This window comes from Euleptes europaea, chromosome 10, assembly GCF_029931775.1.
Source record: "Euleptes europaea isolate rEulEur1 chromosome 10, rEulEur1.hap1, whole genome shotgun sequence".
Lineage (NCBI taxonomy): Eukaryota > Metazoa > Chordata > Lepidosauria > Squamata > Sphaerodactylidae > Euleptes > Euleptes europaea.
In genome coordinates, this window is record NC_079321.1 from 50,979,713 (window position 1) to 51,223,505 (window position 243,793).

A 243,793-nucleotide genomic window follows, 5' to 3' on the forward strand; every position below is an offset into this window, starting at 1 on the left:
CCACTTAACTTCCGATATCTGACAAGATTGGGCCAGCCTGGGCCATCCAGCTCAGGGCAGATGGACTTGGGCAACACAAAATTAAGACTTAAAAAAAACACCACAGAGTTTATAACTGTTTGTCTCACTCTTTATTTAAGCAAGTGGCTGCCTGGTGGCATGAGGAGACTAGACCTCCCACTGGGAAGAGTGAGAATGTGCACATATGAACTTCTTGCCAATTGCACTTCACTGTACTGAATGACAAGGGAGAAAAATAACCCGCCGAACAGACTCAAGCTGCTCAGACTCAAGCCAAATGAAAAACTGGCTCCCTGCTCACAACCAGCAAGCAGAATGTGAGCCAAACCAGCAGGTGTTCATGCATCCCTGGTCTCTACATAATACCATTTCTGTGTGACTAACAATAGTTGTTTCCTACAAAGAGGTTTCAGGCAGCAGACATGAAGCTGAATAAAAGAAATTGCTAAAAGCACCTTCCTTATCTTTGAAAGGCCACTGTTTGAATAAGGCCGTACCCATTCTTCTCTTTCTCTTCTGTACTCATTATTCTCTTTGTACAAGACTTTGTATTTGACAACCTTGACTTTGTATTTGACAACCTTGTTCATGACTGAGGATTGTCCGGTGGACACTGTCTTCATAAAGACCCTCAGTGGCACCCTGTGTAGTCACAATAGCACATTCAGCAGGGTATTCCAGCATCTTACAGTGGCATCTTGCATGGGACAAGGATGGAAAATCCATTCTAAATCCATTCTGTTATCCTGCATGGAAACTATATTTCCACTGAGGTGATAAGGATATCAATGCATCCAATGACTGGAGACAACAAGAGAATTACAACTGGCAGGGTGGATCTATCCTTGCTCATGCTGTATAATACATGCTAATTTATTTTCACAGTCTTCTCTAGTCCAAATGGTTTTTGGAAGCATTACAAAAACCTGTATGACCTATGGGGGAAAACCACAATAGTAGGATGAATTTGCACACCAGTTGTGACAGTTATGCTTCTATCATTCATTTTTGACTGTCTGAAAAGTTATCTTATATCATAGAATCATAGAGTTGGAAGGGACCACCAGGGTCATCTAGTCCAACCGCCTGCTCAATGCAGGAAATTCTGAACTACCTCCCCCCATACCCCCAGTGACCCATACTTCATGCCCAGAAGGTGGCCAAGGTGCCCTCCCTCTCATGATCTGCCTAAGGTCATAGAATCAGCATTGCTGACAGATGGCCATCTAGCCTCTGCTTAAAAACCTCCAGGGAAGGAGAGCTCTCCACCTCCCGAGGAAGCCTGTTCCACTGAGGAACTGCTTTAACTGTTAGAAAATTCTTCTTAATGTCTAGACAGAAACTCTTTTGATTTAATTTCAACTTGTTGGTTCTGGTCCGATCTTCTGGAGCAACAGAAAACAACTCAGCACCATCCCCTATATGACACCCCTTCAAGTACTTGAAGATGGTTATCATATCCCCTCTCAGTCTTCTCTTCAGGCTAAACATACCCAGCTCCTTCAACCTTTCCTCACAGGACTTGATCTCCAGACCCCTCACCATCTTTGTTGCCCTCCTCTGTGTGTGTGTTAAGTGCTGTCAAGTCGCTTCCGACTCATGGCGACTCTATAAATGAAAGTCCTCCAAAATGTCCTATCTTTGACAGCCTTGCTCAGGTCTTGCAAACTGAGGGCTGTGGCTTCCTTTATTGAGTCAGGCCATCTCTTGTTGAGTCTTCCTCTTTTCCTGCTGCCCTCAACTTTTCCTAGCAGGACTGTCTTTTCCAGTGACTCTTGTCATCTCATGATGTGACCTCTGGACCCGCCTAAAATATCTCCAGCCTAAAATAACTTAGCAATATATATTTTAGAAATACAGATTTCTACAAAACTCAGCGACTTCACAATGGCTGGAAAGTCCCACCCATGCAGTCCCCTGTCTCTGCTACACATGGTGCCATACAAATGCTTTTCAGGATGCTGTGATCCCACACCTTGTACGGATAGCTGACCCCAGGACAGCAGTGCTGAACCCTGCTTCCACAAAGGCATAGATCAGTTCGTTATGCTAGTGCAGTGTTTCAAGTCTCAGCGGTATATGATGGTGCACTGGCCACTGCAGGTATCAGATAATCATTTGCTAGTGCGAAGGTTCATAGGGTTAGGCAAATTACATAGAGTGAGTCAATTCTCATGGCTATTTATATGCCAATAAAATCCCAACTTCAAGGTCTGCCTGGTTGGCCTTAAAAAGAATGAGAATCTAATGGTCAAAGTCAGAGGAAGATGGTCACCATCTGAGCGTACTCCTACAGCAAATGCATCAACTTGATCATTTAAGGTCGTGGAGAGCAGAAAATAATCTACTACACTACTACCCCTCCTAGAGAACTGAATCAGTGTCAAGGTTCTTACAGCTAGCAATCAGGTATCGTGAATGGTGTGTAGCTTTCCTTAATGGCTGATTTGGGATGGTTTTATCCAGTTTTATTTATTTGTACTCGGTTTTATCCAAATGTATGTTCTTCCTTTTTATATGCCAATAAAGGCTTGTGTTGTGTGTTGTGTTGTGTGTATATGCCAATAAAGGTGCTGTTGTTGTTGTACTCAAGGACATTCAATAAACAATGCAATAGGATTCAGGTTGTAGAACCAAACAGGAATCTAAAAACAGAACTGAAGCAAGGCATAAGTATTAACATGACACATTAAATGATGCAAAATTTCACAGCAGGATCCTAGTTTCAGCAAGCCATACACAGTAGTATAGAACACAGTCTGTAATAATTTTTCCAAGTAACTTGGTGAATCATTTGGTCCAGTGCAACTCTATTTCCTGCACAGAAAAGCCCTCTTGAATAATTCAGCTTTGCATCCAGGGTTGCCAACCTCCAGGTACTAGCTGGAGATCTCCTGCTATTACAACTGATCTCCAGCCGACAGAGATCAGTTCACCTGGAGAAAATGGCTGCTTTGGCCATTTATGTTTTAGAGTCCCCAAGTTTTAGATCCCCTGGCACTTAGGCTGTAAAAGGGGGTGCCTATTAAAACAACTAAATCCAAAATAAAAGGGGGGACCCTACTATCTCAGGGGCCTCAGCAGGAGGAGGGGGCAGGGTCCTTACACAGTCCCATTTTATTGTCCATATATTAGAGAAACAGCATTTGATCATTGACATGAACAACCAAATTCAGATGAAGAAACATCCCTAAACAGGGCAAATTATCTTCTTTTTTCATTCCACGTTGTCCCAGGATCTTAAACACACTTTTTCATCTGGGAACAGCATTGGAATATTTCATTAACAAGCCAGAGATCTTTTGACAGTAGAGTGTTTCTTTTGTTTGGCTCAAATATGACAGTATTAGTCTTTTCTTTTTTTAAAAAAATTGAATTATATTTTCCAGCTCTGCGTGATTTATTACTTCCTTGCCTTGCTTGGAAAACGAACTTGCTAACGTAAGAGTGTAATAATTTTAATACTTTTAAGACTGTCATAGAACTGACAACGATGGTGGTCAAGTCCTTCTTGCAGGGTTCAAACTGGATTTGTTGCAGTATTTCAGATAATAGGGTCTTGTGGTTCAGCACACCCCTAGAAGGGCCCATAGTTGACACAGCTGCAGCTTTTCTTGTGTTTCCATATTTATTGCCTTGTTCATTTTATCACACATGTATCTTGCCCTTTCTTCAAGGATCTCAGAACTAAATTCACGGATTTATCCATTTTATCCTCACAACATTCCTATGAGTGGCATTGGGTGGAAAGGTGGCATAAGAATGCTTTAAATAAATACATAAGTTCTAAAGCACCATGGTAGACATATAGTACACGAGATCATATTCACAGCACTCTAACACTTTTCAGATTATATACAACTACATGTATCAGGAGTGCATGCTACCCATATTGCTCCCGATATGTGTGATACGAACAGTTCCCATATTATCTGAACAAAAGGACATGTGTATTTTGCATGATCATTCAGTACATGTTTAGAACCGGAAGTGCCGCCTCGCAAAGGGCCTTTACCTCTTAGTTTGAGTGGTAAAGCGGCCTATACCACGCAAACTAAGAGGTATAAGTCCCCTCGCAAGGCGGAACTTCTGGTTCTAAACCAGAAGTGATGCGCGCGGTATGCACACGCATGTGCACATTTGCCCGCCGACCCTCAGGTGGTCGGCGGGCAGAGGGGATTATTGCTGGGGGTTTGCCCATCACCAGCAGGCACCTGGCAACCCTAATGTAGCTCCATGTGTCTTTTTAAAAATAAAAAGCAAGTTTTGAACCCTTCATTGTCCTTGTACGGTTCGAACTGGATTTGTTACAGTATTTCAGATATTTGAATCTTGAGATTCAGAACACCCCATGATAGGACTAAATGTGTGCAGCAATTTCAGTGAAGTCAGGAAAACTAAGTAATCTAAGTCACTTGAAAGCTTGTGCAATAAAGACTTTACAGAATTTCTCAGTATCAAGTCCCATGGAATCAGGTGATATTTGCATGGATGCTGATTTTAACCTTTATAATTTTGACTTTGCTTCCAAAAGACCACTCATTGTAAATAGTATGTTAGATCGGTTATTTTGATTAGAACAGACATGAACGTGACAAGAAAAGCTACTGATGAGATATTCTAAAGAAAGTAATAGATAGAAGCCAATAGGCAGGAAGCTATGCCAAGCTCAATGCCTTTCAAACGACACAGTTCACCTGGAAATAGTACTACTGTAAAAAAATTGGGCCTGTGATGTGTAGAGCTTCCTTTCATTTCAATGACACATACTCTTGAGAATTTCCTAATAAACTGTCTCAAAGGACTACAAATCATGATCTTGTGCCTAGATGAAAAAGTCAGCCTCTGCAGGCCTTAAATGTACATAAAAGAGTTCCACAGGGCCTGTAAGACGGAGCTTTTCTACCAGGTCTATAATTGAAGGCAGCCGCAGGTGGTCCATCAGTTCTGGCCTCCCTATCCCACCTTATCTTTCTGTACAATTGGCTTCTATAGGGGAGAGGCCGGCCGGCTGGCCTGGTTGTATCATCTTTTGTTACAGTGGGCACTGCGGTAAGTAGTGTGCCATCTAATTTAATACTTTGGTTAATGATTAGAGTTGCCAGCCTCCAGGTACTAGCTGGAGATCTCCTGCTATTACAACTGATCTCCAGCCGATCGAGATCAGTTCACCTGGAGAAAATGGCCACTTTGGCAATTGGACCCTATGGCTTTGAAGTCCCTCCGCTCCCCAAACCCCGCCCTCCTCAGGCTCCGCCCCAAAAACCTCCCTCTGGTGGCAAAGAGGGACCTGGCAACCCTATTAATTACTGGGGAATCTGTATTTATTATTGGATGTTTTAATTGGTATTTTTAATTAATATTTATATGTGAACTTTGTGATTTTATTGTTGTTCCCTGCCCTGAGCCTGCCTTTGGCCGGGGAGGGCAGGTTAGAAATATAAAAGAAGAAGAAGAAGAAGAAGAAGAAGAAGAAGAAGAAGAAGAAGAAGAAGAAGAAGAAGAAGAAGAAGAAGAAGAAGAAGAAGAAGAAGAAGAAGAAGAAGAAGAAGAAGAAGAAGAAGAGGTTTTTATATGCCGACTTTCTCTGCCACTTAAGGGAGACTCAAACTGGCTTACAGTCACTTTCCCTTCCCCTCCCCACAACAGACACCCTGTGAGGTAGGTGGGGCTGAGAGAGTGTGACTAGACCAAGGTCACCCAGCTGGCTTTGTGTGTAGGAGCAGGTAAACAAATCCAGTTCACTAGATTAGCCTCCGCCGCTTATGTGGAGGAGTGGGGAATCAAACACGGTTCTCCAGATCAGATTCCACCACTCCAAACCGCCGCTCTTAACCACTACACCACGCTGGCTCACATAAACAAACAAACAAACAAACAGGAGCTGGACTGTGGTCAAATCATCATGATGCTTTGCTTAGCGACAGTTCTTTAGTTGTTACCATATGATCTGTAGCAAGCAGAATGAAATGGGCTGGATCCTATGTAACTCTAGCATGAAGCACTGGGGGAAGCAGGTTTTTCTTGCCTCTGCTTTCTACCCAGCTGCTACCTGTGAGGCTTGAAAAGATGATTCCAGAGATCAAGAGATCCCTATGGAGGAAAAGCCATGCACAACACAAGCAGCTTCAGCAAGGACAAAAAAAGGGCAAAATTGCCTGTCCTGCCAATTCCACCAATGGCACTTCCATGATCACTGATGGAAGACACAGAGAAGGGTGGTTTTGCTTGTTCTCAACATTGGCTTTTCAAAGATCATGGGGAGCTGCTAGGAGAAGGGGGTGGTCAGAAAGATTGGCCTTGGGCTGGTAGCATAAGAGCTAACCCATTGTTCAGGGAACCAAAGAAGAAATGTTACTTTGGGTGCTTTCACATATGCCCAATAATGCACTTTCAATTCCTTTTCAATGCACGTTGCAGCTGGATTTTACTGTGTAAAATGGCAAAATCCACTTGCAAACGATTGTTAAAGTGCATTGAAAGTAGACTGAAAGTGCATTATTCAGGATGTGTGAAAGCACCCTTAGACTTACAGCTGTGACACAGATCCTGCAATACACAACAGAAGTACCAAACATCAAACCAAGACAAGGAGCATCTTGTGGCTCCTTCTAGACTCACTTCTGCAGATTACCCAACATTGAAGTATAAGAACTATTTTGCTGGATCTGCCTTTATTGATTTCAGATTGCAACCCATTAGATACTTTCAGAAATTCACAAGGACATCATGGAATGGTGACTAAAACAATTAACCCTTCCTCCAAAGCCCGAAACATCCTCTGAAATGCTGCGCCTGGGTGTAGGGTTTCTGCAGCATCTGTGAACATCCAGATATGGCAGTTATAAGGTATCGCCTATGTTTTACCTTAGCAACAATGCAGGGCCTGGAAGACCAAAGCAATTATGCTGATATGCACTAACAGAAGGATTGCATGAGCAGAAAGCAAACATTACAACATAAGATGAACCCTGCTGGATCAGAATAATGGTCCATCTAATCCAGCATCCTGTTTCCAACAGAGGCAAAGTAGATGGTCCAGAAGGCCCCTACCAAAACCATAGAAGCCAAAGCTTCTTCCTGTGATGCTCAACAACTGTGTGGCACAGGGGAGGGGAGGAAAGCAGCAGTGACTTTAAGAACAAAAGGGAGTAACCTGCTGGGGCAGGCAAACCCATAGATTGAGTCCTGCTGGAAGGCCACCATTTGGGTCGGGGCTGGTTATTGGGAGCTGGAGCTGCTCAGTCTGGAGAAGGCATTCCCCTAAGGTGGAGAAGATGCCAAAGGTGGTGTGGGCCATGCCCCCTCTCATATCACTCAGGTGGAAGACAAGTACTGGGTGTGGATTTAACGACTGCCACATTGAGGAGCTTGGGGAAGATGGTGGACATTCCAGGAGCTCACGGTGGTGACTAAGGCAGTTTCATCAGCACATGGGAAGATGAGAGAACCTAGGCGGCTGGGACCAGGGAGTGATGTAACTACCCTAAGCAGGACCTTCCATTTAACATTGGACTGTAAATAAAGCATTAAATGGTACTTTGAGTAAGTATGCTGGTGGGATGGAGGGGCAACCTGCTCCCCAGTCTGCTGAAGGCCTCAGCTCTGACCAGTCCCATGGCCCAGGCAGAGGCCCCAAGCAAGGCCTGGCAGCTACAAACTGGCATTCAGAAGTCCCATTCACCCATCATGGCTGATGGCTAACAACATACCTATCCTCCATGAATTTGTCCAATCCTCCTTTAAAACCATCCAAGCTAGTGGTCATAACATCCCATGACAGCAAATTCCACAAGTTAATTATGTATTGTGTGAAGTATTACTTTATTGTCGAAGGCTTTCACGGTCAGAGTTCATTGGTTCTTGTAGGTTATCCGGGCTGTGTAACCGTGGTCTTGGAATTTTCTTTCCTGACGTTTCGCCAGCAACTGTGGCAGGCATCTTCAGAGTAGTAACACTGAAGGACAGTGTCTCTGTCCTTCAGTGTTACTACTCTGAAGATGCCTGCCACAGTTGCTGGCGAAACGTCAGGAAAGAAAATTCCAAGACCACGGTTACACAGCCCGGATAACCTACAAGAACCAATATTACTTTATTCTTCACTCTTCTATCCATCGGCTTCATTGGGTGATCCCAAGTTATGGTATCAAGAAAACATTTTCCACTTTCTCCATCCCATGAATAATTTTATAATCCTCTATAATTGAGTGACCCTGGAGCTTCCTGCCATTCGATCAGGATCTATAAATGAGTCAGAAGCAACAACTACCTCAAAATGGTTCCTTGACCCTCTTGCTCATAGTCAGGTTCTAAGAGCCAGACGGCATTCCTCCCTTTGGCTTGGGTTCTCTGGAGCATTTCCATAGACTAAAGGATTTTTGCCCACGAAGCATAAAGTTCTTGCATTCCTCCTCCATCTGCAGCCCAAAACTGCCCCAGAAATGCTGCTCCCAGGGGACAGAGTTTCAGCAGCATCTGTGGAAATCCAGATGTATGACATTTACAGGATCAGTTATTCTTTCCCATAGTGCCTAATGCCTATCCTCCCTTTTCTTTGGGTGGGTTGAATATAGCCGTAGTGGCCAATACTGTTTCCATTGCAACTCCTGTGCCACTGTCCATGCCTTTAAAAACACTTCTTCATTTTGTCTTTTTTAAAAATATATAACATTTATTTAAAAGAATTGTGGGTTTGATGTTCTGGATGGAAAACTCTGTGGAATTACTTATATAATAGAGCGCCTAATATGCACTGCTGAGAGTGCTATCTTTTATAAATTTGATTATAGGAAAAAGATTAGTTTTCCTGAAGCAACAAAGAACATTAAATCCCTTTCTGGCAATGAATCTTAAACAAAGGAGGAAGGGACAGGAAGAATGATTATTAGCCTTATTTCTTTGTGATTAGAAAAATTCCAATATCTCAGCGATTCTAACATTAACTAGAAACACATTAGTAACAGAACAATGCAGCAACTTTTCAGTTATCTGGTAAGAGAAGAAGAAGAAGAAGAAGAAGAAAGCAAAAGAGAGGAGATGAAAGCAACAACTCCTCAACGCAACCGTTCTCAGAAGAAGAAGAGTTGGTTTTTATATGCCGACTTTCTCTACCACCTAATGAAAAATCAAACCGGCTTACAATCACCTTCCCTTCCTCTCCCCACAACAGACAGCCTAAGAGAACTGTAACTAGCCCACTATTTAAATGATCTACTTGCATGTCTTACAGCAGAGCCCACTATTTGAATAAATACATGCACACCATTAACACAATGATGGCACAGCATGTGCATTTGGTCCATTTAAAGCCTAGTCCTTTTGGTACACACTGGAAAAGTCAAACCTGAATCAGCCTTATTCTTTCCTGTTCTGGTGCAGGGTTGCAGGTAGCTTCAGGGAGTTCAGGGGTAGTCAGCGAGGCTACGTTGTACCCTCTTCAACAGCTTTTAATTAGTGAGGTAGAAAAGCTGACATTTAAATGACCCTGGAGTGAGCAAGACTGGCCTCACCTTAGGGTTGCCAACCTCCAGGTACTAGCTGGAGGTCTCCTGCTATGACAACTGATCTCCAGCAATTGGCCATTGGACTCTATGGCATTGAAGTCCCTCCCCTCCCCAAACCCCGCCCTTCTCAGGCTCCACCCAAAAAAACCTCCCGCCGGTGGTGAAGAGGGACCTGGCAACCCTACCTTGCCTCTTGAGCTGCCATTTCTGGGCAGGGAACAGACAAATGGTCAGATGCACAAAAGGAGACAGAGGGAGGAAAGGAGACTTTGGTTTCACATTCAAGCCACTAATTCTGTGTTCTGAGTTTATTATTTCCAACCCAGCAATACGTTTTGAACATCAGCTGGCTTCAAACCTTTTAGAGGAAGCAAAGTTTGTAGTTGCTGGCTTTTGCTTTACTACCTTTTTCCTGGGGGCCCTCCTCCCAGCCCTCTCATTTCATCAGGATCTTATTTATCATCCCACTAAGACTGGCTTTGTTTTAAAATTCACTGGGGAACGACGACTATAGAATACATCTGCCAGCATAAGGCGATCTGAAGGTCAGCACGTGCCAGCCTTCCGGTGGACACCTTTTCCCCTCCTCTGATCTTTACTGCTGTTGTCAGCAGCTCTTGCATCACAAAGAAGACAGCTTTGAAGACTGTACTGCAAGGACTTGCAGGTCAACCATATTGGTACAGAAGCAAAAACTGCATGTGGAAAAGAACTGCCTTTCATTGATTTGAAAGCCCCCCAAATAGGACTCATTCCAGGTGGATGGTGGTGTCAGACCGCAGAAGCAGAACAAAGCAGGAATACGATGGTACCTTAAGAGAATTTGTTCCAGAATACGTTTCCATGAGTCAGACCTCATTTCACCAGATACTTGATGGGTGTGTGCATTAGGCAGATAAATTACACTAAACCTGCATCCCACAGAAAGGGACTGTGGGGACTGTGGGTTAGAGCTTTACATCTCCTTTTACTGGCACATAAGTCTTCCACCGGCGGTAGACGGTCCGCCGAGACAGAAAGGGTTATTTTGTTTCACCACCATCATCTTTTCAGTACTCACAAGTGGAGCTGGAAGAAGAAGAAAGCAGAAAAGATCCAACTGCACCAGTATGTTCCATTAGCACTGCTTATGTTCCAGTCCTGAAATTTCCCAGTTAGTGGCCTTTTATGAATGGGTTGTTTCCATGGCAATCACCCCCCCCCCCCACACACACACACACACACTACTTCAGGGCATCGTTTTCATTATGCAAGTCTTCCTGACCTTCAGAAGTCACTTTACTCTCTCCCCACTTTCCCCTCGCATTTTCTGGATGTTGTTTCTGGCGGCATCCAGAAAATGTGGGGAAAACGTGGTGGGGGGGAGCGAAGTGACTTCTAAAGGTCAGGAAAATCATGCATAATGAAAACGAAGCCCTGAAGTAGTTGCAGGGTGATCGCGATGGAAACAACCCATTCATTTTGTTTCACCACCATCAAACAAACAGGTGAGGTACCAGAAGATTGGAGGCGGGCAAATGTTGTCCCCATCTTCAAGAAGGGGGGAAAGGAGGATCCGGGTAACTACCAACCCATCAGCTTGACTTCTATACCAGGAAAAGTGTTCGATCAAATCATCAAACAGTCAGTCCTTCAGCATTTAGAAAGGATGGATCTGATCACTAAGAGCCAGCACGGGTTTCTCAAGAATAAGTCATGTCAGACTAATCTTATCTCCTTTTTTGAGAAAGTTACTACCTTGCTGGATCAGGGGAATGCTGTAGACATAGTTTATCTAGATTTCAGTAAGGCTTCTGATAAGGTTCCACATAGTATTCTAGTTGACAAATTGGGAAAAGGTGGGTTAGATCCTATTATTGTTAGGTGGATCTGCAACTGGTTGACAGATTGTACCCAAAGAGTGCTAGTTAATGGTTCCTCATCCATTTGGAGAGAAGTGACAAGTGGAGTTCCTCACGGATCTGTGCTGGGCCCTGTGTTGTTCAACCTCTTTATAAATGATTTGGATGAAGGAATAGAGGGGACTCTTAGTAAATTTGCAGATGATACTAAATTGGGAGGGGTAGCAAATACGGTAGAAGACAGAGCCAAGATGCAGGATGATCTTGACAGGCTGGAGAAGTGGGCTAGAACTAATAAAATGCACTTCAACAAACACAAATGTAAAGTTCTGCATTTAGGTAGGAAAAATCAAATGCATAATTATAGAATGGGGGAGACTTGTCTGAGCAGTAGTGTGTGTGAAAAGGATCGTGGGGTCTTAGTAGACCAAACACTGAACATGAGTCAGCAGTGTGATGCGGTAGCTAAAAAGGCAAATACAGTCTTGGGCTGCATCAACAGAAGTATAGTGTCCAGATCACGCGAAGTGATGGTATCGCTTTACTCCGCTCTGGTTAGACCTCAACTAGAATACTGGGTTCAGTTTTGGGTACCACAATTTTAAAAAGATGTAGACAAGTTGGAACGTGTCCAGAGGAGGGCAACAAAGATGGTGAGGAGTCTGGAGACCAAGTCCTATGAGGAAAGGTTGAAGGAGCTGAGTATGTTTAGCCTGAAGAGGAGAAGACTGAGAGGGGATATGATAACAATGTTCAAGTACTTGAGGGGCTGTCATATTGAGGATGGTGCCGAGTTGTTTTCTGTTGCCCAAGAAGGTTGGACCAGAACCAACGGGTTGAAATTAAATCCAAAGAGTTTTCGTCTAGACATTAGGAAGAATTTTCTAACAGTTAGAGCTGTTCCTCAGTGGAACAGGCTTCCTCGGGAGGTGGTAAGCTCTCCTTCCCTGGAGGTTTTTAAGAAGAAGTTAGGTGGCCATCTGTCAGCAATGCTGATTCTGTGACCTTAGGCAGAAGATGAGAGGGAGGGCATCTTGACTATCTTCTGGTCACTAGGTGTAGGGAAAAGGTAGTTGTGAATTTCCTGCATTGTACAGGGGGTTGGTCTTGATGACCCTGGTGGTCCCTTCCAACTCTATGATTCATAAAACGCCAGTAATTCACAGCAATATATTAACTGTATTTTTTTCTTTATATTATGGAGAGCTAGCTCATGATGTAACACATATGAACAGTAATGCCTGATAACCCAGAATAAAGAACTCATACATCTCCCATTTAAGATAGCCCAGGCTTGCCCTATCTTCTCAAATCTTGGTCAGCCCTGGGTAGTACTTGGATGTGGGGCCACCAAGGAAGTCCAAGGTCACTACTCTGAGACAGATAATGGCAAACCACCTCTGGATGTCGCTTGCTTTGAAAACCCTATGGGATCACCATATGTTGGCTGCAACTTTATGGCAAAAAATAAACACAAAGACAAGGAGCAAGAACCAGACATTCATGAGGGCACTTTCACACATGCCTAATAATGCACTTTCAGTACACTATAACGATAGTTTGCAAGTGGATTTTGCCAGTTCACAGTAAAATCCAGCTTCAAAGTACACTTAAAGTGGATTGAAAGTGCATTATTTGGCATGTGTGTCAGACAATAGAACTGCAGAGATAATTGTTATTGTTTTCTAGAGAAAGAACGAAAAGGCCTTGAGTTCCTGGGATTCTGCGACATATTTGCTTTCCAGACGGTCAGGGATAGCCATACCTTTAGGAAGCCCGCCTAAAGAAAGAATTCAGTCATAGCATAGCAGGATCTCACCACAGCAAGTTCTACTTAGGTGGCTAAATTCTACACAGCACCAAGATGTGCTGAGGGTTGGACCCACATGGATGAAAAACGATGCAACACTGGTGGCAGCATTGTGGGGAGGACACTGCTTTTCCCTATTCAACTCATGCTGTGTGGTTTTTCATCTACATGAATCCCCTTATCCTCAGCATTGTGTTTTCGATGGCCATAGACGGGTGCTGTTTGGGAGTGAGAGAAGAAAAGAAAAATCGACTTCTGCTGCCCCTTATGCTAGCCCTGCATGACATTCTACCCTTTATATTGGCAGCTGCAAGAATTATATCTAGGTTGGTTGAAATAAATGGGTCATAACTAATGGTGTTTAAAGATTATGTGTATGGATCTCAATTGAAACAATGCATGAATTGTTTATCTCATTTATATGTAAATATTTATGTACCCATTAGCTAATGTTATTAATGTACAGCAATGTGCTTTCCCATGCACTTTTTCTATGAGATTTTTAAAACAGAAGATCAAACCAAAACATGTCAAAATTTCTACAACAAATGAAACTACAATAGCAAACAATTTGGAAGGGAGGGAGGGAAGAAGGAAAAGAATATGCATGTTCTGAAGTAATAATTAGCCCAAAAGATGAATCCAGAAAGATGAAACATAACTGTTTTTATTCAGAGTAAATTTGAAAGAGATAACAATCAACTTAATAAAAAGATTGTCAGTGATCAGGAAATGCAAAACTAATGATATTCGGATGACTTTGCAACATGTGAACCTAATTCAGTGCTATATTGGTTTCCCCACTTCTACACATGAAGCCAGCTGGGTGACCTTGGGCTAGTCACAGCTTCATTAGAGCTCTCTCTGCCTCACCTACCTCACAGGGTGTCTGTTGTGGGGAGGGGAAGGGAAGGTGATTGTAAGCTGGTTTGATTCTTCCTTAAGTGGAAGAAAAAGACGGCATATAAAAACCAACTCTTCTTCTTCTATTCTGAAAACCACAACAAAACTCACATAAAAGTCATTGTCTTGCACTTATTTGAACTTGCTAAACTTTGAAGTTTACTTTTTCTATAAAAATATATAGTCCAAATTTTAGCTAAGAAGTGGCAAGAACATATATATCAGCTTAACAAAATGAGTCAACAGCATACCATCAAGGGCAGGGTGTAACCAGTATCTACAGACAAGTTTGAAGCAGACACAAGGTTTGCTTCAGTGAACCTATGATTGCTTCTTGCAAAAGTAAGAGGAGATGAAGCCTACTTGTTCTAGTTTTGCAGATAGAGGGTATGCGATCAGCCTCTAGTATCCAGTAAAACTTCAATGTAATTCTCAAATACTTGGCAGGGGTGGTTCCCTTACTATGTATCCACTGGGCTAGCTTTGTGTTCAGTGCATATTGCATGGCTTTTTATCACATGGGTCCTTTAGTCCTAACCCCCATCCTTAAGATATTGCAGAATGGGAGAAAAAATGGCTAGGAAAATGGCCTCCATAGAATCACCCACAGGTGACGTCAGATCCTTCCTAAACTTCCCAGACACCATCTTCAAAATCTCCCAGCATTTGCTGAGGCAGTTCTAGAAACCCTATGGGTCTTCTGTTTCTTAGCACAACACTTTTTGAAACTCTTAAGTGACTGGCAGGGGGCAAGGAGTGGTGAGAATATCTGCCCTGCTTTGCTGTTGTTTCACACACAAAAAAACTTACACCCCATATTAGATTTCCAGAAACAGAAGCACCCAAAATTCTTCCCCTTCACTCTGCTTTATCTGCTTTGGTCTCCTCATCCCAAAACTCAAATCTGATGTCTTCAACACAGGCTTACACACCTGTCCCCTGCCTTCATCTCAGGAGGCCATTTCAAAACAATCAACACTCATTGAAAACCATTAGCATTCTTTTAGCATAGTCCAAGCTCCCACAAGGTGAATTGCTTTAGGTAAAACCCATAGAAATGTATCCATTCAAATTATACGGACAGCAATTTCCTACACCATAAATGTAGGTTTTAAAGAAATAATATGATAAACACCCTGATACTTATTTCAAAAGATCATGCAGTCCTGGCCAGGCACACACAATTTTCAAAGAAACAAGACAATTGTAAACCAAGGAGTGATAAATGGACATTCTTCCCACTGAAAGGATGAAAACCTATCACAGGATGCCACAGAGGTCACCCTAAGGGCCAGTTTCATTCAAATATTCACTGGCAACCTAGATGTTGGAGTAAACACATTACTGAAATTTGCAGATGGCGTTATCTGGAAGGAGATAAAAAGCCGCTGAGGATGAATGGTAATGCAAAGAGCTGTATTGTGATTAGGAAAAAAGTAATAAAATGAGATCCACTTGGAAAAACCCATAGGCTCTGTGAAAGCAGCTACATTTTTGAGGTTCCACAAGCCAGTTGCACAAGAATGGATAACACATGGGTAATGCTAATAATGGCAACAAGGTAAGAGCTTTGCACTGTTTCATTGGATATAAAAGTAAGAAATTTAAAAAAAAAATCACGAGGGTGCCTAGGAAGGCATAAGAAGTAGGGTTGTGCAAAAAAAAAAATTGTTAATAATCTGAATACCCATACCAGTAAAGGTGTATTTTGGCTTTATTTCTAGGTTTACTGAAAAAAAATTGGAATTATAGTCTATGGGGATTTTTTTCGAAGCTCCTGGGGGGTATTATTGGAGGTAGAGTTCCCAAATGTTCAGGGTAGCTTCAAGGGACTCTCCTTGCATGAACCCCAAAGTTTGGTGAAAATTGGGACAGGGGGTCCAATTTTATGGGGTCCCTAAGGGGTCTCCCCCTTCCTCTATAGAGAAGCATGGTAAAGTTTACCATGCTTCTCTATGGAGGGGGTTGACCTTTTCGGGACCCCATAAAATTGGACTGCCTGTCCCAAACTTTACCAAACTTTGGGGTTCATGCAAGGAGAGTCCCTTGCAGCTACGCTGTGAATTTGGTGACTCTACCTTGAAAAATGCCCCCTCCCCCCGATAATTTTAAAAGTACTTACTTTTCATAGTCTGTAATGGCTGCTGCCTGCTTCCTCACCCAAGAATGTGGGAAAATTCAGTTTCCCATGAATGCTTGCAATGGGCCCTGGCCATGGTATAACTAACCCCCTCCCCTCTGGATTGCACTGCCCATCATCAACTTTGTGTGAGGATTTCTAGGCGAAATGAATCTACAGTTTTAAAAAATCAAAGAATCATGCCCTCTTCACAGTGAATGGCACAGCCCTGGAAATCTACAGAAGTTCTTTGACACCTTTATTTCTTCCTTACCATCTTTCAAAACTCTTTCAAAACTCAGGCAGTTCAAGTAACAAGAGCAGGACAACATGCACAAATCACATTCCCTGTCAGCGCTGTAATAATTAAGGATCTATCCTGTGATTTATACGAAGATGGAATTTGTGAGTTTCAGTTAGTAAACACTGGATTTACGACAAGAGCCTTTGAAGCTTTATGGATAGGAAAAAATTACAGCACACTCACCTAATGGCACGGCATCTAAAAAGGGTAATAAACTTTTATAGAACTGCCTATGAGAAAAGATAAGAGCTGAAGGTTTTAATTGGTGAATGAATCTACCAAAGGATTTGTTGATTATTCAGTAAGGCCCAATTTTAATATATGAGGACTGTGCTGATAGTGCACTCATTTATTTATTCATTTATTTTGTAGGCTATTTTGTTTCCAATCTGTGGTGCATGACTGCATAGGGGCAGGTAGATATGGGCTGGAGAGGTCAGAAGCTCTCAGCAGGCTGGGCACTGGGCATTAGGGGTGTGAGTAAAAAAACTGGTAAAATTCAGATTCGGGTATATTGGACCTGAAAATTTTCAGGATTCCCAAAAAATCCCAAATTCCCATACTGGTATGGGTTTTTTCAGGGGGTGAGGTCCAGGAATTAAAAACATTCAGGTCCATTATACTCTACAGGGAATCTTTCTGGGGCTCTGAGGGTGCTGTTTTTCAAGCCTCATGTTCCCCATGATGCCAGAACAAGCCTACACTGGAATGCCACTCAGGCACCAGATATGTTTACGAAGTCACTCGCCATTTTTCACTCCTGAAGTCAAGATCTGTCTATCAGATTTTAATCCCACCCCTTTTCCAAGAAGTTCACATAAAAAATATTTCTTTCTAGGTGCTACGGTAAAAATATCAATCAAAACCGTTCATTTTTTATCATGAAACCACAATATATTATGCTAACTTTGCTCCAGCCATTACAAGGTCCATTTTTTCCATAATAAAAAATGATCAGGACACTGTGCACAGTTTCAGTGTAAGTGCATTAATATTAAAAGTCCTACTGTCAGCAAGACAAATGCCATTTCCAAATATAAGGCTCTTGCCTTTAATCTACAGTCACATGCAGAATAAATTCCATATTTGACAAATTCTGTTGTTGGGTTTGCTATCCAACACTGGCATGTTATCAGAATTAGATTGCATCTATCTCTAGCAAAAAGCTACAGACTGTTTGCTTTCCTAATACAATAGGGATACTTTCTTGACCCCATCCCAAATGTAAGGGCACTTCAAGATGGCTGCTTTCCCAGTGACAGCAGCAATAAAGTAGATGTACCAAACAGGAGAGGTTGGTGAGAGGAGCTACTAGGGCTGTCGACTCGGTTCAACCCGAACAAAAAAACAGCCAAATTTTCCCCGATTCAGCGGTTTCTAGTTTGGATGGAACCGAATTCAAAAAAGGCGGGAAAACAATGAGCCGAATTCGGCGAGTTCAGGGCAATCGCTGAATAAATTTGGCAAATTCAGGGGCTCGGAATCAGCAGCATAACCATCAGTTAGTAAGCAACTAGCAGCATTCGGCTGTTTAAAGCCATTAAAAACACATTTGCGCCTTTCCGCGGCTCTGGGAGGGGGAACTTTTGGAGATAGAGGTCCCAAAATTTCACCAAAGCTTGAGGGGGCCCTTCTTGCAAGAACCCCCAAGTTTTGTAAAGATTGGGTCAGGGGGTCCCGAGATATGGGGCCCGGAAGGAGTCCCCCCCAAAATCACCAATTGGAATAAAGGCATTAAAAACACATTTGCAACTTTCCGTGGCTCCAGGGGGGGCATTTTTGGAGGTAGAGGCCCCAAACTTTCAGCGTAGCTTGAGGTGACCCTTCTTGCAATAACCCCCAAGTTTGGTGACGATTGGGGCAGGGGGTCCCGAGTTATGGGGGCCGGAAGGGATCCCCCCACCCATCTGCCCATTACAGCCTTTAAAAACACATTACCCCGGCCCAGGGGTCTGGTTGCCTCGGCAGTTGGGCCGTACCATTACCCCGGCCTGGGGTTCTGGTTGCCTCAGCAGTTGGGCAGTACCATTACCCTGGCCCGGGGGTCTGACTAAAAGGCAATTAATCCCGAGTTATGGGGTCCCCCCATCCACCCATTGGAATGAATGGGAGCAGGCAATCTTTAATGTGCATCTAGAGAGCTGCAAATCCAAGTCAAAACCTCCCGTTCCAGAGAGTATGTGTGTGTGAGTCTGCTAGAATCGTATTGGATTACTCCTGAGTCCTGACTCCCAGTCCCTGCTCCTGACAGAAGAGAAGAAGACATCCACAGTAAGACCCATTTGGGGGCTTTTCTCTATAATTCTCTATAAAAAATGTCCTGTGTGTTTATATGTGTGGGGGGAGATTCTGTGTGTGTGTGTGTGTGTGTGAGGGGGGAAGCCAAAGGAGAGTGGGTTTACCTGTTCTGCTGGGGGGTGGGCTTGATTGCCTCTGTGTGGGACTGTGCTTTCTACTGTTTTCACCGGTTGCCAACTTCGTGTGGAGTTAACTGTGGGTCAGTGAGTCTCTCTCTGGCTGGTTCCTATTGTTTCCAATGGGCTGTGCAGCCGCTCCTGTTGTTTCAAATGGGCTAGCATGTCATTCGTTTTAATACATCCCCTGTAATGTATTTCAGTGGAGTCAATGCATTCCCCTCTCCCATTATCTTCAATGGGCTGGGCAGCCTCTCCCATTGCTTCCAATGGGCTGACTTGTCATTCCTTTTAGTGCATCCCTTTTAATGGCTTTATTCCAATGGGCAGCTCGGGGGACCCCTTCCGGGCCCCATAACTCGGGGGCCCTGACCCAATCTTCACAAAACTTGGGGGTTCTTGCAAGAAGGGTCACCTCAAGCTACACTGAAATTTTGAGACCTCTACCTCCAAACATGCCTTCCCCAGAGCCACATAAATTTGTGAATGTGTTTTTAATGCCTTTATTCCAATTGGCGATTTTGGGGGGACCCCTTCCGGGCCCCATATCTCGGGACCCCCTGACCCAATCTTTAAAAAACTTGGGGGTTCTTGCAGGAAGGGTCCCCTCAAGCTATGCTGAAAGTTTGGGACCTCTACCTCCCAAAATGCCCCCCCTGGAGCCACGGAAAGGCGCGAATGTGTTTTTAATGGCTTTAAACGGATGAATTTTCCCCCAAAACTTCGAATTGCGTGCCGAATTCCACGGATCCGAATTGGGGGAGTTAGGACTTTGGCATTTCCCGAATCAAAATGGGCCGAATTTTGCCAAATCTGAATTTTACAGAATTTTTTTTCAACAGCCCTAGAAGCTACCGTGATCCACTTTGAACTAACGTTGCTGTGCCATGGGTATTGATTCTGTGCACATATTTCCTGGCTTACAGTACAGTGCTAGGCATGCGCACTTACACTGCAGTCCTATGCCATTACTTCAGACTGTGGTCTTAAACCGCATTGAATCTGCATGTGATTGTCGTGGTAGTCTGGTTTAACAGTCTCCTCAGGGAGCCCTATAATACTGGTACATGCTACTGTAGGGCTGTGATGAGGATAAGAGGTGTCTTATGAGTAACTGTAACTTTTCTCACCAAATTATGATACCTTGCAGGACTCCAAGACAGTTTAATTATTCACACAATTATTTATTGCATTTCAAAGTTTTGTAGCCTATCTTATCACCTATGGGTCCTCCAGACCCCTTACATACCACTATCAGTGCATCTACAGATTTTTCAGAGCAAGCTTTCCTGCTTCCCCTTTCCAATGCAGCCAACTGAGTCCTCTGGAATTTTGTTCCAGGGGATCTGCAGACTCTCATGAACAACATAGGGGGCAAAGTGCAGTGTACAGGGGAGCATTGATGGAAATTGCCACCCTCTCTTCTGAAGGCAAGTCTTTGGAAGAGCATGTCTGGATACATGCCACTAAAACCATAAAACAAATAAAATATTGAAAACAGGTTTAAAAGCAAACACAGCATATCAATAATAAACATTGTACCAGCAAAATAGGCAGAAAATAAACCTGTTAAAGCAGTTCCATATTGCTGTGATAGAGTTGATATATAAAGTAGGGGTCCCCAACTTTGTTGAGCTTATAGACATTTTTTGAATTTTGAGAATGTGTAGTAGGTAGGGTTGCCAATTGCCCGGATATAAAAAGTCTCTCCCCTTCCCAAACCCCGCCCTCCTCAGGATCCACCCCAAAAACCTCCTGCCGGTGGAGAAGAGGGACCTGGAAACTCTATCCATTGCAGATCATATTAGATATGTCACAATAAATAAACTGTACAGTAAAAGAGTTGGCAGTTTGGTGTCCTTTAAGGTTAAACCAAACTGCCAACTCTTTTACTGTACAGTTTATTTATTGTGACATATCTAATATGATCTGCAATGGATAGGGTTTCCAGGTTAAACCGCCCTGACCTGGATGGCCCAGGTTAGCCTGATCTCGTCAGATCTCAGAAGCTAAGCAGGGTCAGCCCTGGATAGTATTTGGATGGAAGACCACCAAGGAAAACCAGGGTTGCTGTGCAGAGGAAGGCACTGGCAAACCACCTCTGTTAGTCTCTTGCCATGAAAACCTCAAAAAGGGGTCGCCATAAGTCAGCTGCGACTTGAAGGCACTTTACACACACACACACACACACACACACAAGGTTAAACCTTCTGCATGCATAGGGTTGCCAACTTCCAGGTACTAGCTGGAGATCTCCTGCTATTACAGCTGATCTCCAGCCGATAGAGATCGGTTCACCTGGAGAAAATGGCCGCTTTGGCAATTGGACTCCATGGAATTGAAGTCCCTCCCCTCCCCAAACCCCACCCTCCTCAGGCTCCACCCCAAAAACCTCCCGCCAGTGGCAAAGAAGGACCTGGCAACCCTATGCATGCGAGGCATGGTGCTCTACCACTGAGCCATGGGACCTTCCATAAACATTGGGAGGGCCCTTATGCACAGTCAGATACTTGTTCTGCCTAGTTTTAGTATTGCCAACTCTGACTGGCAGTGGCTGTCCAGGCAGAGAAAGACCTTTCTCAATACCTGCTGCCTGAGATTCTTTAAGTGAAGATTGAGCCTGGGACCCTCTACATGCAGCACGTGGCCTCTGGCCATGGAGAAATGGGCCCTAATTCCAATCAAACATCCACTGGGAAACCTGGTCAGCATAGGGAGGGAGGAGAACCTTATGGAGAGCCAGCCCACCTGTCCATTGAGCTCAGCATTCTCCGTTGGCTCTCCAGGATCTCTGGTAGAGAAAAGTGTTTGCTAACACCTGAGATGCTGGGAACTGAATTGGGGACTTTTTGCACATGCTCTGTTGCTGACCCACAGTCCTCCATTTTTAAAGCAGATCTGCACCATCTATAGGGTTGCCAGGTTCCTCTTTGCCATCGGCAGGAGGTTTTTGGGGTGGAGCCTGAGGAGGGCGGGGTTTGGGGAGGGGAGGGACTTCAATGCCATAGAGTCCAATTGCCAAAGCAGCCCTTTTCTCGAGGAGAACTGATCTCTATCGGCTGGAGATTAGTTGTAATAGGAAGAGATCTCAGGTTAGTACTTGGAAGATGGCAACCCTAACCATCTACAAGCCAAACTAGATATGGGGTGAGGGCTGGATTTCTTGTCAAAAGCCACTGAATGAGTTACTGACAGAGATGAAGGACAGTGGAAGACCCTGATTCACAGCTTTTGAGCCAACTAGGATTGGCAACCTCCACGTAGGTCTGCAGTTTTCCTGGAATTCCCAACTGAGCTCCCGAGTACACAGATCAGTTCCCCGGGAGCAAATGGCTGCTTTGGAGGGTGTAGCCCACTGAGGCCCCTCCCCTCCTTGACCCCTGCCCTCCCCAGGCTCCACCTCCCAAATCTCCAGGAATTCCCCAATCCAGAGTAGGCAACCCTAGAGCCAAAACCTTGCATCTAGGGAATGTTGCAGTGTGAGAAAAAGGGTTGCCAGGTTCCACTTCACCACTGGCGAGAGGCTTTTGGGATGGAGCCTAAGGAGGGTGGGGTTTGGGGAGGAGAGGGATTCCAATGCCATAGAGACCAATTGCCAAAGTGGCTATTTTCTCCAGGGGAACTGATCTCTATCAGCTGGAGATCAGTTGTAATAGCAGGAGATCTCCAGCTAGTACCTGGAGGTTGGGAACCCTATTGGGAACAGATGACTTTGTAGCTCCTGCTGTTAATCACCTGACAATATGCATTCCTCTATAGCCTGAAGGTCTCATTTTTTTCATACCCTCTTTTCCTTCCAGAGAAAAGTAAACGTTGGTCTCCCCAAAGAGTTGTCAACAACAAGGTGCCTTTTCTATACCTGGAATTCCCCCAGGGTGAACCGCCGGAGAGATTCCCAGCCCAAGTGCAAGAACAAAGACTGGGGTAAGGCAAAGTGCGTCTACCATCCTTCACTGCTGCCCATCCTGGAAGAAGAAACTGGGGGGGGGGGGTCAGGAGATTTGGGATGGTGCCCCTAAAGCAGTGCCAGCCAGGCCTCTACCTGCCACATTCTGCAACAGGAAGTCTCCCCCTCAGAAGCTCCCATATCATCATTCACTGCTGACCATCCTGGAGGAGGAAACTGGGGGCCGTCAGGAGATTCGGGATGGTGCCCCTAAAGGATTGGTATCTCAGGGCAGGCCTCTACCCATCACATTCTGCAACAGGAAGTCTCCCCATAAGAAGAGCCCCAATCATTATTCACTGCTGGCCAACCTGGAGGAGGAAACTGGGACCCTCAAGAGACTCGGGATGGTGCCCCTAAAGTAGTGCCAGGATTGGTGTCATGGCTCTCCCTTTGGCCGAGTCTGAGGCCTCAGTTGCAGAACTGGAGCAGTTGGCTGTCCCATCGGCTGCTGACCCTCCTGGGAATGCAGCTGATGAGCCTTCTGAGCCAGATGCTGAATTAAAGGGGCTGTCAGACGTTTCTACATCTAGCCAGGCTGAGGAATTCCAGTCCCCCTTGGAGGCCCAACTGCCAGAGCTAGCCAGAGACTCAGAAGAGTCCTCCCCCACGGTTCACCGGCGGCAGAGACTGCGGACCCTGCTACAGGAAAAAAGATGATCAGCTCAGCTGCAAAGCTGGAGAGGCATGCCAGCTGTAGAGAATGACAGTGAGTGATGACAGGACCAACCTCACTCTGATAACTGGCCAGATTTAAGGCATGGCTAAAGTCAGCCCAGGTGTGAAAGCAATGTACTGAATTCCCGGTATCAGCTGAGCTCCGTTCCTACACCCCACCCCGTTTGCTGTCTTGCTGGAGAACAACCTTGGACTGTTTGATGATGACTAGGGCTGTTGATTCGGTAAAAACTAAACCAGAAAAATACAGAATAAATGCAAATTCGGTAAAATTCAGGTTCAGGTTTACCAAGTCAGCAAAATCCGGGAGGTTGGCAAAGCCAGATTTGCCATTCCTGAAAAATCCGGCTTTTTTGGGAACGTCTTTCCTTGGGGGGGGGGCATTTTTGCAAGTAGAGGTTTCAAATTTTCAGGTTAACTAGAAGGGACTCTCCTTTCAAGAACCCCCAAGTTTGGTAAAGATTGGGTCAGGGGGTCCGGAGTTATGGGGTTTGGAAGGGATCGCCCCATCCTCAGACTCTTTAATGTGATCTTTGCAATGTATCTCAATGGGGAAGCCGGGCTTTAAATGGTGGGTGGGAAAGTTCACCCAGTGCCTCCATAGAGATACATTGTGATACACTTTGTCTCTATGGAGGTGCAGAGTGAACTTTCCCACCGTTTAAAGCCCGGCTTCCCCATTGAGATACATTGCAAAGATCACATTAAAGAGTCTGAACACAGCCACTTTGCCAATGCATTGCAATGATGCAATGGAGGAGGATGGAGGCGGCCCCTTCCAGACCCCATAACTCTGGACCCCCTGTCCCAATCTTTACCAAACTTAGGGGTTCTTGCAAGGAGAGTCCTGTCTAGCTACCCTGAAAATTTGGGACCTCTGCCTGCAAAAATGCCCCCCAGGAGCCACGACAAGCCACGAATGGGTTTAAATAAGTTTAAATGGCCAAATTATTTGGGAAATCCGAATTTAAACCCGAATTGCTACCTTTACCGGTATAGGAAATTTGGCAATCGGGTTTTCCCAAATAAAAAAATGGCCAATAAACTCAAACCCGAATTTTAACGAATTTTTTTTCCAACAGCCCTAACGACGACGCTTGCTGCCTTGCCTGTGACCCGGACCTTGGACTGCTTGACAACGACCCAAGCTTGCTAGCCTGTGATACATAAGAGACCCTGGCCTGACTTCTTGGACTGCTTCTCAGACTTTGCCTTACCACTGCTGACCCCACTGTTCCTGTGCAGCCTTCCAGGCTGCAGAAGCCTCAGCTTCTGTACCCTCCACTGCTTCCTGCCATGCCCGCTCTCAGCTCCCTCTGCACCATGCTGCAGTAGCAGCCCCAGTCACCCTGCCCGGCCAGTACCATTGGCATCTCAGGGCAAACCTCTATGCACCACATTCTACAAGGGCAAAAATGCATGGCCACTTTAGTCTCCTTTATTCCCTGTTTCAGCCAGGATTTAGCCAGGATCAAACGCACATTCAGTGAAACGCATGTGTTCGATCCTGGCTGAATCCTGGTTGAAACAGGGAATAAAGGAGGCTAAAGCGACCATGCGTTTTCACCCCAAGAGGAAGTCTCCCTATAAGAAGTGCCCGTCCCATCATACACTGCTGCCCATCCTGGAGGAGGAAACGGGGGGCCCTCAGGAGACTCGGCAACATGTGGGGGCTGCGGGGGGACGACAGTGTGGTGTGTAGCAACCCCATCAAGCCAGAGAGGCAAGTTCTGGAAGGTTTGAGAAAGGCGGACTGTTGGATTCGAAACACAGAGATCGCTTGGGGAAGAACATAACATGCCTCCAATCACATCAGAATGTACCGGTCCCATAAACCAGTACTTAATCCACGGCGATGTCGCTCACCAGATCTCTTGGGAAAGCTGAGGGAAGCATAAGCTCTCCTTTGTGGCTGATGCCCAACTCCTCTTAACTCAGAGATTAGAGTTGCCAACCTCCAGGTGGAGGCTGGAGATCTGCTATTACAACTGATCTCCAGCTGATAGAAATCAGTTCACCTGGAGAAAATGGCCTCTTTAGCAATTGGACTCTATGGCACTGAAGTTCCTCCCCAAACCTGTCCTCCTCAGGCTCCGCCCCTAAAACCTCCTGCTGGTGGCAAAGAGGGACCTGGGAACCCTATCAGAGAACAGACTGCTTCCGGATGCAGAAGTTCTATGTAGCTGTCTAGATAGTTCAGTCTTCCACAAATTTGTCTAATTCAGTCGGCCAGTTCTTCTGGTGGGACTGCCTTCTAACAGAAGGTACCCATGTTGATAAATCCCAGAAGGGTGTCACACTGTTTTTTATTCCAAAGGATGTCTGTTTTGTGTGGGATATATGTGATCTGGAGGATGTCAGCTTTCATGGAGGAGATATTCTAATCCTCAAGGTGTAGAGATACCATTGGCAACATGCCTTGAACAACTTAGCTGGTCGAAGTGCATGTACAAGTCCACATCCTTTTAGCACTTGCTTCAGTCCCCAAGTCCCTCCCTCCCCCCACCCTGCTGTGCAGGTGATGGATTGGGTGGCCATTGCCCCTTCCCTCCCACTACCCCATCTGTAGGATTGCCAGGTCCCTCTTTGCCACCACCGGGAGGTTTTTGAGGTCAGGCCTGAGGAGGGGGGGTTGGGGGAGGGGAGGGACTTCAATGCCACAGAGTCCAATTGCCAAAGCGGCCATTTTCTCCAGGTGAACAGTTCTCTATCGGCTGGAGATCAGTTGTAATAGGAGATCTCCAGCTAGTACCTGGAGGTTGACAACCCTACTCATCTGGACTATAAATAGTATTTAATATTACAATCTTTGTTCATTTTTATGGTATTTATATATTAATTCAGGATTGTTAAGCAATTATTAACATAGTGGGATTGAAAGAGTTAAATATAGAAGTAGCAGCAGTAATACAGAGGATTATATATTTAATGAACTGTCCCTGTACAGCTCTGAGGATTAGGCTGAAAGTGGTCTGAAGGCGGCGTGACCCCGCCGCTAGCGTAAGTGGCCTAGATGAACTTACGCTGGGCCAGTTCCTGGATGCCACGGAGCTGCCCGGCGCTCCTCCAATGCCACTGTCTCTCTGGGACCTAAATCCCAGAAGAGGGGATTTGGGGGGGGGCGTGTTCCCAGGGTGGCACTAACTGTAATCAGCTTCCTAAGCCCTCCAGCCCAGGAATGGCCTCTCCAGCAATAGCATTGCTGCGCCAATTTTTTTTGGCTCAGCACCTCTGTTTTCAATGGGGCTTCCTCCCATTTTCTTTTTTTTTTCTTTTTGTATTTTAAATCCCTTTTTTAAGCCTCACAGCAGCCAGGAAACCTCTTTGGAGGCTCCACAGCAGTGCCTCGGGCAGCCACACCGTCCCTAGCAGCTGCAAGGTCAAGTAATGGGCTGTTAGAAAGGTAGAATGTAAAGTTGTAACTTGGATCTATTAAAGACTGCACAGATGGTGGTAGTTAGATATTTTGGGACAAGTAAACTAGATTAACTGTACAGCAGCAAATTTAGCATACTAGAATAATTATATGTATAGCAGCAAACTCGGATGGTTTATTATACTTATTTTTTCTTTCTATTTACTGTATTCTTTGTAATTTTTTGGTATTTTTTCCAGGGGTTTTGTGTGTATTTTAGTCTGTTTTGTATTTTCTATATTTTTATGTATCTATTATTATATAATAAAATAAAGAAATAAAATTAAAACATTTTCTTTCATTCATCCCTTCTTTAGCTTCTACATATGCTACATGCAGTGATATTAGTTTAATAAGTAGAGTAATGGGGAAACTCTGCCATGTCTCAGAATCTACCTAACTGCTGATTTTGTGTGTGTGTGTAAAGTGCTCTCAAGTCGCAGCCAACTTATGGCGACCCCTTTTTGGGGTTTTCATGGCAAGACACTAACAGAGGTGGTTTGCCAGTGCCTTCCTCTGCACAGCAACCCTGGTGTTCCTTGGTGGTCTCCCATCCAAATACTAACCAGGGCCAACCCTGCTCAGCTTCTGAGATCTGACAAGATCAGGCTAGCCTGGGCCATCCATGCTATTGATATTTAGATGAAGATTAAAATAAACACATTTTAAAAAATATAAGTAGTGAACAAAATGTCTCAGAATGTACCTACTGCTGACTTCATGTGATTGATATTTAGATGATTAAAATAAAAACATTTTTAATATATAAGTAGCGAACAACAGAGATTCAAAGGGAAAGGGTTGACGTACAAATTAAACGGGAAATAGTTGAGGAGACTGGACATTTCAGCCTCGGGGGAAAAACTAAATATTGATCTCCAAAAATACCAGTTGAGGACTAAAGAACAGCCCCTTCCCTTGCATGACTGTGCTAGGTCAAGGGCTATGGTTGCCAACCTCCAGGTACTAGCTGGAGATCTCCTGCTATTACAACTGATCTCCAGCTGATAGAGATCAGTTCACCTGGAGAAAATGGCCGCTTTGGCAATTGGACTCTATGGCATCCAAGTCCCTCTGCTCTCCAAAGCCCGACTTTCTCAGGCTCCACCCCAAAATCTCCAGGTATTTCCCAACCCGGAGCTGGCAACCCTATCAAGGGTCCAGTCCAGTTTCCTGGGTTTTGGTATCCCTTTGTCCCAATGAGGCCCCTGCTGAATTACGCCGATCCCTGATGTCTCCCATGATCCCCCTGCCTGCCCCACTATGAATTCCCTCCACGAATTCAGCTCTGATTTTTTGGGCAGCGTTAATATTATCTTGTGTTGTCCCCAGAGGAGGAGCCGTGTTAGTTGGTCACAGTGAAATAAAACAAAAATCTAGTGGTGGGGAGGGGGTGGCTCCATAGGCATAAACTATAGGGGGCAGAGGGGCTCGAGCTTCCCTCAACTTGGCCAGGGTGGGCTGAGCCCCCCCCCTCCCGGGCAACTAGTCTCCACATGAGGGGCTCAGTTGCAATGGCAGCTGAAGCACAGTCCTGTTCTGCCTTCCTGTTGTTTCATATTACAATTTCCATGATTCTTTGGGGCTTTGTTCCTGTTTGCTGGTATGTATTTGTGTGTTTATTAAGAATTTACACACTGCCTTAAAAGACCTGTTCCTATGGCCCAAAGAATCTTGCCACTGAACTCTACAGGTTTGTTCTCCACTATAACTACTTCAGGTTTGCTGAGGAGTTATACCTTCAAATCAGTGGCACAGCCATGGGCACCCGCATGGCTCCACTGTATGCCAACATTTTCATGGCAGATCTAGAACAGCATTTTCTGAACTCCTACCCATTGGCACCTCTCCTTTACTTGTGATTCATTGATGACATTTTCTTTGTCTGGACTCATGGCAAAGAAGCCCTCAAAAGATTTAACCAGGCTTTCAACAACATCCACCCCACCATCAATCTAAGTATGAATTTCTCCGAACAAGAAATAAACTTCCTGGACACCACAGTACGGTTACACAAGGGACGCACAAGAACCACATTATACTGGAAACCGACAGATCAGCAAATATATCTACATGCCTCCAGGTACCACCCCAACCATATCAAACAGTCCATTTTCTATAGCCAAGCCCTATGCTATAGGGCCTGCTAAGTGACCTTGGGCTCCCTGAAGAGACTGTTCTCTCAGAACTCTTTTAGCCCCACCTACCTCACAAGGTGTCTGTTATGGGGAGGGGAAGGGAAGGCTGCTTTGAGACTCCTTAAAGGTAGAGGATATAAAAACCAGCTCTTCCTCGTCTTGTTCTTAGAGAATTATGGTGGCAGAGATTCCTGGTTCTCCTCACTAGGGTTGCCAGGTCCCTCTTTGCCACCAGAGGTTTTTGGGGGCAGAGCCTGGGGAGGGCAGGGTTTGGGGAGGGGAGGTACTTCAATGCCATAGAGTCCAATTGCCATAGTGGCCATTTTCTCCAGGTGAACTGATCTCTATTGGCTGGAGGTCAGTTGTGATAGCAGGAGATATCCAGCTATTATCTGGTGGTTGGCAACCCTACTCCTCACCCACTCACCTACATTGTTGGTTTGGAGGCAATTGTCTGCCCAAGCTGGTAGCAATAGTCAAAGGTTATTTCAACTGCCTAAAAAGCAAGCTGCACTATCAATCAAAACCACTGACTCCACTCCCAGTTCCCCCAGAAGGTAGGCATTGATTTATTCACATGACACTTATTCATGGGGCCTGCTGAGGATTATTTAATAGTTGTAGACTATGATTCTGAAGTATGTACTAATCATAAACTGGAGATTACTTGCCTGAAAGAAACATTTGCATGATATGGGTCTTCTAGTGACAATGCCCGGATTCTCTATCACAGAATTCATACAGTTTGCCTAATCAAATAAATAAGTAAAAAGATTAATCCAGATTATAACATTGGTGATTTCTGTCAACGACTGCTAGTGCACAGGAACATGCCTTTGGAGAATGGTTGGTCCTGTGTTCAACTTTTAATGGGAAAGTGCAGTAGAGCTAATTTTCTCATAATTATTGATGTACTTCAGCCTAATAATGACTATCTCAGGAGAATGAAGGGAATTCAGAGGTTCTTTTTCGCTTGAGTTTGCCTCAAAGTTTTCTGCATCTAGTTTGAATCACACTAGAGTTTTCTAAATTCATTTTATTCCTACCGGGCACATTTTCTTGCAGTGCTTTGCCTCTCACCAAAACCTTAAGGCACACGATCAGTTAAACAGTTTCAAAAGATCTTTTTTCTGTCTTGTACCCACACTAGCACTTACTTCTCAGATTCAGAGAGCAACAGTTAAGATTTATTGAGTACCATCTGGTTAATTAAATGTCTATTTCCTCCAGTGTGTGTAAAGAGATCATAATGCAGAAAGTCAGCATTGAGGAGAGTAATTAAAGTGCACCTAAAGAACAGCACTAACCTTGTAGTTAGCTGTAATTAGAAACAGAACGGGAGGAAATATGTTCAGAGATTTGCCTTCTTTATTAGGTTGCCATCCACAGAAACCTGCCTGTGCATTTGTAACCTCATTTGCCAGCTCTCTAACTTAGCATTACCCATCTGTGCACAGTGTGGGCTGTTCTCTCTGGAGTAAGAAACAATCAGTTCAATCTTCTGGACACATGTCAGTTCAGATGATCTAGAGTTGCCTGAGATTACAAAATATGTTGGCAAAGCACCAAATCAGCCTCAGGACCTACAAATCAGGACAATTGGAAAATTAATGTTTGCCTTGCTTGTTTTGGTTAGATACCCTTCAAAACTTATTGGGGGGTAATTCCTCCAAGATGCAACATCTTTATTGGGTGGAAAATGCAACATCTTTTCAAGGTTGCAACTGGGTTCAGTCCTAACCAGTGTTTTTTGGCTGATAGATCACAGGCTATAGGTTTACAGTTTCTGCTTAGAGAACACGTATGAAGTTGCCTTATAGTGAATCAGACCTCTAGTATATCAAGGTTGGTATTGTCTGCTCTGGCTGCTCTCCAGTAAAGGCCTGGATATCACCTACTGTCATGACTCAGTCTGACCTTTCCTCCTCAGAGGGTGAAGGGCTGGAACAGGGCCTCGCACCCTCAGAGGACTTACCAGAGCAACTGGACTGGGAGTCTGAGTCAACAAAACCAGTATCAGGTGAGGAAGGCTGTTCCTCTTGGATGAATGAACAGGAGCAACAACAAGAGTGCTTATCACCCCCCAGGGTCTCCCAGTCCAGTGCAACAGCACAGATGAAAGGCACAAATTGCGATAAGAGAAAGGATGAGGTCGGCACGCCTAGCAGCACAAAGGCGTACGTGGCCACAGGAATCGGCACCACCAGAGGATATGAAATAGCTGGCAGATGAAGATGGCAATAAAAGCTGGGCTGCCAGCCAGCATCCTTGTAGAAGCAACCCTGTTGTTTCTACCTGCCAGAGATTCCTCTTGTGAATTCCAGCCAAGACCTTGAGGGTAAGGGACTCATGTTGGTGAGTGACCTTGTTCCTTTTCTGTGGTGTGCTTGCTTCACACTTATCCTTGTGCTGCCGGGCACTCCCGGCAAGAGTAAACCAGCGTCAGGCTCTGCTCAACACAGTATCTCCGTTGCTGTGATTGAAGTCAGAGGCCAAGCACTGCTGCCTGGTCCCTGCCTGCATGCATCACCTACACTGGAGATACTAGGATAACTTCCTCCCGCCCAAGCCCCTTTAAATGGGCCACCAAGGCTGAATGGATTCCAAGAGGAAAGCTGGTGAAAGTCCAGGGGAAGGAGCCTTCCTGCCTATACGTCTGCTTTGAATGGAGAGTCTGAAATGAATCCCAGGAGGGATGGTGGCCAACTGGTACTCTTGCTGTAAATGGCTGGGGGTTAAATTGCCAGCTAGAGCTGCAATGAATCCCACATGGAAGGCTGGCAAGAGGGTGCTTCATTCCCGCTTCCTAACCGGTGGTGTCGGTCATAGGTAGCAGCCACCAGAGATCAAAAACCATTGAAGAAACAGCTTCTAACTTTAAATGCCCACTGAGTAACATGTTTGGTTCACAGCTAAATAACAGACGGGAGAAAAGTTCGTCTTGCGGGTTAATGACAAGATCTCAGCGCAGTTCTCCACTGGGAAGAAAAGCCCAGCTATAAAAATACTTTTATTTCCAACAGTGTTCTACTGACACATACCTGACCTATAACACTGAAAATTGTATTCCTTAGCTGTGATATTCTGATAGTGTTGAATTTCCCATTCAGCTACAAACCAAACAGTTAACCTATTGCATTTATTTATTCCTGAAAGTGGAACTTTGCTACAAATATTCATTAATGTTAGCCAATTCTTCCTAATGTTTCACTTAAATCTTCCTAATGTTTTTCTAGCTGAAGTCCATCATTTCTTGCTCTTACCTGGGGTTTATGAGTTTGCCATACCAAGAGAATATACACTCCCACTGATCATATTTAACTAGGGAGAGACCCTATTTTCTGGGTTCTGTCCCTGGTAGGGTTGTGCAAAAAACCAAAAAACAGTAAATTTAAGGTTTGGGGTTACTGGGCCTGATTTTTGGGGGTAAACCTGGAGTAAGCTGAATACCCATACCAATAAATTTGTATTTCAGCTTTATTTCTGGGTTTACTGAAAAATTTGGGTACATTATAGTCTATTGATATTTTTTTTCAAAGCTCCTGTGGGGGCATTTTTGAAGATAGAGCCCACAAATTTTCAGGGTTGTTTCAAGAGATTCTCCTTGCATGAACCCCAATGTTTGGTGAAGATTTGGTCAGGGGGGTCCAATTTTATGGGGTCCGGAAGGGGTTGCCCTCTCCTCCATAGAGAAGCATTGTAAACTTTACCATATTTCCCTATAGAGGAAGGGGGCAACTCCTTCCAGATGCCATAAAATTGGACCCCCTGTCCCAAACTTTGGGGTTTGTGCAAGGAGAGTCCCTTGCAGCTACACTGCAAATTTGGTGATTCTAGTTCAAACAATGCCCCCCAACCCCGGGAGAATTTTAAAAAGACTTACTTTTCACAGTCTGTAATGGCCTCTTCCTCTCCAAAAAGTCATGAATGGGCATGCACAATTGTGCAGGAACATTGCAAGCATTCATGGGAAACTGAGTCCCTTGAAGCTACCCTGAAATTTTGGAAACTCTACCTCCAAAAAATGCCCCCACAGGAGTGTTGGAAAAAATGGACCTGAATTTTTCAGTAAACCCAGAAATAAAGATGAAATGCAAATGTTCCGGTATAGGTATTCGACTTATTCCAGGGTTACAAAAAAAAATCAGGCCCAATAAACCCATACCCAAAATTTACCATTTTTTGTTTTTGTTTTGCACAACCCTAAATATTGTATATGTAGGTTAGGCTTCTACACAAACCATCATTCTTTAAACTTCCCAGAATGGTTCCCTCCCAGGGGATTTTCTTCTGATGAAGCACTTCTCTGGGAAAGGTGAGACATTTTCCATTTACTCAAATAAAACAAAGACAAAAAGAAAGCACAGTATATCAAAAAGAAAGTGTATAGCTGGTGTTTTAGAAAATGAAGGATACAAGACACTATTTTCCATCTGCCAAAACAGACTGCAAAAACCTGGCTGTAGAATGACAATCTTTTGCAAATCTGTTTTAACACATGCATTTAATCACCTTCTGTCTTTCTTTGTAGAGGTGCACACCATGTGTTTTGTGTGGGGTCCTAATTGCAGTTATGCTGCTTCTTGCAAGAGTGAAGTTTTTATAAGTGGCCCCTGGCATCAGTCCTTAAAAAGAAAAACAACAAATACATGGACTAACTTTCCAAGAACTTCTTATCGCTTATACTTAACAATGTTGTATTTTGCATGAACTTGAGCGGCTTTTTAAAAATCTGGGCATGTTATTGTCCCATTAAAAAAAATCATAATAAGAGCATCCTTTTATGGTGAAATCTGTACGTGTGCAAGAGAAATGTGCCTGAGGCACATTTGAGGAAATCTAGATTCCGTTGTTTGGGAACATCTCAAGGATAGTTTAGAATGCATCCAGAAGATATGCAAAATGTTTATCATCAGAACTGTGGTGTCAGTCATGTACTGTCCATTTCAAAGAAGATCTATTCATTTCAAACGTGTCTCTATATTTCAAAGACTCCCTCAGACGCAATTAATTATCTACATTCATTATTGTATTAACATTTTATTATACATTAGCTAACCAAGTATGTCATTTGTGTAAGTCAAAATCAAGTGTTACGTGTCACTGTTGATGTCAGTAAATACTGGGTCTTCTTCTGGCCAATCAGTCAGGATTGAGTACTGGAGGAATTAGCTGCTGCGTGGCTGGGCCGGGGAGAGAGAGAGAGTGAGAGAAATCCTCGTGTGTGTGTGTGGGGGGGGGGTGCTTGTGCACATTCGCTCCTTTCTGTGGCTGCAGGGGGCGCATTTTTGGGGGTACAGACCCCAAACTTTCAGTGGAGCTTCAGACAAGCCTTCTTAAGAGACCCCGAAGTTTTGTAAACATTGGGTCAGGGGGTCCCGAGATATGGGCTCCCCCCCTTTTCTCTTTCTGTGGCTGAAGGGGGCGCATTTTGGGGGGTACAGACCCCAAACTTTCAGCGGAGCTTTAGACAAGCCATTTTAAGAGACCCCCCAAGTTTTGTAGACTTTGGGCCAGGGGGTCCCGATATATGAGCTCCACCCCTTTTCCCTCCCCCTTTTCCATTTCCGTGGCTGCAGGGGGCGCTTTTTTGGGGGTGCAGCCCCCAAACCTTCAGGATATCTTCAGACAAGCCTTCTTAAGAGACCCCCCAAGTTTTGTAAAGATGGGTTCAGTGGGGGCAGAAATATCAACTCCCCCCCTTTTCTCTTTCCGTGGCTGCAGGGGGTGCATTTTTGGGGGTACAGACCCCAAACTTTCAGCGGAGCTTCAGACAAGCCTTCTTAAGAGTCCCCCCAAGTTTTGTAAACATTGGGTCAAGGGACCCCGAGATATGGGCTTTCCCCTTTTCCCTTTTCCCTATTGGGATGAATGGATCACCCGATCCTGTATGCATCTCCAGAGCAAAACGTCCCATGCTTAAATGGAATCGTCTTGGATTACCCAGTCCTCCTCCCAGCCCCTCTTGATGGAACAGAAGACAGCCACAGTAAGACCTCTTTGGGGGCTTTAATCTATACCTTTTCTCCTGTGTGTGTGTGTGTGGGGGGGAAAGCAGAGTCTGTGTGTGTGTGGGGAGGGAACAGTTTCTGTGGGTGGGGGGGAAGCCAAAGGGGGCTTTTGCCCATTCTGCCTGGGGGGGTGTGCCCCCTCGAGTCTCTCCCTGGTTTGAGGGGGGGCTTCAGTTGTATGTCCTCAGGTTTCCCCTCATTCATACGATGGTTAGGTCTATTTTGATGCTTGCTAAAACTGGTTTTCAAATGGTGACTTAAAGAATGCATTTCCCTGGTCCCGAGTCCCATGCAAAAAGGGAAATTCCACCCCCTCCTGGTCATTATGCATAGCTAGCTGCCTCTGTCCCTTTCCATGGTTTGCAAACTTCCAGGTGTCAGGTGTTGCTTTGCATGTTTGCAAAGGTGTTGCTTTGCAATTGTGTTGCTTTGCAGTGTTGCTTTGCAGTTGTGTTGCTTTGCAAACTTCTTAGCACCTGCCCCGCCCTTTGTATGTTTGCAAAGGTGTTGCTTTGCAGTTGTGTTGCTTTGCAGTGTTGCTTTGCAGTTGTGTTGCTTTGCAAGCTTCTTAGCACCTGCCCCGCCCTTTGCATGTTTGCAAAGGTGTTGCTTTGTAGTTGTGTTGCTTTGCAGTGTTGCTTTGCAGTTGTGTTGCTTTGCAAACTTCTTTGCACCTGCCCCACCCTTGCTCTCATCAGCTGTTTGTCGGGGCTGGGAGCTTTGTGCATGGACAGCAAGCTCTGCTCAGAGGTGCACATTAAGGGTGGGGGGACCCCTTTCGGGGCCCATATCTCAGCCCCCCCTGACCCAATCTTTACAAAACTTGGGGGGTCTGGCAAGAAGGGTCCTTTGAAGTTCCACTGAAAGTTTGGGACCTCTACCCCAAAAAATGCCCCCCCAGAGCCGCGGAAAGGCACAGTTGTGTTTTTAATGGCTTTATTAGGCCGAATTTTTTCCCCGAACTTTGAATTCCCGCCGAATTGCATGGACCCGAAGTGGGGGAGTTCGGACTTCGGCATATCCTGAATCTAAACGGGCCGAATTCAGCCAAATCCGAACTATACCAAAAAAATTTAATTCAACAGCCCTAATCCCAACTGTGGGCCAGTCACACACTCTCAGCCTAGTCTACCTCATAGACTTTATGAGGATAAAATGGAGTTGAGGAGAACCATGCAGGCTGCTTTGGGTATAGATTTGGGAGAAAGGGGGGTATACATTAAATAAGTAAATAAATTGCCTGGCAAGAAGGATTTGAGGAGGAGAAGGAGGAGGAGCATGCAGCATGTGTTTGTTTGCAGCAATCCCTTCCCTTCAAGTCGTGTTGATAATGTTGTATACTGGCAAACGATGCAGTTGGACACTATTTTGAAAAAGGTGTTCTCTGACACCAAATGTTGCTGGCAGGTTTTAAAAATCCGTTGCTTTTATGATTGAATATAATGGAGTCTTGCCCTGCTGGTTACCAGAGGTAAATTTCTATGTACTATATCAATCATATACCTATGACCTTTTGTTCATTTGATTAAGATATTTATACACTGCCTTTCTACAAAGGCTCAAGTCGTACATACCTACAATGAATGCATTCAACAAGTTTTTGTATACACATTTATTATGCAGCATGGCCATCAGAAAGGGACTGCCTGAGCCTTCTTTTAATAAATTGGCCAGCTTGGTTTGTTTCTGTGTCATGTGGGAAAATGGACTTCCTCTCACCCGAGAACAAACCCATGAATAGACAGCATCTATGTACGATTTACAAAAGGCACTAAGATGATGACTCTGACTTAGGCCATTTCTGCACAAATGGTTTGCAACATTTAATGCAACGATTTATTTATTCTTGTCCGCACACTTCCCCCACCCTTGGTTGTGGAAACATTTTGCAATTGTTTAATCTTTGTGTTATCTTACAACCACTTATAACGCAATGTTTCCTTTTTCTCCATTTCAAAGATTACTTCCTTTGAGGCGCAAACATGTTTGAATCATTCATCATTTCTCCGCCCCTCTTTTGTCCCACTGTGTTGCCTTACCCCTGCCCTTCCCCCTCCCCTCTCCTCCAGGCATCCATTCCCCAGCAGTATTGTTTTAAAATTTTATTTCACACATTGAGATTAGCAAAGGGAGGAAGGAACGTTGGAATGTTAGACTAATAAACCCTTCCCACCGGGTTATTTGCTTGGGTTTCCAATGCTTCCATTTCCTCTGGTTGCATATTGCATATCACAGGTGATGTAACAAGGTTTTGTTCTTTGTTAGACTTTGGGGGAAGGTTAGGTCAGCACAGCATCCATCACTAATGTGTTTGCTGTTTGGCGATCTGTGCTGTTGTGCCCACTCCACCCATTTCCAGAGCCTGTTTATTTCTTCTTTGCCTTGGAGATGGATGAAAGAAGAATGTTTAGTAATGAACTGTAAAGGTTACCATCCATCCATAGTGCAAATTCAATAGCACAGTGGACAGATGTGTTCCGTTTGCCTTGGGGGGGACTGTGCCAGCTGTTGAATGATGGATCGCAGTTTGGGTTGGGGCATCCATTGACCTTTCCATTGCCCCAACCCAAACTGCAATCCACCATTCAACAGCTGGCACATTCCCCCCCCCAAAGGCAAACAGAGCATAATGGAGGATTAGGAACACGTGGGGGATTAGGAACATGCGTGCTAATGAATTGCCATTTCCCAAATGTTCTCAGTGCGGTGAAATGTGATTCTCCAACATGCACTCAAAATGGTGTTCAGACACAAGAATCTAACAAAAACAGTGGAGGAACCAATTCAAAAAAGGAAGTCAGTGAGATGTTTACCGCAGGGATGCACTGCCATTTTAAAGAGTGAATTCTGATGCAGAACCTCCTTTAAACTGAGCCGGTGGGAGCCATTTCTGTTTAGGACCTCTGCTGTGGGTGGGGAGGGGATCCTACCTCCCCCCCCATGCTGTTTTTCCAACCCTAAATGGTCCCAGGGGCATCCCCCCAGCTTCATTTCAGAAATAGAAAAAAGGCACACGGGGGGTCAGGATTCCCCCCCACATGCCACGGTGGTCCCTACCAGAATCAGGCTCCTTCAGTGCAGTTTAGAGGAGTTCCTGGGTGGGAACTGATTCTTTAAAGTGGCAGCACATCCCCAGGGTGAACCCAGGGAGGGTGTCTCGCCTAGTTTGGCCCTGAGAGTCCAGTTTAAATGAGATTTTGGACACGTGAAGTGTGGTGTGGGTAAGTTTTTCTTGCCTGCCGGTGTCACATTTAAATCAAATCATGTGTGCTGCATAATTCTTCAATGTGTGTGACTGCTACAGACTGCTGCTACAGATGGGCTGTATGCGCTTGACCTTTCTGTGTGCCTTGCTTATCATACAAGTTAAGCAAAGTTCATAGGACCATGATCTTCACTTCTCTCACATCCTTTATGGCAGATTTTTTTAAAAAATCTGTGACTTCAATCGACATTGCATTTGAAATTACTTTCATCTGAACCTCAGGGGAAAATAAAAATTAAAGCCAACTTCCCAGAAGCAAGAGATCCTACATTGCCAATGAAATTGCTGTTCTCTTGTACAGCAATGTTAATATGGATTCTTCTCCCTTCCTCTGTTCAATCAGCAGCCAGCTTCCATATGCTAATAAGAAGACCCTAAACAAAGCAGTTTGCTCAGAATGCTGAACCCAAATTCAGGAGTGCCAGAGAAGGTTGGTTTAATTTTAGCTAGAAGATGACTTAACAAGGACACATAAAGGAACTATGAAAAAAACTGACATAAAAATGGTAATGTTCAGAAAACCACAGGGCAAATTTTTAACCTACCAAGATACAGTGTTGCTAATGAAATCACCATTCTCCATTAAAGGCATTTCAAAGGGAATGTGCTGAAATAGAATTTATCAGTGGGTTCAATTGTATTATAAACAAAGATGACTCCTTTCAGCTTAACATAACTAGGGAGAGTGTATATTCACCAATTATCATTGCGGTGAATTATCATTGTGCTTTATCTTATATGCTGTTGAGTTTTACATAGAAATGTCAGGAACTATACGTCTTTTCATGGCCTTCATCTGATAGTTTACAGTTTTATTCTCTGTGGTCATTTTTTCATGGAGGTTTGCAGCAGTTTCACTTTTGTTTTGCCACGCTGCTAATTTTTGATTTTTCATGATTGCTTCGAATTTGAGGGGAAAAAACCGCTTCATCCCCGCGTGAAGTCAAACCTGTTTTGGTCAGTTCTTTTCTTTTGCTACGCGGTTTTTGGTGCAGATCTCCATGAAAAACTCCCTGGAGTCGGATGTATTCTCCCCACCCATGCAGGCAAATTTCTCCTCCCTCCCAGTGACTCATCATGCACGCGAACAGTGATTGGACAAGGGTAGTTTTGTGCTCCAACAGTATCACAGGCTGCCATTCCACCTCTGCAGAAGTCTTCCGGCTGGAGATGTGTGCGTTTCCTCTTCATAGGAGTGCCGGGTGGCGCATAGCTGCTGCAGATCGCGCTCTTTGTTCTTCGGAGAGCGAGTGCCGCGGCTTTGATTGTGGGGGGGGGGTCTGTTTAGGGGATCGCACCCGGGGGACAGTCTCCCTCCAAGGCAGGACGGATCGGCATGCTGGGAAGGGAGAGTGTTTGGCCATTTATGCATGGGAGGTTTTGCCTTGGGTTTGCCACTCTTTAGATGTACATTTCCCCATTCAAATTCTCAAAACTCTGCTTTGGGGGCTTATTGTTGAGTTTTGAGAATTCAGATGGGGGAAATGTGTATCCTGAGAGTGGCAAATCCAAGGCAAAGTTCCCTCCCATCACCCTTCTGAGGAGGGGCAGCCAGTCTGCTCTGGGTCTCCCTCCTCTCCCCCCCCCCATGCATCCTGTGCATCCCCAACCTGGTAAAAGAACAGAACAAAGGAACTATGGACATCTTAGGAAAGTGTGCGGATTGGCATGCTGCAAAGGGAAGGGTGAGTGTGCATCCAGAGAGCATCCAGAGAGCGGCAAATCCAAGGCAAAACTCCCCATACATTCGAAGACTCCATGAAAGTGGAGTCGAGCGGTTTGGTCTCCTGAGTGCTCGCCACCAAGGCTCGCCCCCAAGGCTGCCAGCCCTCTTGGATGGAAGTTCCTGGCACTGGACGGCCAGAGCTGTACTGGGGGGGGCACAATGATGACCGTCTGTCAAAGTCTGGGAAAGGGGGGGAGCGTCAACAAGTATGGGGGTGGGGGGAAAAGGGGAGCATGGTAAATAGAAAAATTATATAAGGAAACAAGAGGGACCGGTGCTTGTTTTTTTTGCGCTGGGGCCGTGTCTACTGAGGTGAACCGCACAAGATAATCCCCTGGGTGGAGTTGGGGCAGAGTTGTGGGCGGGCATAAACAATGAACTTATCAGAAGGGGAGGGCTCCAGCAAAGGGGCACACCAGACCATTGTAGAATACTGCCTGCTTTGTTCCCATGAAAAACCAAAACTACTTCAGGATTGACGGGGATGAGCCGCTGTCATGAAAAAAAAATGTTAAATCGTGTTTTTTTTCCATGGCAAGAGAGAAGCAAAATCTACCGTGAAACGTTGGCCTGTGTGTATGAATGTATCTGTCAAATGAGAATTCTCTTCAAGTCTGTGCTTCAATAAATCTACTGTTCTTTAAGAAGCTTCAAGAATCCAGCCTCATCCTAATTCCTACATCACTTCTATGTTCCAGTGGGCATAGAGCTACTTTTATTGATTCTACTTTAATCTTTGCTTAATCTGTGCTTTTGGGGATGTAAATACTTCAATTTTTTTTTCAAAGCATTTTTTGATACAGTACTTTTAAATGCAGAGCGCTTAACCATTCTTCTTGCCCTTTGGGGCAGAAGACTATCCATAAAGTATGCCATACATTTAAAATACTGTTTACTGCATTTTACCCCATTATCAGCTGTCAACCCAATTACCCTCTTCTCCTGTAATAAGGTATGGTTCCTGTTCAGCCCATTCTATAGACAGGGAAAATAATTGTGCTGAGAGCTGAAATTTAGGTTGAAACATAATGAAATTGCCCGAGGGGTTGCAATGATCTTCTGACAGAGATGACTGTTGAACCAAGATTCAATCCTTCACAGACCACTTTAGTCTTAATGCAATGGATTTGCTGTGGTGACTTTTACCTCAGCAATTTTCTGAGGAAAATACTTCATTTCAATGTACCCTGCCATGATGATCATCAGTATTTTTTGTCAAAAGAATTCTAGTTATTATCAATTATTTCCCCTGATGTGAACACAGCTTTCACCACATGATAGTATTCATCATGTGAAACAATGTAGTAAAATCACCACACTATATCAAATAGTAATCTGAGAAATTTATCCCTATCTCTGCTCCTTTCTTTGGCATATAATATCCCCTCACCCCTGCTCAAATTCAGAAAGAACATCTGTTGGTCAGTAGGTAGGGGCAGACTGTGAAGACTATGACAATCATGCTGAGCTCAATAACTCTGAACATAAAACTGTAGTGTGCAGTCATTGACAGCCATACTGAAAACTCGTTGGGAGGATTTCATTTTTTACAAATATCTTTATCTGGCTGACATAATGCAAACCCAAAGAATCAAGGTAACAAAAAGGCAATTATAGCACCAAAAGGCATTTTGTCCCCATTATTCAATTCATGGAGAAGCATTTATTCAAATTATCTGAGCAAATAAGACTATTAGAAAGTAAAAATGAGTATATGCATGCAGAGGATGCGGGCGGGGGTGGTGGTGGTGGGGTGGAGTAGAGGCACCCAGACAAGAAAATTCTAAAGAGACATTTGTTATTGTCATAGGTGTTTAATGCAGGGCGTTTTGAGGGACCTGTTTTATCTCAAATTTGAAAATGTGGGCAAAATGCAGGGAAACTCAGGGGGAGAGTGAGGTGACCTCTGAGGGTTGGAAACGGCATGAATAATCCAAACAAAGACCCGAAGTCATTGGAGGGGTGACGGCAAGTGAAACAGCCATGCATAAAAGACCATAGTTGCTTTGAAAACCACACTAAAAGAATGTGATTTATTCTACTTTGTGAAAACTTTTCTTATCCTTTTGAAAACCTACATAATACAACTCTGAGGATATGAAATATTTGTGCAACAAAGAGATGCTGACAACAGATGATGTAAATCATGTTTTAGAATAACCAGTGGTTTAAGGAATATCCTGCACATTAAACAATACAACTGTAGGATATGATGCATTTTATTTGTTTATTTAAATGTTGTAGCTACCTCCATCTCACCATCTTTTTTATATTTTTCAATACATTTACTTCATATTATATTCACCCATTCAAATTGCAAGCCTCTCTTTGACCTATAGATCCCCACCCCGTCACTGGAATTGTTTCTGGTTATGTATGCAGCATTTATTCATTTGGCTTACTCATTTAGTTGCATTTTTATCCTGTCCCTTTACAGTGGATGAAGAAGAAAACTCAATTAAATTGCTCACTTGCTTAATCCAGGCTGATAGCACAAAGAAGAAAATTCTACAGCTCTTCTGGAAAGTTTAAGGCATTGATGGAGCCCTAGAGGAAGGGAGTTGCACAGCTAGGGAGAGGTCCCGGTAGCATTTACGAGCATGGCACAAACCTGATGAAGCCAAGAAAGCCGACCTTGGTCACGATGGTACACTGGGCTTTGACCTTTGCTGTATGTTTATGTTGAACATAATGTTATGCTGAAACCAACACATTGAATGATGCCCAGAAAATAATAGCAAGCCAGTGGATATGTGGGATTATTGATGTAATGCATTTTAGCAAGGAGGTGGGATCATGCATTGTTCAAAGACTAGAAGGTTGGAGATAGACTTCTTGGGAAAGTCAACGCAGAGCACATTACAGTCATCTAATCCTGAAGTTTCAAAAACATGAGTGACTATGATCAAGTACTGATTGAATAGAAAGGGCCACAGTTTCTGAAAGGCACACATGGCGGTCATCGGATGTTAAGTATCTAGACCTGAGGAAAGGGGCACAATTTTCAGCAATTCCTCCCTCCCATTGCAGGTACCCATTTCATCCCTCAAGCAGTTCTTGGAGATGTACTGATCCCGTTGCATATTATGGACCAGTTTTAATTAATTCTGAAAGGATAATACTCTTATTTGCCTCATTCCAGCAAATAATTATGAGCATATATAAGCTCAATGGAGAGGGAAGGCAACATGGTATAGCCCGATCTTGTTAGATCTCAGAAGCTAAGCAAGATCACTGCTTGGAAGGAAGACCACCAAGGAAGACTATGCAGAAGAAGGCAATGGCAAAAATCTCTGCTTCTCTCTTGCCTTGAATGCCACTTGCTAGGGCCTCCATATGTTGGCTGTGACTTGATGGGACTTTACACACACACAAGTTCCATGTAACATTGTGCAGAAGCAGGCGTGAGCATGTGCAATCACCACAACATGAGCAGGAGGCAGTACCTGGGAAAGAAAGATCCTCAGCATCCAAAGCTCCAATTGCACGTGTGGTTCCAATATTCATCAGTAAGTACCACAAGTCGGCTCACTATCATGACCTAGAGTATCTTCCAGCCTTTTTCCCTATGTTACTAGAATGAACTCAGGCAACAGGGACAGGGGATGTGGAATGATATAGTACAGCCAGGTCTCATCAAATCTCAGAAGCGAAGCACTTGTATGGGAAATCACCAAAGAAGACTTTGCTGAGAAAGGCAATAGCAACCCACCTCTGCTTAATCACTTGCCTTGAAAACCTTATGGGGTCATAAATCGGCTGTGACTTGACAGCACTTTATACCCACAGACAAGAGGGACAGAGACTCCATGAGTACTGTGTGTGTAAAGCGCCGTCAAGTCGCAGCCGACTTATGGCGACCCCTTTTGGGGTTTTCATGGTAAGAGACTAACAGAGATGGTTTGCCAGTGCCTTCCTCTGCACAGCAACCCTGGTATTCCTTGGTGGTCTCCCATCCAAATACTAACCAGGACTGACCCTGCTACAGCTCTTGAAAACTTCTAGAACTGTGCCATTAATTTTATCCAAACCCTGCCCTCCTCAGGCTCTGCCCTAAAAATCTCCCACCGGTGGCAAAGCGGGACCTGGCAACCCTATGCCTCCCTGTGGTAGGGGTGAGGGGGGTGAGTAGGCAGGGAACAGCTTTCTGATGCATTGTAATGTGGGGGGGGGCACGGAGGGCAGGATGAGGAGGATGGGCATTGTCTTTCCACTCCCCACAGCGCAAGGAGGGACAAGGAGGGTGAAGGCCCTCTTCCCTCTCCTTGCAGCCTAGGGTGCCCAAAAGCCCTGGCCCAGCTATGCTGCTGACTAAGCATGGTTGGGACCTAAAAAATACAGGTAAATGTTTACAACCTTTCCCATTGTACCAGCTCATTCAAGAAAACCAATTTACCTGAGTCCTTGTGCATGTTGACAAGAACTGAACGAGATGTGTGGCGCTTCCTTCTCCTACTGTGGCTTACTGAGCCCTTGAAATTTTGCTCCTGGGGAGAGTCAGCAGGCTCTCAGGAATAGATGAGGAGGCAAAGCAAGATCTGCAGTGGAAAGAGGGAATTGGCAAAAAAATAAAATAAAAGCCCCATGTTCTGGCAACGGAAGAGCCCTTCAGTCACCAGAAACGAGTGGTAGGACACCCTCTGTTATCCCTTAGCAAAGTCCTTGCAGCATTTAGCATAAGCTGAAGCAGCCGTGTGATTATGTTAGTATACATTTGTAGTTACTAGGTGTTTTCAAAACTGATAAGAAGGGGGTTGAACCAAATGGCTTGAGACATTTCCCATAGCAGACACAAATACCCATATTATGTATGTAAGCTCTATTCTGATTTTTGCCTTTAAAAGTAACAGAAACCCTTTCATGGATAACCAGTTTTGCATCCAGCTTTAGTTTACATCAGCCTAGTAAATGTTCTAGGCTATAAATATATCTGACAAGTATTTCCCCCCCAGCACTGAGGAATTCCACAACGAGGAAAAGGTGTGTTTTGCAGAACTATTGACAGGGTTTGCTTGCTTGCCAGGCCAAAACATGTTTTCAGTTTTGTTTCTACTAGATGGATTTGTACTAGAGCTACCATTCTCACTTATCATCAGATTTAACAGCTGACATGCCCAATATCAATGCAAAACTGGAGTTTCTAGTACATAATTCTCTAGAGGATGTACTGCAGTAGTATATTCAAGTTAGGTACATCTGTCTCTCACACCTAATGGGCTTCCCGATGGGTTGTCATTTCTAAATTCTTTTTGTCTGGGATTGTTACTGTTACTGTTATTATTTAGATTCTTCATTTCCTGATTCTTCATAAAGAAGTGCTGCTTTCACTGAAAGGCTCTGGGGGTTACCGCACTTTGTATTCCCAGCGATGTATTAAGAGTTTGAAAATGTTGTAAAAAACTTCGCTTTAAAAGGGTTTTTGGATATCACTGCTTATAAATGGTTGGAAGACGTTTTCACAGCTAAAGGGGCCAAACAAAGTGCGAACAGTATTTTTTATAACGTTTTCAAACTCTTAATACTTCGCTTGGAATACAAGTGCGGTAACCCGCTCTGTTAAGAGCTTGGGGAAAACAGTTATCCATGAGAGTAAAAAATATTTTTTCCAGCTAAATCTAGTTAGGAAGCTCACGCCCTATTGTAGCTGTCTGCTTTGGCCATGATAATCCAGAGTTTTACGAATCAAACATGTATATTCACACACATATGACTTGTTAAGGCCCTGAGATTCTGAGGATGTCCTGCTGTACCTCTGGTCTTGTGTGTATGAAGTGCCATCAAGTCTCAGCCAACTTATGGTGACCCCATCAAGGGGCTTTCAAGGCAAGTGAGAAGCAGAGGTGGTTTGCCAATTGCCTTCCTCTGCAGAGCCTTCCTTGGTGGTCTCTTTTCCAAGTACTAACCCAGTTTAGCTTCCAAGATCAGGCTATATCATGCCACTTTCCCTCCCACCTCTGGCCTTAGCAAAAACCAAAGGTTCTTGCAGGTGACCTCCTTTAATGGTCTCACTGGGGGCTAGCAAGCTATACAACAGGCTGCAAGGAGCTGGCCAGGGATATTGGATTTAAAATGCCATTGATCCTACTAGGTAAGGCAATATTTTGTAACGTGGCAATTCTTTGGTGGCCTCTATCTGTGATATTCTTTTGATTTTTCAGATGTTGATCTTGCATCCCCCCTACTCAGATACATAATGTTGAAATACGCCCTTTTGACCAATACAGGAATATATCCAGAGTCTTTACAGCAGCACTAGGAAGTTCAGTGCACTGCGTTAATTAGCTTCCTTGCTAAAAAGCAGATGATGCTCAATCATCTCCTAAAATATTAGATAGGTATATCATATTTATTAATGAATGTGCTGAAAAATATAAGGCATCATCTGGGTTTCATGTGCCATTTTTCCATTCCATAGATCTAATTTAGATTTAGAGACCAAAGCTGTTCTATTTTGAAGAAAAATGGAAAAGGTATAAAGAAGAATATGACACTGTCTTATGAATAAACACCACCATAGAAAAAAGCATCACTTTTCATCTCACAATTTTTATTCTGTGACAATGCAATGGAATATTGTGTCCTTGAACTAAATGAATAAATTTTCCAGATTAATTTACAGGTAGAAAAGTTAGAACAAACCTTATGTAAAATAGAGAAGGTTCATACCCTGGGGTTTGTATTTCTGAGACCATTGCGCAACTAGGAGTGTAGTATTCTATGCCTTAAGGCCTCAGAAGAACTAACCTCTGTTTAGTGATATAAGGATAGGGACCTTATGGGGTCCGGTATGGACATTATTGCTTCTCTGTTAATAAAGCACAACTAGAGAATTGTCAGGTGACAATCTTAATTCTGTTTCCTACTCTATTAAAGATACCCCATGCAGTTTGTGTGTGAATGTTAAGTGCCGTCTATTTGCTTCTGACTTATGGCAACCCTATGAATTAATGACCTCCAAAACATCCTATTGTTGATTGCCCTGCTCAGGAAAGGAGTTGTACAACATCCCAAGGGTTCCTCAGAAACAACCAAGCCAGTTGTATGACTATGCTGCAAGAGTTCCCACCCTTATTAATCTTTCAGGGACTTCTAGAAAAAGGTAGTGATTACCTTCACAAAATGGCTGCCATGGTACTGGGACCAATCACAACATGGCTGAAGGCAGTCATGAAAGCAGCAGTAGTGCTTATATCCTTCTGCATTCCCTTTGTTCCTTTGGCACCAAATACTTCACAATTCAATATCTCTTAAAAATAGCTATGCATTATATTAGCAATACGAATGCATCATGGAAGACTGGACTAAAGCACTCAATAGTTAAAAAAATCCAAGCCATGTAACTTCACCTAAAACACACCGTTATGAAATAAGATAATTTCAGAATATGGACTAAAGAATCCCCATATGCTGATTGCAAACCTAAGAGGTGCCACTCACTGACCAAAAGATGGAGCAATTTTTCATAAAGTTTAATAAAGTTAGATGCAAGTAGCACCTCTGAATAATTCACTGTGGCAGTGTAACCCAGAGAATTCAGAGCAATTAATACCCAGTGTTCCCTTAAACAGTATGATATATGAAGACTGTAGTAAAAGACTCAGGGAAAGGAATAGGAAAAATACGAAACTGGAGTATTATTATTATTAAAAACCCACACTGACTGAAATTCATTATTGAAGATTCAGGCACCTTGGTCAGATCACAAAGACAGTTTTGATCTTCTGCAGCTAGTCTAGTTCTGCTTTTCTCATTTTCTTATTCTAAAAGAGCTGGTGTAGCCTCAAAGATATGGACACACACTCATGGGTGTACTGGCCATTAGGTCTGCTGGGACATTTCCTGATGGGCCAATGGCATTTCGCACTAGGGTTGCCAACCTCCAGGTAGTAGTTGGAGATCTCCTGCTATTACAACTGATCTCCAGCCGATAGAGATCAGTCCACCAGGAGAAAAGGGCCACTTTGGCAATTGAACTCTATGGCATTGAAGTCCCTCCCCTCCCCAAATCCTGCCCTCCTCAGACTCCACCACAAAAACATTCCGCCGATGGCAAAGAGGGACCTGGCAACCCTATTTCACACACATACCTGGGCCAAACCAGCCCAGTGGCAGAAAGGCTGCCCCTGTCCCTTATATAGTAAGGGTTTGGCAGCAGCAACCTGGCCCTTGGGCAGATGACACCCTTTCAGCCCTTATGTGGTATTCATACAGCAGCCAGGGCAGGGCAGTGCCCACCCAGCATTGGTGTGGTGAGAGGGAGAAGAGCACCCACCTGGCTTTCTCACAGGAAAGGGGAGGTGGTGTCCAACCAACCCTGGCATGGCTCATGCAGCCCTAGTGGAGCGAGGGGCAAGCAGTGTTTGGCCCTCACTCAACTCACCTGCAGAGGGGGATGCAGTGCCCATCCAGCTGGGCCAGCAGGCTGCCCCTTCCTCCTTTCTTTCGGTGAGTGGGGCCACAATGGACCTGGAGCTGGGCAGGCAGATTGCCTCTTCCTCTCTTCCCTCTTCTGGGGGTATGAGGCCAGGGTGAGCTTGGGGAGCTTTTTCCAAGGCAGTTTTTCCATCCCAATCTGCTGCTGCCCAGACTTCTCCCCTCGCCCCTCTAGTACTCACAACTCCCATTTTGGAGGAAGGGCCAGATGACATATGACTATGACAGCTACCATCCCTCCGCCACACTCACGCACACTGGAGTTCTTTCTAGTAATTTCTTTAGTATGTCAGTTACTGATTAAGTAAAAATCAGTAATTAACAAATGTCTAGGGATGCCAGCCTCCAGGTGGGACCTGGAGATGCCTGGAATTACAGTTTATCTCCAGACTACAGAGATCAGTTCCCCAGGAGAAAATGGATGCTTTGGAGGGTGAACATAATGGCACTGTACCCCACTGAGGTCCCTGTCCTCCCCAGACTCCACACCCAAATCTCTAGGAATTTCCCAACATGGATCTGGCAACCCTATGCCCCATTCCCCACTGGTGGCCAGGGAGAACCGGACAACTTTACAAATGGCCATAATATTAAGTCAGGATGATATGTCAAGTATCTATTTTAAGCTTTGGCAATACGTCGGTTACTTGGTTGTTGTTTTTTTAGAAAGCCTGATAAAGCTGTCTAGTTGGGGGAATGGCAGCTGTGGGGGATGGGGATGGGGCAAGAAAAATGGTGCTGACATGAGCAGGACCTGCAAAAATGTGGACTTTTCCATCCACACAGTATGCAAAGGTTCACAGCATGAACTTTCACACAAAATATTGTACCAAACCAGGTCTGAGAAAGATGGCATCAATGCAGGGAAAACATGGGAAGTGGATGACAGAGGACAACATCATCTGGAAGATCTAAAAATGCCCGTTTCAATTAAGGAATAAAAAACAGAGCAACACCTCTGTGTGGCAGCAGACTTGCTAATGCAATTCGCCTCTACATTATTATTTGTATCCCCCTGGGTGGGGGTAAATTTAGATTGAGAAAGTGGCACTGGGCAAAAGGGTTAAACATGCCCCATTCACCTTGCCCAGTGCCATTTTCCTGATAACCAGCTTTCCTGAATATAAGTGGAACTACTGTGGACTGGTCTGCTGCTGTGATTAGCTAAAAGCTACGCTCCCTGGTTTCCAATTGCAGCTTTTCTTGGATTTCTGACTTAGAAACTACTGCTCTTTGCTATGGATTTCCTTTAACTAAGTAAGCTATAAATGCCTACCTATTGTGTCATCTAGGGCAAGAATGAAGACAGAAATGACATTTTGCTTTTTTATTGCTCTGACTGCACTTTTATGTTCCTTCCATGATAATAAACCTAACTTCTTGGTTCAGTAAGCCTGCGTGTTCTGACCTGAGAGGATGCTCTTTCGCCCATCTCACCCCCTATTTAACATGTTGCTCTTCTCAAGACAACTTGCTAAGAAAGCATATGGTAACGCTTTGAAAGAGCTGGGTGGTTAGAGATTGGTAGATTAACCCAGTTTGATGTCTTAACTAAAGCACCTCCCCTCGATAGTAAGAGTTTTTAGTGCTCATTTGATGGATGGTAGCAACCACGGATATATAGTGCTTTAGAGTGAATTTAAATACAGCAGTAAAGTTGAACTTATAACGCTATCTATTCCAGTCTGTCGATTGCCGAGTAAGAAGAATAAAAGCCCTCCAAAAGGCTCCGGGGATGTCACAGTGGTACTTTGCCCTGCTGGATCCTACCAAGGGTCTGTCTGGTCCAGCGTTACTGTTGAGCATTAGATAGCTAGCTTCGTTACATGTCAGACAGACAAGGGTTAAATTGTTTGAATTGATGCTGACCAGTTCTAGAAGGTGATGTAATCTCCAATGTGTCAATTAGCTATTGGTCAGAGAGGATCATTGACAAACATGTTGTTTGTCACGCAGCCAGAATCTGCATATTACTGCTTTCCTTTGTTTAGAAGTGAAAGCAGTACCAGTTACCTTTTGGATCTCAACCAGAGAAGATGGGGCAACTCTGTAATTTAGAGAAGCCATGTGCGTAAATTTAGTAACTGCCAGAACTTTTTCTGGCACGTATAGGGATTTATTGTTTTAACCTGCAGTTACCCTACCCCATATTATAATGAGTAAAGTTTGTTTTTGCTAACAAAGGACTTTGTCTATTCATTGTGTGTGCGTGCCTTATTTGACTTTCACCAGCCACAATCATACGATCCATATCCTCTGATATAAGAATTATTCCCAATAGTTACACTCTCCAGTGCCAGCCATCCAAATTCCCTGGAAGGCCCCACAACTGGGGACACGGAGGTCAAAGCCTCTAAGCAACTGGCATTCAGATGTATGCTGTCTCTGAACTAGGGTTGCCAACCTCCAGGTACTAGCTGGAGATCTCCTGCTATTACAACTGATCTCCAGCCGACAGAGATCAGTTCACCTGGATAAAATGGCCGTTTTGGCAATCGGACTCTATGACATTAAAGTCCCCTCCCCAAACCCCGCCCTCCTCAGACTCCACCCCAAAAACCTCCCGCCAGTGGCAAAGATGGTATTTTAAATAGCAGTGCTGAAACACCCACCAGTTCAGCTCACATCCTGTTCACCAGTTGTGAACAGGGAGCTGATGTTTCATTTACTCACTCAGTTGTCCGTTGACCCGTTCGTGGCTCTTTGGCAGGTTGCTTCACTGTATTCCTTCCGAACCCCACAGCACAGCCCTCTCGGCTTTCCACGCATGCACATTCTCACACAGCCCACTTGAGTTCTACTTCCGTCACTTCCTTGCTCTGTAACTTCACTCAGCAAGCAATTGTTTAAATGGGCAATTAAATCGATCACAGATCATATAAATCAGTCTCAATTTATTAATGTTTTAGACACAGACCTTAACAATGTTCAGATTAAAACCATACAAAATGTATAACCCACAACACCCAGGGTTACATGAATAAAATTTTTAAAATGTTACAGACAGCCACATATATACATATTGATTGAATGTTATGTGTGTGTGTTAAGTGCCGTCAAGTCGCTTCCGACTCATGGCGACCCTATGAATGAAAATCCTCCAAAATGTCCTATCTTTGACAGCCTTGTTCAGATCCTGCAAATTTAAGGCTGTGGCTTCCTTTATATTTCCTGAATGTTATGTTCCTTTGTATTTCCTGAATGTTATAGTTCTCCTAAATTATTCTTTCTGCGTCAACTTCGGGGTCTGATTTTCAACAAATTTCTTCCTTAGCTTAGAAGCTAACATGATATAAAAGGCCACACTATGCGTGATCTTTGAATTAACGTCTGCCATTAAAAATCTAACTCGGCCCTCAACTGTATCTAAAACATCTGGGATATGCTGGGTTAATTTAAAACGAATGGAGTTGTAAAATGGGCAACTAAACAATACATGGGAGATCCTCTATTGAACCTGAGGAGCAGGGACATAGCCTTAGGTTATGAGGAATTTTTTAATATCTACCATGGGTGATAAATCAGTCATTAATAAATACTGTGTGTGAGCACCCACCTCATCCAGTGCTGTCCCTCTACCTTCTGCCACTGTTCCCCCCACCTGGCCGGATCTCCCTCCCCCCCCTCAGAAAAAAGGAGAGAGGACATGGATTGCAGCACCCCAGGTCCTTCCATTCTCCTGAGGAGAACTCAGCCTTCGCTCCAGGCTCAATACCACCTTCTCTTCTCCTCCGCCAGGTTATGGAGCCCTCTTTTATACTTCTCCCAAGGCATTGGCTCTGTCCCCTTTGGTGCTGCCTGGACCAATCCCCAGCCCCTGAGGTGGAACCTTTTAGTTAATAAGAGGGACTCCGCTAAAGTTGGTGAGAAGCAGCACATGCCGCAGGAGGCAATAGTACAGGCTATTGAATGAATGAAAACCTTTAATGGCATAAGTAATATTACAATTGTTACAGAAGGTACATACAATATGTAGTCATTAAGATAAAAACATTGGCCAGTAAATTCCAAAAATGGAAATTACAAACTTTGTAATTTCAAGTACAGCCCAAAGTTTGTAATTTCTAGTACAGGCTATTCAGAACAGCACTTCAGTCATGTTAGAATTAATTCATCCCCTCATCTGTTGAGACTCAATCAGCTCTTTACCACTTTCAAGCACCAGTTCAGAACATTTCAACAATATGGAAGACTAAAAATTCACCTCAGGGGAGAGAAACCCCCTCCCTATTCATAGGTGACAAAAAAAATTATAAACCCACCTTCCCGAATGGCCAATAGTTTGAAAAACTTTATACATGCTCTTCAAACAGCACATAGTGACAGTGGGAGAGAGACTTCCACTGAGAGAGGTGAGTCAAGGGTGCTTCAAATAGCAAGTGCGAAACCAGACTCAATGAAATGTTTCCAGGGTTCCCCTCTGAGCAGAACTACTCACCCCTCTTGGCTGACAGCAGCCCTCGTCTCTAGGCTCGCTGCAGAGCACAACACAGGATGGAAACTTTCCCTTAGGGTTCTTTTTAACCACCAATTTATTGCTGGCCTGAGTGCAAGCCCTCAGGTTTGTGAACAAGCTTCTATTGTTCTTGTTTCACTTCGTGTTTTCGTTCCTGCTGTCCTCGAGGGTAAAGAATCTGTCAAATCAGTTCAAGAATACAGCAGTTTGTAATTTATCTATCACAGGTATTTATAGATCAGCAGTCACTTTAATGTTTAAGTCATGTATCTTTGAACAAACTGGAGAGGGGGGATTACAGAGCCACCCTAAGGAGAGCGACAGCCTTTTAAGACTATTGACTTCAACAGACTCAGAAGGGTGTAACTCTACTTAGGATGGCACTGTAACTCTTTTAGGTAGTAGCATATGAAATATTTGTTATCTGAAGTTGTGGTGTGTTTAATTGTCAGTATAATGATCAGAGTGAATAGGGTTGCCAACTTCCAGGTACTAGGTGGGGATCTCCTGCTATTACAACTGATCTTCAGCCAATAGTGTTCAGTTCACCTGGAGAAAATGGCCACTTGGGCAATTGGACTCAATGTAGGGTTGCCAACTGCCAGGTAGCAGCAGGAGATCTCCTGTTAATTCAACTGACCTCCAGCTGATAGAGATCAGATCACCAGGAGAAAAAAATGGCCACTTTGGCAATTGAACTCTATGGCATTGAAGTCCCTCCCCTCCCCAAACTCCACCCTCCTCAGGCTCTGCCCCAAAAACCTCCCGCCGGTGGTGAAGAGGGACCTGGCAACCCTAAGAATGAACCACTGAGTGACGGGTGAGATTTTATAAGCTCAATTCAGAACAGGCTTGTCTAACGTTAGCCAATTAGACTCAGCAGTTATTCGGTTTGAATTATTTCATAACAAGCCTAGCCCCTTTCTGATCACCAGGTCTCATCACACTCCCAGCTGGGATGCAACATGTTATGGAGGCCTCCCTTTCCCACCCCCATTCCCTTGCAAGCCCCCTCCCACAACTAGGAAGGATGACGAGGCATGGAGGCCTTCCCAGAAACTGTACTGCCCCTTTCCTTTCCCCAAAAAAACTTACTCATCAGCAGTGGCAACAATGAGGAGGGCTGTTGTTGTAACCTTCTTTGGGCAGCAGCAGCCATATGGGTGTCATGATCTTTAGGGAATGAAATTCTTTAGGGCTTCCAGAAGTCAGTAAGGATTTGGCAGCCCTTGGGAACCACAATATTCAGGAATCCTGGCACTCTCAATGTTTGCTGAGCATGTTTGCATGGTAGTTCACTGACAATAGTACTTCCATCCAGATACTCAGTCTAAATTTGCTTTCTGTAATTTCCAGATATTGTTTCTCGCTTTCCACTCTAGCCATTTCACACTCATTATCTCGACTATATGGCTTCTCAACAGACTTTGTTAATTTTATCATTTTTCCTCCACTGTCTTCTTTTTTGTTACAGCTGGTAGATGTTTGCTTTGCTTTTTGTATAACAGTGTAATAGTTCCAGTGGAGAGAGGGTATTGTTCCATGGTACCGTACACAACAGTTATTTTTAAAGTCCAAGGTCATTTATGCTTGGTTCTTTGCTGCACGATCCAAGCAGAACTGCCCCATGGCTTTTTTTGAGTTATTCATGAATTTTATGCCCTTCGGGGGTCATAGAATCATAGAGTTGGAAGGGACCACCAGGGTCATCTAGTCCAACACCCTGCACAGTGCACGGGGTCACCACAGGGCTGCCCCACACTTCTCCCATGGTTTCAGAAACCTGTTTTATTGTGATTAAAAAAATTGTCCCAGACCCACTGCGAAACAAAATGAGACAAAATCCGTGAACGGTCACAACTTCAGGTTTTCTCTTCCCCCACCCATTGTCGTGTGGTCCGACCTTATCCAAGTCATCCCAGAGAAGCCATTTTTTTTTTTTTTTGGTAGCATAAAGATCTCGGTAATGGAGCCAGCTCCCCCCACCCCAAGTCCTCTCTGGTCAGTTTCAGCACCATGGTAACATGTCCGGGAACGGAGATGATCACATGAAAGAATCTCGCTGCAGTGCTGTGTGGAGAATGTTTATATATATATGTTTATATATGGGCAGGCTGCTGGGCTGATGAAGCGGCCGCCATGAGGTGGGAAGTCTTTGGCGGCAAGCCACAGCGGGTTTTTTTGCTTTGTATTACTGTGCTGATTTAATGATATAATGCTTAAATTATAAATACTTTCGTGATATATCGCGAAAGTATTTGTATATTAAGTGTTATACTGTTACACCAGCACATTAGAACAACAAAAACATTGTGGCTTGCCACAACCTTCTCTGGTAATTTTCGGCAGGAGTGTGAACATCTTGGGGAACGGAGCTCCCCACCACCACCACAGGAGAGAAAACGACTGTGAAAAAGGTGAGAGTGGCAAAAAGCAAACACACACATGGCCATGGCAATGATCACAGGTGGGGGTGGGGTTCGAAGGCTTCACTATACTATTCAGAATGTGAAAGAATCCCACAGGGTGACTGGTAACGTAATCCCCCCCCCCAAAAAAAACCAACCCACATCCAATCACAAAGTTTCAGGATGGGAAAGGACTTAGAAAGTCCAAGGCATCTCCAACTACCTTCTGTTATTTTCACCAAAACAGTATAGTTTATGAAAATCATACATTACTCCCAAGCAGTTTAATATAGATATTAAAAGATACTTGAAATAAAATGCAGTAGTCTGTAAGAAATCCCCATAAAGTCAGCAGCACAGAGCGACAAGTTTGCATAACCTAACAAAATGCAAAAATGTGAGTAGGTATTATGCTCAAACCAAGCTGCTGACTATATGCAGATTAAAGTTATCTACTTTTAGTAGTTCTAAACCAATGTGTATTTTTAAAACACACACACACATATCTTTCACATTCTTCAGTAGACTTAAGTCCCCATTTTTTAATTATTATTATTTTTTGCCGTCAAGTTGCAGCTGACTTATGGCAACCCCATAGGGTTTTCAAGGCAAGAGATGTTCAGAGGTGGGTCGCCATTGCCTGCCTCCGTGTCACAATCCTGGTTTTCCTTGGAGGTCTTCCATCGAAGTACTACCAAGGGTCAGGGCTGAGAGTGTGTGACTGGTCCAAGGTCACCCAGCAAGCTTCCATGGCACAAGTGGGGATTTGAACCTGGGTTTCTCAGATCCTAGTCCAACACTTTAACCACTACACCACACTGGTTCTCCTCCCCATACCATAATAAACAATAAAATGGGGGAAAGGTATAGAAGAGTATTTTAATTTCAAAATTACATGTACATTTTTATCCTAGCCTTTCTCCAAGGAGCTCAGGGCACTGTACATTACTCTTCTTTCTCATTTTGTCCTCATAATAAGCTCAGAGAGCTCGAGAGAGGGTGAATGGCTCAAGAACTCTGTAATAGATGGGCAAAGGTGCTACCCGTTTCCCTCAGTCACAAATCCCCTGTATGGTTGGCTGTTGGCTGCTCTGCACCATACCAATAAGGACCCAAGGAAGGCCAAAGGGCCCAGATGTGGGGTGAAAGAGAATAATCTGTTACACCGTCAGATAGGATCTGATTCTTCAGAGAGACCAGAGGGCCTGGCTTATACTTGTATTTGTAGTTTCAAGCCTCTTTACTGAACAACCGTATTCCATCCAAGAAAGTTAATAAAGGTTATTGTTTTTCCCCCTGTTCATTTCAAGCCTCATCTGAAATAGCTACATTTAGAAGCCAGGGGGGGTTCCATTTGTCAAGTGGAAGTTGGGTAGAGACCACTCTGGTCAAACTTTACATCACACTATCTATACTAAATGTCATTTAAGACCCCGATCATCACCCAGTGAGCTTCATGGATTTGAAATGGGGTGCCCCAAATTCTAGTCCAACATTCAAACCACTACGCTGCCGTGGTTCTCAATGCACTAGCAAGCTGCCTTAGCAAGTAGGACTTTAACAGAAGTGTAGAAAATAATAAATTATAAAGATCTCTACATAGTTTCATCTTTGGTTCCAAAAAAGTAAAATTAAGTAAGCATGACATCCAAATAAAAGTTCACAAATACACATTGAGGAAGCATAAACAATGCTCCTTTATTTGAGAGAATAACAAACAAGGTGAGTAACCTGCCTGTCAAACTCTGGAGGTCTTGGCCGTGGGTTCCTTCCAGAGGGAGCCAGAGGCTAGCCTTCAGGAGATACACTGAAACTAGGACAGCTGCTACAAGAATAAAATGTATTTCCATGTATCCTCATATGTCAGCCCTCCCTCATAGATTTTTAAAACCAACCCAGTCACTTAGCAAAAAGGAAAAAAAATCAGAGAAAATGTTTCTACAATTAAAATTTGTTATTTAGCAATTCAAATCCAACTCTCTTGCTGAGGGAAAAAAACTTCCTTACAGTAAGGGAGAAAATGCATGGTCGCTTTTGCCTCCATTATTCCCTGTTTCAGCCAGGATTCAGCCAGGATCGAACACATGTTTGGCGAAATGCATGCATTCGATCCTGGCTGAATCCTGGCTGAAACAGGGAATAAAGGAGGCTAAAGCGACCATGCTTTTTCGCCCTTAGTAAGTGTAATCTAGCCAATCATTAAACAACTTTGTACCACATTAAGTAAAATAACAGAGTTAGCTTTAAAGGCTTAAATTCACCTTGGCCATGAGTAATGACCCAGCTCTGCAGAATAATAACCAAAGGTCTTAGAATCTACCTCACAACTACCCTGGTAATTCAATCAAGAGCCCAGGAAGAGCCATCAGTCCCTCTTCTGGCCGTTGTCAGCAGATCTGAGTCATGCCTGCCACCCAAGTTAACTCAATCAGCCACTACCAGACATATCTCCCTTCCCCATTCCATCACCTAGGTACTCTTCTCTGGTGCCATTCTACTGCAGAAAATGTGAACGGTGTTAGCTTGGATTTTGACCCTTGCACCGATAGAATTTGGTAGGACAACCCACATTTCAACAATGGGCAGCCAGATCCCAAAGCTTTGGCCAAATGCCATCACAGATCCTAGTTCTGCACCAAATTCAGCAAACAGTTCTCTTCTCCTAATAATGTCAAAATAAATCCAGGTGCCTAAGAAGCTCATGTCAAGCCCACCATTCTTGTCGTTGCTTCTGCTAAGTCTCATTGTCTTGACTGCCACCATTTTGCTTCCTTTCTTTCTAGTTTGTATCTTGAATAAGGTAATAAAGTATTTGTCTTTCCTTTTCCCTAGGAGAATTATTGTGGCAAACTGGCAACTATGTATACTACAGACAAAGGGTCTCTTACCCTGGAACTAGAGATGTCAGATCCGGGTTGGGAAATACCTGGAGATTTTGGGGGTGGAGCCTGAGGAGAGTGGGGTTTGGGGAGGGGAGGGACTTCAATGGGGTATAATGCCATAGAGTCCAACTTCCAAAGCAGCCATTTTCTCCAGGTTGCCTCGAGATCAGTTGTAATAGCGGGAGATCTCCAGTCACCACCTGGAGGCTGGCAACCCTACCTGGAACTCATGTTGTAATTGTACATATGTAGAATAATACTCTTCACTAGTTTTTTACTAGCCTCCTCTGACACAGGGATCAACTTAGCGGTGCTACAGTACCTATTGTATATTGTAACCATATTTCATAGATGATGACATCTGAACCATGCAGATAATTGAGGATCAAAAAATGCTGCATATAGAATTACTGCTGTAGAAACCAACATGGCAGATGCTGAGTTCTAATCTAAATGTGCTTGCTTTAGCCATTGCAGTTCTGGTTTTGATATTTTAAAAATATAGGTTCGTGTGAATCAGAACTGTAAGCATAAATCAAATTTGTCACTACGCACAATATGCTAGTGATCCGAGCTCATGAATTATTTGTGCCGACGGTGGCCCAGTTGCCCTACTGGGTCACTAAATAGATGTTCAATCCATGGGGGGGGGGGAGAAAGATAGCTAAGTTCAGTTCAGTACATTTATTGCGGCATTGCGCCAATAAAGATTAAGAACATAACAGCAATTAGGAGAGCTAAGGATATTGGGGTATTTTTGTGAAACCTAAGCACAAACACACACAGAGAGTACCTCCACATCGCTAGTCTTTCTTCTGCAGCCAGAAACACCATTCTGTCAGAGAAACTGTGTGGCTGCATACATGTCACTGTCACTAGGTAAACAATATGCACAGCACTCAATATACATGAAATAGGATGGAGGAAGGATATGTATAGTAGGTGAAGGAGGAAAAAACAGCCATTCATTCATTGTCATTACACAAGGAAGGAACTTTAATGTTGCTAGTGCTCTTAAGAAATAAAGTAAAGAAGTACATTTTTTCTCTCCCCATATACTCGTGAAGGAGCCCCGTGGCACAGAGTGGTGAGCTGCAGTACTTCAGTCCAAGCTCTGCTCACAACCTGAGTTCAATCCCGACGGAAGTTGGGTTCAGGTAGCCGGCTCAAGGTTGACTCAGCCTTCCATCCTTCCGAGGTCGGTAAAATGAGGACCAAGCTTGCTGGGGGTAAAGGGAAGATGGGGAAGGCACTGGCAAACCACCCCGTAAACAAAGTCTGCCTAGGAAACGTCGGGATGTGACATCACCCCATGGGTCAGGGATGACCCAGTGCTTGCACAGGGGACCTTTACCTTTACCTTTATATACTCTTGTCCTGTGCAATTCCCTGTCAAAATATGCTGCACCAACCACTTATTACCAGATTTTTAAAAAATGTATAAGCCTAGCCTGATCTCGTCAGATCTCAGAACCTAAGCAGGGTCAGCCCTGGTTAGCATTTGGATGGGAGACCACCAAGGAATACCAGGGTTGCTGTGCAGAGGAAGGCACTGGCAAACCACCTCTGTTAGTCTCTTGCCATGAAAACCCCAAAAGGGGTTGCCATAAGTCGGCTGCGACTTGAAGGCACTTTACACACACAGCACAAACAAGTCAGCCTTGAGACTAACCACTATGTTCCAGATGCCCTCAAACAAGATCTGAGTCATTGTACTAATATGGAGATCAGAAAAAGTATCCACAGTTTATATAAGAAAAAGGTGGTGTCTGTTTCATTTAACCATGTCCCAAACAGTCTCTTGCTTTATAAGCTCCAGAAAGGGCAAGACATTTTGCAGGACAAGGACTCTGCAGTGTCCCACAAGCCTATATTCATATCCTCACTAGTGACAAGCAAGTGTAGTCGTGGTCCACAGTAGGTGAGAGAGAGCACTGTTTCTGCATGGATCTTGGCAGGAGGCCGGAGGCATGGAAAATGTCTTGCTTTTCCAGAGGTGTTAAAAGCAGCAGACATAGACCCCAGGTTTTAAATTAGCAAGCCTAATTTCATTCGGTTTCATTCAGCACACAGAACAATGCATTCATCAAACAGAATGCATAATTAAGATTCACTACTGTGGACTTTGTCGACGCTTAATAGTTACAAACCGTGCAGCAATAAGGAATTCACAAAATATGCAACCACCTATGGTTTACGTGCACGTGTAAGCACAAATGCCAATTTTACAGTGTATTTGGGAGCATTTTCGTTAATAAAATGGGGCTGTTTAAAATAGTTCATTTGCATTATCTTTGGTTTTAAATGGATTTCACCTAATTATTGTCACTTTTAAAACTAATTACCATGATTGCCTATAATTGTATAATTCCTTTAAATCTGTTCAGTGTAAGTACTCTACTGTTTAGCATATAATTCCACTTGCAGCCACTAATTAAAATGCTGCATGAAATACACTCCCTAATGATTTCAGTTCTTTTTAAAAAAGAATGTCAATTTGCTATTTCTAATATATCTGCAAGCATCAGAAACTGATTTGCTTATTTGCATGATTGTGCATCATTAAAAACCACAAAGAATGTTCTTGTTATATTTTCACAATTAACTGCTGCCATCTGTTGAAAAGCAACATAATTTCTCAGCCATCTAGTGCATTTTCCTGCATCTTCCCAGATTCATCCAGTCTTCTATTTATTGTCAATAATAGACTTTCAGTGCAATCCCCCCCTCCGAAAGTGCTACAAAGGTGGCGTGACCCCAGCACTGGCATAAATGCCACTTGTGCTGGCATAAGGGGCATTTACAATGGCACTGGGCACTTGTGCCAGGGAGCGGCACGGCAGTGCCACGTATGGGTGCTGGCACAGCCGCAGCAGCCACGCACACCGGTGCACTTCCAGTGCAGGGGCTTGCCCCAGCACCAAAGGGGGTGTGCCCGGGGCTGGGGATGGCATTAGTCAGCTCCCTGAGCCCTTTCCACATGGGAACACCTACATTTTGCCAATGCAAATTTATGCCAGCAAAAATGTAGGCGCAGCCCATGGACACAGCAGTTCAACGGGGGCTAGGGGAGCATCATTGTCAGGTTGCTTGCCGCAGCGTAGCTAGCCGCTTAGGAGGTGGCTCAGCTGCGCCTGGCTGTGCTGTTCCCAGCTGTGGTACAGCTACCCACCCCCCAAGATTGTGCTGTCAGTTTCTAACACCTTTTGTTATTTAAAACAAAAAGAACTGTGGAAAGCATCGATTACATATGAAAGGTGGCATTAAATGATCCTCAGAGCGCTGGTTTCAAATCCAGAAAAACATGAGTAACAATGCCATCCTAAGAACACTTTCTAGGGATTGAGCCATTGAATAGACTTGAGTGGGATTCTGTTTAGGATTACTATCACAATGTTGAATTTTTAAGTTAGCTCAAGTCATGACACTTACGGTACATTCCTGAAGGGGGGGCAATGGCCTTACAAGGCAGCATGACCCCTACGCTGGCATCTGTGCCACTTGCACCCTGCAAACTGGCACAGATGCCGTTGTAGGGGCACTTACGCCAGCCCCCCGGACTGTGGTGGCAGCATGGCCCCCGGACGCTGGCGTGGCCTCCCACTGCCATTCTTCTAGTGCAAGTCCCCACATCAGCATCCCTGCAGGCATTCCTGGGGCATTCTGGGGGGCAGAGCTGCCATTAGGCAGATTCCTAACCCCCTCCTAACCCCTTTTGGCCTGGAAACGCCCCTTAATGCAACGTTGTTGCTGTGCCACCTTTTTGGTGGCACAGCATCGCTTTTTGCTATGGGGCCTTTCCCCCCATTTTCGGGTTTAAAAAAAACAACACTTTTTCATCTGCAACAGCTGCAAAAACTCATTGGAGGTGCTGCAGCAGTTCCGTTGTCATGTTGTCCCCAGCTGCTGCTGCTTTAATGAATGAGATGTAAGAGATAGTACATAACAGATACTACATGACCCAGCCAAAGTAAAGCTTATTTAGATAAGGGTGGTAAGCATATGATAAACTTTCTCCTACTGAAGTCAATGAGGCAGAAAAGTGGTTACATTTGGCTGAATCATGTCCATGATTCACAAAGACACCATTTAACATGAAGTCAACAATAATTAGATGCTACTTTAATGTAACATTAATGCATACTGTTTAATGTATACTAGCTATATTCAGACATCTCAACAATCCTCTGTTTGTTGACCATGGGTCTAAACACAGCTTTTCTGTCATGCTTACATCCTCCTCCCTTCCCCTCATGCACGAAGTGTAATTGAAAGCTTCCTGGTTTTCAAAGCCTGCAAACAAACTCCAATTTGCTGTGACATCAGAATCCCTGGGCAAACTGGAGTTTGTTCCCTGCACACAACCTGAATGTTAAACGAGGATTAACAGTGCATTCCTGAGGTGGGGGGCCGAATGTAAGTGGCCTCTTATTACGGAATAAGAGGCACTTATGCTGGTGGCGGGGGCGGTTTCGTTGGCACCTGGGCGCTGTGGAATGATGCCACTCTGCATGCTGCCCACTCTGCATGCTTTCCCTCTGACGCCGCAGTCTCTCCAGGACCTAAGTCCCAGAAGAGATATGCGGCACCGGTGGGGGGGTGTTCCCGGGGGCGGAACTTAGGTAGTCAGCTTCCAAAGCCCCTTCAGCCCAGGCATGCCCCCTCCAGCAACAGCATTTCTGCACCAGGTTTTACCCAACACCCCTAGTAAACTGCAGGATTCAAAAGGAGACCTCTGCTTCAGACCTTTGAGAGCTGTTGTTTATTTGTACAATACTGGACCACATGGAGCAAAGTTGTATCTCAGTGTAAGGCAGCTTCATATGTATATCTTCGTTAATAAAATAGATCAAGTGTGGAGTCTCTTGCAATATCTATACCACAAGCTGAAGCAAAACATAAAGGAAGAAACCTATTATTCCCTAAGAAACGTACAATCCAGCGAGTTATACTGCAAATAAACTTGGTCTTAAATGTCAAGCTACCAGGCATTGTTATATTGCATTACATTTCTCTAAGCTGAGCGTATTTTTTATAAGAACTCTACATCACTAACAGTGATTCTGTCATGTGGACTTTGCATCCTAATTATACAGTTATCTAAGAAGATGAACAGGTACAAGCGAAGTGTGCCTGGAGGAAGGTCCAATCTGACATATTGTCCTTCCAGATATTCTAATGATAGTTTTGAATTGGGATTGGATGTCAGGTACAAACACACACAAGTAGTACACCTTTGGTGATTTCATAATTAGCCACTGAGCAGATGTTAATAGGAAACTTAGACTGACTGGTTTATATCTTGTGATTATGAATAAGGTGTCAAGCTGATAAATAGTAAGTGACTTACGAATCACCAAGGAAGAAGAAATGATCACTTGAAAAATACCTTTATGCTTCAAACATTTTCAAATGTGTCTTCAATATAGTGCTACACAAGTGTGTGTGTGTGTGTGTGTGTGTAAAGTGCCATCAAGTCGCAGCCTTGGTGGTCTCCCATCCAAATACTAACCAGGGCTGACCCTGCTTAGCTTCGGAGATCTGATGATATCAGGCTAGCCTGGGCCATCCAGGTCAGGGCATGTAAAGGATACATGATATGAAATAGTTCGGTTACCCAGTCCCACAGCTAGATGAGTACAAAGAGTAAGGATGCCACACTCTTTTCTCTGATAGCTAAATGAAAGAGAGGAAATTTTAAAATGTTGTTACAAGGATGTTTATAACGAATATGTTAATACTACTAATGAGTCAAGCTTAATGTGGCATTTTAAATGGTAGTGCTTCATCATCATATGTTGGAGTCTGGAGATTTGGAGCACTGCTTCATTTACTATTGTTGTACAACAAAACGTAAGCTTTTCTTTCATTACCTCTGGGAGACAGGCATAGTATACACAATGTTAAGTATTTGTTTTGAAGACTCTGTGAAAGGATGACAAGCCACGACTGAACATTATCTTAAGAACTGTAACATTTTACATATGTTATAGTATATCTTCAAAACGTGGTGAAGGTTGACAATACCAGATGAATTTCATGAATGTCTGAACAGATATTTCCACACTTTTTGAGCATGCAATCGTGAATGATGACAGTTACAATTAGCTGACTGTCAGTATCCATTGGCATATCTCTGAATTTTGGGGCATTCATTATATTTGCCTGGTTTTGTTAACATTCACATACGAATGTCAACCACCAGTACACTTCAGATATTCACTGTAACAGATATGATAAGATTGTCACGTAGCTTCCCCCATTGTTGGCTGAGTCACTGAGATGTCATTTAACATTTGTGAATATTATAATGGCCGAAGGAGGACGATTATCCATGTTGGCAAATGTGGGGAATATTGACAATGTGACACCTGAGGGTAACAGGTTGGAAGGTAATTTGGGGTGGGACAAAAATCCCAGAGACAGGAGGTATTAACCAGGATTCAGACTTACACAGTAGGTAAGGACTGCCAGTAGGAAGTCACAAACTCCAGGATTTAACTGATATGGGAAAGTAGTTTATTAAAGCATTATGAATGCAAAATGACATTACAAAGCCCAACAATCTAACTGCATGATAAATGAAGAACTGGTAAAAGGCAAGTTGTCACATGAGGTGGGCTTCTCCCAACTCACTTGCAGGGTAGCTGGTCACAGCAAACTCGGAAGAGGTCGAACTTCCATGAGGTAAAATTAGCACTCCACTCGGCCCTGCCTAGTTTGGCCCCAACAGGCTGCAGTTACAGCCTGGGCTATAAAGTGTTGATCCCCTCTTCCTTCACCGGCCATCCCCAGGTGTGTCATCTCACTGCTTTTAAGGCCCAGCCCAACAGTTGACCCCTCCCTGGAGCCTTGTTCTCACTTGCCTGCCAGCCCATCTCGGGCCACACCTTCCCACAGGAAGGTCTGTGGTGGGTGCCCCAAACTCCAGCCACCATGGCTGGCTGCTAGCTGGGTACCCCAGCCTCTGTCCCCATGGTTCTTGCCCTGGCTGGGCCTGGCTGGCTCACATTTCGCACAAAGAATAGGAAAAACCAAAAGATGGAATACATGAACAGCAAACAGATTAGTAAGGAACAAGCAGGGGATCCAGAATGACTTGTTTGGGGGATTTCATTTCCCTTCCCTCACTATTTCCTCTTTCTCTTCCCTGAAAGTCCCCATAGCCTTTCCCCTTTTCCTGTTTCCTTCTTGGCTTCCCAACCACCAGCCAACCTACCATTACCTGTCCCATTGCCTTCAGCCTCAGTCCAGGAGTTGTGCAGTGAGGCCCACCAGGCCCAGTTGTGTGGTTGGGAACCTGAAAGGGGTTTCAGGGGGCATTTCACTTTCCCCGTGCATTGCCTTCCCACACTATTTCTTTTTTTCCTCTTCCTGGCAGCCCCCATATCCTCACCTTTCCCTTCTTCCTTCTCTCATTCTCATGCACTAACCAACCTCTCTTTTATCTGCCCCCACCCCCGATATTTATTTACTTCATTTATACCATGACATTTCCCCCCAATGGGGACCCAAAGCAGCTTACATTGGGTTGCAAACCTCCAGGTAATAGCAGAAGATCTCCCGCTATTACAACTGATCTCCAGCCGATAGAGATCAGTTCACCTGGAGAAAATGGCCACTTTGGCAACTGGACTCTATGGCATTGAATTCCCTCCCCTCCCCAAACCCCGCCCTCCTCAGGCTCCACCCCAAAAACCTCCCGCCGATGGCGAAGAGGGATCTGGCAAACCCTAAGCTTACATCATTCTCCTCTCCTCCATTTTATCCTCACAACAATCCTGTCAGGTAGGTCAGGCTGAGTGTGTGTGAATGCTCCAAGGTCACCTAGTGAGCTTCCATGGCAGAGTGGGTTATTTGAGCCGGGGTCTCCCAGATCCTTGTGTGAAACTAGGGGGGTCACCTGGTCTTCTGTGGACCTGGCAACTCAACAGACAATTCTCTCAATTCCATTGGCACAGTGTCATCACTGCATATCTGATTTTCATTCCATTTTTGTCAACTTCTTATCTCCTCCAGCTAAATCTGAAACCCCTGGAAGAATGAGTTCAAAAAGGCAGCAACCCATCCATGCTTTTCCTCACACCGCAACCTCAGTCAGGGCCAAATACAGCTGGGGTCATCTGGAGGGAGGAAGTTTTTTTGGTTATAAAAATCCAATTGAAAATGGCCCATCTCTGAGCAAGACTTTTCTCTCAGTACTTTTCAAATGTTCACAACTGCTTGTATGGACCATTTATTCATCACTGCAATCACAGCAAAATCCTCAGTTTTTTATGGAATGTGACAAAGAATCAAGAGTTGCTTCCGAATGGGGATTTTCATCTAGATGGAACACAATATGCTCTGGCCTCCTCATGACATCGTGCCCCTTCTGAGCTCAAGTTGTGAGGATCGTAGGGCTTTCTCCTTCAAGCTGGAGCAAAATGAAACCACCTTTGCTCCAATTTAAAAGGGAAATGATGCAGTAGCTGGGTACAGAGCCTACGCATGGAGTCTCTGCCTTCAGCCAATCCATGGTAGAGCTTGGCAACTTCAAAATGGGTTTTAAAAAAAATTGTCGGACCCTAATGTAGCCAGCAAGATTCTCATTGGGTCAGTGAGCTTGTGCAATGAGGTACTAAGGGGAAAGTAGGTTGGGAGGGGTGGTGCCATCAGCATGCGGCCCAGGGATGGGCCATGTGGACACCATCCCTGCATACCTCCACTCTGCTAGTTGCTGCCACCAGGGCAATAATGCTATTTCATGCTCCCATGTGGAACCAGCCAAGGTCTGAAATTCATTTTGTTTAAGATAGCAGGCTAAATAGAGTATAGATTTTTCAACGCAGGACTCCTCAAGATAACAGGATTGCGTTAACAGGAGGGATGACAGAAGGAAGCCAAGATAGATGTGGGAAGATGGAAAACTGCTGAGTGTGAAGAGTCTGTGGAATAGAGTTTCCAACCTCCAGGTGGTGGCTGGAGATCTCCCGCTATTACAACTGATCTCCAGGTGACAGAGATCAGTTCCCTTGGAGAAAATGGCCGCTTTGGCAATTGGACTCTATGGCATTGAAGTCCCTCCCCTCTCCAAACCCAGCCCTCCTCAGACTCCACCCCAAAATCTCCGGGTATTTCCCGACCTGGAGCCAGTAACCCAACTGTGGAGCCAGGATGAAGGCTCAGTGAAGGTAGCAGGACAGTATAGGCAGTGGCCTTAGAAGTGGGAAACTGTGAGAAGGATAGTTAGGGGACTGAAAGAGGCAGCAGTTCATGACTGTTGGGACTGGTGAAAAGGAGTGCTGAAGAAAAGAGCACACAGCACTGAGTGATAGAAGAGACGGGGGTGGAGAAGATATCCAAGTCAGGGCAGCAGGGTAGGTGGGCAGCTTAGTTTCTAATGAATGTTTGGTATAAGAAACAGAACGACTGGAAGCAGGTCACCAGTGGCATCACTCTGAGGTTCCAGAGGAGTAGCAGTGTTGTAGGCAAAATTGTGTAATTGGCTCCTTAATTTATTGGGGCGTGAGCATTCATGAACCAGAGAATTTCATGAGAATTATACTAATGGAGTGAATGGAATAGACTTCAGGTCAACAAATAAGATTGTAATTGTTAGGTATGCAGTTGGAAGCAAGGCTCATGTTGAACTTGAAGTTTCCCCCAGGTTCCTTCGCCTGCGTTTCTCATTGGACAATGAACTATAGCCGGCCAATCTATAGCCGGACTTGGGGTGCATGGTTCTGAGTGGTTGGGATTGGCATATAAATCGGGGTACCGTGCGTTTACAGTTCAGGACAGGTCAGGACAGTTCTGTAGAGTTCCAGTTTGAGTTTAGTTCTAGGTTGTTAATAAAGTGGTTGTTATTGGAACTCCGTCTCCGGCCTCATGTATCACCCACGCATACATAATAGTAATGTGTTGTTGTTTTTTCTTCTCCATGGGGTCATGATCTAAAAATTGTTTTCCCACTATAAGTACCTATACTTGGCAATAAATGTCACTGCCTCCAGCAAAATTTACTTTTAAGAACTGTGCTTGAGACTGCGGTTATAATATGTAGAGTGAAATGTTTGGAAGCCCCGTATTAGAAGGCCATCACTGGGTTTCAAGTTTCACCGTGGCCCTGCTTTCATGGGTGAATTTCGCCCTCATTTAGTTGTTGATAGGAAGAGCCTAGCAAACATCTCATCCTCAGTTAGCTGTGACAGAAGTCAGTTCTTTGAACTGTGCCTCTGAGTCCTTTTTTGGATAAGTTTCTCCTACCCCAGGGAAAACAATAGATCTATAAAGCAAAGCTAAAATTAAACTTTTCTTCCAAACAGGCCAGCAAATCTCCAGAAGACTGTTCATATGGATTTCCTTCCAATCTCCTGAGGAGACTGGATACAGCACTAACCAGGTCACTGCGGTAACCTCCTAGACCTTTCAAATAAATGTGAACATCATCTGAAGATGATGTTGGACATTATGGATTTCTTCTTCTTCATGGTTCTTGCTATTTGTAAGGAAGGTTTCTTTTAAAGTAGTCTGTTGTCAACTTTCATATTTTAAAAGCGAAAAACATGAGCACACACTGGGCAAAGTCCAGAGAAAGCTAAATGTATGTGTGCTTCTCAACTATCTCGGAGGCTGTTTAACATGGAAGCAGTAACAGTGTTGAGGAATCTACTGAAGGGACATCACCCCAGTCACCATCTATGTTTAGCCTAGGATATTGGAAATAATAAAAGAGTAAATGTATATCCTCATGGTTGCCAGTCCTGTGTCTGCAACCCCCAGCAGCCTTTGAGGCAGTCTTCCACTGATCTGTTTGGTAAAGACTGTAAACACTAGAGACATTCCTAGAGCAGTGCAGATGCAATGACATTACTTTAGGGTGATAATCCAGAAGTGACATTACAGTGTTCCCCAAACTTTGTGTTCCCCTCACTTTTGTCCTGCTGATTCAGCATGGGCAATGGGGGGGTGGAAGAAGGAACTGCAGGCAGGCAACTGGCATGGCCAATATGCTGACAAGACTATATTCCCCATTCTGTCAGTGTTTCCTGACATGGAATTTTTCTTACTTATGGCTATTCTAATTCACACAGTTTGGCTTTGCTTCTGAAAAAAAAATGCTGCAGATTAGAAGTTTTGGCTGGATACCTGAAGTGGGTTCCAAAGCTAACTTGATAGTGCTAATTTGACAGGGAAGGATGGCTGGTGCTCGATTTTGTGCTTGGGGAATGTGCCCCTGACATCTTCCCCCACTGATGGCAGGCCTCTTATCTGTGGGATTTGCCTTGACTTTGTTCCTCTATCATAGAGCCCCGTGGCCCAGAGTGGTAAGCTGCAGTACTGCAGTCCAAGCTCTGCTCACAACCTGAGTTCGATCCCGACGGAAGTCAGTTTCAGGTAGCCGGCTCAAGGTCGACTCAGCCTTCCATCCTTCTGAGGTCGGTCAAATGAATACCCAGCTTGCTGGGGGTAGGGAAGATGACTGGGGAAGGCACTGGCAAACCACCCCGTAAAACAAAAGTCTGCCTAGTAAACGTCGGGATGTGACGTCACCCCATGGGTCAGGAATGATCCAGTGCTTGCATAGGGGACCTTTACCTTACCTTGTTCCCCTATTGCAGTTACAGAGCTGAATTTCTTGGCTTAATATTTACATCCAGAGAGATGTGGTGGGGTACCTGATGAAATATAAGTATTATACTGTGGTCCTCTTTTCTGTGAATCCATTGCACTTGGGATATTTGTTTTTGTCAGTAGGCATACCTTTCATTCCAACCATTCTCTATATACTCTTGGGGCTTTCCCACACATTCGACTTAGTCATGGTTTTTTTGGGGCAGTTGATCCACAAGCACTGGAATCAGTTTGGGCAATGTTTTTCTCCACATCTGCCTTCCCTCTGCATTTTAACAGTTGTGTAAGTTATTTTTTTCTGCATGTGCCTTAAATAATCAGGATTTTCAGTGGAGAGTGCCATCAGTGGTGGCATTAAAATAGCACTGTAGCACTAGAACATTGTAACAATAGGCTTAGCAGGTTCTCTGAATTCCCAGTCTCTTCCCTCATGGCAGTATCATAAAAAAGGGATATCTTGGTGAAGGAAAGAGATACACTTACTTTTTAAAAAAACGAAAGCTGAGAATTCAGAGAACTTTCTACGCCTATTTCTAAGCCTCTAGCAATATATTGATATTTTAATGCCTTTTTAAAAAAGAAAATGCAAACACTTGTCTTCAAGTTGTGGGGGGAGGAGAGGGAGTGGTTGGACCATGACAGTCCAATCATCAAAATGTGGACTGGAGGTGGGTGGGAATAGGCGGGACAAAGAAAACCGAAAGAAATATTACGCACGAGGGAAAAGGCAGCTCAAAATCGGCTCCCAGAAAAAAATCCGGGGGAAAGTGGTCTTCAAAGACCGAGGGGGGAAAATCAGGGGAAAATAACAACCACAAAAGTGAAGTGAGAATGAAAGGCACAAAAATGAGTGCAGAAATCAGGGGATAAACCAAAGCAGTATGCAGCCAGAACTGACCCCCCCCCCCCATGCACAAAAGAGCTTGTTGTCACACACAAAATCCACATTATTTTACTAGTGGCTACTGTTACTTTTACTATATTATTTTGCCAAGGGGCAAATTATGGGATTGTTTATTATTTGTAAACAGAAAGAGGTGACTAGGCTTATTTTTTTGTGTGCATGTCTATGTGATGTATGTGAAAGAGGTCTGTGCATATCCACGGACATGGATGGCTGTGGAATCCCTCATGATAACACACTGGAAACATGTCTCTTTTGCATCATGTGAAGCAGCTCATCTAACTCAACGTGACATTTACTTAAGTGTCATCTGTATACCTGGTGATCTCTTGTGGACAAGGAAGTGCCCCATCAGCAAAGCTATCATTTGAAGCCGGAGGAGAGAACTGGCAGGAATCACCCTTCCCTCCTCTGCCAACAGAAGTCTCCTTCTCCTCCCATGAGTGAAAAGCAGCCCTTGAATACAAGCCACTATATATAAGGTTGGGGAATGGAGAGAGGGAAATGTTTGCAGTTCAATCTGCAGGTTTTTCTGTTTCTTGTGTTTTCTCTTGCTCTTGCCTGGCTAGTTTATTCCTTCTGAGCATTTTTCATCAAAGCCAAATGTTGAAGCTTTCTGAAGGACGCAATCAGTTTTCTGTTATCTGCAGAAAGATGGACAGCGATAGAAGAAGTTCCAACAAATCCGAAGAGATGCTGCAGTATCAGAAAGAATGCAGAGAAGCTGGTATTGTCAGTTGCTGGAAATCATTGAGGACAGACAGGCTGTTGGATGTTAGACCACCGCTCTCACGGGCTCCATCTGACTGCTGCTGATTGCTAACTACTGGATTCTATGACATCTCTGGTCATTAATAAAGGCTTCCCATCAAGAAACACACCCCGGCCCAAAAACCTGTGCAACACATCTGAATTATTAATTTCTCAGAATTATACATTTAACAGAATTGTCATGTGCTCACACTGTTTTAAAGAGTTTAAAGCAGTCACTAGTTTTCCTTCAAATTATCGTACATGTTCAGTTTAAATAGTTCCATCAACAGTGTCCGGACATTAGGCAGGCTAAACCCTTTTCTTTTTAGGCTTCCTACAAATAAGAACATCAGCAGTGGAATGAAAATGAAGCTGCTTCCATACCACATCATGTGCACTGGGGGAATGCCTATATTGTAAGAAGTTTGATGGGACTGGCACTTATTTATGCTAACAGTGTGCTTGAAGATAGAAAGCAGAAAAGCTACTCTGTAAATAATGTTAGGGTTCATTTTTACTCTCCTTCTGGGTAAGCTGCTGCTTGCTTGTGCCGTCACTGACATGTAGAAGCAGTTGTGAGAGGACATGCGAGCTCTACACATATTACTTAGTATGTCCCTTTAAACTTACAATGGTATGACTATTTGAAGGATTGTGTAAAGAGCCCCTTAGTGCTTTCTGAGACTGTGTAGGAAGCTGAGAGAGCTTTACTACTATGTCGCATACAGATACAAAAACATTTTAATGTTCTAAGGCCAAACTAAAGACCTTCTAGGTTGTTGAACTACTATTTTACTTATCGATTGCATTTTTATCCCAAATATCTTCAAGGACATTAAGAGCATTGTATATGATTTTCTCTCCCCTTAAGTGCATAACAATCCTCTAAGGAAAATGAGAACAAGACAGCGACTGTTGAGGACGCTCAGTGAGCTTCATGGTTGATCAGGACCCAATTACATGTTACAGTTTTCCCAAGTTCATCCTTATGTCAGGTTGACAGATGTGGTTGGGGAGTTCCATGAATCCCAGGAGCGTACAAACCTAATTTGGATTGAGACCGCAACAAGTAAGGGGAGGCGGCTACAGTCTTCCCCTGTCCTTTTTTTTCATTTAACTTGAAACAGTGCTGGAGGCTACTGTCTGCCCAGCTGAGGTCTCCACATGTACTAGTGCTATACACATAGGCCCAATGGAGGAAAAAGTGCCCTCCTGGAGCTGTATAGGACAGGAAATGGTGGAAGCTTAAGGCTCGTCTTCCTGTATACCACAGTCCAATGTGAACAGAGCCCCCCATGTACCTTGGAATTGAGGTCCCATCAGAAAACTTTCACATCTGATGGAGCAAGATTAGACCTTAATCCAAATCTTTTTGGATCTGCCATTTGCAAACAGAAGGATGTCAATGAGTATTTTTATTTCTGTTCAATGCCCTCAAGATTCACTTGAAACGATTGATGTGTTGTCTATGCCCAGTAACTTGTGCCTTGAGTAAAAAACAAAAAAAGTTTTACATCCTTTTTTTCCAAGTTAATGTCTCACACTGTCCTCAACCTTGTGAGCAGAGTGAGAAGCTCCAGAAAAAATATATAAAAGGTTTGTCTCATTTAACAGGCTTACATGCTTAACATTAAGGATTTCCATGCAACAAATCTCAGCGGAATTGGCTTTGTGTAATCCCTAGTCTTACAAGAGATATCTTGCAATTACTGTGGACCTTTTGTGAGAATCACTGGAAATGTTACAGCTTCAATGAACCATTCGCATCTGTGGCGTCCTATGGCATTCTGAGTTTAAAATCTATTAGTGGTAACTGGGACTCCTTCCAACGGCCTTTCATGCAGAACAAATGTGCTGGAATTTGATATGAAAAAATTAATATCTTCTGGAAAGCATCCATAATGCATTCCTTCTCCTCTCCTCAGCACCATTATCTTTAGTCCTGTACTGCTACCTAATCAATTCACCAAGGCATCAGTTCATAGTCAAATTGGTATGAGTTGCTTTTACACAAATTTCTGAAATCCACATGATCAACTGAATAATTTTACTGTTATGCTTCCTGTTCCCCAATGTCCACACCCCACTAGACGCACCTGAGCTTTAAGCAATAGAAATCAGAGAGGATGCAGCTGGTTTTGTGCAGGAGAGAAATCTGTCATACGTATTAAAGTAATAACTCCTATTCAGAAGTTTGGTATTTTGTTTTTATCAAGATGCCCCAAAACTACTTTATGGCACCACAGAGGAAGTTACAGTAAGTTGGATACTTTGAAGTGCCAGCCTAAGAGGTTTGTGAAGGTGGGTCCTTCCTATCTACCATTTTCCTAAACAGTCCCCTTTGTGATTCCCAAAAAGCTACTATGGGCTAAAATTCGGCTTGATGTGGGAAAGGACTGCAGAGAGGAGGGGGGAAATCAGCTCAGATAACACAAAGGGAGAGGACACTTTTGCACAATTCTGCCCTCTGTGGGAGTTAAAGAACTCTGACTTTAGCAAGATCCACATGTCTAGGTGGTGAAATATTACAACTGTACATTATCCAACAGTCTTTGGGGTGTGTCTCAGTAGTATGGAGGGAAGTGACTGAGGGGAAACAGGTGTTGGGAAGCTCTTGGCGGCCTGATTGAGCACTAGTTTCCTGATTCCATCTATCAATTTTTTTTCCATTCCTAGAGCTCAGGGTGACATGCATAGTTCTCCTTTCCTCTATTTTATCCTCACAACATGGCAATGAAGTAGGTCTGAGGTTGAGGGGAGGGGGAAATGATTGCTCTCCTTTAGTGTTTGAAGGGCTGTCACTTAGAGGAGCTGTTCCTGTTGGAAGCAGAGGACAGGACTCGCAATAAAGGGTTTAAATTGTGGGCGGAAAGGTACCGGCTGGATATTAGGGAAGGGAATTTACAGTAAGAGTTGTTTGACAGTGGAATCAGTTACCTAGGGAGGTGGTGAGCTCCCCCTCACTGGCTGTTTTTAAGCAGAGGCTGGACAAGTACTTGCCAGGGATGCTCTAGGATGATCCTGCATTAAGCAGGATCCAACTCTATGATTCTAGGTCAGGCTGAGACTGAGAGTGACTAGCCCAATGTCATTCAGTGGGCAGGAATTTCACCATGTGTTTCCACATATAGTTAGGTCATGATGGGTAGCCGTGTTAGTCTGTCATTAGCAGTAGAAAAGAGCAAGAGTCTAGTAGCACCTTAAAGACTAACAAAATTTCTGGCAAGGTATGAGCGACAGCTCACTTCAGAAGCTCACAAAAGCTCATACTCTACCAGAAATTTTGTTATAAGGTGCTACTGGACGCTTGCTCTTTTCTACTACAAATACAGTTAAACTTTTCAGGTCTGTTGCTTAATACTTGCCTTCTCTCTCATTCAACTTCCAGCCACCAAAAGCTACTGGGCGACATCTTTCCTGTTCATCGATTTGGTGATGTCAATTAACTATGTAACCCCGTTACTAGCCATGTGACCAAGGGGCGTCATGAATGAGATGGTGTGGTTAAACCTATCTGCAGCTAAGTCTGCCCTCTTCTCACAGGTTTCAACTCTTATGATCTCATCTGTGTGTGTGTGTAAAGTGCCGTCAAGTCGCAGTTGACTTATGGCGACCCCTTTAGGGGTTTTCATGGCAAGAGACTAACAGAGGTGGTTTGCCAGTGCCTTCCTCTGCACAGCAACCCTGGTATTCCTTGGTGGTCTCCCACCCAAATACTAACCAGGGCCGACCCTGCTTACCTTCTGAGATCTGACGAGATCAGGCTAGCCTGGGCCATCCAGGTCAGGGCATGATCTCATCTACGCTAACTGAAAGGAATGTGGCTCCACTCGACCTTGGAGACTGGAGGGGAGTTTGGGTAGAACTAGTCAACTCCCTGCACCTGGACTTTTATCTGGGTTGCAAAAGGTCACAGCTTGCTGGATCTCAAGCAACAGACCGCTATTTTCCAACTTAAACTTTCCCATTGTAGGCGTGAAAGCCTGAACCAATCTGCGAGAGAACTAGAAACTGGACTATGGACTCCATTCCTTGACAGAGTCCTTTTCATAGTGAGTGACATTGGAATGCATAGAACGATCACCAGAAACATTGAAAAGATGACATGATTGATATAAATATGTTATGAAGGCTAACCAAGGACATTCACACTTGTATAACTTTGAAGAAAGGGTCACCCCTGTTATGATGACAACAGTAACAGGCAAGCACTTAGAAGACATAAATGAGCACATCATTTAAGTGTGCAGTTTAAGAGGCATTCCTCTAGTGTTTCCATCAAAAACATTTGTCACAGCTTAGAGGTTATTGGTTGTCAAACGCTATATAATTTGCCTTGCAGAACAATAACTAAACAATGTCATGCTGTTGCCAGATAACAATGCCCTGCATTTAGTGCTTCTCACTAGTTTTGGACAGCATTATGAAGCCCTCTTCCTTATGATTTTAACTATTTATTTTATTATGTCTATTGATAAGCTGCTTTTCAACTTTATAGGTCCAACCACTAACAAAATTAAACTCTATAAAATTAAATTTCATAAAAGAAAGACGACTTTAGAAAGTAGAAAATTCAAAGCAGAAGGCATTTTGTTGGTAGTATATTCAACCGCCAATATATTCAACATTCCAATGAAATAAACGTATAAATGGGATGTTCAAAACTATGCTGGATTTCAGCTATAACACTTTATTAGAGATAAATAACAAGCCCACCATGGTATACTGCTAGGGTTGCCAACCTCCAGGTAATGGAAAAGATCCAAACAGCACTACAAAATAATTTTAACCAGAAATAAGTTTATCTAAGTGCAGAAGTGCAAAAAAGTGAAACTATATACAAAGGAAACACAAACAACAATATCTATACAGTATGCAAAACAGTCCAGCAAAATATGCAATATGACAGAAAATTTGTTCAATGAGTCATTTAGGAACAATGTCACTGTCCATGGGAGACTTTCCTGTGCTTCAAAGTAGCTGGACACGAGATGTCAAAAAGAGGACCACAACAAGGAGGTGCCAAGAGGAGGTGTCCGGACGTGTCGTCTAGATCCTACACACATTTCGCACATGGCTTCATCAGCTAAGCATATCAGAAAGATTTGTAATAATCATATCAATTTCAAAAAGGACCGAAGGAATTTCTATCAAGGTCTCCAAAGCTTGTCACAATAACTGTTGAAGAGGACGACCTAAATCATTTGTTGTATCTGATCTGCAATTATTTTGAAATTTGAGTTCAGTATTATGAACAAAACTGGTTGAGATAAATTCATTGTAATATGTATTTTAATTCAGTGTATTTTTGTGCAGTATCTTGCTTCTTGACTTGGACTTGTAATAAAAAGTTGAAAACTAGAGAGTGAAAATATATCGGTCACATAGGCATTCAATAGAATCTCTGTAAACTTCTGTTGCTTTAATCTCTTAACTGTTTCCTGTGCAACTGTGGTTTGTAATAGTGATAAAGTGTGTGCTTATGTCAGTGTCAATGTCTTAAAGTCTGCCTCTGATTCCTCTGGTCTTCTGTGGACTGGCCTTGGTTCTATTGAGCTTTTTTATTGCAGCAGACTAATATGGCAATCCCTTTGGAATCTAAAATCAGGATACAAATCAGGATAAGGTAACTAATATGCATGTAGGGACATAATAATAGGTCATTTTATATTTATATGACTGTCAAAAATGGTCAGTGAAGTTTTGTTAAAATCCAAAAGCAGCAATACATTTGTTTAGGACGACACAAAAAATTACAGAATAGCAAGTATACTTTCAAGCACTCTAAAGCTCTTCTTTGTGGTAGATGTGTGTGTGTGTTAAGTGTATTCAAGTTGCTTCCGACTCATGGCGACCCTATGAATCAGTGTCCTCCAAAATGTCCTATCCTTAACAGCCTTGCTCAGATTTTGCAAATTGAGGGCCGTGGCTTCCTTTCCAGTGTCTCTTGTCTTCTCATAGTGTGACCAAAGTACGACAGCCTCAGTTTAATCATTTTAGCTTCTAGGGTCAGTTCAGGCTTGATTTGATCTATAACCCACTGATTTTTTGTGGGGGGGGGCAGTCTAGGGTATCCGTATCACTCTCCTCCAACACCACATTTCAAAGAAATCCACTTTCTTTCTATCAGTTTTCTTCATTGTCCAGCTTTCACACTCATACACAGTAACAGGGAATATGATGGCATTGTAGTGGTAGATGTACAGTGCAAAAAATAATAATAAAGTGGGAGAGAGAAAAAGAAGTTCCAGGGCCTAATAGAAAAACCCCAGGTCATAACTATCTTTAAAGGAGTACAGCTAGGATTGCCAGACCAAGCCTGCAACCTGGCAGGAGGGACCCAGTGTGGTGTAGTGGTTAAGAGGTGTGGTTTGGAGCAGTGTAGTCTGATCTGGAGAACTGGGTTTGATTCCCCACTCCTCCACATGAGCAGTGGAGGCTAATCTGGTGAACTGGATTTGTTTCCCCAATCCTACACACAAAGCCAGCTGGGTGACCTTGGGCAAGTCACAGCTCTGTTAGAGCTCTCTCAGCCCCACCTACCTCACAGGGTGGCTGTTGTGGGGAGGGGAAAGGAAGGTGATAGTAAGCTGGTTTGAGTCTCCCTTAAGTGGTAGAGAGTCAGCATATAAAAACCAATTCTTCTTCTTCTTGTTCTTCTTCTTCTTCTTCAGGGAGGGCAAGGAACTGGTGGGGTGCAATGTCAGCAATGTCGCTGATGTGGCTCCATCACTTTCAGGTACAACCTGGAAGTGACAAAGGGTAGCTCTAGGAATCGCCGGGAACTTTATTCTCAGACCTTTTGTCACTTCTGACTTGTAACCAGAAGTGATGTAGCAGGATCAGTGATGTTGCTTTTTATTTTATTTTTTATTTTGATATTTTTAAATCTCTCCCACCACCTCTCAGAGTAGCGGTGGGCAATGGAGCCTGCAGGTAAAGCCTAAGTGCATCACATGTTTCAGGTCAAATTAGATTAGATGGTGCTGGTTTCATTTGGACTAACAGAATTGTCTACAATTTGTGCCTGAGGTTAGGTTTGTTAATTGGTTTTCTTTTGGGGGGGGGGTAATGAAACCTGAGCTTTACCAGTCTTTCCAGCCACAGATATGAAAATAAGAATTTTAATTTTAGATACTCTCATTAAAAAGTTGTAATCATTATGCTCAATTCACTTTGCACCCAAATTCAGATAAAGTCCGCTTTAGTGTTAAAAAGTTTTGTGCCCTTGGAATGCTCCATTTTTTGTGTTCCCTTCAAAGCTTAGTTCTACTAGGTTTCCGTTGCAGATGATGGGAGACTGACAGTGGAACTGACAGTTCTATTAGCTGTAGAAACAGGACAGGTCAATAAAGGGATCTTACACCTATGGATAATGAGCTCGGTTTCTGAACACTGCCCTGATTCCGGTAGGAGAAGCAGTGACATGACACGGTAGTTGTGACTGATGAAACCATATAGTCTGACAAATCGGCATTAGAATTACGAGGCTGACACCGCAGTCCTACTTATTTCGGATGAAACCTCCGTGGGATCATAATGCATACCCACTGGCCTTCTAGATTAAAAAAAAAAAGTTTATTTGTGAGAAAATGTTTACCGCCTTTAAAACCTACTTCAATTTCTATTTTAATTTCTCTTTCTCCCTTTGGTGTGTGTCTTTGCAAGTTTTTGCCCAGCTTCAGTGCTAAGCAATGGACAATATTAAATGCACTCATATTTCAATGCATGTACATATTTATTTGATTTTTTTAAATAGCAACCTCCGATAATAGCTACATAGGCAGCTCCCGCAAATGAAGAAAGATTGTTGGGGCCCTTTAGATATCCTGTGGCAGACTTTGCAAAAAAACAGTTTCCATAAACTTATGACACCTCCTTACTGGTTTGTGAGATGCTTTACTTACAGTGTAGTCTTATGCAAATATACCACACTCTAATCTTTTTTTGGAGCCCCGTGACGCAGAGTGGTAAGCTGCAGTACTGCAGTCCAAGCTCTGCTCACGACCTGAGTTGGATCCCGACGGAAGTTGGTTTCAGGTAGCCGGCTCAAGGTTGGCTCAGCCTTCCATTCTTCCGAGGTCATTAAAATGAGTACCCAGCTTGCTGGGGGTAAAGGGAAGATGACTGGGGAAGGCACTGGCAAACCACCCAGTAAACAAAGTCTTCCTAGTAAACGTCGGGATGTGACATCACCCCATGGGTCAGGAATGACCCGGTGCTTGCACAGCGGACCTTTAAAAAGGGGACCTTTTTAATCTTTTTTAGCTTTTCCTAAATTTCAGGCTTCCCTCATGTTCATTAAAAAATCTCTCTTGCCTCTCACTCTCTTCATCGTGTGAATTTTTTAAAATCCAGACTCTAGGGCCCCATTCAGAATTAGATATAATTATAGGACTGCACTAACAGTCATGTCAGCTCTGATATATTTCAAAGGCAGTTCCCACCTGCACTTATAGACAGCTGTCATCATGGCTGGTCCTTTGCAGAATCTATTGCAAATGAACAAAGAAAGCATAGGCAGTTATGCTGGATGGATTGGGCTGTATGATGTAACCCAGTGCCAACTTCTTTGCAAAAATTTGAACAGTTATTTAACTAGATGTCGATTGCAGTAGAAGAAAAAGCTGCAAAAGTGAGGTTGGAAACGTGGTGAACATTTGGAAGGCCTTGTCCTTTTTTATTTTGACATTAAAGACCAGTATTTTATTTCTTTCAACAAGCAAATTCACAGTGATCCTCAGAAGGTTTGATTTAGGGAGCCAGCGTGGTGTAGTGGTCAAGAACAGTGGTTTGGAGCGGTGGACTCTGGAGAACCAGGTTTGATTCCCCGCTCCTCCACATGAGCGGCAGACGCTAACCTGGTGAACAGGGTTGGTTTTATACACTCTATTTCTTTCTAATGTACATTAACAGAAGTAGGGAGGCAGGTGGCATTCACAAGACCGGCAAAACATATAGATTAGCTTTTAGATTGTTGCCTCAAACATTCAGTGTCTTGTCTGCATGAGTTGCACCACAACATTTTGGAGTTATTTGGGAAGATTAACAAACCTCTCACTCTGCCTTGGTATGGTACAACTTGCTAAGCAGTGATACCACTGCAGTATATTTGTACATTAGCACCAAGATACTATCAGTGGAATGAGAACTAACTAAAGAGAGAACTAACTTAACTGCAAAACACCCCAACTTAAATACAGTTCCCAGCCACCCGGAGCCACCACCACCAGTCCGTGGTTAGCGGCCAGAGTCCATCGTCCAATAGGGGAAACAGACGACGGAGCCTGGAGCAGAGCCTCAAGCGCAACACAGTTCAGCCCAGCTGAGTTCAACAGCTCAGCAGTTCAATAGTTCAGCACAGTCCTTGAACCAACTAATTTCATTACAAAACCCAAGAGCTTTTTCAATTGTTGGAGTAGGCTGCAAGTATTTAAGAGTCATACACAACACCCCAGTTTTACAAATTGGAGAATGACACTGGCATATGTTCAAAGCATAAACATCACACTAGAAGAGCATTGCACTTCTCAGGGTTACGTGAAATTAACTACTGGAGAAACGTGTGAGAGAAAGCATTGTATAGTGCACAGTGTGAATGAGATATGAGTCATGATTTCCATGCTGGAGAAACCCAAGATGCTGTAAGTCAGATATTAAGGAGATATATGAAATCAATTAGCACACATAACCCCATATATCAAACTAAACACTAGAGACAAACTCTTAAAAACTAGCATTTGAAGGTCACAGCACTACATAACACAGAACTAAAACTACGCTGAACTGCACCTGTTCTAAATTAGAACTTTTCTGCATGAATTGAGATATGGTGTGCGTGTGGTTTCCACAGAGTTTAAGGGCTAATGTTTAGAGGTTTTATGTACATAGCGGTAAACACTGTGCACACATTAGTGGATCAGTTCACCTCAGTGTCTTGATTTCAGTATTTGAATAAAACGGGGCTCAGGGTGATTCAGCCCAAAGGGATTATGTTGTAAATGTTTTGGTCAGGTTTATTGTTTGAGTAGATTCTTAGGTCTATTTTTATCCCTATATTCAAATATTCTAAGGGTGGTCAAAGTACAGTAGTTTGAACACTCACTGGGTGCTTTCACACATCCGGGATAATGCACTTTCAATCCATTTTCAATGCACTTTAACGACTGCATTGTGGATTTTGCAAGTGGATTTGGCCGTTTCACACAGTAAAATCCAGCTGCAAAGTGCACTGAAAGTGCATTGAAAGTGCATTGAAAGTGCATTGTTCGGTATGTGTGAAAGTGGATTGAAAGTGCATTATTCAGTATGTGTGAAAGCCCCCACTGTCTGCCCTGACAGGAACAGCAACAAAAGCAAAATGAGCAGCACGTAGCTCACAACTCTTATAATGAAACACTAAGGAAATTTACTATAGTGAACTAAAGACAGAAAGTGTTAATATTGCATACAAAATCTACTGAAGTGCTGTACAACAAACATATACAAACCCCTACTGACAGAAACTGCAGCATTTAGACCATTTAAACTAACTTTTAAAATGCTTGCCTTCACTGAAAGCAGTTGTGCCAATCTGAATACTCTTCTTTGCTCTGACAATATTGGCATATAAACTCTCTCTTGAAGAAATGTGCACAGACTGGAATGAATTGTGGATCTGAATATTTTCTTGGATCAATAAATACCCTCTTCAATTTCTGTTTGTCTATGCAGCTGTCAAAGACCCATTCCTGAAGGGGGGGAAGGTGGCACCTACGCCAGAGCAGGGGCAAACACGCTGGCATCTGGGCGCAGTCGGCCCCTGCCACTAGTGCAGCCATGCCAGCAGAGATTTCTCAGAAGGGAAAGCCCACGCCCATGCCTTTGGGCAGCTTCCTAACCCTGTTCACCCCGGGAACGCCCCCTCGAGCTGTGGCGTTGCTGCACCACCTTTTTTGGCAGTGCAACCTTGCTTTGTGCAATGGGGCATTTCCCCCATTTCCCCCCTATTTGTTTTTAATTTGTTTTTGTTTGTTTGTTTGCTTCCGCTGCGCTGTTCCCGGCCACCGAGGATATACCCCCCCTTTAGGAATGGGCTCAAAGTCTCATTGGGGGGGGGATTATGTCAGCTGAGCGCTTGACTCAGAAAAGGTTGATGTATAATATATACAAATACAGCCTATCCGCCATATCAATATACAAAAATATAATAAAAATTAAACAATCTATCCATTTGATAGAAAATTTTCAAGATTTGATTTAATATGTTTTATTTAGTTTCTGTTCTATTTTTTTAATTAGCTTATTAGACATTATTTTGGTATATATTACTGGGTGAACCTTTTATGAGCACAGCACTGAGTTTTTGGGTGGTATCTTTACTTTGAGGGCTGTTTGCTGAATTCTCTTCATTCTGTCTTAAATGGATACCTCAAAGTTCTCTAGTAATTCTATTTTACTACATAATTAACCACCAACAGGTTCAGGGAAATTAACATAGTTCTCTCCTCTTTTGTTTACTCCCAACCCTGTGAACTAGGCTAAGCTGAGAGAAATATGACTGGCCCAAGGTTAATCTCTACAGCCTCCTTCCAGTTCTTATATCTCTGACTCTCTGGATTCTTTTCCCCAACATTATTTTTACAACTGAATTGCTTTCTTTAGAAAATGTATACATTTACCTCTCTAGACCTGTTTGAAAACAAAACACAAACAGCCAAGACAATAAAAAGCCAATAAAAACAAATAATGCAATAAAAACAATTTAAAAAAATCTGAGCCTGGCCTTGGTTGCGGAGGACGGGGTATAAGACCAAATAAATAAAATAAATAAATAAAATAAAGGTAGACAAACTGATCAATCAGCTGTGGTTCTGTCCTTAGGTATTCAATCATGGGACATTTCTTTCTTTCTTTCAAAAAGAACGGGGGGGGGAGAGAGAACAAAACTCAAAACTCAAAAAAGAAAAAGAAAAAAGTATACATGAAGTATAGACAAAATATAACAGCAGTGTAGGGTTGCCAACCTCCAGATCTCCAATGGAGATCTTCTGCTATTACAACCTCCAATGGAGATCTTCTGCTATTACAACTGATCTCCATCTGATAGAGATCAGTTCACCTGGGGAAAATGGCTGCTTTGGCAATTGTACTCTATGGCATTGAAGTTCCTCCCCTCCCCAAACCCTGCCCTCCTCAGGCTCCGCCCCAAAAACCTCCCACTGGTGGCAAAGAGGAACTTGGCAACCCTACAGTGGTAGCTTGATTCCCCACTCTTCCACATGAAGCCTGCTGGTTGACCTTGGGCCAGTCACAGTTCTCTCAGAACTCTCTCAGCCACACCTACCTCACAATGTACCTGTTGTAGGGAGAGGAAGGGATTGTGACTGTAAGCCGCTTTGAGACTTCTTAAGATAAAGAAAAGCGGGATATAAAAACCAACTCTTCTTCTTCTTCTATATGCCATGCGTTCAAATAATGATAAAGGTCTGAGATCCTCAATCCACTGATTTACCGGAGGAGGGCATTTATCTTTCCAATGCTGAAATATGAGTCTTTTAATTGTAGTAAAGGCACAGAGTAGGGTTGCCAACCTCCAGGTGGAAGCTGGAGATTTCCCACTATTACAACTGATCTCCAGCCAATAGAGATCAGTTGACCTGGAGAAAATGGCCACTTTGGCAATTGGACTCTATGACATTGAAGTCCCTCCCCTATCCAAACCCCACCCTCCTTAGGCTCCACACCCAAAATCTCCAGGTATTTCCCAACCTGGACCTGGCAACCCTAGCACAGAGGGTCATGGGACATGAAAATAGAAAAATAAGCTGTGTTGAATGTTTGCTTGTAGCATTCTGAATATTTTATCAACACTATACTCAAAGCGTCACACAATCAGACTTTCATTGCTTTTCTGTAATTAAACCAATGCCGGCTCCGCTCGTGAATGGGTGCTAAAGTGTTCCTCAGTTCAAAACTGACAAAAATAAATGGACACACATTCTAAACCAGCTTCTCACATTTACTATTATTAAATTAAATGTTAATAAAACAGATTGTTTGGGGTTATTTAATCACCAGGCTTTTGTTAGCAATAAACAGCAAACCTTCATTATAAGGAAACAGACCTGGATAGGTTTACAGCCTCCATTTGCTTTGGATACTAGATGGCTCCCCTGTGATCAGCAACATGGAAACTGTTATTGATCCTCCTAAAGGTCACAAAAAAAGTGCAGAGGGAACTGCTGAACGGTTGCCTCCTTTGTCAGAGAATTTAGATACATCAGAATAATTGAATAATACACACACAGCCATGGATTGTTAAGTTTCTTCCTTTTAAAAACTCGCCAAAGGCTACAATGTGGAAGAATGAACTTCACTGTAGTGGGTCAGATGAACAAAACTCTTGGGAGAGAGAGGCCATGGCACAGCAAAGAGGCATCGTCAGGCAGCACCACCTGCAGGCTCAGTAAGGCAGTGAGGGGAGCCTGCCTCACAGCTGCTTGACCAGTGCCCACCATCTCTCCTGCCTGCCGCAAAAATAGGCAAACCAAAACACAAAAAAGGCTCTGTGCCGTAAAGTAAGTAATCAATATAAGAAACAGCACAATACACAAAATGCGCAAGTGAAGTATATTAGTGACAAAACAACATATAACAATACAAATGACATAAGACCACAAACCAATATATACAATGTAGCCAACACAGGTAGCAGCTAACTATTCATGATGACATAGACATGCAAAAATGTCCATCAAAAAGGTAAGTACTGAATATGATACAATGTCATAAAGATATGAACAATTTGTTTTCCCATAGGAAGAACCGGAGAACTGGAAGCAGAACCCCGATCAATCCACAGCTGCAATAGGAGTTCAAAGGACGTGTTGTCTAGATCATGTGACCGTAAAGTAAGTTATGTTTAGTCGCCTTCCCAACTCCCTCCAGCACATTTTATCTTAGATCTTTTGGATCTAGTCCTAGAAAATAATGCTTTTCGCTTCCTTGACCAACTCTACCTACAACTTCATGGCGTAGCTATGGGCTGTGCTTGTGCTCCGTCCATAGCCAACATTTACATGGCCAAATATGAGGAATTGCATATCTTTAACAATAATCCTTTTTTACCTCATATTTTCACATGGAAATGCTATATAGACGATATTTTTATCAATTTTCATCCTGCAGATAATTTTTTTGCTTTTTGAATTGGTTAAATTCACAAAATACTCATATTAAATTAACTGGCACTACTGACACTCATGTGGTGCAATTTTTGGATGTCTTTGTCTATAGAACAGAGTCACATACTCTAGCTTTCAAACCCTTTAAGAAATAGACTGACAAGGGAGCTTTATTACATTTTCAATCCTTCCATCCGGGTCACACTAAACATAACTTACCGGTACCTTATGGCCAGTTTCTCCGCTTGAAACATAACTCTACTCAAACAGCAGATTATTCTAAAGAAGCAAGTAACCTCAGTCTCATTTTACACTCAAGGGGCTTTCCCGGGAGTACCATTCAGAACTCAAGACTTAGGGCAGACAATGTTGACAGAATGACTTTATTAACTGATCGTAACAATAACAGTTCGCAGAAAAATATCACAGCTGTTTTACAACACTCATCTCTTTCAGGAGGCATCCCAAAAATTATTAAAAAACACTGGCACTTAGTCAACTCATTGCCAGGTTGCGCCACATCACCCAAGTTCGGATTAAGTCAGACTTGGTCCTTTAAGGATCGACTGGTTCATTCTGACGCTCTTTGCACTAAACAAAGCTCCCAGCCGGCAGGTCATTTCCGGTGTGGCGAATGTATCGCCTGTGCGCAGGAGCTGCCTGTCAAAGAGTTCCAAGATACTCGCACTGGGTTTAAATTCAAAATAAAACATTTCAGTAATTGCAACAGCAAATGGGTTATTTATATAATTCACTGCCCATGTGGTCTACTCTACGTAGGTAAAACAAAACGCCCTATCAAATTAAGAATAGGAAAACACAGGTCACGTGTAAGGAATAACAACTTAGACGCGCCACTTTCAGCCCATTATAAAGAAAAGAAACACGCTGACCACGAGATGCAATTTTTCGTGGTATGGCAGTATCGGGGAAGATCTCACCAAATTCATAACATCGATCGTATTCTAGCCCAACAAGAGGCTAGATTTATATTTTTATTTGACACGTTGATTCCAAACGGATTGAATACCAGTTTTGAATTATCCAGTTTCTTATAGTTGTTCATATTGGACATCTCACAAGTCTTTTTCTGTAATTTTGGTACCAAAACTATATGTACATGGAGTGTTTGCTTTTAACACCTGTATATCTTCATGAACAGCTGATTTCAATTGTTGTATTTGTCTTTAAATATGGGGAGGGTAACGCCCCTTAGCAGATGACGTAGGCTCGCCATCCGCTTGTATTACGTGGCTATATGCCTTGATTGCGGGTATGTATGCTTTTCATTATTTTGTTTCCTTTTGTACCTCTGTATTTCTTGCCCTCATATTGCACTACATAAATGCCTGTGTTTTACAGAACATATGTTCTGTGGAACGAATTTACAATGTCGCAAGACTGCCAGAATTGAAAAAGCTTCTGCGAAATAGGATACCTACCGGATACCTATCTTCATTTCTTGGCATTTGTTGGCATGATGGACTATTTGTTCTATTGATTTTTGATAGATGTGGATCTTTACATTTTGACCATTGTCTCAGAATACGTTTGTTGTATCGTTACTGTGCTTTGTTGCATATGTTTTTGCACTAATGCATCCTTTCATAGCATGTTTGAATTGGAGTAAGCTCTCTACTTTTTGCCATAGGTGCCTTTTTCTTTCTTGTCAACCTCCAGGTAAAAGCAGAAGATCTCCCGCTATTACAACTGATTGCCAGCTGATAGAGATCAGTTCACCAGGAGAAAATGGCCACTTTGGCAATTGGCCCCTATGGCATTAAAGTCCCTCCCCTCCCAAAACCATGCCCTCCTCAGGCTCTGCCCTCCAAAACCTCCTTCCGATGGCAAAGAGGGACCTGGCAACCCTAAAGGCAAGGAGGATGCAGGCCTGTGGTGTGAGAGCCAGGGCAGCAGCAGCACGGCAGGCAGGCCCAGCCCTGAAGCACAGGGTCCCCTCCAAATACATGGCCTGGTATAGGGTTACCACGTCCCTCTTCACTACTGGTGGGAGGTTTTTTTGGGTGGAGCCTGAGGAGGGTGGGGTTTGGAAAGGGGAGGGACTTCAATGCCATAGAGTCCAATTGCCAAAGCGGCCATTTTCTCCAGGAGAACTGATTTCTATCGGCTAGAGATCCATTGTAATGGCAAGAGATCTCCAGCTACTACCTGGAGGTTGGCAACCCTAGGCCTGGATCAACTGCCCCAGTTGCCTCGTATTTAAGACCACCCCGTGTGTCTGCATAATATGTGTCAATGGCTTTAAACATCCTATTTTTGGCCGAGGGCGGGCGGGGGGGAATAACATTTAGGGGAAATAAAATGTGCTAAGGTTCAACAGGTTATTTAAGGCTCAAGGAAAGATTTAGGCCCAAGGAGATGGAAGACCAAAAAGACAAAGCTGTGGTTGTAATGGATGAGGAGAAAAACGTGTTTGGATGTAATCTGACAGGAAACAAAGGTTCACGGATGAGAATCCAGGGATGTTCCTGGCAGGTAACAACTCCCTGAGTGTACCGAGCACACCTGAAAATGGCTGACTGGCTGACGGCCTGTGCAATGTAAACCATCTTGCCCACATTTAATGGTGCCAAATCAGTTTTCAGCTGGCAGGGATCATTTTTCACCCCAGCTCTGTTGCCTGCAAGCCCCTGCCAAACAGCTTTAACTTTTTCAATGCAGTTGGGAACAGAGTTTTTGAAACAGCTTTTTGAGAGATAGAGGGAGCTGAAGGGAGGTAATTTGACAAAATCTTTTTTGTTTCTTTAAAAAAAAAACAAAAAAGTAACCAGCCAGCTCAGATGCTCCTAATTTTTCTAATAAAGCACCCCGGTGTATTGCTTTATGCCTGCTTTCTTTATGTGTCACAGTAAAATTATACAATTAATGAGCTTTGTGCCATGCACATTTATTTCTGAGTGGCATAATAATAGAGAACGTAGAACTTTGCTTTGTTAGCAACAAATAACTTTTTTTTTACAACTATAGGAGAGTTAATCAGGTCAAAAGCTTTCCTTCCTTATGGATCATGAAAGAAATCAAGGATGGCAGCACTTATGGAACAGCAGGTTGAAATAGCAATTTAGGTAGGTCAACTGGGTTTTTTAATAGCTGCTGAAATAAGCTAAGCGGCAGCAAAGATTGGCTATAGACGAGCCCTGTTCCTCACCAGGAACATCCTTGGATAGACACAGAATGTGAACACTTGATTGCTATCAGGTGATAAGGGGAGGCAGTAATGGCTCAGTAGTGAAACATGGACTTTTCATGCAGACAGGCCCAGGTTCAATGCAGTCTCAATTTACAGCATCTCAGTCTCTCTGACAACTCTGTAGGATCTGACTCTGTTAGGCAGAGAAGACAATACTGAGCTTAAGGTTGCCAGGTCCCTCTTCGCCACCGGCAGGAGGATTTGGGGGCGGAGCCTGAGGAGGGAGGGATTTGAGGAAGGGAGAAACTTCAATGCCATAGAGTCCAATGGCCAAAGTGGCCGTTTTCTCCAGGGGAACTGATCTCTATCAGCTGGAGATCAGTTGTAACAGCAGATCTCCAGCTAGTACCTGGAGGTTGGCAACGCTAGCTGAGCTTGATGGACCAATGGTCGAATTCAGTATGAGTAAGGCACCTTCATATGTTCATCTAATTATGCTCTACCCGGTGCTTAGGCTGTGCTGCCTATGGTGGTACCTGGAGGGAAACCAAAGGGGTTGAGCTAAACAGTATCTAATGTAACAACAAATAAATATACTTTTATTGTATAGTGTGCACAATTGTATTTTAAAACACAGGGCCCAAAACACAGGCTTCCTAAAAAGCACAAGGAATAAATGGTTACAAATATTACAAACACACACACAGCTGATGCTAACACATAAAACAACCAAAATCTGAACAGACGCATTTTGGGCTTTTAGAGGCCTTCCTCAGTGGTCATTCATACACAATTTCACAATATACATCCTGACATATACACAAACATTATTCAAGAGAAGAAAATAAAAGCCTTTTATTCTGTGTGGCTTTTTGTAAATATAGTTTAGTCAACATGTCTTATAACTTGGCTTTCAGCTCACACCTTGTACATGATGCCCAGCATATCAGGATGTGTATTACATCAACTAACGTGAAGAATGGCCCCATTAGAGTGCATGGCCATGATGCTGATGCCCTGTTTGGTGGGTATGTGGCCTCGTGGCCACAATGCACCCCTAGGGGGCCAGCAGGGGTTGCCCCCCATGCTGCCTACCCACTCTTGCCTTTTCCTCGGCAGATGACTCGCTCAGCAGAGGCTGGTGCCAGGCTGTTGGGTGCCAGGGCTGGTGAGGAGACTGGTCCATATGCCAGCTCAGTAATCAGTTGCAGACCAAGGGAAGAGGGTGGTATCAGTTCCTCTGGGTGACTCCTCTGTCGGGTGAGGTAGTTGTGGGAGCAGGACCTGGCCCAAGGCCCAAGAGTGACATGGGCAGGCTCTGCTGACTGATGCATTATGCCAGGCTCTGTTGCTATGACCTTCTCCACTAGTATTGTAGAGCATCTTCACACTCTCGTCCCTTCGAAATGCACCGTGGAGGCAGGGTTGATGGTCCTCTGGACCTTGGGGCAGGCATACATGAAGGGGCTGCTCTTGGATGTAGCAGTGCTCTCTGGGCTTATGGCAGACCCTGCCTTTGCTGCTCTCTTCCTGCTCCACCATGATGGTGGCTGGGTTGCACTGCGGTGGCCCCTGAGGCTGGGCTTGCCAATGCACCTATCATGCTAAGGAGTGGATGGGACAGCACACAGTGCATTGGGCCTGGAGGGCATCTTAAAGGCATGAGTTGGGTAACAGTGTGTGTTGGGGGCAGGGGGCTTCCCTTCCCCATATTACTGTCTGTGTTCTGTTTGGTGGAGGTGTATGTCTGTTAAGGGAGTGGGGCAACCCCTCCCCACCCTCTCCCTGTGGTTGGCCCCCCTCACTTTCCGTCATGGCCAACCCATTGTGCCCCTGTGACATCTTGTGGGTGCAACAGCCCCGTTGCAAAGGGCAGGGACCAGTCAGGTGCATCAGCAGTGAGGCTGAGCTGCTGAGGCACCTGCCTAGTCCCTGCCCTTTGCAGTTTCACTTTAGGGAATGGTCCTGTGATGCGCTGTTGTGCTAGTGGCCGGCTGTCTCTGCCACAGCAGCCCTAAGGATCACGCTTCCCATCTAGCTTGCACCTCCCGTTCCTACATAGTGAATCACTATCAGCCTCCCCCCTCCCGTCTATCCATGTACAACTTGGACTATTATATCAGAGAGGGTAATTGCAAAGTTACCTATTTGTGCATGTGGCACACATCAAGGTAGACCTCTATGAGTGGGATCTTGTTTCCACATATGTAGTGTGTGAATCTGGATCAGAGCGCGTATGTCTTGCTTCTACATGTGACTAAAAGTAGATTTGAGTCAACAGACAGCCCTAGAAGTATGAATGCAGGACATTGGTTAATCTTCAGAGAGAGCTGCAGTATCTTTTAAACACTCTCCTTATAGAATGGGTTGTTTTTTTTGACAGCTGTGTATAAAATGGTCAGTGAAGCAAATTCCATTCATAATTATCTTCAGTCACCTTTCTGATTACTTGCCAGACATGTGAATGCAGGACAATGATTAATCTTCAGAGAGAGCTGCAGTATCTTTTAAATACTCACCTTATAGAATGATTTTTGACAGCTGTGTATAAGATGGTCAGTGAAACAAATTCCATTCATCATTAGACACCCTTTTGATTACTTGCCAGAAATCCTCCAAGAATTCTAAGAATTTCTTGAGACTGACAACTTTATTCCAGAGACGTTGTGATATTCTCTTCAAAACATTCTCTTCAAAGTGATGTTTTGAAACATCACTTGCATCATGAGTGTTAGCCAGACCACTAATGAGGAACCCAACTCATTTGCTATGTCAACAGAATACTGCTACAAAGCCAGGTATGCTACGGTTACCCTTGCGGGATGGGAAGATATATTTTTATTTGCAAACTGAAGAGTACCAAACAGTCAAACTACACCTGTAAATCACAACCTTGAGTGTGGATTTCAACCACTAGTAAGAAAGGGGCTGTAACAACAGCGTGAGTTACCCCTTTAAGATGCCTTTTTTTGTAAACAATGAATTATAATGCTTTTTCACCAGGGTGAGGCATATTTCCTCAGCCATTTGGCGAAAGACCTTCATTGCAGCTGAGCATGAGCTATAAATTGTTCCATATCTGCTTTCTTTTCAACACTCAAATAAAGGCTGTTGCCGGCTCTGCTCTCATTAGGACCACATAAATCAAAGTCCATTAAAGGGCAAGTCTGGTAATCGGAGAAAACAGACGGCATTGACTATGCAATGGATTTGCTGTGTGTTCCTCTTTGTGCTGGACTCAATAAAGTCCAACTTCTAACAAAGTTTCCATGGAATTCTCTGCCAAGGGCTAAGGCACTGTTTTGTACATTCAAACTGTCATCTTAATTGAATGCACTCCTGAACACATTTACAAGCAACCAGTGGAAGGATTAATATACCCAATTGCACCCCGCTTCCCTTTCTGTAAGTGTCCTGGCACTTTTGCCGGATTGAGTTGCAGCTGGCATGGCAGCTGGATTGCACAGTAGCATCGAGACATAACTGATAGGAAAAACTGCACACTTCCTTATCTGACCTGATGGTGCTTCTAGTGTCTACTTGTCTTCAGGACTTGTGTTGCCACAGAATTACCATGCAATGCACACTGTGGACACAGTCAAAATACCTTGCAATTCTTTGTCAGACGTGGCTTCAATTTATTGTTTGTACAACTGGTGTGGGTGGATGGGGGCTAATAGTCGCTTGTAACCAAAGTGCTCCAAACAGTACTGTTCACAGAAAGGATCTTTCCCCTGCTTTCCTCAAACACTCTTTAAGGTGGGGAGACTAACAATATGAGTTATGGCATGGGAAAGAAACCACGCACCTCCCCACTCTTGAGTGTTCCCACTGATGCCCTATACACCTCCACCCCATTTCCAAGAGTCTCCAGTCTATCCAGGTGTTTGAGGGAACAAACACTGGAGAAAGAAGGGAATGGCAACTAAGATCCTTCCATGATCTTCACAGCACCAGATTGGATATGCTAATCCTTTATGTTACGTGTGACACTGAATAGATAATTTCCATTGGAATTTTATTTCTCTCTTCAGTTCTTGGCATACCCCTCCCTTCTGTAACTCTCAGTCAGCCTATCGTGGTAGAAACCTGCTTCAGCAGCGCATCTTACAATCTCAAATTTTATATATATATATATATAAAAAAATAAAACTGCCCCCAACACATAACACAACATCTAATCATTTCATACCACAAAGCATTTCCATCACTTTAATTTTGCCTTGGATACAATACATTTTACCTGAGTTTGTTCACACATTCAATGTGAATCAAGTGGTGAATAATCAGGAATGTATACATCATCGTATTTCCTATTACTATGCATGGGTGTGAAAGCTGGACAGTGAAGAAAGCTGATAGGAAGAAAATAGATTCCTTTGAAATGTGGTGTTGGAGGAAAGTGTTACGGATACCGTGGACTGCCAAAAAAAACAAATCAGTGGGTTATAGATCAAATCAAGCCTGAACTGACCCTAGAATCTAAAATGTCTAAATGGAGGCTATCGTATTTTGGTCACATCATGAGACGACAAGAGTCACTGGAAAAGACAGTCATGCTAGGAAAAGTTGAGGGCAGCAGGAAAAGAGGAAGACCCAACAAGAGATGGACTGACTCAATAAAGGAAGCCACAGCCCTCAATTTGCAAGATCTGAGCAAGGCTGTCAAAGATAGGACATTTTGGAGGACTTTCATTCATAGGGTCACCATGAGTCGGAAGTGACTTGATGGCACTTAACACACACACATACGCCTATAGGACCAGCCCTTAACCACTGTTTCTTCACAGAATTCCTCTCTGAGAATGACATAACTCAGCCCTTTTCTTAACTAAATATCAAAATACTATTCAGTACTCAAAGACAATGGTCTTCAATCCATGGGCCAGGACTCTCAGGTGAAGCATCTGTTATATCATGAGCCCCTATCGGACCACATTTTCTTGCTGCTTTTTGAAAAGACCTGTTGCTAGTTTGCATGCATTGAGAGTAATCTTCTGCCTCTCTTTACATGCAGGCTAAGAGAAGTAGCGGATTGGCAAAGCAAGGCCACTCAGTGCTGGAGGAGATTCCTCCATAGCTTTGACCCCTAGCTTGTTCCTCATGATGGTACACCTCCTGTTGCTTGACTTGTGTTTTGTGTGTCCAGCTCTCCTGTCTGCTACCCATTGTCCAGTTCTTCATACTGTGAGGTCATAACTCTTTCCACCATGTGACACTAATGTCACACCCTTGCAACTTGGCAAGCCCTATGCTGTCCTCCAGGGGTTAAAGGTGGGTCCTGGCTATGAAAAGGTTAGAGACCACTCTTCCAAAGTGCTCAAGGTGGTGTACAGTCATCTCCCCCCGCCCAACTTTTCACAATAAACTTGTGAGGTTGGTAAGTAAGCTAGCCCAAGGATACCTAATGGCTGAACCGGGATTTTAATCCAGATCCAAAATATTTATCTTCTATCCTGTGTCTCAACTGAAGCTATGACATTTACAGAGACAGAGTTACACTGAAGTTATGAAATCTATAATAACTGGCATTCAAATCTTCCACTCTCTTCAGTTTGCTCTTGTAAGGCAGAGGGGGAGAAGCCCTGGCAGATCGAGCTTGTACAAACAGTACCATACTCAGATTAATTGCATCTTATATGATAATTTGTATCAGTATGTTTGCGAAAAAGAAAAGTGCTAAAATATGGAAAATTCAGACTCTTAGGAAAATATTTTCATTTTCTTTCTGTCTATATGGTAAGCAACTGATGGACTATTAGCTTTGTGCACAGCCATGCAGCTGCAGCATATATTATAAAAATACAAATCATAATGCAAAATTAAAGCTAAAACACACAAGATTCTTCTATGTGATCGGAGTACACAGTTCAAGAAAGCATTTCACTTTAAACTGCAGAATCAAACGCTCATTCTAAGCTGCCTGTTTATTTCCCAGAAAGGACAAATTGGTCGCTATCTGCGCCTTCTTTGTAAAGCTAACGTTGCTGTGGAAGATAACTGACCTCTCAGGAGAATTAGCAGGGCATTATTTACAATGATCTCAGACTCCTGACATCCCAAATTAAGTCACTCGCTGAACTGCTTTGCAACATCAACCCGCCTGGCTTGAGCAACCGGCCTCTGTCACTTTCCTTGTGCTTTTTAAACCTCCAAAGTCAACAAACAGCAAGTTAAAAATACAGTTGACATCGTCTTTGGTTTTGGGGCCTCAGCATCATTTTGGAAAGCCATCCTACTGGAGATGTTATCTCTGCAGCCCTCCGCAGCTGAAGATTAACTTGAGAAGCGTTTTAAAAAAAGTCAGGCCAGAGTTCTTTACGTCTTCAAAAACGCAACCTGTGAAGGAAACAAAATGTTATCAGAACATTAGCCTCCACACAGTAGGTTCTAAAAAAACAAAAAACAAACTAAAATTTTAAAAATACCAACAAGGCATTTCCCTAAACTTACGGCAAGGCAAACAGTGCATAGAAACTCTCTTATCACATACACGGAGAAAATGGCTCCAAACTGATCTATGGCCTTTCCCCCCCTTTATTTACTTTGACTATTCCGTTGAATCATAAAACCAGTAACCTGCAACATAAAATGCTCTACAAAATTAAATCAGATCAAGATATTTTCAGTTCACATACAACAGCCATGAGCTGTGGAAAAAAAAAAAAAAAACACATTGCATACATTTAGCAAAATGCATTTGCCACCAAACTAACAATCTACAGGGAGCAGCCAATCATCGCTCCCCAATGTGTATATTTGTTCGATACATGGTCCCAAGCCTGTGCATTGCAAAGAGTACCATGTTTTGATCTAGCAAAAGTTCTACCTTTGAATCTTAGTATGAACCAAACGAGTTCAGAAACTGAGATATCTGTGATTAGATCTTACTAATGTTTTAAAAAGTAAATTTTGCGTATATACAGCCCCAATTTGATTGGGCTGAGCAAAGAGGTTTTTAATGGCTGGGTTTGTTATGGTTTGTTAATTATAATGATTTTATACTGGTTTTATGTTTCTGTTTGAGAGCTGTCTTGAGCTGGTCTCTGGAAAAGTGTCACTGAAATATTCTAAGAAATAGATGCATGTGTATTAAGTGCAGTCAAGTCGCTTCTGACTTATGGTAACCCTATGAAGTAATGTTCTCCAAAATGTCCTATTGTTAACAGCCTTGCTCAGGTTTTGCAGACTAAGGGCTGTGGCTTCCTTTATAGAGTCTACCATCTCATGTTGGGTCTTCTTTTCCTGCTGCCTTCAACTTTTCTTAGTATTATTGTCAGATACAAAGCATTTAATTCTCCTACCACTGTATGGGTTTTGCCCCCTGGCACCACCCCCTCACACATATACTTTTAGTAACCTTGGAACGATGAAGACCATCAACAAACACTGTCACAACCCCTGATCCAGGCCTTTCACTTTTTAATATTTATTTTTATATTACCTTACTACCAGTCCCTCAGGCTGGTTATGAACCACCTTACCACTCAACACCCTCCTTTATACATTAGAAACCATGTGAGGCAAAATGGATTTCCTTTTATTTTTGTTTTTCTTTTACATAGGATCCTTTAATCCTTAAACCAGGTTGCACAGCAGATCTCAATCAGGACCCCTTTTCCCTAGATCCTACAGAGTTTGCCGTGGGTTATATTGGTTGATGAGAAAACAGGAGTCAAGTTTAACTTTGAGTTTGCTTTAGGTTGATCCCGCATTGAGCAGGGTGTTGGGCTAGATGGCCTGTATGCCCCCTTTCAACTCTATGATTCTGTGGCTCTAACTAACACACTCAATGTTATTAAACTGGCATGACAATTACTGCCTCACTTTGTAAGAGAGATGTCACAGGTGAACAGAGCTGGGAGGTGCTTTGATCTTAGTGGTTACTTATGAAGTTATCTGCTATCAGATTCTCACACTTAGAAGCAATAACAAGACATGCTTCAACACTTCACCATTTGTTATAGAAACAGCACCCAAACCCTGCCTGTCTAAATAATTCTTTAAATTCCCTAATGGACTCTCTGCCTATTCACAATACCTCCTGTCCCTTCTTTCAAAACCCAAATCTCCTTTTCCCCCCAGTTTGTTCTTGGCTGTTAAGCTGCCTATTTCCCCCCTCACTTCCACATTCCATTCAGCCTTTCAAATTCGAGTGGTCCAAGCTGAAAATATTTCCAGCCTGGAAATATTTTAAGGGGATGGGCTTTCATACTGGTTCAGTCGGGGAGCTTATGCTTTTGTAGTATCCATGAATCTTCTGTATAGGATGAGCGCTAAATCTAAATAAATAAATAATGGCACGGAAGGGCAACGTCACGCTTGTAAGAGATGACTGAAAGTAAAAGAAAAAATAGTTCTAGGACTGAAGCAACACAGCAGGAAAACCCTCATTACATGGAGCCTGACCTTCATGATCTTCAGAACAATGATGTGTCATCTACATAGGCAATTACAGCGCTCTTACTGCCCTGCATCGCTGAAAGTTTATAGCACCTATGCCAGTGTTATTCTAATTGCCATAGAGGCATGCTGGGAAGCTCCACACATCCCTGGCTTTATTAAGTGGCTCCATAAATCGTGCAAAACAGCAAAGATAGTTCACATAAAGAGAAGTCCAGAAAGCTCATCTAGTTGATGGTACTCCTGGTATGGAGAAGCATCACGAGCGAAAAGTGTAGGGTAAAATTTCAAGAGATGTTGAAAAAAAGTCAAGATTTCCCCCTTAAAGCTTCACAAACACACCATTAATGTACGACAGCATCATAAGTAAGGCTATGCCTCACATTTGGCATTCAGCAGCCAGTAGACGGGGAGCTGCAGTCAATGTTAAATCTTCAATATGTATGTATGTGATTCCTATGTCATTTGTCTAGGTGTCCACTTAAAAAAACACACCAAAAACCCGTACACTAGAATGTAACATGGAGCCCCGTGGCACAGAGTAATAAGCTGCAGTCGCCCTGACCTGGATGGCCCAGGCTAGCCTGATCTCATCAGATCTCAGAAGCTAAGCCGGGTCAGCCCTGGTTAGTATTTGGATGGGAGACCACCAAGGAACACCAGGTTTGCTGTGCAGAGGAAGGCACTGGCAAACCACCTCTGCTAGTCTCTTGCCATGAAAACCCCCAAAAGGGGTCGCCATAAGTCGGCTGCGACTTGACGGCACTTTACACACACACACACACACTGCAGTCCAAGCTCTGCTCACGACCTGAGTTCGAGCCCAATGGTAGTTGGTTTCAGGTAGCTGGCTCAAGGTTGACTGATCCTTCCATCCTTCTGAGGCCGGTAAAATGAGTACCCAGCTTGTTGGGGGTAAAGTGTAGATGACCAGGGAAGGCAATGGCAAACCACCCCATCAACAAAGTCTGCTTAGGAAACGTCGGGATGTGACGTCTCCCCATGGGTCACGAATGACATAGTGCTTGCACAGGGGACCGTTACCTTTTAGAATGTAACATGAGAAATGGCCCAAATTTCAAAGTAGAGAAGGGAAGAAACATCACTCAAATGTTCTATTTGGCTAAATATATTCCAATACGGCATGATTTTTCCTCCTATGATACTGAAACACCATCCCTCTGTTCACAGTAATGTATCATTCCCAATGACCTATTCATTTGACAATGTTATGATGGTATTACTCTTTTGCTAAGAGTTTTATAATGCCTGAATGCCTACTAAAAATCAAGGAAGCAATGCTTTTTACACAGCAGCAATTTATAATGATTACCAAAGTGAAAACAAGAAAATAAAAACCAACAGCATAACACTTTGCACGTTGAACAGAAAATCCAGCATGGCAGTATCCTCCCCAAGAAGATAGTAATCAGTATTCCTTTATTTATTTATTTATTTATTTTGTAGATAGTAAGGAAGTCACACACAGGCTATAAGGGCCATGGTGCTCTCAAAAGCAAAACAAATTCTATACAAGTGCTGAAACCATGGGATGAACATGAATCAGGCAACTGTAAAGAGATGCACGACAGCCGAGTGTGCAGAAGGGACTTTGGTGTGAGTTATGACAGATCTGGAAATGGATGATGACCATAGCACAGGGCAGAGTTCCCCGACATGGCACCTATCAGTACTTCTACTGGAGCTTGTTGAACTTTTCAGAAAGTGGGCGGGGCCATTGTAAGGCAGTGCTTGTTATTTGCTGCCCTCATTCAAATGAAAGGGTTTCCCATGACTGCCATAGGAGCTGCAGCCAGTGGAGGATCAGGACTGGTAAGCTTTCCTTAGTGCGTGGTTTCATTTTCCCTTCAGATTTTCCTTCTTTTTATTCACCCTTCTTTTTCTCTCATCCTCCTGCCCCTCCCCCTGACTTTCCCGTGTTTCTTTCTGTTCTCATTCTGTTATTCTTTTTTAAAGCGAGGAGGGAGGTACTGCATTTGGGTCTGCCGCAACAGTCATTTGGGGCTTGGTTCCACCTCCTGTAGCAGTCATTTTGGGGTGACGCTCACCACTCTCAAAATTCCAAAGGTGGCCACAGGCTCAAAAGGGTTGGGAACCCCTGACGTAGGGATAGAAATAGGAATCCCATAGTTGAGTCTCTCTTCTTTATAACTTTTAACATTTGAATTTGAAATTGTAACACATTTCCAATAACAGACTGTCTGAAATAAAGTAACAGGACCTACTGTAAGAAGACAGGGACCTTTTGGAAAATACTAATCAAAAGGCTTGACAGACAAGTTAAATGTTTGGAGGATACAGAAGATTATTTCCAACAAAAATGCTTTTCTGAAAATCTTTTGATAATTTTTTTTCTTCATCTATTGTGTTTTCTTTTTTTTCAGGCTTACAGTTCTTTAGTTGTGAGGTAAGATCATTCACCATTGATTATGTTTTTCTGCAGGATTCATTACATTTTGCTGGTTTACAGCAATTGCGGTGGGTTTGATGTTTAGCCTAAACACATATGAATGAATGAAGCTGCTTAGTCAGATCATTGTTCTGTCTAACCCAGTATTGTCTGATCTATCTGCCAGTGGCAAATCTGGAAAGGATCTCTATCTGAAATCCTTTAACTGGAGATGCCAGGGTTTGAACCTGGAATCTTCGGCATGCAAAGTATATGCTCTACCACTGAGGTACACCCTTCTTCTTTAATCTGAGTTTCTATTAAATATACAGGTTTCAGTTCCTGGCTGCTTTCATCACTGGTGTTCACTGCTCCGTAGCTCTTGGGAAGTTTGGCATTGCTACCAGGTATGATGCGAAAAAGGCACAGAAGCTTTCCAGAGAATATCTCTGGTTGTGCTTCCCACAACAATTACAATCTTGGATTTATGGCCTCCAGGCTCAGAATACTGGTAATCCGGCAAGAACTATTCATATCCTGCTGATCAACAAGAGAAATAACCATATGTTTAAATGATGCCGGACAATGACAGTAATCAGTCATTTTTTCAGCAAAGCACATTATGCAGAGGCATGGAGAGAGCAAATGAAATTTCTAAAAAGAAATTGGCTTTAATCCCAACCAGCAAGACTTTGTAAACTGAAAGCCATTGTAGCTTACATGGCAGGAAAAGCCAGAAAACAAATTCAACAGGCAATGCGCTTTAAGGAAAGAATCGCCTCTAGTTGAGCATATAAAAACTATGTTGTTGAGTTGGCAATAGAGATTCTTAGATATAGAGAATGAATGAGACGGAGAGAAAAGCTCAAAGTCAAAAAAGAAAAGGCAAAGTTTTGGTGGCAAATAGAACATCTGACTTGAACAAGATAAAAGAAATTGATTTATTTTTTTAACAGCACCCTCTTGCCTAGGAAAAGGACTAGCAATTCAGAATGGGAACCATACTCGAAGACCTGATATTAGCTGCATGTCTCCCCAATGCAGCATAAAAACAATGACATCTACAAGGCAATCATATCTACAAGACATATGAATAGTCAGCTAGAAAAGCCACTTTTAAACAGTACCCAAATATATCCTTACTTCAAAGTGAGACAGGACAGATGGGGTTGAGAGTTAAGAGTGCAATTGTAACTTAACTGCAGCCTAACTAACCAGCAAAGCAGACTATTGGCCAGAGGCAATTCTTGCTATCACCTGAAGAATCAGTCAAATTCTCAACATCGATCAGAAGCACATCATTGGTTCTCACACTGAGTACTGAAGGAGATTCTTTCTCTTTGGTGTACAAAACCCACAGTGGTCCCCACACAGTTACCCTGGACCCCTAATATAGAGTGACCATGTGACAAAGATTCAAACAACTGTGAACAGAAGATCCAAAGGTTCAGTTCCTGACATCTTCAGTTGAAAAAGCTGACAAACTACAAGAGCTGGGGGGAAAGTTGTCCTTGAGATGCTGAAGAGCTTCTGCCACATGGAGTAGACAATAATAGGATAGATGGACTAAGAGTTTGGCTCAGTGTTAGGCAGATTCATATGACTATTTTTTTTTTGGTCTATAAATACAGGCACTTTTTAATGAAATGTATTCAACAGAATTACCTAAGGCAGCTGACACGAAGCAGAAGCAAATGTAAAACTGAGAAAGGTATTCCTTTAAAAGATCAATGGCTGTACAGTTTACTTTAAACTGCCTTTTCTGCTCTTATAAAATAAACATGCAAAACTCAACCAAGCTTTAGAAGAACATGTAGGCATGCTAACCAAACACAAATTGTTGTTGACTTTAATTCTCAAACTGGATGGTAGAAATCCTTTAACATATTTTGAAAGGATTCCTGAGGTAGAAACTATTACTTTAAAGTAAAGATGTGTGCTCTATTATTTCCACAGAGTAGTAGGAACTCCACAAAGTTAGATATCTCTTTAAAAAAAAAAACTAGATGTGCATCAAAATGAGTATTCAAATGCATATGTTGACTTCTTACTCCACTGATTTCAATAGGATGGGTATTTGAATGAACATATGGATTCTTAACAAGCTCATTTGTATAAGAGGCTGTGCATCCCACTAACGATCCTGCATGTTTCAATTCTTGTGCATTTCAAATCTGAATTTTTACATCGGTAATTTGTGTATTTGAATCTGTTTTGATTTTGTTAATGGGACTATTATTTATGTGTTTGCAACTTGGTTGCTGCATTATTCGCCACCTTGGGTCCACGAACATAAGGTGGATGGGATAGAAAGGTTTTAAACAAATACTGTTATTTTTCTCAAATTAAATTGTGCAAGAAGTTGCTCATCTAACCACTGATAGGTTTTGTCCCAAGCGACAGTAAATCTCACAAAATCAGACATAAGAAGGGCTCAGGATAATTGTTATATAATATCAGGCTCAGAAATCAAACCCACTGGATTATTTCAGAATACCTAAATTAATGCTTGTATATTCTATGGGGAAAGGTTATTTTTAATGACAATGGTGTGTGTGTGTGTGTGTGTGTGTGTGTGTGTGTGTGTGTGTGTGTATCTCTTATGGTGATCATATAACCCTTCCCTCTTCTTCATTTTCTTGAAAGCGCAAGTGAAAAAGACCCACAAGGAATATATACAAACCTACCCAGGGCCTGTCTTACCAATTCAATTAGAGCACAGAAAGGGGAATATTCCCACCACCATTTTCCATCTCTGTGTAGCTTTTAAAAAATGAACAACAGAGTGCAATTTTTGACTTTTCATCTCAGATGCCAAAATGTCTCTGGCTTGTCACCTAGGACCGGCTCTGTGATAGACACCAAACTGTGAGACAGGCCAATCTTAGTACCAGTGTTCCACAGTGATTACTGATTCCTTTAAAAGGAAGGCTTCAAAAGTCCCCCACAGAATTCCAGATTTTCCTAGTCGACACCAGCTGCTGTTTGCTTTTCACTATGGCAATTACCACAAATAACTGCAAACCTCAGCTAATGAAGCAAAAGTAGCAGTACATATTTTCTGTATGAAGCGATGTAAACAGCAGTCAACAAACAGAAAAACCTGCCTCAGGCCATGTGTGTGTGAGCAGTATGGAAAGATAAAATTAACTAGTGGTTCAGTGGGTTCCCCACAGTTACCAGCTTGCCTGCTTTTTCATTCATATGTTACTGAAGGGAAGACACCCCGAAAGTGCCTTGGGGAAAGCACGCACGGTGCTTTGAGGGAAGACGCATACAGTGTCTTGAGTTCCAGAGATCAATCTGAATTGCCCCAGTGATCTCTCAGTTTTATTAAGGAATATTACAATGGATAGCAAAGGTCAGTCAGTGATCACACAATGGAACTTAGGCAAGGCATACCACAATTAATGATTAATGAGATCAAGGCATAGAGAAGACAATGACACATTCCACCTTGTAGCCAGCATCCTTTGAGCAAACGTTGGCTGTCTGTTACATAGAATGATGAGATTACCCGAAGCTAATCCCTTTAAGGTTACTGAGGTAAGGAGGTCACTATACAGTCAGTGAACTTTGGCCAGGAGCATTCCATAGACCCAGAATTTGTTATGACCAATATTTCAATATGGCAAGAATCAGGGTTCTGTGGAACCAATATTAACATGTGCCCTGCCGCCAATAATTAATTAAGTTTCATAAATCTCTACATGTTACCTTCTGTTCTGGCTGCCTTAGGAGAGGATGACAAAGCAGAAGCTTTCCTGAGGCCCTTTTCCAACTCCAGGTGCTGCTGCACAAAGCTCAGAGCCTTGGCAGTCTTGGAACAACATGTGCAGAAAGGGGAAGGAGTGGAAGACTAGAGATACTGATTTCCAGGAAAATATGACCACCATTACCAAAATCAAATCAAATAGGCAGTAAATTTGTTCTTCAGCCCTGGAAGGCATTATTCCGTCACCTGACATAGAGTAACACTTATAACATAAGACCCAGAAAAGCCCAAATTAATTGACATAGAAAATTCAGGTCTTTCACATCAGCCTAGCCCAAAAGATGGCCCCTTACTTTGATATGACTAACCTGGCCACCTGGATAAGTGCCACAGTAACATCGAGACTAGACTATGTGCACTGCACATTGGTCTCTCTTCAAAATGCAGAACACTTTCACTAAGACCAAGTAAAGAGTTAAAGTAATCATCTTGCTTAGTCGGATGAATGCTGACCATGCAGAGACAAAAACAGCCCATAAGCTTGAAGTACATCTAATTTTTAATTTCAAACAGAATAACAACATCAGGGGACTCACTTGTAAAAAGAGTATTACCAGCAGGGGGAAATCATACTTTGGAACGTTGCAGCAAGCAGTCTCTAGCCCACAATGGCGTCCCATGGGATCAAAACCAATAATAAAATTATTTTTCTATTATAGATGTTCCAGTTCCTACAAGCTAACTGGAAGTGAAGTCTACATCAACCCAAACATGAGATGTGGATCCACCCAGCAGTTTGGGTCTATTAAAGGCAACCTTGCCTAGGCTCAGGGTGAGGGGAGGAAGAACAGCCTTCTGGGAGACAGAGTACTCTGGGAAGAAAACCTTAGAGATTTCTGCAAGTGAGCCTGCCAGCAGAGAGTCAAGTCAAGTCAAGTTTTATTTAGATACAACATCAGCTCTAGGTAAAAATCAAAGTTAGGTTAAAATAATAAAATAAAATAATAAAAGTTGATGATTCTGGAAGGATGATTTGAAGAAGAGGAGGAAAGATCTACTGGGAAACGTTTTTAGACAAGACAGTGACCATCTTCCAGTCACTCTGGCTCTTAACAACTGCAACTCATAAGGCTTCCGGTGGCGTCGCTGGGGTGAGTGCCACGTTTGCCCAGGAGCTCCTGGGTGAAATCCAAGTTTGCGTTAACTTTGGGGAGTTTTATACACCCCAACCCGACCCTTGCAAGTGGGTTGGATAGCAGGAATTCCCTGCAGCCCCTTTTTGCAGTTTGACCTCCTAAATACTCCGAGGGAGCTTCCGTAAGTCCCCCGGAGTTTTGGATGCCGGTCCTGCCTGGGCATTGAGGGAAAGAAATCGCCAAAACGCAACTTCGGCATAAGACTCTACCCTCCACCACCTTATAACCAACATAAGGACTACTTTAAGATAAGAACCTCACCTCTAGATGCCAAGTGAGTACACAAGAATCCCTCGTTTCTTACTGGCGTTACCGAATAACCGGGGGGGGTAAATGAAGATATTCCCAGTACCCTTACTCCTCCCTTAATTGAATCGGATAAGTTTGACTTACAAAATCCACCAGGACTGGAGACAGGAGCCTTATCAAGTTGATCAGCTTAAATCGAAACGAAGAGTGAGAAGGACGCTTATGAGACGGACTAAAATCTTTACCAATGAGAAGCAACCTAGAGGGAAGGGGAGGGAGAATTACTCTCTGAGTCTCCGGTGAAAAAGGATTTCCTGCCACATTTGCATAACAAGGGATTCCTTGGACCGGAAGACCCTCTATACCACCCTCTCTATCATCTGATCTACAACAACAGGAAGTAAGTCGTAGGACCGGATACACGTCGCACTCGAGCAACATAGAAATAATTCCTGAAGGAAACAACCATCGAGAAGAGGCGGTAGAAGGTCCGCGGCGAAATCAACTTCCGGAATACTTCCTGGTTTGATCCGACCTAGAGCGTCCGGCAAAACTCGCTGGTATTCCAAATCTTTAACAAGCTGTTTTAAAGTGAAACTTGGACCTTTTAAATTCGGAAAAACTGTTAAGCTGATCACTGAACCATTCTTTATCAACTACAAGCCAGAGGGCCCTGTCTGACGACATGTATTTTACCAGCCTTATTTCAATGTAAATGTCTGGATCTTGCCCCCGTTCTGGTTCATTACATAGCCCTGCCTACACAAAACTGAAAGACACCGCTCAAACCTTAACTATGGATAAGAAATTACAAGACATGTTAGCCAAACAAACAGAGGCAACAACTAAGCAGATGTCAACACAGATGTCAACACAGATGGCACAGCTGACTTCTATGATGACAAATCTTGGACAAGCATCTCAAGCCATTAACCAGAAACTGGATGTGGTTACAGAAGACCTCAAAGAGGTAAAGACCTAAATGAATACTATGAAGACGGATATGCAAACAATGGACTTATCAATTAAGAAAGTGATGGAAGAACACAAGAATACAAAGAAAAAATTAGTAAGCCAAGAAAAACAGATTGAAACAATACAAACTAATCAGACAGCAGCCAAGGACCAGATAGCCATGATGGAGATGAGAGTAAGAGAAACCAACCTTCGTCTGCGCAATTTACCAGATATGATGGGAGATAACAAAGAAACTGTAGTTCCAAATCTGGCCTACTTATTTCAAATAGAAGAACAAGTGTTGAACCAAGCCATTAACAGAGTTTATAGAATACCATTACCTGCTAGAATGAAAAGATCTAAACCAAGAGATCTCATGATTGTTTTTTATGATACAAGGATTAAGGATAGGATCATGAAGATCCATTATGACAACCCGGTTTCTGCAGGAGATACTCCTCTAATACTTTTAAAGGACATACCAAGACATTTACTCTCACAGAGGAACAATTACAAAGAATCTGTGTCTGTTTTGAAAGCTAATGGTATTAAATATCGTTGGATTATGCCACAAGGCTTGGCCTTCACTTACAAAGAAATGAAAATGACAATCACCAACAGATGTGGGAAAATTTTTGAGGAAATATAAGACAGAACTTAAAGGATTAACCTTGGAACAAAAGGAAGAGGAAGAAGAAGAAGAAGAGGAATCACAGGGAGCAGAGGGAGGTGCTGAGTTATAGACTGAATATTTTGCTTCAATAATTATTACACCATGGCAAAAGTAATTTCTTGGAATGTAAACGGTTTGAATGAAAAAACTAAACGGGCTAGAATTTTTAAATATTTACAGAAATACAAATACTCCCTAATTTGTTTGCAAGAGACTCATATAGCAACAAAGCATAAAAGATACCTGGATAGACAAGTGCTTGGACAAGCATTTGTCGCATCAGCTAAAACAAAAACAAAGGGAGTAGTGATATATGCTCATTCTAGCCTTAGTCCTGAATTACTGTACAAAGACGATGAAGGGAGAATTGTAATTATCAAAACCAAAATATTGGGGCAAAAGACAATGTGGTAGGAATATATGCACCCAATGAAGGAAAAGCAAAATTTTATGGACAACTACATGAACTGATTTCCCAATTTGCAAATGATCAGATTCTTTTGATGGGTGACTTTAATGGTGTTATCCTCTCAACTTTGGATAAAAAATCAAAAGCAAAAGACGAAAATGAAGGATGTCTGCCTAAAACCTTCTTCACCATGGCTTCGGAATTGGAAATACAAGACATCTGGAGAACAATGAATACAACAGCTAAAGAATATACTTATTATTCAGCAAGACATGATTCACACTCCAGGATAGATATGATATGGGCTAGTAAATCTATTTTTACGCAACTACGTAAAATTCAAATTGTACCAAGAACTTTTTCTGATCACAATCCAATTACATTTGAATGGAACAATAAACAAGCATTTAGATGGCGATTAAATGATAAACTTTTAAAGGACAATAAGATTCAAAAAGAACTACAGGACCTAATTAAATATTTTTTTGAAATTAATCTTAATGGGGAAACTTCGCTAAATACAGTTTGGGATGCATTCAAAGCTGTTCTAAGAGGATTCATGATACAGAAACACACGGCGTGGAAGAAAACCCAACTACAACTTACCAATAATATACTCTGGGATTAACAAAATTTGGACCAAAAACTGGTTATGGCTCTATATGAAGAAGAGAAAAATGATATACAAATGAAGATCTCTGTATCTAAACACCAACTAAATTTGATAATAATGGAGGAAATGAACAAAAATTTAAAATCTGCTAAACAAAAATACTTTGAACATGCTAATAAACCTGGAAAATTTTTAGCAACCCAACTGAAAGATTCATTTCAAAAGAAGATTATAACGAAAATCCAATCCGCTAAAGGACCAGTTTATACAACTACGGATATACAAAAAGAATTTGTTTCATTCTATACTAAGTTATATCAGAAAGAAAATATCTCAAAAAAGAAAATAGACAAGTTTTTAAATTCAATACAGATGAATGTCCTTTCAAAGACCCAACAAGAATGGATAGATGCTCCAATTACAAAGGAGGAATTACAAGAAGCAATAATGAAACAAAAAACGGATAAGACACCAGGACCAGATGGAATTACTGCACTATTTTATAAAACATTCAGTGACAATTTAGTGAATTTTTTTGTACTACTTTGTAATACAATTTTGGATAAGGGAGCATCCCCACAGACTTGGTCACATGCATTTATATCGTTTATATCTAAGGAAGGAAGAGATCCAGAAAAAACTTCAAACTATAGACCTATTTCGCTGTTAAATGTGGATTATAAGATCTATGCTTCGGTCTTATCGAATAGGATAAAGCATTTTATTAAGGACCTTATACATGAAGACCAAGCAGATTTTGTTCCAGGAAGGCAAATTAAAGATAATATAAGAGTTTTATTAGACTCATTGGAATATTATGACCAGAATATTCAACAAATGGCGGCCTTTGTATTTCTGGACGCAGAGAAAGCTTTTGATATGGTCTCCTGGGATTTTATGAAAAAGATATTGGAAAAATTAAATTTTGGAGACCGCTTCTTGAGAGGTATATCGGCCATATACACATCCCAACAGGCAAAAATTTTGGTGAATGAATCGATGTCTGATAATTGTTCAATTAAGAAAGGAACCAGACAGGGATGTCCCCTGTCTCCATTATTATTTTTGTTGGTGTTGGAATCACTATGTTGTAAGCTAAGAAGTATGGAGGACATTCGCGGATTAAAAATTAAAAAACATGAATTCAAATTGAGAGCATTCGCGGATGACCTTCTGTTAATTTTGGAGAACCCAACACAATCATTGAAGATATTGCTGGAAACTTTGGACGACTTTGGAAGTGTATCGGGGTTTAAAGTTAACCAAGAAAAAACAAAGACAATATTTAAGAATTTACCAGAAACAGAACAGCAGGAATTTATATCATATACAGGTTGGGACAAGGCTAATAAGGTCAAATATTTGGGAATCTGGATCTCTGCGAAGAATAAAGAATTGATAACTAATAACTATCTTAAATTATGGGATAAAATAAAAACTGACATGATCATTTGGTCAAATAAAAAGCTGTCACTTTTGGGACGTATATCAACAGTCCAAATGAATATTTTACCAAGGATGCTTTTCTTATTCCAAAATTTGCCTATAATATCACATGTTAAATATTTTGATACTTGGAGGAAAGACGTATTAAATTTCATCTGGCAAAGGAAAAAGCCGAGGATTGCTTACAAACACTTGGTGGACTCTAAAGTTAGAGGAGGTTTAGCATTACCTAATTTTCAACTTTATGCTGAAGCGGCCGCTTTAGTATGGCTAAAGGACTGGATGAACTTATTTAACTCGCGTTTGTTAGATCTTGAAGCTTTTAACAATATAAGTGGATGGCATGGCTATTTGTGGTATGGTAAAATCAAGATACAAGCATCATTTCATAACCATATAATCAGGTCCTCCTTATTTCATACTTGGATGAGATACAAACATATTCTTGAACCAGTAACACCAATGTGGATATCACCCCAAGAAATGTTGATATTACGCCCACTTAGATTGGACAAATTTATCACCTACCAAGAGTTAATTAACTGGGAAGGGAAAAAAAGCTCACTAAAAGACTTTCAGTTACTTAAAGACAATTTACAATGGCTTCAATATCATCAAATTAAATCAGTATTTACACAAGATATGAAGAATGGATTCTCTAAAGAAAAATCGCCTTTTCACAGGATGTTATTAGATAATAACACTCAACTGATCTCTAAAATGTATAATCTTCTTTTAACAATTTATTGTGAGCAGGAAATAATTAAACCAACAATGGGCTCAAACTGTGGGACATGATATTGCTTTAAATAAATGGGAAAGATTATGGGCGAAAGACCTGAAAGGAATAAATGTGCAGTCAATTCGAGAAAATATATATAAAATGATGTATAGATGGCATTTAACACCTAAGAAGATTGCAAGGATTTATAAAGTGACATCCCCTAAATGTTGGAAATGTAATAAAGAAATTGGTTCTTTTTATCACATGTGGTGGACCTGTGATAAAGCTAAGGAGTTTTGGGATATGATTTATAATGAAGTAAGGCTGATAGTACAAAAAAATATACCCAAGACACCAGAAATGATGCTACTAAGCATGATACCTGATGACTTGTTAACACAAAGGACTTTTTTGATTTATGCTACAACAGCGGCAAGATTGCTCTTTGCAGCGAAATGGAAAGGGGCAGAAATCCCAGGGGAAAAAGACTGGATTTTGAAAATGTTTGAACTGGTGGAAATGGCAAAACTTACAGCCATTTTAAATCAAAAAAACAATGCACGATTTATGGGGGAATGGGAGGCTTGGATGAAATATTGTCAATATGAATTAGGACTGGGGAAAATGGAAGACTACCTTTTAATCTGATCTAAACAATACTATTAATATCAAGAATTACAATTAATTATACTTATAGAATATGTTATATGAAACTTAACTGAGATATAAGAAGATCAGACCAATCACGATGGGTTAGAATACTTTATTAAGAGGCGGACGGAGGTGATGAGGAAGTCGAAAAATTTTCCGTTATCTGGTAGTTTATAACGTATATAAGAAATTACAACAACATCTAGTTAGGATTTAGAATTACATGTTACCATTATTGTTGTTTGTTAATATGGGAAATTTGTAATATAAAATCCAATAAAATTTTAATAGTAACAACTGCAACTCATCAGGCCATCCTACCTTCTCAACCAGCATGCCAAATGTAAACCAGGAATCTTTCCCAACTTACAGAAGACTACTTTGGACTGAGAATCTTCAACTACAGTGTAAAAATTATTTTACTTCGGCAGAGAGTCAAAGTTAATGGAGGTGGCCCTCTCCCAACTAATGGAGAATTAGACCCTGTAGCTCCATTGTTCTCCACTGAAGGGTAACTCCAGAATAAACCTTCCAAGCAGTCTGAAGCGGGCAATTGGTAGGTGGTGATGAATAAATCCCCAATGCCTTAACGCTAGGGTACAGGAGGGTTAGTCTGTGTGGCTGACAACATACTGTAAACTCTGAGGCTTTTGTTGTAAAAAAAAAAAAAAAAAAAAAGGGATACAAGTATTTCCCCCCTCTTTGGAGAAATGCTGCATGTCTGTTTGCAAATTACCACCAAAATGATTCTAGGCACTTATGTACACAAGTGGGGACCCGTAAGAAACTTATGGGAGCAGCTATCCCTTTCCCTTCACCTTTGCTTCCTCCACTCTTCCCCTAGTTCTCTCAATCTCTCACTCTTTCTCCCTCCTGCCACCCCTTTTCTTAGGGCACTTTCACACAGCCCAAATAATGCACTTTCAATCCACTTTCAATGCACTTTGAAGGTGAATTTTACTGTGTGAACTGGCAAAATCCACTTGCAAACGATTGTTAAGGTGCACTGAAAGTGGATTGAAAGTGCATTATTTGGGCTGTGTAATCAAAGTCTAACTCTCTACTCCATGCAGCAGTGGCAGAAATGGCTCTCCTGGAATCGCAACAGCTCTTCCAGCTACGGAGATCAATCCCCCTTAGGGTTGCCAGTTCCGGGTTGGGAAATTCCTGGATATTTGGGGGTGGAGCCTGGGGAGGGGAGCAACCTCAGTAGGGTATAACGCCATCGACTTTATCCTCCAAAGCAGCTATTTCCTCCAGGGGAACTGATCTCTGTCATCTGGAGATCAGTTGTAATTTCAGGTGATCTCTTGCCCTCACCTGTCTATATTCTTACCATAAAGTACACTAGGTGGGTTGAAGACAGAAAAACAACCATTGTTTCCAGTATATTGTCGAAGGCTTTCACGGTCAGAGTTCATCGGTTCTTGTAGGTTATCCGGGCTGTGTGACCGTGGTCTTGGTATTTTCTTTCTTGACGTTTCGCCAGCAGCTGTGGCAGGCATCTTCAGAGAGTAACACAAGATGCCTGCCACAGCTGCTGGCGAAGCGTCAGGAAAGAAAATAGCAAGACCACGGTCACACAGCCCAGATAACCTACAAGAACCGATTGCTTCTAGTGTTCAATTAAGCAATGTCAACTCAAATATCAGAACTGTTTTGCATCATCATAGATTGGAAAGAGAGGCTGAGACAACACTGACATGCCCAAATTGCAGTCGTTATTTTATCACATCATTTCTGACCCAAAAATTACATGCTGAGATTCTCTTTATCCTTTTATAGAATATGCTCAACTACCTCCCTGCCATATATAAAAAGACTTGTCCAGCTTTGGGGGTGGGGAGAATGGTCCCTTTAAAAACTACTCATAATTAGCAAGAGTTGAAGCAGCCCAAATGTAGACATTGATGAGATTAATTAATACTCATCCCATTAGGGCTCTCTACACCAAGAAACTTTCCTGAGCCTGCCCTGTCACAAAGGGATGGCCAAATCATTTTTCATGCCTGGTGAAGTAGGTCACAAGAAGCATTCCCTCCCACCCACCCCCCAAAAAAAGAAGGAAAAGAGACAGATTCGGGGGACACATCCTCCCTTTTTTCAGCACCATGATGGCTCTCAATATTTTTTATCGCTTCTCTCATAACTCCTTCACAAAACAAGGCTGATATCTCCAATTGTTAATGGATTCACACTCACAGTATCTCTGCAACATAGCAAATTCTAGAACAATGTTATACAGGGAAAACAGAAAGAGGTCTCTGTGGCACCTTAAAGACTAGCAAGATTTATTACGGCCTGTCCTTTTGTAGAGAGCAGCTCACTTTGTCAGATGCATGAAGTATGACCTCAGCTGGCAGATCTATATACACAAACAGGGACGCAGAGAAAAAAAATGTAAACAGAGGGGTCAAAGAGCACTGAAATGCAAGAAGTGCATCGGTTTGCAAAGCCTAAATGCACACAAGATGAGCACAGCAACCATTCCCAGCAACAATAATCAGCGACAGCAATACTATCGGGTTATCTTGTAAGAGATATCATTGTCTGTACGCCTTCTGGCCTTTTGACTCCACTGCTTACAATTATTTTTCTGTGTGCCCATGCAGATATATCTGCCAATGGAGGATACAATGGAGGACACAATGCTTATGCTACAATAAATCCGCTAATCTTTAAGGGGCCATGAGGTTGTTCATTGTTTTTGCAATGTAGTTTGCTTTTATTCTGCATTTCAAGACAGCAAATAGAGGTTTGTGAGACTTCCCACGACTACGCAATAAGTCAATTACACAAAGTGGCGCTGGACACAGGGGCCTCTCACACAAGCTCAACTCCACTGTCTGCATTTGTCCCTTCCCATCATGTAAGAGAAGACATGGAAAACTAGAATAAAGCAGAACACAGACATCGTCATGGAAAATGAAGCTCTGACCAGGCCACCTTCACTGCATTTATTATGAAAGTCATTAGGGAAGAAATACACTTCAGTGGACTTAGAAAAGTGTGACTGCTTAGAATGGCTCTGTAACTTGGCCAAGGCTACACAATGTTGAACTGACAAATATGAAACTGGAACTTTGCTTCATCACGTCACCAGGCAGCAAAATGATTTGGCCATCCCTTTGTGACAGGGCAGGCTCGGGAAAGTTTCTTGGTGTAGAGAGCCCTAATACAATTTGTTTTCACATATATGAGAATCTACCGGTTTCAATTGGAGGGTTAATGTTCATTCTTCCTCACTTGAAATCAATATCACTGTAAATGTGTTTAGGAAACAACTGATTGGACATCTACAGATCTGAAATAATTAGGGAAGTGGGAAAAACTTGACCTAGCGACGGCATTTGATATGGTAAATCTTGATTTGTTGACCTCCTGCCTCACCACCCTTGGAATCCAGGGGGTTGCTTTACAATGGCTCTCTTCCTTTCTCCAAGGGCAGGGACAAAAGGTGGAGCTAGGTGAGAAGGAATCGGCTAGGTACTCTCTTGATTATGGGATACTGCAGGGGTCAATCCTTTCTTCAATGTTGATTAACGTTTATATGTGTCCCCTTGCCCAACTGGTCAGTAGTGTTGGGTTGGGTTGTCATCATTATGCAATGACACCCAGTTCTACTTGTTAATGGGCTGTGGCTCAGTGGTACAGCATCTGCTTGGCATGCAGAAGTCCCAAGTTCAATCCCTGGCATCTCTAGTTAAAGGGACCAGGCAAGTAGGTGATGGGAAAGACCTCTGCCTGAGACCCTGGAGAGCCGCTGTCGGTCTGAGTAGACAATACTGATTTTGCTGGACCAAGGGAATGATTCAGTATAAGGCAGCTTCATGTGTTCATGACAAAGTGGAATCTGTGGCCACGGACCTGGCCAGTTGTCTGGAGGCTGTAGCAAAGTGGCTGAGGCAGAGTCATCTGAAATTAAATCCTTCTAAGACAGAGATCCTGTGGCTTGGCTAAAGCTCCCAGCTCTTGATGGGACACAATTAGTACCAACCTCGTCTATCAAGGGTCTGGGTGTTTTCCTAGATGCCACCCTCACTATGGAGAGGCAGGTATCCAATGTAATTAGGACCATATTTTATCATCTGTGCCGGGTTTGGCAACTGGCTCCTTACCTGTTTCGCTCCAACCTAGCTAAAGTGATCCACGCAACAGTCACCTCCAGACTAGATTACTATAACTCGCTCTACACAGGGCTGCCCTTGAAGCTGCTTTGGAGGTTTCAACTGGTGCAGAGTGCAGCTGCTTATGTCCTAACAAGGACACTTGGAGAGTCCATGTCCAGTCAGTACTCTGCCAGCTGCACTGGCTCCAGATCAGCTTCTGGATCAAATTCAAGGTGCAAGAGCTCACCTCTAAAGCCCTTAATGGTCTGGGGACCACCTCCTCCAGTATATCCCCCCCAAGATCTTTTTTACCATCCCAACACCGGGAGAGCTGATCTTTTAAACATGGTAACTTCTGCGCCATTAGAAGACATAAGATGGTTTATTGGGTTTTTAGATTTATATTATTTTATTTATTTAAGGATGGGATGTTTTTGAACTGCTATATTTTACATTTGATGGTCCATTGGGTTTTTAGATTTATATTATTATATTCTTTAAGGTGGAAAAGTAATAAATTCCCAGACTTAAACAATTGGCTCGACAAGGTTAAAGAAACCTATGCTTTAATTAAGCTGACGTACTATAATAACAATAAAAATACAGAAGAACTTGATGCTCGCTGGAATTCAATAATTTTAAGGATGGAGAAAACGTTCTAATGTGTAAATTGTAGAGAGGGAGTGATATAATAATATTGCGGATTTTAGTTAAATAGACAAATCGAGTATTATTTGGTTCTTGTAGGTTATCCGGACTGTGTAACCGTGGTCTTGGTATTTTCTTTCCTGACATTTCGCCAGAGTATTATTTGATTAAGTGCTATGGGTATTTTAGTTATATTAGCACTGTTTTAGTTTTGTTTTTTTAAAATAATTTGTATCACCAGTATTTGGTTTTTTAAAAGTATTGTTATATTGTTATATCTAGGGTTTTTTTCCTTTTCCTTTTATTGTAAGATTAAATGTTTCTAATTAAAAATATATATTATATTCTTTAAGGATGGGAGGTTTTTAAACTGCTGTCTCATTTACATTTGTTGTTAGCCATCCTGAGCCTCGCTGTGGCGGTGGTGGGGATATAAATAGAAAGAATAAATAAATAAAATAGACTGGAGTAGTGGACAACAGAGCAAACCTAAGCAGGGTTGCATTCCTCTACGTTCACTGACTACTTTGGGAGTAGTTTAGGATTGCACTGCAGATGAGGTGGGGGTAGGGTTACCAGGTCCCTCTATGCCACCAGCGGGAGGTTTTTGGGGCGGAGCCTGAGGAGGGCGGGGTTTGGGGAGGGACTTCACTGCTATAGAGTCCAATTGCTAAAGTGGCCATTTTCTTCAAGTGAACTGATCTCTATCGGCTGGAGATCAGTTGTAATAGCAGGAGATCTCCAGCTAGTACCTGGTGGTTGGCAACCCTAGATTGAGATTGGAAGTAAAATGCAATTGAGATTGGAAGTAAAATGGAAGGGGGGGAGGCTGGCAAATGGATTCTTGATTATACTTGAGGAGGTTCAGACATTTTAATGAACTGAGGAAGGGCATCGATGGCCAAGTTTTTAAGAACCCCAGCAGAGCTTGCTTAGCCTGTGCTTTTTCTAAGCTTACTGAAATATATCCCTCACCCTGCTGTGCACACTGTCACCAAGAAGTGCTCAGCTCAGAGTATATACAGATACTTAGAGATGTATCATTTCCTTCATGTTTATTGAGAACGTAGATCAGTGAGAGTATAAAAACCAGGGGAGGGAGAAGAAAGGCTCATGCAGGCCTTGAGCAGCTGGAGTGAAATTAAATTAGTTCATCGCTAGAAGCATGAAGCATTAATGAGAAGCATCCGGAGAATTTTCTCCAACATTTATTCAGTGTAATTAAATTCTTTTATTCAAAATCTATACTTTGCCAAGCATAAAATATTGTGCCATCATAATAACTGCAGAAGGTAATCAAGAATTCAACTATAAGCATCTTATTCCTTTTCATAGCAGGCTAAAGGTGTTAAATCACTTACGCGGTTTGAAGTGTATTCAAAGGAAACATGAAAAAAGACCTGCTTTTACCAGCAACTACAGTTCCTTATCCGTTTTTCTTTCTCTCTTTTACAAAAGCCGCCAGAGGCCAGTTCTCACTCCGCGCTGTCTTGCAAAGTCTGAAAGCTCTCATTTGACGCCTTTAAGTGAAAGTCTGTTAAATATCATCTTTGTGCTGCCACATGCTGGTCCTTGGGAGGAGACCAAGGGCTTTATATGGCCACTGTCGTATGAAACAGGCACGAGTACCTGCAGGTTTCCAGTTACTGCAGCTCAGGAAGTCACTATAGCTCAAAGGGCAGAAGAGCACAGGTTTTGGCTGTATAAAAGACACAGCCCCACTCCCTGCCCCTTCCCATTAAAAAGTATTCCGGTTAACAGGGCGATAGATTCCAAACTCTGAAAAGCTGCTGGTGTTTTTATAAAGGCAGTAGGGCTGGAAACAGAATGGATCATGAAGGTGCTTTTATAAAGGGAATCAGGACCGTAGTCTGTGCCACTGTTTATAGTACGCATTATCTGTATATAGTTATTCGCTATCCTTCTCTTAATACGTTGTGTTTAACTTCAGTAATTCCATGCTTTGCTTTTGCAGTGTTTCTAATTTTGTAATCCTACTCCTGTTGCGCTGCTTATTAGATGCCTCATGCTATCTGATTGAATTGTTTTACCCTGTGTAGTCCACATTGAGTCTCAGCGAGAAAGACAGGCTATAAATAAATAAATACTACACTGACTACTATATTGCCCTAACCTGGATGGCCCAGGCTAGCCTGATCTCGTCAGATCCCAGAAGCTAAGCAGGGTCAGCCCTGGTTAGTATTTGGAAGGGAGACCACCAAGGAATATCAGGGTTGCTGTGCAGAGGAAGGCACTGCCAAACCACCTCTGTTAGTCTCTTGCCATGAAAACCCCAAAAGGGGTCACCATAAGTCGGCTGCAAATTGATAGCACTTTACACACACACAGGTCTATATTGACATAAAGGTGGGCTACAAATGAATTTTAAAAAACTGTAACCATTGCCATGAAATCTAGCCAACCCACATAGCCTGCTAGCGACAGACACATGTACACTTGAATTTGCATCAGCACGATTTGTATGCCATGGGGGGTTTATATACATTGGGGGGGGGGGTTAAACACATTCGTTGTCTGTGCACGTGCAGACAGTGAACCTACCTCCTTTGGCAGCGGCCCCAATGGTGTTGTTGAAGGCAGCTGTGGCAAGACATGCAGCAGAGTCCGGATGCTGCCAGGCTTGCCAGCAATGGAGACGGGGGGGGGGTCGGGAGATGCAGTGAGCTCAGTGGAGGAGGCTGGGAGCAGTGCGGGGGCTCACTGGAGCTGCGTTTGGCTCGCCGGCAGTGTAGGCCATGGCTGGGGGAGACTGGACACTGGTCCGGCAGCATAGGCTGGACACTGCGCCAGGCTTGCTGGGGGGCGCCGGAGCTACGCCAGGCTCACTGGCACTGGAAGGGATAGGGGGAGCAGGAAATCTGGCAGGCCCAGCGGTGGAAACAAGGAGCCGCGCCAGGCTCGTTGAGGAGGCAGCGGCAATGGGGGAGCCAAAATTGTTCCAGGCTTGCTGCCAGTGGAGGCAATGGGGTGTGGGAGCTGCAACAGGATCCCTGAGAGCACCAGCAATGGGGGGGGGGAGAGGAGCCATGGCTACAAAGAAGGGACACCCTCCCCATCCTGAGCACCACTTGTGTGTGTATTTATATAAATATTTTAAACAGGAGAAATAACTCCCAAGCGAATATATCCCCAGGACACCCAGAAGGAGCAGGAACCTGTGATTAATTTAAGCAGTCACTATCTATCGCTTTGGGGGAAATACAGCTGAAGGTGCATTTACTAACTGCGGCAGTAAAAAAAATGTGACTTAGAGCAAAAGTTTTGTTTTAGCGTGTTCAGCAGGTCTCTTTACCCTAACTTTCCAAATGCATCATTGATTTCAGTTACACAGAAAAGGAACCACATCCTTACTGCTACTTATGTTATTCACCATTTAAAAGGAGAAAGCAAGAGACAACAGGAGCATTTAAAGTATGATGAAATACTAAGAGCTTTTCCTGAGTTCTATGGCTATGATGGTAAATTATTTGTTTATGCTTGCCTAGTTGCAGCTTCTCAGGAGCCCCATGGCGCAGAGTGGTAAGCTGCAGTACTGCAGTCCAAGCTCTGCTCACGACCTGAGTTCAATCCCGACGGAAGTTGGTTTCAGGTAGCCGGCTCAAGGTTGACTCAGCCTTCCATCCTTCCGAGGTCGGTAAAATGAGTACCCAGCTTGCTGGGGGTAAAGGGAAGGCAATGGCAAACCACCCCGTAAACAAAGTCTGCCTAGGAAACGTCGGGATGTGACGTCACCCCATGGGTTAGGAATGACCCGGTGCTTGCACAGGGGACCTTTACCTAGTTGCAGTTTTTATTTTTAAAAATTATTCATTGCCATTTTTTCTGCTATTAGTTTTATTGGCTGTTTGGAATGGAAACAACCTTGGTCACCTTGACTGACAATCTACGCAAGGAGAATTATAGGGGATTACATCCCTGTTGATTCTCATGGACCTCTCAGCAGTTTTTGATACAATCAATCATGGTACTCTTCCAGAGAGGCTGGCTGAGTTTTGACTGGTTTCTCCGTGTTCTCGTTGTTTTGCTCTTACTTAGCTGACCAATTCCAGAAGGTGGTGATAGAGGAATGTTGCTCAGCCTAGAGGCATTTATGCTAGGGAGCCATCTCGCTTCCCATGCTGTTTAACATCTACACAAAACCACTAGGAGAGATTGGCTGGGGATCTGGAGTGTGGTGCCACTAATATGTGGATAACACCCAGTTCTATTTCTCCTTATCAACAGAGTCAGGTGGGTCTGTGGAAGTCCTGAAGAGGTGCTTGGAGATGGTAATGTGATGGATGAGGGCCAGTAACCTGGAGCTAATTCAGAAAAGAGCTGCGCAATGACAGAGGAGTCAGCCTGACATGGAAGGGGCTGCACTCCCTCCGAAGGAGCAGAATCATAGGTTGGGATGTTGCTGTATCCTGGCCTACAGCGGGAGGATCAGGTTTCCTCTGTGGCACATAGCACCTTTTATCAGCTGAAACTGATAAGACAGCGTGATTTGGCCACAGGGATCCATGCTCTGATCATATTCAGGTTAGATTACTGTAACACACTTTAAGAGGGGCTGCCTTTGACTGTTCAGAAACTTCAGTTGGTCCATTGTCCAAAATGCAGCAACTACTAGTCTATTGTCAGGGTGGGACACAGGGAGTCTATCACCCATTCTGAAAGATCTGGACTGGCTGCCTATGTGTTTCTGGGCACAATTCAAAGTGTAGGTTCTTACCTTCAAACCCCTAAATGGCCTGGGGCCAAGGTATGTGAAGGACGACCCCCACCTCTGCTGTTCAGCCCACCAGTTCAGATCCTTTTCTGAAGCCCTGCTCTCTGCACCCCTGCCTTCAGAGCTGAGGTAGGCGGTAACCAGAGAGGGGGCTTTATCAGTAGTGTCTCCTTCTCTTTGGAATGCCCTCCCCTGTGCAGCTTCCCGGGTAGTTATCTTGCTTTAGTTTAGGAGTCAGGCTAAAACATTCCTTTTTACCAAGGCTTTCAGCTAAGGGTTTGTTTTCTCTTAAACGTTCTATGGTCTGCTTCACTTTCTCTACATCGTTTTAGGCTGCTCGGTGTGTATGCTGTTACCCCATAGCGTGCTTTAATGGCGTCAGTTTGTTCTTAGCTGTTTCCATAACAGTTTTGTTTTGAATGGCTGTGTTTTGCTGGCTCTGTTTTAGATACAAAATAAGTATAATAAATTATAAAAAGAAACAAAAATGGACCGTGGAGACACATAAAGGAGGCAGCAACAAGCCACCGTCTTCCTCCTCGGCCACCTCTCTCTGAATCCTGCTTGGGAAGCCGATAAAGGTGCAATTCAGACATCACAGAAAATCATGACATTTTAATTTTGAGGTTGGATTTAGCAGTAAATTCCGCTAATGGAAGGGAAAAGGCAAATGCTGCCAATTCCGCCCTCTCACTGCAAACCAGTTTGCCCCTCTTCTTTTCCTTATGGCCCCTTGTCCCAGTAGGTGCATCAGGATAGGGGGGAGGAATCCCATTCTCCTGACAGAAGTTTCTTCTGCCCACAGAAAACATCACTGGATCCAGCCCATTGTTAGTCTCTGAAACCAGGATTCCACCAGTAGATGACCATTCAAATCTTGGTTTGCCTCAACAAATGCTAGTTTCATTGCCTCCACCCTTTTCTCTGTTTCCACTGGTACGGCTGGTACGAAGAGAGGCTGATACGGTATCCAAGCTTGCATGGAGATGAGAGCAGGGCTGGAGAACAAAAAGGGCCCTGACTCCATTTAGTGGTGTGACCCTTGTTTGGACTATCATACTAACCACATTAAACAAGCCACGGTTGCCTGTGATGTCTGAACCAAGACCCCAAGGAGCTGTATACATGTGGTAAACCTACAACCTCCTGATTCTCAAGTGAGAACCTCAGGAAATGTTGATGGGGGGTTACCTCCTCTACCTCCCCAAACACCAGCTCCACAAAACCTGCCTAATCTCTAGCGACCTTTGAGGCAGCCCACATACTGAATGCATTTCATCCTCAGATGCTGCAGCAGAACTATTTTCAGTTATTACTTCCTGGGATGTAATCAGCCTCAACCCTGCCTCAAGCGATAATTAGCTAAAATGTGGCGGTCTGACGGGAAAATGACACCATCGTTGCTGGAGACACAGTGAAATGAAGGCTCTAATTTCACTGAGCCCAGCTGAGTTATATTGCAGCTGACCAGAGACATCACTCTGCGGCGCTGAAGAAAAGGCCACGGCACACTCAAACACACCTCTCAGTCTTCAATTGGCAAATACAAGACAAGCTTAATAACCCTCTCTTCTCTACCGTAGTACACTTCATCACATCCAAATTGCTTTTCTGTTTCACAACTACATCTTGCAATGTGCTCTGGGTTGATTTTGTACGTTTACTCTTTGAAGGCATGTCAGGGCCACTTGGCTTCCCTGAAACCAGATCTTCCCTTGACCTTGCTCTGAGTGGGCTGTCAAGCAAGTCTGGGGATCAACTGAAGTTGCTTCATCTGTTAACAAAACAGTTCTGGGAGGGAGAGTCATGCCCCCTCTTACAAGATCCTTAGAATTTTCTAAAGTATTTGTCCAACTGCGACATACAGTTACAGTCCAATAAAACTGGAAATGACTACATATCACGCACACATATAGGAGATGTATCTCTGTACAGCGCCTCCCTCGTTTTAGGCCCTTGACAAATAATAATATATATTGGGTTGGATCCTACAGAAGTGCAAGAGTAAAGAGCAAGGAGAGGCCGATCTTATGAACAAATGCCCTTCGAGGCCTTGCGTGGCAAAACCATTTGTGAATTTTGCAACACCCAGAAAAAGAATACAAGAAGGCTCTAGAGACTTGAGTGTATAATAATAACATCCATGGTCAGAATAGTACGTTGGATCCTATCAAAGTGCAGACAGACAGAGCTTGTGGAAATGGGTCTTGTTACACCTTCCTTCCCTCAGCAACCTGTGCCCCCCCCCAAATATTTCCTGAGGGTTGGTAGACCCTCATAAACATAACCACAGAATGAGGGTTGCCATGAAGAGGGGGAATCAGGTGAAAATCACCCCTCTCCCTTCCACTAGCAAAGGAAGCACAGTCCCGAGCTGCTGCTTTTCATGGCAGACCTGGGCACTGCAGCTGGGGGCACACAGAAATCCTTCTGTCTGTGGAAATTATTGTTGGAATTGTTTATTTTTAAGGTATTTTCATATTCATGGTGCACAAACATTCTAGAAACAAAGCTTTATTCACCAGCAGCACGAGACCCATCTATCCAACTATTCACTTTTTCATCAGAAGAAGGTGGTTCCTACACAGCTGAGTTTTTGGGGTTCTCAGCACAAGGCTGTTAATACAAAGCGATACTTTAAAGTGACATGCAATCTCCACTCGTGTTTTGCTAACCTTATCCTGACTCTTTTTATAACTAGTGACACAGAAGAGAAGGGGGGGAAGCCAAGAACTACAAAACACGTTAGATACTGAAGCTTTATTATTACACATCAGGCCATTCAGCATATTTCTCTCAGTAGTTCTGGTACAGAAAAAGCAAGCAAGTTGCTGTTAGCCACCAACTCTTAAGGTTCCAAAGTGAAACAGGAGTTGCAAAGTTAAATGAACCATCGTTATTTTCTCTTGGGTGCGTGAAATTGAGGGGGGAGGGAGAAAACTCGGTTCTCAAGACTATAATTTTCCTTTCTCTTTAAGCCAGTGTCACTGTGAACTTACACGCACACCAACTCCTTCAGGCAAGACATATGAAGTTCAGGCAGTCGAAGGGCAATTCCAACCTGTATTGGATTACGGTCAACAGTGTTGCTGCCAGAGTAAATGGTAAATCAGAAGTACATTGTACTGCTTTCTACTTTTAAAGTATGCAACTCAAGGTAATAGAAGTGGGAGACAGGGCAAAAAGTTGTGGCCTTATTTATTTAGATGGTGTTTATGCCACCTCTTGAGAGCCGGCATGGTGTAGCGGTTAAGAGCAGTGGTTTGGAGTGGTGGACTCTAATCTGGAGAACTGGGTTTGATTCCCCACTCCTCCACATGAGTGGCGGACACTAATCTGGTGAACTGGATTTGTTTCCCCACTCCTACACATGAAGCCAGCTGTTTAACCTTGGGCTAGTCACAGCTCTCTTAGAGCTCTCTCAGCCCCACCGACGTCACAGGGTGTCTGTTGTGGGGAGGGGAAGGGAAGGTGATTGAAAGCCGGTTTGATTCTTCCTAAAGTGGTAGAGAAAGTTGGCATATAAAAACCAACTCTTCTTCTTTTCTCCATACAGCCTGCTCGAGCCGGCTTATAAATTAAAGCATAGTAAAAACATAAACACCATAAAAGTTGCAACAATTAATAAACTATTGAAAACCCAGCAAAAGCTTAAAAACATATATCACATTAAAACAAAGTCTCATAAACACTTCTCAAGCTAGAAGCCGACTGTAAAAACAACCTAAAAAATAATAGGGTAAGGCACCAGGTGAGCCCTCAAGGGGAAGGACATTCCACAGGTGAGGTGCCACCAAAGAAAAAAACCTGTCTCTGTAAAAAGCCTGTCACCTCACCCACCTCACATCTGAAGGCGGGGGCATAGGAAGCTGGACTTATGTGGAGGATCTTAAATGGTGGCCTGGTTCTCTTTCTACTTCTTGTCAGTCAGTGGTCCAAACATAGGAAGTGGCCTAAAAGCTTTATCGGCACCAACAAAGAGGTATCTGGGAAGCGCAGAGAGCAAACACATCTGCATAGCTGATTGCTTACAACTTTCTTGTAAAACAAAAAATAACACAAGATGTGTTGTTCCAAAGTGCACGGTGCCCATGCCAACTACAAATGTGACAGCCCAGGAGGGGGGAAAACAGAAAAACTGAGAAATTCAAAACATATCACTCAAAAGGATCTATGAAATCGGGGAGGTTGATTATAAACACAACACCAAAACCAGAAGACTGCAGATTATCAACCAAAAACAATTTAACAGTAGATAACAGCAAGAAGAAAGGCTCTCTCAGGCCACAGTAGTTTACTGTTTTCAGTTCATTCCAAGATCCTTCCTTATATCCAGATAAGGCCAAAAGAAATCAACTATTACCAAGTCCTATTATATACACACACAGCTTCTTCATTCCCAACAGATTAGGGACATATTATCTTTTGCTTGGAACACACTCAACCCACATCAAATAATCAGAATGTTCATCATCATCATTTTCTGCTGTAAGTAGAACACAGAGCACGTACCAACTTACAGTCTAGCTATGTTATAAGGTGCCCTTGTTATAAGTTGACCTTAATTGCTATCAAGCAAGTTTTGTCTCAGGCTAATTATTCAGAAAAATACAGTCCAGAAACAATCCTTTGTATACTCATGTCCACAATGAACAACTTTGCTTAAAAATAGAACAAAGGCTGCTACCTGCTTGAAAACATCCAGTAGAAGGGCATCTTGAAGCATTGGGTGATTCCCATCGCATAGCAAGGGAGGCAGGAAAATCGTTCTACTTCCTGTCTCCTTGTCTACTTCCTGTCTCCCTGTACTTCCAATTTCAAACTATCAGAGCTAACTAGAGACAGGAGTAGCAAACATATAGCATAAGGAACGTGTGCAATAATGTTTAGAACTGTTCAAAAAACTGTGAGGAACACACAACATAGAAAAAAACATTAGAGGAAGGTAAGAGAGTCTTTAATCTCCTTTCTTCATGAGCAATTGATGTATTGCTTTACCGTATTCTCTTGATGATTTTTAGCCACCCAATAACCATACTTTTCTGATCTTCTATGGGTGGGAAAGATGCCCTTCTACCTCAAAGCACGGTAAGTAATCAAGGTTCTGTTCTCACTCTGAGGGAAGGACATCTTGAAGCATTGGGATGTCCGAGAGTTGTGCTTTTGTTTGGGTGGGAACTGCGCTTCTTCTTCCACCACGTGTTGTAAAACTTGTCTACCAAAGGCTGCTTCTGCAGACGAGAAGGTGTTAATGCGATAGTGTCTCACAAAAGTGGAAATAGTAGACCAAGTGGCGGCTTTGCAAATTTCTTCCACTGGAGCTTATTTATCAAAGGCTGCTGATGTGGCCACACTAAGAACAGAGTGGGCTGTGATGCCTTTTGGAGCTGGTAATTTGCTGGATTCATAAGCCAGGATGATGCACTGTCTGATAGTACAGCTCAGGGCTGCTCTAGACATCTTTTTTTCTAAGTCAGGCGAAGAGATTGAGATGAATAGAAAGTCAGACCTTCTGATGGAAGCCGTGCACTTGATGTAGATCCTAAGAGCCCTCCTTAGTTCCAGAGTATGCCATTATTTTTCTTTGCTGTTGCCAGGGTTTGGACAAAAGGGAGGAAGGCATAACGCCTGCTGATGGTGGAACATCAAGTTGACTTTAGGGATGAACACAGAAGCGGTACACTGGACCACTTTGTGGAAAATACAGAGGCCCTTTTTGACGGATAATGCTCCAAGCTCTGAAGCTCTTCTGGCCGAAGTGGCCGCCGTTAAGAATAGTGTATTCCTCCTCAGGAATTTTAGAGAAGCTTCCCTGATAGGTTCAAAGGGAGTCTTCGTTAGGGCTGATAAGATGCCATGGAGATGCCATGTTGGAAATCTGTGGACAATTGGAGGTCTTGACTGGGTTACTCCCTTCAGAAAGGCTTTCACATGAGGGTGTTTTATGAGGGGATGGCCTTCCAATAAAGGTATCACTGTAGAAATAGCTGACTCTTGTCTGAACAGGGTGGATGCTGTTAGTTTCTGCCATACTTCATCCTGCAAAAATCCAAGCAGCTGTGGTAGACCTGGGGAAAAGGGGTCTACACTCTTTCTCCTGCACCACCATACTAAGTTCTTCCAGAAGTGGTTATTAATCCTTCTGGTCAAAGGTCACATGGCCTCCAGTATGGTGTTGACTACGTCTGAGTTGAAACCTTGGTCTAACAGTCTTCCCTTTCAATTTCCTGGCAGTCAGCTTGAGCCACCCTGGATAGGGGTGAAGAATAGGCCCCTGATGCAGGAGCTCCTGCAATGCCTGGAGTCTCCAAGAATCAGGGCAGGGTACTACCCTCAGGGCAGGATACCAAGGTAGTTGTGGCCAGTTTGGAGCTGTCAGGATGACCTCCGCACTTTTCTGATGGATTTTTCTCATGACCTTGGGCAGTACAGGGAGCGGACGAAAGGTGTACATTACTCCCGATGATCAGGGGGAAAGTAGCGTGTCTATCCTCTCTGCTTTCCAATGAAAGAATCTGATGAAAAATCAAGGGAAGACCAAACCTATTCACCACCATCTGGAAGGCTTGCTTGTTGAGGGACCACTCGCCCTCGTTGATGGACCTCTGACTCAACCAATCAGCCTGGATGTTGAGGGCACCCTGGATATGTTCCACTCTCAGGGATTTGAGATGAGATTGTGCACAGGATAAAATCTTCTCAGTTTCCCAATGAAGCCATAATGATCTGGAACCCCCCCCCCCCCAGTTTGTTTAGGTGGTCCTTGGCTGGCACATTGTTGGTTCTGATTAGGACATGGTGATTGTGTACAATCGACTGGAATTCCAGGAGAGCCAGGTAGATTGCTCTCAGCTCCAAGAGGTTGATGTGCGGACCTCTCTCTTCCACTGGCCAGGACACCTGAGCGATGCACTCACAGACTGTAGCTCCCCAATTTTCAAGACTCACATCCATGAACATGGTCACTGTGCACTGCCCTTTGAGAAGTTGGACTCTTTGGGTCACCACCTGAGACTTTGTCTCACCTTCTGAATTAACGATAGGGGTTTGTCATTCTTGAAAAGGATGCAAGGTTGATGTGGATGTAATAGCCATTGTAGAGGGCGCGCATGGAAATGAGACCAAGGAACCATCCCTATGCAGACAGATTAAGACCATGAGCCATGCTGTCTTGGCTATGGCTGTAGATTTCGCTATTTGAGACAACTTGGTAGCCTTGTCCTTCGGTAGGTACAGAGTGCTGGACCTTGTGTGCTGGATTCTTTGTTGTGGTGTAAGGGTGGTCTTGTCCCAGTTGGTAATGTAACCATGGCTTTCCACAGTTTGAATAACCTTGTTGGTGTGATCGATTGACATCTGTTTGAATAGAGTGTAGATGAGGATGTTGTCAAGGTAGGGGTGGATTTGAACCCCTTCCCTCCTCAACAGAGCCACCAAGGTTATTAGGACCTTTGAAAAGACTCTCTGAGCAGAAGCTAGGCCAAAGGGAAGCACCCTGAACTGAAGGTGTTAATCCATGCATGGAAACCTCAGAAACATCCGGTGTGCTGGATGTATGGGCATGTGCAGGTAGGCTTCCTTTAGTTCTATGGAGATCACGTATGACCTGGTTCACAGGGCCAAGCCAGCAGGGCTTACTGCAGGGCTTACCTAAGGACCAGGAGAGCAGGGATCTTCTACAAAATGTGGCACAAGATGCCACTCAAGCACCACACAATACAGAACATACTCCATCTTTCTCTTGAGGCTAGGGCTCAAGAGGAACATGGTAGATTGTTCCTGACTTTAAGCTGTACTTCAGCTTCACTTACATCTAAAGTTCAGCATGATTTCACAGAAGCCAGGAGACATTTTGTGCTGTTTGCCAAGGCCAGACAAAAACCACAGGTCCCTTATGTAGCACATGGGGGAAAAATAGGTACCTATTCCACACAAAAAAGTAGCCCAAGGCTAAGGAAGGATCTGAACCCAGATCTCTCAAATCCAGTGGTTCACACAGTCTCCCAAAGAATTCATTATCAAGCCAACTCCATCTGCCCATTCCCCAAAATAGCCTAGGCTGACTCAATATTCCACTCTGCAGATAGAAGATAACAAGAAAATGAGTGTGAGATATGAGGGAACAAGAAAGAAGATTGTCTTTAATCACCTATGAGCAATGCAACTAAACACACACACACAGACCAAGTTAAGATGAACTGTTTTACAGACTCATCCATTCTAGTCTGCCAATGTTAAGCTTTAAGGTGCTATTTTTGCTACAAGAGGCTAGCACAGCTAGCCTTATGGAATGCATCTATTCATAATTCTACTTCCCTTGCTCTTCCCCCATCCTGCCCCGCTTAGATACAAACGTTATATTTTATTCTCTCTCCTATATGGATTCTCTAGGGAAAGAAAGTGCAGAGGCATGGCACTTGCTGAGCACTGCCTGAACTGGTTGTGCTTGCTCATTAATTCCATGCAATAGCTACTTATACAGGTCCAGAACACAACGTAATCTACGGCAGTCTCAGCAGTGAGTCAGAATGCCTCTCATTAGACAAGACCCAAATAGCTCTCTGAAAAATGGCTCGCCTAGCGCTTTCAAATTGTTTTCTTTCACTCTAATTGCTCTGCTCATTGAACAAAGGCCAGGGCTGTTGCATTTAAACTGTAGCTTTCCGGAACTTGTATTTTAAAGAGAGGCTGGAAGACAGCAAAGAGTGATTATTGTACCTTACTGGAAATTAACCACTGCAAAACAATGAAGGAACAAATAGAAAGCATTTTCATCAACTGCTACTTGACCAATGGCAGGCGAGCTTGAAGTACGGCCCAGTTTGATAAAGCAACCTATTTGACAGCAGTGGAGGGGGTTTGGCAACAGTTTGTAACCCTTACAACTTCCATGGTAGTATTCCCCAGCATTTCTAAAACAGAAGAAGAGTTGGTTTTTATACCCCACTTTTCTCTTCTTTAAGGAGTCTCAAAGTGGTTTACAATTACAATCCCTTCCTCTCCCCACCACAGACACCTTGTGAACTAGATGAGAGAACTGTGACTGGCCCAAGGTCACCCAGCACGCTTCATGTGGAGGAGTGGGGAATCGAACCTGGTTCTCCAGAGTAGAGTCTGCCACTCTTAACCACTATACCACGCTGACATATAGGAAAAGTTGCAGCAAAGCTCTGTAGGCCTTTTCAGCTTGTTTCTTATACAGCACTGCTTGAATTCTGACTAAAGCGCAATTGTAGCATATGGCATAAATTATGTAGCAGATGGGAAGGGATTTAAAAACAATCCATAACATGAGGGAAGGAACTATTTAAATCAATCACTCAATCAATAGTGCTTATCACAAGTGAAGCTCACTTCATAGGAGCTTTACTTTTTCCCTTCCGGGTGCTTTCTGAAGTCTATTCTTATTATGTTACCCTGATTTCTAATAGATATAATTATTACAAAAAAGGTTGCATTGTTGATTGTAGCACAACTCATAATCTTTTATTTGGGACAATACACTGGTTTCTAAAGTCAACCCTTTTAAAGTTACCTGCATTACAAGGAAGACGCTAATTTCCTTACCTCAAAAGAGTTCATGCAGCGAAGGGAAGGTGGCAGAGCAGTGTTACTCTGAGCCAGTATCAGTAGCAGTTCCATACAGGTTTTGGATGGAAATGTCAGGGGATGTACTCCAAAGTCATTTCCCCATGCGTCAACAAGGCTGGAAAACAACCAAAAGTGCTCTTATTTAATTATTACATGCAGGAAGTTCAACGTTTCCAATAAACAAAGAACTGTAGTGGATAATTTGCATATCAACAGGCTAATTTGTCTGGCGCTAATGAAATTTGTATTAAGTTGTACCTCTGAATATCTCCTAATAGTTGCCCTGCTGGAAGAGAAAGTCCCCCTAGCCCAGCATTCACTTTCCAACAGGAAACTGCTTGGGGAGGATGCAGGGGAAATGTGTATTCTAAAGGCCATTTGTTGGCTACAAGCCACTATTTGTCAATTTTAACTCTTGACAGTAATGCACAAAACCACTAGCTTGTCTTACAGGGCTGGTTCAAGGAAGACACCTATGCAACTGTGAATAGTGCTACACAAACATTCAACAACCAACCATCCCTAAGTCTTCTCATAACTGCTGGGTGACAGTAACTTCAAACACCGGACCATCACGGCAGGCCCAGTTAAACACACACATATAATGATCTTGCATATGTTAAAATGGTGATTGGCTATTGACCATGCCGCTACACATCTCCTGTCTACAAAAATGGCCATAAAGATATGTTGCTACTGCATGGGTACATTACCTCACAGTCTCTGGGGTTGAGCAACCTTTCAGCAGCAAGAGTTGCCTCTTTCTGTGACAGTTGGCTTTTTGGAGAAAATGGCAAAGATTCTCATACACTGATGTAACTTTATAAAAGGAGAGAGGCTTTCATTGATTTCTATGCCACTCGTGCTTCAATAAAATCTTGATGGTTACATGTGATTATGTGTCACAATATATATCTATATCTCTACTCCTCATATTCTGGCAGCTTGTGCTTCTGACCTGCATATACAGTCCCTACAGAGAGATCTACGTTGAAGAACACCATTTCTTTCAACACAAGCTCATTATATAGCCTTTTGGAGCTTGAGACAAGGAAATTTTGACAAACGGAGCTCCACTACACTTGAGATAATGAAAAAAGAACACACCAGCATTGGCTGAAAATAAGCTAACATGGATGTTATAAAATTCACCTGGAGATGCTTATAACCCAAAGAGATTTCTACCAATAGTGCAGTATTAACGGATTTTCCCTCTTCTCCTGCTAACCAGAAACATTCAGCTATAGATCAAAGCAATTATTTACCAATGCATGTTCTCTCAAATAAAATCTGTCCATGTAAGCAAACGGCAATATCAGAATTTCTGGATAATGAGTATATCCATTTTTTAAAGCTTCAGTAACTGTGTGCGATTGTATAGTGAAGGGAAATTTTGTGTTCGCTTGAAAATATTCTGAAGGGAAAATGATCCTGTTATCTTCAGAAAAGCAGAAACAGCAGGATGAGACGAGAATACAATACAGTTTGAACCCACAGCGAAAATTCTGACTGATGGATCCCGACTTATCACAATGATAATTCGGTACTGTGAACGGAACAGAACAGAAAGCACAGTCAAAAGAAACTGACCCAAACAGGGTTGGTGTCTCGCAGTGCAATCTTATGCAGAGCTGCTCCAGTCTAAAACTCTGACTGCGCTGTAAAAGACTGCACTATAAGAATATGACCAATGTAACCATCTACTCTAGGACATTCGTCTGTTTTACATGAGGCCTGCATTCAGTAAACCCGAGGGAATGTTTCCTCATACGCATCTACTCAGCACTTTCTAAAATCCTCCGGCAAAACCTTTATCTGGGTTCTATCTAAGCGCGAGATGAGAAATAGAGGGAGTGGAGGGAGGCCTTCTTTTAGCCACAGTTTCATCCCAAAGAATACCCACTCGAGCCCAACTAACAGCTTTCAAAAAACAAAGCCTCCAGCAAGTTTGTCAAGAGGTCACATGGTGGAACAAGCCTTGTCTGTCCACTTCTGGGATTTTAAAAATGTTTGTGGTAGGTTTTATAATATGATATCGTGTGGCAAAATAGGCAGTAACTTTACATTTTGTTATTTATATGGTTTAGATATTCTGTTTGCTATTTTATGTAAGCCACAAATCTATTGACAGAATGGTAAAAAGTAGGCTAAACAAATAAAAGTGTTTCTGCAGTGGACAGTCCATCTGTCAGGAGAATATATTAAAAGCACAAATATTCCATATTAGAAAAGGGATGAAATTATGAGGCTACTTCAAGAGATTCAAAGGTTACAATTGCCTTGCACAAATGATGTCTAGAGGCAATGCAGGTAGAGCAGGACTGCAACCACTAACCCTTCCTCTACTTAGACACCCCACTAGTCCCACCCCTTGCTTTTGTGAGTACAGCCCCATGTTGGTACAAAGCCTAAATGTATATGTACACCCACATAAGAGTTTTGGCAAACACTAAATCACCAAATTTTGGTTTATGCTTGATGTGGTTTGTAATATTGGTTCAAAGGGTAACTGTAGCAAATTATGATTTGCCAAAGCCGACAAAGTAACTAATTAACTTGGGGCTGCAAAGAGAGGAGGGAATGCAGAACTCCAAGACTCCCCTTGTTGGGCCTGATGGCTAAAGTAGCCTTTGTCTCTTCTTAGCAAACTTCTACCCACACTGGAGAATCCTAATCCTTATAGAATTCCCCTTGTACATTTCCAAGCCCTACTATATCCTTTCACAAAGGAGCCCTGTGGCGCAGGGTAGTAAGCTGAGGTACTGCAGTCCAAGCTCTGCTCATGACCTGAGTTCAGTCCCGATGGAAGTCGGTTTCAGGTCGCCGGCTCAAGGTTGACTCAGCCTTCCATCCTTCCGAGGTCGGTAAAATGAGTACCCAGCTTGCTGGGGGTAAAGTTTAGGCAACTGGGGAAAGGAATGGCAAACCACTCCGTAAACATAGTCTGCCTATTAAACGTCGTGATGTGATGTCACCCTATGGGTCAGTATTGACCATGTGCTTGCATGGGGGACTGCCTTTACTATTTCCTTTCTGATATGGGGTGATCTGAATTGTACTCAGAACTCAAAGGATGAAGGCATACAGCAGCTTTGTACGCTAGGCTTAGGATAATGTCTATATCTCTTTTACTCTTTTTGTTGAGGAAAATGTAACATTGGATTTTTTTTTTTTAAAGATTTTCCAGCAGCATAGTGGTATGGCCTTTTCAGGGCAACTATCATGACTTGACCATTATTTTCTTGAATGGTAGCAACTCCTTCAAAGCCCAATGTTGTAGGAGCTTCATGGAGATAATTTTTCCTCAAAGAACATCACTTTTCTCTCACCAGAATTTGCTACTTTCTGGAAGGAAAAAAATAATAGTTGGCTGTTCTAAGCTTCTTTAATCTAGAGAAATGGCCTTAGAATTCGGGGATATGTTGTGCCCATTAGCGCTTATCTTGGCAAAATACACTTAGCAGAGAAAAGGAAAAAATAGTCCTCCACTTGATTCCCAATACGCTCTGTCAAATCTTATTTACTCTTGAACTACAGTTGCAGTCTCTGAAAAAGAAGCTTTATTTTACCTGGTAAAAGTATTGGGGGGGGGAATGGACTTTGTGTCTTTAATAAGAGCTAAAGATAAATGATCCCAAATCCCAATGGGTCTCGTTAAAGTGGCCTCATAAAATTTTTACACTTGCATATGAGTTGGGGGTGAGGGGGAACGCCGACCTGGCAATTTGAGCTCACACTGACTAATGTAGCCTGAGGGAAGAGATTGTCGAAATTCATGTGCCTAGCTATTTGAAATGGATGAAAAGCAATTATGATAAATCACTGCAGAATGTGGCTAATGACAGATTATTTGCAGACACAATAATCTCATTTTAAGTAAACAAAATTATGAAGGCAATGTCCTATAATCAGGGAATTTAGCTGCTTTCCTTAGGTGAATTGCAATCGTGTTCCTCACATCTCTAAGGTAATTAAAACCCTAACACACTTTTACAATCTGGAGGATATAAATATAGACTTCTCCCATTCTGAGGCACTGAGCCTGATGACCAGGTGCCAGAAAGTGATGAAGTGTGTTCTGGAATGAAACATTTAAAGCTGCAGGTGGAGGAAGTTGTTCCATATCTGAATACCACCAAATCCCTGCATATAGAAAACTAGCACATCATGGATATACATTCAGTTTAATTTTCTATTTCTATGCTGCTATTTTTTTTCAATGTCGGGGAAAGCCATCTATGACCTTTCAAATATTCACCTGCTCCCATGACGGCAGGCAAGAAAAAAATTTACACCTCAGTTTTGACTGCATTGTCAAAAGAGCACAAAGCATAGTGTCAATAAATCAAAAATGACATTGAAGAAACCTGCTTGATGAAGCTTGCATCAACTCAGACAAAAAAATGCCATAGACAATTCTGAGCATGGACTAAAGTGAACACTTGCTCAAACTTCATAGGCTCTGCGATTAATCCCTAACACCGGCCACTCAACGCCCTTTTTCTGGGATAGCAGCATACTGCCCATTGTTACGAATCCCCTTCCCACCAATCTAAATATCCTGCTATTCCTTTTATGCTTTGCTTCCGAGAAACATCTAGCTGACCAAAGAAGGAAGAAGGCTGGACTGATGGCCCTGAGATTTGAACCAGCAAGAAATTTTAGAGGCTGACATCATTAAAAAAAACCAGAGCTTATACTCCAACTATACTCTATGTCAGTCCTTAAAATTAAACAGTCAGATAACCCTGTCAGGCTACCAGCTGTGGCCATCCTGGCTCTCCTCCGCTGCTTCTGGATAGGGAAGCTCAGGCATGTATGTGATTGTGGAGAATTCTGTAGGGGAGGAAGCAATAGTGGGTAGGAAGCAGCAGCAGCAAATAAAGGAGCAAGCAAGGAGAAGCAGGGCTGCCAGGCTGTGATACTTGACTGACAGTTCCATTGTGAAGCCTCCGTGAGCCCTGTTTTTAGATGATGTTGGTTGTCAACCTTATGTTCTTAAGTAATGAAGAACCAGCCAACAACCCCTGACAAGATTAGCTGCCTTTCCTCACCTCCCTTTCTTGCCAAGGTAAGTGAACATAGCAAGGGAGTAATTTCTGGAGAGTGCAGATTACAGTTCCATACAGACTTACAATTGACCTGACACAGCCAGAAGTGAGCAGATGGATAGGAAGGGTGGGTGGAGGACTGAAACACCCTTGAACCCTTCATTTAAGTAGGCCGGTGTCATTGTTACACAAAAACCATGAATATATATTGAATTCTCATTGTGCAAAAAAGCCTGAGGCACCTGAGTCATTGTCTAAGGGAGCATTAATCTTGTATATTAAGAGCCCCGTGGCGCAGAGTGGTAAAGCTGCAGTACTGCAGTCCAAGCTCTGCTCACGACCTGAGTTTGATCCCAAAGGAAGTTGGTTTCAGGTAGCCGGCTCAAGGTTGACTCAGCCTTCCATCCTTCCGAGGTCGGTAAAATGAGTATCCAGCTTGCTGGGGGTAAAGGGAAGATGACTGGGAAAGGCACTGGCAAACCACCCAGCAAACAAAGTTTGCCTAGGAAACGTCGAGATGTGACATCACTCCATGGGTCAGGAATGACTCGGTGCTTGCACAGGGGACCTTTACCTTTACCTTTTTAATCTTGTATAGAGCAAAGCTTCTTAAACTGTGGGCCGCAACCTCATGTCGGGTCGTGTAACTGAATGTGGGGGTTGCGAAAAATTTGATTATCAGTAAATGTTTGATTTGTATACCTATTTTATATACCTATATACCCAGGGTCGCGTAAAAATTTCCTGTGCGAAAAGAGGTCGCAAGTGGGAAAAGTTTAAGAAGCCCTGGTATAGAGGATCAAAAATTCTTCAGTAATTTATAATTTTCCATGAATACTTCTGAATTATTTTTAAAGATACTTGATTGCCAGACTTCACTGATACTCTTAAAAAACGCGTGGTGGAAAGGGTTGTCAAGTCGATTGATTGGGCTGTCAAGTCGCAACCAATTTATGACGACCCTGTAGGGTTTCCAAGGCAAGAAATGAACAGAGGTGGTTTGCCATTGCCTGCCTCATTGCCTGTAGCAACCCTGGACTTTCTTGGTGGTCTCCCATCCAAGTACTAACCAGGGCTGACCCAACTTAGCTTCTGAGATCAGGCTAGCCTGGGCCATCCACATCAGATCTTGGGAATAAAAAATGTGTTCAAGGGCTAGCTTCAAGTATTGAAATAACTAGTCTGCTATCTGCAATACCACTGGACAGCTTAACGTGTCTTAAACCCTGACAGTCAACTTAACTTTTAATTGTCCTTGTATATTCGAACAGCATGCTCATCCAGTTATTATATCCTAAGTCTGTCTTTGTTGGCACAACATTTACAAAGGAAATTGAAATTTTGATTTCTGGCTGCTCCATTATTATGGGATTTATTATTCCACTGATACCTAAGAGACGTCCTGTCTTACTATTCCTTGTGCAAGAGCATTTCTGACAATATAAAAAGTGCAAAAGGACAACACTGAACTGTACTGCAGAAGCAAGCAGAATGCGAAGCATTAGAGCTCTCATTAGATAATCTAATTCTGTCTTTTGAATGGATAGTGTTTTGGGAGATCAGTAATGCCTTTCACTGGATTAATGAACTTGATATTTGAAATCCGACATAATATCTTTTTAAATTACAAAAGTACTTACTAATTGCTGGGAGATTTACGAACACTGAGAAAACAATCCCTTCTTAATAAGCTCTCAATAAAAATGTGCAATAAATGTGACATTTGTCATTAAGTTTCACGGTACTGCAAAAATAGGTCTGTGGAAATAACCTTTACTATGGGCAAAAACTGGTTCAGTGAAAAAAAATAACTCTACTTCAATCAGTAGGCCTTGTTTCCTTCCTTATGCAGATATACAATGCTCCTATGCCAGAGATCTTCCTGTCTATACACTTGCAGAGCATAATCACTGGAAGTCAATTGTGTACTTCTATAAAGGGTTAACAGGACACAAGACATGAGGGTAATACATCCATACATTTCATAGATTGCTCTCACAAGGTAAGTAAGAGGAGGAAGGAATGTCCAGGGTTTGAATTACCTAGGGAAAAACATGGCAGGGAAAACAGGGTAAATGGGGTTTCTTACACTGCAATTACGCAAACAAGATCATAGTCTTAGCAGTGTTACGATGTTAGACTGTCTGTAGCAGTAGAAAAGAGCAAGCGTCCAGTAGCACCTGCAGGGTATGAGCTTTCATGAGCGACAGCTCAAATCCAGAGTAGTCTGTGAACTAAGAATGGCTGCTTGAAATCAGAAGGTAGGGATTGGTGGCAAATGTTATTTAGCCAGAGAAAGTGACAAGAAACCTTAAGAGGCTGCTGCAAATAAGCAGTCCCAAATGGGCTTCCACCTTACCTTAAGATAAAACTATCTGCCTATCACAGTAAAATCTGCCTATCACAGTAAAATCAAGGAACAAAGAAAGGACAAATGTGTTGGTAAATTCTCTCTTGCACACATAGGCAAATACATTCTGTGTATGATTGAAAGGAACATAAGAACATAAGAAAGGCCCTGCTGGATCAGACCAAGGTCCATCAGGTCCAGCAGTCTGTTCACACAGTGGCCAGCCAGGTGCCTCTAGGAAGCCACAAACAAGACGACTGCAGCAGCACCATCCTGCCTGTGTTCCACCGCACCCAATATAATAGGCATGCTCCTCTGATACTAGAGAGAATAGGTATGCAACATGACTAGTATCCATAGCCATGAATACTCCTTTCCTCCATGAATATGTCCACTCCCCTCTTAAAGCCCTCCAAGCTGGCAGCCACCACCCCATCCTGGGGCAGGGAGTTCCACAATTTAACTATGTGTTGTGTGAAGAAATACTTCCTTTTATCTGTTTTGAATCTCTCACCAGCTTCAGCAGATGACCCCGCGTTCTAGTATTATGGGAGAGGGAGAAAAACGTCTCCCTGTCCACTCTCTCCAAACGATGCATAATTTTATAGACCTCTATCATGTCTCCCCTTAGCCGCCTTCTTTCCAAGCTAAACAGCCCTAAGTGTCTTAACAGCTCCCCATAGGACAGTTGCTCTAGTCCACTAATCATTTTGGTTGCTCTTTTCTTCATTACTTTTTGGAATAGAAAAAAGTCTAAAAAATTAATGAAAAAAGATAAATTGATCCTTGTTTAGATTGTTAAATCCTATTCCATGGATATATTATTATCTCATGGATAGAGTATTATATGATCTGTATGAGTAAGTGATATTTATTATATATTATTAAATAAAAAACCTTTCAATTAAAAAAACAACAACACTCTGCACTAGAGAAATGATAGCAATTTGAACCTTGGCAATAAAGAATAAAGCCCACTATTAAAAAAAGATGTGTACACGGTACACATGAGTACTTACTCCTTATTTTTTCTTTTAAGGCAGGGATGGTAAAGAACTTTGATGGCATTCCCAATCTGTGAAGGCTCTGAATTAGATGCCACACCATGTTCAAAGAAGGTGAAACCATTACTGGAGGCTGAGTTTCCAGACGATTCCGCCAATAATGTGTCAGAATTCAATAGCCATACCTGTGGATAAAAGACAACTTTACAAGTTAATTTTTCAATGAGTACAGTCCGCTTTATATAAAGTCTCTCTCTAGGCACTTACTTTTGTTTCGCAAGCATAGACAAGTTAATATATGTACACACATGCTCCCATAGTTTAAGAGAAGTAGAATTTTACAATCCAACTCCCCCACGATTATGCTTTAGATACACCCCCATACAGTGATCTGCAATTTCAACATGAGTAAGATAATCCAGAGCAAACCAAGAGAAAACCATGACTTCACTTGCCATTAGAAGTATGAAGAAGTTGGTTTTTATATGCCGACTTTCTCTACCACTTAAGGAAGAATCAAACTGGCTTACAATCACCTTCCATTCCCCTCCCACAATAGAACTGTGACTAGCCCAAGGTCACCCAGCTGACTTCATGTGTAGGAATGGGGAAACCAACCTGGTTCACCAGATTAGCATCTGCCGCTCATGTGGAGGAGTGAGGAATCAAACCCGGTTCTCCAGATCAGAGTCCACCTCACATTTTGACATTCTACTGTAACACATCTAAACAGTTTCATTTTTTCAATCCTGTTTAGTGGGGGTTGAGGACCAAAACTATCCAATAGGGTGAAAGGTGATGAATTTAAGTTACTAGCAAGTAAAGTGCTATGGAACGTACTCCCTAGTATGTGTGCATAGGATTGCAGCCTGGATAACTTTGAACAAAAGAAGGAATCATAGAATCATAGAGTTGGAAGGGACCACCAGGGCCATCAACTCCAAACCCCTGCACAATGCAGGAAATTCACAACTACCTCCCCCCCGCAAAAAAAAATCAAATCTCACCAAGATGTAGACTGTGCCCTCAGTCCCTTGTATGCTGAACCTAAATGTACTTCTGGCTGAAGAAAGCTCTACAAGGCACTGGGCTATAATGCTCTGCACAAAGAGAGATCTGCATAAAGAGAAGAGACATTTTGATAAAGGGGATCTGCAAGTGCCACTGTTTGCATAACAGATGAGTACAAGCAAGAAAATCCCCGGACAAAGCCTGCATTGAGGGGAGAAGTTTGCATCTCCTAGTCTCTCCCTGCCCTTCATCTCCAAGCCAGCAAAGCTACTTAGTAAGACAACAGTGGAAGAAAGCAAAAAGGTCACAGAGAGGGGAAAACAAAGCGAGGTACACATCAGCAGCAGCACGGTGCAGCGGTTAGACTGTAAAATGAGGACTGTGCACATGCGGTCCAGTTCCTGTCTCCCGACTGTCTAACTTAACTTAAAGGGTTGTTGTGAGGATAAAACTATTGGGGGGAGGGAGCCCTCATGCCGGCCTGACCTCCTTGGAGGAACTAGAAAATTAACAAATTACACCATGTCAGTGGTTCAAGAAGGAGACAGGCAAGATTTGGGTGGCATGGGTATTTGTGGTATGACAAAACTAAAATACATGTGGCTTTTCAACACCATATTATTAGATCATCATTGATAAAAACCTGGTTGAGATACAAAAACCTGGTTGAGATCTGTTGGAGACAAAGACACCACTTGTCAGGCTGCTATCTCGGTTTCGTTATTGCCTCTGTCTCTGTGCTGTATTGTCTGCCCCCCAAGGTCGCATACCTAGGCCTGGGAACTCAGCTCCTGGGAAACTGTATTCATGCGTGTAATCTCCCGCCTTTCCTGCCTTATAATATCTCCCAGCTAGTGAGCCTCTCATAGCTGTCATTTTATTCGTTTGCACTGTATGCCTATTTGATCAGTAAAAGCCATCTGTTTGGACTCTATATGACTTTGTGGTGATTTCTGGTTCTGTGGGCCAAGGGCTGACATTATGACAGCTATCACCCTCATCTTCACCGTTCTCCTAGCCAGGCTGGAGCCCAGGGGGGTTCGCCTGCCACTTGGATGGGAGCTGTGATCTACTACCCTGGAGCCCTTCTCAGAGGACCCTACTCTGTTACAAGACTTAATTGCTGAACTTTTCCGGACGACCCGAGAGGTTTGCCGCTTGAGGGGACTGGTACAGGCGCAGTGGCAATCTCTTACAGGACGTCTCTGGATGTTAACATCGGAGGATACTGATGCTCGTTTAGATCTTCAGGACTTGGATCAATTACTGGACGATGCCCGATTGGCGACTGAGGATTTACAAATATTAACTGGACTTTTGGATAATCTTATTTCTCGACAAACTCTTTCTACCATGGCGGGAGCCCTGCCGGAGGGTTTTTCCCTGATCCCGGATGCGGCCAGCTGTCAGGCTGAGGCCAAGCGAGTCGCTATTAGCACCGCTCTTCTCCTTGTGGAATGTACAAAGGACACCCCGGTAGCCACCTTGGCTCAAGTTTTGACCCCGACGTTTGGAGCCGAGGCATCCGCACTGGCGGTTCGAGTACAACCTCTGCTGGGCGGGGAACCTGACCCCATACTCTTGCTCCTCGAGACAGAACTTTTGCCGCGCATTACGGCAGAGACTGCCCTAAGACTTGAGAACGCCAAAGTTCTTGCGGATCAGCAAGCCGCCGAAGCGGCTAGGGTCGCAAGAGAGAGAGAGGCGGCGGAAGCAGCCAGGGCGGCTGCAGCAAGGATTAGGAATCAGGCGAACGTGGACACGCGCCCCAAGGACTATGTACTGGGACTATCAGGTCTAACTTTTTCCCCGGCGTTTGTCCCGTCGCGTGCGACCCAACGCGCACGCCGTTTGGCTGACCGACGTCGAGACTCAGATGAGTCTGAAGACGAGGATTTATATGGGGATAGCTCTCAATGGGCCACGAGCTTCCGGACCAGTAAGCCTCATCTTACTGGTGGCCCAAGTGAGGAGGTTCATCTTTTACGAGCCCAGAATCGGGAGCTCTCCGACCGTGTTGATCAACTCCAGGAAGTAATGGAACTTATGCTTCAAGAGAACAGGCAATTACAACAAACCCTGATAGCTCAGAGACAGCCCGTTCCGATACCGGGTCAGGGGGTACCCGTACAACCACCCGCTAATGTGCCTGCTCCACCCTTACCTCCTGGAGCTCCTGTTGCTCCTCCGCCCGGACCACCCGTGCAACCACCTGCTAATGTGCCTGCTCCACCCTTGCCTCCTGGAGCTCCTGTTGCTCCTCCGCCCGGACCACCCGTGCAACCGGGTCAACCCGCGCCCGGCCCTTGGAAGCAACTCAAATTGAGGACTACGTATGACGGATCTCTTGAGACTTTGCCTTGTTTCTTGCATCAAGTGGACAGTTATATGCGAGAACAAGGTCAACTTTTCCCCACGGAAGATAGCCGGGTGCGGTACGTAGCTTCCCTCCTGACAGGCAAAGCGGCTGACTGGATGGTCCTCCAGTTTGACACCCGCTCTCGTGCGATTCGTTCCCTCAACAACTTCATGACTGCCCTGAGAAGGAGGTTTGAGGACCCCTTCCTGGGGGAAAGAGCCAAAACGGAACTCTTACAATTAAAACAAGGCTCTGCTACAGTTCGGGAATTTGCCGATGAATTTCAGCGACTGGCAAGTAAAATTGTAGGTTGGCCCGAGACCACCCTAATCCATCATTTCAGGGAAGCCTTGCATCCTGACATTCTGAACTGGTCTTACATGCGGGGCGATCCCGATACCCTCGAAGGCTGGATCCTATTAGCCGAGGAAGTGGAAAGCCGCCGCCGCTTTATTTCTCTCGTCCGTCAAAAGCACAAGGAGAAGGGCACCCAAAAGCCTCAACCCAAGGCACCACTGCTCGTCCCACGAAATCCCCCACGTCCGCTCCAGGAACGTGAAGCCCGATTTCAGAGGGGTGCCTGTCTTACATGCGGAGAAATGGGCCACTTTGCAGCCGTTTGCCCACGCCGCCAGGAATTATTTCGTCCCAGCACGACAACCCGCGCCCGAGGTCGTCCACCACGCAGAGGCACCGCGGCCACCCGCAGCGCAGCTCCGGGAAGACCCACACCCTCTGCACTCCATGCCGGGGACCCAGCCTCCCTGCCTGCTTCCAACGACCCCGCCGGGTCTCGGATTACAAGTGCCCCATTGGGGGACAGCTTTCCCTCTTCGGATGAGGAAAACCCTTGGATTTCTCCAGCCTTAAACCTGGAATCTCCCCTCGACTTGTCAAAAAACGGCTCCGGTCTGTGGTGAATGGAGCATCTCCACAGACCTCTCAGGATCTTCCTATCAAACCGAATGCTCCTACCAAAATCAAAGAAGTGGACTCCACCGTCTACGTGGATGCAGTTTTACAACAACTTAACGGAGGTCCACAAATCCCCGTCAAAGCACTAATTGACTCCGGTTGCTGTCGCACTCTCATAAGCGAAGCCACGTTTGCTGCACTCAGAGCCGACTCAGAGGCTTTACCCGCCCCCGTCCAATTTGCTCAAATGGACGGGAGCCAATTCCAGGGGGGTCCAGTTGATCACCGCACCATAGGGGTGGCAATGGGAATTGGTTCCCACTGGGAACAAATAGACTTCACTATAGCCCCTATCCGATTTGAAGTGGTCTTGGGAATTAACTGGATTAAAGGACATAGTCCCAGTATTGATTGGGAAACAAACACTATCTCTTTCGCTAGTCCCACCTGCGACCAGCATCGGCAAAACTTTGCTCTGCCATTTCCGCCCGTTCCAGCATTAACCTCTACTGCCCCAGTACCACCGGCTCTACCCGCTGTATACCGGGACTTTGAAGATGTCTTCGACCTTAGGGAATGTGATGCCTTACCCCCCCACCGGGCCTCAGACTGTGCGATTGAAGTAGTAAAGGACTGCACATTAACCAAAAGTAAGATTTACCCTATGAGCGCTTCCGAGCGCACTGTCCTCCGGGACTTTTTGGACAAAAACCTCGCCAGAGGGTTCATTCGCCCTTCGAATGCCCCAAACTCGGCCCCCGCGTTTTTCGTCCGGAAAAAAGAGGGCGACCTTCGCCTGTGCATTGACTTCAGAAAGCTCAATGCGGTTACCCAGACCAACGCCTATCCTATCCCATTAATATCGGATATTTTGGGACAATTACAGGAAGGCCGTGTGTTCTCTAAATTAGACTTGGTGGAAGCCTACTACCGAGTCCGTATCCGCGAAGGAGATGAACACCTCACTGCCTTCTCTAGCTGTTTCGGAATGTATGAATTCCTTGTAATGCCATTCGGATTAAAAGGGGCCCCGGGGGTCTTCATGCAACTCATCAATGAAATCCTACATGACCTTCTATATCGTGGGGTGGTGGTCTACTTAGATGACATTCTCATTTATTCGAAAACTGTGGACGAGCATGTGACTCTGGTCAGGGAAGTTCTACAACGCCTGCGTAACCATCAACTGTTCGCTAAACTAGCTAAGTGTGAATTTCACCAAAACAAACTCACGTTTTTGGGATACATCATCTCCCACCAAGGTCTTCGCATGGACCCCGCCAAAGTCCAAGCCGTCCTCGATTGGACTCCCCCCACCAACCGTAAGCAAGTACAGCAATTTCTGGGATTTGCAAACTTCTATCGGGGATTCATCCCTAACTTCGCCCAAGTGGCTCTACCCATTACGGACCTGCTGAAAACTAAGGGAAAAGTAAGCTCGGCTGCCTTGCCCTCCGCAAAAATCCTATGGACTGAGCAATGCCAAGCCGCCTTTCTGGCCCTCAAACGCCTCTTCACTTCGGAGCCGGTGCTACGGCACCCAGACCCAAATCAAATGTTCATTGTGCAAGTCGATGCTTCCGATGTAGCCATGGGAGGGGCTCTCCTCCAGCAAGGACCGGACGGTCTTCTTCACCCTTGCGCTTACTTTTCAAAAAAATTTGCGCACGCTCAATTAAACTGGCCCATCTGGGAGAAAGAGGCCTCTGCAGTTCATCATGCACTGACTTTATGGCGGCAATTCTTGGAAGGGTCTAAAGTACCCTTTGAAGTTTGGACCGATCACAAAAATCTAGCTGCCCTCACGGGGTCCCATAAGCTATCGGCGAAACAACAACGGTGGGCGGAGTTCTTTGCTCAGTTCCGTTTCACCCTGAAGCACGTCCCTGGGAAGCAGAACGTTCTCGCGGATGCCCTCTCCCGTTTACCACAATATCCGGTAAAACTCGAAAGACCCACCAACTCTCTGTTCACCCCTATGCAACGTGGGGCCCTACCTATGCTGGCTGTGCAAACCCGATCCCAGCATCAGCACACCTTCCCTAACTCGCAAGCTCCGCCAGCCCAACCGGCTGCCCAGCCGCCACCGCAACAGACCGGAGTTCCCGCCCCTCCTACCCCTCCGACCGCTCAGCCGCCTGCAGTCTGCGCGCCGCCGCACGTAAGCACTAGCCCTATAACTGTTTCTCAGATCTCCATGACCGACGGGGGGGCTCCCTCCAAAATCCCCATCTCCGAATCCTTTTTAACTGTCCTTCGGGACCAGTGCCTTTTAGAACGTTCCGCTCATACCCTACCTCCTGGTGTTTTGGAACAAGGGGGGTCCTGGTACAAAGACTCAAAATTGTATGTACCCAAAGCTCTCCGGAAGGACGTTTTACATTTAGCTCATGGAGCCAAAACAGCTGGGCACTTTGGGTTTCTGAAGACCCTTCACTTATTGCGCAGACAGTTCTGGTGGGGAGGAATGTGTTCCGACATTGACTCCTTCATCCGCAGCTGTCCCGTTTGTGCCGCTGCGAAACGATCGCAGGGCAAACCCCCGGGACTGCTACAACCTCTTGAAACGCCCAGCAGACCTTGGGAAGTGATTGCTATGGACTTCATGACTGATCTCCCTCTCAGTGGGGGTAAAACTGTGTTGTGGGTTGTTACTGATTTGTTTTCTAAGCAAATACATTTGATTCCATGCGCAGGGATCCCCTCTGCTCAGAAACTGGCCCGCCTCTTCGTGACGCATATCTTTCGTTTACATTCGTTTCCGCGTAAAATAATTTGTGACCGCGGAAGTGGTTTCGTTTCTAAGTTTTGGAAAGCTTTCCTCAAGTTGGTGGGGGTGGAACAGGGATTGTCTAGTGCATACCATCCTCAAACTGATGGTCAAACTGAACGTGTCAATGCTGTACTTGAATGTTATTTGCGTTGTTATGTTAACTACCACCAGGATAACTGGGTGGAACTGTTACCTTTAGCAGAATATGCCTACAATAATGCCATGCATCAATCCACAGGTTTTAGCCCGTTTTTTGCTGTGTATGGACAAGATTTCAGTCCCATCGCTCCTACTGATGATGTAGAGGGGGAGGGGAACCCCGACATTGCCTCCTGGGCACACGCCCTCCGTACCACTTGGCCCTGGCTCGTTAGCAACCTCGACCGGGCCAAACGTAAATACAAAGCGCAAGCTGACAAACATCGCTCCCCCGGGGGTGATCTGCAAGTGGGTGCTTTGGTTTACCTTTCCACCAAAAATCTCCGTTCCACCCAACCGTGCCATAAGCTCAGCGCCAAATTCATTGGCCCTTTCCCCATTACTCGGGTCATAAACCCTGTCACAGTGGAACTGGCTCTCCCCAAATCCTTGAGGCGTGTGCATCCTGTTTTCCACATAAGCCTCCTCAAACCCCATGTTGCTTCTCCACGGTGGCATCCGGACCCACCGCCTGCGCAACCCATCATGGTGGGGGGGGAAGAACACTTCGAAGTCTCCAAGATCCTTGACTCCCGTATTCACCATGGCAATCTGCAATATCTAGTTCGTTGGAAACATTTCCCCCCTGCCTATGACGAATGGGTGCGCGCACGGGATGTCTCCGCCCCCGACCTCGTCGACGCCTTTCACATTGCTTACCCGGACAGGCCAGCCCCCTTGCGAACTGGGAGGGGGCCTTGAGGGGAGCAGAATGTCAGGCTGCTATCTCGGTTTCGTTATTGCCTCTGTCTCTGTGCTGTATTGTCTGCCCCCCAAGGTCGCATACCTAGGCCTGGGAACTCAGCTCCTGGGAAACTGTATTCATGCGTGTAATCTCCCGCCTTTCCTGCCTTATAATATCTCCCAGCTAGTGAGCCTCTCATAGCTGTCATTTTATTCGTTTGCACTGTATGCCTATTTGATCAGTAAAAGCCATCTGTTTGGACTCTATATGACTTTGTGGTGATTTCTGGTTCTGTGGGCCAAGGGCTGACACCACTATGGATATCTTCTCAAGAAATGTTAACTTTGCGACCATTAAGACCATCACAATTTATAATATACCAAGATCTTTTAAAATGGGAAGGGAATAAATGTGCCCTGAAGGATTTTGATGAGGTTAAAGACCATCTAACATGGCTTCAATATTATCAAGTACAATCTGTATACATCCAAGATATGAAAAAGGGATTTCTTAAAGAAAAATCAATTCTACAACAGACACTTTTGGATAATACTGACCATCTAATTTCCAGGATGTACAAGCTTTTATTGTTGCTATATGCAGAACAAGAAAGAATCAAGCCAACAGTGATTACCCGGGCACAAACAATTGGTCATTCTATTTCCTTGAAAAGTTGGGAAAGACTTTGGTCAAGATACATGAAAAAGATTCTTTCCCAATCGATAAGGGAAAATATCTACCAAATGATTTACAGATGGTACCTGACACCGAAAAAATTGTCTGCAATGTACAGTACAATGTCACCAAACTGAAGGAAATGTCAGGATAAAGTTGGCTCTTTTCATCATGTTTGGTGGCTTTGTGATAAAGCTAAAAACTTTTGGGATATGATATACAATGAGCTAAGGTTAATTCTACAACAAAATATCCCTAAAACTTCAGAGATGATGTTGTTAAGTATTATACCAGACTATATTATAACACAACGGACCTTTTTACTCTATGCCACCACAGCTGCGAGAATGGTCTATGCAGCTAAATGGAAAATGAGAAATACCGGACAAAACTGATTGGATTCATAAAATGTTTGAACTAGCAGAAATGGCAAAATTGACTGAGTTAGTAAATCAAAAAGATAATGATGAATTTGTTAAGGAGGGAGAGGCGTGGATTGTTTATTGCAAAAATGAACTTAATGTGCAAAATGTTAAAGGTTATAACTTAAGACTAAGTTAATTTTCTTGTTTCTACTTTTTTTCTTTTTTAATAACTGTAGAAGGTTTTATAAAAAAATTTTTTAATAAAGAATTAGAAAATAATTGCTAAGAGGATTACGAAGATAAGTCAGAGATAGAAGAATGAAGGGGGGAAGTTAAAGTAGGGGAAGATAATTGTTATATATATGTTAGTTTTAATTGAGAATTAGAAAAGATTGAAAGGCAATGTTAATTGATTGTACTGAATATATGAAAAAAAAAATAAAAAAATTTTTTTAAAGAAGGAGACAGGCACAAAGCTAGGTTAGTCAGGAAAGCTAGCCCTGCGGAAATAATTTATTCTACATTAACACAGTGCCATTACTAGAGTCCTAAATTAGCAATAATCCAAATTATTTACAGCAATAAATCTACTGTCTTCTCCTCCCCACCCTCCCCTTTCTTCCATAACAACATATCTTCTCTTGACTATATAATAAACTGGAGCTGCTAATTTTATCAAGTGTTGTGTCTCAAGACAAATGCTTCGAATTAACAAATACAAGCCTGGCAACCTTATTATTGGGGCCTGCTGTGTGTGAGCGAGCATGCGTTTGTGTATGCACATGCACAACAGGCTTGAGAGAAACCAGACCCATACCCTACAGTGCTTATGCTCCCCCATTCAACAAAAACTTCGCCAGGTATTTTAAACATAAACGTAGACTTAACAATGGCTCTCCAGTGTCGACTTATTCTCTCTCAATACTGACAGTGCCATCCTAGGCAGAGTTACACCTAAGTCCATTGAAGTCTTAGAACACTGAAGGCTTAGAACAGTGTTACTCAGCTTAGGATGGTACTGTAAATTTATTATGCCTATGAATAACAAAATCTTTTCACTTTCATAAGAGAAAAAATTAATTTGTTGCACGATAAGGACACAAGGTGTTCACAGCAAGCTGTGTTCCATAGTAACCACAGCACACGTGCATTTTCCTGAGCTTCAAACTGGACTGTCCAAAATGTTTTATTTCAAAGCCATCTTCCAATTAAAAAGAAATAAAAAACTTTAGCTGAGGCTGAGACTGTACATGCTAGAAAAAGATAGTTAGCTATCAGCCTGTAATTGGCAAGAAGAAATTAATGAAAGCAACATTAGGTTTGCATAATTTGCCACTGATTAACCCTAAGACTTGCTACAACAGCAAATGAACACTCAAGTTGGGGATTATTAATACTATTGTCAGCAAATCACCAACACTGAAGGTAGAAGGACATTACGAGGGTGACAGAGTGGCTTTCAAGGACAGAGGTATCTCAGGCCCCACTCAGGAAACATAAAGTAGGATTGGTCCCAATAAGACTGAGAAAATTGGCCTTGCAATACATTCTCAGGGTTCTGTTGCATAATGTGGAAGAACGTTTGCCAAAGAACGGCTGTGGTGTAAAATGCTACTGGGTTCCAGCCCCAAAATGATTAATCACCTGGATACAGCAGGAGAACACATGCACGAAAGAATGCTGTGTGAATCTTTCTGTGGGCCAAAAGTCCTGTCTAAGTGCCAGGGCAGTTTTACCACACTGTTCAGAATATGTGCAACACCACATATTCTGGAATTTCTAGAACGTAAGAGCCCTGCCGGATCAGACCAGGAGCCCTCGAGTCCAGTATCCTGTTTCACATAGCGGCCAACCAACGGCCTTGGAGGGCCAACAAACACAGCATAGAGGCCAAGGCCTTCCCTTGATGCTGCCCCATAGCAGTGATATTCAGAGGTTTCAAATAGGCTTACCAGGTCCCTCCTCTGCTCCGGCAAGAGGCTATCAGGACTGTGGGAGCGATTGCGCGCATGCGGCACTTCTGGTTTACAACTGATAGTGCCACCTCGCGAGGGGCCTTTTCCGCTTAGTTTGAGCGGTAAAGGGCCGCTTTACCACTCAAACTAAGAGGAAAAGCCCCCGGCAATTCGCCCCTCTGCCCATTGACCACCTGAGGGTTGGTGTGCAAACATGCATGCGCGCACCGATGCGCGCGGCACTTCCGGTTTACAACCGGAAGTGCCACCTTGTGAGGGGTCTTTTCCTCTTAGTTTGAGTGGTAAAGCGGCCCTTTGCCACTCAAACTAAGCGGAAAAGGCCCATCGCGAGGCGGCACTTTCGGTTGCAAACCGGAAGTGCCGCGGTGCATCGGTGCGCGCATGCATGTTTGCCCACCAACCCTCAGGTGGTCGATGGGCAGAGGGGCGAATTGCCGGGGGGGTTGCCTGCCACCACCGGGCACCTGGCAACCCTAGTTTCAAAGCTCTATATGTTTGTAGCCTTTAGGCACCGCAGAGATTGACATCTCTTCATCACACATACGAATAATCTAATTTAAAGTTCAAGGTGACATCTGAGTTCAGTAATTCTGACCACTAATATTAATCAAATTACATAAATATGACCGCGATCACACAAAGCAACGTATGTTCACTAAATAGTCAGCAACAGCCATTGTCATGTAGCCGTTAGACTGTCAGGCTAGGATCTGGGAGAACCAGGTTGAGATGCCTGTGAAGCCAGATGGGCAACCTTGGGCCAGTCACTCTTGCTCAGCCTAGCTTACCTCACAGGCTCGTGGTAAAGATAAATGGAGGAGAGAGAACAGTGAATACCACCCTAAGCTCCTTGGTGGTTGGGCTGGGTAAAATGTACTTAATAATAAATACATAAAATGGATTAACCACTTAAAACAGTAGGATCGGGCTTAGTGTGTAATACTCATCTCCTGAAACTGGTAAAGGAAAAGAGCAGCAAGGATCTAGGTATTTAAAGAGCAATACCATTTCAATACTCAAAACATTACACAAGTTTAGCTTTCGCACCTTGGTATTGCCTCAAAATGCTCTTCAGATGGCCGAACAAGCAATTCAGTGAAATAATATTTTGTGACACCTAGAAGGAAAAAGAAAAAGCTTTCAGACTCTCCATACTGCTTCTTGTAGGTTATCCGGGCTGTGTAACCGTGGTCTTGGAATTTTCTTTCCTGACGTTTCGCCAGCAACTGTGGCAGGCATCTTCAGAGTAGTAACACTGAAGGACAGTGTCTCTCAGTGTCAAGGGTGTAGAAAGAGTAATATATAGTCAGAAAGGGGTTGGGTTTGAGCTGAGTATTGTCCTGCAAAAGTATTGTCCTGTAAGTATCAAGATAATGTGCTAATGAGGGTATGGTATGTTAATATGGAACCATTGTATCCTGAAGTGATCTGTTAATGTGTGTAATCCAAAACTAATCTGTATGGCTATTGTTGAATGTTGTCTTTGTCTGGAGGTTTTTCAGGGCAGGAAGCCAAGCCTTATTCATTCTTAAACTCTCCTCTTTTCTGTTAAAGTTGTGCTGATGTTTGTGAATTTCAATGGCTTCTCTGTGCAATCTGACAAAATAGTTGGTAGAATTGTCCAGTCTTTCAGTGTCTTGGAATAAGACCCTGTGTCCTGTTTGTGTCAGTCCATGTTCAGCCACTGCTGATTTCTCAGGTTGGCCAAGTCTGCAGTATCTTTCATGTTCTTTTATCCTTGTTTGTATGCTGCGTTTTGTGGTCCCGATGTAAACTTCTCCACAGCTGCAAGGTATACGATATACTCCTGCAGAGGTGAGGGGGTCTCTTTTGTCTTTTGCTGATCGTAGCATTTGTTGTATTTTCTTGGTGGGTTTAAACACTGTTTGTAGGTTATGTTTTTTCAAAAGTTTCTCCATCCTATCAGTGACTCCTTTAATAAATGGCAAGAATACCTTTCCTATGGGAGACTGTTTTTCTTGAGTTTTCTGATTTTTGTTTGGTTCAATGGCCCTTCTGATTTCATTCTTGGAGTAGCCGTTTGCTAGCAGTGCGTGATTTAGATGGTTAGTTTCTTCCTTGAGAAACTGTGGTTCACAGATCCGTCTTGCACGGTCCATTAATGTTTTGATTATTCCTCTTTTCTGTCGGGGGTGGTGGTTGGAGTTTTTGTGTAAGTAGCGATCTGTGTGAGTTGGTTTCCGGTAGACCTTGTGACCTAACTGAAGGTTTGATTTACGGATGACAAGGGTATCAAGAAATGGGAGTTTACCCTCAATTTCCTTTTCCATGGTAAACTGAATGTTTGGATGGATATTATTAAGATGGTTTAGAAAGTCCATTAATTTTTCTTCACCATGGCTCCAAATGGTAAATGTATCATCTACGAACCTGAACCAGACTGTAGGTTTGTAAGGTGCTGATTCTAATGCTGTCTTTTCAAAATATTCCATGTAAAAGTTTGCTATTACTGGACTGAGTGGACTTCCCATAGCTACTCCATCAATCTGTTCATAAAATTCTTGATCCCATAGGAAATAACTTGTTGTCAAACAATGGTGAAATAAGGCTGTTATATCTTCTGGAAAAATCTGGTTAATCAATGAGATTGTGTCTTTAACTGGAACCTTGGTAAAGAGGGATACAACATCAAAACTGATTAATATATCCTTTGGATTGAGTCTTAACGGACTGATTTTGTTGATGAAGTGAGTTGAATCTTTGATGTAAGAAGTGGTTTTTCCAATGTGGTCCTGTAGGAGGGTGGTCAAATATTTAGCTAATTCATATGTTGGGGAACCAATGGCACTCACGATGGGTCGGAGTGGAACGGAATCCTTATGAATTTTAGGTAGTCCATATAATCGTGGTGGTTGTGCTTCAGTCTTGCATAGTTTTCTGTGTGTGTCGGGATGAAGAGTGGAATTCTTGATCAGAATGCTAGTTTTCCTGTTTGTGAATTTCAAGCCATTGAAATTCACAAACATCAGCACAACTTTAACAGAAAAGAGGAGAGTTTAAGAATGAATAAGGCTTGGCTTCCTGCCCTGAAAAACCTCCAGACAAAGACAACATTCAACAATAGCCATACAGATTAGTTTTGGATTACACACATTAACAGATCACTTCAGGATACAATGGTTCCATATTAACATACCATACCCTCATTAGCACATTATCTTGATACTTACAGGACAATACTTTTGCAGGACAATACTCAGCTCAAACCCAACCCCTTTCTGACTATATATTACTCTTTCTACACCCTTGACACTGAGAGACACTGTCCTTCAGTGTTACTACTCTGAAGATGCCTGCCACAGTTGCTGGCGAAACGTCAGGAAAGAAAATTCCAAGACCACGGTTACACAGCCCGGATAACCTACAAGAACCAATGAACTCTGACCGTGAAAGCCTTCGACAATATCTCCATACTGCATTAAATAAACGCATTCTAAAGCAGACAATTAAAGTTTGATAGTGCCACATAAATGGGTCAGAGGACCAATCATAAACAAGATCTGGACCTGAAGGAACCCTTTCTTCTGCCCACATGCTGGTAATCGGAAGGTGAAACAACAGATTTCCAACGCTGGGCATCCATTGCTCAAAAGAGTAGCCCCTGCTTCCCTCTTCCCTCCCTGTTACAAAATGCAGACCATGATGCTTCAGGAGTGAGGGTTTGCTCCATTTCTTCAACATCTTCTGGTGGGGAAACTCCCAGTGACCTCACATCACAACATGCATTTTGCTTTAATAAACAACGCAGGGAAAAAATCACAAACATTTGCCCAATCCTTGTCTAAATAAATCAATTGTGCCTTTTCAAGCAGGTAAAAAGGTAAAGGTCCCCTGTGCAAGCACCGGGTCATTCCTGACCCATGGGGTGACATCACATCCCGATGTTTACTAGGCAGACTTTGTTTATGGGGTGGTTTGCCAGTGCCTTCCCCAGTCATCTTCCCTTTACCCCCAGCAAGCTGGGTCCTCATTTTACCGACCTCGGAAGGATGGAAGGCTGAGTCAACCTTGAGCCGGCGACCTGAAACCGACTTCCGTCGGGATCGAACTCAGGTAGTGAGCAGAGCTTTTGCCTTCAGTACTGCAGCTTACCACTCTGCGCCACGGGGCTCATTTCAAGCAGGTAAGTGGGGGGAAATCTTCAGCTACATTTCTGCATTTGAGGACAATGTTAGGGCACAAGAAAAGGCTCAGTAACAAAAAGATGGGAAACTTTTTTTTATTTCTAGCTGTGAGTAACCAAGTAAGCCTCGGAAAGATTTTATTTGTGTATTCCATACCTGTGGACAGAGCCTCTCCCAACAATGTCTTGCAGCGTTTGCAAATTACCCTGCTATTTGCCTTTGATTTCTGTAGGGCAAAGAAATGTCATTGAAATGTCTCCTCTCTGCAGAAAAGACGTGCAAAACTTTACTCTGCTACTTTAAATAACTCAGGCCGTTGTCTAAACAGGGAATTCAATCCTATAGACAATTTTATTAACCCTTAGCTCCCAGCTTGCTTTTTAAAACCCAGAACTAATGGCTGTGTCTCTATTTCCAACTATACTGTTCCCACATCAAAGAAGATTAAAAAGGTAAAGGTCCCCTGTGCAAGCACCGGGTCATTCCTGACCCATGGGGTGGCGTCACATCCCGACGTTTACTAGGCAGACTTTGTTTACGGGGTGGTTTGCCAGTGCCTTCCCCAGTCATCTTCCCTTTACCCCCAGCAAGCTGGGTACTCATTTTACCAACCTCGGAAGGATGGAAGGCTGAGTCAACCTTCAGCCGGTGACCAGAAACCAACTTCCGTCGGGATCGAACTCAGGTTGTGAGCAGAGCTTGGACTGAGTTCTGCAGCTTACCACCCTGCGCCATGGGGCTCCAAAGATTACCATTTCGCAAAACACTGTCATACTGGACAGCCCTTAAAAATTACTGCACTTGGTCCCAACCATTATAATTTATGACAGACAGTCTGCATTAGTGTTCCATTGTGAAACACATGGCGTCAGATGCTAGATTATTTACAGGAAAAAATTCATCAACAGATGAGAAGGATCCTTTCTTCGTTTAAGACCAAAGACACCCAATTCGGTATGACACCCAAATATGGACAAGTTCTAGTTACGGGGAAAATAATAAACTGGGATTCTTAACTGAGATTAAGCTGTGGCTAAGGGAAAGAAATGCCCTGACCTGGCTGGCCCAGGCTAGCCTGATCTCGTCAGATCTCAGAAGCTAAGCAGGGTCAGCCCTGGTTAGTATTTGGATGGGAGACCACCAAGAAATACCAGGGTTACTGTGCAGAGGAAGGCACTGGCAAACCACCTCTGTTAGTCTCTTGCCATGAAAACCCCAAAAAGGGGTCGCCATAGGTCGGCTGCGACTTGAAGGCACTTTACACACACAGACAAGGGAAAGAAACACACTTCCATCATCAATTTGGGTGCATTGTATAAAGGAGGGAGTGTATGAGCCTGGCGATTGATCTGGGCCATATGCATCATGAACAAATTCTGGTTCGCTTGTGATTGTTAAATCAAGCTTCATGGCAGTTCTGTAAGACAGACTAACATTTTTATTCCCACACTGCAGATGGAGGGAGAGAAGGGAGTGGAATCGAACAGCTTGCCTGGAAGCTCACAAAACCAGCTTGTGACCAATGTGAGATATGAACCTGAAACTTCCTGGGATAGAGGAAGGTTAAGAAAGGGTGCCGCAGCTTCCCACAACTCCACAGCATGACAGCATCAGGACTGTGTAAGATTTTGGGGGGGTTTTTGTTTGCATTTTTTTTTAATTTCCTTATATTTGGAGTACTATGAGGAAAGGTTGAAGGAGCTGGGTATGTTTAGCCTGAAGAGAAGACTGAGAGGGGATATGATAATAATGTTCAAGTACATGAGGGGCTGTCATATTGAGGATGGTGCCGAGTTGTTTTCTTTTGCCCAAGAAGGTCGGACCAGAACCAACGGGTTGAAATTAAATCAAAAGAGTTTCTGTCTAGACATTAGGAAGAATTTTCTAACAGTTACAGCGGTTCCTCAGTGGAACAGGCTTCCTTGGGAGGTGGTAAGCTCTCCTTCCCTGGAGGTTTTTAAGAAGAGGTTATATGGCCATCTGTCAGCAATGCTGATTCTGTGACCTTAGGCAGATGATGAGAGGGAAGGCATCTTGGCCATCTTCTTGTCACTAGGTGTGGGGGGGGGGGAGGTAGTTGTGAATTTCCTGCATTGTGCAGGGGGTTGGACTAGATGACCCTGGTGATCCCTTCCAACTCTATGATTCTAAATAAAAATAGATAAATAAAAATAATTAGGACAGAGCTGGACAATGCCAGCATGCTTGCTTTACGTGAAGAAGAGGGAGCTTTACCGTTTGCAGCGCACCAGGTGAAGCGCCACACAGGACTGGACTTCCCCAATTTCCTACAAGGTTCTATGGCAGAGCGGGGACTTGAACCTGCCTGTGTCTCTGGATATCTCAGTCCACCACTCTAACCCCCACACCACAGTGGCTCTCATCACAACCCACACTCAATGGGCTTCCTTGTAATGAAATTTACTCCTAATGAAAATCATACTGAAGCTTGTTTTCTGCATTTGGAAAGTTGGTTTCTAACAAACCAGTATTTGGAGCCGCTGTTACATTCCTTATAAAGCACTGTGGTGATAACTGCTACCTAAATACATTTCCCCCCTATTTCAATGTCCAAGTAATGGCAGGAGAGCCAGTGTTTTCACTAGTTTGAACAAAAGGGGAGATACCTTTTTGCTACACAAATTAAACCAATGTATCTTCTACGACAACTTTCAGCTGCTGGCAATCTGGCGTTGTTCCTATCTTTTCGGGCTTCTATCACAAAAGGTCCACAATATTGTCTTGAACAAAATATTTACCCTTAGAGGAAACCGCTAGTATGCTGTGAAACTTTGGGGCATTTAAGCATTGTGTTGTGTGTTGATTTGGAGTGTAGTTGCCCAGCTGGTGCCAGACACATGAAGTAACATCAATGACCCGAAGGGCCAGTTCACTACACATGGAACTATGTCACTCAACAGTTTGTGATTCAGTGACTTATCATTCAACAATGCTTAGCAAAATGGGTAAACTTTAATTACAAAACATGGTTTAAGGGAATATAGAAGAGCTGCTCTTCCACATATCAAGTACTTGAAGGGCTGTCATATAGAGGATGGTGCTGAATTGTTTTCTGTTGCCCCAGAAGGTTGGACCAGAACCAACGGGTTAAAATTAAATCAAAAGGGTTTCCGTCTAGACTTTAGGAACAATTTTCTAACAGAGCAGTTCCTCAGTGGAACAGGCTTCCTCGGGAGGTGGTAAGTTCTCCTTTTCTGGAGGTTTGTAAGCAGAGGCTAGATGGCCATCTGTCAGCAATGCTGATTCTATGACCGTAGGCAGTTCATAAGAGGGAGGGCATCTTGGCCATCTTCTGGGCATGGAGTAGGGGTCACTGGGGGGGGGAGGTAGTTGTGAATTTCCTGCATTGTGCAGGGGGTTGGACTAGATGACCCTGGTGGTCCCTTCCAACTCTATGATTCCTTTCTATGATTCTAAGTTGTAACTTGATGTTGTAGTTCCCAAGCAATGGAAATATTTGTCAATTCCCCCTAGGAGTTCTGAAGGTAAAACTATCACCATCCAAGTTAGAAATGGACATAAAACCAGCCTCATTCTCTTGCCTTTCCCATACTTTCATGTTCTCCATTAGGCCTCCTCTAGGTTGTTTTAATTTAATTTCAGTCCAGATCTACACCTTATCTCAATATTCTGCATCAACCAAATAGGCACAGCTTGGCTCAGTGGATCTATTCAGGAGTCAAAGCATGGTAGTACCAACTATATTTGCGCATGGGTATATGTTTATATAAAGCTATCTTATATTGACAGCCAGACAAGTAGTCCTATGAAAGGCCAGCATTGCCTCCTCTGATTGCTAGTGCCAGGTTCAATCCCTGGCATCTCCAATTAAAGGAACTAGGCAGGTAGGTGATGTGAAAGACCCCTGCCTCTGACCCTGGAGAACAGCTGCCGGCCTGAGTAGACAATTCTGACTTTGATGGACCAAGGGTCTGATTCCGTATAAGGCAGCCACATGTGTTCATGTGACTCTCTAGAGACACAGACAGAAGTCTTTCTTGTTCTTTTCATTGTTCCTGCTCATTCACGTCCAGCATACTCACCAAGACTGAACCACTGTTTCCAGAAACTGCACCTTGAGACTGTGAATGAAGTAGTTCAGGTGATGACACAGTTGACTCACTCCCTGAATTCACTAGGAAATAATTGTGTCCAAGAAAACAATCATTGTTTTGAGGGTGCAGCAGGCTGCTGTTGAAAGGGTTGGGATGGCAGCACCATTCCTCTACCAAATCACTCCAGTTTTCCCCAGGAAGGGAAAGAACTCTGAGAAATGTCCTAAGGAAGATGAAAACTAATGTTAGTTGCCACATTACTCAGACCTCCTTTACTGATCTGATAATTGTACAATTATAGCGGGGGGGGGGGGGGAATGAGATCCCTTTTTCTTGTTTCCCAATTTCAATCAAAGCTCCAACAAGTCAGTGGAGTGGCAAGATAAATAAACGACTTTTTGTCTAGTCCACGTCACTGCTAAGAGAATTTTTTTTAAAGAAAAGGAAAAACTTTTATTGAATATACTGAGATAGGAGAACACCCACTGCTGGAAGACTCACAGATGCTCCAAACTAAGAAGGAGTTCTTGAAATGGCAGGATACTGGGGGGGGGGGGTAGTGAAGAGATGTGCATTTTTTTTCTTTTTGAAGGAGCACAGTCTATTAATAGGATGGCCCAGGCTAGCCTGAACTCGTCAGATCTCAGAAGCTAAGCAAGGTCAGCCCTGGCTACTACTCGGATGGGAGACCACCAGGAAGTCCAGCCTGAACTCGTCAGATCTCAGAAGCTAAGCAAGGTCAGCCCTGGCTACTACTCGGATGGGAGACCACCAGGAAGTCCAGGGTCGCTGTGCAGAGGAAGGCAATGGCAAACCACCTCTGTTAGTCTCTTGCCTTGAAAATGGGTTCCCATAAGTCAGCTATGACTTGACGGCACTTTACACACACATACAATACCAAATGCCCTGACCTGGATGGCCCAGGCTAGCCTGATCTCGTCAGACCTCAGAAGCTAAGCAGGGTCAGCCCTGGTTAATATTTGGATGGGAGACCACCAAGGAATACCAGGGTTGCTGTGCAGAGGAAGGCACTAGCAAACCAACTCTGTTAGTCTCTTGCCATGAAAACCCCAAAAGGGGTCGCCATAAGTCGGCTGCGACTTGACGGCACTTTACACACACACACAATACCTAATAAGAACATAAGAACATAAGAAAGGCCCTGCTGGATCAGACCAAGGTCCATCAAGTCCAGCAGTCTGTTCACACAGTGGCCAACCAGGTGCCTCTAGGAAGCCACTAACAAGACGAGTGCAGCAGCACCATCCTGCCTGTGTTCCACCGCACCCAAAATAATAGGCATGCTCCTCTGATACTAGAGAGAATAGGTATGCAGAATGACTAGTATCCATTCTAACTAATAGCCATGAACACCCCTCTCCTCCATGGATATGTCCACTCCCCTGTAAAAGCCCTCCAAGCTGGCAGCCATCACCACATCCTGGGGCAGGGAGTTCCACAATTTAACTATGCATTGTGTGAAAAAATACTTCCTTTTATTTGTTTTGAATCTCTCACCTTCCAGCTTTAGCAGATGACCCCGTGTTCTAGTATTATGGGAGAGGGAGAAAAACTTCTCCCTGTCCACTCTCTCCAAACCATGCATAATTTTATAGACCTCTATCACATCTCCCCTCATTCGCCTTCTTTCCAAGCTAAACAGCCCTAAGTGTCTTAACCGCTCCCCATAGGACAGATGCTCTAGTCCCCTAATCATTTGGTGCACTTTTCTGCACCTTCTCAAGCTCTGTAATATCCTTTTTTAGGTGTGGTGACCAGAACTGTACACAGTTGCTCCAAGTGTGGTCTCACCATAGATTTGTACAAGGGCAGTATGATATCAGCAGTTTTATTCTCTATTCCTCGTCTAATTATGGCCAGCATGGAATTTGCCTTTTTTACAGCAGCCGCACACTGGATTGACATCTTCATTGAGCTATCCACTACCACCCCAAGATCCCTTTCTTGGTCTGTCGCTGCCAGCACAGATCCCATCAGTGTATATGTGAAGTTGGGATTTTTTGTCCCAATATGCATCACTTTATACTTACTCACATTGAATCTCATTTGCCATTTTAATGCCCATTCTTCTAGTATGCAGAGATCCTTCTGGAGCTCTTCACAGTCCGTTTTTTTTTTTACCACCCTAAATAATTTGATGTCATCTGCAAACTTGGCTACTTCACTGTTTAACCCCAACTCCAGGTCATTGATGAACAGGTTGAAAAGCACCGGTCCCAACACAGATCCCTGAGGCACCCCACTGCTCACATCCCGCCATTGGGAGAACTGACCATTGATTCCTACTCTCTGCTTTCTATTTTTCAGCCAGCTCTCAATCCATAAGAGGACTTGTCCTCTTATCCCGTGACTATGAAGTTTGCTTAGCAGTCTTTGGTGGGGGACTTTGTCAAAAGCTTTTTGGAAATCCAAATACACAATATCCACAGGCTCATTCCTGTCCACATGCTTATTGACGCTTTCAAAAAACTCTAATAGGTTAGTGAGACAGGACCTACCCTTACAGAAGCCATGTTGGGTTTTGCCCAGCAGACCTTGCCCTTCTATATGCTTGACAATTTTATCTTTAATAATGCTTTCCACTAATTTACCTGGAACAGACTTTAAGCTAACTGGCCTGTAATTTCCTGTATCCCACTGGTTCTCTCCCCTCCACCAGGTTTCTGTAATGCTCACCATATCTATGTTTTCTCTTAAAACCATGCACTCTAATTCCCCCATTTTTGCTTGGAGGCTTCTAGAATTAGCATAGAAACACCTCCACACTGTTTCTCACTTTTGACTTGCCTGGCATGTGCCTTTGGGCATCTTTAAGTGGCTATCCATCTTTTTTTTTTTCATTCCCTTTCATGTCCAAGTAATTCCCATGTGGGCAATCTGAAGCAATTTTCCCTTTGTCCGTGTGCAGTGAGTTTGCCCGAACTGGATGCTTCTCAGCTCCTGTCGGCTTTCCCCCCAGGTTCAGTTTAAAAGCTGCTCTGCCACCTTTTTTATATTACGCGCCAGCAGTCTGGTTCCATCCTGATTCAAGTGGACCCCATCCCTTTTGTATAGGCCCGGCTTGTCCCAAAATGTTGCCCAGTTCCTTACAAATCTAAAGCCCTCTTCCCTGCACCACCGTCTCATCCACGCAATGAGACTCACCAACTGTGCCTGCCTAGCTGGTCCTGCACGTGGAACAGGTAGCATTTCTGAGAACACTACCTTGGAGGTCCTGGCTTTTAGTCTCCTGCCTAGCAACCTAAATTTGGATTCCAAGACCTCCAGACTACATTTCCCCACGTCGTTGGTGCCAACATGCACCACAACCACTGGCTCCTCCCCAGCACTACCTACCAGACTACCTATATGACGGGTAATGTCCACAACCTTCGCACCAGGCAGGCAAGTCACCATGCGGTCAATGCACCCACCAGAAACCCAGCTATCTACATTCCTAAGGATTGAATCCCCCACTACAAGAAGCCTCCCTCCCCTCTGAGGCATATCCTCGGTACGAGAGGATATCTGTTCATCCACCAAGGAAGAGGTCCCTTCTAAGGTACCACATCCCCCTACCTCAGTGAGATGGCCTCCTTCCCCAAGGGCTCCATCATCCATGACTGGCAGGTTGCCGTCACCTTGGGACTGGGATGTGACTATTTCATCCCCGGAGTCCTTAGTCACCTTTCTCTCTGCCTGCCTCAGCTCCTCCAGTTGAGCTACCTTGGCCTCAAGGAAGTGAACTCGCTTCCTGAGAGCCAGGAGCTCCCTGCACCGAGCACACACCCACGACTTCTGTCCAGCAGGCAGATAATCATACATGTGACACTCCATGCAGCACACTGGATAGCCCCCTGACCCCTGCTGGCTTTCTACCTTCATAACTGTTATTTTATTAATTATTTTATTATTATATTATTCTTTCGTGTTGTAACCCTGCCCTTTACTCTCTTGCACTCTTCCTGTACCAAATAAGAACTGAGTGCCGAAGTTCCTTGCCCTGCAGCTATAAGTAGATACATATACATTATTCACTATACTAAAACAATTAAGAATGTTAAAAACTGCTTCTAGAGGTTGAGAGTGGGGGAAAGGCTGTTGTTCAGCCTCACGTCTATTTCAACAGTGTTGGCTGTAGTACAATGGGGATAATTACAAAAATCAGCAAAGGAAGTTTGACCAGAGTCAACAGCAGGAATGAGAAAAAAATGCATATGCTAACAGCCGACAATGACTCAATAATACCACTTCCAACTACCCCACCCCCTGGTAAAGGGGGTGGGGAACCTTGCTCCCTCTCCCACTGCCTACAAACATTTCTTAACTACCTTAAGCTATAGATGAGCATCACACACACAAAAAAGATGGTCAAGTCAGGAAATAAAAAAGTCAGCTACAAAGCATTTAAGCGCTGAGAGGCAGTAACCATTTTCACATCTTGAAGGTGAAAATACTGAAAGACTCAATATGACCTCCAGCGGCACTAGAGCAAGTTCTTAGCTGCATTATTTAAGGGAAAATGAAGACTTATGCACGCTATACTTAGAACTAATAAGGAGTAACAAGAAGGACAGATACCTCAGGGGAGCCCTTACCGTGATTAACGATTACTTTCATCTCGTCAAAAATTACACGCCCACAGAACAGCTCAGTATTAAGGTCTTTTCCCTTTGTGCTTGGCACAGCCCTCTATCCAGGCTCAATCCGCACAGCATAAAAGACCTTATGACGGGCCGTTCCATGAGCAATGGGAAGTTCACATTCTGTGCCCAGACTTAACGCACTCCTTATGTCTACTGTCTGGCTGTCACCTTGCCATGTCATTATGTGAACACTCACAACAAGGCTTAGAGCGGAAAATAGCGGCAAATACTGATAACCAAGGAGGCAAAGGTGGGGAGGGATCTCTCTGCCAGCTCCAGAACATCCCCGCTTAGGTTTTGTTTTCCTGGGCATGGCCAGAGGTGAAGAGAAAAAGAGTTGGCTTTTATATGCTGACATTCTCTACCACTTAAAGGCGAATAAAACCAGCTTACAATCACCTTCCCTTCCCCTCCTCACAACAGACACCCTGTTAGGTAGATGGGGCTGAGAGAGCTCTAAGAGAGCTGTGACTAGCTCAAGGTCACCCAGCTGACTTTATGTGTAGGAGTGAGGAAACCAACCCGGTTCACCAGATTAGCCTCCGCCGCTCATGTGGAGGAGTGGGGAATCAAACCTGGTTCTCCAGATCAGTGTCCACCACTCCAAACCACCGCTCTTAACCACTATACCACGCTGGCCCAGGTTCTTGGCTCAGAGCTCAAGACTTAACCTTGGATGAGCAGCCCACTGGATCCAGGATTGGCCAACAAGGTAGCTGCTTATTTTGTTTGTCTACATTGTATTTTTGACTGTTGACAGTTGCCAACAGCCTGGAGAAAAAAAGGTCCTGCCCCTTGAATAGAGGCTTAATGTGTGGCATTTGAGGCTTTTTTAAGGGAGGGAGGTAAACAACATTATTTGGTAAAAAAATCCCATTAACCCCTCCATTAGAAGGGTAGGCCTTTCCCCCCAACCAGACAGTTGGTTACTATACATAAGCCAATCGGGGTCCCCATCAGGGAGAAATACCTAAATAAATAACATGATGAACTCACATTAATTAACTCATTAATATTACAAATTCACTAACATTTGTTTTAAAGGAAGGCATTTACATGTGGAAAACATTGAGCTTACTAAAACTGCCCCAGTACTCTATTTTTATGCCCACCCTCCTAATTATAAGACACATATAAATCAGTTTCCATGCTAATAGGGGGAAAAAGATCTTTGGTTCTGCTAACACTAAAGGCATTGTATATTTTTAGCAGGACACCGAGTTTTCCATTTATGCTAGGAAATTAACACTTGCCACAAAATGCAATGCAATAATCTGAAGCCTTAACGGACACCTTCAGCCCTTTCATTTTTCAATGTTCCTATAAAGCAAATGTGCAGTGATATTTGGGGTTAATGGGAAGGGTCAATGCCAGAAAAGTTAGCAAAGGGAAATTAATTTAAATGCCACTCTGCTCAGGCTTCTGAAAGCTACTGAATGGCAAGAGCAGCACCGTTAAAAAGCTCCCCCCCCCCCACGCATTAGGCAATAAAGAAGCTGGTGTAGCATTCACCGAGCTGAATAAGACACACCAGCCAGTCACTATTGGCTTCTCAAGTGCTCAGTAACCCCGCTGGCTTTGCAACCCAAGGCTAGCACCAAAAGCAGGTTTGTCAAGCCCATGGCCAGTTGCCAAACCACTAGGAAGGCTGTAGCTTCCAATACTAAAGAAATATGGAAGAGGGGTGGGTAAAACCCTCGTCTCCCACTGAGAAACCAGAAAATCCATGGAATCACACAAAGAGCAAATAAGCAGTGGAAGAATCCCTATTGGTCCTTTAAGGAAGAAAAAAGGAGGGAAACAGGAAAAGGATAGTTATACCTTTGTGTGTGTTTTTGCCATCGAGTCACAGCTAACTTAGGGTTTTCCAAGGCAAGAGAAGTTCGGAGGTGGTTTGCCATTGCCTGCCTCCACATGGGCTGAGAGAGTTCTGAGAGAACTGTTACTGTCACCCAGAAGGCTTCATGCAGAGGAGTGGGGAATCAAACCCAGTTCTCCAAATTAGAGTCCGCCACTCTTAACCACTACACTATGCTGGCTCAAATATTTAAAAGGTAAAGGTCCCCTGTGCAAGCATCCTGACATTTCCAAGGCAGACTTTGTTTGTGGGGTGGTTTGCCAGTGCCTTCCCCAGTTATCTTCCCTTTACCCCCGGCTCAAATATTATTATTACCAAATAAAAATAAAATTGAGTTAGCTTTTTTGAGCCATAAAACTAATTCATGGTTAAACAGGGAAAAAATACTGTTTGTAAGTTACTAGAAGATCTCTAATGCTCCACCAGAAAGTACAAAGCCATCGTCTAATACTCCATGCAATTACCATTGCTATTTACCTGGCTTCCTCCTAACATCCTGTGGAGCTTACTTTTCCCACTTAGAGCAACATGCAAATATATTCATCCATAGGGAAAATGTACCGGGGTGTTACACTTACCGGTCTTTTATTATGCTCTCGCCACAATATTGGCAGTAAAAGGTGCAACTCTTTTTGGATTTAAGGCTGTCATTCAGAGCTGAAATTGATTCTGAAAGGATATTAAAAAACAAACATAAAAACACAGCCCAAAAACCTTTAAACATCATAAGACAAGCAATACTTTCAGCAGCTTTTCACTAAAAGACATTCTACATACATGGGAAAAAATGATAAATGATATGTCTATAGCTTACACTGTTTCACAGATGATACAACAGTCCTGTAAAGTGGGCTGTCATTATTGTCCCCAGTGTGCACAAGTTACGCTGAGACTAATATAAGCGTAGTTTGCCTAACGATTTACAGTGTAATCCTAAACACAGTTAAACTCTTCCAACTCCAGTGATATCAATGGGCTTAGAAGTGTGTAGCTCAGTTTAGGTTTGCACTACTAATGAACTCATAGTTGCTGTGAGATTTGAATCAGGGATATTCTGGTTTGCAGCTCACACGCTCAGCCACTACACTGCGCCAGCCCACATGGGAAAAGGATCGCACATGAGATACTGTCAAACTTTTAGTGCTCTATTATGTGATCAACATCACCATTCTCTTTAGAAGTTCTTTGTAACAATGATTCAAGCTTTGAAGTTGCTGAAAACAAGAATTTTGGTAGTATCAAAACTGTGGGAGAAGATATTGGGTTCAATTCAGAGATCTGTCAGGGGAAGAAGTGTTCCCTTCCCTTCTTTCAATGGTCCTTTCTGATCCCCAGAAATTAACTTCCAGGTCATGGGACCCATGTGGGCAGACATGTGCATCAGAAGGCTGCAGTGAGGCAGGGGAAAGAGTGAAGCCATTTGTACTCCCCACTTCCACAAACGCAGTTCCGCTGATGGAAGAGCAGTGATTTTGCCCTGTTTCCTCAATTCCTTTCAGCACTCAGATTCATGTGACTATTTGTCCCAGGGGTCCTGGAACTGTAGAAACCAACTTTCGGGGGTCCAGAAGAGACTTCTCGAGTAAGGGAAATGCTGTAAAATCCACACCCACCAGCTCCTTCTAGTAACAGAACACTGGATGAAACCCATCATTTGTCGGGCCTTGTTAAGAGATAATCCTGTTCAAATTCATTCGCATAACACACAACTGAATAATATGATGGCTCCAGAAATAATCTGCAACCCTATGCAGTATGTGTGTATAAAGGTAAAGGTAGTCCCCTGTGAAAGCACCAGGTAATTATTGACCCATGGGCTGACGTCACATCCCGACGTTTACTAGGCAGACTATGTTTACGGGGTGGTTTGCCATTGCCTTCCCCAGTTATCTACACTTTACCTCAGCAAGTTGAGCATCCGACTGTCTTCACTGACCTCAGAAGGATGGGAGGCTGAGTCAACCTTGAGCCGGCTACCTGAAACCGACTTCTGTCAGGATCTAACTCAGGTCGTGAGCAGAGCTTTTGACTGTAGTACTGCAGCTTACCATTCTGCGCCACTGGGCTCCCTGTGCGAGCGCACATGTGTGTGTGTATATGTACATAACTGTGGAGTTAGAAACTGGAATTAGAAGCTGGAAAAGTGACATGATCCCAACTCTCCAGCGCACCAAATATGCATATGGTGCATAAACCCACATTTACATGTGGCTGACCTATGTAACCCTGGACACCAATTCATGCTCAAGTTGCTAACGGCGAATAAAAAGATGGGCACTCTTGTAAACTGATAAATTGAACATCACAGTTTCTGAAACTTTTAAGAGCCACAGATTAAGTTAAAGAGTTAAATCTCAACAGCTAAGCAAACTATTATGAACCTTCCGCTTTAATTCTGTAGACACAATCCCTGGTACTATTTGCCTTGCATTCATTTTGATTATCAAGCAATATAGCAACTTTTGTTTTCCCTAGGTTGAGTGCAGGAAGTAAATCTGAATAAATCAAAGTTGGATTAAGTGAAGCTTTAGAGTTAGGGAAGTTAGGAACTTTACCACAGTTGGAGGCTCATTTAGTTAAACCTTCCACATATCCACACATTTCAATTAAATTGCTATAAACACACACACCACTTGATCTGCATTCTTTCCAGGCAGCTAACTTATGGCACACATTTAACGAAAAAAATAGTCATTTACTCTTACTTGTATTTAAAGCTGCCTGAACTAGCAGTCTCAAGTGTAAGCCATCCCCAGCCACGTACTGCAGTCCTCGACAGGAGGAAGGAACAATCCTGACCTCTGGTGGAAGGCTGAGCGTCCTACAGTGTTCACCGTTTTTTATTTCGACTGAGGATGGGTTCACTGTAATATCCACGGCCCAGCTTTCCGGCTTCGATGCACTAAAATATTTAAAAGAGAGCTTTTACCTTCCATTGGAAAAACAGCCTGGTAATTATAACATTAAGAACTGGGGGAATTCTGAAAAGAAAGGACAGAGCAACCACTAACAGCTAGCTGATAGAAATCTTAAGACATCTCCTATTGTATTTGAGCTATATGGCAGAAGTGAGATATACAGTCAATTTCAGACATTGTTACAAACTCATCATCATCATCATCTATATACTAACTCCCAAGAAGGCCCCCTTCTGCAGATATCTACATCCGTGGATCGAGGCCACACTTGCACTTAACAGATGTTTCTGGCAAACTTGGGGGACCTCCTAGGTTTGCAGAAAAAATGACATTTAAAAAATATCATTGGGGGGTTAAATCCCCCCCCCAAAAAAGAGCACATGCCGTGTAATCGCAGATAACGCACCCAGCTCAGGCAGCACAGCTCAGGATCCATGCTGCGCCCAGTGAGGGGGGGGAGAGATTCCCCCTCATTCGAGTCATGCAGCCCCTCCCCACCAAGCCAGGAAGCCCACTGACTGCCTGCTAGAAGGTAGGCGGGGAAAGCAGCAAGGGTGGGGGATAGATAGGGAGAGCAGCAAGGTGGGGTGCGTGGAGCGCCAAGGGTGTGGGGTGGCTAGGGAGAGTTGCAAGGGTGGGGGTAGATAGGGAAAGCAGCAAGGGTGGGATGACTTGAGTATCAAGGGTGGGGTAGATTGATGAAGAAAGGGGGAGAGGCAAAAGAGATGAGGTGGGTTGACAGAAAAGGGGAATGGGAGAAAAGGGGGGAACGGGGGGTAGGTTGACAGAAAAGGGGAATGGGAGAAAAGGGGGAAATAAGGGGTAAGTTGACAGAAAAAGGGGGGGTAGATTGATGGAGAATGAGTAGGGGGCAAAAGAGATGGGGGTAGGCTGACAGATAATGGGAGGGGAAGAAATGAGGGTACGTTGACAGAGAAGGGGTGGGGAGTAAAAGGTAGAGAAGGGTAGGTTGACACAGAAGGGGCACAAAAGAGATGGGGTAGGCAGACAGATAAAAGGGAGGGGAGAAAGAGGGAAGATTGCTAGAGAAGGGGGAAGAGGGCAGGAAGCAAAGGGGGGAAGGGATACACCATTTCCCTAAGTTTCTTGTGGGTCCCCACTTGTCTGTATGCTAACAGCAGTATTCCAGGCTGGGTTTCTATGACTAAAAAGGCAGGGGGAGATGGCAGAGCCGTTTCCAGGCCTATTTTGACCTCCGAGGAAGGATTCATCGGGGCAGGCCTGACTAGGGTTGCCAGCTCACGGTTGGGAAATTCTGGGTGATTTTGTGGTGGAGTCTGAGGAAGGCAGGGTTTGGGGAAGGGAGAGGCGTCAGTCGAATACAATGACATAGAGTCCACCCTCCAAAGCAACCATTTTCTCCAGGGAGACAGATCTCTGTCATCTGGAGATCAGTTGTAATTCTGGGAGATCTCCAGGTCCCACTCGGAGGCTGGCAACCCTAGTCCTGGATGCAACCACTGATACCACCCAACTTGCATGACTCTGCTAGTCCTGGCTGCTTGCTACTGTTCAACAGCAGCCACCCTATGAAAGCCAGTGTAGGGCAGCAGTTAGAGCTTCAGCATAGGGTTTGGGAGATCCAGGTTCAAATCCTCATCTTGATGTGGAAGCTCACTGGGAGATTTTGGACCAGTCACATACTTTCAGCCTAACTTACCTCACAGGGTTGTTGTGCAGATAAAAAGGAGGAGAGAATAACGTAAGCTGCTTTGGGCCCCACTGTGGAGAAAGCTGCAATATACATGAACTAAATAAATAATAAATGTAGGTGAAGATGGGAGGCAGATAAATGGTAGGTTGGTGAATGGCTGAAAAGGCAAGAATGAGGCAGGGAAAGGGGGAAAGATATGGGGTTTGCCAAGGGGAAAGTGAGGTACCCCACAAATCCTTGAGGGTTCCCTGCTATGCAAGGGGCCTGGCCCAATGGCACCATACAACTGGGCCATAGTTTGCCGGGGGTGTGTGTGCTGAAAACAGAGAGGCAAATAAAGGTAGGTTGGTAACCGGGTGGGAAGGAGAGAAGGAAACAGAAAAAGGGGAGAGGCTACAGGGGCTATCAGGAAAGGAAAAGAGGAAATAGTAAGGGAAGAGGAATCAAGACGCTCCCTCGCAAGTCCTTGCGGGTTCCTGCTTGTCCTATTATATTTCTGTTCTGTTTTTCCTATGTAGACTCAATAAAGGAAGCTGCCCTACACTGGCTTCAATTTGCAAGATCTGAGCAAGGCTGTCAAAGACAGGACATTTTGGAGGACTTTCATTCATAGGGTCACCATGAGTGGGAAGCGACTTGACGGCACTTAACACACACGCCCAGTCAGGATAATCCGCCCCTATCTTCTTTGATAGTGGGCAGTGGTTTGGGTTAGAACAGTGTCAGTATGGTTTGGCATTTTCATAGCAAAACAAGTAGCTTGAAAAAATAAATCCTCTCAAATGGAGGTATCAGCCCTTCTAAATGAGAATGAATGTAAATTACACATCATCCTAGTCATAGGCACTAATCCTAAACACGCTTATCTGATTCTATCTTGTTCTGCTACATTCAGCTAAGGTTTTTCTTTATTTCTGTTTCTCTTGTGCTATTTATTTTAAAATTGTGTTTGCCACAGGTTCACAACAACGTCAAAACCACTCTGATAATATCAGGGGGAAAAACATTAATACAAGTTAAACACCAATAAAAGCTGCAGATAGAAATGGGGGCACAAAAAGAAAAAGAATTAACAGCACACTTCTGCTATTTAAACGGGCTTCACCCAGACACGAAAGATTAACAAGCCAAGAACTACATGAACCACTGCAGATCCAGCATTTCCCAACCAAGGCCCCATACCTCTTAACTCAGAAGGTACAGAGCGCATAGAACAAGGCCTCTGATGCTTAATCCACTGCCAGGCAGGCTCATATAGGATACTAAACATAGATAACAACAAAGTAAACCTCTGTGCTGCCAATACAGCTTTTTACATTTGCAATTCATTACCATCTGCGGTATTAGCTAGCATGTTGGACGAGGATCAGAAAGATCGAGCTTCAAATCTTTGCTTGCCAAGAAATCTTGAGCCAGTTACTCTTTGGGGCCTGAACCTACTGCACAGATAAAGCTGAGGAAGGGGAGCCACGTATGCCACCCTGAGCCCCTCGGTGAAAGCACAGGTTAAAAATGAACCAGGTACATAAATAGAGACTTGATATAAGCCCGAACAAATTTACACTTCTTGTTTTACTCCATTTTAACTATTATGGACTCTCCCAAAACACTAGGGAATACATTTCACGAGGATTCTGAAAATTTTGTTAACTAACCAGAACTTTCTTAAAGAACTGCAATTCCTATAATTGCATTGGAGCTGAGAAACTATAACAGTTAAACGGCTTACGTCTGTGGTAAATCCCACGTCTAAGAAGTGGTGCTAAAGTTAAATGAGATATAAAATGAACAAATTATGGATTAATATCTTTTGTTATAAGGTTGTGCAGCTGCATATTTATGAAAGGGGAGGATCATGAAACCGGCAGGGACAAAAGGCAAGTGGACGTGGGTTGTAGCACGGAAGGGAATGCTGTAAGACTGAATGAAAAAGTTGGCTGGATCCTACCTATGGTATGAGAAGCAATAGCAGTGGAGTGCGTCATGGAATAACATCCAAGGAATACATTGTGATCTTTAGAAGACACCACACTACAAAGCTATACAAGTAGTTAAACAAAGTCCAGATAACAATTTCTAGAAATTTAAGATCTGGCTTTTCTTACAAGTGCCTGATAAATTCCACAGCAGTGTTACAGTGCTATCCTAAACAGAGGAGCAGAGCAATCCTGAAGGGGGTGGTGGTGGGGAACCTGGGGATGGTGCAGCTGCGCCACCTACTGAGCAGCTTGAAGAGGCGCGTTAAAAAACCAGATGTTCCCCAAGCCCCATGAATCTGCTCCATAGTTTCATAGGGCTACGCCATCCTTACTGCAGGTGTAAGTTTGTGTCAGCAAAGGGGGCATTCCTGGGGCAAAAGGGCTCAGGGAGCTGACTAAAGTCAGCCCTGCCATAGGAACACCCTCTTTGGCACCGGCACAAGCCACTGAGCTGGAGAGATGCTGCCGGTAAGGCTCCGCCGGTGCCCCTGCCTCCAGCTTAAGTCACCCTGTGCCAGCGTTAGTGCCCATTTTCACACTACAAGTGGCACTAAAGCCGCTGCAGGGGTCACGCTAGCTCCTAAGGAGATTCAGCTCCCCCTTGAAGACTGCACTGTAAGACACCGCTAAGGCCACTGAGCTTAGATGGCTATAACACTGCATAAGATGGCACTGCAAATTCCTTGCAGATTTATGTGACATTAGCCTTTATGACCACAGTGACTTTCTCCTTAGGTATAGGAAGTATTGCTGGCTTTCATATAGTTTACCAGGACAAACATCCTTGAGGATGGAAAAATGACAGCACTGTTAAACAAGAAGAAAGTTTTAAGAGAGGGGAATAACGCTAATAGGATACTCAGGTGGAGGATTTATTCAAGGCTGAAGTGTACTGCTTATTATTAGTATTTTGTGTAAATGATGTTCAGGCTGAAACTGTAACTCTTCCTGGTTTACCTGAGTGAACACAGGGATTGCCATTTTGAAATAATAATGTTTTTGATACCTCTTAAGCTAGTTTGTGTTATTATCTCAGCACAATCCAAACAATCCTGTAGAACAAAAAGAAAACACCGTGGTCTGTGCAGAGAGTTTTCTACATATTACCAGATAACTGGCAATAGAGAGACTATACATCAGATCCAAGGACTCACACCTTCCAATTTTAGCAACTATATTTTAAAGAAACTTCCAAACAAACAAATAGATCTCTTTGGGGAGGGGCTGTGGCTCAGTGATAAGAGCATCTGCTTGGCATGCAGAAGGTCCCAGGTTCAATCCCAGGCATCTCCAGTTAAAGGGATTGGGCAAGTAGATGATGTGAAAGACCTCCACCTGAGACCCCGGAGAGAAGCTGCCAGTCTGAATAGACAATACTGACTTTGATGTACCAAGGGTCTGATGAAGTATCAGGCAGCTTCATGTGTTCATGTCTCCCCCTCTCCCCACACACGATTTCCGTTTCTGGAGGCTCCTCAAGAAGAACAAAAGGTTTAATGTTCCCTTCATCGACTCTCCCCATTCTCCTTGCTGTGCTGAGGAGCACAGCTCCCTGCTACCCATACGCCATCGCCTGCCCTTTAGATCCACCTGCAAAAAGCCACTTCTCTGGCTTTTGTTGTTTAATCCCTATTCCCAACTCTAATCTAAGTACATCACATCGCCCCCCGTCCTTTTCTCTCTATCTCCTCCCTTCTTCTGTATTGTGTTGACTCCGCTCCTTGGAAGCAGGGTCCCGTATATTTTTGCCCCTGTAACTCCGCATAAAGTGCGCTGGACCCTTCCAAACGCCATATAAACAAGCAGATTATGGGGGTTACCACACTTTGCATTCCCAGCAATGTATTAAGAGTTTGAAAACGTTCTAAAAATACTAGAAAAGGGCAAGAGTCCAGTAGCACCTTAAAGAGTAACAAAAATATTTTCTGGAAGGGTATTTTTGTTAGTCTTTAAGGTGCTACTGGACTCTTGCCCTTTTCTACTACTGCAGACAGACTAACACGGCTACCCACTGTGAATAAAAAATACTGTTCGCACTTGCTATGTTTTTCCAGCGATGTATTAAGAGTTTGAAAAGTTATAAAAAATACTGTTCGCACTTTCTATGTTTTCCCAGCGATGTATTAAGAGTTTGAAAATGTTATAAAAAATACTGTTCCCACTTTGTTTGGCCCCTTTAGCTGTGAAGACTGTAATGTATGTGAGTAGCTAAGATCGTAGCAGGGGAAAACCTAGGAGCAAACAAAGACGTCTTCCAACCATTTATAAAAATGTTTCTTACAACATTTTCAAACTCTTAATACATCGCTGGGAATACAAAGTGCGGTGTGTGTGTGTGTAAAGTGCCATCAAGTTGCAGCAGACTTATGGCGACCCCCTTTGGGGTTTTCATGGCAAGAGACTCACAGAGGTGGTTTGCCAGTGCCTTCCTCTGCACAGCAACCCTGGTCTGCCTTGGTGGTCTCCCACCAGGGCTGACCTGGCTTAGCTTCTGAGATCTGATGAGATCAGGCTACCCTGGGCCATCCAGGTCAGGGCTACAAAGTGTGGTAACCCCCAATAATTCGGATTCCTGGTATGCTTTTATTTCAGAGGCCATTTATGCATGGGAGGTTTTGCCCCTCTTTAGATTTTCCCCATCTGAATTCTCAAAACTCTGCATGAGGGCATATCTCGTTAGTGTTGAGAATATGGCTGGGGGGAAACGTGCATCTAGAGAAGGGCAAAATCCAAGGCAAAGCCTCCCATGCATCAATGGCCAGACCTCCCCTCCCGCCACCCAAGGGATCCTCCGAGGGAGTCCCCCGGCATCTGCCTCCTGGCCACCCATCTCGCAAAGAAGCTGAGAAGGGGGAAACCCTGGCCAGCGCTCCCAAAAGAGGTCAACGGGAGGGGCTTGGAAAAGAGAAGCAAATAAATACCGGATTATCAGCAGCCCGCTTTGCATCCTCCGCCTAATCTCCAGGAAGATTGCAGCGGCCATCCAGGCGGCGCCTAGAAGGGGGATCCCGGGGCAATGCAATGCAATGCAATGCAATGCCAAATGCAATGCAATGCAATGCAAGGCAGGAGCCCCAGCACAGATTCAGAGCTGCCCGGGGAAGGGACCCACGTGAGAAGGAGCAACGCCAAGCTCAGCCCCGGAAGTCTGCAACACGCCGGGGGGTTTTTTCCCCCCGACCTAAGGAGAAGCTCCTGCCGCTTGGCCGCCTCTGTCACAGCGCCCTCTTCGCCAAGAGTTCGTGGGCTTTTAACCAGTTTTAGTAAAAAACTTTAGTAAAGGAAGCCGCAGCCTTCCGTTTGCAAGATCTGGGCAAGGCTGTCAAAGACAGGACATTTTGGAGGGCTGTCATTCCTAGTGCACAGTGGGTCGCCGTGTTAGTCTGTCTGCAGTAGCAGAAAAGGGCAGGAGTCCAGTAGCACCTTAGAGACTAACAACAATATTTTCTGGCAGGGTACGAGCTTTCGTGAGCCACAGCTCACTTCTTCAGAATTGAATAAAAGTCCTCCAAACTGTCCTATCTTTGACAGCCTTGCTCAGATCTTGCAAATTGAAGGCTGTGGCTTCCTTTATTGAGTCAATCCATCTCTTGTTGGGTCTTCCTCTTTTCCTGCTGCCCTCAGCTTTTGAGGTCTTGCGGCACCTTTTAAAAACCAACAGCGTTTTACTGAGATTTCGTGGTGGACAGCCCGCTTGTTAGATTAAAAAAGAAGAAAAAAAAGAATGTATCTCCACTGTTCAGACATTTTACGTAGGAGAAAAGGAGTAGGTCGAGCGGATATAAAATGCAAGTACAGGATGATATGTAATTGTGTACACTTCAAAACAAATAATGGCCATTTATTCATGGAAGGTTTTGCCTTGGAGCTGCCACTCTTTAGATGCACTTTCCCCCCCATCCATATTCTCAAAACTCAACAACAAGCCGCCATGCAGAGTTCTGAGAATTCAGATGGGGAAAATGTGCGTCTATAGAGTGGACCAATCCAATGCAAAACCTTCCAGGAATTGTTACCCAATGTTTATCCCTTCCCCCCTTTTTTTCCTTCTGTACCCTTCATATAAAATAATAAAATATTTTTTTCAGAAAAGCTGCTCCCCTGGAGGAAAGACCCTGTTGGTCTTGAAGGTGCTACAGGGTTCAAATCTTGCTCTTCTACCGCAGACCCACACGGCTACCCACCGGAAACTTCTCTTAAGTACACACACCCTTGGCAGGACAACGCTTCGTTGCTCGACCACCGCCCAGCAGGTGTCGCTGCCGCGCACAACGAGACTCGCTCCGCCAGGAGCAAGGACGCGAGCCGCGGTGCACGCCGGGAGCTGTCAGTGCCCTGTCCGGGGTGTTACGGCGGCGGGGCTCTTCCGGTTCGGGACGCCAAGGTAACCGCTTTCCCCTGCGGTGTCCCCCCCCCTTCCTCCCTCGGCCTTGATCCTTCCAGCCTCGGTGCCTGGCTTTGATTGGGGGGGGGGGTCTCCTGTCGCCCCCCGGGGCTTTTACTTCCCTCCTCCATGGAGATCGCCTCGGTAGGGGGCGAGAGGAGGAGGAGGAGGAGGAAGAGCCTCAGAGCACTTCTCCATCCGAAGGGGCTCAGGTAGCATCCCTTTTTACCTGCCCTCAGTGCTTTCCCCCTTTTTTTCATTGGCCTTTGGGGCTGTTTCCCTTCTCCCCCATCACGCATACTGAAAAGGCAGGAAAATATTGGGAGCGCAAAGCAGGAAAGCTTGCAGGTTGTTGAGTGGCGACTGCCTCTGTAGGGTTTCAAGGTGTGCCTAATGATTACCTGTTGACTTCTTTTTATTCTTAGCCATTCTGTTTTCATGAACAGTGCAGTCCCCCCCCCCCCCGTCCCCGCAATCTCTTCTTATGGTACATTGTTGTGGGGAAATGGGCAACTGAATTTGCCTGCTGCATACAAAATATTATGTTTGTGCTCTGTTCCCTTATTGGTTTTAAAGGACTGCCCCTTTGGGTTTTGGGTGTACAAACCCAGAAGCACACACTGAAAGGGTTTAAAAAGTTATCCTTATAATATTGTCGAAGGCTTTCACGGTCAGAGTTCATTGGTTCTCATAGGTTATCCGGGCTGTGTAACCGTGGTCTTGGTATTTTCTTTCCTGACGTTTCGCCAGCAGCTGTGGCAGGCATTTTCAGAGGAGTAACACTGAAGGACAAAACGTCAGGAAAGAAAATACCAAGACCACGGTTACACAGCCCGGATAACCTACGAGAACCAATTATCCTTATAACTTTTTGTATTTTTCTTTTTAATTATTTGGTTAAATGATTTATAATTTGTTATGTAATTTTTTAATTTATTTTTTGTTATTTGCAAAGATTAATAAAAAAATTATATATATATATAAGTTATCCTTATACCAAAGTGCTGATTGTGAGTACCACATAATGGTTCAACACTCTCCTGGCATTACTAATCGAACCTATGAAATCTCAACTGTCCACTTTGGATTTAAAAAAATCAACGTCTTGTGTTTGTTCCATGTTGTTTTGTCTCAAATCTAATTAAACGATGTTGGGTTAAGTGGCATTTTGCATTCTGTTTATAGTCATTCATTCACTTGTCTCTTCTTTCAAGATCTCTGTGATCCTTTTTCAGATTTCAGTCTTCTCCAATAAAGTGCTGTTTGTTTCACTTACTTTATTCTTGACAACCGAATCATGATAAGCCAGTGATTAGAGTGTCAGACTAGGATCTGGGAGAACAGGATGGTCTTGGGCCAGTCACTCTCTCAGTGTAACCTACCTTACAGGGTTGTTGTGAGGATTAAATGGAGTAGGTAGAATTATGTATACCCACCTGAGCTCTTTGAAGGAAGGGCAGGATAAACAATTGTGGGTTTTTTCTTTTTCCTGTTATTGTGGATTGCTTATTAATAATTATGTTTTTTGAAGCAGGCTTTAGTTATTGTTTAAACATATCTTGCTAATACTGTGAGTAGTTTCTTGCTTTTACTGAATAGATTATGTGCGTGTGTGCAGGGTGCTTAAAACAAGACATTCCTGGTTTTGGTTGTTGTCTTACTATATATAGTCTGTGTGTTTCTATGCTGAAATCAGAGGGAAACTTTTGTATCTCTTATGTACATATGTCCTGAAAGTAAAACCTGCTGTGCCCTTATTCCCTCGTAACTCTGCTTTGGATTGCAGCTTTTGTTTGTGATTATGCATGCATTGGCTTTTCCAGAAGGGAGGATCTTACAATGAACATTCTCTTTGCTGAGTTTCCAGTTGTTTAGCAGCACTGCTCTTTGAATTACATAGTGCAGCAAAGCATTTGTCTGTCTGTGATGGATCTTTCCTGCATCTGGTGGTGGATGTTCTTGTTCTGTGAGGGAGGGAACAGTGAGGTTGTAATTTAATCAATTTAGCTGAAATGATAGGGCAATAATAATGCACTATAAGCTTGGTGGATTGCATAATAGGTAACGCAGTAGGGTTCAACGAAGGCAAGCCAATACAGGAGTCTAATAGGAGAGAAAATAATCCTGCATCTTCTAGATTTTTTTAAACTTTAGAAATATTAAGATTAAAGAGTCATTCTCCAGAGAGACTGGAACGTTCACTGTCTGATTATTGTAAATTGCTATTTTAAGGCTGCTAATCCTATGCATACTTATCTTGGAGAAAGAACCATTGAGCTCCATGGAGATTACTTCTAAATAAAATTCATTAGGATAACACTGCCCATGTCTGATTTCTTTCATGTATGTGAGGATCCTCCTGTCTGGGCCTTGAAAAATACTGAAGTTGTTGGCAAATGATGGCATCTGTAGATCTTTCACCCATTTCAAAAAGCCAGGGGGAACCATGCTTTGTGATGAGTAGATATACTTTTGTGAATGAGCAGCTGGCAGATTTCTCAGTATCATGTACCTAAATAAGTTACTGTAAGGGACACTTTGCACACTAAAAGCAAGTTAACTATGGAGCCAGCATGGTGTAGTGGTTAAGAGCGGCGGACTCTAATCTGGCAAACCGAGTTTGATTGCTGACTCCACCATATGAAACCTGCTGGATGTCCTTGGGTTAGTCACAGTTCTCTCAGAACTCTCTCAGCCCAAGCAGAGGCAGGCAATGGGAAACCACCTCAGAAAGTCTCTTGCCTTGAAACCCTACAGGGGTCTCCATAAGTCAACTGTGACTTGATGACTCTTTCCACCACCAATTTAACCTTAGTAATTCGTATTGCTGATTGGAATTCAGAGTAGATAAACTATTTCTTAAAAGCTGAAGAGATGAGGTAACTATCCATGATAGTCAGTAATCAGCATTATGATACAACTCACTTTTGAATAATTGTTCCTGAAGATATGTGTATATTTGGCTTTCCTTTGTACACTGAATAAATTTGCATCCAATTTTATGTTAGCTCAGAATTAAGTCCTACTGAGTTCAATAGGACTTTCTTTTATTATTTATAGATCTACTCCATTGAACATCTCAAGACATTTATGAGGAAGTACCTATGCATTAGATTGTGCTGCTAGTTATGTCTGAGCTAAATTGCAGTCCTCTGCACATTTACTTAGGAATAAGTCCCACCAGTGAAATATGCAGTGCAGTTCTGTGCATGTTTACTCAGAAGTCACATCTATTGACTTCAGTGGCTCTTACTCCCAATTAAGTGTACCTAGGATTGCAGCTTTAAGTATAAACCACAATGGATATGACTGTCTTTTCCATTTAAGCATATAATTGTAATTACTATTAGAATTTTTCTAGTTATCATTCACAAAACAAAGAAAAGGATTGGCTTCCAAGAAAAATAATCTTTATTGCTGAATCACTTCTTTTGGTTTAATGGTCCAATCCTGATAATACTGAAAAGGGAGGTCATGTTGTTAATCCTCTGAAGTGAGAGCCAGTGTAAAGTTTATAGATCACTGATGGTGCTCATGTCTGAACTGAGTAAATGCTGTAAGGCCATCCATACAGGGGCTCTTTCAGCCACTCTTCCCAATATATAGAACAGCAGAAACTCTGGCCTAACCCTCCCTACGTGTATCTCAGCTTCCTAACTTTGCCTGTGCCTAGGCTCCATCACAGGGAATGAACAGGTGAGTTGCACAGAGAGAACTCCAGCAGTCTCTTTGCTAAGTTTAGAGCTAGTGACAAGGATGATGATAAGGCAGCTGCTCAGCAAAAGGAAATGAGCATGTGCCTTTTGTACCGGCTGCCTAGTGAGGCGGTTTCCTGAGGGAGGAGCTGGGGGCAGCGTCTGCGTCCATATCTCGGGCACCTGAGATACTGATTGCTGTATCTCAGCAGAAGATGTAACCTGGAGATGTTTTAAAAGAGGCGGTGTCTGCCTTGCTAGTGGCTCTTAAAAGTAGCTCCTTTTGTGGCAGAGGATATCAGCGGCTTGGTTTGCTAGATGCCAGAATTAAAAGTTGGGCCTGACTGGTTAATATATTTGTGATTCCCTCCTCCTGGTACAGAATTTGTTCTTGCAGGGTTTTTTTTCTTCCAAAGGAAACAAAAAGAAGTGTTCAGTGAAGGCGGTAATATTCTTCAAAATGATATTGTAATGGAGGTTGGTGTCTTAGTTCTTAACTGTTTTTATATATACTGCTTTTGGGCAGAAGTGTTTTCAAAGCAGTTTCTTTACATTAAAAAAACCCACAAATCATTCTAAAACAAAAAAAAGTTCTTTTTGAATACAGCTGGCTTCAGTGCAACAGAGGGGTTGGTGCCTGGCTGCTCTTTCCTCTCTCCTCTCTGATGTCCTCAAGAGTGGCAGCTGGAAACTGGAGAGGGAGTTGAGGAGAGCTGATGATAAAGGGTGCCTTGCTACTGCCTTCCCTCCCTCTCAAGGCGTCAGCAGTGACAACTGGAAGCTGGAGGAAGGGGTCCTTCGCTGTGGCTCCGTCCACCCACGATCGAGGAAACGTAACTGATTCCTCACATCCATCTGGTCTCAGGAAAGGAAAGCAGTACTTGTAGCCCTAACATACATTGGCAGCCGTTAGTCCTTAAGATGTACGTGTAATAAAACATGCATCTGTCCTGTTATGAAACATGGGTTCTCACAATCTGCAAGTGTAAATATTTCCAGACTTGCAGAAATTGTTGCGTTTCTGTCAGGCCACAAGATGGTTTGGGGAAACTGCTTGCACAGACTGCTATTCTATCAATATTGGTGGTTAGAATAAATGAATGTATTTAAAAGCTGCAGGTTTGCCAGTAGCAAAGTGAACAGGCTTTCTTGTCTTTGAAGGCTAATGAAATGTGATTCTATCTATTCTTATGCATAGTTCAGAAAAATAGTTTTGGTATAGAAGGTACATTGTTTGGAATAGTTTTCTTAAAAGCCCTTTGTCTGCATGATCTTCCTATATCCATTTAAAGAATAAGCCATTGTTTAGCTGACATTGAAAGTAAGGGATGGTGCCCAAACCATTGTTTTGGTCAAGAATTAGAACTTCCTAATATAGAATTGTATTTGAGTGAATTGATGTTCTACATGGCAGGTAACAACTAAGACTGAAATCCTGCATATATTTTAATGGGAGAAACTTCTATTGAATATAGGGAGTCTTACTTCTGAGCTAATGTACATAGAGTTGTATTGTATAACTGAAGCAAGAAGTCCCAGTTCATATCTAATGTTGACATTGTAGTCTCTCTCAGCTTTTCTTCTATAATGGGGGAAGAATAATTTTACAGCATCTTTGTAAGGATTATTGTTATGATTTGCTTGAAATGCTTTGAATGCTCAAAGAATGCTGTATAAATTCAATGCTTTCTTATTTTACTGCAAATCAACCAGTCACAGAAAATACTGATGTAACAAAATCGTTTGGAAGTCAGGACCAGTCAGGAACCCTGAAGTGCACTTCTTGGCTGTCTATTCCATTTCATCTTTGTCAGAGCAAAGGGATAAGTAGAATTCTAATGTATTTGATACCCAGGAAGTCCGTGGCTTTATAGCAGACTGACATGACCTTTGGAAAAAGAATTATTTTAGAGAAACCCATAGCGTTAAGCAGCAGGGGTTTGTTCAGAGGCAGTATGACAGAGACAGCATCTTGCCTGCAGTCTAGACTATTTGTTGCCTTCTTGCAGAATTTGTATGAGTAGATGTTCTGACAGAGGGCGATCCATCAGCTGTAGTCTGGGTCTGAGAACACTTTTATCACAAATAGAAGAGCTCCAAAACGGTAGTGTTAATCTGACAGAAGGCTTTTTTGCCAGAAGGATGAGGGAGGTCCCCAAAGGTCAAAACCAACACAAGGTAAAACTAGACAGGGTGGCGTCCTCGTGGCCACCATGAAGATGCCACTGCCATCTTAAAGGATGGAACTGATCCTGATTGGTCCCGGAGCGTGGCAAGATGAGACTGTTGTCCCCCTCAGCATCTTATCAAGTGCTGGAACAGGCACCCCCCATGGCTGCTTCAGCACTTTAAAAGGCTCAAGGAAAATCAGGGTGTGGTGTGGTGCTCCCAGTCAGGATCGGGTCCTCGCAGCATTTTTGAATGACTTCCAAATAGTGGCGGCATCCTCATGGCAGCCACGAGATCGCCATCACTTCTAGTTTGGCCAACAGTTGAGTTAGTGACTTGCACAGAATGTCTTTAGTACAGTACACGATATCTGATACTCAGCCAGAGAGACTTAATCAAGTTACACCTTAGAGTGGGTCTTTAGTGAGCTATGTGTGGATTGCTTCAATATATGGACATAGGCAAGAGTTCAGGTATCGCTGTTGGACCATTTTTCGGTTCTCTTATCTACTGTTGTTATTTTTCAGACAAAGCTATACATTATCCTGAATCTAAGCTACTGAAGCATCTGTGCTCTTTTTAGTTTTCTTTTGGTGACCCAGCAACCCCATTTGAACAAATTCCATTTCAGCAGTCATGTTCGTCTGTTGCAGCAAAAACAAAAGAATTCTAGGGCATCTTAAATACGAAGAAATTTATTGTAGCTTAAGCTTTTCATACAGTCTGATCTATTTACAGTGCAATCCTAAAATGAGTTACCCTCTTCTAATGCTTAGAAGGGAGCTAACTCTGCTTAAGATTTCACAGAATGGGACTTCTAAGACCCTCTGGAAGGTTCACCAAGAGAAGGTTTTGTTTGATGCTCTTTGTTTGTTTGTTGAAAACTGCATCCAGGGAACCAAACTGCTTTCAAGCTGATCAGTCCTAGGCATTGAGGTCACTGGCATGTGCTTTACAGAAAGAAAACTGGATTTTTCAGTCTAGTATTTGAAGTGACAGGCAGAAAAATTAATTTTCCAAGGCCTTTGATAAGGCAACAGTGAAAACATTTTTCAGCTGACAACCTGTGAAGAAGATAATACTGTGAAGTTTATCTTCCGTACTCAAAATGTGAAGAACAGTGCAGGGCAATTGTTATTTTTTAATCCTGTATTATGTATCCCTAAAGGAACTTTCTTCTTTTGTTGAATGCCCCCCCACCCCCCGGTAAATACTGAGAGGAGATCTGGAAGAACAGCTTTTGCACGAAAGGCTTTTGTTCAGTAGTTTACTTTCCAGGGTATGGTACATGTTACTTTTTAAAAAGCTGTGCTTTTAGTAGTAGAATCTAAAAGCAGTTTGTGTAGTCTCCATTGGTTAACTCAAATTTAATTAAAGTAATAGCTATTTTACAGTGCATCGGCGGCAGCACCACATTTCCCACATCTCTCTTTCTCTTACTATGTTTTAATGGTCCCTCTCAGTGTGACCATCGCGAGCCAAATTTTCTGTAGTTACCAACAAAACTCATTAGAAGGACAGGGCAGGTAGGGGCTGGCTAGCTCCCAACTCTTGGAGACAAGGTATATGGGTGAACGGTTCACAGATGCGATGGGGTAAAATCTGCTCCTCACTCCAGAATTGTGAATCATCAAGGTGACTAATGAGGTTCACTTCCCATTTCGGCACTCCTGAAGCATGGTTTCTCCCATATAAGTGAGTTGGCTATCCTGATCTCGTCAGATCTCAGAAGCTAAGCAGGATCAGCCCTGGTTAGTATTTGGATGGGAGACCACCAAGGAATACCAGGGTTGCTGTGCAGAGGAAGGCACTGGCAAACCACCTCTGTTAGTCTCTTGCCATGAAAACCCCAAAAGGGGTCGCCATAAGTCGGCTGTGACTTGAAGGCACTTTACACACACACACACACTTCTTACTGTAAAGCGTTGCACCCAAGATAGGCATGACTATCCCCAAACTATTGGGATTTGCTTGCAAATTTGATCTCCATATTGTCTTGATTTGTTTTCTGTTTGTTTGACTTCATACACTTGCCCATTGCTTCTAGGTATAGGTGTAGGGCAATTACTGTGTTCCTAGTTGTCTAAATAAAGAAATACAGAGCTAGATGTGCTCAGCATGTTGATGACGTCCAACTGGGAAGTTCCAGATGATCTCTGACAGAGGCTTCATGCAGATGTAACAGCATGAGGGACAGGGTGTTTTTCTCCCGGCCAGTTGATGACCCTGGTCCAGACATGGCTCATCCAATAGGCTGAAACACAGAATGAAAAAGGTCCAGAGTCAATGCATTATCTAGAAATGATGGAAGTTGCTCCATCACCATACATTCAATCAGCTTCCCAAAACAGGAAAAGTAAAATGTTGGGCTGAAGTCAGGTAGATTCTTTACATAGTGATAGCTTTCTAAAGGAGTGCTGTTTTTAATAAAGGTGACATTCTGCCTCCCTCCAAAGCAGCATGACTGATTCTAGCCAATGGCCCACAAAGCTTCTTCCAGCTTTCCTTAATTAGACACGATGGCCACTTGTGTAATTGACCTATTATACTTTTCACAACGGCATGCATTCAGTCAATATTCTGGAATGAGCAGAGAAGTAATCCCATTCAAACAACTGTGACAGCGGTTTTCTTCTGACATCCCTGGCATAGGCCTTGCATTAATTGTGATATTAAAGAGAAGTCTGGTAGCCCTTTCAAGTACAAGCTTTCATGGGTCAGAGCTTGTTTCATTAGATGCATGGCATGCCCTTCTAAAGGGTCCAAAAACATACTATCTCCCTGTTTCTTCTCACTGTGACCCTGGGACCTCAGGGCTGTGACTCCTCCTCCTTTTAGAGATTCTTTTTAGATACATTGGCTACACTTGAACGATATTGTGGGAAAATAAGAAGTCTGCTATCTTTGTATATTTATTTTTTTCCTACAATTTGCAGTGCGCTAGGTTATTTGTGATCACATGCAGGCAGTGTTTAGATTCTTTATCTTTTTGGCTCATCTTTACTAGGAAGTACATTGTAAAGTTCATTGCAAATAAACAGATTGCCGTATTGTATGATACGCCCTTGAGAGCTTCACTGTGTATGGTGGGAAGCAATGGCGAGCAGTTCCACCTGTCTTATATCCCACCCACTTGCTATATCTGCTATGGTTTCTGCTCCACCAGCTATCCATGCAGGTGTGTGTGTTCGTGTGTGTGCTCACAACTTTTTAATAAGGCATATGTTAGAAAGTATAGCATGGCTCAGATCACACTATTGTTCCTTGTCTAAAATAGGCCTGCTCATGTTGGTTTGTAGGCAGGGAAACTGAACTACCTAGTCTGGGAAGTAAGCCACGCTCCTGTTTGTTCATTTTAGTGAATGTAGCTGTAGGTCTACTTTAGAATTTGCAAAATTATGATATTCTCTTGGAATTCAGTCTTTTTCATTGTACTATTTAATATCTAACAAGAATATTGCATGAACCTTTCCACATAGAAATGGAGATCCTCCGATTCTTTCCAAAAATAGTAACCTCATAATGGACTTCCAGCTTCTTGTGTCTAATGTGGCCATAAGCTCTTGGCTTGGTATTCTGAAACTATGGAATTATGATTTGGGGAAATTCAAACCCCTGTTCCCTCTTTTTCAGCTCATGACTCCATGAAATGTAATCTGGCCTGTAGTGGAACTCTGCGGGAGAATGAATGCAGAGGAGCTGGAGCTATTGGGTGACTCCAAGTATAGGAACTATGTGGCAGCTGTTGACAAGGCCCTGAAAAGCTTCGAGTACTCCAGTGAGTGGGCTGATTTAATCTCATCACTTGGAAAGCTAAACAAGGTATGATGGAGATGGTCTCGGAAGAATCAGAAGGACTGGATAAAATATTTCGAAAGCTTTGAGATAAAAAGTAATTTATTATAAAAGTTTAAGGTCTCAATATTTTACCTCAAAATTGTTTAAAGAGGGGTCTAGCAGTTTAGGATCATAGAGTTGGAAACCACCAGGGTCATCTAGTCAAACCCCCTGCACAATGCAAGAAACTCACAACTACCTCCACCCCATAACCCCGTGACTCCTGCTCCATGCTCAGAAGATGGCAAAAACAACCACCACCAACCCTCCAGGATCCTTGGCCAATCTGGCTTGGAGGAAAATTGCTTCCTGACCCCAAAGTGGCGATCGGCATTACCCTGGGCATGTAGGAAGGGGCCCCAAGACCCAAACACTGATGCATCCCTTCCTGCCCTCCCTTTCATGATCTGCCTAAGTTCACGGAATCAGCATTGCTATCAGATGGCCATCTAGCCTCTGCTTAAAAACCTTCAAAGAAGGAGTCCACTACCTCCCGAGGAAGCTTGTTCCACCGAGGAACCACTCTGTCAGAAACTGTTTAACCGAAAACTTTTTTGATTTAATTTCAACACGTTGGTTCTGGTCTGACCTTCTGGGGCAACAGAAACCAACTCCACACCATCCTCTATATGTCAGCCCTTCAAGTACTTGAAAATGGTTATTGTATCACCTCTCAGTCATCTTGTCTCTAGGCTAAACATTCCAAGCTCCTTCAACATTTTCTCATAGGACTTGGTCTCTAGACCCCTCACCATCTTTGTTGCCCTCCTCTGGACACGATCCAGCTTGTCTATCCTTCTTAAATTGTGGTGCCCAAAACTAAGCACAATACTCTGGGTGAGGTCTAACCAGAGCAGAGTAAAGCGATACGATCACTTCACGTGATTTGGCCACCATACTTCTGTTTATACAGCCCAAAATCACATTTGCCTTTTTAGCTACCGCTTCACACTGCTGACTCAAGTTCAGTGTATGGTCTACTAAGACCCCTAGGTCCTTTTCACACTTTGTTGCCACAGCAAGTCTCCCCCGTTCTGTAATCATGCATTTTATTTTTCCTACCTAAATGCAGAACTTTACACTTATCTCCATTGAAATTCTGCCATGTGGCCAGCCAACTTCTTCCATGTAATTAAAGGGCAATGCTAAGCATCCATTTTACATGAATGAATGAATATGTTCAAAAGACTGTTTTTCCTGTGAGAAGGTTGCTGGTAGGATTGGCAGCTTCCCTCTGGGGGCAGGGGGCAGGAGATTTCCAGCACTCAGCTCCCGTTATTCACCACCACTCAACTGGATGGTGGGAGGAAACACCTGGACGAAATGGAGGGTGCAATGGGTGTTCCTGGTGCGATGATGTCACTTGTGGTGTGACCTGGAAGTGATGTTATCACACTTGGTGATACTTTAGCATTAGCCCAAACTTTGTGGATAAACCGTAAAGTTTGGGGCAAATATTGGAGCATCACACACACACACCCGCCCCGGCATGATGATGTCACTTCTGGTCATTCCAGAAGCAATGTCATTGTGCTGGGGACGCCAACTGCACTTCCCCCACAGTGCACAAGTCCCCACCTCCCCTTTCGCCCACCAGTTGCCAGGCTGTGTTGGGCAACTCTAGTTGCAACCCTGCTTATTCTGATAATTGGAGTGTTGTTTTATGCCAGACTTTATTTCAGTATGTGCTCATCTATGCTTGTTCATATGTTCTTTGGCCTACTGTGGATGAATGTTAAAACCTTGTTTACTTTGTTTTGTGCCGTTGGCAACAGGGCAGTTTAATAATCGGGTTTATTATGCTGTGCTTGACTGGGTTGTAATAAATCATCTTAATTCCTCATTTATCTTAAGTATGTATGGATATAACTGGGTAAACTTTAAGTTTCTTTCTCTTTGAAACTGGTTGCTGAAGCACTTAAAATGAATCAAATTTTTTCCTGCTAGGTTCTACATAACAATGCAAAGTATCAAGTAGTACCCAAAAAGCTGACGGTAGGAAAGCGCCTTGCACAATGCCTTCATCCTGCCTTGCCGGGTGGGGTGCACCGGAAGGCGCTTGAGACGTATGAGATTATCTTCAAGATCATTGGGCCCAAGCGTTTGGCCAAAGATCTCTTCCTATACAGGTAAAATGTTTAATGTTCATCTTGATTTTTTGCTTTTTCATTCTGAATTAATATTGTTCGATCCTTTTACAAATACCACACAACATTTCATACGTGCGTCAGTGGCTCCAAGTGGCAGCCCCACCTTCATAATTGTTCAGCCATCCAGCAGGCTGTGTAGAAGCTGGGATACAGCAAAAGTCAAAAGCTGAGTGCAGGATATTCTTTGGTAATGATGAAATGACGTTGGTGAAAATGAGTTCTTTTTCCATATGCAATCCCAATTTTTGTTGTAATCCAGGAATGGGTATTAGCATAACCATGCTGTTTTAATGTTGTGTGGCCATTATTAGTTTAGTATATCATTGTGACATAAGAGGGAATTTCAGAACAGAACAATCACTTCCTTACCTGCAATTATTTTGCCTAGTATTACATTCATTAGCATTTCAATGGGTGGGTGGATATTCCTATAGTTTTCTTTGCCATTTGTAAGAGCAAAATCTAAGCTGGCTTTTAGATAAGATGAGGCATGAAATGTTGTGGTTTACAGTGCATTCCTAAGGAGAGTACTCCAGTCTAAGCTCATTCATTTCAGTGGGTTTAGACTGGAGTAACTCTCCTTAGGAATGCACTGTTAGTGCTGCTGTAGCATAAATGACCCTAAGGGCAGAATTCTTGCAAGAGGAAATAATCTTGGGAGAGTTCAGAAAGCCCCTCTGGGCAAGCAAGGCTTGCCATCATCTTTTTAAAGACAGCAGAGTCGGTAATGAGGGCTATATTCTCCCAGTCCTGGGTAAGGGTGATCGGAGCAGCCCTGAGGCATAGCGCCAGTACGCGCCTAGAGCTACCACTGGTGATACCCTCATGTAACAGTTACAGTCATAATTCTGGACTAATGTATATCCCAGGCAGCAGTTACTTCTAACCTGCAGTTCCTTAAAGGAGGCTATGATTTCTTTGTTACCAAACATTGGCCAGTCTCAATAATGTTCACCTTCCTGAGAGATTTGCAGTTAATAACTGTGAACAGTGTTGCATTCAAATGTCTATATCCAGGCAATGGAGAAATGGAAAAGAATTAGTAGCACATTTCCCCAGACAATTTATTTACCTTGCTCAGAGGGCTAGATGCTGTGCCATCTACCAGCACTGTTTGTATGTGTTTCCTGTGTGTATGAATAGGGTTGCCAACCTCCAGGTACTAGCTGGAGATCTACTGCTATTACAACTGATCTCCAGCCAATAGAGATCAGTTCCCCTGGAGAAAATGGCCGCTTTGGCAATTGGACTCTATGGCATTGAAGTCCCTCCCCTCCCCAAACCCTGCCCTCCTCAGGCTCCACCCCAAAAATCTCCCACCGGTGGCGAAGAGGGACCTGGAAACCCTATGTATGAATGACCGTGCGATCCTAGGCAAAGTTACATCCTTCTAAACACGTTGATTATGGTAGACTTAGAAGGGCTGTAGCTGAGCTTAGGATTGTCCTGCTCGAGAGCCACCATGTGCTTCTAGCAATTATTTCTGTGTGGTAAAAATTGTAATATGAAGCAAGCTTCAAAAGCCTTCCATATTAACCGCATGTATCTGTTGTTGTTTTTTTTAATTTTCACAGTTCTGGGTTATTTCCTCTCCTTGCCAATGCTGCAATGTCTGTCAAACCAGCATTACTCAGTCTGTATGAAGTCTACTATCTTCCTTTGGGCAAAACGTTGAAGCCAGGCCTGCAGGGTTTGTTAACTGGGATCTTTCCTGGTTTGGAAGAGGGGTCAGAGTATTATGAGAGGTAAAACTGTAGAGTAATGCAATATTACTGTTGTTTTTAAAAACCTGCATACTGTGAAATTTTCTAGGAGAGCTGGCGTAGTATCATAATTACAGTATCAGACTAGGACAGAGGAGATATGAGTTCAAATCTCTGCTCGGCCATGGAGCTCGGTGGGTAGCCTTGGACCAGTTCCTCTCTATCCTGGTGCACTATGTTCCCCAGCCAGTGCCTAAACTCCAGCAGCCTGTTGTGATGGTTATGCTCTTTTTAACAGAGCAAGCAAGCATACACAATAAATATATTCTTTTGCTACGGAGAAGGCAAAAACCCCAGGGCCTGTCAGCCAATTCGCTCTGATTTAAATTCATTCCCAGTCCTGTTAACCGGCAATCCCCTGCAGTCATAGCAAAGGTTGAGTAGCCACACAGAAAATAAACCTCGCAGGCATGGAGTGAGAGGGTGGGTCTTCTGTGGAGAGGGAGTTGCTGAATGCCAAGCTCCTCTTCAACCTGCTCCTTTCCATCTGACCTGTGCACCAGAGAGACACCTACAGCCCGCAGGTCTGTGTGCCTTACCCATCCCATGATGGTCTGACTTCCGGGGCGTGTCACAAGAAGCTGCTTGAATGCTGACTGACAGCCAGTGCTGGGCCCAATTGCCCATATTCATCCTTGTCCCCCCTCCCCCCCCGGCACAAATGATGCCCCAGCTCATGGCTAGAACTATACTTCATCTCTGCGTTTTTCCTTTTGAGATACGGTGACCAGAACTGCACACAGGATTCCAGATGAGGTCACATGATAGATCTATACAGCTGCATTATAATATCGGCAATTTTATTTTCAATGCCTTTCCTAATAATCCCCAACATAGAGTTTGCCTTTTTCACTTCTGCAGTACTTTGGGTTGATACTTTCATCTGCTGTGACCCAAAGATCTCTTTCCCTCTCAGTCTGAGCGAGTTCAGACCCCATTAACATGTACACTGGAACAAAAAATTCCAGCCTAGAGTACATCTCCTTACACTTATCAACGTTTAGCTTCATTTGCCACTCTGTTCCCTGTTCACCCAATATGTGGAGATAATTCTGGAGCTCTTCACAGTCATCCTTGGTTTTCATCATCCTGAATAATTTTGTGCCTACAAACTTGGCTACTATACTACTCACCCCTAGTTCCAGGTAATTTATGAACAAATTAAATAGTACTGGCCCCAATACCTGATATTCTTCCACTGCCGGTACTTGGAGTATATTTCATATCAATTTGTACAAATATGAATGAGACAGGTCTCAATATTGGACAGGCTGCTCCAAGCTTAGTCTGTATATTCAGTATTAGACATATGTCTGTGTGTGTGGTAAAAAAGGCTCGCTATTATCCCCCTCCATCTTTCTCTTCAGAGCTTTTAAGGTAGAGTATGACTGACCAGCTGGTTCATGTGTAAATTTTCTCTAGGAATTCTCTTTCTCATACCCGGTATCTCATTTCTCATATTTATTTACCAAACATACATACTAAAAACAGTTATTTGGCATAAATGAATAGGTAGGATGGCACAAAATACTAGAAAATGCAAGACAAATACAGTTGCTAACTATATACACAATTATAAATACTTCTCTCATCCTTGGGAGATGGATCAAGACTTTCTTTCCTCTGCAATAGCATGTGGTCATGGTGAAAACAAGTTGGGTTGCCAATTCAAAATTCCTTCTAAGGACATTTTTACAACAAATCAGAGTAAAGATTAAAGGCTTTCTGCAGTCTTTTCAAGTGAGTCATCTTCTCACGGTGTGACCAAAGCCTCAGTTTAGTCATCATAGGTTCTAGAATTCGAGCTGGATTTGATCCACACCCCACATTTGGGCGGCCCATGGTATCCGTAAAACTCTCACCCAACACCACATTTCAAATGAATCAACTTTCTTCCTGTCAGCTTTCTTCCTTGTCCAGCTTTTACATACATAGGAATGGGGCATAGATGCCAGCCCTGTACTGAGAAGTTTTCTCTTCCTCCTGGTAACAAGTTGGGGTGGCTTTTTGCTTTATTTTTTATTGGTTTGTGTGAGGATGAGCTGGCCCTGTTTTCATTGCTGAAATTTTTCATTTTTCTGCTCTCTTCTCATTCCTTGCACTGCAGAACCAACACTCTGCTGGAGAAAGTGGCCGCCGCCGTGGACCAGCCGGCTTTCTACAGTGCGCTGTGGGGCAGTCTGCTGACGAGTCCTGCTGTTCGGCTGCCTGGAATTACTTATGTCCTCTCCCATCTGAACAGGAAGCTTTCCATGGAAGACCAGCTTTACATAATAGGCAGTGACATTGAATTGATGGTGAGAGCCAGTAAAGTTTAATTTAATGCTATTTCCCAGTCCCAGTAATTTGTCTTCATAATCTCTTGAAGTCCTTGTTGCGTAAAGAAATAAATCTGGTGTATTTTGTAGCAGCAGCTGAATTGCAAGAATCTGCATGTTAGATCCTCCCCCCCAGAAAACAAGACACAGTCTGTAAACAATAATATTCAAGAACGCTGATGTAAATTCTGAGAATACTTGAAGAGTTACATCGTTCATCAGGCTAAATCATAGGCTACAGTTTAGTTTATGTTAAGCACATTTAAGTATTTGCTTAAATCTTTCTTATGGAAATCAGTGGACTTAATTTTTGTTTATTTTACTTCATTTTAAACCCCGTTTTTCTACTCAAAGGGGACCCAAAGTGCTTACAGTATTCTCCCTGTCTCCATTTTATCCTCACAACAACCCTGTGAGATAGGTGAAGGTGAGTGTGTGTGGTTGGCCTAGGGTCAACTAGCAAGATTCCACCGCAAAAGCGGAATCCAAATCTGGACCTCCCAGATTCTAGTGCAGCACTCTAACCGCTACACCACACTGTGCTTAACTTTGGCTGGTTGCTGCTGAAAAGTGACGTCTTCCATTGTTTGGCATGTGAGCTAAGATATTAAGGAAAGGATCCTACTGTCCACAGATGATCTTCCCTGGCAGCTCCCCTGAAGAGCCAATGCTGAGAGTTGGGAGATCATCACAGACAAAATGCTTTGCAACATGGGGGGGCTGCAGTAAGGAAGAGGACTTGGGTGAAAGTGCCCCTACTCTGCCATTGCAAGAGGGAAAGGGGATGGTTTTTCCTGATTCCCCCTTTCCTTCAGGGTCCCGTGCCACAGGACGCTTTGTTCAGGATGGAGAAGGGGAACATCCTCCTCCATTAACCCCTTATGCTCATGTATAATCAGATCCAACCTATTATCTGTGTGCTTCTTGTGTAATTTGATAGAGTTAAACTGTGGTATAGCTAAATTGTGGAACTCCCTGCCTCAGGATGTGGTGATGGCTGCCAACTTGGAAGGCTTTAAGAGGGGAGTGGACATGTTCATGGAGGAGAGGGGTATTAATGGCTACTAGTCAAAATGGGTACTAGTCGTGATGCATACCTATTCTCTCCAGGATCAGAGGAGCATGCCTATTATATTAGGTGCTGTGGAACACAGGCAGGATGGTGTTACTGCAGTCGTCTTGTTTGTGGCCTTCCTCGAGGCACCTGGTTGGCCACTGTGAACAGACTGCTGGACTTGATGGACCTTGGTCTGATCCAGCATGGCCTTTCTTATGCTCTTATGATATCGATTTGCTACGCAATTTTCAGTTCTTTTCATTTTATACATTACTTTTTTATAATTACACATTTATATTTAATACAATCACACATGAAGCTGCATTATACTGAGTCAGCCCACTGATCTGTCAGGGTCAGTGTTACCTACTCTGACTGGCAGCAGCTGTCTAGGGTCTCAGGCAAATGTCTTTCACGTCTACTATCTGGCACTTTTCCTGGAGGCGAATAATGAACCTGGGATGCTCTGCATGCAAAGCAGATGCTCTGCCACTGAGCCACGGCCCCTTCCCAACACTGATAGAATCAATACCCTTGTCTGCATGCATTTGAGAACAAGCAAAGCAGCATTGCTGCTTATAATTGTATATAATGGCAATTTTATTTCAGGTAGAAGCAGTAAGCACTTCAGTGCAGGATTCTAGTGTCTTAGTACAGAGAAGTACACTGGACCTGATACTCTTCTGTTTTCCATTCCACATGAGTCAGGTAAAATGAATAAATGTTCAGTGAATTACTCTGTGTGTGTCTTTGTATGTGTAAATATATATATATGTGTTTATGCGCTAGTCATGTAGGCAAACATCAGCCACACTTTAAGATTTCCCCATTTGAGAATAATGTAATCCAGTTAATAAGACCCACTTTCAGTCCGTGTTTTTCTGAAAAATATCTCCTAATCATCCTGAAATATCTCTTCTTAGGTCCAAAGAGTGTCTTATATATGTGGAGAGCTTCTGTAGAAAAGCACTTTCACACGCACTGAATAGTGCATTTTCGATGCACTTTGCAACTGGATTTTACTGTGTGGAATGGCAAAATCCACTTGCAAACGATCGCTAAAGTGCATTGTGAGTGGATTGAAAGTGCATGATGCAGTGCATGTGGCAGCACCCAAAGAGAGACGATTTTCCCTTTCAGTTAAAGTAAAAGTTGATCTGGTGGGTCATCTGGCTTTGAGTGGACACTAGGGGAAGTTGGGAATTGAAGTGTCCACAAGTTTGTGCTCCTTTGGTTTGAAGTCCTTATGCTGTTTAGCCCATTAGTGACTTCCAGTAAAGAGACAATAAAATATTGCCTGCCAATTGCTGGCAGCATTAGAAATGATACTGGAAATGCACAAATTCACTTCCTAGTTGATTTGAAAACAGCTGAAGTTTTTTACATGATACGTCTTGATCCAGTACAGTGGGCATGCAAAAAACAAACAAGGCTGCTTCATCTCGTGAGTGGAGATGTCCTGTACATGCATCAACTTTCCTGCTTTCAGGCAGAGATTACTGGATCAGGCCAATAAAATTGAGGTAATGCATTTGTTTTCAGGGCCCCGACTGTGTTCAGTTTAGGTACCCGGTGAACTTTTGGTAATAAGTAATATCTGATTTAATTAATATGATCATTTCCCCCCTTTCACCAATTTTACCATGTTCTCGTGTTGGTGCTACTGCTGCCCATTTGAGCTTTGGGTTATATATGAATAATTTAAATAATTTTGTTGCAAGAGAATGTTCACTGATTTTTATTACATTTTATTGAGGGTTTATTGTAAGGTACCTCGGGGACTTCACTATAAAACAGCACATAAATGTTTTAAAGAAATAAAATAAAGAATGCCATGAATCTTAGCATTTCTCAGATGAAAGAACCAGGGGGAAAGAATGAACACAAGCAAGTAGTATCACTAAACAGAGTTGCACTCTTCTCAGTCCATTGACTTCAGTGAATTTGGAAGGATGTAACTGTTTAGGATTACACTGTGAGATAGCAAGTTGCACTTCATAATTTTCTTCAACACAATTTATAGAACAGTGGGATTATTTGGCAATAGGTGGCATTAATTCTTCGTTGTCAGTAGGAAGTAATTTTTTCTCTTAAAAAAGATAGCGCTCATCACATCCTATTGAGTAATTTTGGACAGTCCTATAACTGACTGTATATAGAGGCAGCTCCCAGAAATTCTTAGACTTTTAAAAAACACATATATTAGCCATTTGGGTTGAGTATATTTTGAATAATACAAAGAAGCAGGTGCTCAGACTACATTTTGTACCTCTCTTATTTGTCTGCATTTAACTTTTTTGTAAGGAGAAAATGTTAAGTCTTCGTCACCAGTGATTATTTTTATTGCGTTTTAACCAGGGCTTGCTTCTAGTACTTATTTTAGTTAAATTGGATATAAGAAGGAGGCGGGTTGGAGGTAAAGGTTTGGTTATCGTCGGCTGATGCCTGCTGAGGAATGAGCTGCTTCGCAGAGGACTGATAAAAATAGATCTTTTTCGTCGGGCTCCAGGAGTCAGGCTGTCAAAATTTTGAGGTTCTGGGAAGCAAATCCTTTCTGGGAAGCGAATTCTTTCTGTCACCAAAGCCTTAAATGTGATACCATTTTCCATTTGAAGTTTAAATGTCACATTCCTAATTCTAGGCAACACGGCCAGACATGATCAGAATTCTGTCAGCATCTCTACATGTAGTTCTGCGCAGAGACATGTCACTCAATCGAAGGCTTTATGCCTGGCTTCTAGGTAAGAGCAGGATTTGTTTTTGGTACTATTATTTATTTGAAAATTTATGGTCAACTTCGGAATTTGTAAGACAGCAGAATGAGAAAATTAACAACAGTACAGGTTAAAAATAACAACAGGAATTAATTGGTAAGTGAATCAATAGCTTTGTTCAACTAGCTGGGAAAATGTAGCCCTAGTAAACTCCTGTCATCGAAGCACTATTATTTCAGCGCTGACCTAAATAAATAACATGTGGCATGCCCAAACAGGTCCAGCTTTGAGGCTTGGCGAATCTCAGATTCCATTGATGTGGGGCCACTATTGTAAATGTTCTGCTCTCTAGTCTGCGAGGGAGGTGGCATCTGCTTTAGTGGCTCTCACAATATCGAATATCACAAAGCTTTAGTTCCTAACAGGTGGGCCACAGGTGCAGAAGGTTATCAGTGATCAAGAAGGTTAATACTGGACAAGGTGGTCCCTCAAACGTCCCAGGTCCCAACTGTACAGAACTTTTAAAACTCAGAGCCAGAAACTGGAATTTGGTCAGGAAACCATTTCTGGATCCTTTATATGGTTAAAGTATGCCAAGTAGTGTATGTCTGGTCTTTAATCTGGGTGCCACTTCCTGACCAACTGAAATTCCCTAGTTGCCTTCAAGGGTAATCACGTTGCAGTGATGTGAATTATAAAGCTGCATTCAGTGAAATGTGGTTCATGAAGCTTTCTGAACAGTGTGGCCATTGACTACATCCACCTTGACCAGCATCCCCATTCACTGGGATCCCCAGAAAAGGCTTTGCACAGTGTACCTGCCCTTGTCTGAAATCAGACTGGTAGAGACAAGAACACAGGACCTTCTTGGTTAGAATTCCCTTCCTAAGGACACTAGACTTGCTCCATCCCCTCCTTTGAGAAACTAGTGAAGACCTTCATTGCAGCAGAAGGTGAGGCAGACAGCTATTTGGGGGCCCAGATGTTTTATTGCTTTTTGTTTTTAATAGCCGTATTTAAATGAATTGGCTTGTATCCAAAAAAACAAACTGAGCAGTATGAAGCTTGCTATCTTGCTATTCCCTTCCTGCTGCCACCCACTGATCCCTCACAAATTCTTCTCCTGGGGATAAGAAGACCCACACAAATGTCTGTGTGTACGTGCAGACCCACAATGGGCCAATACTACTGCCCTGGACCATTTTGGGCCGGGGAAAGTTGAGGGCCTTCCCCCACCCCAACGCAGTCCCCATCTGAACTGGTTCCCCTGTGGTGCTTCAGACTGGAGTTTCCACAGGGAACTCACAGCTGCAGTGTGACCGCTAGTCTTCGTGGTGGTGGTTGTTAAATGTCATGTCTAGTTCGGGGCTCAGGGGGCAATCCCATACAGAGTTACATGCTTCCAAGCCTACATTCTTCAGTGGACTTAGAAGGGTATAACTTGCTTAGGATGGCACTGTAAGAGAGCAGGTCTACTCAGAATCCTTTTTCTAAAAAAATAATTTTTTATTATTTTTCCAAAATTATTAATCACATAGTTTAACAATGACATAAGCAATAAAAAATAAAAACAAATAGGTAGCATTGTTAAAAAATTTATATATAATAAAAATTGTTGACTTCCCCTACACCTCCCTTCATCTTGTGATGAATTAGTAACCTCCTTTGCACAAAGTTCTAATCCTAATATTATTGTTAATATTTATTGATCTCTTTGACATTTATATTTTTCAAGGAAAATTTTTTAATAGTTAATAATATCATATAAAGGAAAGGAAAAAGAAAAGAAAGAAATAAGAATAAAATAAAAAAGAAAAGAAATAGTAAATCTCACTAGTAATAAATGGATTAGCATAATAAAAAGCATTTCATTATGTCCATTAAAAATTAATTATTTTGTAAGGCCTTCATTTCTCCCTCACACTCATTTAATACATATTATTTTTCTAGTAAATTGATATAGGTCTACTCAGAATTCTACTGAGGCCTTTTGTTGGTGCTTATTCCTAGGAAAGTGTCTTTAGAATTGTACTGTAACCTGTGATCCCAGAAGTACTTGATTCAAACGTTGCGTTAGCTATGAATTCACTGGATAGTATTGGGTAAACCACTATGTCTTAGCTCCCCGCCTGCAATATGAAAATAATAACGTTGTCCACTTTACATAATTCTTTTAAGAGTTACAGAAAGAATATACGTGAAGCACTTAAGATCCCTATGGAAGTGCTATTCTTAGTATAGTTTAGGTTCAGCCTTAATCTTTTTGAAGCCTTTTCTCTTTGGCTAGCAAAAAAACTGACTCTAGCATTCGTCAGCATTTACAACAAGCAGAGTATCCCATTTCTTAGAAAAGTGGAATCAGCCTGATGTTTTGCTCTTAATGCGACTAGTTGCCGTTGTTAAATTTTTAATTTAAAAATGGTCTTTCCTCTTGCCAACAATATTTGGACGGCAAAATGGTAAGTTGGTAGACTCGAGCTGTTGTTCTCCCTGTTTGTCCTTTGCCATTTTATTTAAGCACTCTATTAATATGACCTTAATTTTCTTTGCTTGAAGGTTTTGATAACAACGGTGCCATTATAGGGCCTAGAAGCACAAGACACAGCAATCCCGAAGAACATGCTACCTATTATTTCAACACCTTCTCTAAGGATATGTTAGTTCAGGTAGTCATGCTTTTCATGTGTTGTTTGCGTGATCTTCATGTGTTGTTTGCGTGTTATATGTTACACGTAAACTGGCAAGGGCCCAGTTGGTGCTACTCATGGTCATCTGTTGGGATCAAGATGCAGTTTTTACACCACTGCTCAACTCACGTTCCATAAATGGGCAAATCTCATAGGCAATGTGGTTGATTGGGCAAGAAAACAAAGCGCTGTGCTCTGTATTCTTTCAAGCCTTCTGTGGAAACTGTGGTATTTTCTTAGAATTTTTGTGTGCAGAAATCATTGTTAAAAATAACTTCTTAGAATAAGCTTTTTAAAAGCACTGTCAGTATCCTCAGTTCTTCCATTGTTTCTTTTTCTATTCCATTATCACTAGGATTTGGGTTTCTTAGCAATTTTGTATTGAACAAATCCCTGTAAAATGATAATAATGAAATCTTGTCTACAGAATTTAAGTTTTTGTGACTGCTAAGGGCAATAGGTAGATCAGGACACTCAAATTTCTGCTTGAGGGATTCATATGTGGCATGCATTAAGATTCTCTCCCCCCTTTTTGTCCATGTAACCCTTTTCCATGTAAGCCCATAAGTGTGGCCTTCCATTACCTTTTTCCATGGCTGACACAGAAGTCCACTGGTCAGAAGACCGTGTCCTTAAACTGAGAACGTGTCAGTATTTTGCACAGGGGAGGGGGAGCCAATCTGGGGTCCTCCAATGCGATTATTTCTTATTTATTAATAGGAACAAATAGTTATCTGCCAACATATCCTCTCAGAGTTGGAACCAGTTAAAGCCCAGTATCTAGAACGTGTTCAGATCTCGTAGCTCTGTGTGAAAAAATGGACCTCACCAGCATGTGTGGCATTTCAACGTAGCCCAAGTTCTCTTTCACAGGTTTTTTTAATTCTAAAAGGTCATCTTTTACAGGCAATGGTGGGAATTTTGCAAATCAATGGACAAGGAGAGGAGAGCACGCTGATGCAGGAGCTAAAGCCTTTTCGGATTCTTATCAGTTTACTGGACAAACCTGAGCTAGGTAGCTATACAGATGTTCATCTATGTGTGTGTATATTTGATTACCGTCATGTAAAAAGAGAATTATGGATAATGGATTGGGATCGCAAGTTCTGCAAGCAGAACTCCACTTCAAGAACAAAACTTTCCCACCTCCTCCTTTCCCCTACATCCCCCCCAAAAGATATGCCCTGTGATCAGGGAGTTCCCAAGAACAATACTGAGTACACAGTGAGGGTTTATACAGGGAGGACAAGAGCCCTTCTTTTGGCAGAAAACAAGGTCTGCATTCAACCCAATGTTAACAGTGAAAAAGCCAGGCATTGTAAAGTATGTATTTGATCAAACTTTTATGTTTTCATTCTAAGAATGTTCTGTTTCTCTCTAATACCATTCAAATGATTGTGGGAGGCCTCATACTATAACAGCTAAAATAGCATTCTGCCCCAGCAAGTCACCCCAAGTCACATTACTGTTTGAGGCTGATGACATGGTGTTGGGCCATGTACACGGTTTATTTCCTCTGTTGATTCCTAATATGCGGAACGAGGTACTGGGACTAAGAAAATATAATATCATACTGGTGTTGCAAGGGTGTTAGTATGATATTAGATATGTTGGTGTACATGTACTTGAAGTAGCCAAGTTTGCAGATGACACCAAATTATGCAGATGACACCTAAAATTATTTAGGGTGGTTAAAACAAAATCGGACTGTGAAGAGCTCCAGAAGGATCTCTGCATACTGGAAGAATGGGCATTAAAATGGCAAATGAGATTCAAAGCGAGTAAGTGTAAAGTGATGCATATTGGGGCAAAAAAAACCAACTTCACATATACACTGATGGGATCTGTGCTGGCAGTGACAGACCAAGAAAGGGATCTTGGGGTGGTAGTGGATATCTCAATGAAGATGTCAACCCAGTGTGCGGCTGCTGTAAAAAAGGCAAATTCCATGCTGGCCATAATTAGACGAGGAATAAAAAATAAAACTGCTGATATCATACTGCCCTTGTACAAATCTATGGTGAGACCACACTTGGAATACTGTGTACAGTTCTGGTCACCACACCTAAAAAAGGATATTACTGAGCTTGAGAAGGTGCAGAAAAGAGCAACCAAAATGATTAGGGGTCTAGAGCAACTGTCCTATGGGGAGCGGTTAGGACGCTTAGGGCTGTTTAGCTTGTAAAGAAGGCGGCTAAGGGGAGACATGATAGAGGTCTATAAAATTATGCAAGGTTTGGAGAGAGTGGACAGGGAGACGTTTTTCTCCCTCTCCCATAATACTAGAACACGGGGTCATCTGCTAAAGCTGGAGGGCGAGAGATTCAAAATAGATAAAAGGAAGTATTTTTTCACACAAAGCATAGTTAAATTGTGGAACTCCCTGCCCCAGGATGTGGTGATGGCTGCCAGCTTGGAGGGCTTTAAGAGGAAAGTGGACATATTCATGGAGGAGAGGGGTATTCATGGCTATTAGTTAGAATGGATACTAGTCATGCTGCATACCTATTCTCTCTAGTATCAGAGGAGCATGCCTATTATTTTGGGTGCTGTGGAACACAGGCAGGATGGTGCTGCTGCAGTCATCTTGTTTGTGGCTTCCTAGAGGCTCCTGGTTGGCCACTGTGTGAACAGACTGCTGGACTTGATGGGCCTTGGTCTGATCCAGCAGGGCCTTTCTTATGTTCTTCTTATGTTCATATGTCAAAATCACAGACCAAGCAAAATAACCTGCAAGAATCATAGAGTTGGAAGGTACCACCAGGGCCATCAAGTCCAACCCCCTGCACAATGCAGGAAATTCACAACTACCTCCTCCCTCCACACCCCTAGTGACCAGAAGATGGCCAAGATGTCCTCCCTCTCATCATCTGCCTAAGGTCACAGAATCAGCATTGCTGACAGATGGCTATCTAACCTCTTCTTTAAAACCTCCAGGGAAGGAGAGCTTACCACCTCCCGAGGAAGCCTGTTCCACTGAGGAACCGCTCTAACTGTTAGAAAATTCTTCCTAATGTCTAGACGGAAACTCTTTTGATTTAATTTCAACCCATTGGTTCTGGTCCGACCTTCTTGAGCAACAGAAAACAACTCGGCACCCTCCTCTGTATGACAGCCCTTCAAGTACTTGAACATGGTTATCATATCCCCTCTCAGTCTTTTCCTCTTCAGGCTAAACATACCCAGCTCCTTCAACCTTTCCTCATAGGACTTGGTCTCCAGACCCCTCACCATCTTTGTTGCCCTTCTCTGGACACGTTCCAGCTTGCCTACATCTTTCTGAAATTGTGGTGCCCAAAAACTGAACACAGTACTCTAGTTGAGGTCCAGCCAGAGCAGAGTAAAGTGATACCATCACTTCGTGTGATCTGGACACTATACTTCTGTTGATGCAGCCCAAGACTGTGTTTGCCTTTTTAGTTACAGCATCACACTGCTGACTCATGTTCAGTGTTTGGTCTACTAAGACCCCAAGATCCTTTTCACACACACTACTGCTCAAACAAGTCTCCCCCATCCTATAATTATGCATTTGACTTTTCCTACTTAAATGCAGAACTTTATATTTGTCTTTGTTGAAGTGCATTTTATTAGTTCTAGCCCATTTCTCCAGCCTGTCAAGATCATCCTGCATCTTCGCTCTGTCTTCTACCGTATTTGCTACCCCTCCCAATTTAGTATCATCTGCAAATTTAATAAGCATCCCCTCTATTCCTTCATCCAAATCATTTATAAAGAGGTTGAACAACACAGGGCCCAGCACAGATCCCTGAGGAACTCCACTAGTCACTTCTCTCCAAGTGGACGAGGAACCATTAACTAGCACTCTTTGGGTACGATCTGTCAACCAGTTGCAGATCCACCTAACAATAATAGGATCTAACCCACCTTTTCCCAATTTGTCAACTAGAATACTATGTGGAACCTTATAAGACGCCTTACTGAAATCTAGATAAACTATGTCTACAGCATTCCCCTGATCCAGCAAGGTAGTAATTTTCTCAAAAAAGGAGATAAGATTAGTCTGACATGACTTATTCTTGAGAAACCTGTGCTGGCTCTTAGTGATCAGATCCATCCTTTCTAAATGCTGAAGGACTGATTGTTTGATGATTTGTTCGAACACTTTTCCTGGTATAGAAGTCAAGCTGTTGGGTCTGTAGTTACCCGGATCCTCCTTTTCCCCCTTCTTGAAGATGGGGACAACAGGTTCAAATCCCCACTCTGCTGCGGAAACTTGTTGGGTGACCTTGGGCCAGTCACGGACTCTGTCTAACCTATTGTCTCAACCCCTGATCCAATTCCGTTCTCCAGTTCTTGTTATTGTATTTTATACCTCTTTTTCAGTAACAAGTCCCTCAGGCTGGAAAGTTGTGGTCCACCTCACCAGTCAACTTCTTCTTCTTCTCCTCCTCCTCCCAGCCCTTCCTTTTATATTATTTAATATCAGGTTCACTCTCCCCTTTAAATGTATAAGGTGAAGTAGATTTGTTTTCTTTAGTGTGTCTGCTTTGACGCACACACAGGAGTCCTTAATCTTGAAACAGAGCTCATCAGTGATTGAGATTGGTCTGCTCCGACCAGGGGGAACAGAGGGCAGAATCTTCTCCTGTCTGTCACACCCAAGCCGTTTGGGGTCCCCATTGGGGAGAATATAAGGCAGTATATAAACAAATAAATAAAAATAAAGACATTCAGGACTGCTAATGAAGTTGCCTAATAAATGTTGGGATGCGACGTCACCCCATGGGTCAGGAATGACCCGGTGCTTGCACAGGGGACCTTTACATTTTACTTTTAATGAAGTTAACCAAATGCAGTCCTAAATGAATCCATCTTCAGCTGCCTCTTAAAGATGAAAAGCGATGGGGGGGCCAGGCACGTCTCCTTGGGGAGGCTGCTCCGTAATCATGGGGCTGCCGCGGAAAAGGCTACATCTCTTTCACTTGGGTTCACAGAAAGGCTGCAATCTTCAGATTAAGATCACAGCTTAAAACTTTAATGACAGTGAGCACACATTAAGGGTTAATGAAATCAACTATAGTAATCATCATGTCAGTGCTCTGAGCTGCAGCAACCAACAGAGATCTCGTTCCCACTGTGACACCACCGAAGCCACCCTTTTCAGAAGCTTTCCGAACTTCTGATATACCCACTTAAATAGTTCCTCCAGTTCCTTGGATCTAAATGTGCAGTTCTGTTTTGAATAAATGGGTTCTATGAAAATGTCAGGCAACATCCTGTATCTTTTGGATAAAGTGCTGTTGAATTGCTGCTGACTTATGGCGACCCATAATGTTTTCAAGGCAAGAGATTAACAGAGGTGGTTTGCCAGTTGCCTGCCTCTGCATAGCAACCCTGGACTTCTTTGGTGGTCTCTTAACCAAATACAAACCAGGGCTTACCCTGCTTAGCATTCAAGATCTGACGAGACTGGGCTAGCCTGGGCCATCCTGGTCAGGGCTTTCCATACTTTGTATAAAATTTGTGGTAATGCTGTGTGTCTTTCTGCAGTACTGGAGCACAGTAATTAGGGCTAAGTTATTATCCATTTGTAACTGAGGATAATTCTGCCCATGTAACTGGAAGGGCAGTTTCCCATTAACCTGGATGGGATAACATCTGGGTGTTCAGTTGGTTCTAATATGTATGGTATTAAGAAAATCATTTTTGTAATTGTCAGGGAAGGTCTGTTATCTGCCTGGTTCTCTCTGCAGCAAAATGCAAATAGGCAGACTTTTCCAAGAACACATACTGACCAGATTTTCTCCTCTGTCAATTTAACTTGTGCCATTATTGCTTACATTTCAACAGAAGTGGAAAAGTGATCATTCTTACTGAGTCGAAACACTCAAAACACTGTCATTAGCTATCCTTTATCCGCACAGGCAGTAATTGTGTGTTCAAATTTAATGTTGAAAGCCTAGGTCTGGAAATCTGTAGCTTTTACATAGCTAATTGTAATAAGAATACAAAAGAAGATTGCCAACGAGTGTTTTGTTGTATGCTGTCTAAATTGCATAATGGATTAAATTTTAGTGATTAATGATCTGGGCCCAGTCCTGACAGTAGCTAGTGAGTAATTCTTTCAAATCAGCATAATTCTCCCTCTTTCTCTCTATAGGGCCCGTAATATTAGAGGATGTACTGATTGAAGTATTTAGGACATTATATACGCAGTGCAAAGCAGAGCTGGATCTTCAGGTGGAACCTTCCTTCAGCAAGGACCACGCACAGCTAAGCAGGTGACTGGATGCAGAAGGGGAAAAGTGAAATTGCTATTGGTAGGCAGGATTCGAATACGAATACAAAAGCCTTTTTTGGCATTAAAAGGGAAAACGTACAGTGGAGTTTACAGTAAAATCATGATATAAAGTATGCAGGTATCATATGGTAAAGTTTACTATAAAATCATTTTTATAAGAACATACATATCCCACTAGATTGGTTACTTGGTTATTTAATCCTGAGTTAACCATTATATGGTGCAGAGTAGCAATCACGTTAATTACAATCACTCTAATTACAAGCAAAAAAAACCCTTGCCACCGAGTCAATAATTGTTGCATCCTGCGTGGTCATAAGGTAGGACACCTCTGAATTGGTAGGTAAGCATTCCCTATCAGCAAGTAATGGGTCTATGAGATTGGAACGGTCCCTATCATAGAGTGGACACTTAAGGAGGATATGTGAAACTGTTTCTATGTTGCCATCTCCACATGGGCAAACCCGCTCCAGGTATGGAACTTTATTAAATCTTCCATATAGTAAGGCAGATGGTAATACATTTAATCTAGCAAGCATATATGCTCTCCGCTGTTGGGGTACAGTTAGGCACATGAAATATTGCACCACAGATTGTTTATATGGCCAAGGCTCCCAGCACAGGGGCGAACATCTGTAGGCAGGATTAAAATTTCTATTCAAATAATTCCATGCACCCAGAGATGGTCTGGATTTGCTGTTTCTTGAGCAGTGGGGCCTTTCATACTGCATGACAAAAGAATTCTGAGAAAATGTAGAGTTACCAAAATTGTTTTGTGTTTCCAGATAAGGCAAGCATTTATTTTATTTTTTTGGATGAATGCAAGGCCTTGGGCTAGCAGACATTGAGTTGTGTGGGCACAACAAAGTCTTTCCCGTTGTGGGCATAGAAAAAGGCTCGTGCACAAAAGCAGCTCGACTTCAGAGCCTTCAGTTGGCCCTATTTTCACTTGCATGCCTCTCTGGCTTACAGCCCATGACAGGCTGTTGTTGTTTAAGTGTGTGCCTTTTCAAATTTTTTGTGTAGTCCCGTCAGAGCAGTTGTTAGCTGCTAAACTGAGCAGGTAAGACGGGAGCTGAACAGTTTTTCCTCTCTGAGGAACCTTGTGATGAGCAGCTGAGAAGCAGTAAATATCCCTGTTTCTTACACTAAACACCTCAGAATTTCAGAGAAGTGTCATGGGTGGAAATGACAGCAGAATGCGCAGAAAAGTGGTAGGATAGGGCATGGGGAGGTGGCAAAGGAAAATTGGTGTGTGGAAGGTAAAGCAATATGTTTGGAGTGCAAAGAACAAAATATTTGTGTATTAAATCTGGTTACATTTTTTTCTTTTAGCAAACTGAGGGAAAATAAGAAAACAGCAGAACTGATTAAAACTGCCAATCTTCTCTTTAATTCCTTTGAGCCATATTATATGTGGGATTATATTGCCCGCTGGTTTGAAGAATGTTGTAGGTAAGTTATGTCCCATTAGGGTTGCCAACTTCCAAGTGGTGGCTCGAGATCTCCCACTATTACAACTGATCTCCACGTGACACAGATCAGTTCACCTGGAGAAGGCAGACTCTGTGGCATTATACCATCATATTTGGAAGGGGGACTCCATGGCATTATACCCTATTGTAGCCCATTCCCTCTCCAAAATCCGCCCTCCTCAGGCTCCACCCCCAAAATCTCCAGGTATTTCCCAATCTACAGCTGGCAACCCTATATCCCTCTAGAAGGTCTTTCCATTTTATCATGTCCAGCTGGAGAAACAGAAGAGGCTTGATTAATTTTTGAAAGCTGTTGAATAATTTAAAGTTTCAGTGTGAGTGGTAATCTGGTTTTGAATAGAGGGATCTTTACAGAATTTATAATATAATAAATTTGGTTATTTTTAAGGTGACATAAGATGTTGGTGTTTATTTTACCATTGTTATTATTTACTACTTTTATGATCTGCCTTTCATAGCAGCTCTTCTGGAATTTTGCAAAGCTTGTTAGGGGAACAGAGGTGGACTGGGAGGCCAAAATAGCCCTGCAAAGCCCCACTGCCTTTTGCTGACAGAAACCAAGGTTTGAAGGCTGGCAATATTTTTTTGATAATATAGCATCTCCCACAATGGCCACTAAGATCTCAGAGGCACTGCTTCTATTATTTTGGGGTGTTTTAACCTTTCCCCTCCCATGGTTGTTTTTAGATTTCAGTTTTTTCTGCAAACCTGTGGATTTTCTCAAGTTTGTAGAAAGATCTGTCTTGTCTGTTAATGACTCCAGTCTCTGAATTTAGGTATCCACAGATGGGGCCATGTTTAGAATTAAATATATTGATACAAACAAAAAAACTGGCTAAGGCATGACATATGATAATGCAGAAACCTAATTCCAAAGGCAAAAGACAAGGCATAAAAGCAAGGTGATACATACAGTAAACTTTGCAAGAGACTGTAATCATATTCCCTGAGTTGTTTCATTATACTACAGTTCTAAACCCTTTATAAAACTTATCACACACACAAAAAGATGTTGTAGAAAAGTGTAACCACGTTAATGGAGGTATTAGATCTCCTTTCCTGCAAGGAATGGCTAAGGAGTCAGTGCCTTTTCAGTTTAGGAAAAAACACAGGGACCCCTCAAGGACTTGCAGGAGGCATCATATTTCCCATCCCCAGTATTTCCTCATCCCCTTTACTGAAAGCCCCCTTAACCTCTCCCCTTTTCCTGTTTCTTTCTCTTCCCTGCTTCTGGCAGCCTCTCCCCTGCAAGGACTGGAAACTCCCATATCCTCAGCTTTCCTTGCTTACCTCTCTCTTTCCCACCCACCCACCAACTTGTCTACCTTTCACCCACCCTCATCTTCAGCTATATGTATTTATTCACTTCATTTATACCTTGCTTTCTCCCCAGCGGGGACCTAAACAGCTTACATCAATCTCCTCCCCTCCATTTTATGCCCATCTGTGAGGTAGGTTAGGCTGAGAATGTGAGACTGGCCCCAGGTCACCCAGAGAGTTTCCATAGCAGAGTGGGGATTCAAACCTGGGCCTCCCAGATCATAGTCTGAAATTCTGACCACTATATACCACACTGGCTTTTGTTGAGTGGCTGCTGTTGAGCAAGCAGCCAGTCCTGGGTGAGTCATGTGTGTGGTAGCAAGTCACCTGGTGGTTGCTTGCTTCTGATGAGTCCTCCCTCAAAGACTAAAGACCATCCTGGAAAGTGCCCTGCTCCCTCTTCTACCTTTTACTGACAGAAACCAAGGTCTGAAAGCTGGTAATACTGTTATGGTTGTCTGGCAACAGCCACTGAGGACATTTGTTTCTTAAAGCTGCAAGCACTGCTTTTGTTATTGGGGGGAGGGTTAACCCAGTGTATTTTTGGTTTAATCAAATGTATTTTTTAATGTATCAAACTTGGGCTTTTTCAGGTTTGTAGAAAGATCCATCTTGTATGTTCATAGCCCTAGTCTCTAGATTTAAGTATCCATAGATGTTGCCATCTATTGAGAATTAGATATATTGATACTAATAGGAGGTATGATAGAGGTTTACAAAATTATACAGTGGGTGGAAAAAGGGGAGAGATAAAACTTTTTCTCCTTTTCCTCACAATGTTAAAGTTCAAGAGCGCTCAATGTTAATAGGCCAAGGATACAGGACAGATGAAAGAAAGTACTTCTGCACTCAATGAATAATTAAATTATGGGCTTCACTGTCTGTGGGTATAGTGATGGCCACTAGCACAGGAAGATTTTAAAGAGGATTAGCCAGATTCATGGACGATAGGTCCATCAATGGCAACACTGGGGGGTGCCCTGATGTAGCTTACTCCAAAAGTTCTTCAATTAGAACTTTTAGGGCACATTAAATGACACAACCTGTTTTTATAAACTTGTCACGCTGCTGCCAAATTCTTCTTTGTAGGAGGACACTGCATGCCCGACTACAGACTCTGCCTGGTGGTAGCGAGCCTGCTGAACTCCCCCTGACCAATTTCTGCCTACTGGTTGATTTTTTGTTGGATATAGTCTCTTTGGTAAGGTCGCTCATTCAATGCAGACGTACAAAGTTGCTACTCCTCCGCTATGTATTAACACAGACACTTCAGTGAGAAGGGAAAGAAAAAAGTAATGTTTGCCTTTAGTTTAATTAGCTGTAAGTTGGCAGTGATAAGATGTAAAATGGGATTTTCATCACACAGGTCAATGTTTTTCTTTGGATGAGGGAGTTTATCACTGGATTTTTGTTACAACTCTTCCCATTTTCTAACTATTTTGTCATTTGATTGTAGAATATATTGCTGTGTGCTTTTGTGAAACCTGCTAAGTACCAGTAGTTCTTTATAATGTCATAAAATGTCTAGTTCTCATATGATAAATATAATGTGCATGTTATCTATTCTTAAGGCACTCTTGGAAATGCTCCCCCCCCTTAACCTGTCTTGTCTTCAAATTCTTTGCTTTCTCATTTCAAAGCCTACTAGAAGTATGAGAGTGCTTTGTCAGGTATGATATTCAGACTGTTTTCCATTTTTAATTATGCTTTCTGGTGTGCAAAATATATTACTAGCCATTGCATTATTCTGGAATGCTTTTCATCAGTTTGCTCCAGGATGTTTGCTGTTCACAAAGGACATTTCTGGTTGTGCTTCTGTTGTGGCTTTTCCCCAACATTCAAATTTCAGTTTACAAAATGTAATTCCCCACATTCATTCATTGCTATTGAAATTTCTGAGTGGAATTTCGGTTCCGAACCTAGATGCATTTGTTTCATTTATACCCCACCAAATTGAACTCACACACAGGCCATTTACGCTTGGGCATTTAGCCTCACAATCCCCACGGGACTGCTTCAGGGCTTTGTTGGGATTAGACATGATTTTTCCGACCTTCAGAAGTGATTTTGCTGCCACCTTGCTGCCCCAGCCTAGACTTGAGAGCCCAGTTCTAGCCCCACGAGGGCGTGGACAGGAAAGCCTTTAACCCGTTCCTAAATATTGCCTTTTAGTGTGGTGTGCCGAACCCGGCATGAGTGCCACCCCAAGAACTTCCCTATGCTAGGATTTAGCAGAGTGGGAAGCGTGCCCGACTAGGTCCTCTTCCAGAGACAGCTGCTGTCACTGCCATAGCCCCCGCCCCCACCCCAAAACACTCTCATAATATATTTCTCCACTGGCTGGCAAACCACAGTGAGTTCTTTTTTTGTTTGTAATACCCTTGCTTCGGCTGTAAAATGGCCACGGGTTCAAATCAATTTAAAGAACCCTGCTGCAGGGTTAGCGGGGTGCTGGTGTCGTTTTTTTTTTTTTTAAATCACTACAGCCAATTACGGAGCAGCATTTTGGGGGGTAGGAATTCCTGCGTGATTCAGAACCTCCACATTTTTGCTGGGGATTTCTTCATTACAGTAATCTACTCCTAGTACTGCTGGAATTTCTTCAGGGCAAAAAGCCCCCATGCACAGAGTTTTGAAAATTTGGATCAGAAAACTGTGCCTCTAAAGAGTGGCAAACCCAATACAAACTTCCCAAGCATAAATGGCCACACAGTTCCCAGTAGGTCTTCTATCTAGACTCTTGAGTAAACCTAGATCTGGTTAGATCCTGCAAGGTTGCAGTATCATGTGACCTCAGATCACACCTTAGGATGTGTGGAATATCCTATGGTTTGCGCTTCCCGAATTTCTTAGAGTCTATCACTCTTAGCAGCATAATTTGTTGTCCATGTCCCCTCTGGGATATATTCTTACAGTCTGGCTGTTACCTGCATAATGTAAATGAAGTAAATGAACAAATTTTTATATTATAGCAACATTTTTATTATGGGTTTAGATCTGTGCCTTGTAAGCATGCTTGTGCTCATAGAATGACATTTTCCCCAATTATTCAACCTGCCGTGCTCCCTGAAATGTGGCTCTTGCAGATCGGTGACGCTTGGAAGTAGCATGGTGTTGGGGAGGTCTCTAAAGGAGGAGAAATCAGTGGAAATCTTCCCCCCCCCCCACAAAATTAATTATTATTTTTTACGAAGAAAACTGACACATTACCTAATGACATACTGGCAATCAGTACAAGTTAACAAAATGAAAGCCTGTTTAGTGGAATTTTTTTGCAAGTGCAGATTACAGACAGTATCTCAATTCTATTTATTTCTGTCTCTTGCTAGGAGACCTATATCGAAATACAAACTGAACACCTGCCTCAGCTGTTGCTCAGAATGGTCTCTGCCTTGACGAGCCACCTGCAGACGCTGCACCTCTCTGAACTAACAGACTCCTTGAGGCTCTGCTCCAAGATACTGAGCAAAGTTCAACCTCCATTGTTGTCTTCTGGGACTGACGGTGCACTGCAGCTTCTAAGCAGACACAGCAGCATCAAAGAATGGGAAGATAAAAAGGTAGGCCTGTATCTGTTTTCCAGTTTGAAGGTAAAACAGATTAATTTCTGAATAGCTTCTAGGAACTTGAAATCTTAGTTTAAAGAATGGCTAGGTTGATTTACAAGAACCCACGTGCAACTCATGGACTTCTATGTTATAGAAAATAACTCAGAATATCCCAGCATGCTTTGTACCCTTGGGACAAAGAATGGCTTAACTAGCTGCCCACGTCCATATACGTTTTTCTGTCATCTTTTCTTTGACACTGGGGAGAGGGTGGAATGAAGAAACTAATCGCTAATCTTGGGGCCAAGCTGAAGATGGTGGGTGTCAAATGTAGGGGGGCAGGGCAGGAGCAGAAAAATTGTATGACAGGGATGTTACTGGGGTGTGTGTGAAACCGAGATGGTGGGGGGAATGTTACTAGGGGAGGCGTGAAATTGTGATGGTGGAGGGTAGAACTAGGAGCTCACAATGGTGAAAGCAAGACCAAACCAGACTGAATATGTAGAGTGAACTTACCTTCTGACTTTTTAGCCACATAGTTTGGTATTCAAAGTTAACAACTTTGCTTGTGCTGTACTGATGTATTCCCACTCTATACAGTTCTGCTTACATTGAACCTATGTAGTTATTGCATTAAGCTGAATAGTGAATAGCAAAAGCACCAAACACGTTATACATTTTTATTTTCTTGACATGTAGGGGTCCACAGGGTTGGATCCAAAGGATCGTGAGAGGAGCTTGTTCTTTGGTGCTAAGCCCCCTTGCACTTCCCAGAAAGTGGCTCCTGGACCACTGTGGGGGGGGGGCGACTTGGCGGTTAGAGGTGGAAAGGGGAAACCACAACCATCTCACCACCCCTCTTGCATGGAGTGGTGTTCTCCTCATGGAAGAGCACTTTGGATGGTGCATATGGTCAGCATAATATGCCATCTATATGTAGTAGATGAAACCATAGTGGTGTTAGATGGATTCAGCCAAACTAATTGGATTTAACTCCTAGTGTGGTATTGGACCCTTTCAAATATGAGTTCTATATGGATCCCTTTGAACAGTAATGGCAAAAATATAACTGTGATATAGAAAACCTGGCAATTCTGGATCTGTTGCTAGATTAGAAGGAAAAAGCTAATGCAATAAGATATTTTCTGGTAGAAGTATGTGGAAATAATGCTTGAAATGCCCAAAACTAGTCTCTACATTTGATATTTCCCATAAATCATTCAGATTGACTATTTTAATGACTTTTTAAATCATTTCCTCCTTAGATGCCACTGGTTTCTATAGAAATTCCCAGCGAGGTGTTTGAAGATGGCGAAAATCCTCCAAGCAGCCGGTCGTCAGAAAGTGGCTTTACCGAGTTTGTCCAGTACCAGGCCGATACAGCAGATGACATTGACCGGATCTTGAGCGGTGGTCCTGGAACAGCTGGCGTCGCCGTCGTAGGCAGCACCTCCTCAGAGGCTGAGACAGCCTCTACCATGGGTTCTGAGGAGACCATAGTGCAGCCTCCTGCCAAGATGACCCAGGGGACAGGATCTCGAGGTGGGAAGATGACAACAGTCCAAAAGACTGCAATGCAGTGCTGCTTGGAATACGTCCAGCAGTTCTTAACCAGATTTATCAACCTGTATATCATTCCAAGCAATTCCTTGTCTCGGCCTTCGGCGGCAGAGCTTCACGAGGACCCTGCTAGGGGGAAAGGAGAGGCTGCACAATGCAACAGAGAGTCTCAAGGAGACGCCGCTAAAGGGAAGAAATCAAATAAGAAGACAACACCAAAGGAATACCTCTCTGCCTTTACTGCTGCATGCCAGCTCTTCCTTGAATGTTCAAGTTTTCCTGTTTACATTGCAGAGGGAAACCATACCTCAGAAATACATGCTGAGACAGATGTTGGTGAGTCCTGTTCCTTTTTTATCCTCTTCCCTGCAAGTTTTCTTTTGAATTTCATTGTCGATTTTGTAAAGCGGGAGAAGTTTTGCTGTATAACTTTTTTTATTTCCTGTTTCCCCCCCCCCCCCAAGGGCATAGCCCAGTCCTTTCAAAAACCAGTGAGGCATAAAAGTTAGACTATTAGCTAGAAAAAAAGGGTTTCTGGAAAGAGATGCTGAGGCTTGATTTGGCTAATCTCTTAGAAGGGCTGCGTTCTGCTACAGAATGATGAATTTTAGTAACATTAATATTAATAATCTCCCTGACCTGGCTGGCCCAGGCTAGCCTGATCTCGTCAGATCTCAGAAGCTAAGCAGAGTCAGCCCTGGTTAGTATTTGGATGGGAGACCACCAAGGAATGCCAGGGTTGCTATGCAGAGGAAGGCACTGGCAAACCACCTCTGTTAGTCTCTTGCCATGAAAACCTCAAAAAGGGGTCGCCATAAGTCAGCTGCGACTTGACGGCACTTCACACAAGCACACACACACACACACACACAATATTAATAATCAGAGTTAGATGTATCAACCACACATGTTCCAGTGTCTTGATGACTTGATTTTGATGACTTGCCATCCAGGCAGTTTCTGTGACTCTTGGTGAAATGCCAATATTCATTTGTCATGAATAAGCCCTTGTATTTTGTGTATTTAACAGCTATGTGTGCCAAGTGTATTTAACAGCTATGTGCATATCCTTGATGTGCACCAAGCATGGGACCCTAGTGGGGGTGATGTTCATTTTATGCATTTATATAGTCTCTCAATCTCATAGCACAAGTGTCGGTTTCCTCTGGTGCGTTTGTCACATAAGCTTTATGGTCACCGTGACCTACAGATCTCTCCACAAATAACCAACTGCAGTTTCTTCTCCGGTGCCTTGTCGTGTGCCATTCAGTTCCTTTCCCAAAATTTAATTCCTTATCTTTAAGGGGCCATGCCTGACTCACTACCACAGTTTGGCTTGTGCCTTCTGGCAGCCAGTCCAAAACCTGAAATGAATTGATTCCAGTGATATCCACAGTAGCTTAAGCCTATCTTCCTTCAGGGCTTCATCCTGTCGTCCTTTGGAGAATTTTGCCATTCCATTCAAGTTTCTTAATGTTGATTGAACTGTCATGTTTTGGGGGTAGGAAGTCAAAGCACCATAATAACCCACATAGATAAGGAAATAGGACTAGATAGGAGGGTTTGAGGTACATGGTTTATTCATAGCTTCAGTTCATCACAGTGCAATAAATTCTTACAGACTTGGAAAGTGCACAGACCTCCTGATCTGAACCCCTGCAAGAAAGGCTGTCCAGTTCTTTCGATGAACCAGCTGATCAATATGCACATTCAGATTGGCTCCCTCCATTAATAGAAACTGAGCGGCCCATTTGTAGTGCTGATGTACATTGGGGCACTTTTTTTAAATTGTTGCTACCCTCATTCCCTTCTATCTTTTTTAACTTGTGAGCCATATTTTTTCTCCACTTATTATCTGTTCAGTATTGTTTCTTGTTTTGGTCCCGCAGGGCAGGACAAAGAGATTATAAGTATTGTAATGGTCACAATCCAGGCTCCTGGGTTTAGGCTGCCCAAATGCCTGGGATGTTCCCAGCAGGCCTCTTGACCTTCCCGCTTTGAGCAGCTGCCTTCCACTCAATATCACACTCTGCTTTTGAACATTGATTTTCAAAAACAACTTCCCTTGGGGGTGGGGGTGCCTGGAGTACTGTTGTTTTTGAAGATAGTAACTCAAGACTTCTGCCGGACATATAGAGTTTGTACAATATTTTCTGGTTAGTATTTTGGGCATTCTGTCCATCTTACTGCTTTGATTAGATTTTTGTCAGAATTGAAAATGAATGTGGCTTGCATGTTACTAAAACAAAATAATCAAGTAAAAGTGCAAAGTATACTTTCTAAGGATGACTAAACCTACAAATTAAAATGACAACACATTGTAGGACAGTGGAAACAGATTAATGCCATAGAGGTGTAGTAGGCATGCCAGATCGGGGGAGGGGGGAATAATACATTTCTGATGCCAATTGAAATTATATTAATCAGAACATCTCCCCCCCCCCGCTTTCTGTTTCAGACTGTGAACAAGAGCAGCCCCCCCTTTGGCTCCAGACGCTCATGAGCGCTTGCAGGCAAGCCAAGGATTTTAGGATCCCAGGTGTCACCATTTCTCTAATCATGGACTTGGTCGGTTTGGCTCAGTCCGTTGCTGTCGTCACGGGGGAAAACCTCAACAGCGTTGAAACCACGCCACCTCTTAGTCCAAATCAGGGAAGAGTGGCGGTCGTCATTAGACCTCCACTGACTCAAGGCAACCTCCGATACATGGCTGAAAAGACGGACTTTTTCAAGGTACGGTCAAACATCTAAAGATGTGCTTTTTCCATTTATGAATATTCTTTTGTGACTTTACCAAGTTTTTTTGGCAAGTTTTCCAGTAACTCGGCCCATGTTAGCATCCTTGCGTCATTGCCCCAGCTGGCACCCTGGTGATGCATGTACTTTCAGAATGTATATCACACTAATGTTTTAAAAATTAACTTTATTATTTTGACAATGTATTCTCCTTGATTATTTTCTTGGTTTAATTGGACTTTCTTTTGTCTCTTTCCTAAAGCATGTGGCTTTAACTCTGTGGGACCAGTTGGGTGATGGAACCCCTCAGCATCACCAGAAGAGCGTTGAGCTGTTTTTCCAGTTGCACAATTTAGTTCCAACTTGTAGCATTTGTGAGGATGTTATAAGCCAGCAGTTGACTCACAGGGACAAGGTAATTCTCGCCATACTGATGGTGCTTTTTTTAGAGGTGTGCTACACTGGGGAATTATGTACGTTATCCGTGAAATTATTTTAGAGTAATGTGTGGTTTTGGCAGATTGTGCTGGTAAAATGCAAGCTACGGAAGCCTGGTGATGAGCAGTATCATTCACATATAGGCAGTTGTCCTAGCTTGCATGTAGTGGCATAATCACAAAGTGGTATCCTTTTAGTCATCTCTGTTTTACGTTTGCTGCTATTGCCATGTTTGCTCGCCTACCAGTTTTGAGCTACTACCATCTCTTGTTCAGCATCTCTAGAAAATTCATATACTCCACCATCTTTATTAATTTAAAACATTTCTATACCACTTTTTCCACCCACTTTAGGGTCCCCAAGGTGGTGAACTATCTTTAGTAATGGATATTATAATTACAAATAATTAAACAAAATGCATAGACAGGAAGGAGGGTCAGTGAGGGAACCCCAGACGAACCAGATAAGTCTTCACTCACTGTAAGATGACAGTTTGAATGGGAAAGATGAATCTTTACTAGTCTAGAACATATGGGTTTGGATCTGGTGGCACATCAGTGGAAGGAGTGTAGATGTTTCACCTTTCTGCCCCTGGGAAAATTGAGACTATCTAAGGGGTCTCAGCTGGAGGAGGGGGCAGGGTCCTCATAACTTCTAGGGTGTGCGAGGAATGGGGTAAAAATCTGTATCCATGGCTTCCACTGACAGATTGCTGGATCCAACCCAACACTTTGGGGGTTGCCGCACTTTGTATTCCCAGTGATGTATTAAAAGTTTGAAAATGTTATAAAAAACATCGCTTTAAAAGGGTTTTTGGATACCACGGCTTATAAATGGTTGGAAGACGACTTCACAGCTAAGGGGGCCAAACAAAGTGCGAACAGTATTTTTTATAACGTTTTCAAACTCTTAATACATCGGTGGGGATACATAGAAAGTGCGAACAGTATTTTTTATAACATTTTCAAACTCTTAATACATCGCTGGGAATACAAGTGCGGTAACTATCTTTGTTTGGTTTGTTCCATAATAGTTGTTAATGTAGTTCTCTTCATCCAGCCATTTCTAAATGATAACCTTTTGGAAATGTGCTGCGATACAAACAGTCTGTCAAATTATTTTATGAACTGTGATATTGTATTGATTATTTTATTTGATTATTTGTCATTTTTATGGGTGATTTTATAATAGCTAATAGTTGCACTAGGAGAAAACAAAACCTTGGAAAATACACAGCTACCCCTCCCCCCCATCATTGTGAGTCAAACTCCAATCTGTTTTCTTTTATGATTTAAACTCATGAACAATTACAATTTTTCATTCATTACTGCTCTGACATAGGTTCCTTGGTTGTTGTTGTTTTAAACTGCCTTCCGATAGGAATATCACGTATGGATTAATCTCTCCTCTCATTCTGCAGAAAATCAGGATGGAAGCGCATGCAAAGTTTGCAGTACTTTGGCATCTCACCCGAGACCTGCATATTAACAAGTCAACTTCATACGGTCGTTCATTTGACAGGTTGGTTAGTTACATGTATAGTAACAGTACACAACTATTTTAATGTTCAAACGTTCCTTTCACCTGTACCAGTGCTTTAAATAGCACAGACAGTGTGCCTTGAAGATTGCAGGGGTGATCCAAAGATGCTTTTCTGTGCACCAGAGGGTTCTCTCAGTAATGTAAGGGTCACCCTGGTTTCTCTCTAGTGTACAGTTACTGTGTTTAAATTACATTAACATTTGTTACAAACGTTTCTATATGCTTGATTGGTCTGTAACATATGGAGTGCAGGAAGAACAAAACGGTATAATTCTATAGTCTCACTGGAAAGGGCCTATAAACACATGCTGTTTGTTCTGAGGCAAACTCGGGAAGAAAAGTGTAACAGATGTTACGCCATTTTAGTGCTGAGGCCATTCTGGCAGCACACTCACAGGGTCACAAACAAATCACTTTCTCTCCACAGTCCAGCTGTGGGAAGACTTGTGCAGATGTGCCAAAGCAGACACCAGCTGTGCACAGTGCTGATTTTGAGCTGGGGCGAACAGGGGAGTTAAAATGGTTATGGAGCAAGCCAAGCGGAATGGCCCTTGCTGGACAACAAGCCAGCGCTGCGGCTCCAGTCCCAGCAGCAGTGCCAGCGGTGGCCTTTGGCTCATCGAGAGCCTCTTCCTGCAGACTAGTGGCCTTGCAGGACAAGGCAATTGGAGAGCTCGCACCGATCATCATTGCCACAGAAGAGCTTGTGCCTAGTGGCTCCAGAGGCAGAATGGCCGGGGCTTGGCTGTGGTTGCTCTTAGCTGCCAGCGGCCCTCTGGCTCTTCTTTTCCTGTAGGATATGTTTATGCTCTGGTAGTGGTGGGGACATCATTGCTGGGGAACAGGGTTGGCTCTGAATAGTTTGGCCAGGGAGGGGCCACCCCTTCAAGCTGAAGAATTTCCCAGTGTTGCTCTAAGTCAACAAAACAAAAAGTGATTGGTGTTTTTATTTATTTATTCGTTTATTTTATTAAGTTTCTACCCCGCCTTCCCCAGCCAAGGCTGAGCTCAGAGCACCTCACCCAATAAATTAAGATAAAATAGAGGGGAAAACCCTTACAACATCAATTTTAAAAGCCCTATAAAATCAGTAAACAGAGGACAAAATGTCCGACGGTCCCCCCAAGTGTACTATGGGTTACAGCCAGGCAAACAGATGGATTAGTCCCTCCAGTGATAGTAAAAAGGGGAGGAAAGGGTCAGGAGTAGAAGTTAGGTAGGCCAGCATTTATAGAGAAAGGAACCGTAGCTGGCCTCCATCATAAGCCTGGCAGAATAGCTCTGTTTTGCAGGCCCCATGGAGCTCCATAAGGTCCCACAGAGCCCTGGTCTCACTGTAGAGGCTATTCCACCAGGCAGGGGCCAGGCTGAGAAAGCCCTGGCCCTGGTCGAGGCCAGACGGACACTCTTTGGGCCAAGGACCACCAGCAGATTGGTATTCGATGAACGAAGAGTTCTCTGGGGAACATACCAGGGAGAGGCGGTCCCGCAGATACATATTTTCTTACGTAAGTGTAATATCCCTTTTAATGTTTGTCTTTTTCTTCAGGTCCTTGTTTATCATGCTAGACAGCCTTAACAGCTTAGATGGTTCTACCTGGTCAGTGGGCCAAGCCTGGCTAAATCAAGTGCTCCAAAGGCACGACATTGCAAGGGTCCTGGAACCGTTGCTGCTGCTGCTGCTTCACCCCAAAACTCAGCGTGTTTCCGTTCAGCGGGTGCAAGCGGAGTGCTACTGGAATAAATCTCCCTGTTACCTTGAAGATGAAAGTGAAAAGCATTTTATGCAAAAATTTAACTGTAGTGAAGGTAAGGATTGCATTTAAGACTGCATTTCACATATTTACATATGTGAAATGCTCCTTATAAGAAACATGTTTTGCTTGGGTCAGTCTTATGCATGTGATTTCTAGCCTTGAACACATGAAGCTGCCTTGGTCCATCAAGGTTAGTATTGTCTACTCAGACCAGCAGCGACTCTCGAGGGTCTCAGGTGGAGGTCTTTCACATCACCTACTTGCCTAGGCCCTTTAACTGGAGATGATGGGGATTGAGCCTGGGACCTTCTGCATGCCAAGTGGATGCTCTACCACTGGGCCACAGCCCCTCCCCTTGAAAGAGAGTTGTCTAGGATCTGGAAGAACATTATAGAAAATAGAATGCTGTTCTAGTATGCAGATAACGTCTTCCTGAAGCATCTCAGTATAATCATTGACAGAGGCAGCTTTTTTGGATTAGATGAACCATCTTTTCATTAGAAAAAGTACCAATACTACTAGTTCAATAACTCCTTGAAGACTAACAAGTATTTCCAGGGTATAAACTTTTGAGAGTCAAAGCTTCCTTTGTCAAATACAAGTACTTGTAACTGACAGAGGGAGCTTTGACTCTTGAAAGCTTGCACCCTAGTCTTTAAGGTGGTACTGGACTCAAACCATGCTCTTCTACTGTAGACCAACATGGCTAGCTGCATGAAATGACCAGTACTCCTTTTTATTTATTTATGTACAGAATTTATACCTGGTATTTCTGTCCTCATCAGAGCTACTGAGAACACTAACAGATTAAAAAATATACAGAATGCAATTTTCCCCATATGCCCTTAGTTTTTAAGTCATAAACTTGAAGTAATATCGGAACCTTTAATCAGTAGCAGTGGTTAGAAATATTCCAAAATGTCTTTGTTGACTCTAGGTTGAGTTGGCTAAAGCAGCTTTTGACATCATCGTAGCTCTTGCATTGGAAACATACTGGGTTGGGTCCCAAGGATCCATTTGGGTAATGCTGACACAAGAGGCTCTTCTGTTTTCCGATGAGTCTCTTCCTCAGGAAGGCTTCTTGCACTGGAGGAAGACGTCGCATTGGAGGAACAAGTCTGTGGGTCCAACCCACAGGTTCCAGTCAATATGTGATTTATCTGAATTAGTAGTCTCTGACTTGTAAAAAGGGGATGTTAAGTTGCTTAAGTTCCTCTCACTAATGTTAGCCGATAAGAATCGAGAGATCTCTTTTAAGGTCGCCAAATTTGGTTGGATAGCGTACAAGATTAGGAAATCTTGGGTAAGCCATATATAGGCTTTTTAACAATAACTTTTAGCCTACAAGATTAGGAAACTTGAGTGAGCCATATATAGGCTTTTTAGCTATAAGTTTTATAAGATATTTCATAATTCCGTGATTCTACAATTTAAAAAAAATTTTTTTTTACCATGAGTTAATTGATACTCTGGAAGTTTGAATTATTGTATTGATTCTATTTTATTGGTCTTGGACTGTATTAAATAAATTTGATTTGATTTGAAGTTGCTTAAGTTGATATTATCTTTAGTCAGAGTTTGCTCAAGTAGGAAGAGATTCATAGCTGTCATTTTTATTTTTATTTTTCCTCCTTCTGGCTTCAGCATTTGTCCACGTGCCTGTAGGACAAGAACAAAGCATTTCAGTGAAAGAAAACAACGAAAAGCCACTTACCATGGATGAAATGGAGAACTTCAGTCTCACCGTCAACCCTTTGAGTGACAGGATTTCCTTATTGAGTACAAGTAGTGAAACTCTTCCTATGGTAGCATCCGATTTTGACCTTCCTGACCATCAGATAGAAATACTGCAAAGTTCAGACTCTGGCTGTTCCCAGTCATCTGCAGGGGATAACCTGAGCTATGATGTGGAGACGGAAGGCCTGGCTCTAGCAGACGATTCTCAACATATGGGAGGAGATTCACCAGATGAAATTGTACAGCAGGTGGTCACCGACCTGATATGCAAGGTTGTGAGTGGACTTGGTGAAGATGCTGAGCCAGTTAAACATTACCTGTATTCAGAAGATACACCTGCTAAATTAAACCCGTTGGATCCCTCAGAAGAGGGGAACAAATCTGAGGATCAAAATATTCAAGACAGTCAGACCAGTCCGCTCAACGATAACAGCTCTCAGTTGTTGTCTGTCTCAATTGAGACGGGACTTGAAAGCATTTCCAATGAAATCTCCAGGAACAATTCCTCACCTTGCATCTCGGTAAGCCAGCAGAACCTCAGCGACTCGGCTTTCGCATCAACAGAAGCAAAGTCCAGACAGAGAAGTCACAGCAGCATCCAGTTCAGCTTCAAAGGGAAATTCCCAGAGAAAATATCCGAGAAGGAAACTATCGTGAAAGAGTCCGGTAAGCAGCCAGGGGCGAAGCCCAAAGTCAAAATAGCCAAAAGGAAGGATGAAGAGAAGAAGAAAGCACAAGCAGAGAAGCTGAAGCAAAGCAGTGTTTTTTTCAGCGATGGCCTGGACTTGGAAAATTGGTACAGCTGTGGGGAGGGGGAAATCTCAGAAATTGAAAGTGATGCCGGATCCCCGGGACTGCGAAAGTCACCCCATTTTAATATCCATCCTTTATACCAGCACGTGCTGTTGTACCTGCAGGTGTATGATTCCTCAAGGACTCTGTATGCTTTTTCAGCAATTAAAGCCATCCTGAAAACGAACCCTTCTGCTTTCGTGAATGCCATCTCTACCACCAGCGTCAACAACGCCTACACTCCCCAGCTGTCCTTACTGCAGAACCTTCTGGCCAGACATCGCATATCTGTTATGGGCAAAGACTTCTACAGCCATATCCCCGTGGACTCCAACCACAGCTTCCGAAGCTCCATGTATATTGAGATCCTGATTTCTTTGTGCTTATACTACATGCGCAGCCACTATCCAACCCACGTGAAAGTCTCCCCGCAAGACCTGATAGGGAACCGCAACATGCAGATGATGAGCATTGAAATCCTGACTCTCCTCTTTGCCGAGCTGGCAAAAGTGGTGGAAAGCTCAACGAAAGGGTTCCCGAGCTTCATTTCAGATATGCTGTCCAAATGCAAAGTTCAGAAGGTGATCCTGCACTGTTTGCTCTCCTCCATTTTTAGTGCCCAGAAGTGGCACAGTGAGAAGGGAGCTGGCAAGAACATCGCGGTCATTGAGGAAGGGTTCTCCGAAGACAGCCTCATTAACTTCTCTGAGGACGAGTTTGACAATGGCAGCACCCTCCAGTCCCAGCTCTTAAAAGTCCTCCAGCGACTGATTGTTCTGGAGCATCGCGTGATGACGGTGCCGGAGGAGAACGAAGCGGGCTATGACTTCGTCGTGACCGACTTGGAGCACATCAATCCCCAGCAGCCCATGACTTCCCTTCAGTATTTACACTCCCAACCAATAACCTCTCAGGGCATGTTCCTCTGTGCCGTGATAAGGGCGTTACACCAGCACTGTGCCTGTAAGATGCACCCCCAGTGGATCGGCCTCATCACTGCTTCTCTGCCTTACATGGGGAAGGTCCTCCAAAGGGTGGTGGTTTCCGTGACCCTCCAGCTTTGCAGGAACCTGGACAATTTGATTCAGCAATACAAATACGAAACAGGATTGTCCGACAGTAGGCATGTCTCTCTTTCTTTCCCGCTGTTTGGCAATTTTAATTTATTTTTTTCTGTTTGATTTGTTCCTTGAGAAATGGCAACCAATTTGATGTTTGTCTTTTAGGCCCATTTGGATGGCATCAGTTACTCCACCAGATATGATGCTGACCCTTTTGGAAGGCATTACAACAGTGATTCACTACTGCTTACTTGATCCAACTGCACAATATCATCAGGTAACTGTGCTTATGGGTTTGGCCACGCCTTTGTCAAAGTATGTAAGATTTTTCCCCCAAAACTTGATTTGCTTTTTTTGGGCTAAGAATGGCAGTGCTTCCTATATCAACCTATCTTAAGAAGTGAGCTGTGACTCTCAAAAGCTCCTACCCTGCCAGAAATGTTGTTAGTCTTTAAGGTGCTACTGGACTTTTGTTCTTTTCTACGTATATAGACCTAAATTATACTTCTAAATATTGAGTAAATATTTATGCCTCACTATGAGGACAGATTAGGAGACTGTTGTTTAAGCCAGACATTTGGAGTGGTTTTCCTCATTTTTAGTTTATAGTAATGTTAATTTTGGATATACTCCTGTTTCTTATTGAAGTTGGTAGCCGAGCGCTAATTTATATTAATAAAGGAGGCTTTTGCATTTATTTATTATCTTCCACGGAAACAAAGAGGATTAGTGTATGTTGAGTGTATAACATAGCTTGGAAATAAATCTCCATAATCCCAAAAATTTACATTAACCATAATTAGTTTTCATAGAATCATAGAGTTGGAAGGGACCACCAGGGTCATCTAGTCCAACCTCCTGCACAATGCAGGAATTCACAACTTCCTCCCTCCACACCCCCAGTGACCCCTACTCCATGCCCAGAAGATGGCCAAGATGCCCTCCCTCTCATGAGCTGCTTAAGGTCATAGAATTAAAACCAGAGTTTGAAGCAGGAGTTGACTGGAAGAGGTTAAAGGTTAAAATGTAGCTATGTGCAGATATAATGCAAGCCACAGCTTCCAAACAAGGGGCGATCAGGAATGTGTGAGCCTAGAGGGGGTATTCTAAGGTCTCTAAATCATGGTCAAGTGACTGGGAAGTATTGCGTGTGTCCCAAACCACCATGTTTGTCGGTGTGCAGGAGGATGACTTTTTTCTCCTCTGTTTGCCCCAGCTTCTGGTGACTGTCGATCAGAAGCACATGTTTGAAGCACGCAGTGGCATCTTGTCTATCCTGCACATGATCATGTCATCTGTGACTCTTCTGTGGAGCATCCTGCACCAGGCCGATTCTTCAGAGAAAACTGCTGCGGCAGCTGCTGCTTCTGTGACCACTATTAATCTTGGATCAACAAAGGTCAGGATTTCAGAAGCTCACACTGTGGATGTGTGTGAGAGAAAGAGAATCACTCTCTAGACTGAACCACATGTCATTAAATATACCAAAGAGAGACTAACAAGTCGCTCAGAAGTGACCAGCTATAACATGCAATGGTACAATATCTTGATAGGAACCCTTTAAAGGGGAGCAGAAAGTGGTTCGAATGATTTTTCCAATATTTTCTGTTGGCCAGCAACACACTGATGTGTTGAATGCATGCACTGAAAACGGATGTATTCTTTTATGTGTTTCAGAATCTGAGACAGCAAATTCTTGAATTACTGGGCCCAATCTCAATGAATCACGGTGTTCACTTTATGGCAGCTATTGCGTTTGTATGGAATGAAAGGAGGCAGAACAAAAATTCTGCAAGGACCAAGGTATGTCAGGCAGGGCAGACATTTGAATATTGTTCGGTGTAGTTTTAAATGTGCTTTAAGTTATTTATTTTCAAATTGGTGTGTTCTGGAGTCCAATAAAACAGATGTTTTATACCTCTGAGCAAGAAAGCAGGGAGTCTTTCATTCGAGTGAGCTGCATTGGGTAGATACGCTAGAAACTCTGATATGACTTGGATCTATATCCAGTGACTTTGTACACTGGTCAGCAGCATCCTTTGCCCATTCCAGGACAACCCACATGCTAAAACCACCAGAGTAGAAGCTTTTCCCTTTTATCAGGAACAGTCCATACAGACAGCTGCTGGTGAGAGTGCTTTGCCAGGGTGAGATTTCTTTATATTTTCCAGGGTCAGTCCTAGAGAGCCCTTCTTCCTGTCTATCCCTTTTAATTAAAACAGGAAATGTGTTTTTGATTTCCCCCCCCCCCGTATTGGGGCCATCCAGGTTGAACATGCATATTTGCAGCCTAATGCTAAATGAGGCTCAGTATAGACATCATTAACTAATCAGGGGCAGAAGCAGTTAATTACCTGCCCCCCTCCCTTTCCCATTTAGTCTTTAAGTCTGGGTGCTAATGCTTTCATAAGCGAGTTCTGTTTCTTTCCTAGTAACTCTGATTCTTAATGAGCCTTGGTTAGTAAAGGTGTCCACAATTGGACATCATGACTACGTGGTAGTAGAAATCATCTTTTCAGTCTCAACTTGTGTGTGTGTGGGGTGGTGTTGCATGAGTGTTGCATGAGTTATCATGACAAAGAACCAGTTTTGTATTTGTCTTGACTGAGACTTTTTGTAATATCTTAATTGAGCCTGAAAGTGCATGAAAAGCGCATTAGAATTTTTCCAAGCCTGGTGTAGCACTGAACGATTTTCCTGATAACCAGTTCTGTTATGAACTCTGCCACTCCCACTGCATTTCCTTTCCCATTGTAATGGCACCTGAACAATGAATTCAGTGATCATTTTATGCTTCTACAGCTTGTGGGATTTCATTTCTGGAGTTTTTGCATAATTACACAGGTAAAAGCAGCATCCTTTAAAAAAGAGAAATACTACAAATTTACACAAATTTACACGCATAGCTTGGACAGCTCCCTAGAAGTCCACATATAGACATTTTTGCTATTTATCATCAGAGATTGACCTACTTAGTCTAGGAGCTAGGACTGTAGTAAAGGACCCATGATCTATTGGGATAATTCAGACAAGAAGATGATTTTCAAAGTAATTGTCCTGGACTAGTCCTAAAGGTAGAGAAGTCACCCAGGATGGTCTTGTGGTTTGGGTTGTTGATTTGAATAAAGTGTGACCTTTTTCAGCTCGCTGTGGGTGCCTTCCCAACTGTGTCCTTGCAAAGTGTACCTCTGTGTGGCTAAATACATTGGAATCACAAGCTATTGGTATCTTTGCGGATGGCCCTAGGTTATTGCAAATATCAACTGTGGCTTGTAGCTTACTGCTTTGCTTAGCCAAATGTAGAGCCTTCCTCTGGAGAAGGCGCCTCTTTCCCCAGAGGAAAGTTCAACTCGTAGCTGAATGGAGTGATAGGATACAAGCAAAAGGGTTGCAATAAACACAGTTTAAAGTGGAATTATTTGGCTCCCACCAGGGATTCACCCACTTTGGTAAACTGTAATTTTGTCCTTATAAACAGCGCAGACCTATGACGTCAGCGAGGTTGCAAAGGCAGAGAGAGATTTGTTTCCTGACAGATAATAATGCAGGACTTTGCCTCTAGACAGCAAGTCTGATGTCCTTTTCTAGGTCATTCCTACCGCCAGTGAAGAACAGCTCCTGCTGGTGGAATTAGTCCGTTCAATCAGTGTTATGAGAACAGAGACTGTTATGCAAACGGTGAAAGAAGTTTTAAAGCAACCACCAGCAATTGCTAAGGACAAGGTACGGGAACAGCGGCGTTGCTGCGAGTTTGAGGTGGGCCGGAAACTGGTAAAAACATATTTTCTTTAATTGAAGCCTGGGATGAGTCATTTGATCCACTGTAGCTGAAATAAGTACATGGGAGGGGAGTGTAAAGTGAACTAAATTCTGTCTGATCTACTTGTGATATTGGATTGCTGTTACTTGGATGATATAAATTCATCAGTCCATTTTGATTCCCAAGTTTACAGTGGGTAGCCAGTTGCAGCTATGCAAAAGTAACCTAATTTGAATGTTTTGGAATAAAACTGGAAAGCTTGCTCTGAATTTAAAGACTCCAAAACAATGACTTATTTAATCAGTCCGTCATTTATTAATACGGCATATAACCAGTCATATACAAAACAATAGAATCGTCAACAGTTGACTAAAATCCCATCGATATTAAAAGCAGAAATTCAAAATATAAAAATATAAAATATATAAATACAAGTATAAAAAGTATAAAATATATAAAATCCTAAGAGGGCGCTACTATGTTCATAGGTAGTAAGACATGTCATCCCAGCAATTTGCACCTAATTTTGGACACCGCAGCACAAAATTTAGCAGGGTCTGGTAACTTTTGGATTTTTATTTATTAATACTGTGTGCAATAAAAGTTCCTGTCTATTCATTGCTATTACAGGGGGGAAACTTTATTCTCCACAGTCTTCATAAAATGCCAGGACTAACAGCAACCTTGCTGCAAATGGATTGAGTTTCAAGAGTATCTCTTGTGGCTTTTTGCTACCGGCAATGGAGCCTTCAGCTCATGGCAGAGCCTAAGTTCGAATATTTCATTAAAACCCTTAAGGACAACTACGTTTAAGCAGCATGACATGTGATTACAGCAACCTCTTAAATTGTCCCATCAAGTAATCCTATCTAATTTCAATAGGATATGTATTGTTATTTTGTCTCCTGAACTGGCATTCATTTTTGTTCTTTAAAAATACTTGTATTTCTCATTTAATGCTGATTTTTAATGTTTCTAGAAGCATCTCTCACTGGAAGTCTGCATGTTGCAGTTTTTCTTTGCATACATTCAGAGGTAAGGCAGTGAGATTCTGAATAATTGTTTATCTCCTTCAGTGGTATCAAATATAATACAAAATTAATGAAGTTGAGCAGCTTTTGACACCCTCATGGCAGTTTGGAACTCAGCATGATTTCTTTCCGGGGCTTTTGGAGTTCTGTATGCTACCTTTACCACATGTTGGGACATTAAGTGATGAAACACAGATTTTCTAATCCGGCATGATACCATTTGTTTGACAGCAGACTGCAAGATGAAAAAGTACTATAACAGGCTTTTGTGATGTGAGATTTTCTTTTATGACCCTCTCTTTCCTTGCAGGATCCCCGTGTCCAACATAGTAGATAGTTGGGCCTCGCTTCTGCTTCTTCTGAAGGATTCCATTCAACTCAGCCTTCCAGCTCCAGGGCAGTTTCTAATACTCGGGTAGGTGAACTATTCTGTTTGAGCCCCGTATTCCTTGAAATCACAACCAGACATTATATGGGAAATTGTGTGATAGATCCTGTTAATTCATTCCACAAGCGGTGGATCCTGCTGCCAATGGAGGGCCCCTGTCCCTCCTTGTACTGGAGGAAGGCTGTGCTCCTCATGGAATGAATTCGTAGGATGTGACCCAGTCAGTCTTCAAATATTCATGATGAGAAGGGAGGGGCCATGGCTCAGTGGTAGAGCATCTGCTTGGCATGCAGAAGGTCCCAGGTTCAATCCCCGGCATCTCCAGTTAAAGGAACTAGGCAGGTAGGTGATGTGAAAGACCCCTGCCTGAAATGCTGGAGAGCCCTGCCTGAGACACTGGAGAGCCGCTGCCGGTCTGAGTAGACAATACTGACTTTGATGGACCAAGGATCTGATTCAGTATAAGGAAGCTTCACGTGTTAGTGTGTGTGATACTGGAAGAAATTTTGATTTCTGGTTGTACCACTTCACACTTAAAACTGTTTGATTTTCCTTAATAATCTTTTCTCAGAAACTGAAATTACAGATGTCTTAAACCTCTCCCATTGAAATCTAGGATATAAACGTGCTTCCTTGGGCTGGTTCATGGCCTTTCTGCATTTTAATATTAAATATGAGTACTTGAGGTGGTACCTTAGCTGGCTGATTCCTTTCCCCAACAAATAGTATGTTTTGGGAGCAGTCTGAACATTTTTTAAACATGAGCCATGGTATTTCAAATTGAAAACTGAAGCTTTCACCAAAATTAAAAAGCTCATTAAAGAGTTGATTATACAACACTACTTTTCGTGCTCGCCGCATTTGTTCATCCCAGTTCTTCGGAATACCACCACCACATGGTTTGCCTGCTTATACATATTATTTGACAACTCCTCATCTTTCTATAGCCTTCTGTCTAGCTAGATTGAATGGTTATGCAGGGCAGAATTTTGAATATACCATATCCAGACAGGACCTGTCCTTGCTCTTCTGGCTCTATCGATTCACTAGCTCATGCCCTTTTGGAATGCTGCTTTTACTTCGATCACATTATATCTCTCCCCTTTTAACATACAAATCTAATGCCTCTGTGTCTGACATAATGCCTTTTTTACTAAGTGATAGGGATCCCAAGGCTACATTGTCAGTGGCAAGATTTGTTTCAGTCCTTATATCCCTCAAACACTAGATATATGCTGCTCAAGATCAATGGGTCAAGGAGCTTCTAAGGGATAAAAGGAAAGGTATTTCAAATTGATTTCAAGTTAATTTTTCTCGTTTCATTTAAGTATCATCAGTTCTTGAAACATTAAGTACTTGGGGGTGAGGGGATCCAAAAAACAAATATGGACCTTCTGCATATACGTTGGAGTTTTGGAGAGATGTCCCCAAAACCATTCTCAAAGTTAGACTAACCCTATAGAGTAGCCTCCTATAGAACTTGGGAAGCTTCTATCAAAACAGAGAATCAGACAAATTCTGGCGTGCATACTATAGCTCTTAGGCATATTCACATGCCTCTTTTAAATCTTTGCTGTTGCTTTCCTTTTTTGCCTTGCTCTCCCTAACGTATGCAACATTTTATATAAAAGTTTCCCCTTTTTTTAGTGTTTTAAATGAATTTATCATGAAAAACCCCACTTTGGATAATAAGAAGGACCAAAGAGATCTTCAGGTAAGAGATTGTATCCTCAGTTCCTTCTGTCATGCTGTCTTTTAAACATTAAAAGTGGTAACCTCATTGTCTTGTTTTGTCCAGCAATATTGTTTCTTGGTTCTTGTGGGTTATCCGGGCTGTGTAACCGTGGTTACACAGCCCGGATAACCCACAAGAACCAATGAACTCTGACCATGAAAGCCTTTGACAATAATATTGTTTCTGTTGTGGAATCTCTTACACACAGAATCTGTGGTTTGTTAAGAGAAATTGGGAGGAGGGGTAATGCTATCCAAGCACTAGTCTGGTTCACTGTAAGTTAGGCAGTATTCCAGGAAAGATAGCTAGTTATGCAGGAGGGAAATGTTCACCCGTCCCTCCCTCTCTTGCTGCTGTTCCAAGGAGGGGAAAACAGACTCTCCCTTTAACTAGACTCTCACTTCCTCACCCCATCTCTCACCAGAGTTTCTTCACCATTCTTGCTCCTGTTTTGTGGAGGGAAGTGAGTAAACCTGGCAATAGGGTTGTCAGTTTTACCTCCTTTTTTTTTTACCTTGAATGCAAAGGCTGAAAACTTTTTTCCCATTGAACATCATAAGAAGTAGTGGCTGTGCTCTACACCTTGAATTGAACCAGTCGAGGGAAGACATTCTCCACAGTGGAGAAGGCACGGGTACAGGCAGTTGTTGCTTTTGCCAGTTTGCAGGTTAGCACCTGCAGAAGACCCTGCTCCCATGAGCAAAGCTGTCATGGTGGAGCATAGGGAGAGAGGCAGTCTCACGGACATGAGGGTCCAAGGCCATGAAGGGCTTTGTATGTGGTAGCCAATACCTTACATTGAGCCCGGCCAATGGGCAGCCAGTGAAGGGCCTACGGGATGGGAGTAATTTGCAAGCTCCATCTAGCTTCCGAGAATAGCTGAATCTGCACCAACTGGAGTTTCCCAGTTAATTTTGTCAGGCCAATGTACGTTACATTAGTCTAGTCTCTATCTTGTTGTGGCATGGATCCAGGTGGCCAGGTCAGCCGTATCAAGGTAAAGGGGCATCATTCAGGCTAGGCTGAGTTGGAAGAAAGCCTTTTTTTGCAGCTGCATTAACTTGCTTCTCCAGCAATAATCTTGGGTCCAGTATAACCCCAAGGCTCTTAACTGAGTCAGCAAGGGTCAGATCTCCACCTTTCCAACCAGCATTACCTCTGTCATTTCAGGGTTCAGTTTCAATTTGTTCACTCTTAGCCTACTTACCACACACTGTTCGGCTGTGTATGTTGCAAGCACCATAGTGCTTCCTGTGAAACTTGTGTGTCCAAAGAAAATTAAATTCATTTTAAGTGCTTTGAAATGTGTTGACCACTTCATTTAAAATACATAGATTTAAAAGTTTTCATATCTTTTGGGGTTTGTGTCACGTGTGACCCACGTTCCTGGTTCATTTGTTGGTCAGCTGTCACAATGCACTATGCTGAGCTACTCCTGTATTTCTTTTTTACCAGGATTATCTCAGTGGCAGGCATGTGATTACATTGCTCGTCGGTGTGGTAATCCATGGCCACATGGGCTTTTGAAAGTAACTTGATCATTTCAAGGGATTCAAACAACACTTCTGGGAAAGAGAATAGACAAGATTTTTTTTGAACTTTCCTATTACTGAAAGTACAGGCCCCTTTCTTTCACCCTCTTCCCCTCCCCACCACCTCCTATCCATTGCTCCCTGCTTGCACTGCTTCAGGAACACAACAGGTGTGGCTGTCCCTTGCAGCGAGAGGGCCTCTCTCCCATTCTCCCTGTAAATCCATTACATTGGGACTTAATGTCTTACTCAGATGAACTTGTATGTCTCTGTCTGTTATCTTCTCTTCTACTAAGAGGTTGGGGGGAAAGGAAGACAAACTGTGTGGCTATGTGTGCCCCTTTGTACAACCAGCTTCCAGGCCAACCTCCATTTTACTAACCAAAAAAATAAGAAGGCAATCACTTCCTAACCCAGCTTTATCTTCATTTTGAAGACAAATCCTTCAAGTGTATTAGAATGACCGTTGAGTCCAGGTGGCCTCCGATACTTTTCATCTTTGCACCCTTTGGTGTTTATGGCATGGATCCTGTTTAGCACAAGTGGCGGGGTATTTGTGCGGGTGAACTTTCCAGCCACCACCACCCTGGCAATCGGCTGTGTCTCCTAAAATTGTGTCCCATTGGGAGAAGCATGGAGGGCAAAGTAGGAATTGGGGATTGTAAAAAGAATAATAACATGCACCCTTTTCTGTTAACAAAAGTGTCTACCACCAGCAGAAAACCTAGTTAGGATTCAGGTCTTTTCAGCAATAGCTTTATTGTATCCATCGGTAAGGTTTCTAAATACCTCCAGTGGAGCCCTTTGCAGCAGTCCATTCATTGCCCTTGTTGACATTATTCATTATCCCTGTAGAACTTTTTCCAGCAGCTATTTCAAGAAGAAGAAGCAGTTATTTTTCTCTTATATGCAAGACTCTTTCCATGGTTTCTGGTGTTTTCCCACCCTCAGGATGTAACCCATAAGATAGTGGATGCCATTGGGGCAATCGCTGGCTCATCCTTGGAACAGACAACATGGCTAAGGCGAAATTTAGAGGTTAAGCCTTCCCCCAAGATAATGGTTGACGGAAACAACTTGGAGTCCGATGTTGAAGGTGACTCCCCCCCCTTCCATCCAGCATTACAAATTATGTTTGTTGATTTTTGCTATGTAGTAGGAATCCGCTTATTTAACTTCACTTCCACAATCCAACTAAAGTAATGTACTTTTGAGTGCAGCTCTCTAGTTGGATGATCTGTCAAATGGGTCCTGCATGCTGGGTTTCCCTCCTTGATTCAGTATCTGGTGCTAAATTTCACTGAGGTATGATCCAACAAGCAGAATAAGGTCGTAGATAGGAATGTGCCTCTTCGGTCGCCAGGTGAAAAATGACACTTTTGAATACTCGCTGCATATAGAATTTAGTACAGGAGGGAGAAGACTAGAACCTTTCTCCCTGGTGTGTGTGTTATTTACTGGGGTTTTTTTTAAATATCTGCAACGTAAGAAACTATCAGCTGTTCTTGCCTGCTGTTCTGTGCATAAACCATACCTGAGGATGCTCTAAAAAGCTGGTTCTCCTTCCTCATCAAGCAGCAAATTAGCAGGATTTAAAATTCTGAAATGGCTGTTCCACATACGCAGTGTTGGGTCCAGAGCCACCATGTACAAAATATGTTTCATTAAGATCCCTAGTTGGTTTTATAACAATTACAAAGGTAATCTATATTTATGTAAATTTGAGCAGATTTGATTTCTTGCAGTTTATGGAACCTGCTTGGCCAGCAGTGATGATGTACAGTTTTTATATTGTACATGTTTTTGTGTGTGTGACTGCTATGGCAGTGGATAACACAATAAAGGTTCTGCTTATGTTTTAATTGAGCCATAAGAATACGTTGCCGGTAAAATCATTCTACATCTTACAGTTGTTGTTTTTTTACTTCAGTTTAACACTCTGGGGGGTAACTATAAGCAGTGTCATGGGTTGGGGAAGCCCAGGTTCAAATCTCCCCTGTGCCGCAAATCTCTCTGGGTGACACTATGCTAGTCATTCACACACTTAGCCTAACCCACTTCACAGGGTTGCTGTGAGGATCAGCTGGAGGAGAGAACTATGTATACCACTTCGGGTTGCCAGGACCCTCTTTGCCACCAGCAGGAGGTTTTAGGGGTGAAGCCTGAGGAGGGCGTGGTTTGGGGAGGGGAGTGGCTTCAGTGCCATAGAGTCCAATTGCCAAAGTGGCCATTTTCTCCAGGTGAACTGATCTCTATTGGCTGGAGATCAGTTGTATTAGCAGGAGATCTCCAGCTAGTACCTGGAGGTTGGCAACCCTAATACCACTCTAAGCTGTTTGGAGAAAGAACATGAAAAGTGGAATGGATGGGATAGATTAGGCAAATTTCTGTTGACTAAACATGGCAGATATCTGTATAACTGATAGAATTTGATCTTGAGAATACATTCCAGTCCTGACATTTGATATATTGCAATTTTTTGAAATATGCAGTTTCTAAAATATGATGTAACAGATGTTGTCACAAAGTATGCAAGTTTGGGATAGATTTTTCCTCTTCATTTTTTTTTAATTTCATTTTTATTTAGATATGTTGTCTCCGGCTATGGAAACTTCAAGTATAACTCCTTCAGTGTATAGTGTTCATGCCCTAACATTGCTTTCTGAGGTAAACTTTCCTTTAAGCAGCTTTCAAACACAATTTTCTATATTATAATATGTAAGGATACAGAGGACAGAAAAATGAAAGATACCTTTTTTACTTTAGTATTTTGGTAGCAAATGAGTATTGAGGACCAGAGATACCTCATGCTGCGGAGCCATCTCTAACCTATGTAGTCATACATTCATTGCTGAAGTTTATACTTTGCTTGGTGGTCTTCGCCTTTTCTCTTCTTGGTATTGCTTGATTTTACATGCTCTGAGAAGAGAGGTGGGTTTGTAACATTAGCCCTTCAAACAGATAGAGAGCATGCCTCTAAAAAGACATGAGATGGAAATGTGGAAGCTAAGTGTTTTGTGGGGGCGGGTTTTTATATGCTTTATTTCCTTTGTCTTGCATGAAATAATACTATTGATGGAGATTGATATAGTTCATTTTTCTTCAAAAGCACTCATTACATTTGAAGGACAATGCATATACTCTGCTCTGGGATTTCAGTTATAAGCTTTTCACATTTTTGTGGGGTCAGTCTTGAACGACAAATAAAGATTTAGGGAAGGATCCCACGTTTCTGTTCTGCTAATGGTAGAGCTTCCTACTAGCTAATTGGTGGGAAGGCTAAATGGTTAGTGGAACAGAAATGTTGAAAGCAGCTTCACTGGAGATCAGAGCTAATGCCATGCATTCGGTAGACACACAGCTGTGGTTGACTACCATTGTCAGGAAAATGTGGAATCCTCCTCGTCATCTGTCATATACCTAGACCTTGTGAAATTAAAACAGTCCTCCTGTTTTAGGTAAGAGGTAGATAATTTCTAACCAAAGTCAGTTGGTTAGAAATTAAACGTTATTCAACAGTCAGCATAGGTAAGATCTGGGCAATCATACTTTTTAATAAGAGCCTTTAAAATATTTAAAAATCCTTTAAATAACACTCCTAGGCTGTTACCTCTTTAATTTGTGTAGGGTGTTTTTTTGTTCTCTTTCAGGTTTTGGCACATCTTTTGGATATGGTTTTCTACAGTGATGAAAAGGAAAGAGTTATTCCGCTCCTTGTAAATATAATGCACTATGTTGTGCCTTACCTTCGTAATCACAGGTACCCCCTATATTTCAGACTTGGTGTAGAGTTTAACGCACTTAAAATAGATTGCTCGATCAGTTTGCAAAGCAACCAAGAAATTTTATTTCCATTTATAACCAGGAAGATCTAATATCATGTTGCTTCTGAAGTTATTTGTGGGTAGAGTTTTCGACTAGGATCTGGGAGACCTGGATTCAAATCCTTGCTCTGCCGTGGAAGCTTGCTTGGATGCCCTTGGGCCAGCCACACACTTTCTGCCTAACTGACCTCACAGGGATGTTGTGAGGATATAATGGAGGAGAATAACATAAGCCGCTTTGGGTCTCCACTGGGGAGAAAGGCAGGGTAAAAATAAAGTAAATGAATATTTTTACTGTACAGCATTGTAATAGCATTCAGTACTTTGAAATAGTTTTTAAGAGGGTGAAAAAACACATCCTCTGCTGTTTACTTGTTGGTTGATTGGAGTAAGGTGTACTTTCTCATACAGCAGCTAGCATAATCTTCCTCGTAAAAAGAAATGTTAATCCCATGCTGTGCCTCACATACCTTTATAGTGAGGGGTTTGAATGAATGTGGCACATGTCATACAAAGTAGAGTCGAAATGCATCCCCTAAGACCTCAGCCATCAGAAGTGTTCTATGAGTCGATGTCTGGGTCCAAAGAATCCTGTTTGTGAGGGAACAGTGCTATTGCATACACACAAAGAAAGGCAGATGGTTTTCACTTCAGGCAGAAGTCAATGGGTGTGTGTGGAAAAGCTCAGTGTCCATTCTGTGTTCCACATGTGGCCAGAACAGTTTGGAGTTGATTTGACCTTGGTGTCTTTTCTTCTGTTTTGGGCAAGAATTGTAAATTTCATTTTTGCTTTGCTTCTGCTTCTCAGTGCCCATAATGCGCCCAGTTACCGAGCCTGCGTTCAGCTCTTGAGCAGTCTGAGTGGCTATCAGTACACGAGGAGAGCGTGGAAAAAGGAAGCGTTTGACCTTTTTATGGACTCCAGCTTCTTTCAAATGGATGCTTCCTGTGTTAATCAGTAAGGTTTCTTGTAACTTTTCTTTGCTCTTTGTACCCAGCAAGTAAGATGACTGTTTTCCCTATGCCACCTCATCTAAAAATCCAGTAACTTGCACCATCTCAACATCATGATGCTGCCACTGATTCATCCCACCATCTGGCTGCAACATCACCTCTGTTCTAGATTCAGCCACCACTCCAAAGCCTTTGCCCTTCATGCACCCGTCTCCTCGTAGCCAGCCACCTAATCTCCTTATCCAAACTTGTTTAGCGCATTAAACCTTCCTCCCCCTGCATGCACATGTCTTCTAGGTAGTGATTGGTAGCTTGGATGATGTGGTTGCAGGATTCTAGATTGGGTCCAGTGGAATTCATTCACACACAGCAAGAAGAGAAAGCAGTTTCCCCCCTGCCATGGCAGACTTTCAACTCCCCTCTCAGGCTGCTCCTGGAGGTCCCTCATCCCCTAGGAGCAGCATTGGGTGGGGGAGCATTTCAGGCTGCAGTGGAAGGGGGGAGGTAGGAAAGTCACACCTCCATGCATGGAATTTAGATGGGATCTAACCCACCAAAATCAAGGTGGCTCAAAAAGGACAAATGTCTGGGACTGAGCTGAGCTAATTTTTCCCTTCCTTGCTCTGCCAGGCTCCACCCCCAGCTTCTTCAGTCTGCGGTCACTGGAGCAGCTGGGTTCAAAAGCGTGGTAACGTCCATGCTGCTGTTGCTTTTTCTGGCACAAGAAAAGGCACAATCTCCAGGAGGTGTCAGATTAGCGGCTGCCATTTGCAGCTCCGGCTCTCTCTGTTGTTAGTTCAGGCTGTAATCTAAAGATGACTTGGCTCATTGTGAAGACAGGAAAAGCCATTTTGTGTTAGCTTTTGCTTAGCATCGCTATTCTCCATTTTGAACGCTTAAGAAACTGTTGCTCTGTAATTGTAGAGGCCTAGCAGAGACCATGGATAACAAGATGCACCTGCAGCCTGTTACCAGGCAGATAAGACTCGTTCAAGGCCGAGCCAGCATACCAGCCTAATTGGGAGCTAGTTTCATCTGTGGGAAGTTGGGAAGGGGGAATGATCTCACTCTTCACTCCTAGGACCCAGTCCAGCTGAACCATCTAGAGGTTTCTTTGAACCACTGTTTCTGATTGGAAGTCATGGGTCATCTGACTAGGGTCCAGATTGCCATAGGTTTAGCCATGTTTATTCTATGCTAACTATCGTCAGCACCTGAACTGCATTAGCACGTTACTCTGCTCAGCTACAGCAATGCAGCAATGCAAGAAACTAAGGCCTGAACCAGCTTAGCTTAATAATAAGGAACTTCAGCTATGTAGTAGAGTTGTAAGTAAAATCAGCAAGACTTTATTTTCTTTGCCAGTGTGCCTTTAAGATTACTGCACTCGCATTTTAATTACTTTGTTTTTTAAATTTCTTAATAAACCTTTTCATTTAAAAGGTGGTTTGAGATATTTGGCCTGACTCGGTTACGTTACAACACGGCTGGGGCTCTGGAGAGGGCAGCCAGTCGTGATACTCATGGAAAATAATTTAGCTTAAATGATAGCACAAATGCCGCGCTTTTCTTATGACAATGGTGTGTTTTGTTTTGTTCCCTTTTAGTTGGAGAGCAATTATGGATAATTTGATGACACATGACAAAACCACATTTAGGGATTTGATGAGTGAGTGCAGACTTTTACTTTGTATGCAAAATTTTAAAATGTTACATGCATTTAAAAAAAATGATTCCAATTGTTTCAGCTACTTAGCAGTAAAGTTGGGGATTTCACTTTTAGAATAGTTCGACTCTGCTGGGAATTGTTGCAATGTCCGTTTGTTCCACAGCTGGGACAAGGAAGAGGGGAGGGGAAGGGAACCTAGGCTTGATCAAACCATGTTGCAGATTGTGGAAGGACTTGGACTGAAAATGTGACATATTAATTTTCGTTCCATTTTTAAAGGTCTGTTTTGTTTGGTTTTTTAAATGTCTTACTGGAGGCGGAGTAACCAAATTTATTGATGATCTTTTTAAAAGAACTGTATTAGAAATAATTAAATCAGCAGGAAGTTAGGAGGCAGTACTCCATCCTCAAGTACAGCAGACCAAAAATATTTGATTGTCAGTATACGTACCATGACCATCCCACTGACAGAAATAGGGGTTTTCCCAGAATAACTGAGAAATGCACAAAGTTATTATAAGTTACTCAACTAATATAATAGGCATGCTCCTCTGATCCTGGAGATAATAGGTATGCATCATGACTAGTATTCATTTTGACTAGTAGCCATGAATACCCCTCTCCTCCATGAACATGTCCACTCCCCTCTCCCCACTGTCCAGCGACAATAGAACCAAGCCACTGACTAAATGCTTTTTGGTAACTGTGGGCTTGATCCTCCCACTCTGCTCAGCTAAGCACTGAGTCTTCCTCTGATGTGAGAAGTCTTTCTCCAAAGGAAAGGCCTCTTCCTCAAGAGGAAGATTCTTTGCAGCGGAGGAAAGCTTGTACCTAGGTGATCGGAGTAGTAGGATCAACTTGAATCAATGAGCCTAAACAATACTCTTCATCAAGAAACCACTCTTCGCTAAAAAAAAAGTTCATTATTACATAATTCCTCTTTTTAGCCCGTGTGGCTGTAGCTCAGAGCAGCTCACTCAACCTGTTTGCAAATCGAGATGTGGAGTTGGAACAGCGAGCCATGCTCCTCAAGAGGCTGGCCTTTGCCATTTTTAGCAGTGAAGTGGACCAATACCAGAAGTATCTGCCAGATATACAAGGTAAATAAGGACTTTATCATTCCAACAGAGGAAACATTGCAGTGCATGTCACAGAATGATGTATTAGCCCATTAGAGATGAATTATGATGTGTGTCTGTCCATATATGTCCAGGAGAACAATGACATCACCAGGGCACCTGCTGCGAAATTGGGGTACTATGAGCTGACCACGATGTTCCAGTCAGCAGCCTGGCAGCTGTATTCTACACCACTTGCAGTTTCTGAAACATTGTCCAGAGTAGCCTTACATAAAGCAAATTGCAGCAGTCCAATCTGGAGGTGACCATTGCATGGATCTGTGTGGCAAGGTCTGACCCAGATAAATAGGGAGCCAGTTGGCAATCCTGGCGTAGGTGAAAAAATGCCAATGGCTCTACCACTTCTCTATCCAACGATAGTGCCGAGTCCAACTACACCCCGAGGCTTTTTACAGAGTCTCCAGCTGTCGGCTGGTCACCATCGAGTCTCAGAAGTGACACTCCAGCTAGCATCTCAGTCTTTCCCAGCAACTTGACCTCCATCTTGGATGGAGTCAACTTTAGCCAGCTTCCCCTTAACCAATGAAAATGGAATGAAACCAATGGAATGAAAAACCCAAAATTTCCCCGTTGTCCTAAAACAGTAGATTGTATCTATTACATCATAACCCATGACATCAAAGTCAGGGACTCAATATAATATGTTACTCGTGCAAGTGAGCCAGCTGGAAAGACCCATTGTGACGGCTGAGACTAAAAATGGCTGGCAAGTTTTATTTAATTAAAACGTCATCCCCCTACCCCCCAGGCCCTACCTCCCCCCTCACCCTCCTGAGATGCCAAAAGAACAATAACGCTCACAATAATATTAACAACCCAAGAAGACATGCAGACGGGTTTTGAAGGGTACAGACGCAAAACGAATTGCAAAACTTTTCCCCATCTGTTTCCCCCCTTTTTTCCTTTCCTGTACCCCTTTCAAAAATGAATAAAATATATAAAAATGGGAGAAAAAGAAAATGAGGAACAATCACTTTCTATGGAGGTCATTCACAGCATAAAAAGATTCTAGACTTTATAAAGGACAGTTTCGAAAAAAATATAAGCCGAAGTGGCTTGTGCATACTCAGTCTTTTCAGTATTCTGCTTCCAGTGGAAGTACCCCTTAAAAGCCATCCCCCTGCAGCTTGCAAGGGCCTCTGGGACTGTGCTGTTTGGGAGATTAATGACTGCCACTTGACAAAAAAAACTAGCCACCATCTTTCCCTCGCCTGATTTTGTCTGGGCTGTGGGCATGGCATGTTTGACATATAGCAGAGAGGGTTAATTAGCATTGTTAACAAGGGCAACCATCAAGACACAGTAATGGTAAGGAGTGCTTTTCTTATTACAAAGTTTCCTTTAACTCAGACCTGTCCTGTGGATTTCAACAGTTAGGAGATTTGGCTCCTTTCCCTGCACCAATTTAAACATCGGAGGAAAACTGGGGAGGTGCACAGAATGGCAAGTTTTCCACTTCTGGCCCACTGCACCAGGCAGATTCAGCTAGTTCTTTGCAAGCTATTGGGCTTTCTTTATTTTGTGAAACTGTCACTGAGAGTAGAATTCTTTTAATACCCTGAGGGGGTAAATGGTGTCTGCCCCGGGTTTGCTGTGCAACTTCACACTTAAAAATCAAGGATCCATCAACTTCTGGCCTCTTATTGTTCTGACGTTTTACATGTAATTCTCTAAATTAGGACTTGTTAGGCAGTTTTACAAAGACTTATCTACATCAAGGAAAGAGGGGGAAAACTATGCACGGATACTTACATTAACATCTGTCTTACTGGTGACCTTGGGTATCTTCTTCGTTAAACGAATGCTGTGACGGAGAGGCTACACTCATAAGCAGTGCTTTGGACTGAGAGATCCTTCTTGACTTTCTGTTTCAGAAAGGCTGGTAGAAAGCCTCCGCTTGCCACAGGTGCCCACCCTTCACTCCCAGGTGTTCCTGTTTTTCAGAGTCTTGCTTTTAAGAATGTCTCCACAGCATCTTACCTCCCTTTGGCCCACCATGATCACAGAATTGGTGAGTGGTAATCTACATTCATGATTTGGGACGCTTATAGGGGTAGGAACGGGGGCTAGCCTAGAGGCTCATCAGGATCCACACCAGGTATCCACATCCAGGCAAAAGAGAGTGCCCAGAGACGTTTGTGAGACAAAACCAGCTCTTCTTTCCTACTCTGAGAAAGTAGCAGTCGATGCAAGAGTTGGCTTATATTTCTCTGCCAGGCGTATTCTCGATAGGCTGGCTTTAGCTGTATTCCCTTTGCCCCCGGGAACAAAGGGAGGGTTGAAAATTAGGCCCATTTATGAAAAATGCTTTTAAAATACCATGCTTTGACCTTCAGGTTCAGGTATTTTTACTGATGGAACAGGAACTTACAGCTGATGAAGATATCTCCAGGTAAAGACAATTTCCATTTGCTTGTTCATCCATTTCTCCAGTATCTTTCTGGCTTGAGCTACAGATTCCTCTTCTCAGGGACCATTTACCTCTATAGCTGTCAGTCTTGCTTCTCTGCACTCCTCTGGATCCTCCACCGGACACCCAGGCATCTGCACTTCAGAAAGTAGGAGAGAGGAGAGATCTCTCTCATCCTGCCTCTTCTATGATCCAAAACTCCAAGGAAGAAGAGCAGCAGTTTTGTTTGATTTTGAGTGGCAGGGTTTTATATCTCAACTGCTTCATTGTATTTTAGGGTCTTAAGGCTGAGCAAGCTGGCTTGTGAGTTGCCGTTAACCATCACTCATTTTTAAATGCCCCTCTCCCCACAACCACTATTGGCCGGCTAATGCATTTTATGTGCTGATCGTAGCTTAGCACAGCTGCAAGGCTGCATGGGTATGTCCTTAGCATCATGGCCATGCCCTGCATCAAATGGGATCCCTGCCCACTTCCCCAAGTACCATGAATTCTAAGACAAGTATAGACAATTGGGATGTACTGAAATGTGAGTCTGAGAGGAAGGAGTATGCCGAACAGGGTGAACTATAATTTGTCAGTACTATTCAAGCAAAACTATCCAAACAGAGTCTAGAGTTGCTAACTAAAGCTTTGCTAACGTAAAGATTTGTGCAGAGTGCTTAGGAGGATAGTGTAAAATACTTCACATGAACACATGAAGCTGCCTTATACTGAACCAGACCCTTGTTCCATCAAAGTCAGTATTGTCTACTCAGACCGGCAGCTGCTCTCCAGGGTCTCAGGCAGAGGTCTTTCGCATCACCTACTTGCCTAGTCCCTTTAACTGGTGATGCTGGGGATTGAACCTGGGACCTTCTGCATGCCAAGCAGATGCTCTACCACTGAGCTATAGCCCCTCCCCTTCATTGTGCATCATTAGTTTTCGAGTAAAGGGAAACTTCCCCAAGCAGTTCTGCATTGATTTATGAAGTGTAGATCTGACTGTTAAATCACTGAAATAAAACGATCCATTATTTAAGAATAACCTGCAAATTCTACTTGTAGAACTTCAGGCCCATCTGTGGCTGGTCTGGAAACTACGTACACGGGAGGCAATGGATTCTCGACATCTTATAACAGCCAGAGGTGGTTAAACCTTTATTTATCAGCGTGTAAATTTCTGGATTTAGCCCTGGCATTGCCCTCTGAAAATCTTCCTCAGTTTCAGATGTAAGTAATTTGTTCTAGCTAAAATTCAAATGTGTTGTAGTTATCCTTCACTGTAAGAAAGCTGCCATATTCTACTGTGATGCTGTTCTTTGGGGGGGGTCTTTATGGGTGCTCTCTCCTTCTTGGTGTTCTAGCAACAGGGAGGCACAGCCCCCCACCCCCATGGGGGAGGGAACCATCTTTAACACGCCCTGGCCCAAATGTGGTTGTTGCATAGTAAAGATAAAGGTCCCCTGTGCAAGCACCGGGTCATTCCTGACCCATGGGGTGACGGTACATCCCAATGTTTTCTGGGCGGACTGTGTTTACGGGGTGGTTTGCTGGTGCCTTCCCCAGTCATCTCCCCTTTACCCCCAGCAAGCTGGGTACTCATTTTACCGACCCGGAAGGATGGGAGGCTGAGTCAACCTGAGCCGGCTACCTGAAACCGACTTCGGGATCGAACTCAGGTCGTGAGCAGAGCTTGGACTGCAGTACTGCAGCTGGCCACTCTGCGCCACGGGGCTCTTATAACACAGAGGTAACAGGTGGATTAAGACAGGAGAGAGTGCCAAGTTGTCCCCAGTGGTGCTTCTGTACAGACACTTAGTTTATCATGCCACAAGCTTTCCTAGGTTTTGGTTGTTTCAGATTAATTATTGATCATTTTATTATCTGCAAGATAGAGACCATGCATATTTAGATTTCTCCAAAACACCCATCCAGTTGTATATAAATACCCCTGGGCTATTTGAAACGGATGTTTCTGCCAAAGCCAGCTGCAGAGGATGGGAAGAGGTTTCAGGCATGGTGAATTTGCCCTCTTTTTTTTTCTTTTAACAGGTATCGTTGGGCATTTATTCCAGAAGCTTCAGATGACTCAGGGTTGGAGGTTCGAAGGCAAGGCACCCACCAAAGGGAATTTAAACCATATGTGGTACGATTAGCAAAGTTGCTGCGAAAAAGAGCAAAGGTACTGCATACATTTCTATCTCTGTGGAATTGCAGTCAGTACGTTGACATCAATGATATACTTTGCCCCTGATCTAGCAGGGGGAAATGCATGTGTGAATGGGCACCGTTGTTTCCTGGGGCTGTAATTTTCATTAAAATGACTTGCTGGTTCAATGATAGCTGTTCAATCCCTTTTTTATTCCATAACATTGTGGAATTCTACTGTTGCCCGCTTGTAGTGGTTTCCGTACAAAGGTCAACACCCACTGGAACGACCAGGAGAAAAGCCTGCTGCAAGTTCTGATTACGAGAACAGATTTATAGGATTAAGTTTAATCCCATTAAGTTTTCATTGTCACATTATGCTTCTGGATGGTTAGAATTTGTACCCTGCTGTCTCATTGATTTCTAAGCTTATGGCAACTGGAGGAAGTATGCTAAAACTCAACCCTTGTGCTTCTTAGATGGCCAAATGTAGAACTGCTGGGTCTTGTAATGCGTTTTTTCCTTGTGCTTATCGCAGAAGAATCCAGAAGAGGACAGCTCAGGGAAAACGCTCCATTGGGACCCTGGCCACTTACTCCTCACCACCTGTGCCATCCGCAGCATTGAGCAGCTTCTGCCTTTCTTCAATGTCCTGAGCCAAGTTTTTAACAGCAAAGTCACCAGCAGGAGGGCTGGACATTTGGGGAGCCCCATGTTTCACCCAACCTCGTTCCCCAACAAGGACATCAAAATGGAGAACCAAAAGACACTCTCTAGTAAAGTGAGACAAAAAATCGAAGAGATGGTAGAGAAGGACTTTCTGGAAGGTGTTATAAAGACGTAAGGCGTCAAAGGCAAAATGTTCATCTTAAATGTAAGGTATTTTCAGCTGAAACCACTCCATCCTTCCAGAGTGTATAGTTTCTTTTTTTCATACTTTGTATGTAATGTAAACTTCAGGATGTATTTAATTTAAATATCTGTAAATAAGTTCTGAATGTGGCCTGAATCAAGTTCAAATATCATTGGCTCATATTGATTATGGTGCCTAATATTTATGGTACGTTTTGTTTTTGTCATCTTGAGTTCTGTCGTTCAGAAAATCGACAATACAAGTTGCACACTTTTTTTGAAGCTGTGTCAAGGCTTCTTTGTTACATTTTGTAGACAACCACTTTTCTTAAACAGAGTAGCAAGTTGTGTTCATTAATGTCCTTTATGATGGAAAAGCTTAGACCCATCCTATTTTGTATTATGCCCCAAGGCCCTACCACTCACTCCTCTTGCCACCCAGATCAGTAAACCATGACCTTATTGGGCATGCTGCAACTATAGCAGTGCCTGTAAGACTCCAAAGGGACTAAATAACCCCTTTCCCCTCCACTTCTACTGTGCACAAGCAGTGGTATATAGGACCATTAGAGAACCTAGGCTTAAATGGACTTCATAAATCCTACAGCCTTCTTTCTCTCTTCAGTACAAGCTGTGCATGCTCCAGAGCATTCATGCGTTCTGCTGAACAGCAGAGGAGAGCTTGATGGGGGAGTATGTGCTACCAGGCCCCCCTTTAGGGCATGGAAGTGTACAGGTAGTGGTTAAAGGCAGCAGACTCTAATCTGGTAAACCAGGTTGGTTTCCCCACTCCTACACATGAAGTCTGCTGGGTGAACTTGGGCTAGTCACAACTCTTAGTGCTCTCTCAGCTTGTGGGGAGGAGATTGTAAGCCGGTTTGATTCTCCTTAAAAGGTAGAGAAAGTCAGCATATAAAAACCAGCTCTTCTTCTAAAAATGTACTGGAGACCAAGCCCAAATATGCTGCTCTTGTTCCCTAGTAACAATGATTTTTAAAATTAAAATCATAGAACTGCAGAATATAGAAGTGAAGTTATATTTTTGCCTACAAACTCTCCAGATAGATACGTTAAATAATATTGTAAGCACCACATCGGCGTGATATTATAACTCAGCAGTCACAGATTTTGGTAAGTTTCACGTTCTACAAAACAAGAACACTAGGGTTGGATTCAACTTGTTTTTCTGCTGGTGAAAAGGGAGGAGGAGGAAAAAGCCAGGTGGGCACGAACAAGTGAAAAAGCTGGCTATGCAGGTAAGCTCAAATGGAAGCTTTGTACAGAAAAGAGCAGAAG

The 243,793-nt window shown here is 43.2% G+C and overlaps 2 protein-coding genes across 2 annotated transcripts; one reads left to right on the forward strand and one right to left on the reverse strand.

The window, feature by feature from the left end:
* Positions 1-95,159: 95,159 nt before the first annotated feature.
* UBE3D (ubiquitin protein ligase E3D) lies at positions 95,160-173,051 on the reverse strand (the record flags this gene model as incomplete). Its single annotated transcript, XM_056856082.1, has 10 exons — positions 95,160-95,201; positions 129,365-129,503; positions 137,809-137,978; positions 138,801-138,909; positions 149,798-149,867; positions 153,052-153,121; positions 156,960-157,194; positions 164,054-164,144; positions 166,181-166,377; positions 172,969-173,051. Coding segments are annotated over 10 exons (1,185 nt in total), but the record flags the coding sequence as incomplete, so codon positions are not given.
* A 1,292-nt stretch (positions 173,052-174,343) lies between these two features.
* DOP1A (DOP1 leucine zipper like protein A) lies at positions 174,344-242,775 on the forward strand. The gene is made up of 38 exons (XM_056856083.1): positions 174,344-174,431; positions 183,929-184,117; positions 186,080-186,261; positions 187,857-188,027; positions 190,153-190,342; positions 192,030-192,128; positions 194,062-194,161; positions 196,691-196,800; positions 197,728-197,836; positions 202,946-203,066; positions 204,422-204,541; positions 206,992-207,103; positions 207,543-207,572; positions 209,232-209,462; positions 210,716-211,346; positions 213,469-213,743; positions 214,009-214,161; positions 215,605-215,705; positions 217,276-217,535; positions 219,128-221,135; positions 221,239-221,350; positions 222,290-222,472; positions 222,751-222,876; positions 224,662-224,796; positions 225,813-225,868; positions 226,175-226,279; positions 227,900-227,966; positions 230,471-230,615; positions 232,107-232,186; positions 233,170-233,279; positions 234,152-234,301; positions 235,905-235,966; positions 236,914-237,066; positions 238,980-239,116; positions 239,442-239,497; positions 240,563-240,727; positions 241,550-241,679; positions 242,184-242,775. The coding sequence occupies exons 2-38, from the start codon at positions 183,980-183,982 to the stop codon at positions 242,487-242,489; spliced, it is 7,419 nt and encodes a 2,472-aa protein (XP_056712061.1). The 5' UTR covers positions 174,344-174,431; positions 183,929-183,979; the 3' UTR covers positions 242,490-242,775.
* The last annotated feature ends 1,018 nt before the right edge of the window (positions 242,776-243,793 follow it).

Bases quoted from the DNA above. Each gene is read 5' to 3' on its own strand.
- DOP1A (XM_056856083.1), top strand. From the start codon at position 183,980: ATGAATGCAGAGGAGCTGGAGCTATTGGGTGACTCCAAGTATAGGAAC. The intron at 192,129-194,061 runs GTAAAATGAATA...TCCTAATTCTAG, and splicing joins TTCCATTCCACATGAGTCAG to GCAACACGGCCAGACATGAT. The intron at 222,473-222,750 runs GTCAGGATTTCA...TATGTGTTTCAG, and splicing joins TTAATCTTGGATCAACAAAG to AATCTGAGACAGCAAATTCT.